Here is a 250,289-nt window from a genome sequence, read left to right as displayed (position 1 = left end):
GAACCAAGCAGAGGAGGAAAGGGTTTATTTGGCTTAACTTACACATCACTTTTTGTCATCAGGAATTCACAATAGGAACTCAAACAGGGTAAGAATCTGAAGACAGGAGCTGATGCAGTTGTCATAGAGGAATTCTGCTTACTGGTTTGCTCTTTTTCATTATAGATGTCTAAACTAGCCAGTAATAACCATGTAACATAGGCAGTTTTGAAATCTCCTCTGCCAACACCATTAATCCAAAAGTCTTCAATTTAGCCTCAGGCATATTGTTAGGACAGGGGCAGAAAACAGCCACATTCTTTACCAAAACACCACAAGAACAGTTTCTAGGCCACTTACTAGTATTCTTCCCCTCTGAAACATATTGAGCTGGGCCATCATAATCTCCATTGCTCTCAGCACCACTGCCTTCCATGTTCCTGCTAGCATGGCCCACTAAGACCTGCTTAAAGCATCCAACTTCTTTCCTAATACAAAGTCACAAAGTCCACAATTCCACCAACAAGCAGAGTGGTCAGGCCTGTCACAGCAATACCCAGCTTCCTGGTACCAACTCCTCTCATTGTTCTGTTTACTGTGAAGGGACACCATGACCATGGTAACTCTTATAGAGGAACATGTTTAACTGGGCTTGCTTACAGATTCAGAGGTCCATTGTCATCATGGCAGAAAACATAGTGGCAGACAGGCAGACATGGTGCTAGTGAGAGAGTAAAGAGTTCTCCACCCAGATCTGCACACAGCAGGAAGATACATATACATGCATACATACATACATACATACATACATACATACATACACACACACACACAGAGAGAGAGAGAGAGAGAGAGAGAGAGAGAGGGGGGGTGGGGGGAGGGAGAGAGGTGGGGGGGAGGGAGAGAGGGAGAGGAAGAGAACCAATGGTTCTGGCTTGGTCCCCACAAGTCCACCCCCAGTGACACACTTTCTCTAACAAGGCCAAACCTACTCCAACAAGGTCACACCTCCTAATCCATCCCAAATATTGCCAGACTCTAATGACCAAATGTTCAAATATATAAGCCTATGGGGAACATTCCTAGCCAAACCACTACAGAAGTCTTTACAGTGATTGTATATATATATATATATATATATATATATATATATATATATATATATATATATGATCTTGTGGTTTTCCAAGTTACATTCTCAAAGGATGCTTTACAACAAGGTTTAAAGATGAAGAAAAACTCAAAATTTTAAGTAAAGTTTTAAAAAATGACTAGAGAGATGGTTCAGCATTTAAAAGCCTGGTTGCTTTTTTAGAGGACTTGGGTTAGATTCCTAGCACCAACACAATAGCTTACAATTGTCTCTAATACCATTTAGAGAATCCAGCTCCCTCTTCTGGCCTCTGCAGGTACTACACACACACATGGTACACAACCATGCATGGAGGCAAAATACTCATACACATTGACAAATGACATTTTTAAAAATGTTTTTTTTTTCAAAACATATTTTTTTCCTCACTCTGTAGACCAGGCTGACCTTGAATTCACAGAGATTCTAAATGCTTCTGCCTCCCACTTGGGAGGGTAGGGAACACAAAGATATCTCTTTCAGTTGCATCTCATTTCTTCTGCCACCAAGTAAGGAGCACAAAGTCTACTGGGTCTATTTATGGTTTTGAGATAGCACATTCCTTATCTGTGTGTGTAAGTCTGGCCCAATACAGATTGCTATTCTTTGTGTGTGGGAGCATGGGAGCCAGAAGATAGGAAGTCTCTTCAATAGTCCCTGGCTGCTATGTAAGCTGCTCTACCATTTGGGCCAGATTCAATAGACCCAATGGTACTTAAGGTATCAATAGCAGATGGGATGTTGTTTGCCTTTCCCTGGGCCCCATAGGTAAATTCCAGCAAAAGTCCTTAGGATTTTAGAACAGAGCCCTGACTTCATCTGCAGACAACAACTCTTTCTTTGAGAGACAGATCTTAGCCTGCTACAGGCTCTTAGTATTTGACAATGGTCCACAATGTTACTATGTGACCACATGAAGCTCAAGAAGAAGAAAGACCAAAGTGTGGACGCTTCAATCCTTCTTAGAAGGGGGAACAAAATACCCATGGGAGGAATTACAGAGACAAAGTGTGGAGCGGAGAGTGAAGGAAAGACCATCCAGAGACTGCCTCACCTGGGGATCCATCCCATATACAGTTACCAAACCCAGTCAATATTGCTGATGCCAAGAAGTGCTGATGCAGCCTGATATGGCTGTCTCTTGAGAGGCTCTGCTAGAGCCTGACAAATACAGAGGTGAATGCTCGAAGCCAACCATTAGACTGACTAAGCATGGGGTCCTCATTGGAGGAGTTGATAAAGGACTGAAGGAGCTGAAGGGGTTTGCAACTCCATAGGAAGAACAAAATATTAACCAACCAGACCCCCAGAGCTCCCAAGGACTAAACCACCAACCAAGGAGTACACATGGAGGGACTCATGGCTCCAGCTGCATATGTAGCAGCGGATGGCCTTGTTGGACATCAATGGGAGAGGAGCCCCTTGGTCCTGTGAAGGCTCAGTGCCCCAGTGTACGGAAATGGCAGGACATGGAAGTGAGAATGGGTGGGAGGGTGGGGGCACACCCTCATAGAAGCAGGGGGCAGCGGAGCGGATAGGGGATTTCTGGAGGGGAAACTAGAAAAGGGATAACATTTGAAATGTAAATAAAGAAAATATCTAATAAAAAAATTCAAAAAACAAAACCCAGTGCCAGGCATGGATATCTCTTCTTTAGTTTTTGGCTAGGGGTGTTTCCAGAGATTCCCTCAAACAATACAGGCTATCGCTACTGCTCCTGGTTCCCTGCCAGAAGTTGATATTAAAACTCTATTGCTGAAAACACCACATACTTTGGTCACAGGGAAATTAAATTTGTACTGGCTAGGAACCTCCTTCCCTATTCATCAGCTTTCAGAGCACTAGAAGTTACTACGCAGGCTGCTAGGGTAGAAAAATATCATTGGTCTTACAAAACTGTAAACCCTATGAACTACAATAATGAGTGGTGTGACGAGACATGCCTGTGAATGGAAACAATGGTACAGACATCACAGGAGCAACCAACAACTTTCCTACTGGATTTAAGTCCTGCTCCACAGATAGGAGCTCATGCATGCTTGGTACTGTCAATCTGGCCAAGAACCAATGGATGGGGGTTTCAAGAGTAACATATTTATGTATCTGGCTAAATGGATGGAGTATTAAGCTGCCCTCCAAATTTGCATCCTCTACCCTTATGTTAGTGCATCTCTCAAACCTTGTCTATTTCTGCAGTAGATGGCATTAATATAGAAGCAACTGGTACAGAGAATAAGTGTCTGTGGAGTACTCAGCCATAAGTGTGACATCTGTATCATATCTCTTTCCTTGGTGCTCAGAGGCCATTATAGAAGAAAGGGTAAGAGCCAGAGTTCAGGGAACCATGGCAAAACAATGTCTTCTGGCCACGACAGGATCCTGCACTGGGACACTCACAGCAGCTATGGTTGCCTATACAAGACCACACAAGATCAAGCCAACCTACATTCTAACATGGAAAAGGGAGGGGCTCATGACTCCAATCCTAGGTGGTGAATAGAAAAAAGTGAAAGCATCACCATCCACAGCCTTACAGAATGCCTTATAGGATTCCACACAGCATTGCTTGTGACCAAGGAACTCACTTCATAGAATCCACTGCTTTACCATAGTCTCCACCATGCTGAAGCAACTGCCTTTGATAGAACAGTGGAATAATATTTTAAGCATTTAGTTACAGTGCCTACTAGGTAGCAATAGCCTGGAGGGCTGCAATAGGGTTCTTCAGAAGGCTGAATATATATTCTTAGAATCAACATCCAGTATATGGATTTTTCCATACACAGGATGTTTTTTTCCAAACACAGGATTCATGGGTCCAAGATTCAAAGGACAGAAATGTGAATGGTCACAATCACCCCATAGAGACCCAGTAGTAAAATTTTAATTTATTTTTCTGATACCTTATATTCTGCTGACCAAGAAGTCTTTGTTTTAGAGGGGGGAATGCTTCTAAGAGGAAAAACAACAAACCCTTTGTTGAACTGGAAATTAAGACTTGCCCCCAGCTATGTTGGGCTCCTCATGCACTGTTAGTGAGCAGGCTAAGGAAAGAGTTAGAGTAGTAGCAGGAGTTACCAATGCAAGCAACTACAGATCTATTGGACTACCCCATCCCCTGTATAAGCCAGGAAAAGCATACCTGCAGTGGAGAGCCATTAGAGCAGCTCTCGGGGTCCTGTGCTTAAGTTCAGTTAAGAAAACTACAGCAATGCAATCCAGACAGACTAGGAAATGGCCCACACCCTTCAAGAATGAGGGTGTGGGTCATCATTTCAGATCAGAAACCAAGACCTGCTAAGGTGATTGCTAAGCATGGAGGAAGTCAGTAGGAGCCGGGGGTGGGGGGGCTATAAATACTAGCTAAGGCCATGTGGCTGGCTTTAGAAAAAAACTATATGACCATGAAATTTTATTTTTTAATTTCATTAAGAATGTATTTGCTTGTAGACATGGGAATTCTGGAAAGATGGCTCAGCAAGTAAGCCTTACAGAAACCTGAATTTGGTTCCCAGCACCTACCTGTGTCAGCAGCTCACAATCCTCTGTAACTCTAGCTCCAGGGGATCTGATGCTATCTTCTGGACTCTGGGAACACACACATACACAGAGACACACACAGACACACACACACACACACACACACACACACACACACACACACCATACTCTATTGGTTTTGTTTCCCTAGTTTCTTGTTTCTGAATGCAGGTCACAACACCTCCGAGGCCTGAAAGGCATCAAGTGTGGAGATCCTAAGCTGTCTACAACCCACTTCAGGCAGAATTAGCCAGATTGACTTGAAATTCATCTTCTAAACTATTGTCAGGATGCAGCTCTTGAGGAGGAAAGTTAAGTAGCTAGATAGTCATGAGTGGGCGTGGAGGCCACTGAGGATGGATCCCTTCCTCTGGACCCCACCCCTTCTTTCACAGGAAAGGAAGTAGTACTAGCCCCTCTATGAGATTTAAAATACCATATTAAAAGTAAAGGTATCAGGACTTTGTTGGGGCCCACTAAGGTAAAAGTACTTCCTCCAGGTCAAAAGAGTGGACTTTGAGTCCAGCTAGTCCCTCAGTGGAGACATGATTTGTCCCTAAGATTAGAATGGTTCATAGTATTGCTCCTTTCCCTTTCTTGTTTCTCTCTTCTTTGAATACCAACCAGCTCCAATTCTAAGCATGCTTTCTCTGATTGCCTGGGCTTGTCCCTTTCTCTAGCTGCTTGCAGGCTTCCTCCGTTACTGATGACTCTCTCCTCTTCTCATCTCCCTCTTCCTAGCACCTAATGGCATTTACAGCTTGCCTACCCTGTCTTTTTTCTCTCAAACCCTGAAAAAAAAATGGGTATGGAGCGTCAAAGAAAGGAAAATGAAAGAGTTCCTGAATACACAATAAGCCCAAATTAATTCCAAATCAAACGCCGAAGGAATGTAAGGTGCTTCTGACAGCGCTTGCCCTGAAGTCTTGTTCCTAAGCACATAGCACGGGCATATTGCACAGCACAGCCTTCACATCACACAGGGTCAACCAAAGCTGCCCAAACACTTAGGCTTGGGCTTGAGAGTATGAGCTGTCATGCACTGCAGTGCTTTTCACTGTGCATACTAAGGTTTCTGTTTCATAGTAATATAAAAGTTCAATTCAAGAAAACATGGACTTGCAATGCCTTCTGATCATCAGCACTCCTCAGCCCGTACATAGCACATGAATGTGCCTCTGAGAGCATGTTCACAGATTTCAGCAGGGGACACACCTCCATGTATATACGCTCGATCAATGAATCATCCTCCGTGATAAAGGGAGGTCTTGCTCTTGGAGTGCATGCACAGCTTTGGGAGGGACACACATGGCAAGCTGAAGAAGAAAGGAGACGCTTGCCTAGGCAGCCAGATCAGCTGAATCAGTCCTTGCAGTCAGTGGAGTGACACACATTGCAGCCGGATCACTCTCACATCCAAATTTGTTGCATTAAAATGTTTTATTTATTTTGAGGTGTGTGTGTGTGGGCAGGTCTCACATAACACGGGCTGGCCTTGAACTTGCTGCATAGCTGATGAGAACATTGAACTTCTTATCCACCTGCCTCTGCCTTCTCTGAGTACTGGAATTACAGGCATACACCATTACTTTCCATTTTAGGAGATGCTGAGGATCAAACTCAGGGGTTTGCATGCAAGCAGAAATGCATTCTTCCAACTAAGCTACATCCCTAGCCCCTAAAATATCTTACTTTAGAAATTTCTGCTTAAGTTTCTGTTTTGAGTTACATAGTTAAAAAAAAATGTTAAAAGCCTGGCATGGTGGTGCAAACCTTTAATCTTAGCACTCAGGAGGCAGAGGCAGGTGGATCCTGTGAGTTTGAGGCCAGCCTGGTCTGCATAGGACAGCCAGCGATTCTTAGAGACCCTGTCTCAACATTAAGACAGAATTTTCTCACAATTTATGAGTTGATCATATTTATCACACATGTACACATACAAACACATTAATATTTTTAAATCAGCCAAGGCTTATTTATATAAAAATAAATACTTATTCATCTTAGTATGCAAATTTGCTTTCATCTTTAGTAAATGGTACATTATATGTATACTACAGAACTGCTTTACAGTAAATATCTTTATAATTATTACCTGCAAACATTTATTTTGTATGCTTGTTTTACATGCCTATGAAAATTTGGTGGCATAAACATTTCTCAGGTGAAATGAAGTAACAATGGGAGAAGTTTCAGAAAGCCTGACATAAAGAACCCTGGTCTCTGCTCCATGCTGACGACCCGTGCTGCAGACGAAAGAAAAGTGAAATTAGCAGTGCTTGGAAGACCAGTGTGTGTTAATTAATTTTGTTTCATTTTTTAAGTACTCACATTTTAGCTTTGCTTTATTTTGTAACACTGGGATTTAAATCCACGATCTTATGCAGGCCAGGCAACCTCCCAACCACTCATTTCCACCCACTGCACTTATTCCACATTTTAATATGCCAATTTCCAAAAATAAACAAATCCCTGATTTACAAAGAGCAGACAATTATCCTCCACCTGGATCCTCATGAATCCTCATGAATTTTACTTACTTTATCGCATCTCTATCTTTCATGCATCTCCTTCAAGTTTAAAAGCAATTGAGGAGCTGGAGGGAGGCTTGCTGCATAAAGCACACGAAGACCTGTGACTTCAGATTCCTAGAACATACAGAAATCCAGACACAGCAGCCCACATCTATAACCCCAGCACTCCTATGGCAAGATGGGAGGTGAAAACTGGAGACTCCCAGGATGCTCAAGAGCCAGATAGCCTAGTATACACAGTGGGAAACTGCTTTAAACAGTGTGGAAATTGAGGACTGTAAACCGAGACTGTCCTCTGACCTTGACATGCATTCTGTGGTACCAAAAATGAGAGTTTGAAAATTATTATTTTATTTGGTGTGTATGAGAATTTTGCCTGTATGTATGTATGTGTACCAAATATGTGCTGAGAATTGAACCCGAGTCTTCTGAAAGACTAGCAAGAGCTCTTAACTACTGAGCCATCTTTCTAGTCTAGTATTTTGTTAAATTGAACATTTACTAATATACAGAAATGTTCAGAGCTGTATGAACACTGATGTATGTCTTCCTTACTGAGTCAACAAGTGGTAATAGGTTGCTGTGTTTGATCTGTTCTTATATTTACCTATACTTTTTCTGACCTGTTTGAATCTATTTCATTACGTTATGTTTCATCTCTAAATGCTTCAACAAATCTTTACTGATGTACATTTTCCCACATGACCAGAACATTAGTAAAAATAACAAAGTTGAGCTACAGAGATGGTTCAGCACGTAAGAGTGATTATAGCCTTTCCAGAGGACCTGAGTGTGGTACCTAGAACCCACATCAGGCCACTCACAACTGCCTGTAACTCCAGCTTCAGAGGATCTGATACTCTCATCTGGCACCCACTCACAGTACTCATGTGCACACACACACACACACACATACACACACACACACTACAAATAAATAAATAAATAAATAAATAAATCTAAAAAAAGCAATAACCACTTCTTATTTAATGCTTATAAAGTTATAATTCAAGTTTAACAAATTTGTCTTTTCTATTCTAAAATCAAAACCTAGTCAATTATGGTACTCACACTGCATTTGCATCTTTAGCCACTTTCAACTATTTGTGGTTTTTCCTACATGTATACCTGTGCACCTTGTGTATGGCTAGTGCCTTCAAGGGTCAGAAGAGGGTTCCAGATGCCCTGGAATTGGAGCTACAAATGGTTGTTAGCTGCTATGTGGGTTCTTGGAATCAAACCCTGGTCCTCTGGAAGAGCAGTCAGTGTTCTTAACCACTGAGCCATCTCTTTAGTTCCAACTTATGATTTTTTTTACTTTTGAAATATTTATACCTTCTAAGTAAGTTGCAGAGACAATACAGGAAGGGCCTGTGTGCCTTTCCTTCAGTATCTGTTAATAATTACAACTTTCAATATTATAGTACAATATCGAAATCAGGAAATTGACATTGATGCAGTGCATTTAGAGTTTAATGCCATTTTAGCACCAGTGGGGAGTCCTGTAATAAGTGCAGTCAGGACACAGAACTACTGTGTCACCACAAAGACTTCCTGATATCAACATTAAGCCAGATAGCAGAGAGAGTAGAAACTTCCCTTTAAGTCCTTTTATCCTGCCTTATTTATAGTACGGCTATGTTAAATATTCCCTAAAAACACATTACACTAGACAATGTTACAATTTTTGCTTCAACTATCAAGCATAATTTAGACAACTGAAGTTGTTTGAAGAGGAACAAAGTCTATTGTATTTACCCATATTTTTGCTCATTCTATTCTTTCCTCTGTCCTGACAACCTAAGATTTCTTCTTTTATGATTTCCTTTCTGTTTTGAGGATGTTCTTCAGCATTCTTTAAGAATGGGCCTGCTAGCACAAATTCTTTCAATGTTCCTTTGTCTGAGAATGTCTTAATTTCCTCTTCATCTGTGAAGGATATTTTCATCATACAAAACATTCAGGTTTAACAATTCTTTACCTACCTACCTACCTTCTCTCTCTCTCTCTCTCTCTCTCTCTCTCTCTCTCTCTCTCTCTCTCTCTCTCTCTCTCTCTCTCTCCTTTTTTCTTCTTCTCTTTTTTTGAGACAGGGTTTCTCTGTGTAGCCCTGAAACTCACTGTATAGATCAGGCTGGCCTTGATTTCACAGAAATCCTCCTGCCTCTGCCTCCCTGAGTGCTGGGATCAAAGGTGTATGCCTCCACTGCCTGGTTATTTTCTTTTACTAATCATAAAGAAATTTATTTCATTTGTGGATTTGTGTGCACATCAGGGTTGTTTACAGGTAAAAGCTCATTTATAGATGACATCCTTGTGGCTACATCACTTAAGAAAATGTCTCTCCCTTTCCCATCAACCACAAACTGCAAGCATGAAAAGGTACAGATGAGCACAGCCTTGTGATTTTGGGACACAGAATCTCAGGGAGCCCAGTCTGGCCTGAAACTTGCCACATGTCTGAGAATAACTCTGAACTTCTCCCAAGGCATGGACCATCATACCTGAAAATATCTTTAAGCATCTGAAATATGTTTTACTACTTGCTTCTGGACTGCATGGTTTCTGAAGTTTTTACCCCTATAAACCAAATATAATTTTTTAAAAAATATTTATTTGTGTTTGATTTTCAGAAGTTTATGATATGTCTCAATATGAGTTTCTTCTATGTGAGCTTTTTTAAAAATTTTATTTCTGAGACAGGGTTTCTCTGTACAGCCCTGGCTGTCCTGGAACTCACTCTGTAGACCAGGCTGGCCTAGAACTCAGAAATCTGCCTGCCTCTGCCTCCCAAGTGCTGTAATTAAAGGCGTGTGCCACCACTGCTGGGTCAGAATCATTATTATTTATGTGTATTTGTATGGTATATGTGTGCAACCTCTCTCCCCCGTGTGTTAGAGAGATGGGGACTTGACTCATTGAATGGCTTTGTGAGGACAACGGATGTAATATGACTTGCTTTTATCAGGATGGCTCTGATTTCTTTGGAAATAGGATACCACGTTGGGCAAGGGTGGAAGCCTTGAGACTAATCAGGAACGAGACTACTGACATAATTCAGTTGAACAGGTGATTTTGCCGTAGAGCAGAGGAATAGCACTAGACATGATGAGAAGAGGTGCAATTCTGGGTATGTTCTGAAGAGATGGTTGATGCGGTTTACTAATAGATTGGATATGAAGTGCTGTTCCAAGGATCTCCCCATCATAGAAACTAAGGAAGTGAAATTACTTTTTTGTTTAAATTGAGTTATACAAGTCCCTTAATATTCTTCTCTCTTTAAAAATAAAATACTTCTTTATTATTTTGTGTGTGTGTGTGTGTGTGTGTGTGTGTGTGGTGGTTTGAATTAAAATGGCCCTCATAGTTTCAGATTATTTCTGATATGGGGGCAGATACAGGGAAGCAAATTAAAGGACTTGTATAGCTTCTCTGGTTGAGAAAAATACATAGACACATCAAGAGTGAATATAAAAAATAAAATTGTCTTCCCAATTTTGTCCTGTCTGATTCTTTGATTCCTCCCTTTCCATTCTCTGTCCCTCCTTTGTTGTCGTGGTTTTAATGAGAATGACCTCCAAAGGCTCATATATTTGAATTTTTAGTCACCAGGGAATGGCATTATTTGAAAGGATTAAGAGATGTGGCCCTGTTGGAAGAAGTGTGTCACTGGGGGTGGACCAAGCCTAGAACCATTTTCTTCATGATGCTTGCTGATCCTGATATAGAGTTCTCAGCTACTTCTCCAACACCATGTTTGCCTACCACTATGTTTTCTGCCATGATGACAATGGACCTCTGAATCTGTAAGCAAGCCCAGTTAAACATGTTCCTCTATAAGAGTTACCATGGTCATGGTGTCCCTTCACAGTAAACAGAACAATGAGAGGAGTTGGTACCAGGAAGCTGGGTATTGCTGTGACAGGCCTGACCACTCTGCTTGTTGGTGGAATGTGGACTTTGTGACTTTGTATTAGGAAAGAAGTTGGATGCTTTAAGCAGGTCTTAGTGGGCCATGCTAGCAGGAACATGGAAGGCAGTGGTGCTGAGAGCAATGGAGATTATGATGGCCCAGCTCAATATGTTTCAGAGGGGAAGAATACTAGTAAGTGGCCTAGAAACTGTTCTTGTGGTGTTTTGGTAAAGAATGTGGCTGTTTTCTGCCCCTGTCCTAACAATATGCCTGAGGCTAAATTGAAGACTTTTGGATTAATGGTGTTGGCAGAGGAGATTTCAAGACAAACTAATATTGACTGTGTTACATGGTTATAAGTGGTAACTCTTATGCAGATCTATAATTTAAAGGAGCAAGTTAGCGAGGAAAAAAATATAAAATGTACAGTTTAAGGAGCATTGGAAAGTGCAATGAAGCCACGTCCTGTACTAAAGGAGGTGAAAAAAATCTGATGCTAAGTGTAATAAAGGGAATGGTGACCTCATAGCAAGAAAGCACCCAGCGGAACTTCCAACTTATGAAAAGTAATTAAAGAAAAAAAAGTTTAGCAGTGAAAAAAACCATAGAAAACAGAAAGATGGTGTAGATGTAACAGAACAAGTGGGGCATGTTTCAGCCCCAGCAAACAGAAGAATTTGACAGCTTCAGCCACATGGTTCTGGCTTTAGAGTTAAGGATAGAACAAAGGGGTTATGGAAGCTCCCTCTGTGATGAAGGAAAGGCTAGGTATGTGTTCTTCCGTGGAGGCCTAGAGAGGCCACTGTGTGAAACTGTGAAAGTAAAACCTGGATTGCCTTGGAGACCTCAAGATGTTGTAGATGCTAGAGTCATCTGAGATGCTGAGAAAACCTGCTACAAAGGAGTAGAACCATTACAAGAGAAAGAAGGGTTGAAGTCAACAAAGGTCAACATACAGTGGCACAGAACACACGTTACCATTCCAAAAGGGAGGAAAGGGAGCGTAATGAGGAAATAGTGGAGCAAAGCAAGATTGAAAGCTGGGCACACTCCAAACTCTGCATCTGTGTCTGATGTCCACAGGCTCATATATTTGAATGCTTAGTCATCAGGAAGTGACACTACTTGAAAGGATTAGGAGGTTTGGCCATGTTGGAAAAAGTGTATCACTGAGAGTGGGCTTTGAGGCTTTCAAAGCCCATATCAAGCCCAGAGTCTCTCTTCCTCCTGCCTGCAGATCTGAATGTAAAGCTCTCACCTACTTCTTCAGCATCATCTCTGCCTGCTCGCCACCATGTTTCCCACCATGATAACAATGGACTAAACATCTGAAAGTTTAAGCCCGACACAACTAAATGCTTTTCTTTGTAAGAGTTGCCATGGTCATGGTGTCTGTTCACCATGTAATAGAACATTGATTAAGACATTTACTCTTTTCATTTTTTTTTAAAGATTCACTTTTGTCTACATGAGTGTGGGTTCACCACATGAATACCTAGTACCTACATAGATCAGAAGAATGCATTAGATACCCTAGAACTGGATGGGTGTCATCTACCATATCCATGCTAGGAACCAAACTTGGGTCTTCTGCAAGAACAAGAAATATTCTTAACCACTGAGTCGTCTCTCTAGTGCCGTGTGTGTGTGTGTGTGTGTGTGTGTGTGTGTATGTGTGTGTGTGTGTGTGTAGATTAGAGGCCACCTTTTGGGAATTGTTTCTATCCTAACACCTGTGTTCCAGGAACTGAACTTGGGTTGTAAAGCTTGACAGAAAACGCCTTTACCTGCTTGAGCATCTTGCTAGCTTGCCTTTTCAAAAGGGAGATAGTTGTTTGCATTCAAATGTTTGTGCATTTGTACAAATATATGTGTGGCGGGCCTCAGGGACCCGAAGAGGGTGTTGGATGCCCTAGAAAGGCAATTACAGGTAGTTGTGAGCCACCCAGCATGAGTACTAGGAACAAAACAGATCCTCTGGAAGATCAGCAAGTGCTTTTAACAGCTGAACTGTTTCTCCAGCTCCATCCTTCTCTGCATTTTTAATGACTCTGTAAAATCCCTTTAGATTCAGTGTGTCTCCCTCTACTATACAGGCACTCTGACACTTAGAACAGTTTGGGTTGACAAGCCTGGGAGGAGGTCAGTAACACTGAGATGCTTTGACACTTTAACAGGGAAATCTGCCAACTGCTAGTGCTCCTGCCTGAGGCCCCAGGGAGACAGGCGCCCCCTACCGGCCTGACGCAGCCCCCAAGCACAGACAGGCGGCTGCGGTTGCTAGGCGACCAGGCAGCCTGAGCCCAGACAGAGAGATGGAGCAGTTGGGGGGATTTGTGAGCACAGAGACGTTTTTCTCTCTCCTTCCACCGCCTCTCCAGAGCCATGGACAAACAAACTAAGATAGGCCGGCACTGTTCGCTGCTGTCTCATAATCTGAGCTCATTCTTGAAAATAGAGGTTCAGCAGGTGACCTCAGGCCTTGGCGTGTGTGGAGGGGCGATGTCTTTTGGCTACACATTGCGGAAGGCAGAAGTTTCTCATTTTCAAGGGGTGAAGGATGAAGACTGCTGTTCTTAACCAAAGGGAATTCTAGAAAATTGAGAGTAGGTGGGAATAATTTTGGTGATTAGCCCAGTGAATTATAAAGATTTGCCCACCACTCTCAACATGCGCCTGGGGAAACTCCTACTTTAGCCCATTACAGTAAAGACTCAATGGGAATGACAAAACCCACAGGATTATTCGCAGGTGGCTCTTGAGTCAGGTTTCTCTGTAGAGTGAAAAATCAGCCATCAAGTCTGCAGACCCCTTTGAGGAGGGACAGAGTTGACGAAGAGCAGAAGAGATACAAAGAATGGGAGGAGGGTAGACAGGGGACTTGGAATCGTCTTGGCTCTGTGCCATCTTTACTAGGGTCATGCTGAAGCGCCCTATCTTCATGAGGTCTCCAGGGACCAGAAATCCTCAGATTTCCCTTCTAGTAAGTTAGTAATCTGTGTAACCTGAGAGTAGGCCCAGGTCAAGGCCATGCATGACACAATAACTTCTCCACTGAGACTCACATCTGCCCTCTCAGCCAGTACATACAACAGAAGCTTCACTGTGGTCGAGCCCCCAACCCATGGCAAGTCTGGGGGAAAGCTGTACCTAGGACTGTGCTTTCCCTCGGGTGATACTAGGTTGAGGTACCTTGCAGCTGGAGAGCGTCTGTCCCAGTCACTGTCTCTGTCCTTTGCAGCTTTACAAAACAGGATGGCAGGGGAGGCTCCTTGTTCCCCATGTTTCCAAATTGAACTGGGTCGGGGCTGTGCCTTGGCTCTATTAATAGCCCCCTAACCCAGCCTGCTAGCCCCAAACCCAGATGCCAGGAACTGTGAGTCAGCAGCTAAAAATAACGAGCAATTGTACCCAAAACCCAACGAGCAGTTCCCCTTGGCCTTCTGCCCTCAAATTTTGGTCAGTCTTAGTCTCCAGTCCTGGGCTTCATAGATGTTCAGTGCCTACAGCTGTCTGGTCCTCCTAGGAAGGAGAGTTTGCGGTGGCCAGCTCAGAATTCAGTACACAAAGCTAGAAGCTAGGAGCACGGTCTGAATTGGTGATGGAGCTCTGGGAATCTGGACGCTGGAGTTAGAGAACTGCAGCCAGAACTATGTGGCTGGAGGTTGATGGGATATGAAGGGGATGGGAGGGAAGGAGGGGAGGGGGAGGGGTGAGAGGGGGAGGGGAGGGGTGAGAGGGGGAGGGGGCAGGGTGAGAGGGGGAGGGGAGGGGCGGGGGAGGAAGAGGGATGAGAGGAGAGGAAGAGGGAGGAGAGGGGGAGGTGAAGGGAAGGGGAGGGAAGGAGGGGAAGGGAAGGGATGAGAAGGGGAGGGGAGGGGGAGGTAAGAGGAGGGGAGGGATAAGGGGAGGAAGAGGGAGGATAAGGGGAGGGAAAGGGGAGGGGAGGGATAAGAGGGAGAGGGGAGGGAAGGAGGGAAGAGGGAGGGATGGGGAGGGGAGGGGAGGGAGTGGGGAGGGGAAGGGGAAGGGGAGGGGAGGGGAGGGAAGGGGGAAGGGAAGGGAAAAGGGAAGAGAAGGAAAAAGGGAAGGGAAGGAAAAAGGAAAGGAAAGGAAAGGAAAGGAAAGGAAAGGAAAGGAAAAAGGAAAGGAAGAAGCTGCAGGGCCGAGAGCCTGGGCAACTGACAAGGGCAGAAAACAAGTGTATGAGGTGGGAAGCAAGTAGATACCCAAGTGTATGCCAAGCATATGTCAGGTACAGCTCGCCCTACCTGACAGGCTGCGGGCTCAGAGAGCTGAGGTCCATAGTCGGCTAGACTGAGGAGCGGGATCAGGAAGAGGGAAAGGTAATAAGGGAATGCAGTTTGAAACACAGTGCGATCCTCTCAGTTTAAGGCAACATGGATCTTCAAACAGCAGCCACAGCGTTGGCTTGCGGCGTCCCTCCAGCCCTGCTATGCCTGCCTAGGTCAGGTGTGTCGGCATGGAGTGAAGAGGACGGTGATGAAAGAAAGAGGTGTGTGTGTGTGTGTGTGTGTGTGTGTGTGTGTGTGTGTGTGAGAGAGAGAGAGAGAGAGAGAGAGAGAGAGAGAGAGAGAGAGAGACTATGAGAGTGAGGGGCAACAAGGAAAGAATGAGTGTGTGTGTATGTGTGTGTGTGGTGCGCGCGCCACCGCTGCAAATTCAAACTCGCCTCCATCCACAGGAGACCTTAAGCGTTCAGAGGCATACTGGGAACTGTAGTTCCCATGGCTGCCAGTAACCAAGGGGTGGGGGGCCAGAGAGGTAGGGTCTTGTTCTGAGATGCTAGGGCTGCTCCGAGTCCTGTTCTGACTGGCCGGAGAGAAGGAATCGAGGAGCTTTCCCTGTCCTGACTAAAATCTTAATTTGACTGGCATTTGAGTCTAGGCAGGAACCAGGATGAACGGCAGTGTAATGGAGGATTGCAGGGTCAGCCACGGAACCCCTACTTGTCCCAGTTTTTGTCTTCTCACTCCCTTTTTACCTGCCTCACCATCACCCTGGCCATTTCAGCTTTTAGCTTTACAAGCAGCAACATATTGAGGAATTTGCTCAAGGAGAAACCTAGCTAGAACCAGACCCTACGCCCATCCCAGAAAAAAAAAAAAAAGAGTAGAAATCAGATCTAGCTCTCAGAGTCTGAAGTCAAGGACGCAAGTTCCCGAACCCACAAGGAAAAGTGGTGGCATTCATCAGTATGTCACCATATCCAGGGGTTCAGACCACTCAGGGCTAATGACCACGAGGTGGAGCTACAACGCAACCCCTGCTCGAGGCTTCTGGGCCACCGGGAACGCGGCAGTCGCCACTCCTCTCCAGCCTGCCTAGGAGAAAGGGGGGTGGTGTTAGTCCTTCCATCTCCCGCCCGCCCGCAAATCTCCTCATGATGACCTCTCAATGTCATTTTACATCCAGTTCCAGATGGAAAAAGCATTCTTCCAACTCCGGCACAGAAATGATTAGACTGTGACCAAATGACAAATTAAAAATTCATTGAATAACAGATTAACAGGCAAGATACAGGAACCATTCATTGCTCACAACAAAAACCTACCATAGACACAATATTATATTGCTAAATGAGCTTTTTCACTCCCAGCCTGTAGGCAGAAAAGAAGATGAAGTGTGAGGGTGAGAAGAGAAGGCATGGAGTGTGGACTGTCTTCAGCATCTTAAGAGTTCTTCCGGAAAGGCCATTGTGGCCAAATTTCCTTCAGTCATCATTCTGAGCTATCCCACCCTGACACACCCTGCTTCTTCTATCCAAGTACATGTGCACACAAGCCTAATGCATTATCTTGGCAATCTCTCTCACTTCCTTGCTTTAATTTCATTTTGGGAGTAACTTCTTGTCAGTCACTGTCTTTCCGACTAATTCATGTCAAACACCAAAGGCAGCAAATTCCATGGCAGCTTGAGACATGCCCACCATCTGGACAGAGGGCCCTCTGAGTTCAAAATCTTCTGTTAGCAATGCTCCCTCCTCCAAACATTTGATTCTAGGACATTCCACTTCAGCTCCTGTCCTTCCCTTTGAACAGTGCACACAGGCCTTAGACAGCAGCTGGTGGCGGCCTGGGCCCGGCATTCACTCAGAGGCGAAATTGTTGATCTTGGTCAGTAGCACTGCTGTTTCTAAGCCTAGAGAAGTAAGAGACGGGTCATACAGGGAGTGAAGCCAGGGGAAATGAGGAGAAAATAAGAAAGGAAGGGCAAGGGCATTCTTACCTGTTCTGTTTCTCTTAGCACATCCCCTAGAGAGGGGGGGGGGAGAGAAAGAGAGAGAGAGAAAGAGAGAGAGAGAGATTGAGACTTTCTTTTTTTCTGTTGCAAGTTCCACCAACTTGTTACAAGACTCTCCAACCCAGGGTTCCCCAAAACTGCTTTCGCCAGGGTCAAGACATTTTATAGAGATAAGGAAAACTCGAAATTTGCAATGACAAAATCTTAATCCCGGGCAGTGCACTCCAGTCAGACTCAACCTTTTTTACTTGGGGCCCGGGAAAGTGCCCAGGAGACCAAGGCAAAAGCACTCACCCTCGGAGGAGGAAGATACTCAAAAGCAGCAGAATGGAGGCACAGTCGGTGATCACCCAAATCATTAAGTATTTTTGAGGGGGCTATGGAAATGGAAAAGTCCCTTCAGTGGCCAGAACTCCCAAGAGTAGCATATGGGGTAAATAAATATGGAGGGGTACAGGTTTAAGAGGAAATAAGAGATTGGACATGAGGGGCAGGGACAGTTCTAGAGTCCTTACAAGAAGCCAGAGGGGGTTCTGCATCTGTTGCAGCAGCTGGCAGGCATTGGTGGTGACAGAATCCACCCCTGCACACCAGAGCAGGGAGAAGAGCCAGGGCTTGTTCACTACAAACAGGTTCACTGAGATATTATCCTGGTGCAGGGCCCTGTGGAAGTGGGGGGAAATGGAGGAACATACAGAATTTGCCCAGCTCACGTCTGAGACTCTGCCCTGGACCCATTCTCTTTTATGCAGATCTCTGCAATGTAGAATAATGCTAAAGCCGTTCTCATGGCCTACAGAGCGCTAACAAGCTTGATCCCTGTCTAGCTTCCCAGCTTCCCCTTCCTTGTTGTTTGCTTGCTATTCTGCCTTTGCCTCTTCTGTTTTAGCCATCGTTAGCTCCTTGGAATCAATCGTCTGGTGTTTAGCTCAGTTGGCAGTGCTTTCTAATGTGGCTCCTTACACTAAACCCCAATCACTACTGTACCATGTTTTCATAGTATCACTACCCAGCATAAATGTAGTTTAGGTAATTTATTGTCTATAACTCTTGCTAGTTCCTAAATTCCATGAAAGTCAGGACCTTTCCCACCTTCTTCACATTTGTTTCTTTGAGCTCACAATAAATGCTGCATGAGTTACAGCAGTCATTCCGTAGGTATGTATTGTGGGGATGAATGAATGAATGAATGAATGAATGAAAGAATGAATAGCTTTTGCACCACCTGTATTGGTTCTTTTCTGACAGTCAACCTTGGGGGGTCCTTTTATTCCTTTCCTTGACACTCACTTGATATCCAATGCTGGCAGGTCTTGATAGGGGAGGTTGAGAAACTGGGGCCTCTCAGTCCAATTGCCTCCCTGATGTCCATATATCTGGCGCATTCTGGGGGCGCGTTGCTGCACGTTAGCACGGTCTTCATCTGGGAGCCAAAGAACCTGTGGTTCAGGGGCAATGAACAAAATTTAATGCTAAGGAAGCCCTAGGGATTCCAGGGACAGGTGCAGAGAGATTTGGACAGAGAGTGGGGTGTGTAAGTGGGGATAGGAAGGTGAGGGCAGGAGGCAGCCTTGACATCATCATGGTCTAAAGAAGGTAGAATGGGAAGAGGGGCAAAAAGTGAGGAGGGCCTTAGGAGCCCTGGATAACATCACCATAGCTTGGGACACGTTTGCACTCAACACAGCCTCCAGTGTCTGATTCACAAAAGTATCATAGTATGTGTGGTTTCTTGGGGGTCGGCGCAAGTCAAACATGATGGAAAGGTTGAGAGCTGCTGCTTCCTTCAGTAGTTCTTCTAATGCTGGTATGGTCTGATTCTCAGCCTCCTTCCGATCAGAGCCTGACAGCTTTTTGGCCCCCCAGAAAGGTTGCCTCTATAAGAGAGGGAAATTATTTCAACATCACAAGAGGCCTCAAGGTTTTCTCCCAATCCTTGCCATCTGTTTGTTTGTTTTCTACAGTCTTGTCTGGCCTGGAATTTGCTCTGCAGCTATGTAAAGCAGGCTGGCCTTGAACCCACAGGGAGCTGCCTGCCTCTAACCTCCTAAGTGCAGGGATTTAAAATGTGAGCAACCACACCCAACTAGCTGCTCTCAGTTTTACCAGGTGTTTCCAGATTCTGCCTACCTCTGAGCCAGGGACTTTCTTTCTCTAAACCTGTGCTTTCTTCCATCAAATCATACTTTATGGTCTCAGCATCGTAGTCCTCCAGGTTCATAACTTCATCTACATCGTCTTTTCAGTTTCCTAGAGACCTCTGTGATCTGGACCCTTTGCTTGTGCCCTGGTCCTCCAGCATCTTTCTCAGTGTACCTGCATCCCCATATAATCTGGCCTCAACTTGAAGCATTCCCCACTGCGTTCCCTTTTCTGAACCCTCTGAACTCTGATTCAGTGTCACACCTGTCTGGCTCCTCCACCGCTAGACCAGGGGGATGCACGCTGTCTCAGGCAGTCCACAGCGTGGGGAGGACTCGTGTTGTAGTTCCTGCTTGTGTCCACTGTGGCTTGTCAAACCTTTCACTTGCTCTTGATTGGGTTTTTCTCTCATCCCTCCTGGTGGCTGTTCTCAAGCCTCTGCCATTCTGTCCACCTCCCCTTATTATCAACTAATGACCCCAAGCTGCCGTAGATAAAGCTGGATAAAAGAGGGCATGTGCAGGGTCCTAGGTACTTTCTGTGTATGAACTGACAATCTGCCCAAAAGGCCTAGAAGGGAAATCCTACGATTATTATCCCTGCTGTACAAATGAGGAAACCGAGGCACAGATTGGCTAGGAATCATTAGCCAGCATCACCACATCCAGCAAATGCTAAAGCCAAAGTTCAAATAGAGACATTCTTGGTTTTCAATCACTCTGATATGTCATTAGATATAGACTTGATTTTATAAAAGAAAAAGCAAAGAGCAACTCTGTATTGTGCTTTTATCTTTTCAAAAAAAAATAAGTATTTCCATACACATATATAGACAGATTGGATTATGGGAGATTCCAGTTCATGAATTATTTTTCTGAAAAACTTTTTTTTACAGTGAACAAATGCTATTTTTACAATCAGGAAAAGAGGCACCATAAAACCGAAGTCCCCCTTTTCACTGCCTAGAGGATTAAAACCAACACCTCAATGTACAACATTCAAATTTCTCCGTTTAAGGCCAAGCCTCTGTCTCCTCCCACTCCTATGAATTGCATCTTTCCGTTAAATTGAGTTACTTTTTGTTCTCTAGAAACCTACTTGTGTTTCTGGCCGTTACTAGCCCAAACTAGAACTCTATGGCCCAAGCAAGGGTTTGGGGGTGTGTGTAACTGGTAGGATACTTGTTAGTCATGGCTCTGGGTTCCATCCCGACACCTCAGAACTAGTTCCACATTCTTGCTTTGCGAAACAGTGGACCTCACTCCTGTCTGCCCAGGAGAAGTATTTTTATTGCTCTATTTTCGTTTCCAATTGTCTTGCTTAGGCTCTCCTTCTTACAATCTGGGAGTGACACTAGGGCAGAGACTGTTCTTAACTGACCAGCACAGGGTGCAGCGAGTGCATACTGCTGAAATGGACTCTGCCCTGAGTGTCAAGGAGGTAGTGGCCTCATCTTGGCTGGCGTCCTCACCTCTAGGAACCAGGTTCCAGCATTGAGTCTCTGCAGTTCAGCCCAGGAGAAGTCACTGCTGTGGGCTGAGATTCGCTCTGGAAACACAGAGGCTACATTGGTAGTCCTGCTCAGTCGCTCATCATGCATGAGAAAGGGGACTCCGTCAGAGCTGTGGGCACAAGAAGTGTCAGGGGACAAAGCTCTGGAGCTGACATCTTTTCCCGAGTGTCCCCACTGTGTCCCCCAGCCCACCAACCCCCTAGGTCCCACCCTCCATCACCTGACCATCACATCTGTCTCAAACACAGCCGCTCCACATTCAGCTGTCTTCCTCAGGGACATCAGGGTATTCTCAGGGGCCAGCTGTGAAAGGGAGGTGGTGAGAAGGTAGCAGGGAAGGGCGGGGCTGGGAACCTCAGACCTGGTCCTGAAGCCTAGAGGAGCAAATTCATTTTCACTTGTCTAGATTTCTGCCCACCACTTACCATGGGGGCCCCTCGGTGTCCCACCAGCCCAGGCTTGGGGGGTAAATCTCTGAGTTTCATGATGCAGGGGGAAGAGATGAACAGCAGCGGCATCAGGTAGATGACCAGAGTGACTCCAAAAAATAGCAACAGTAGCAGAACCTTGGGGCCTGTAGAAAGTGGAGGACAAGCTTAGGGGAAAGGCAACAGGTAAGGTGGAGCTCTACGGGCAGAGGGCAGAGCTCAGGTACAGGAAACTGGGGGTGGGGTGGGGTGGGTGGCAGAGACACTGGTGTCCAGTGAGAGTGAATGTGGGCTGATGTTGGCACCTCTTGGGTGGATGCGGTAGAAGGTATCAGCCACAGGCCAGGCCAACAAGGTGATTCCAGCAACTGCTCCAATGTGAAGGAATGGGGCTGTGGCCTGTGGAAAAGAGCTGGTGAGGAAGGCTCTTCTTCCTATTGTTCTGTGTTGTGCCTCCCCCTTCTCTGCAGTCCAGAGAGATCTGCAGTCTCATAGGACCAGGAGGCAATGTCATGTTCCAGAATAGGCATGGGCCAAGGCTCCCACATAGATAGTGGAGGTCAGCTACTCACCTGCAGTGACAGTCGTAAACTATGCCACTCCTGCCGCCATTGGATATCCAGGCCCACCAGTCCCGCGGCCACTAGAAGTACAATGAGGAGCAGCAGCACCTGGGGCCAGGGACGAATGAATGGGCCTTCCTTGTTAGCCTAGGCTCATGGTGACTGGGGCTACCTCTTCATTCTGTGGACACAGGATTCTTCCCCTTCCTGAACGCATGTACTATGCTTTCACTCAATAAACATGTACTGGATTTCAGGTCCTGATCTTGACCCCAGGGATAGAAAAGCAAATGACCATCAGGGTGCTGGACCCAGCATCCCCTCTCCTCATCACTGCCAATTCACTGTACCTTGTGGAGACTGTGAAGATGCAGAGGCTGTCCACAGAGTTGCAGGAGCAGGCCCAGGAGCTGGGAACAGACAGAAGGGGCACTTAGAAGGCAAGTCCTCTTAGTGGGGATTTGCAGGCTGCCATCTTCTTCCCACCCAAGAATTAGCCTCTTTCCCTTAGTGGCTAGGATGAGAACAAGACAGTAGACCTGAGCAGGAATGAAGGGCTTATGTGGGAGTTAGGCCGGATGTCCCTGGACCAACCAATAGCAAGGATGCATATGTGACCAGGAGAGAGACGACCAGCAGGACTATCAGGGACCAGTCCATCCAGTGTCCCCAATGGCGGAACAGGAATCTGTAGGAGGGTAAAGGAAGATGTTCAAGGGGAGGAGGTGTCTTGGGTAGGGTAAGTTGGGAGTTGAAGTGGCTAGATCCAGGAAACCCATTAGATGGGGGTGAGGGGGAAATGTTTCTTAGAGCCACGGTCTCTAGGGATTGGTGAGTTTTCCTGGAGGAATTTTCTAAGGATGTTGATAGTGCTGGGATACGGGGGCCATGGAGAGCTGGGGATAACTTATAGTGGGGGCTGAGCCCAGGGTAGGATGTAGGTTGGTCGGTAGGTGGAGGAAGGAGGTGGTACATGACACACTCATTGAAGTTGTGCAGATCATTGAGAAGGATGAGCCCGATGTACAGCCATCCCAGGGACAGGAGGAAGGTGAGGAAGAGCAGGCCAAACCAGATACAGTCGCACTGCAAAGGAGCAGGAGAGAAGCTCTCAGCTGATCCCCATTTCATGCTGAGAGGCCCCCAGAATGGCAGCTCAGCTTCCTGCCCTGCACTGAGCTGTTCTTCCAGTATTTGAGGGAGATTTTCTTCCTGGGGGAGAGAAAATCCCTTCCTCCCAGCTGCCTATGAATCCAAGCAGCCTTCTGATTTGTCACCCCCCCATCCCTTCTCCACCTTGCTGGTTTGCATCTTCTGTTTAGGATATTTCCTCCAGTGGCAGCTGTACAGGCAGTGGAGGCAGCGGGCCCAGATGGAGCAGCAGCCGGGGGAATCTGCCATGGTTAAGGCCTGGGGGAAAAGGACATTTGACCATCAGGGACCCACATAGAGGACAGATCTCAGTCTCCCTTTCCATGTATCTGAGGAGCCTGGGGCAGGTAGATAGAAGCCTTCGATGCTGCTCAGCAGGAAGGTTGGCTGTCACAGAGCAGACCCGGAGCTCTGGAGTTCATGAGGTGACAAATTCTAAACCCAGAAAAGAGGAACCGTTTCTGGAGTTGCCCCTTATTTTTGATACCTGGGAGGTCAGTGGCCCAGCCTTTTTGTAGGCGTCATATGTGTACCCACTCTCTCCAGATCCTTCCTATTTAATGACATCCAAAGCTGGCTTTGGAGTGCTTGCCCAGAGTAACTTAGGAGAAATTGCCTCAGGGTGGGGCAAACTCAGTTCGGCAAGTTAAGGCAGATCTGCCTGAGCTTGAGGCAGCCTGGTGCTGTCTTGCACCCCAGAAAGCAGGAGTCAACCTGAAGCTGAGGTTCTCATTCTGACCCCAGGCTGAGAGAGACACAGCCAGTTGACTAGTTGCTATGGATACGGGATTGAACAAACCACAAAGCCCCTGACTAAAAGATTCTCTGTGTCCACTTCTCAGGGGTTAGGGGCACTGTAAAATAGAAGACTTGAGGGGAGCAGGCTGCCTGGATCACTGCCTTCTAAAGGAACCTCATTCCTGTCTGCACAGTCCAGAAAATCCAAGTCTCCCCCCCGCCCCCACAACCTAGCCTTATCATTTCCTTCCCAGACATCATATACAGTCACCCTCCACCCCAAATAGAAACCCAACTCCCACCTTCCCCGTCCCAGAGGCCCCACCCTCTGAGCTATCCTTAAAGTACATTAAGCACACAGGGCAAAGGTGCATGTGTGCGTGTCTGCTTGTGCGTGTCTGTAGCGGGGGGGGGGGGTGGTGGCGGCGGCAGGGGAATTGTTCTGGAGCAGGGTATTCCTGTGCCTTGTGGTTCTCAGTACGGCTGAGACTAAGCAGATCTACAAACCAGACTGGGCTTGTGAGTGTGATTCTACTTGAGAGGGTGTGCAGTTTGCAGCAGGTGAGAAGTCTACTACTGAACTACCAACGTAAGCAATAAGCAGGGTGTGACTGTGGGTCATGTATCAGCAGATGAACATGTGTGTGCACTAGTGGACTTGTGGCTCCCAGTAAAATGGGTTTCAAAATGACTATGTAAAGGAGCCTCTGGATAATCTCTCTCTCTCTCTTTCTCTGCTCTCTCTCCTCTCTCTCTCTCTCTCTCTCCCTCTCTGCTCTCCCTCTTTCTCTCCTCTCTGCTCTCTCTCTCCCTCTCTCCCTCTATGCTCTCCCTCTTTCTCTCCTCTCTGCTCTCTCTCTCTCTTCTCTCTCTCTCTCTCTCTCTCTCTCTCTCTCTCTCTCTCTCTCATCTAACTGTCCTGTACAAAGGAACGGTGTCGCTTTTTCACTCTGTGTGAGAGCTCTTGCAAGAACGCAAGGTGTGTCTGCTCTTAAAGATGCCCCCTTAATAAATTCTCCTTAGGAAAGGAGGGTCCCGTCTAGGTAGTGGAGGGGTGGGAGCTGGGTCCCTTCCCACTATACTGACTGGTCAACCCAAAGAGAGGCCCCTGCTTCTCCCCATCCCGGAACTGGGCTACAGTATCCTGCCCTGAGCACCAATCCACATCCCTTGCTTCGTCTAGGGTCATACCCGGGCACCCCAGATTTCCAGAGTCCTACCTCCCTCAAGAGTTGCCTGGAAGATGGAATCAGGATCTGGCCAGTCTGAAAGACCCGGAGCAGGGAATCTGACAGGGGTGCTGCATAGCCCCCTGGGCTCCATCCCTCCCGGCTTGAGCCGCTCTTTGCTTCCCGGCTCCCCAGCGGTAGCCCCCAGCCTTCCCGAGCCCTCACACCTTTTACACAGTGAGCAAGCAAGCCCGCAGCTCTGCCTCCCAGCTCCTCTCCGAGTTGTCTGCCTCCTCCCTCTTGCAGTCCCTGGCTCAGCCTCACTGGTCAAACAGGTGTCACTGTTGCCACCTACAGGAAGAAGTGTGGGTCCTCTTGGAAGGCCGGGAGAGGCGCTATGGCTCGAGCACAGTCATGGTGGGAAGATGAGCGAGTGAGCTAGCTGGAGAGGAGGTCGGCTTCTTTACTCTCTGGAGCTGGCAGTCAGGGGGCTTGGTGTGAGGAATTCCTTTGTGCAGCCTTCCCCATCCCTCTGTCCCTCCTCCTGTTCCCCTCCCAGTCACTGCCTGAGGGCTTTGTCCTGGCTCTAGGAGGCCAGGACTGAGGGCATAGGAGGGAGGGAAGCTGGGGGAGGTGACCACACAATTTTGCAACTTGGCAGCGAGGAGAAGGGGCCCTGCCAGTCCCCTAGAAACTCTTGAGTGGATAAGGAAGTCTAACCTCAAGCTTCCTAGGAGTACAACTTCCAATCATTAGCTTCCCTTTCCTCTTGGGCTATTTATACTTCTGCAAGTTCCATCGATGTGATGCTATTGAAGTGACTTTATGAACTCTAGGCAGTAAGATGCCCCATTTCTGGACCAGGAGTCCCTGTGGATGTATTCAATAGCCCTCACCGCACCACCCATCAGGTGCTCATTCAGGATATCAGGCTCGCTGTCTTGTTTATCAAGCACTGAATGGCTTCAGGAGTGTATAGTGTATTAGGGTACCAGGCTTTTGGAAGATGAACATGTACAAAAGAAGCAGGTGGCCTAGCAAGCTGTGGTCAGCTTAGTATAAAAAGTACAGGATTGCATGGGAGCTGTGTTGATGGACAGCTCTTGGATTGGGGCTGATGAAGTGACTTGGGGTCTGTGTGTGAGCACTATGGAGGGTGGGAAAGGATGACTCCTTACAGATAAGCTGGCTTCCCCTCCCCCTCCACACACTCAATTTTATCCAGTGAGGGAGACTGGCTCTCTTCTGCCAGGAGCTGGTTCCCTCCCTCTCAGCTTTCCCATTGTATCCAGAGGCTCTATTTGGCAATGACAGAGATTCTCTAACTCTCTCAGAATTAAAATGCAAAGAGGAGCAAGGCTGCTTGCTGGCAGGAAGCCAGGGAGGGCCAGCGGGTCACCTAGTCCTCCACTGGGAGTCATTCTTGGCAGGTTGTTTTTCAATTTCCTTTGCTTGGGTTGTGGTGGATTCTAGAGTCTTGTTTTCTTGTACGTGGGGATGGTTTGAGAGCCTTTTGGGGGTGGTGGGGTGGGGACAGCATTCGATATGCATGGATGAGCCTCAAGGCTTGCAAACTCCCAAAAGGTTTCAAATATAGCCTGTATGAGGTACTGCATGGCTGGCCCCCCTTCTGGCTTCTAACTGGAGACAAGAAATCTGGCATAAGGTAAGGAATAATCCTTGTCCCCCCCCCCCCACTTCCTTTTTAAGGGAGAAAGCAAGGGGGCAGTAGTTTTGTTCTGTAAACGGAAAAGCATTAGTAGGATTGCAGGGCACTAGAAAGAACTATATGGTAAATGTAACTGGCTTCTGTTCCCAGCTCTAATATTCACTGACATTGTAACTCTATATAACCACCTCTTTGTACCACGGTACTATCTCTGTTAGATATTTAATGTTCCCCAAGGGCTTGTGTGTTCACAGCTTGTTCCCTGGCCTGTGGTACAATTTGGGAGGTTGGGGAAAACTTTATAGCGAGGTAGGTTCTCGTGGAGTGTCTGTCTTTTGTATACTGGAGAGTATGCTCTCGAAGGCTGGTGATGGGACCCAGATCCTTCCACTATTTTCTCCCATCCTGCTCCATCGTACTTCTGTCATGATCTAATATGGGTTTCTAAGCATGGCCCAGGGCCTCCAAAACCATGAGCTAAATTAAACACATTCTCCAGTCAACTCCATCTCTCAAGTATTTGCTATTGTATGGTAAAGCAGACACTTGATTTTCTTATATGCAAAGTACAGGCTAAGGACCTTGAACATTTTTTTAAAAAGATTTGTTTACTATGTTGTACTGGCTAGTTTTGTGTCAACTTGACACAGCTGGAGTTATCACAGAGAAAGGAGCTTCAGTTGAGGAAATGCCTCCATGAGATCCATCTGTAAGGCACTTTCTCAATTAGTGATTAAGGGGGAAAGACCCCTTGTGGGTGGGACCATCTCTGGGCTGGTAGTCTTGGTTCTATAACTGAGCAGGCTGGGCAAGCCAGGGGAAGCAAGCCAGTAAGTAACATCCCTCCATGGCCTCTGCATCAGCTCCTGCTTCCTGACCTGCTTGAGTTCCAGTCCTGACTTCCTTGGTGATGAACTGCAGTATGGAAGTATAGGCCGAATAAACCCTTTCTGCCCCAACTTGCTTCTTGGTCATGATGTTTGTGCAGGAATAGAAACCCTGACTAAGACATATGTATACAGTGTTCTAACTACATATATGCCTGTAAGCCAGAAGTGGGCATCAGATCCCATTACGGATGGTCATGAGCCACCATGTGGTTTCTGGGAATTGAACTCAGGACCCCTGGAAGAGTACCCACTGCTCTTAACCGCGGAGCCATGTCTCTAGCCTAAGCATCTTTTTGTTGAGAAGCAAACACAGTTCTGGCAGGCATATGGGGAAGGGGATGCTCACGAAATGTGTAGAAACTAGCTTTGTCAGGGTCCTTCATGCTCCTAAAGCAGCAGTAGGGAGCTGGGTCAGGGTGTAGCTCAGTGATAGAATGTTTGCCTGGCATGTCTGTGAGCCCCTTTGCTCAGTCCCTATCCCTGTAAACAAAACAAACCACCAAACAAAACACTAGGCAGCCTTCCCAGAAAAAGGAAGGATGTGTATTTGTGGGGAAACTGAAATGGATCTCTTTAAGACTTCCCAGGGGATGAAGAAAACATGTTGGAATTTTATTTCTTCCTCTAGCATAGAAGGATCTCCTTCAACTAGTAGATGAACTAAGGTTTATTTATTTTCTTAACATTTTTAAAATGTGACATTCACTTCAGTAACACGTGTGACAGACAGTTGAAGGGTTTGTCAAGTCTGGCGTTGGAATGGAGCAGGAAAGCTCCCTGCCCAATTCATGAGGTGTGGTGAGGGAGTCGAGCCAGGTCTCCATCCTACTCGAGACTCTTCCATTAAGCTGATGTGATCATGAAAGAAGAACATGTCGGCCTTAGTTCCATGAAGAGACAATTCAACTGCTCACAAAGAGTGAGCTAGACTGTACTGGGGACTGGCTCCTCTAGACTTATCAGGCAGGTCAGTTGGTTCTCTCTCCAGTAGAAGGCTCAATGCCTTCTAGAGAAGCAAAGTAGTTGTTTGAAGGCTTAGATAGTAAAGGCCAACACTCAGCCAAGGTCCTCCTCCTTTCAGGGACACTTTTCTCATTTTCTCAATAGCAAGACCTAAAACTACTGAAGTCATTAGTGCTCTTCCCCTCTGTGCCTCACCCTCGGACTGTGTCCACGGCAGACAGAAGAGACAATGGCCCTAAACTCAGTGGGACTCTTCTTGGATAGGAGAGCAGCCAGAGAAGAAGCTGGTATTGCTGGCCAGAGCTCGCTTCTTCTTCTTCCCTATGGCCTTATTTTCTTGTGATTCTGACGCTATAGACTTCAGTTCTGGGTGGTCAGAAGAAGAGACAAACACGGGCTGCTTCAGCTGCACCTGATCTGCATCACACATTTCTTTTAGGATCTAGGAAAGATAAGAGACAGAAATGAATACACAGGCCCAGCTGAGCCAGTACAAAGGCTCTCCCCTACAACTGCTCTGTTCAATAAAACACTCCAGCCAGTGCACAGCAATATCTTTCCCTACAACCATCTCCCATAACCTTCTATCAGAGCTAATGCAGAAGAGGATGTGCATATAGTTTTTGCAAGTCTTGCATTTAGCCACTCACCTTGCTACTGGGAGTTGCACAGATAGGGTGGAAGAAGCTTAAGCCTGAGGTCACCTCTGTGGGATCTTCCAGTTTGAAAGAGTTTTCAGAATCTTGGTTTAGCTCAATAGCATCTGAATTGTCCTGAAATCAAGCAGATAGGGTTATTATAATTTAGTCATCCAAGTTACAAAACAGCCTGGTCCTCTTTAGCCGGGTAGCTCCCAGCTCTGAGGACCTGATCAGTCAATTACTCAAAGCAAACCTAAGGCAGCTACTGTTTGGAGAAGCCATAGGGCTTCACATGCTCTGTCCCCAAAGGCATGGAGTCATGCTTAAGAAGCAGACTCCAAGGACCTGTGTAGGTCTGCAGTGAAACATACTATGCAGGAAACTTGGGTCAAGTTGGGTGCGGTAGCATATATCTGCAATCCTAGAACTTGGAGGCCGTGGCAGAGGGATGACAAGTTTGAGTCTAACCTAGGGTATTTAACAAGCAAGACCTACTCTCAAAACATAAAATAAAACAAAATTAGGGCAAACCTTGATTATTTCTTTGATTAAAGTTCTACTACCTACAATAGCCTCCGATGGGAGGCTACGTGCATCAGTATTCCTTTCTGATAAGGAAACAAAATCCAAAGGACAGAAGTCGCTTAGATCACAAAGTGGCTCTGGTAGAGCTGGGATTAAAACGGCAGCTGTTTGTAAGCCAGCGGTTTCATCTTAAGTTACCAGGACCAGCTGTGTATCAGGCAAGTCACGTCAGCTTGCCTCTGGATTTTTACTTTTTCTCTTCTGTAAAATGGAAGCATTGGCCCAGATCAGTGATTTTCGTTGACTGAAAACAGGGACCCCTCCCAGGTCCCAGCGATGCGCCTGACCGACACATAGCTTGCCACTTTAGTCCTCTGGTGTTTACTTAGAGGTCTTTGAAATGAAAGGCCCAAGCCAAAGTGTTTCTGTGTAAATGTTTAGGAAGTGCGTGATGGATGCTTCTCCCACCGCACTTGGTAGGAGTCTTGGATTATGTAGCAAGAGCTGTAGCAAAGACTTCTAGCCATGGTCACAGGCAGGTCTAAGGAGAGGTCAGTGATAAAGAGTAGGAAAAAAAAGCAGCAGCAAACACATTCTTATTTCTCATAATGCCTGGTTCCCTTAGGGTCGCAAGAGCCCGGAAGGATTGACTTCCTGTTTGGAAGCTGTCACCTCAGCACGTGGCTTTCACGTTTCCAGCTGAGCCTCTGGACTAGTTTGATCCTGTGTCCCTTCTACCTGTAAGTTCTTGCTTTCCTGTTCCTTGTTCCTGTTTCAGAAATCATACCGAAGCTGCCAAGCAAGGCTGGCGGTGAGGGTGGGGAGTACATACCTGAGGAGTGAGCCTCTTTCTGGGTGCAGAGAAGAAAGGTGGGGATTGCTGTGTAGGACATTCTGGGTTTCAGGGTGGAAGAAGCAGGATAGAAACTCCAGAGAGGTTCAAAGGCACAGTAAGGGGAAACAATACCATGCCTACCTGGTTCTGATGGCGGTTGCGACACTTTGTGGGGTCACAGCTGCAGGACACATTACAGTCTGACTTTTGCTTTCTGCATCCACATTGCTTGTTCCCGCACCAACCTTTGCAGGAACACTGCAAAACAGGTTTGTGGAGGACACATTACTGAAAGGATTAGATGGACGTGTTAAAGTACCGTCCCTTCACGTGCAAGTCATCTTGATCAAATTCATCCTCTCTATTCCCTCCCTTCATTTGACCATAATCACCAGAAAGTACTGCAGGCTAATTACGAGCAGGTTCTACAAACAATTCAATGCTCTACTTTGGGCAGTATAGCTGAAGAAAGATAGGGGGCTGTCCTAACACCCTCACTGTCAAGTACCAGGTAAACACTAGTCACCATTTCAAGGGCAAAGCCCTGTAGGCAGCTTGGTAGTACAGTTAGGTTTATTTTAGGACTACTGAGTCAGAGTTTTGTCTAACTCATTATATTTTCTTTCAATGCGCATTTCTACATTGTGTCCAGTCTGAGCACTAACTCAACTCATCTTCAATGTATCACCAAATATAGGAAATAAAACCCTTTATATTTGAAACTGCAGTTTTCACAGCATGTTCTCTCTCTCTCTCTCTCTCTCTCTCTCTCTCTCTCTCTCTCATACACACACACACACACACACACCAGTTTACAATGTAGCCATGTTTATTAGGCTCTAACAATAGCAGAAAACTGGAAGGATGAATAGTTAAGATAACAAAAATTACAATCCAAAAATATTTTGACAGGACTGCAATTATAGACTCAAAGGAGAAAGAAAAAAATACAATAGGGATAAATTCATGTTTAGCATTTAGGTCCCCCTAAATCAGTTGCATAAGGACAATATGTGGGGAGATCTAGCTTTAAAGTTATCCATGTAGCAGGTCATGGCAGCACAAACCTTAATCCCAGCACTCAGGGAGGCAGAGGCAGCCAATTCCAGGGCAGCCAGGGCTACACAGTGAGATCCTTTCAGAAAACCTAAACAACCCCTTTGAATCCCCAACAAAGATGAATCCAATAGTCCGGTGATTAAGCAAGGCCCGAAATTGCAGGGCAGTGGTGGCGCACACCTTTAATCCCAGAATTTGGGAGGCAGAGGCAGGTGTTATCTCTGAGTTTGAGGCCAACATGGTGTACAGAGTGAGTTCAGGGACAGCCAGGGCTACAAAGAGAAACCCTGTCTTGAAAAAAATCACCCCCCCAAAAAAAACCCCAACCAACCAACCAACCAAACAAAAGCAAACAAACAAAAAAATCCCCCAAGACCAAACCCCAAGGCCTGAAACCACAACTGTCAGCATTTTTTTTCTCGTCACATCTCTGTGGACTCATCCTAAGTTTATAATAAAATTCAAGATCTTAGCTGCTTTTCACATGAGAACTATCATGTTTGTTCTGTAGCTATAAAGGAAACCATAATAACATTTTTTTCTGATCAGGAGGATAACATATATCAGTATAAAATTTGAAAGCCCAAACCATGATTTCAAAAGCTGTATATAGTATTCCATCATCAATTTATTTAAGATAGTCCCGTAATGTTAGATATTAAGATAGTTTTGAAAGAAAACATTTGCTATTATAAATCATGTTGCAGTGAATATCCTTCTACACAAATAGAATCTAAACTCTACGTACAGACAAGACCCTCTACAGCTGGCCCAACTCCACCTAACTTTTACCTTTCTCACACTCTTCTCAACATGGGACAGTGACAATGACCTTCTCAGGTACTCTGAAACACAAAGCCCACTCTTTCCCTGAGGACCTTTCATTGCCTCTTCTCCTTTACTCCCTTCCCCCTCACTGTTTTGTTTGTGACTTTGGCCTGTATCACATAGCCCAGGCTGGCCTTGAAAGTGCGGCTCTTCTGCATTAGCCTCTACACTGCCAGGATTCCAGGTGCCTGGATCCTCATGTTGTTTTGATCTCATCTTAATCATCTCTTTGATGCCTTCCCCATCATCTCTATGAAGTCACCATGACATTTTTTTGTTCTCTTCTGTATTGCTATCTAGAACTATTTTGTTTTTCTGCTATGTTGTACTGGTTTTGTGTGTCAACTTGACACAGCTGGAGTTATCACAGAGAAAGGAGCTTCAGTTGAGGAAATGCCTCCATGAGGTCCAGCTGTAAGGCATTTTCTCAATTAGTGATCAAGGGGGAAAGGCCCCTTGTGGGTGGGACCATCTCTGGGCTGGTAGTCTTGGGTTCTATAAGTGAGCAGGCTGAGCAAGCCAGGGGAAGCAAGCCAGTAAGGAACATCCCTCCATGGCCTCTGCATCAGCTCCTGCTTCCTGACCTGCTTGAGTTCCAGTCCTGACTTCCTTTGGTGATGAACAGCAGCATGGAAGTGTAAGCCGAATAAACCCTTTCCTCCCCAACTTGCTTCTTGGTCATGATGTTTGTGCAGGAATAGAAACCCTGAGTAAGACATATGTCTTCTCCTACAAGAATATGTTCACAATGACAAAGTTAATTGTTGTAGTCTCAGAAATAGTGCTCATTCCTGGCACATAGCTACTTAGAAAAGATTCACTGAATGAATACAGCAAGTCCATACTGATGGCTATTTCCTTACTATATGTATAATTACTGGATCAAAGAATATAAAAAGTTTTAATATATGTGTTCCTGAAGTGAGCATGATGGGAATATTTTTAAAGTTTCTGATATTTTCAGGTTGCCCTCCAGAGTAGGTATACCAACTTACATGTCTAATCATATTAAATAAGAATGTCCATCTTAGTCTCCTTTATCAACAAGGTACATCATAATAAATTTAAAAATCCCTCTAGCTACTTCGAGTAAGGCAGGAGAAAGGGAAGAGTTTTATGGCCTGTCTTATGGATACCCTTCCATTTATTACTGTAGCCTGGGTCCTTTGTCCACTTGTGACTCATCTAAAGGCTTCAGGCATGCACTTTTACCCTGCCAGCACTTCTCTATTTCATCTCCTGGGATAAATATCACAAATGATATCTCAAGGATTGTCATGAGTGCTTGGACTTTTCCATAGCCAAGACCCAGTGAAGTGATTTATAGACTAGTATACTTCACCTATACGAAAGCATTTTCTAAACTCCAGATGCCATGGACTTCTGCTGTTGCTAATCTTCAAAGGAGCACAGGCTAGTTGGTAGTGGTAATGGTATAGCTGAATGCTCAGGACACACTTGACAGATTGGCGTTTAGGTCACATGAATGTCACACACGTAAGCTATAATTTCATCTTCTTCTCCATCTTTCAAGGAAGCAGATTAGAATACCAGAGAGAGACTCTGATACAACTCTACCAAAACTGCTGGCAACCCACCAGCATATCTCAAGGAACAGCACAGATGGAAAGACTTGCTGGTTCTCAGCAGGAGCTAGAGAAATCTCTGCAAGGGCTGGAGCATTGGCTCAGCGGTTAAGAGTGCTTGCTGGTTTTTCCAGAGGATCTGAGTTCAGTTCCCAGCATCCACATCAGGTGGCTCATAACCAACTGTAATTCCAGCTCCAAGGGATCCAATGATCTGTGTTCAAGCACCTGTACACACATGGCATCCATCCATCCACAGAGACCCACAACACATGACATAAAACAAAGAAAGGAAAGAAAGAAAAGAAAAGAGATGACATCTTGGGGAGGTGTTCTAAAATGCCAAATTCTACCTCAGATCAATTCAGTCAGAATTGATGTAGTCATCTAGAGGTAGAGTCCCAGGTTCTGTTTTAAAGATTTCCCTTGAGAAAAACTAGGGTTGAGGATACCCTTTTACAGTCTGGAATTCGAGCACAATGTTCAATATGTCTCAGAAGAATAAGATCTGCTTAAATAAGAAGCTCAAAGAGTAGGACTTACAAGTATTTACTCCTAAATTTAACACTTGGCACGACCATGGAAAAGTCACTTTCAAGTTTAGCTCTTCTCTTTATCAGCAAAACAGAGACAAGAGGATCTGTTTCCTTTGGGCACATGTGGCAGCACACACCTGCACTGGGAGGCCCAGGCCCAGGCCCAGGCAGGAGGCCAGGCTGAGCCGCATAGGGAGTTCAAGGTCAAACTAGTACTGTAAGTTCTTGTCTTAGAATACAGCAAAAGTAATAAAGATTTATCACCTAGCCCCAGGTGATAAATGAGAAATATTTAATGACGACTCCAGTGCCTTAATAAAAACATAATTATCTTATTCCTCACAAGTGATACACACACACGTGATATATATATATATATATATATACACACACATACATATATATATATCATATATATGTGTCATATATATATGTATGTGTGTATATATATATACATACACACACAAAATATAATATCATATAAAGGTACTATTGTTAAAATTTTGACTAGTTCTTGGACACACAAGACATTAGTACTGGAAGTAATCTATTCTGGTTTCATCTCTTCGTTGTACACATAAGGGAAGGCGGGCTCAGGCTCTGCTCTCTTTGTTGTAGCTGTTCAATGAACTATTACTATTACTATCAGTATTCCAGGTTACTCAATCAACTATTGATAAATTCCAGACGAGATAAAACCCATGCCTAATTTAGCTTCTGAGTTGTTACGCTGTCTACTATAGCATGTGACCTATCATTTAGGGTCTCCTTAGTGAGGAGGCTATTAATTCTGAGAAAGCCATCCTTTTGGGGCCTGCTACAGTATCCCTTTTAGTAAGCAAAAGATGGCTAAACAACAATAAAGACGGTCTTCATGTATAACTAATGTGTCTTCCGAACAGTTGGATCAAGAGTGGACAAGCATTTGCATATTGTGGGGTTATTAAATAGGAGGTACAGAGTCACCGTAATCTCTTTAAAGTTCATGCATACTCACTTACCGAGCTAAAAACCATCATTTCACAGGGTTTTAGAAATTGCATATCATCCATATTAGGTAGTATTTCATTACAATATTTGCTATGCTTCAGGATTTTCCCAAAGATACAAAAAAGACAGCCATGCCCTGCTTCATTTTGTCCCAAGTCTGTGATTTGAGTCTCTGCCATTTCTACTGTAGCCCACAGCAGCAGCCACCTTCCTCACTGTCATCTTCTCGATCTGCACCTCTGCTGGTTGGCCCTAACAACCAAGTTTTCTTCCTAAAAACCCAATTCTTCTTCCTGAGGTGAACGAATGAACGATGATGCTGACTGAAGTTCTAGATATGTTTCCTTCTAGTCCTCTGTTAGAATTCCCCATCAGCGCATTCTCCATGTGGCTTGCTTCACTTTAGCATTTGGTTTTATAAAACTAGTCCAATCAAGAGTGCTTCTAGGAAGCTGGAAAGTTAAGTTAGAAGCCATTCTCTAAGAATGTGGTTACAGGGCATAGGTGAACTAGTGGTGATGAACCATAGTAGTTTAGAAATTAGTGTTCCACTATAAAACAGTTGTATTTAGCAAGTATGGAGGAATAGCATTGTGAAAGTTAATGGAGTGCACCTTGAAGTCAGAATGGCTTTGAGCTGGGCATGGCATTGTAAGCCCACTTGTAATTTCAGCACTTAGGAGGTTTAGGTAGGAAGCCTGGGAGTTCACATCATCCTAGGCTTCAAGCGATTTCAAGCCTAGCCTGGGATTATATGAGGCACCATCTGTAAGTCAAATCAAATCAAACAAAACCACAACCTTTGTTCCTTGGTGGTGTGAGAAAAATTCACTTCCCTCTCTGAGTTTGAAGCCTATCTCTGTAAGAGGCAAATAATAAATACCTCTGTGGATTTTGGAACGATTATTAAAAGATGATATGTGATAATGGTTGTTGGTTCAGCTGTAAAAAGGCTATACACTATGGGCTAGGATGATCACTTGGGGATCCGCTTCAGTGAAATGATCCAGAAAAATCAAAGAGAGCCAGCCAATTTGAATGCTCAGGTGCCTGCTGGCCTCATATATAGTTCATACAGAACTAGTCCAACAAGTCTCTGTCAGTAGACTCAATGCCTCTGAAGGAACTCCACCGGAGTTAGGATGCAGGGCAGGGACTGATTAGAGACTCAGAAGCTAGCCCAGTGAGAATTAGCCTAACAAGGAAGGATGTTAGAGAGTTGGCTCGTACCCCTTGGATGCTCTTCTTGGACACCTTGACTAGTTTTGTTGGGATCCACTCCTCATCAGCATGGTCGTCACTGTCCTCATTGTCCTGCTCGGCCACAGAAGGCTCTGAATAATACTGCAGCCCCTCGACGGCGAAGCTTTGCTCTAGGCATTTTTCCTTAATGCGGCAAGGTTTGGGCTACAAAAAAATAAAAATAAAAATAAAAATGAGGTAGTTAATAGTTTTAAAATACATATGATACACCATCTTCTCAGTAACTCGCTGGCCGTTATTTACAGAGATTTCAGACTTCTTAGATATATTACACTTGGTTTCGCTAATCACAAAAATTCTGCTTTAGCCTTGCATAGACTTCGATGAACTAGAAACTGGAGGCTACTCAATCTGAGGGAGGAAGAGAGGAGTCACGATTTAATAAGATAAGCATCTCTGGATGGACAGCTGAACATAGCTCTTCTGCTCTTTCTCAGCTGGGTTACATAATAACTGTGCATGATCGACCCCAAGGGCCTTCTGGGGAAGCTGGATGCCTGTTTTCTTTAGAATTGTACTCTAGTTTTACTTGGGACTCCTTCCTCTTCTAGCCTCTGACAAACGACAAGTTTAGTACACTCACTCAGGTCTGAACATTTTACCTTAGGTGGAATATATTCAAAGGAAGAGTCTGGAGACTGGAAGATATTTCTTGTGAGATGGGGTTTCTGTTTGCTGGCTACTTGGAGTAGGGTCAGTTTCTGTTTGAATAGGAGAGACAAAGTATATAATGTTAGGGCAGATTTGGGGAGTATTCATGGCTAAGGCAAAGATTTCAGACCTGAGCTAGCTTTCTGTTATATAATACATGTGAGGCCCATGACAGGACAGTAGTCGGAGGACTCTAACTTTCTCAGATCACTACTAGATTCAGGAGGAGATATACTTTATTTTTTGTTTGTTTCTTTGTGAGTTTTACAAGACAGAGTCTTACTATGTATCCTTGGATGGCTGAGAGTTTACTATGTAGACCAAACTGGCTTCAAACTCATTAAGATCAGCCTGTCTCTGCCTCCCAAGTGCTGGGATTACAGGTATATACCAACATGCCTGGCAAAAACCTGTGTTTCTAACACTTTGAAATGTATATGACTGGATCACACAAAAAACTCAATGGAGACGACACAAAACCAGCATAAATCTAGTTATCAAACTGGGGGCTGTTTCCAAGGGCTAGCCTCAGTTGGGAGTCTCCTGAGGCTTATCCAGTGGGTGGAAGGTCGTCTTACCTGCTTGATGGCACTGTTTTCTTGGAGAAGCTGCTGATTTTGCTCACACACTTCTTGCATCTTCCTAAGCTCTTCCTCCTATTTGCAGATTGCACAGTTATAGGTGGGGTTATTTTGGGTCCACATGAGTTACTAAACAGCTCAGATGAAAACACTACTTTCAACTGTCTAGTAGCTGATGTTTTTTTTTTCCCTCTATATTTCAGTGTTCCCCCAACATCCCTGAATACACTTGAAGGAAGCAAACATTCTTGCCCTTTCCCATTCTTACCTATGATGTGCATAGCGCCTAACTCAATTTGCTGGCAGTTAAGGCAACAGGATTCATGTATATAACTCTAACCAGTCTGGTTATGTCTTAAGGTGGGAAAAGCTGAGGGAACCCTGGAGACAGACTCTACGTTGGACTAAAGTAGTGCTCCAACATGTTTCTAAAGGGCGTGGTGTTCCCAGCCTTTGAAAGAATTTTAGATCCTGGACATTTTAGTAACATGTCAGTCCTCAGATCAGAACAAGCTCAGAGATGTATATTTGAATGCCCTTAGGAATTTTTCGATTTATTTTTATCATTTTTAATTATGTGTATGTGCCTTTGAGTGCAGATGCCTGGAGAGGCTGACAGCCAGGTATGGGATTCCTCCTGGAGCTGGAGTTACATGGACTCATGAGCTGACGGACCTGTACCGAGAACTCAAGCCCTCTGCAAGAACACTAAGTGAGCTTCACCACAAAGCCCACTTTAGCCCGCTGCCATCAAGATTTTAAGGAACTACTAGATGAGTGTGCTTCTTCAGCTCTAAAGCTCAGGGTTAAGGCACAAGAATCAGGAGTCCTGAGTATGACATGGAGGCTTCGGTTTTAGCCCTGAAAGTTAGGCGACTCTTATTGGAGTTTCGCTGATTTCCCCCTAACCAGATCCAACAGGACCTCAAAGGAGGAGTAAAGGCTCTGGTTTGTTGGTGGTTAGTCACTTTCTGCTGCAAGCGCTATGGCCCAGATGAGTCAGGATTCTCCATCATGTTTTGCATACCTGACATTTTAGTGTGCTCAGCAGCTGCTGTTCCTTTTCACTAACTGACTCCTCCAGCTGCTTCTCTGTCATCTGGGATTGCTGCAGCTGGCTGAGAAGGTACAACACCTAAGGAAAGAGAGAGGCAGCACGCGGTGGGGGTGGGGTGGGTATCCCAGGAGTAAGGGGAAAGGATGTTCTCTAGCTCAAGCCCTGGTCCATGGAACTTCCTTGTGAGCTAAAGAGGAAGAATGTCTTGTCTTTTCATGGTCCAAAGTGATAAGCCTAGGAGAGGTGTTAACCTCTCTGCATGTTCACCTGAAACTTTGAGCCAGTGGTTATGAGCCACTTAGACAAGTCTTTTTTGTTTCCGGTTACTTACTTGCAAAATGTGGAAAAGACCACATAAACTTTCGAAGGAAGCTTCATGGGCCACTAGTGCCTGTTTATTTTTCAAATAGTGACAGGGTCCCAGTATAGTCCAGAATGGCTCTAAATTTAAGAGCATTCTTCTGCCTTACCTTCCCAGAGTGCTAGGCTTATAGGCATCAGCACCATGATAGGCAGCTTCTACCCCTTTTAAAAACTAACCAAGCACAGGCAGTGGCCGCCCATGACTCGCCGTAACTCCTTCTCTTGCTCAGTTACCTTTTCTTGGTGCTGTTGCTCCACTTTGACCAGCTCTTCTTTTAACTCTGTCTCTATCTTAGCAAAATGATTTTGCTCCTCAAACAGCATCTTCTGCACGTCAATACAGCTGGCCTTGCTCTGATTCAGGCTGCTTTCTAGTTTGCTCACCAGTATTTTGGAGGAGACGAGCTGAAAAGGTAAGAGAAAGGCATTGCATTTGCAGAAGGATCTATCTTCTCCCATTCTTTGGGCACCTTTCTTGAAACAGTTTGATAAATGTGCTTCCAAGAAAGTCTAAGTCCACTCTCATTTTCCCCCATGTCATGTGGATTCTAATAGTGAACTGAAACACTACTACTGGCTTTAATTGTTTTTATTTTTGGTGTACGTGAGTATTTTCTGCATGTATATCTGTATACAATATGTCTGGTGCCTGCAGAGGCCTAAGGAGGGATGTCAGATCTCCTAGAACTAGACTTACAGATGGTTGTGAGCCACCACATGGGTGCTAGGAATCAAAAGTGGGGTCACTGAACCATCTCTCCAGCCCCTTAAAAGGACCATTTCATTCCTAGGCCATAAGTTGATATTTATGCAAAGACAGGGTAGAAGCCACAACTGGGTCATTTATCTGTTGCTCTGTTTCAAGGTAAGAATAAACCTAACATGGACAGTATCTGACAATTCCAAAATTCTGAAACTTTTAAGTAGATCTTAAATTTTAAAGAGGAATTCACAGGACCCAGCTTATTAGCCAATTCTGTCTCAGAATCTCTGTTTACATGTTAGAACTAAATGGCTTCAAACTCATTAAGATCAGCCTGTCTCTGCCTCCCAAGTGCTGGGATTACAGGTATATACCAACATGCCTGGCAAAAACCTGGAAGTTTGATTGCTGAAATCATAGATCTTTCTAGATATACGTCTTTAGGCAAGACCGATAGATATCCTGTACTGGCCTACTTTGATTTTTAATACTAGCCCAGATAATGAGCAGTATTCCTAAGACTAGTTAGGATTACTTAGCAGAATAAGTCTGTTAGCCCAAGACAAGACTGTATAAAGTGTTGCAATGTGGATCTGGGAACTGTATCGCTTGAGTGATTGCTTTGATTCATCTTCTGACAATTTATGATGAACCCGTACATTTAAGATCAATGAAGAAAGCTGGGTATGGTGGCGCACGCCTTTAATCTTAGCACTCTGGAGGCAGAGGCAGTCAAATCTCTGGGATCTTAGAGGCCAGCCTGGTCTACATAGGGAGATCCAGGACAGCAAAAGGCTACACAGAAACACTCATGTCTCAATAGAAACCAAAAAAAAATCAATTTTCCTTAAAATGAATCTATCTATCTATCTATCTATCTATCTATCTATCTATTTATCTATCTAATGATTAAGTTTTCTCCTTGAGAGGGTGTCTCAAGTTTTTAAATACACATCCCATACATGTTTTTCAAGGTAGTACAATACTTTATGCTTAACCAGTAACAACTTCTGTTTTTTTTTTCCAGTAACAATCAATAGCTCACATAAATGTATACTTGCTATATATATGTCAGGCATGCTGACTATCACATTTCTGATCTTCCTAAGTAATTGGCTTGGACTTACTACTAACCACTGCTTACTCATTAAAGGCTTCAGTGTTGGTATCACTGGGGTTGCTACCAAGAAAAGTAGCTACAGCACTAAGAAAGTGTCCCTTTGCACCTCATACTTCGAGCTCCCCTAGAGCTGTTGCTAAGAAGAATGGTTTTACCTCTCCCACTAAATACTTTATGGCACATTTGGCTTCGAGAATTGTGGCGATACTCTCCCAGCGCTGTTTCGGCCGGTCTTCACTTTCAGCATCCAGCAGCTTTTGCTGTAGGTCCGCAATCTGCGCACTCCTTCAAGGGAGAGAAGAGTGAGATTTACTGTCATCAGCCTTGACAGCAAGGAGAAAGGGAGGAGCTATGAGTAGAAAAGGAAAAGGATTTTATGTGTGGGATGATCAGTTGCAAAGTAAGCCACCTGACTCAAACTTTATGTGGTATTTCTAAACCTGTAACAACAGGAATCCCAAGGAAATATCTGAATGGCTTTAATTTTATTAAATATATACATTGAAACTTAGAAAAAACTCCACCTTTTATTTCTTTCTTTGTGCATATATAGGTTTAGGGGTGAGCACATCATGGTGCGTGAAGTTGCTGTTAGTTCTCTGTCTCATTGTTTTCTCAATTATTTTGTTTAAAGTCAGGTGTCTGTATACTGCATTGTATTTGTGCTGAGGCCTGCCCACCTAGCAGAGCTGGCGCCATTTTGTTCCATGCTCACCAGATATTTCATCTTGTTGCTGCAATATGCCTCCCAGTCACTAACATAGAAAAATAACTTGACTCAGAGCAGGGTCATGCTGACCACATACTGTTATGTTCTATATGTTAGGAGGTTCGTTAATCTTAAGAAAGTCTACAACCATAAGCTTTAGGTAGGACCCATCAAATTGAAGGTAAGTATGAACTGTTATGTCTAAACTGGCTTGAGTCAGAGCCAGCTATCAGCAGTACTTCCAGCACCTGCCTATGAGCTCATTGTGGTTTTGATGGTTTTAGCCTTTATAAGCTGGCCCCGAGACCTGTCCCGCGTGCAGCTTTCAGCTCATGAGCCTGTGTCATTGCCCCAGTCAATCAGTCTTTAGGTGTGTTTAATAAACCATCCTTCTGTGACTGGGATTGGTATTTGTATGGTTTGTGGGGCAACTTCTGGAACCCAACAGTCTGATTATTTTGTTATTTTTATTTTTTCAAGACAAGGTTTTTCTGTATAGCCCTGGTTGTCCCGGAACTTGCTCGGTAGACCAGGTTGGCCTCCAACTCAGATCCGCCTGCCTCTGCGTCCTGAGTGCTGGGATTAAAGGTGTGCGCCACCATTGCCTGGCTCATTTTTTTTTCATTCCTCATATATTCTAGTTTTTAACCTTCTGTCAGATGTGTAGCTGGCAAAGATTTTTTTCCTATCCTATTTGCCTCTTCACTGGAATGATGGTGTCCTTTAACATACAAAAGCTTTTATTTTTTATTTCACGAGGTCCCATTTGTCAACTGTCAAAAGCAGGTGCTTCCAGAGTCCTATTCAGAACACCCTTCCTGTGCCTCTAAGTTGAAATGTGTTCATTCTTTCCTCCTCTATTGAATTATGGTATCAGGGTTTTGAGCTCCTTGGAGTTGTTTTTGTACAAGATAGAGGATCGAGTTTCATTCTTCTTCATGTAGCTAAGCAGTCTGAAATATACCATTTGTTGAAGTGAAGATGTTGCCTTTGCCGCAATGTATACTGTTGGTCCCTTTGGTAAAAAGTTTCTAAGGATCCCCAACTTCATTTTACAGGGAAGAATGGCACTTACCTCAACCAGCATCATAACGACAGTCTGGCACAATGGATCTAATCTATATAGCACAATATTACTTTGAACACACAGGTTCAAAACAGTTAGGTTCTTTGGGGGTTTCTTCCCTGTAAAAATGTTTTGAAAATGAAGGGAACTCTTGAAAAACTGGATTGATGATGCCTATTCGGATTCCAGGCATAACATGTCCTGTTTCAGATACAGCCTCATTACCTGAGCTCCAATTCGGTCTCTAGGCTTTCAATCTGCTTGGCAATAGAATCCTCTGCTCCTGAATCTTGACCATGTATTTCATCGTAGGAAAATGTGCGCCTCTGCAAAAATAGTGGGCAAGAAGGTAGGATTTAAAAGGAAAGAGTCCTCTAGCGCAGTGAGGATTTGCTGGAAATTCCGTGGGGTTATTGACAGCATGTTCCCATGGCACTTACTCGGAGTTTAAGAGGTGGGTTCTCTCCAGATTCTCTTTTCTCTTTGAGTTGTGCCACATCCTGAGCCAGGATCTTTCTCTCTTCAAGAAGGCCATTCAGATGTCGCTTGGCTTCCTCAGTACTGACCATAACCTCAATTTCATTTCCAAGCCAATTCTAGAAGAGAGATCAGTGATGTGTGAGTTGGGGATGAGAACGACATGGGCTAGACCCAGTTGAACTTAATTTCCCTTGGACCAGAGCCTATGAAAGCAGAAGTGAGATTTTTATGTGTGTCGATGTCACTAAAACCATCCCTTCTCTAAGAACTGCTATCAGTAGTATTCCTAGTCACAGAGGCTTTGTATAGCAAACTTTTCTCTAGCTATCCTACTACTATTTATTGGTCTCTATAATATTTGGGATTTTTTTTGCCATTCACTAGTCATGACATGTTTAAAGTAGATGGTGGCTAAGGGGCTGGAGAGATGGCTCTGCAGTTAAGGGCACATACTACTCTTCCAGAGGAGCCACGTTTGGTTCCCAGTACTTATGTCAGGTAGCTCGTAAGTACCTGTAACTTAAGCTCCTAGGGATCTATGCCTTTGGCCTCCCTCAAACATCTGCACTCATGTGCAAACAGCCACATGCACACACATTAAATATAATGAAATAAAATAAAGTATAAATAAAGTAGATGGAAAGGCTTTTAAAAATATAATTATTTTAATTGACTTTTTAGACACAGTAACTTTGAAGGCTGGACATAGCTTACTGGTAAGCTCACGTTCAAAATTTAGCCCCCAATACCAAAAAGGGAAAAGGAAAACAACCAACCGAACCAAACAGATAAATAACCGATCAAACCAACCGCAAATTTGAGTTGGAGAAAGCTCTCAGAGGAAAGAGACCTGTGTAAATTCAAACCAGACAAAATTCTAGGGGGTGGAAAGAGGGCTTAAAGTCCTGGTGCTACGGACAGCTATCAGGTGATGAAGAGTGAGTGTGCTTTAGCTCCTGTTAGGCAGACCATACCCCTATGGATGGACACAGAGCAGAGTATTTGGGCAGCACAAGTTGGACTGGTGGGGTTAAAATAAAAACAAGGACATGAAGTTGGTTGGGTAGGGAATTGCAGGTGGGTCTGACAGGAGATGGCAGGGGAAAGGCGCATATGATCCAAATACATTATACAAAATTGTCAAAGTATTAGCAAAGACATGTAAACGGACAGCTACCTCAAAGTCCCAGTGAGCACTGCTGAGAGTATTGAGGCTGATGACAGAGCTATAGTATACTAATTAGTTACTGATAAAAAGAAAGTTGGAGAGACCAAATTTGTATCAGATAAGTAGAATCCCTATATAAGACTACTATCATGGATAAAAGAGCCCATTTCATGAGGGAGAAAATAATTCTCAATACAAAGCACCCATATCTGTGAAACAATTATCTTTAAGTCAACGAAGACAACTGAAGCAACAATTTGCTATTTATGAGAAACACACTTTAAAAATAAATGCATAGTTGGGAGGTGGTGGCACACGCCTTTAATCCCAGCACTTGGGAGGCAGGGGCAGGCGGATTTCTGAGTTCGAGGCCAGCCTGGTCTACAGAGTGAGTTCCAGGACAGCCAGGGCTACACAGAGAAACCCTGTCTTGAAAAACCCAAAAAAAAGAATGCATAATAAACTAAAATTCAAAGGGTGTAAAATCACCATGCTGACACTAATCAAAGAGAGCTGGAGCATATGTAGCAGAGGATGGTCTAGTCGGTCATCAATGGGAAGAGAGGCCCTTGGTCCTGTGAAGGCTGGATGCCTCAGTGTAGGGGAATGCCAGAGCTAGGAAGTGGGAGTGGGTGGGCTGGGGAGCAGGGGGAGGGGAGAGGGGATAGGGGACTTTCAGAGGGGAAACCAGGAAAGGGGATAACATTTGAAATATAAATAAAGAAAATATCTAATAAAAAAACAGGACAGAAAAAAGCAAGCTCAAGTGATTGCATTACTAGTAGAGGTAGAGAAGGCAGGCATGATGGTGCACACCTATGTTGTTATGCTCAGGAGGCTAAGGCAGACAGCATCTTGGCAGTGAGGCAAATCTGAACCTCAAAAATTCTGACTCAAAAAGCACAACAAGGGGCTGGAGAGACAGTTCAGTGGAGGACTCAGGGTCAAGTCCTAGTACCCACAGAGTGCCTCACAACTCTCTGTAACTCTAGCTCCATTAGCCCCAAGGCTCTCTCCTGGCCTCCCCAGGCACCAGGCACCATGGGGTGCACAGAAGCAAATGCAGGCAAACACTCAAACACATAAAATAAAGCAAGAACTTCTAAAAGCAACATGAAACCAATAAAAAAAAACAGGCAGACTTTAGAAGAAAATATTACGAAGAATAAAGACGTTAATTTCAAGCTGGGCGTGGTGGCGCACTCCTTTAATCCCAGCACTTGGGAGGCAGAAGCAGGCAGATTTCTGAGTTCGAGGCCAGCCTGGTCTACAAAGTGAGTTCCAGGTCAGCCAGGGCTATACAGAGAAACCCTGTCCTGAAAAACCAAAAGTTAATTTCATAAAAATGAAGAAGCCAATTAATTCTATCTCTTTTCTTTCCATCAACACAGTCTTGCTATGTAGCTCTGGCAGGCTTGAAACTCGGTATGTAGAACAGGCTGAACCCAAATTTGGTATGATTCTCCTGCCTCTGTTTCCCAAGTGCTGGGATTACAGACATGAGAGACCTTGGCTGGGTGAACACCAGAGCTCCCACGTGGCTCATGTTTCACAAGGGGCAACAACATGGCTCCATACCGTGCTATGAAGCAGAAGTCAGCATTCATTTTTGATATTGTGTTATATGTTTTCACATCCCATCATATGCACAAGATACCTATTGTGTCTCATACTTATATATTTTGTTTTTAATTTTCAGTATTGTATTTAATATATTTCATTAGATCTTAATCATTTAGCACACTTTTTGTTAGATGATTTTGTCCAATTCTAGGTAATGTGTGTTAGCATACTTAAGGTATACAAGGCCGAACTGTGCATTTTCAACTTTAAATATTGGTGTTTATATTTATATTAACCATATATGTTAATCATATATATGTATATATAAACAGTGATATAGCTTATGAAATTTTTGTTAATTATACTTGGTTTTTTACTTTTTCTTGATCAGGAAAGCCAGGGGCTTATGAAAAAGCCAACTCTTTTCTTACAGATGGTTATCATGGGAGACTTGATGTTTATGTATATTTCACCATAAAAATTTTACTTAAATGTAGTGCTTTTTGAAATGGGGTGCTACTATGCAGCCTATTACTATGCTGCCTCAGTTCTCCAAAGTGCTAGGGCCTATCAAAATTAATAACAATTAAAAAACAACCTCATTCATGAATTTCTCCTCTGGTCTTTATTCATCTTTTCCTTCTGCTTACTTTGTGTTTCACTTGACTGCCTTTGCTAAAGAACGGGTGCAGTCTTTTCTCCCCTGAGTCTATCTGTCAAGGGGGCTTCAAGGGAGACTAGGTGTGAGTGGGTGGACTCAGTCGGGAAGATTTACCATCAGTGTGGATGGCTACCGCCCCAACCAGGCTGGAGTCCCAGCTAGAACAAAACTGACAGAGAGAGAAGGATTCCTGTCTTTCCTGGAACTGGGACACGGAGCTTCAAGCACTTTGGTCTTTGGACTCCAGGGCTTCTATCAACACCCCCAGATTCTCAAGCCTTTGCCTATGACCGAGAGTTACACAACCAGTTTCCTGGTTTCGAAGCTATCAGCCTTAGACTGAACTGTGATACTGGTGTGCTGGATCTCTAGCCTGCAGATGAACCACTATGGACCTTTTGACCTCCATGGCCATGTGAGCCATGTATCGTCATAAATCTTTTGTATAGATTGGTTCTGTTTCTCTGGAAAAACTAATACAATTTAAAATTATTAGTTGGGTGTGGTAGTTGGCGACTATACTCCCAGCACTATGGAGGCTGAAGCAGGAGGGCTGCCACAAGTTAGAGACTAGCCAGCCTGGGCCCACACTACCAGCCCAGACCATCCTTTGTCTAAAGAAAAGGACAAAAAAAAAAAGTTAGTCAAAAGCACTTAAAAACTGACTGGATTAACAAGCCATAGTAAATCCATGCAACAGAATGTGACTCAGAGAGATAAATATGCAAATAAAGAACAAACTATTGAGACAAACAGCACAGATGACTCTCAAATGCATCACATTGAAAGAAGTCACATTTTATGTTATTAATGTCAGTTATGCTTTAATAAAATAAACTGGGTTAAAAAATGTTATTTGCCCTCCTAGTAGGCTAAAGCATGCAAACCATAAGTTATTTTAATAAAGGAAAACTCCTGAAAAAATAAAATCAATTTTTAATAAAAAAGTATTTATTTTTATGTATATGGGTGTTTTGCCTGCCTATGTACCACATGTTTTCTTGGTACTGGCTGGGGCAAGAAGAGGATGTCTGCCTCCAGCTTAGAGTTACAGATGGTTAAGATGTGGTGCTGGGAACTGAATCTTGGTCCTCTGGAAGAACAACCAGTGCTTTTAACCACTGAGCCACCTTTCCAGTCCCCTTCATGTAGATAAAACCCTTAATATTCTTACATCTTAGCTATAAATTCTATGTAATCCCAATGAAACTTGTAGTAGACTTGTCAGAAATTTCTAAGCCAGTTCTAAACTTCAGGTAGAAATGCAGAGAACTTGTTTCTCTAAAAAGAAAAAAGAATGAAGGACTTATAGGACTTACACAATCTGATGTTTTCAAAGTCAAGGGATAGTGTTTGACATTTTAGTAGTAGCATAAAAGTAGGCATGTAGATCAATGTGATAGAATTTACAAATAGATTGCAGGCATATATTTCTGACAGAGGTACCATGATTAAAAATACACAATTCAAGAAGAAAATTCAAGGAGGAAATCTTAGCAATCCTGGGTTTACTAGAGATCTCAAATAAACACAAAGACTATGAATCATAAAAAGTAAGGATCAATACACTGAATGATATCAGCTAAAACCCTGCCTTGGGGATGGTGCTGCATGCCTGTAATCCTGGAACTTGGGTGTGAAAGATTTACACAATTTGAAGAGAAACCAGAGTATAACTCTAGCACTTGGGAGGTAGAAGCAGGAAGACCAAGAGTTCAAGGTCATCCATAGCTACACAGTGAATTTGAGGCCAGCCAAGAATACACAAAGACTGCCCAACAAAGAAAAGTAAGTAGCTAGCTTTGGTATTCAAAAGATTCTATTTAAAAATGAATAAAAACAAAACAAAACAAAAAGTCACAGCCTAAGAAAAAATAATTGTAAACCACAAGGTCATCTGTTGGATATATTTCCAAGTTATAGAAAGAATTCAAATTTTATTAAAAGTACAAGTCAATCAAAAGAAGAGAAAATATTTGGATACTTTACACAATAACACACACACACACACACACACACACACACACACACACACGTGTACACCTCTGTGGGTTTGAGGCCAGCCTGTTCTACATAGTGAGTTCTAGAATAGGCAGGACTACATAGAGAGACCCTTTCTGGAAACAAACAAACAAAAAGCCAAAGAAACAAGAAACAAAAAGCAAGTAAAATAAGACATATATGGTTCCCACAAAAACTTGGTATGTGAATATTCAGCACAGTATCTGTAATAGCCCAAACTGGAAAGAACTCAAATGACCACCAGTAGGTGATCCGACAAGTTAAGGCTTATCAATACGACAAATGGGACATCTCTCAGTAATAAAAGTAATTTATGTATGTAATCATATGGACGAACGTGAAAATAACTATGCTGAATAAGAGAACCATGTAATTCCATCTTATTAAAGTTATAAAAGTTAAAAAAAAAAACCTATAGTGACCAAAAATCTCTGTTTTGCTTTTTCAAGATAGGGTTTCTCTGTGCATATCCCTGGGTGTCCTGAAACTCACTATATAGTCCAGGTTGACCTTTAACTCACAGAGATCTGCCTGCTTCTGCCTTCCCAGTGCTGGGATTAGAGGCATGCGCCACCACCACCTGGTTATATTTGGGGTTTTAAAATTTAAATTGCCTTTAATTTTAGATTAACTTACCATGTCTGAGTGTTTGTGCCTCTCTCTCTCTCTCTCTCTCTCTCTGTGTGTGTGTGTGTGTGTGTGTGTGTGTGTGTTTAGGAACCATTGGAGCTCTCCGTGGAGTTCCTCGTTTCTCGGCTCAGCTTTCCACATGCTGGGAGGGTCATAGGTATGCGACAGAACCCGGCCAGAGAGCACATCTGATGCACTGGTTACTTTTCTCATTGCTTTGACTAAACCCCTGACAAGAGCAGCTTAAGGAATGGTTCATTGCTTTTCCCAGTTTGATGGCAGCCAGCTCCCCAAGGCAGGAGGAGGAGGTGGGTGGTCACACTGTGCTGAATGTCAGAGAGCAGAGAGGAATAGTCACATCAGCTTCCTGCTTCCCGCTTCCCTTGGATTCAGTCTAAGAGCCCAGTCCATGGGATGGTGTGACCCAGCATTTCATCAAACTGTTTACTATAAACCATTCACTGTATGTCAACTACACCAGAATAAAATAGTAACTAAGCTATGCCAGGCAGGGATACACAGAATTCTCTCTTCTTTATTTTTTTGATCCTAAATTTTTTTAATTATTATTTTTCCATCTATTTTTTTCATTCATTCACTCTACACCCTGATCTCAGCTCCCCTCTCTTCCCAGTCTCTCTCCCACATGGCCCTTCTGCCATCACCCCTCTCCTTCAGCTCTGAGAAGGGAGAGGTCTCTCCTGGGTACCAACCCACCCTGCACATTGAGTCGCTGCAGGACTAGGCTCATCTTCTCCCACTGAGGCCAGACTAGGAGGCCCAGTTAGGGGAACGGGATCCGCAGGCAGCTTGTTCTTTGACAGCACATTGAAGATGTATCTTTTGGAAAATAAGGATTTCAGGCAGACCTTCCAATTCTGTATTTACTTTTAAATCAGAGGAAAGTTATTTCCTATTCCCAGTGCATGGAAGGAGAATAGCAGTTCGAGGTGTTCATACCTTCATTCTAGCTGCAGTGCTTTCCATCCCACGGCTCTGAGTCTCTTTGCGTTTTTCTGCAACCTCCTTTTGCTTTTGCAGAGCATCCTTAAGACGTTTGTTGGCAGCTGCTGCCTAAAAACAAAAGGCCGAGTGGTTATGCTGAAGGACATTTTAATTTGTAGCATCTCAGCAAACAAATTCTAGGTTTCAATTCCTAAAGGAACCAGGTTTTAAGTTACCATGGACATGATAATTGATGAATAGCTACTGCTTCAGAATGCGCAAGAGGACAGGTATATTTAAAGAAAATCCCACAGGCTAAAACTGTCTGGGAATGTCATGTATTGTCAGTAGTCTGTTTTGTTTTTGTTAGAAAAAAGCCATATTAGAAAGAAAAATTCACATTTGAATGATACAGTTTTCAGCCCAGGTTTTATTTGTTCACAGGCCATACTAGATAAAAAGAGATCAAGATTTTGGACTTACTCAGCTTGCATGGTGGTGCACGCTCATAATCCCAGCATTTAGGAGGTAGAGTCCAGGACTAGGTGTTTAAGGCTGTCCTTAGCCTTATAATGAGTACAATGTAGCCTGGACTACATAAGTTCTGGTTTCAGAAAAAAACCAAAGAAACCAGAAACCAAGAACAAATCCACTAGCAAAACCAACCAGGGGAAACGATTCATGAATTTTGCTAGCCAATATTAACGTCCCGTTTCCTAATACACTTTGAGAGCATGTTTAAGTATGAAGATGACAGTGCTTGTGGCCCAGCAGACTGGCTTTTCTTACCTACCTCCTCAGTTTTACGTCTGAGCACATTAGACTGCTTCTGAAAGTTTCTTTCAAGTTTGAGCAGCTCATATTGCCTTTTACGATCCTGATAACAACAACAACAACAAAAACAGATCTTAACTGATGTTCAGGTAACTAAAATAAATCCTTAAACCAAGAAGCCTTCCCAGATGTCCTTTATATTTAAGGCTTAGTACAATTCTATGAGTTGCCTTTATCGTCTTTTATCAGAATTAGGAACTGGAAGTTCTAGAAACTAGGTTTGCATATACATAAAGATCCTTGTCTTCCTCAGCTTATTGTTCTGTAGCCAAATTCTCAGACTTAAGTCAATTATAAAAATTACCATAGAAAGTGAGATCTGAAAGGAACCAAAGATCATCCCATGAACCGCCTTATCCACATAGGTTGTTATTGATAGAGCTAGAACTCAGGTCATCTGATGAATAGATCAGTACTCTTATCTCCAACTGTATGAGTCGATTGGTCATAAAACCCAGCAGTTGGGAAAAAGGAGAACACAGCCAGACACCTAAAATTAGGACAGCTCCAGTGAAAGGAGCTTTTCGTTTCTGAACAAGTCTAGCATACTCTGTATATATCCTCTCTGCTCAGAGATGAAACACTAGGGCATCTCACCCGCTTCAAACAACTACACACTGATTGCTTGGCCCCTTCCCTATCTTCCTAATCCACTAAGATTTCTGGTTCAACTTGTTGCTTACCCAATCTGGATGGCATGGTCAGCCATTCTAGTCCTATATTTGCTAGTGTACATACAAGAACTCTTAGGAGATGGTCAATACAGTTGAACTCAAGGGTATTTTTGGAGACTTTTTATCTCATATTATTTTCTTACTGTTTTTCCCATATATATGATATATATATGATAGTTTCAAATTTTGTGTTTTTAAGTTTGTGTGTATGTGTGTTTCTGTGTACATATTTCTTGCACTTAAAGAAATTATTCTGGCTTGTTTTGCTGGCCTGTTTGTTTCCTAAAGAGGGGGTGGGGAGGGAGAGAGGGGGGCATGGAGTTGGTGATTATTGCATGAAAAAAATTTCAATAACAAAAAGAGTTGAACATGCGGATTCTTGGTAGTAAGCAAATGTGGGCATGAGGTACACTGGTTTTAAGTTCACCTTTTGAAATTATTTGATCCTGAAAATTATAACATGTAACTGTTTAAAAACGGAATGAAGTCTTCAAATGATCCTGCATCCACAATAAATTAAAAGCTTTGATTTAAAAGAGAGCTATTAATTTCACCAGTGGGGACTGTAGCTTAGTGGCAGAATGCTTGCCACCAGCATGAAGTCTTAGATTTAATTCTGAGAAGCAGGGAAAAGAAGAAGACAGCTATTCATTTTATACAACGAATGTGATATTTATATAATAGGTCCAGCGCTAGGTTCTGGGATGCAGATGTGAACATGACCTGGTTAGTTCTCCCACAGACAGAAACTGCAAGCAAATATAAACAACATGTCATTATAACAGAGTACAATACAACTGTAGAATTGTGGTTAATCCTATTTTAACAGGTTATGTGTTAATATGAGGCCAAGGGAATTAAACAGCTAGGAGACTGAACTAGTTGAGACACAAGCAAACCAACACTCTCCCCACCATGAAGCTGCTTGGAAGAGATGGTAGTGCTTCTAGTTGTCCTTACATTTTACTTGGAATTACTTCCCACTGCTGGCCTGAAAACTCTCGCCTATTTAACCCAGTGTCATCCTTCCTTTTCTTGTCCTTACTTTTGACAACTTCAGTATCATCAGCACTCCCAGTACCCCTTACTGAGCAGCCTCACCCTTTTCAGTCTTTGTGCTTTCATTTTGTGTGAAATAAAGGGAGTCTCTGTATTTATATTTATTTATAACAAAAATGAAGATTCTTGGCAATTCAGCATACCCATGATTGTAAGTATTAACGTAACACTTTACAGACAAGCCCTCTTCTTTTGTGGCACTTTTACTGAGATAATTAATGCATGATATCATTTAATCACGTAATGTATGATTCACGGCTTTTGGCATATTCATAGAGTTGATGTAAAAATCAACACCATAATCCAAGTGTTGCCACATTTTCATTTCCATAGAAAGAAATCTCATGTTCTTTACCCATGACACCACAACCCTGTCACTGGACCTACTATGCCAATTCTGGGTATTTCCTATATTAATATATCATTATTTGTTAATGGCTTCTTTCACTTAGCACAGTATTTTCAAGGTTTGTCCATATGGCAGTATATGCCAGTATTAAACTTCTTTTCAAGGTCATAACATTCTACTCGATGCATATTTTCATTTCATACTCACTGATAAACTCAAGTTTGCCCCCATATTTTTGGCAAATATCACTTCTGTCCTACGAACATAACACATACAAGTTTTACATGGGCATGCCTTTAGACCTTCTCAGTAGACAGAACAAGGAGTGGAATCACGGGATCATACAGTACCTCTACATTGTTTATCCTAACTGCCAACTTTGTCACAGCAGCTATACCATTTTGCCATCCTACCAGCAAACAGATGATGTTTCTAATTCTGTATTCTTGCCAAACCTTGCCCTTTTTTTCCACAATAATTATCTTCGTGGTTGTGAAATGGTATGTCACTGTGGTTTCCATTTGCATTTTCCTGGTGGCAAATGACAATGACTACCTTTTGTGTGAACTCTACTGCTTTGTTCATTCTATAACTAGATTATGCTTATTGGGAGGTAAGTTTATATATATATATTGCCATTTTTATGACTTATGAATACTTTCTACCATTTTGTGTACTATGTTCAAGCTGGTATTGTTTACAGTGCAAAGGCTTTTTATGTTTGTCTAATATATTTCTTTGACTATGCCTTAGGTATTCCATTAAAAATAAAAACCCATTTACCTAATCAAAACCCACAAAGACTCATACTTATGCTTTCTTCTAAGAGATTTGTAGTTTTAGCTCTTATAAATATTTGAATTTGATTATTTGTTTATTTTGGATATGTGTGTGAGTGCCCAGTATGGGGTCAGAGGGGAACCTGTTTGAGTCACTTCTCTCCTACTCTGTGGTCCCCAGCTAACAAACTCTCAACAGTGAGAGATACTTGAGCTATCTCACTGGGTTACAAAGAGACTTTTATATGGTTTGATTTAATTTTATATATGTTATAAGGCACATCCCAACTTTAGTACATGATTATCTGGTTGACTTGGCATTATATGATGGAAGGATTGTTCTTTGTGTATATTGTGTATATGCAAATGAATTTGTGTGAGGATGTGTGAACATACATATGTGTGCACATGCAGGTGGAGGGGAGTCTTAAGTATTATTTCTTAGGAGCAATCTATTTTGCTTTTGAGACATGGTCTCTCACTGGGACCTATGGCTTATAGAACAGCTCAGGCTGGTTGGGTATTGAGCACCTCCCCATTGAAAAGACTTCATTGAAATTTCTTCATTGAGTTGCCTTGGCAACCTTGTGATGTAGCTCAGTGGCAGAGCCGCTGCTTTGAATTGCCTTGGCACTGTTGCTGAAAATCAATTGGGTCACCAGGTCTGGTGTCACACGCCTGTAAATTCCACAACTACCCAGGGATTGGGATAAGGCAAGTGACAGGTCAGTCTGTACAACTCAGTGAGATTGGAGTTGGAAAAAGAAAAAGAAAAAGAAAAAGAAAATATATTACAAAGAAAACGTGGACTGGGAAGGGGGTGGGGGTCAGGGAGGAATTAGGTAAAGAAATGTGGGTAGGAGTAAATAAGATGGAAATGCACTGTAGTTGTGTATGAAATTTCTAAAGAATAAATTTAATTTATTAATACATTTCATTTTTTTAAGTTTAGTTTCTAATTTCTTAAAAATTAAATTAAAAAAAAAAGTAAGACCAGGGGTGAGGATGTAGTTCAGCAGTAGAGCTTAATACGGGCAAGGCTCCAAGTCCAGTCCCCGATGCTGACACTCGGGTAACACAACTGATTTCCAACCCTAAGCCACAGATATGTGTCTATGTTTACGCACTAACAGTCATATTTCTTTCTGATCACTCTAAAACTCCATTTGAATTTTAGGATTTTAGCTTGTGAATTTCTGTGAAAAAGTCAGATGGGTTTTGTTTTTCCCTAACGCTTCTGACTGCCCCATGCTAGGCAAGCATCTTATCATTGAAATTTGGACTACAATTGTCTTGAATCTGCAAACATCTCAGGGATAGTCTATATTTAGAATATCAGATCTTTCTGCCCATGAATATGATATATCTTTTCTTTTATTGGGTTTTTTAATTCAATATTTTGTAGTCTTCAGAGTGAAAATTGAAACATTCTTTTGCTAGTTACTCCTAAGTATTCATATTGATGCTATTCCAAATTGGATGCTTTTGTTATTTTTATGTATACAGAAATACAATTTTTCTGTGTTAAATGTTTGTTTATTGTGCATATATGTTCGGTGTACCATGTACATGTGTGACCCTGAGAAGGAGAGAAGGCAGCATTGGGTTTCTTGGAACTGGAGTTACAGGCAATTGTGAGTTGTTCTGTAGGTGCTGGAAACTGAACCTGGGCCCTCTTCAAGAGCAGTAGGCACTTGCTCAGCCACTGAGTCATCTCTCCATCCCTACAACTTACTTTCTTATATTGACTATGTATCCTGCAACTTTGCTGAACTGATACCTTAGCAGAAATATTTTAGTACACCCTCTAGAATTTTCTATATATTTGAACATGTTGTCTGCAACCAACTTTCCAGGCTAGAACCAATGGGAGAACGTTTACTAGAAGGATGAGAGCAGACATACTTGTTCCTGATCAAAGGGATGTTTTTATTTTCTATCATTAAGTAGAACCTAATGTTGGCAGTAGGTTTTTCTGACTTTGTCAGATTCAGGAAATCATCTTTGAAGTTTGTTTTTATCATCAAACAATGTTGGGTTTTGTGAAATAGGTTTTTGTATGATGTGTGTGAAGATTTTGTATATGTATGTGTTGAGGATTAAAGTAGATGTGTATGTGTGTGCGTGTGCATATGAGAGAGAGAGAGAGAGCGAGCACACTGAATTTTATGATAATTCTGTTTAATAGATGGTCAATTTTTCAAAGGGACTAGTTAGACCAGCAGGATGGCTCAGAGGACGGTGGCACCTGTTGCTAAGCTCAAATATCTGGGTTTGATTCCTGGGACTCACATGCATGTGACTGCGACTTGTCCTCTGATCTTCACATACACGAGATAAATAAATGTTAAAAAAGTAGTGGCTGGACCATTTTACATCCCACTAGTTATGTTTGAGGATCCTGATTTTAACCTATTACCACAAACTTTTTAATTCCAGTGAATATGGGGTGATAATGCACTGTGGTTTCTATGTGTAGTGCATGTGATTTACCACATAGCTCAATTGTCTTCATAAGTGTTATATATTCCACACTCTTTCTTCTCATATTTTGCCCAAGTATAATACATATAAATAGTTTTGCTTGGTTTTGAACTGCTCATTGTTAAGCCTAAAATAAAAAACAAAAACACAAAAAATCCCCCCCCCAAAACCCCCAAAACAGCAACAAAAACCCACATATGGACACTTAGAAAATCCTTCTGAAAAATGCTATGCTAAAAACCTTGCTGGCTCAGCAAGATGGCTCAGTAGGAAAAGGTGCTTGCCACCAAACCTGATGACCTGAGTTCCTGAAATCCACATAATACCAGGAGAAACCTGGCTTCTCAGGCTATTGGTGCCCTCTTCCCTCTGCCCAGTTAGATAAATAGTATTTTTTTAAAAAAGATTTTGCTAAAGGAAGTTTTTTTTTTCCTGATTCCTTGAGCTCCATATCGCCATGAGCAACCAACCATCAGGAGTACGGATTCCCTGGTGACAGCAGTTTCTTTACAACTTTCCCCCTGACCAGTCTCTCATGTATTTAGGGTTAGAAGCATCTGTAACTGGCTGAATTGCTTGTAATATCTTTCTGCTGTTAGCACACTATCACTGGACAGCAGGAAGTGTCCCTGCATAGAAATGGTCCCACAGCAACACTGAATGTGACCAACGTGCTTCAGTGCACATCTTCTGCCTTCTGCTTTCTCTCTCACAATTCCTGGTCCTGGTTTCCCTTCACTGCTTTTTTTCTGAAGTGAATAATTTTCTTGTGTGTTGTTCTTTTTAAAACTATTTTATCTTACTTATTATTGTGTGGAAATATGTACCATGGCACATATGTGGAGGCCAGAGGGACAATCTGTAGAGACAATTCTATACTTCCATTTTTATGTGGCTCTGGAAAATCACTAAGTTGTCAGACTTGGCAGCAAACACCTCTTTTTGTAGTGTTCTTAAATTATTTATTCCATATACTGAAGAAAGCCATGCTTACACTGTGCCTTCTTCCTATATAGACCGGGCATTATTCAAGGATAGAGCTCGTTGATTACTCGGAAAAATGTCCATAGGACCTAGTCAACAGTACCTCATACATGGTAGACACTCAATAGAAAGCTGTTCAGTTCTCGACTGTCACAATTCTGGAGCTCGGAGAAGGCTCATTCCCTGGGCCTCTGAGGAGCTTTAATTAACTTACCCGTTCTTTTAGCTGGATTACTTCTTTGTCTTTTTGCTGCTTCCATTGCCTAAACTTCTCAGCATCCTCTTTCATTTGACGCATTAACTGGACTCGCTGGTTTTTCATCATCTGTAATAACAAATCAAAACTAAGCCAAACCAAACAAAACCAGTGTATTAATCATGTGACTTTATTCTGGGCTGATGTACAGATGGACAGTAAAAAGGGAAAAGTCAAAGCTAAGCTGAGGTCACCAACAAGTGCTGATGATTAAGTTGGTTATCTCTTGCTAAACTTACATGGGGTTTGCCAAGTATAGTCTGTACAAATGAAGACTCAAAAAGTAAGAGAAATATTCCAAAAAGCTGAATTCTGCCCCACATTTACTTTAGTCAAGCTGAATCTCAAGGAAGTATTTTGTTTCCTTTTAAAGATTTATTTTATATTTGATTGTGCGCACGCACGCATGCGTGTGTATGCTCTTAGTGAGGTGTTCAATCCCCTGGAGCTGGAGTGATAGGTTGCAAACCACTTGATGTGGGTGTTGGGAATGGAATTTGGATTCCCTGAGTCATCTCTCCAGACTCTTAAAAAAAGAAAGAAGAATTTTTTGAGACAGTGTTTAACAATGCAACTCCCACTGGCCTTCAGTTTCCCAGCAGGGCTGCCTTGTTTGGCCCCAGGGAAAGAGGATGTGCCTAATCTATCTGAGAACTGGGGGGAGAGGAGGTTGAGGGTATGGGGCACACTCTCAGAGGAGAAGGGGAGGGAAGATGAGGGTAGGGACTCTATGGGGGGGCAGGGAGGAGGGATGGGTTCTGTGGAGGGGGCAGCACTTAGGATGCAAACAGATAAACAAACAACAAATAAGAGACTGCTATGTAGATCAGGTTGACCTTGAATTCACAAAAAGCCACATGCCTCTGTATCCTGAGTGCTGGGATTAAAGGTGGATCCAAGGAGATATTTTCTAAGATGATGGACAAATTCAACTATCAGCTATTAATATTCTAATGATTTCAGTGCCAACAAGCTGTATTCATCTTGCTGATGTTCCAAGCTGAACACTCAATAACGGAAAATGTCCTCTTGCTACTACTTTACAGAATTGTGCCATGTGATCATGGAAGATGATCAGAACATGGCCGCAAAATATTAACATATTTTAATCTTTTGGTCTAACATAAAAATTCTATATACAAAAAAAGAGATGGAAGGTCAAAGCCAAGTTTTATAATTTAGATTCTACACAGTGACTAGCACAACGTCCTCGAATACCACACTTGAGGCTAATTGTACACCTGAAATGATTGCCCCGCTTCCCACCTTCTTGCCTGAAATCACTTCAGCATGATTCTAAATGGAACGCTAGGCTTGCAGTTCTAAGGTGGTAAAAAGGAGGATGAGGGTTTATTACCCGAATCTCCTGGTTCAGCTTGGAGACAGTATGCTCTGTGGATTCCTTCAGCTTCAGAAGTTTGGACTGTTCTTGCAGTTTCTTTTTCAAATCAGCTATTTGACCCTCCAGTTCCTGAAGACGTTTACGACGGCGCTCACTCAACCTAAAAACAAGTGTGATAGGAACGAAATGGCTTATTCTAAAATATGTAACCTTGATATACAGCCACCTTTAAAACAATGATCATAACCCACGCAATCAAAATTATCTCACTGATGAGAGCTTCATATCAGAGTAAAGCAACAAACATAGTTTTGAATATGTACAACAATAAGAAGCTTCAAATATACTTTCTCCCACCACTCAGTGCCCAAAAGAAGCCATTTTCCATTAGTTGTAAGGAATAATTGTGATGATGCAAGTTGAAGACAGAACATTTAACATCACTCTGAAGAGCATAAGGGTTAGATTCAGTAGAAAACAAAAATAATCCTAAGAGCAAACTAGGCTCCTTCTAAGATAGAAGTCTAAAGGAGGGGGCTTCTGATTGTCTTAGTTATATTCAAGGGATATAGCCCTAATCAAGGGATGGTTACATTGATTTTTAATTATTAGCTTGAGCATTAATAATATTCACAAGCCAGGGCACAGAAATTGTCTAGGAGGTCTAGACATTATTTTGCAAATGTCAGCTTTCATTTAACTTTTTATAAAGCCTTCCTTGATCACAGCCTGTCTGTGAACTCTAAATTTCACTTACTCTTAACGTAATTCTTAGTGACTGCTAAGAGTGATTTGAGCACTAGTTGTTTGCCATATTATAGCACTGTGTTCTTGACCTCCTGAGATGCTATTTTACTGGGGCTGAAGAGATGGCACAGGACTGGAGAGTACATGCTGTTCTTGCAGATGACCTGAGGTCACAACCACTTGTAACTCCATTGTCAGGGGACCCTGTACCATTCCGGCCTCCATGTGCACATATTGCTCCCCACCATAATTAAACAGAAGTTTTAAAAGGGTAAAGTCTCAATTATTTAATTTTTCTTGTATCTATGTTTCTTTCCCTTATCTACTATGTTAAAATTGTTTATGGGCAGTGAATGGGTGTTCTATTTCTCTAGTCTCTCAAAATCATCTTCCATATGGCAGGGGACTAGTTAGTGTTTATTGACTTTATTCTTACTTGGCTTGGTTGGCATCCTTCTTTGCTGTTTGAAGTTCAAGAACCAGTTCTTCTTTTTCCCTCTGTAGACTGAGGACTTCTGATTCTAGATTTTTAATATTATCCTAGAAACATTACAGGTCAGAGAAAAAGAAAAGATTATATAGAACAGGAAGATAATTCCATCAACATTCTGTCTCTAGCAACCATAAATAATTTATTATTATTATTATATTGACACATGGTCTCATTATATAGTTCTGGCTGGCCTGAAACTTGCAAAGTTGGATTAAAGTTGTATATGACCTTGAATTACTTTTATTAATTTATTTTTCCTTCTTCCCCCCTTTCCTTCCTTTGTTCTCTTCCTTTTTTAAAAAAAAGATTTATTTATTTATTTATTTATTTATTTATTTATTTATTATATATAAGTACACTGTAGCTGTCTTCAGACACTCCAGAAGAGGGAGTCAGATCTCATTACAGGTGGTTTTGAGCCACCATGTGGTTGCTGGGATTTGAACTTCAGACCTTCGGAAGAGCAGTCGGGTGCTCTTACCCACTGAGCCATCTCACCAGCCCCCTCTTCCTTTTTGTTTAAACAAACAGAATCTTACTATACAGGCTGGGCTCTTTGCTATGCTTATGCTTTAGCTTCCTAAGGGCTAAGGTTACAGGGAACCACATCTGGCTTTATGAATTAAATTTTATCATATCAATTGTATACTAAAAAGATTTCTTTTTGACTTGATGGAGAATAAAGTTGTGTGATAGCAATATATATTTGGACTTGAAGTTCAAAGGCCTGGATTTGAATATTAACTATAATACAAAGCATATCAGAGAAAACTCCTTTTATCCCTAGTTTCTATGCTGAAAGAATTAATATAGTAGTTCTAAGACCACTATGAATAAAAAAGGGCTCCTTGCAAGATTGGCTCTTTGCTTGTGCCTGGAAATTCTGATTTTGGTAGAGCCATTCCTTGTCTGATAACAGTGGCTCACTTATGATTAAACTATGTAAATACTGCAATTTAACCCAGAATGCCTGGCTTCTTTCAGGGGGTATATAATTATGGTATGCACTAGACAAAGAAAGCCTATATGACTGACCCCTGGATTCCTAGGGTCAGGGGGTTTCAGTCCTGGTAAAGAGTATTTCAAATATAATTACATAAATGGAAGAAAAAAAACTTCTGTGTGACTCCACTGGGAGAGGATTTTTGGAAGCTCATGTTGGGGTATGGGCTTTTTTCTCCTTCCTGATTTTACTTTGTTCCCTTTCCATAATAAATCTTAACTGTGGGTATGAGTATTTGTTGAGTCTTTTGAGTCTTTCTAGTGAATTATTAGATTTAGAAATCATGTTGGGTTCTCTCAAGTTTCTCTACCTCTATAAATAACATGAGCCAGGTATACTGGTGCATGCTTCAAGCCCTAGCTACTCAGAAGGAGGAGGCAGGAGAAGCATGTGAGCCCAGAAATTGGAGGCAAGACTGGACAATATAGCAAGAGCCATCTCAAAAACAAGTGAAAAACCAATATTTTCTACACTAATATTACTTCATATAGGTGCTAAGAAGATAAAACAGGATTAAATGGTAAGGACATTTTATAATCTTAAAGAGCTATATAAACTTGTTTTTTTTGGTTTTTTGTTTGTTTGTTTGTTTGTTTGAGGCAAGGTTTCTTCTGGCCTTGAATTAATTCCCTATGTAGCTGAGGCTGACCTTGAACTTCTGCTCTTCCGGTCTCTGCCTCAAAGTGCTAGGATTTCAAGCTACCGAACCCAGTTGGTTTATCTGGTGCCAGGGATCAACCCTGGGGTTTCATTCATGCTAAGTAAGCATGCTACCAACTGAACTGTAGCTTCAGCCATCAGTATTCTTATTTTAGAACTTTCAAACTTACCAATTCAAGAGCAACCACAGTTCTACATGAATTTAGGTGATGACTTTAGATATATTTTCTATGGTATAAAAAAATATCCCATTGGCCAGATTCTAGCTCATCCTCATAACCAAAACCAAAGAAAATTGACTAAATGAGTGGTTGAGCACCTGAGTTACACGAAGGTTCAGGATCAGGACAGGATAGGCAGAAAGCAGCAAAGGCAGGTTGGTGCTGTACTGAGAAGATTTCTAAACTTGCTAGAGCTGTTTTCTAAACATCAGGCCAAGCATAACCAATAGAAGTCAATAGCATTGCTTCATAATTACCCTGCATATTTAAACTGGTTGGTAATAAAAGAAAATAAAAAATACATGGGTATGCATTTATAGTTAATCATGACTCTTCCTATAAAAAATAATCCAAGTAGCCCGTATAGAAGATAAAGCACATTGATTGCCTCAGCCCTGCCAACATCTAGCCTCGTCTTTTCAGAAGGAAGCTTAGCTTTTTATCTTCCAGATATTTCCCTATTTACATATGTATACATTACGTATTTAACTTACACACTCACACACACACACACACACACACACACACACACACACACACACACCATAGAAGGGAAATACTGCTTAGAAATGAAAACCTTGGACTGGACTTAAGCTGGTTCACTAGATGACAGCCCTTGCTATATATGAAAGCCATGTGAAGAGAAAGAACCAGCCCACGAAGTGCTCTTCTGACCTCTGCAAGAGCGTAGCGATTCACACATATGCAAGTGTTTTTTAAAAAACTGGAAAACGGACAATATTTCTTAGATAGCTGGTGATTTCCATGTGATTCAAAGGTATTACTTTTTATTAAATGTCTATTTTCTTGGTTCTTAGAGGGAAAAGACTAGCTATTATTATTGTATCAACAGGTACACCTCATTATTTACACTTCCTTATAGAGTAGGAAAAACTCTGGAGGAACTTGTTTCCCGTTTCTGGGTAGTATAAGAAGAGAGACTAGACAAGGCAGACAAAGCAGTGGGAGAGGATGGGCCTAGCCTCATGGAGACTTGAAGTGTAAGAGTGGGAGGATACCCAGGGGGCCCCCAGCTACTCAGAGGAGAAGGGACTGGGAGAGGGGCAGTGAGTGAGATGTAAAGTGAATAAGTAAAAACAAACAAACAACCTAAACAAACAAACAAAAACAAGAAGAGAGACTTTGTAGTAATCTGTTATTGATCCTGGAAAAGTCAAAACGCATTGACCTGAAAAGGCTGCACTGTATGCCTTGAAAACAGAGGTAACTGACCTACATATTTAACCTGTAATCCTACTAGAATGACACAAAAAGTTGTGTACATTAACAAGCATGAAGAGTAGGCAGTCAGTATTGAAGACATATCAACAGCCTCTGGGAAAAGAGAAACAGTGACTGCCTTCCAGAGTGGAAAAAGTTAAACTATGGTTCCTACTGGATGAACACCAACCAGCAACAAGCTAGCTTGTATCTTGGAAAGCCAGGAAGAGTAAAAGCTGCCTTTCTGTAGTGATGGAACTTTCAGGCTGGATGGCCAAACCAGATCCAGCTAACGAAGACACGAGGGTCATGCTGCTGTCATGTATGAAATAACATCCTGTGTGAGCAGAGAGACCGCAGCTTTCCACCACACTGCCCACACAGCTCCAGGCAGAGAAGAGAGGAGTTCTGTAGGGTAAATAAGGAACCCAGGAGAATCTGTGCATGGGAAACTTCCTAGTGGCTTTTAGTTCCCCCCTCTCTTATATTTGTACAGAGAGCCAAACATCACCAGAAAGCATCTTAAGCAAAAGAGAGGATGAAACATACCAAACAAAGAAAATGTGGAGAAACGAGGCAAAGCAGGAAGAATAAAGCTTTGATAAGCTGTAATTCCTAGCCTTTGATACAAACACTGCAGCCATAAAAAGCTTTCTACAGCAAGAACAATTCAGAGCATCAAAGAGACCTTAGGAATTAGTAAGCAAATAAAAGTAGTCACTGGAAGGGGAAGGAAATCTAGAGAGTAGAATACAAGGACAAGGGTTTAGGAAACAGGAGAGAGGTGGCAAGGTGCTGAAGCAGACTGAACTCCAGAAATCCAGGTTCTGATTAAGGGCTCTGAAGAAAGAAACTGGAGGGAAGTGACAGTAGCTAAGAAAATATAACAAGCCTAGCATTGTGAGAAGAAATGGGGACAGAAAAAAAAAAATCCCAAGTCGCCAGAGGGAGAAAACTTAAGGTCACCATGTACTTCTTTAGAGCAACACTGGAAACAGACAATGGGGAACACTTATGTTTTCATTACCAAAAGTGCTGTGCATGTCTGCTTCCCATCAGCCCATGATGGGACACAGGACCAACTGCTGACCTAGAAAACAGAAGACACTTTACCTGGTACTGGAACTGAATGGGCTGGAGTTGGTTGTCATTCTGAGTCATCTTCTTAGCTAGGGCTTCCTTCAGTGCAAGTGCTTTATTCAACTCAATCAGCTCCTTGGACATCTGAGCTTGGCGTAGGGCATGCTGAGTGCTGAAAACATCAGAAGACCTGCTGGTATCTGGGCTGCTTTGCACTTGCTGAAAAAGAGAGATAATGATGTTGTGACAGCTACTCTTGCTTGCCAATTTGACTACGTCTGGAATTAACTAAAACCTAAAAATCACTGGGCACACCTGTGAAGGATTTTTTTTGGGGGGTGGGGCTTAACTGGATCATTTAAAGTGGGAAGACCCACCTCTAAAATGAAATGGGTCCCGCCCTCTGCTGGAAGCCTATATAAAGGACATGAAAGAAGGAAGCTTGCTGTCTTTGCCTGCTGGCTCTTGTCCTCGCTAGCAAGGCCATTCCTTCCTTGACATTAGAGTCTACTTCCTCAGGATTCTGGGATATACTGAAGACTAGATGAGACATCCAGCCTTGTGAACTAACCAACTACTGGATGCTTGAACCTTAACGTATATAGGCAACTGTTATTAGATTAGTTGGACCACAGCCTATATATAAATCATTCTAATAAATCTGCCCACCCCCTATACACATTTGTAAGAGAAGCAAGAAGCTGGAGTTCCTTAGGTACTACTTCATTCCCCAGAGCTGTTTTTCCATCAGCAATATCGTGTTCTTTTACTACTGTGGCTTCTTCTTCTATACTATTGGCTAAAACAGGTGAAATGAACTATGGAGCTTATTCTCTTGCTCTTAGAATTCTCTCTAATATGCACAAGTTTCCTTGCTCTCCCCTATACTAATCTGACAAACAATCCTTACTCTCCTTTCATCCCAAGAGGCCCCTAAAGAGGAGAGGACACTGGAAATGTCACTTTGGAAATGAAGAGTCATTTATTCTGACACAGCTGACTTTTATTACCTACTTTATCTCCTACCTTGCTTCATTCAGGATAAGAAAACTCCTAATACTCACTTGTTTCAGGGTAAAAGGCGGCTTCAAGCAAACCACTGCCTAACCCTTCATTTTTTTCCCTTATTGTGTGACCTTCAGTCAAAGCAGATGCACCTTAGCTATCCCTGTGATCTGTGAACACTCAAAACACTTTCCTCCTTTTCTTTTAGCCTATGGTCGCCCCGTCCATAGCACAGCACATTCAGAAAGCATTCTCCTGCAATGCTTTCTGACTTTGTCATCATTACCTAACTTGTTCCTTTCCTTGTTTTAACTTATTGGGTAACTGATGTAGAACTAGCACCTAATAGAAAGTAAGCAAGTCAGACTGAGACATGAAACGCGATGCTGCTGAGGAGTCTCAGCGTTCATTACCAGTTAGAAACACAGCCCATCCTTGCCTGAAGTATTATGAAACTGAGATTTCTTTGAAAGCTTTCAGGATTTCTAGAGGATTCTATGAATAATGGTACTGATCACAGGTCCTCTCCAGAGTTGAATGACTGATCAATTAGAGGAAGCACAGGATCAGCAGGGAGAGTCCCAGGTTCCACAGAAGGGGGTCAATTACTTACAGTGTCTGCTTCCCCTGCAGTATCAATGGTTGCAGTCATGCAAGCAGCAGCTTCATCCTGTAGACACACACACACACAAAAAGTTTTGATTTAGGGAAAAAAATACCAAAGTGAAATTTACAAAATATTTTATACTTGTTATTTGATTTTAAAAGTTGTTATTTTAGAAGTATACACAGAAGTCATTTATGGTCCTGAACAGGTTTTATAGTCACAGATACCCTAACAGTTTTGTGTGTCTCCATCTCCCACCCCTCAAGAGTCTTTTTTTTCAAAAGGGTGATTATGTAGTCTCTGAGGGAAACAGTAAGGTCTCGTGGTAAGAAGTCAAAGATCACTGAAACATTTAACCATCCTAACAGGTCAAAATTGAATCCATTTCATAGATGGCTGCACTTTAGCTTTATGCTTCTCTCACTGAGTCTCTCCATCGATGTACAAGCCCAGTCACTCCCTGTAGACATACCATCAAAAACCAAACATAAAAGAACCGCAGCACATCGGGAAAGTGGGTGGAATCAATCGCTGGTATTGACTGTTTTACAGCCAGTCAAGATGGGAAGCTCTCATTCCACAAGGAAATCAATGTCCTAATGAGTATGCCAGGGACAAACATCTTCTCATCAAGTCACACAAATGTCCTATGACCTCTGCTCCTCACATATGAAGGTACTGCGGGGAGAGCGTAGGAGAGGAAAAGAGCAAATAAGCACCTTAGGAGGCTAAGTCCCCTCCTAGAGAATGGCTAAGCCTTTTGGACACTGGAACAAACACCTAGGAAGGTAACCGAAAACTACTTATTAAGAGAAATCTGTTTCCAGATGATCCTCTGAGCAGGCTGTTCTCATCACTGAAGTTTACGCACTACTTGGCACTGTAACATATACATCACTGCTTCTGCACCAGTGATTCAGAAACCTTAGAAACAAAGGGTTGTTCTTGGGAAGTCATGTGGTAAAGGAGTTCAGAGGTGAAAGACTCGTTGGCTTAATCACAATGAAGGAATTTAGAGGTAAAACCGGCAGCATCTGTATCAGTCGTGTGAAACAACACATAGCTGTTGCAATCTTGGTATCTTAAAGGTCAGGAGATGGGTCCTTTCATGAGTGCTATTTGTAAAACATTTCCCTTGTTCTGCTCTGAAGTCTCTAGCCAGTGAGGATCAAAGAGAACCTCACAGGGAGCAGCAGTGTTTCCACACTCTCATCCTTATGTACAGCACTGGCAAGTCTCCACGTGTAGGGCACACTAAGTCCTTTAAAAATGGAACACCAATCTAGGATTGCCTAATGATTACCCTTTCTTCTCTCCCATGTTCAAATTTCAGCATATTTATTTACATAGCTATCATAGATTATAAGGGCTTTTAACACTGTCTTCTTTTCCCACCCCTACTCCCTTTTGAAACGGCCACTTGTAATGTAGCTCAGGCGCCTGGGACTCAACGTAGCTACTCTCAAACTCTCTGTCCTCCTTCCCCTATGTCCCAAGATCTAGGATTACAACAGTCAACAACACATTCAGCCTAAAGACTTTTCCTGGCACCTAAAAGAGGGTCAAGATCAAACTATATGGCTTTTGGCCCAGTGGAATTTTACAGTGCCAACATTCCAGCTTCTGGCTATGGTGACGCGCTTTATCATCATAGACTGATTCTGGTTTCACAATCCCAAGTGTATAAATATGTAGCAATGGGATGTATTTCAGTCTAACCATCCTTTCTCTCCTCTTCTTTGCCCAATCTAAGGCTGTAACTTAGAACCTCTTTTAAGTAAAAAGTACTATTAACTCAAGGTCATGGGATCAAAAGCAGGGTACTTTGTTTACACTAAACAGCAGAGCCTTCCAAAATGAAGTCTGTGCTTGGAAAGGGCTTGCAAAATACTTTTTGTGAACTCTGTTTTAGAGGAGGGGACATAGACAAAAATAAAAATAGTACTTGATTCTGCAGGAACAGAAATGACTGCCTGAATTTCCTCACAGGTTACTGCAGCAAAAAAGTTTGTTTGAATTGTAATTTAAGGGTACAGCTTGGTACGTAAAGCCCCAGGAGGAAAGTCCAGGAACAATGGCGGCTTTCATAACTGAAAATGGGGTGTTCACCTGTCACTTAAAATAAAAATAATTTTAATTCCGAATGAAGGGCACATGTACTTATATTTGAAACACTTTGCTTTTACTGTTGTGAGCCCTAATAAAAGCCATGGGGATACATTGTGTATTTTAAAAAGTAAGTAACTGGGAGGACCTTCAGACAATAGAGAAGGAAAACCGTGATTCAAGCGTCCAGCAGGAGCCTTGGGGAACAGGATTTACTCTGCTTAACGATGATGGTGGATGGAAGCCAAGAACTTTATCAGCCTGTGACAATCTTTAGCACTCTCTCAACTGTGTATGCCAAATGCATTTTAGTGGCAGACAGCAATTCTACAGAGTTCCTCTGAGACAGTCACCACTAACAGAGCTGCCTGCAGGCACACCAGGGCAGAAGCTATATTGCCAGATCTTCAGTGAGGATGGTTTACTGTATTCCTTCAGCCTTCATGATCTCAGAGCTCAGAAATGAGAAGTATAAAATCCTCCAAAGTCACCGTGGCCACAAACACTGCTCCCCTGAGCCCTTATTTTCAAAGGTTGTAAATTTTGGCTCTAGTACACTTTTTTTGGACCTTACATCATCATAATTTTGGGGCAACTCACAAGGTTTTCTTATATATGATGTTTCAGATATATTTAAGCAGAATTAGAGGTGGTGGTAATATTCTTTGTGCTAGTCATTATATAAAATCTTACACCATTTTCTAAACTTTAATTGTTCTTTGCTTTTGGAGGCACACCCTTTGCCTCAAGAAATGTTTATTTGCAAATGTAACAAAAGGTTAAGATAGATGCTGTAAAGGTCCCGGGGTCCCTTTTCTTCAGTCCTTGCCTTTTCCAAACTTTTATCACCATTTATGCCAGCGATCTTAAACCATAAGGTTTGAGTGAATTAATTTTAAAGATGTATTTACCTTTATTGTATGTGTTTGCCTGTACATGCATTCCTGGTGCCAGCAGAAGCCAGGAAAAGTCATTGGCTCTCCTAGAACTGGAACCAATCCTGGATCCTTTCCAAGAGCAATGAGTACTTTTAACTGCTGGCCCAACTCTCTAGCTCTTGAATAAAAAAAAAAAACCAATTGAGACAAAGTCTCACTATGTAGCCTTGGGTGGCTTGGAACTTGATATGTAGACCAGGCTGGCCTCAACCTCACTGAGATCCAACTGCCTCTGCCTCACAAATATTAGGATAAACTCAGTAAATTCTTTTTCTTTTATTTTGAAATTATTGTAAAAATATACCATTTATCTTTTCCATTTCCTTCTTTCAAACCCTCCCACATAATCCCCCTTTCTCACTCTTAAATGTATAGTCTCTTTTTTCACCAATTATTGTTGCATGCATATATGTATACACATATATATTCCTATATATAACCTGCTCAGTCTGCATGTTACTCATATATATATATGGTTTCAAGACTGACCATTTGGTGTTGGATAACCAATTGGTGTGCTCTTCCCTGGGGAAGACTATTTCTCCCACTCTCAGCATCCCTTAGCTAACTATAGTTCTTTGGGTAGGGTTGATGCCCCCTGGGTTTTTCTTAACTCTCTTCAAGGAAAACTTCTCTTTGTAACAGACAGATACCATTATAGAAAACCACAGCCCATGGAATTGTAGAGTTGCAGAGGCCAGTCAGTGCCAACAGATTCATCTACAAAACACTCTTGCATGGAAGGCTCAGGGAATACCATGGAACAGGGTGTGGAAAGCTCATAAGAGACAGGATCAGGAAGTTTGCTGTGAGGCTGTACCTGCTAAGAACTGCAGAAGCTACACCCATAAAATCTCAATAAAGTCTTAAAAATAGTTAGACAACTTCCAGAAAGGGATTACATCAATATGTTCCCAAAGAAGGAACGTGAAACCTGGAACAACCGAAAGTTTCAAAGCAATTAACGACAAAGTGCTACATGAGTCAAAACACAAGGACATCACACATGCATGCACGCACACCTCTTTTCACCTTATAAAGCTTCAATTTGAAACTAAGCCCTAAAAAAAAGCAAGAAAGTAATCCTTCAACAAACCTAAAAGAAGACAGCCTCAAGAACAGAATGCCAACTCTAACAACAAAAATAATAGGATGCAACAATTACTTTCCCTTAAAATCTCTTAATATCAATGGACTCAATTCCCCAATAAAAAGACATAGACTAACAGACTGGCTACACAAACAGGACCCAACATTCTGCTGCTTACAGGAAACCTATCTCAGGGAAAAAGACAGACACTACCTCAGAATGAAAGGCTGGAAAACAATTTTCCAAGCAAATGGTCTGAAGAAACAAGCTGGAGTAGCCATTCTAATATCAAATAAAATCGACTTCCAACCCAAAGTTATCAAAAAAGACAAGGAGGGGCACTTCATACTCATAAAAGGTAAAATCTTCCAAGAGGAACTCTCAATTCTGAATATCTATGCTCAAAATGCAAGGGCAGCCACATTCATTAAAGAAACTTTAGTAAAGCTCAAAGCACACATTGCACCTCACACAATAATAGTGGGAGACTTCAACACCCCACTTTCGGCAATGGACAGATCGTGGAAACAGAAACTAAACAGGGACACAGTGAAACTAACAGAAGTAATGAAACAAATGGATTTAACAGATATCTACAGAACATTTTATCTTAAAACAAAAGGATATACCTTCTTCTCAGCACCTCATGGTACCTTCTCCAAAATTGACCATATAATTGGTCACAAAACAGGCCTCAACAGATACAAAAATATTGAAATTGTCCCATGCATCCAATCAGATCACCATGGACTAAGGCTGATCTTCAATAACAACATAAATAATAGAAAGCCAACATTCACATGGAAACTGAACAACACTCTACTCAATGATACCTTGGTCAAGGAAGGAATAAAGAAAGAAATTAAAGACTTTTTAGAGTTTAATGAAAATGAAGCCACAACATACCCAAACTTATGGGACACAATGAAAGCATTTCTAAGATGAAAACTCACAGCTCTGAGTGCCTCCAAAAAGAAACTAGAGAGAGCACACATTAGCAGCTTGACAGCACACCTAAAAGCTCTAGAACAAAAGGAAGCAAATTCACCCAAAAGGAGTAGACAGCAGGAAATAATCAAACTCAGGGGTGAAATCAACCAAGTAGAAACAAGTAGAACTATTCAAAGAATCAACTAATCGAGGAGCTGGTTCTTTGAAAAAATCAACAAGATAGATAAACCCTTAGCCAGACTCACTAGAGGGCACAGGAACAGCATCCTAATTAACAAAATCAGAAATGAAAAGGGAGACATAACAACTGATCCTGAAGAAATCCAAAACACCATCAGATCCTACTACAAAAGGCTATACTCAACAAAACTGGAAAACCTGGATGAAATGGACAAATTTCTAGACAGATACCAGGTACCAAAGTTAAACCAGGATCAAGTTAACGATCTAAACAATCCTATATCCCCTAAAGAAATAGAAGCAGTCATTAATTGTCTCCCAACCAAAAAAAGCCCAGAACCAGATGGGTTTAGTGTAGAGTTCTATCAGACTTTCAAAGAAGATCTAATTCCAGTTCTTCTCTAACTATTCCACAACATAGAAGAAGCTACTCTACCCAATTCATTCTATGAAGCCACAATTACTCTGATACCTAAACTACAGAAAGACCCATCAAAGATAGAGAACTTCAGACCAATTTCCTTTATGACTATCGATGCAAAAATACTCAATAAAATTCTCGCTAACCAAATCCAAGAACACATCAAAACAATCATCTATCCTGACCAAGTAGGTTTCATTCCAGGGATGCAGGGATGGTTTAATATACAGAATTCTATCAACGTAATCCACTATATAAACAAACTCTCCTTAGATGCTGAGAAAGCATTTGACAAAATCCAACACCCATTTATGATAAAAGTCTTGGAAAGATTAAGAATTCAAGGCTAAAACCATCCAGTGGAAAAAAGACAGCATTTTCAACAAATGGTGCTGGCACAACTGGCAGTTATCATGTGGAAAGAATGCAAATTGATCCATTCCTATCTCCTTGTACTAAGGTCAAATCTAAGTGGATCACGGAACTCCACATAAAACCAGAGACACTGAAACTTATAGAGGAGAAAGTGGGGAAAAGCCTCTAAGATATGGGCACAGGGGAAAAGTTCCTGAATAGAACAGCAATGGCTGGTGCTGTAAGATCAAGAATCGATAAATGGGACCTCATAAAATTACAAAGCTTCTGTAAGGCAAAAGACATTGTCAGTAAGACAAAAAGGCCACCAACAGATTGGGAAAGGATCTTTACCTATCCTAAATCAGATAGGGGACTAATATCCAATATATATAAAGTACTCAAGAAGGTGGATTCCAGAAAATCAAATAACCCATTAAAAAATGGGGCTCAGAGCTAAAGAAAGAATTCTCACCTGAGGAATACCGAATGGCTGAGAAGCACCTGAAAAAATGTTCAGCATCCTTAATCATCAGGGAAATGCAAATCAAAACAACCCTGAGATTCCATCTCACACCAGTCAGAATGGCTAAGATCAAAAATTCAGGTGACAGCAGATGCTGGCGAGGATGTGGAGAAAGAGGAACACCCCTCCATTGTTGGTGGAATTGCAAGCTTGTACAACCACTCTGGAAATCAGTCTGGAGTTTTCTCAGAAAATTGGACATAGTACTACCGGAGGATCCCGCAATACCTCTCCTGGGCATATACCCAGAAGATGTTCCAACTTGTAATAAGGACACATGCTCCACTATGTTCATAGTAGCCTTATTTATAATAGCTAGAAGCTGGAAAGAACCCAGATGTCCCTCAAAAGAGGAATGGTTACAGAAAATGTGGTACATTTACACAATGGAGTACTACTCAGCTATTAAAAAGAATGAATTTATGAAATTCCTAGGCAAATGGATGGACCTGGAATGTATCATCCTGAGTGAGGTAACCCAATCACAAAAGAACTCACATGATATGTACTCACTGATAAGTGGATATTAGCCCAGAAACTTAGAATACCCAAGATACAAGATAAGAGTTGCAAAACACATGAAACTCAAGAAGAAGGAAGACCAAAGTGTGGACACTTTGCCCCTTCTTAGCATTGGGAACAAAGCACCTATGGAAGGAGTTACATAGACAAAGTTTGGAGCTAAGACGAAAGGATGGATCATCTAGCGACTGCCACACCCGGGGATCCATCCCATAATCAGCCTCCAAACACTGACACTGACAAGATTTTGCTGAAAGGACCCTGATATAGCTGTCTCTTGTGAGGCTATGCCGGGGCCTAGCAAACACAGAAGTGAATGCTCAGAGTCAGCTATTGGATGGAACACAGGGCCCCCAATGGAGGAGCTAGAGAAAGTATCCAAGGAGCTAAAGGGAACTGCAACCCTATAGGTGGAACAACAATATGAACTAACCAGTACCCCCGGAGGTCATGTGTTTAGCTGCATATGTACCAGAAGATGGCCTAGTCGGCCATCAGTGGAAAGAGAGACCCCTTGGTCTTGCAAACTTTATATGCCTCAGTACAGGGGAACGCCAGGGCCAAGAAGTGGGAGTGGTTGGGTAGGGGAGTGGGGGGAGAGGGTATGGGGGACTTTTGGGATAGCATTTGAAATGTAAATGAAGAAAATACCTAATTTTAAAAAATTGGAAATGATAAGATTAAAAAATGGGGGCGGGGATAAGAACCATGCCTGACAGTAGATGGCCAACATAAAAGGAACTAAAAAAAAAAAAAAAACCCAAAAAAGCAAGCTTCAATTTTACTTTTACTTAGGGAGTTATTTGGTGTTGAAGCCCTCCCATAAGTGTATACATTGAACTAATACCTTTAATCTCAATCTAACTTATTCAAATTGTTTCTTTGGGACAGTAATATATTTAGTAAGGTTAAATAACTAATAAGAGACAGAACTGGGTCCAAATCAGAGTATGTCTGGCTCTATTCCTGTGCCCCGTTTTGATCATAAATTTCCTATAGCATTTCTCATTCTAAAACATGGTCTAAGTTTTTAGAGTTTATTACATATTTTAGAACTGACCATCATAACTTAATAATATTGTATTCTTCTCATTTACTCTTTAAATCTCTTGGATAATTTTGACATTACCTACTGAAAACTGTAGAAAAAACTGAAGTGGCAAGATCAGAGATGGGAAACCCACATTTCAGGACAGTATAAACCTCTTTCCAAGAGGTAGGGATCCTCACCAAGCACTTACAAATACATTCATGCTACAGAATAATACATTGGAAAATGGAAGTGGAAAGAAACCCCGAAACATAGCCTCTTAAACCTGGACCTCCAGGGAGAGATGGCTCAGTGGCTGAGAACAGTGACTACTCTTCCAGAGGACCCACATGACAGCTCACAGCTGCCAGTAACTCCAGCTCTAGGGCTTCTGATACCCTTACAGGACATACATCCAAGTAAGATACCAATGAACATAAAATGAACAATAAACAAAACAGGACCTCCACCCATAAACCAAGTCTATAATAAGAGTGATTCTTTTGTTTTTTAAAGAATATTGCTAAGTAGTCTAGACTACCCTTAAAGTTGTGATGTTCCTGCCTCTTGAGAGAGAGAGAGAGAGAGAGAGAGAGAGAGAGAGAGAGAGAACACCATGACTCATGTCTTGATCTCATAATTTCTGGGATCACAAGATTAAAGGTCTGCATCCCCAGTTTCCTAGAATACAGAAATATTTATGTACAATAAATAAATGCTTTAATGTAACAAACTTAATGTTCAGAGTATACTCAATATTTCATTATCTCTTCTCCAAACAGTTCAGTTTAGCTATTTCAGCAAAAATTTACAGAACTAGAAATGTGTATATGCGTCAAGAAATGAACAAAAATGGCAAGCCTATTCCAGCATGCCTACTTGGCTTACAGATAGCTGGGCAATCACTTGTTGTAGGTTGCAAATTATCTCTATGTTTTCTTTTAACTCCTGGTCTTCCAATGTCTCCACGAGCTTTTGAAGATCCACTTTACAGCTAAAAAAATGAAGCAAAAGAACACAAGGGTTAATTATCCACAAAGGCCAGATTATACACGAAGGTTGTTTAAGTTGCTAACAAATATCTCATGGGAAACTTACGCCGCATGCCGCCTGAGTTCTTCTAGCTTGGCATTCATTTTCTCATTTGCTTGCTCTGTCTGCAACAAAGACGCAGGAGATCATTAGTGGCAGTGCCCGACAGCCTCACCTAATTATGCCTGCTCCTCTGCCCTGTGGATGAAAACTGGTAGAGGGCTCTCTCTTACAATAATAGAGGATTTAGTGGGCTTTGGTTACATAGTGGGGACTGCGTTTTTAACATTCATGAAAATTAGCTCTTAAGTTAACATGAGCTACTAAAAATAACAACTAAGCAGCTGGCTTTTTTGTTTGCCATGAAGCTCAAGCTATGGGGTAGAGTGTGAAGCCTTGATTCCAGAAAGAACTTTACAACTTGAGGAAAAGCCGTACTTCCTGGCATGTTACTCTCTGCTGTCTCAACTGCCTCCTACACTGCACTTAGACTTTTCCATTTATTTTATTTTTATGTATATGAGTGTTTTGTCTGCATGTATGTTCATCACATGTGTGTAGTATATGCAGAAATCAGAAGAAAGCATTGCTGGAATTAGAGTTATAGATGGTTGTGAACTACCATGTAGGTACGAGGGATCAAACCCAGGACCTCTGCAAGAGCAACAAGTACTCTTAACTATTGCTGAGCCAACTCTCCAGGCCAGCATTTAGAGAAGTGTTTCTCACTTGTGGGTTTTAACACCTTTGCGGGTCTAATAACCCTGTCACAGGGGTTGCCTAAGACCTTTGGAAAACATAGATATTTATATTACAAAACATAGATATTTATATTACAATTCTTAACAGTAGCAAAATTACAGTTATGAAGTAGCAATGAAAATAATGTTATGGTTGGGAGTCACAACAACATGAGGAACTGTATTAAAGGGTCACAGCGTTAGAAAGGTTGAGAGCCACTGATTTATAGAATTTAAAGCATAAATGGACCTCACATCAATTTGAGCTGAGACTATATATATATATATAAAATGTATATATGTAATATATATACACATATATATATATTGTCTGATATGATAGGCTATTTTTAACAAGAGAAAGAAAAAAAAAGGCAAGGCACAAGAATAATGTTAGTGCAAAAAGAAACAGCAGAAGGAAGAATGATTATTTCAATCACAGAATTTGTAAGAAGCTGAATGCTACAACAGATTTGAGAAAGACAGTTCTGACAGGATATAAAACAATAAGCTTATCAGGGAGCCATTGTAACAACCTTATAAAGGTCATATAGGTATGTGACTAGAATAACAAGTAGTATCTACTGCGTCAGCCATGCTCGCGTACATGCAAAACAGGTACTTTTTTTTAAAAAAAGAAAACTCTTTGATCCTACTATCACCTTGTGCTAGTAGAGGACAATATAATGGCCTCTGGATCTGACTGAGCATGTCTAAAGAACTTTCAGTAGCTTACTTTCCTTAACTAGAGAAGACACTCATGAATGAAGTGTTTACTTACAGAGGTTCAGTTACATTCTGGTACAAAGTCTGTGCCACTTCCTGCAGTAGTTGTACACCCTAAGACTGAGTTGTACTTAGGTTAGTAGGAAAGCTGGAGTGACGGAGCCAGCAAACACTGATCTAAGAGGTTCTAATCAGACAGAAAAGTAGGATGTCAAAGCGCTGTAATCAGTCACGTAGCAAACCACTTATTTGGAAATTAACCATATGGAAAATTAATTCAAATGATTTCCCCAGCTGTTATACTTCCCCGTGGCAGCTGTTAGGATAGGATATGAAATGTGAGAACATTAGGGGAAGGGAGTGAGAGAATTTAGAGCTTAATGAAGGAACAGTTACTTGGCATATGTGGACCAGCCCTTTACTACAATTCCTGGACCAGAAACTGCTTCAGATTTCAAAAGGTTTTCAGATTTGGGAATATTTGCATACATGATGTCTCAAAAATGAGACCTAAGTCTAAACACAAAATGCCTTCTGTCTCATACATATTTTATGTTTGTCTGAGGGTGTACGCACTGTATGTTTAAGACAGTGTCCCATGTGGTCCGAGCTGCCTTCTAACTCACAATGTACATCGGATCTGCAAGCCTCTTCCCTTCTAAGTGCTGGAGTGACATGAGTACACCCCCACATCCAGCTATGCAGCACTGGAGATCACACAGAGGCCTTCTGCCAGCAAGGCAAGCACTCTACCAGCTGAGCCCTGTCTCCCTGCTCCAGTTGTATATGGTATTTCCAGCAAGGTTTTGTCAACTTCGTTTTGATTGTGACTTATCACATGAGGTAAGATGCTGAACAGTCCATGATGACTGGGCAGGGTTTAAGGTAACACAGGGATTTGCTTCTTTCCTTTGGGAAATTTTATGACATCTATTTCAAAATGGGATTAGTGTAGATTAGTTGAGGTGATATGTAGGTATTCATTATTCTATGCTGCACAAATGTCCTCTATAATATTATGTTAATATTTTAGAGACTGGAACCAATAGGTGTTCAAAGTGTTGGGGTCTCAATTTGGGCCTCACCAGAATGATCCTCTCCAGCATCTGGGCTGTTTGACCAGCTGCCTCACTCAGACCACGACTTAATTTTTCATTCTCTTCCACCAGAGACTGATTCTTCTCCATCAGGGACTGAAGATTTTCTGATGGTTCCACACTAAAACAAAGGAAGCACAAATTTTAATAAAAAATACATCTGATGGCCTTCTTGGGGTAAAACTACATTCCAGAAGGCAGGGGAAAGAGTCCAAGCCTGATTGTCTTCCCAGGCATATAGTATTTGAACGGATGAATCAGAAAAACACGAAAATACTTAATGATTTGGAAGAAGTAATAATTCAGAACCAGATAAGGCAGTAATAAGCACAAATAACTTTTGTCATGGCTCATAGTTTAGGATTTTTCTACTCACATCACAAAGTTTAAACATGAAGGCTGCCCATTCTCCATTCTTCCCACCCTTGGTCCCTCACTACAAATTAAAGGGGCTGTGGAGATAACGACTCAGTGAGTAAGATGCTTGCTCCACATGAGGACACGAGTTTGGATTCCCAGCGCTGAGTGTGCCTGTAATTCCAGTGCTGAGAGGCAGCGAAAGGTTGAACCAGGATCTCAGTGACTAGCCAGCCTAGCCAAGCAAAGAATTCCAGGTGCAGTCACAAAAATAAGATTGACAGGAGCTAGAGAGAGGGCTCAGTGGTTAAGCGAGGTTGCTGCTCTTGCAGAGGACAACAGTGTAGACCCAGAATCTCCATAAGGCAACTCACGGCCAATCATCTTTAAGTCCAGTTCCAGGGAATCCAATTCCCTCCTCTGGCTTCCAGGGCACCAGCACTCACATGTACAAACACAATTACACATAATTAACAAGAATAAAATTAAACTGTGAAAAAATAAGGTGGAATGCTTATAGAGGAAGGCACCTGATGTCAACTGTCAACCTCTGGTTTTCACACACACATGCATGCCTGTTTGCACCTGAATACACATGCTTGTATGTGTACACACACACACACACACACACACACACACACACACACACACACACACACGAAGTAGCGTTCAGGGAGCAGCTGTTCAGAATCTCAATAAGCAGATATGTGACTCCAGGAATATAACATATGTCCTCTCACCCAGTTTTAGACCTTTATCAATTCTCAGAGATCTTAAATTTCTTAGTTTGTTCTTCATGAAAACGTTAATAGCAAGGCCACATGATAAAGTTTCATGCCACACTGTTAAAACTTTGCCAAGACACTTAGGAAAGAATGCTTAATTCAAAGAATAGTTTTAAAACAAATTATTAACATATGCAGTATTACTTTGGAATGCTGTTTTTTCATTCCCTTATCATTAAACCGAAAACTGCCGTGTCACATAAGCCAAGAAGTTTCAAATTAATGATACTTTTAACTCAATATTTTTATCCTAAAATATTTCTCTAAGTGGAGAAATCATACTTAAGTGAACTGTTCATTTTTTTCCAAGAAAAATTTACTACTTATGAGAAGACTCTTCACTGCAATTTCAAGTTAATGTTGTAATATTTAAAGACTACTGAAATATGTGAACAGTTCTATAGCACTGTGTGCTAGGCTCGATAGTAAATGATTTATGTATATTAAGCATTTCATTCTCACAACAGCCCCACTAAGCAGGTAGTTTAGTGATTCTCATTTTGAGGTTGAGGATACTGATATGTAAAGGATATGTGAGGATACTGATATGTCAAATGAGCCACGGTCAGAGAACTAGGGGATGATGGGAAAGGTGGGATTTCAAGTCAGCAGTCCAGTTTCAGCGGCCATGTCCTAAGTACTATGCCAACCTCAACACAGGCATACAGGCGTGCAGAGAACACTGGGCATACAAGCACTCAGAGTAGTAAGGGAAAATGAGTTCTCCCTAAGTCTGGAAGGAAAGCAGCACTGAATGAGAACATGACCTAGGACATCCATATGATGGGGAAGGGCTTAAAAGCAAAAAGCAGAAAGTAGAATTTGGACAAAGAATAGGCAAAAAAGAAAACACACATACAAAACCCAAAAGACCAGTGTTTCCTATTACACATGCTATTATTTAGTTGCCAATGTTAGGAATTCACATTTGCTAGGCAGGTATAAGCAGACACAGAAATAAGTACAAAGATTCCAATAACAGAGAACCTGAATCAAAAAACAAAAATACAATCCAAGTATAAAAGATAAAAGCACTCATATATGCCAAATGTACTTTTTGTAAACAGCCTTATTACATGTCTAACTATAAATATATGTTTTTGAGGAGAGCATTTTTATTAAATATTAAATAATGAATTGCTTGATTCATTGTTTCTTATAGTCTATTACTAAATAAATTTCACTACATGTATCTACCTACCTACCCATCCACCTACATATTTGTGTATCATGGGTGTGTGTGTTGTGTGGGGGGGAACACACAGACATGCCATGGTACATATGTGGAAGTCACAGGACAACTTACAGGCACAGGTGTTTCTTTCCATCACACTGGTTCCAGGGAGCAAATTGAGGTGGTCAAGCTTGGCAACAAGAGCCTTTACCAGCTGAGCCATCTCAACAGCCTCATTCCATTACTTTTAAAGCTGATGTTCGTGTGTGTGTGTGTGTATGTGCATGTGCTATATTCGGGGGAATTAGGAAAGGGGGCTGAGGCAAGGTCTTGTTATTTGTAGTATTGGTAGGACTTATGATTCTCCTGCTTCTGTCTATAGGTATGTACCACCACATCCAGACTCAAAGGACCTGTTTTATAGTATAGTCTACAGAAGGCTAGAATGCTTTCTGTTAGTCTCATTTTCACTAGAGTTGTCACACATTTAACAGGCTTGTGCTAAATGGAAATAAGAAGTCAATTGCTTTAAAATGAGTATAAGGGAAGGCCTCTAAGGAGTCCTTCAATAAACGCTAGCTTTCTAGACTTTATCTAAGTCATAAAATATTATTGGGAAACCCAGACTACAATAACCAAAGAAGAGAAATTTGTAGTAGCTTCAGGGAGATGAAATTATGGCAACCTTAAGTTTTATTCTTCACTCTTTTAATGTGCCACAACAGGTAACACATTATTTTTAAAGTGAAAATAATAATTCTTTTAAAAAAAGATATTTAAAAGTAAGCCCAGATCATATTCATTCATATATATATATATATATATCCCCTACAAACAGAAAATTGAACTGCAAAACATGAGTACTATAAGAAAAAGTGTTTAAGATATTTTACTTTTTATGGGTATGTGTATATAAGTGCCTGTGTGTCTGGGAATGTGACTGTAGGTGCCTGCAGAGGCCAGCAGAGGGCATTTGATTGTCTAGAGTTACAGGTGCTCAGTGGGGGTGCCAGTCTTCCCAAAGAGCAGGATGTGCTCCTTTTGGTTTTTGCTTTGTTTTGTTTTTTGTTTTTTTGTTGTTTCGAGACAGGGTTTCTCTGTAGCCCTGGCTGTCCTGGAACTCACTCTGTAGACCAGGTTGGCCTCGAACTCAGAAATCCGCCTGCCTTTGCTTCCCAAGTGCTGGGATTAAAGGCGTGCGCCACCACTGCCTGGCCATATGTGCTCTTAATCTGTGAGCCATCTGTTCTGTCCCAGTGTTAATTTTAACAAAATCTCAAACATTCAATTTTACCAATAAGATGCAGGAGTCAGATGTTAGGGTGAAAGCAAACAAACAAAAACCCACAACCTATGACAACAAAATAAAAGCCTACATACATGAGAAGAAAATATTTGTAGCACATACCACAAAGGGTAAATAACATAATATTCAAAGATTTAAAAAATGTGGATCCAAATTAGGGCTTACTACAGTTTAAGAAGTATTAAAATAAGTGTTAGTGAGACTATGAAGACAGTTGAAGCTTTGTTCACTGCTGGTAAGAATGTAGAAATGGTATAATGCCTATAAACAGTTTGGTAGTTTAGTTACAAAATTAAAAGCAGAATTAACACATGATTTAGCTATTCCAATCCTAGGTATACAGTCAAGGAGATTGAAAGCAAGGGTATAAACAGATAATGTACACTCATGTGCATAGCAGTATTATTTACAATACTCAAAAGATGGAAACAACCCAGTTTTTGCCAATAGGTGAAAGGATATGTCAAATTCTGTATATAAATACAGTGGAATATTCTTCAGTCTGTTGTCCCTGATCTGGCCCGGTGACAAGTACTTTCTGGCCGGGAGGCACTGCTATTTGAGCTTATCAGTTGTCAGAAGTACAGGAAAGGGACCAGGGTTAAGTGGATTAGAAATGGATGAGCCAAGTGCTACAGCAAGAACAAATAGAGTTGACTTCCCTCCCTCCCTAGGCTGGATCAAGGCTTGGAGACTGGGAAGAATGCTAGTAAACTTTACTCCCACTCGTAAACTGCAGGAAAGGTAGTAGTACTGCCATCTGTTTCTGGTCTAAATTCTTCTGTCCTGTGTGGGATCTGAGAGTGGACTTTGAGGCTTATGGGAACATGGAGTTCTATGTGCATTTCTTGTGATAATTTGTTGTTGGGGGTCTTCTTATTCTCTGGGACAGGCTCTAGCATAGGGTCTGATGGTAGGCCTGGAGCTTGGCCAGTTAGAGGTTTAGCACTTTCTACTTCTGGGAGAGACGAGGTATTCTTTGCAGGTGAACTATGCTGTCGACTTATACCTCTGTTGGGGCACTACTGTGGCAAGCACAAAAATGTGTAATTTATCTTTATGTCTCCCTGACTTTCTATCCAATGCCACATCCTTGAGCTGTGCAGTATTCCCTGTTCCCTGTGAGATCATAATGGAGCAGCCTTCCTCAGAAACATCTTGAACTGCTAGAAAAGCTGGATTGCTTTTTCCTTTCTTAGAAAGCATCGGTCCTGGGAATTGTCTATGTTACTGTGTGCAAACCTGGGAGAGGAAGTAACATGGTCAGAATGAGACTGTTTCCCTTACTCTCATACCCATGCACATTTCTTTTGGCATAGGCCTTCACTGTGTAGCCTGGCTGGCCTGGAACCCACAGAGCTCCGCCTGCCTACACCTTCCAAGTGCCCTGCTGTGGCTGCTCTCACGGAGAGTCTCGTTTTCAGGGAACTCGGGCTTATACTTTATGGAGTTTTTACTGACATGCTTTTACGGGTGGAGAGTTGTTAGATGATACTTTTGATATGCAATATTGCTGACATCACTAAGCACATTTTGTCAGTTCGTAACTTAATGGACATTTGGGTTGCTTCTACTGTTTTAGCTATTTTGAATAGTAAAACTGTGAACACAGCGCTGAGACTCTGCTTTCAATTCCTATGGACATATTCCCAGAAGTGAAATTGCTGGATCGGACCACGGGCCATTTTTATATTGTTTTTTTTTAAATCTCCACATTTTTCTATAGTGGCAACACCATTTTGCAATACACCAATAGTATGACAAGGGCTTCATTACATTCCTCACATCCTTCCCAACACTGTGTGTGTGTATTAACAAGTGTCATCCTAAAATGTATGAAATAATATTGCATTAGGATTTTCATTTGCATTTCTCTGTTCTGTTTTTGCATAAAAATTTGACATTAAGAGCCATTAAAGTATTTTACATATCCAAATAAAAAATCAATTACAATCAAGATTTAGGGAAACTCCAAGTGAAATTCAAAGAAAGGTTACCTTAAACTAATAGCATGAAAAATGCTACATAAATGTTGAGATATAGCTAATGAAAATATTTCTCACTGGCATATGGATTGGTGTTTCTGTTCTGGCTAGTTTCATGTCAACTTGACACAAGCTAAAGTCATCTGAGAGGAGGGAACCTCAGTTGGAAAAATGCCTTCATAAGATTGGGCTGTAGGCAAGCCTGTAGGGTATTTTCCTTAATAATCAATGTGGAAGGGCCCAGCCCAGTATAGGTGCTGCAATCCCTGGGTGGGTGGTCCTGAGTTCTATGAGAAAGCTGGCACGAAAGCCATGTCGAGCAAGCCAGTAAGCAATGCTCCTCCATGGCCTCTGCATCAGCTCCTGCCTCCAGGTTCCTGCCCTATAGAGTTCATATCCTGACTTCCTTCAATGATGGATTATAGTGTACAATTATAAAGCAAATAAACTCCTTTCTAAATTGCTTTCGTTATAGTGTTAGTTTTAGTTAGTAACCCTAATTAAGATAGTTTTTGACACTGCTTTATTTGTATACCAGAATGGAATACATAGATACGTAGATTGCAAATAAAGTGAGTTGGGGTTTCTTACTGTTGGGGGAAAGACATGATAAATGTCTTTTATGTGGCATGCTATCTAAGCTCCCTTCTTCCTTCTTTATGGCCTGAGCTCTATGTGTGTAACACACAGGTGTACCTGTAACACACAGGTGCATGAGGTATGGGTGGAAATTGGGATAGCCAGCCTAGTTTGGATTCAGAATCTAGCACTTGAGCTCTCTTGGTGAACTCAACCTAGAAACAGTTAAGTTCAGAGGCCTATACCATTTCACTGGTGTGAGAAGGGGAGGAGCCCAGATCACTGCTCCCAGGAACGTGGCTGGGAGAGATACTGGGAGAGAGACCCCAGTGAAGGGCTGAAGACAGCATTCCCTGCTGGGCTCAAGATGTACTATAAATCTTACTAGGAACATCCTTATCTTGATGGAGTTGGGAGAAATGGGTGGAGTTGAGAAGGAAAGGTCAATTTAGTCACATATTTAGCTTTTCTAGACTTAAAAAACACTTAGGCAAATTTAGGGCACAATTAAATTTAAGATGTAAATGATACAGTACATCCCATAGTATTGGGATAAAATCAAGAATTATCAGTAGGAAACTGTGTTTTTTTTAATATACATATAATACAGATAGATAAAAATGCAGCTGAGTGAATGTGTAGGATATCACACATTATTACACACTATTCTACCCTCCAACATGGCCCAGTGGCACTGACACCTCAGCAACAGTGAGCAGAGTTAGAGAAACCACACAGATCTTGGTTTCTAAACACCACTTCCCAATGCAAGAAACCAAAGCTCCTTGGAGAAATGGGTAATTTCAGCCTGGGTGCAAGGAGAATCATTTGTAACATCTTGTGAAAATTCTCACACTCTTGAGGACTTGTTAAAGAAAGTAAGAGTCAACCTGAAAAGAGCTCTCAAAAGACAACGAAATAAGCCACATGATAATGTTGGATGTTAACCCAAGAATAAAATAGATATTCATGCATCTATGCATATAAATAAGTAGTCAAATAAGTAAGTAGATGGCAGAGACAGCTCTTCTTCCCAGGAACATTCTGATGAATACATTTCTGAGTCTAGAATCCATACTCTTTCCATGACACTGGGTTACTTAAAGGCTAACTAGCTAAGTCCTAAGTAATCAGCAAGATCACTTCCTTGACATCAAATGGCTTGAGAAAATATAGGCTATCACAGGGAAACAGCCACCAGGCAAAACAGCCTCTAAAAGAATACCCCTTTAAACCTAACCTGTGACTTACTTTATATCTCCAGGCAAGGTGCCTCCATGGGCTTGTAGCAGCAAGATCTGCAGCTGTTGGACCTAAAAGAAGCAATGAAAATAATCAGCTAGTTACCACCCAAAAGCTACTTATCACCAGGCATGGTACATACATCTAAGGAGGATTAAAAATCCGAGGCTAGACCTAGCTACACAGTGAGTTCCTGAGCACTAAGCCAGACCAGAATACACAGTCAAGACTGTCCACTTCAATTGGCAAAATGCTGCTTATCTCTTTGTAATGAAGTCACTACAATTAGCAATAGGGTAATTTTACTCAATGCCTCTGAAACCTTAAGTACATTTTAAGCACTACAGAATACATCAGAGCTAATGAATCAATGATAAAAAGATAAGCATTACATGAACAACTGCTATGTAGAAGACGATGAGCTGTGTCTTTGATTTATCTAAGTATCATAGTGAGTTTTCATTAAGTATCCCCTTTTAAAAAAAATCAAAGCACTGGGATATGCAATGTAACAGAAATATAATATGGCCTCTACTCTTAAGTCTGCATGTAGTTGAAGAATAACCTAAAATGAGAAAGAGAAGGAAATAATAATATAAGCCCGACAACACGAAGTTGTCAGGTACAGTTAAGTGCCTTAGAGCTTATGTGGAAACATTCTCTTCCAGACCCTTGGGCTGGTCTCTGTTAATGCTTTGGAGCCTCACTCGTTACTGCCTCTTTTCTCTGCCAGACTTTCAACTTCTCCTTCTATCATCTCCTTCCTATTAAAATACATTCACTTCTGCCCCATTGTTCTCTTTTCTAAAGTTCAAGGAAAATGTTCACACCAGTAGTCTTTATTTCTTTTTATTCATCTCTCATTAACCTATTTCAATATGATGCTTGCCCAGATTATTATAGTATAGGTATTTTCCAATATTCATTCTACTTTATTGACTGGTAGCATCAGGCTTACCAGATACTATACTCTCTAATTTCCCTTTTCTGATTGCTGTCCCTTGGTTCATCTTTGTTTCACTTATCCCATAAATGACCAAGTCTCCCGAAGATCATTATCTTGTATACTATTTCTTTATATTCTTAATTTTCATTTACTCTTTCAATTACCACGTAGAAATTTGTGCCTTCTAAGTTTATCTTAACTCTTTATCTTTCTTAATTTTAAACTTTATAATTGACCTGATTTTCTATTTCATTGCCTACAATCCTCAGTGATTCTAGGTCAGTGCATATCTAGTTCTATGTGCCAAACCTGGGGACCACACCCTCATTCCCTTATCTGCTGATTATGTTTCCTTATCACTACTTCTATCATCCTAAATTCAAGTCCCCAATACTAAGTCTCACTTGGACTACGGTGCCTTCTTAAATGGGATCCACACGTTCTTGCACCACTTTAATCCACTTCATAAGTTGGATTATCTTATAGCAATCTTTTAGTAGTGTCAACCATCAGTGTGACCACCTACCTTAAAATAGTTTTCTATAGTTTACAAATCCTTGATCAGATGTCAGCTTTCCTTTAGCCCCACACAGTAATACTCTTTCCTTGCTTTCTGCACAGTAGCCACACTGGCACCCTTTTCAGCTCTTCAAATGTAACAACTTATTTAATATCCACAATACACTAGGAAGCAGGTGCTATCATTTCCATTATGTAGACAGGGAAATGGAGGCACAAAGACCTTTTACAAAGCACACAGTAAGATAGAGCACTTGGTCTTGAACCTGGGTAACCTGACTACAGTGTCAATGCTCCTGATAGGTTACTCTTCTCCCTAGGACTCCTCCTTATTTCCTGTAATTTATTCCCATATAAAGCCCTCACATCTCAGTTCAAACACTGCTTTCAGGCTAGATGTATAACAGAAAATCCTACTATATACTCTCATAGTATACTATACCAAACTATCCCAGTTTATGATAGCTCATTATCTAACTATTTAAATATTATCTCTCACGCCAGACAATAAACTCCATGAAGGCAGAAACTGTTGTTTTGTCCAACAAGATATCTATGTTAGTATGGTTTTTGTCACATAATGATTAGATAAATATTTACTGTTGGGATGAATAAAGAAGTGATTAGAAAGTGACCAGAAGATCCAACAGGCAGATAATTACTATTACTCTCTACAGAGACCCTGAAGAAGAAAAAGGGAAAAGAGATTATAGTTATCATCACTGTGGAGGAAGATGGAGGAGGGAGTACTGGACGGTGGGAAATACAGTTCCAAGTGGAAATTAAGTCCTCTATTCTCTAGCATGCAGGAAAACGTGATGCTTTTAAACCTGCATGGGTAGGGCCGTGGATGGAGATGTGCACCTTTAACACTTGAGAGGCAGAGGCAGGCTGATGTCTGTGAACCTGAAGGTAGCTTAGTCTACATAGTGAGTCCATGCCAGTCAGGGCTACATAGTAAGACCCTATCTCAAAACAAAGGGAAACAAACACAAAAACAAAGAAAGCAAAAACCCTAGATCAACACCTGAACATGGTGGTGGTCACCTTTAGTCCCAGCAATGAGGAGACAGAAGCAAGACGCTCTTCAACGACAGAAATGGGCAAGGGCAGCCTGTGCTACATGAGTCTCTGCCGAAAAAAACAAACAAACCAAGCAAGCAAGCAAGCAAGCAAGCAGAAACCCTCAAAACTTCCCATATCAATACAATTCCTGCCTTCTCAGTTCCTACCCCAAGACGGAGCTGCTCTGTAAGTCATCTTTACAGGGCCACACATTACATGGAGTTAGCTACCTTTCCATTTCTGTTGAGTGATTTTAAGCCATGTGTGGTCTCTTTAAGCCCTCTCCCTATCCTATTACCCATCTGCTTGCAATTAGAAGATAAACTGCCCTTAGTCCCGGTTCTGTTTCAGTCTTGTCTGATTAGTTCTTTCAGTTATTCAAGGCTCTCCCATATTTAAAATACAAACTTATATTTCGTTGTCCTTGATTACCTGGACCATTGCCTTTTCTCATTTTGCCTCCTTGGACAAAAAGCCATTCACTTATTTACTAATCTATTTATCATCCCATGACTGGCTCTTAGTACTTCCCTGACCTCATAGTCATTGCCAACAGCTTCCCTGTAGATTAAAAAAAAAACCCAATAGATACTTTCCAACGTAATATTTCTTTGTAAATTTATACTTATGCCAACAGTCCTTGAAATGCTCTTTCCTTGGCTTTGGTGACGTTATTAGTTTCTTTTCCTGTCTATTCTTATCTGCCTCTCCTTTCCCATTCTTTAAGTGCCGGTGCTTTCAGCTTGTGAGTTTGGACCTCTTCGTTGCGTCCTTTAGCAGACATTGTGAGTCCTCTTGCTGTACTCATCTGCTCACTACGTTCAGAAACCATCTAACTGCTACTGCTCTTGCAGCTGCCTCCTTATCCTTCCTCCGAGACCCTCTACATCCAGCCCATGCAGCCACCTGGATTTGCGTTCTTTGTACTTACATTTCCCACATGTCTTTCAAATTCACAAACTAAATATACCATTTCTGTTCTCATGTACGACTCTGGGTTTCCATCTGCGTTCCTTGGTCAATATAACACTTATTCAGTAATCCAAGTAAGAAACTTGAAGATCAAACTTGGCTCCCCCTACCAGACTTTCTTCTCCTACATTAACTCTGCAACTAGGCAAACCCCATAAACTCTATTTTCCTCTTGTTCCTTGTCTTCTGTGTTACCTTTCCTTCATATTTATTGCTACTGTTTTTAATTCAGGCCACAGTTCTCACCCAGGTTAATGCAAAGCCTGGCTTATTTGCTTCTTTTTAGTCATGGCCACTTTTCATGTGTTTTCTGTACAAGTGCACAGAAAACAGATTTCCCTCAACTACACTTCATCACTCTTAAAATCTGTAGTTCTCAGTACTTTCCAGTTCCAAGATCTTTAACAGAACATATTAAGAAACGTCAGGATTTGGCTCTTGTAAAGGTTTCTTGCTTTATCTGCTACACTTTATTCTTTTATCAGTAAAATCCCCAATGGCATCCCCAATCTTTAAAATGGATAGCAAACACAGTATTAGGATTTATTTTAAAAGTATAAATAGAACAAAGAAATAGACGTTCTATCATCCCATTCACATATTTGTAACTTGCCTATAAAATCTTATACCTGTTGTTTAAGATGATTTAGTTCAGCTGCCTGGGGATCAATATTAATAATAGGTTTGTTCTTGATTTTTCTTGCTCTGTCAGCATAGCGAAGGGTATTTAATGTTTCTTCTAGATTGGAATCAGCAGGACTCACACAGGCAATCATAAGAGTGTGGCTATTGCCTCCTAGAGAATCTGAAAAAGAAGGGATAATGAAAGCAAATCAAATTAGACAAGTGGGATGCAAGCAAAGGCTGCTATTGGGCAGATTCAATTCAAAGATGAAGGAAAAAACTGTAGTGATGCTTTTGATTGGGCCTTGATTTTATTTTTCAGGACTATTAGGCTTTAGCTTTTAAAACAATTCTAATTATTGTTTGAGGATTTCATATATGCATACAATATATTTTAATTCTATTCACCCACTCCTCCCAGAACCACCCTCTACCTCCCCTAATTTTTTCTGCTTTTCTTTTTATAGCCCACTGATGGCAACTTGTGCTGCACATATACTTGAGAGTGTGGAGTCATCTTTAAATTTGTTTCAATAGAAATATCGAGAAATTTCAGATGTGTGAAATGATATAGTTTTTAGACTCCTATTTTAAATATCACCATACTCAAGAGAAACTATGAGTTCATCAGTTAACCAGGTTTAAAACAACCAGGCCTTGCCCAGGTAAGTTATGCACCTCTATTGGGATTAAATAGTCCTAAGATGTCCCCTCTATGTAGATTTTTAACTCTCCAAAGAAATCTACTTAGCATATTGTCAACTAAGCAAACAGTAACCAAGTTCACTTTCAGGTGCAAAGTCCTAAGTACGGACTTCTTGGCCATCTGTGAAGACATTTCCCCACTATCTGAGACTGGATTGCCAATAGCTATTTCACCTACTTATCACTTCACAGTGAATGTAACAGCCCAATAGCTTGTTGCCTGTTTTTCACCTTTGCTTTCTCAACACTATCACTCCAAGCTACTCTTTCTCACTTTAGAGGCACATTAGACTTACCTTGAAGCAGTCGAGTCAGCTTGGAATCTCTGTAGGGCACAAAGTTACCCTTTTTATCATCTCCAAGAGCACTGATTACATTCCCCAAGCACAGAAGGCCTCGATTAATATTAATACCTAATAGCAGGAAACAAAATTCAAAAACTGTTTTGGAAAACATCTAACAAATATCTACATTTTTTTCTGAGAAAGAAAAGCAAAGACTTCATAGAAATATTGCCATCAATACTAAGGTAAGGCCTTAATTCTATTCCTTTTGCTGAGAGTGGTACTTAAGTTCAAGGGGCAAAGGTCCAAATGTTGGGTTTGTACAAGTGAGTCCATTGTACTTATTCTTTCTCATAGAAACAAAGCAAATGCAGATAATAATCACTATGGCAAACATCATATACAGTTATTAACTTTTGTATTCATTAGCACAGTCCTTAAACTAGCACTATGAAAACAGGTATATAACTATTCTAGTAATCATATTATCATTATTTTCACCACCACTCTTGCTCTCTCTACAGGTAAGGAAAGTGGTACAGGGGTTGGGTGGCTTGCCTACATACATATAGTAGTAAATGGTAGGCATGAGATTCCACTTGAGAATTTCAGCCAAATCCTATGCTTTTCGAACCACACTGGGATATCATACTTCTTGTTGCATTAAAAAGGTAGACTACTGGGCTGGAGAGATGGCTTAGCAGTTAAGAGCACCGACTGCTCTTCCAAAGGTCCTGAGTTCAAATCCCAGCAACCACATGGTGGCTCACACCATCCTAACCAGATCTGACCCCCTCTTCTGGAGTGTCTGAAGACAGCTACAGTGTACTTATGCATAATAAATAAATAAATCTTTAAAAAAAGGTAGACTACTTCTCTACTTTAATATCTACTTTTCTTTTGAAATAGAGCCTCGCTCTGCAGCCCAGGCTGCTCCCCACTCATGGCAATCTCTCCACCTCAGCACCCTGAGCTCAGCATTTTTAATTAATTCAAACACAGTCAAAATCATGGAGGTTTCTCTAAAGTATCTGACTTATTCCACTGTTACATTTACAGTGCAAAGGCTTTTTGGTATACTGCTTAATTCCGGGGGCTGTGGTGTCATGCAGGCCTACATTGCCAATCCTGCTTCTGTCAATGTCATAGGCACATGGATAGCTTCCTCTGTAAAATGAGGCAAATCTATCTACTTTGTTGGGTTGTGGTAGGAATTATATGAGCTGCTATACAGAAAAGAAAATTAAATGTTAGACAAATGCTACTTTGGCTTAAATGTTTCTGTCTTCTTCAAAATTCATGTTGAGATTTGCTCTCCAGTGGTGGTACACACCTCTAATCCTAGTACTCCACTGGAAGAGAAAGGAGGATCTCTGAGTTCTCAGGAAGCCTGGTCTACACAGCAGAGGCAGGGCTATGTAGACTTAGCTCCAAAAAAGAAAGGAAGGAAGGAAGGAAGGAAGGAAGGAAGGAAAGAAGGGAGGGAGGGAACGACGGAGGAGAGGAAGGAAGAAAGGAAGAAGAGTGAGAGAGGAAAATAAAAGAATAGAAAAGAAAAGGGGTTGGGAATTTAGCTTAGTGGTAAAGTGCTTATCTAGCAAACGAAAGGCCCTGGGTTCGGTTCTTAGCTCTAGGGGAAAAACAAAACAAAACAAAACAATGTTGGGCTGGGCTGGAGAGACAGCTCAGTTGTTAAGAGCACTGGTAGCTCTTCCAAAGGTCCTGAGTTCAATTTCCAGCAACCACATGGTGGCTCACAACCATCTGTAAAGGGATTGGATGCCCTCTTCTGGTGTGTCTGGAAATAGCTACAGTGTACTCATATAAATAAAAATGGATCTTTAAAAAAGAAAAAGAAAAAAAAGACAAAACAAAACCCCAAAAGAGATTAAGGATATGGTGTGACAGGCCACACTGTCACAACCCTTGTGATTCAGGACAAGTAGCCAGGCCCTTTTGTCTTTCTGCCATGTGAGGGCACAGAGGAGACAACTTCATCAAACACCAATTCTGATATCATTTTGGAATTCTTTGATTTCTGAGTAAAAACCTAATTTCTACTGTTTACAGATCAGCCACCCTAAGGTATTTTGTGAAAGAAAGTGGAGATGGACTGTGAGAACTTGTGTCGTTACTGTCAGCACTACTCGACACTTATTCAGCCATGCTTTGGATTCCTTCACAACCTGAAACAAATAGTTACACGATCCTATTATCGTCTGGATATAAAATCTTCCCAAAGGCTGCATGTTGAAGGCTTCATTCACAGTTGGTAATTTCACAGTTGTGAAATTTCAGAGGGAAAAATTAAAGACTCTTTTCAGGGCCATTCCTGTTTTGATTGTGAAGATTCTGTAGTTCTGGTTAGCTGGGGCTGAAGAATCAGCTGTGATTAACAAGATACCAGAACTACTAAAGCAAAAACTTTGCATTACTGGGACTATTGATGCTGGTTAGCTGGAGCTAAGAAATTAGCGGTGATTAAGAAGAGACCAGCATCATTGAGGTGACATCTTCTGGGAAGTGTTTTCTGAGAGCACAGTGGCTGTGTTCCAGATATAGCCAAAGTTGTACATTGTGCTGTGGCTGGACTTGGTAATATGTAAGGGTCACCCAGGTGGTACTGGTTTTGAAGGCATGAAGGGGTCACGCAAAGCAGCTGAGGCTCGGCACTGTGAGAGGCCATGGAAGGCCATTGGTGAAGGTGCAGCCTCAGTTGCAATTGAAGGCCCAGGACCGAAGGGGTCATGCAGTGTTTTGGAGATGCCAGTACCATGAGATGACCACCAAGAGCAGCAGCAGCAGTGGAGTACAGGCATCTGGAGCCTAGAGGACGACGCGTGTGCTACAAAGGGCATGGCTGGAGAAGTGACCCAAGCCCTTAGAGAAGCCCAGAAGATCGTGAGTTGGATCCCAGACATTGGACGGTTGGAGATTGACTTTTACTTTTGATTGTGACTGTGCCCTGATATTTTCCCTCTTGAAGGAAGAAACTGTTTTAGTGAAGCCCACAGTTAAGAGACTTTTAATTGTAAAAAGACTTTGGATTTTAAAAGAGATGGATATTTTAAAGAGATTGAAAATTTAAGGATATGTAAAGACTGTGGGACTTTTAAAGTTATTTAGATCTTTAAAATCTACTACAGTTGGTAGTGCCTTTGAGAGCTGACTGGATCACAAGAGCCATTGATGAGTTCTTAGTTGAATATACTATTAGGAAATTTCAAAACTGAAGAAAGTAGGCCCTGGAAGCAGTGTTTTGAAGAGTGTATCTTGATCTTTCCCTGTTCTGTTGACTCTGCTTTCCAGAGATGAGCTAAACAGGTTGCTACCATCAGCCCTCTCCATAATGGTATTTAACCTCACCACAGACTCAGTGAAGGGCTTAGAATCCTCTAAAACTTCAAGCCAAAAGTTAGCTTTCTTCCTCCAAGCCAGTTTTCTCAGATGTCCTGTTTATAATGAAAAAAAAACTCCAAACTCCCCACTGACTGCATCTTTCATGGACCCTATTTTCTCTCTTCTTGTGACTATCAATTTGACATTGTCTAATATTTCAAGATTAGCTTGGTGCTGGTCTAATTGGCTGTCTGTATGTAGAAAAATGAAAATAGACCCATATTTGTCACCTTGCACAAAGCTCAAGTCCAAGTGGATCAAGGACCTCAACATAAAACCAGATACACTGAATCTAATAGAAGAGAAAGTGGGAAAGAGCCTTGAACTCATTTGCACAGGGGGAAATTTCCTAAACAGAACTCCAAAGGCTCACAGTCTAAGATCAACAATTGATAAATGGGACCTCATGAAACTGGAAAGCTTCTGTAAGGCAAAGGACATAGTCAATAAGAAAAATTGGCAACCTACTAATTGGAAAAAGATATTCACTAACCTCACATTTTATAGAGGGCTAATATCCAAAATACATTAAAGAACACAAGAAGCTAACCACTAAAAAACCCAAACAACCCAATCAAAAAATGGGGTACACAACTAAATTGAGAATTCACAACAGAGCAATCTCGAATGGCTGAGAAGCACCCAAAGAAATGTTCAAAGTCCTTAGTGACCAGAGAAATGCAAATCAAAATGACCCTGAGATTCCACATTACACCAATCAGAATGGCTAAGATCAAAACCTCAGGTGACATCACGTGTTGGAGAGGATGTGGAGAAAGAGGAACACTCCTTCATTGCTAGTGGGATTGCAAACTGGTACAACCACCCTGGAAATCAATCTGGAGGTTCCTCAGAAAATTGGAAATAGATCTACCTGAAGACTCTTGGAAATATATCCAAAAGATGCCCCACCATGCCACAGGGGTATGTGTTCCACTATGTTCATAGCAGCCTTATTTGTGATAGCCAGAAGCTGGAAACAACCCAGATATCCCACTACAGAAGAATGGATGCAGAAAATGTGTTTCATTTACACAATGGAGTACTACCCAGCTATTAAGAACAAGGCCATCATCTAGTCCCTTTGTTTTCTTTGACTCTCATTTATAGACCTTCATTTAATTTTTCCCACTAATTCCCTCTTTTCAATCTATATATCACATTTAAATGTCCCTTATCTACATCAGATCAGTATTCCTAAGCGATAGATCCCTTTGTAGCAGTTTGCAGAGCACTTTACTTCACTCAGGAAGCAGCTGCTGAGACATATCAAGTCTGTGTGCAGGTACTAAGCCCCACATTAGCCCTCAGCTTTCCACTTCATTTTCTGTCATTAAGACATCAAAATGAAGCCTGTGACACTAACACATACTTGGGAGGAAGAGGCAGGGGGATCTCTGAGTTCTAGGACAGCCAGAACTACACAGAGAAAAAAAAAAAAAAAAAAAAACCGTGTCTTGAAAAATGAAACAAAAGACATTAAAATGCTAAGTTCTTAGCAAAGGTGGTCCAAAGTTAAGAGTACTGTTGCTTTTGCAGGACCTGGGTTTGGTTCTCAACACTGACGCTGTGACTCAAAATTGTCTACAACTCTAGTTCCAAGGGATCGGACACTCTTCTGGTCTGCACAAACACTGGCCATATGCATGGTGTGCATACATATATACAGACGAAACAGCCAAATACAGAAAAATAAATAAATCTTTTTCAATGTTCAGATTAAGGATGGGTAAATAAAAGCTGCCCAGATAAAATGATGTGCTGAGTTCTTATAAAACTCTGTAAAACTGAAAACAGACTAAGCAATAAGTTGAGAATATTATCCAGTTCCACTGAGTGCTTATTCATTATGGCAAAAATAAAATAATAAAGGAGAAAGTGTTTAAAAACAGAAATACACCTTTGAAGCTCCCACAGAGGCACATTACAATAGGTATCAGCATCGAAAGAGAAGCGTACAGGAGGGAAATGAAGTAGCTCTATGTACAGTCGTTCTCTACTAAGCAATCTTGTTTGTTACTGGACAGTTGACAATATCTGGAGATAGTTATTGTCACAACTTGGCGTGAGAGCTGGGCGTGTACTTCTTGCATCAAAGAATGCATCTACAAATGCTAATACACATCCTACAATATACAAGACACACCTCTAAAGTTATGTAGTTCAAATTGTCAATAGTATCATAGCTGAGAAATCCTGGTTAACACGAAAGGAAAACTATGTATGGATATAAGGCAGGTAGACTGGCTAAATAAGTTTTGGGGAAAGACTTAAGTCTTAAGTAATAGTGTATTTTGGTGTTCACCAGTCAAGAAGGAATGGAATAACCTGTTACCAAAACAGACTTTACAACTTACATAGGGGGATTGGGATGTAGCTCAGTTGGTAGAGTGCCTGTCTAGCAGGTACTACAAGACGTCCTGGATTCTACATTTAGGGCTGCATAAATACTCATGGTGGTACATACCTGTAATCTCAGCACCTAGAAGAAGGTAGTGGCAGGAGAGTAAGAGTTTAAAGTAGCCTTTGGATATATAACAAGTTCAAGACCAGCCTAAGATATGTGTGACTTTAAAACATTATCATCATCAACAACAACACAAGCAAAACACCTTACAGAGGTAACCACTCAAAAGACAGAAAGTGAGGCGAGTTCCTGATGACCTCAGTCACTTAGCAACATATGTGAACCTTTCCTTTGTCCATAAAACAGGAACAATCCTTTCCTCAAATCATGGGACTATGATAAGAAATAAAATGATATCTGTTGAGAGCCATATACAAGTAATTCTTGTTGAATGAGTGGAGAACCTTAGATAACCTAGGTATTTGCTAAGTCAGATGAGACTGAAACCCTTTATCTACTCTGATGACAATTACTTCACCTTCAAGAAGGCACTGTGACTGATTAGAGAACTGGTTGCTTTTGCTTTTAAGTTAGTAGAGAAAGAACAGCTGATTCTAGAACTGAAACGATAGAAATCTGGATTCAGGAGATCAAGGAGCACGGACAAATGTCAGGAAGCTCAGCAGAGGAGACAGTCAGTCCCTGAGTGCACAGGCTCGCTAGCCTAGTTCAATCAATGAGCTTTGGGTTTCATGAGAGATTCTGTTGAAAAGCAAGCAAGCGAACCAAGAAGATAATCAGGGTACACACCCAATGTCCATCACAGGCCTCACATACATGTACACATTCTCCTTTCATTCATAATTTTTTTTAAAAAATTGTTTTGGAGCTAAAGAGATGGCTCAAAGGTTTGGAGCACATTCTGCTCTTGCAGAGGAGCCAAGTTCAGTCCCCAGCACTCAAGTCTGACGGCTCACAAATGCCTGTAACTTCAGCTTCAGAGGAGCCAAAGCCTCCTCTAATCTCTGTGTTGCCACTGTACTCATGTGCACGAACCCAATGATGCATAACATTAAAAATAATCTATTTTACTTTAAAATGCTTTATTATGTTCATAGTAGCATTATTCATAATAGCCAGAAGCTAGAAAGAACCCAGGTGTCCCTCAACTGAAGAATAGATACAGAAAATGTAGTTCATTTACACAATGGTATACTACTGAGCTGTTAAAAATGAGGGCATCATGAATTTTGCAGGCAGATGGATGGAACTAGAAAATATCATCCTGAGTCGAGTAACCCAGACCCACAAGGACATGCATGGTATGTGCTCACTAATAAGTGGATACTCACCATTAAGTACAGGATACCTGTGGTACAATCCACAGACTCAAAGAAGCTAAACAAGGAAGGCCCAAGCAAGGATGCTTGAATCTTACTTAGAAGGGGGATAAAATAGCTGTAGGAAGCAGATGGAGGGAAGAAACTGGGTGAGAGAGGGGATGGGGAGGGAAATGGGGGGCTTTTAGGTACCGGGAGAGACAGGAGAGAGGTCCAAGGGCCAGGAGGATGAATGGAAATATGCAACTGGTGGAGGTGGGGGTTGAGTGGAGAATCTCTAGGAAATCCAAGAGACCTGGAATAGGGCACGCTCTCAGGAGTTAATATTGGTGACCCTAGCCAAGATTGGGTGACTGGGTAGATGTAGGTGATAGAGCAGATTTAAAATACTGTTAAAGGGTAAGTCATCGTTCATCTTTAGATGGGATAAGAGCTGCCTATGGAACACCTATGGGATTTCCCCACAGGCAACTACAATTATAGGCGTGATGAGGTATAGAGTGTGGGCTCAGTGTTAGCAATGGTAGTAAGTCAGTAGGAGTTATGAGCATCTGCGTGGTTGAGATCATTTTGAGAGGGGTATCAAGATGATAGGCATGACTAAGAAGAGGAAGGAAAAAGAAAAGGAAGCACAGGCTACTTCAGGTTAGGGTATATAGAAAGAGAAGAGGCAGAGTCTTTATAAAATGAGAGGAACTTGGGAGAGGGCAGTACAGAAGTAATACACTCTAAACACTGCTGTCACTAAAACAGGAGGACCAAAAAGAATCTAACGGATTCAGTTGCTTGGAACACTGGCAGATCTCAGAAACCACAGTTTTAAAGGGAAGAAGTTGGAGAAGTGTCAAATGTGGGGAGTGAATGGGGAAGAGAAGTGAGCCAGTAATAAAATGAGGATAAATGCTTTAATTTACAACTGTAGGAAACTTTAGCATGCCTTTGTGTTGAGGGTAGAAAAGATCAGTAGTGAGTAAAACGTGAAAAGCACAAGGCTGGTCATACCGTTCAGTGCTAAAGGCTTTCCTAACCCATGCAAACACCTGCGTTCTATCCCCACAAAAGACAGACAGATACAGTCAGGGAGTATGGGCCCTTGATGAAGCCAGGTTTCTGAAGGCAATGGGGTGCTGGGGCGGGGTGTGTGTGTGGGTATCAACAGAAATCACTTTGGTGTGCTGGATCAACTCAAATATTTGGATAGTGATATGTTGTGGATGACAACATAAGTTGATGGATGTGGCTAGAATACTCTAGTTGATTGTAGGACTGAAAATGCGCAGGGGCCAGGGACTAACAACACAGTAGTCTGGCACTATAGAATTTTAAGACCAAAAAAAAAAAAAAAAAGCATATGAAAAAAAAAGCATATCATGTTTAAAACGCAGTATACAAACCTTCAAGTCAAATTGAGCTTTAAAGAAAAGCCATGTTATAGAAAGTCTGATTGTGAGGGTGGTGTAGGGATAGGCACATGCAGTATTCTGTGCAAGAGGAAGAGAGAGCTGTGCTAAAAGTATACAAAACCCAGCAGAAACCGAAAATGTGGTGGGGGCCACATAACTTGAGTGGATAGTGTGGGTTGGGAAGCTAGGTGAGGGCTTGGGGACAAAGGGCAGTGTTTAGGGCTCATTCTATAAGCAGGGTTTCTATTATCTTTCAGTTTCTATTTGGGAACAGGTATCACAAACGAAGTGACATTTTAAGAAGTTGATCTAAGCTGGGCGTGGTGGCACACGCCTTTAATCCCAGCACTGGGGAGGCAGAGGCAGGCAGATTTCTGAGTTCGAGGCCAGTCTAGTCTACAGAGTGAGTTCCAGGACAGCCAGGGATACACAGAGAAACCCTGTCTTGAAAGAAAGAAAGAAGGAAAGAAAGAAAGAAAGAAAGAAAGAAAGAAAGAAAGAAAGAAAGGAAGGAAGAAAGAAAGAAAGAGAAAGGAAGAAAAGAAAATAGAAGAGAGAAAGGAAGAAAAGAAAAGAGAAGAGAAGAGAAGAGAAGAGAAGAGAAGAGAGAAAGAAAGAAAATATCATCCTGAGTGAGGTAACCCAATCACAAAAGATCACATGGTATACACTCACTGATTAGTGGATATGAGCTCAAAAGCTCCAAATAACCAGGATACAATTCACAGACCACATGCAGCTCAAGAAGAGGAAGACCAAAGTGTGGATGCTTTGGTCTTTCTTAGGAGGAGGAAAAAAAAAACTTAATAAATGAATTCAGTACAATAGCAAGAGTCAAAATTAATTTCTCTATGATCAATAATGAATCTGATTAAAATGATTAAAACAATCTCATTTGTGATAGTTATAAATATAAAAGAATACACAGAAATACACAAGAAGTGAAACACCTGTACAGTGAAAATCGTAAAACTCTGGTGAGATAAATTGAACACACACACACACCCCACACACAAAAATGCTCCCAATGTTTGTGGAATAGAATAGATACTGTTAAAATGTACATACTGCATCAAAATACCAATGACATTCCTTACAAAAATAGAAAAAAAATAACTGCAAAATTCATACTGGAGAACAAAAGCGTCCAAAGTAATTTTGTTTAGTGACAATAGGGACCCCAATCGAGGCAAGTACTAGATCACTGAGATACATTGTGAATGTCCCTGTTTTTCTCTGAGACAGGGATGTGCTATGTAATTGAAGTTCACCTTGAGCTCACTATGACCTTAAACTCATGCTCTCTTTACCTCAGATCCCAACACTAAATAAAGAATGAAGACTTGTCTTTTGAATTAAAATGGACAGAAGTAGAGGACATTATTTTAAATGAAGTAAGTCAGACATAGAAAGATATAATGTGTGCATAGAAAGATATAATGTGTGCTCTTTCATATAAAATTCAGAAATTTTGATTCCAATGAAGAAGAGTGATTTAAATACATTGGAGAAAGTTGAAAGTATAGAAAGTATAGATAAAAGGAGGTTGGATTTGATTGGTACAAGATGTATCCATATATGGAAATATGCCACTGAATCCTATTAATATACATAACCAAAAATAAAATATTAAAAAGTAAAGACTTCGGGCTGGAAAGATAGCTTAGCAGTTAGTTGAGAGCACTGGCTGCTCTTCCAGAGGTCCTGAGTTCAATCTCCAGCACCCACATGGTGGCTCACAACCATTTATAATGTGATCTAGTGCCCTTTGTTAAGTAACCCAAGATGGACTTGCTACATAGGCCCGCTGTACTTAACAAAACTGTTTAAAAACAACAACAAAACCAGCAGCAGCAGCATACTTACTACTCTTAATGTAAATTTTGTATGTAAGGATGCTTTGCCTGCATGTGTGTCTGTGCATTATGTAGTGAAGTGCCGGAGGAGGCCGGAAGAGTGTTCAATACCCTCGTATTGATGTTATGAATGGCTTTGAGCTGCCAATGTGGGCACTGGGAATCAAGCCTAGGTCCTCTGAAAGAGCAGCCAGTGCTCTTAGCTGAGCCACCTCTCTAGTCCGTGTATATAAATTTAAATTTGATACTTATTAGTTTATTTAAATGTTTTATTTGTATATGATCCACCTATGCATATGTGTGAGGTTGTTAGGTGTCTCCCTCTATTGCTTACCACCTCATTTTCGAGAAAGGGTGTCTCCCTGAAACTGAAACTAGATTGGTGAGACTGGATGGACAGCTAGCTGCTGGGATCCTACCTTCTAAGGCTCTCAACCGTGGGATTATAAATAAATGCTACCGTGTCTGGTTTTAACACGGGTGTGAGGGATCTAAAGTGGGCCCTCACGCTGATGCTCCAAGTACTCTGCATGCTGAACCATGTCCCCAGGTTTACTTAGTTACCTACCCACTTATTTTCCAGGTGAAATAGCTCCATTGCCCAGGATGGCCTCAACCCCCTAGACCCATGGGATCTTTCCACTTCAGCCTTCCAACTATTGGAGTACATGGCACCACACCATCATAATGTTCATATTATTGAACACCCAGAAACAGACCAAAGCCCATTTAGGTACTTGATATACACATAACCATACATACAAAAAAGAAGTGGCTGCTTCTCAGTGAGAACAGAAATTTTTTTAAAATAGTGCTAAGACAAATGGATATTTCTTTATATGGAAAAACTAGATCTATCATACTATGTACATAAGTATCTTAGGTAGATAAGAGACTGACTGAACTGTGAAAGATAAACTATGAAACTTTCACCAATACTATAGTATGTCTTCAAGAGCTTGGAGTGCGGAATTTCTTAAATACAGTAGAAAACAGCCATGAAGAAAGTGAAGGCTACGGATGTAGTTGGCCTGGTTCCATGTGGGAGGCCTTGGCTCCATCCCTAGAATGAGTATGCAGAGAAGACACATGCACACCATATAGGAGGGAAAGAGTTCCAATGAATGTAATTATATGAAGAACCATTCTTTAGAAATGCTATAAGGAGGGATTAGTGTGGTGGTTCATGCCAGCTCTTGGGAGGCTGAGGCAGGAAGACTGCTGTGAGTTAAGGTGAGTAGTCAATAAAAATATGACAGAATAACGAACCCCATAGCCATCAGGGATGACAATTAAGATCACAATGAGATGTAATTCATCTCTACTCAACTGACAAAAAATTAAAAGTCCTGACACCAGGGCCAGAGAGATGGCTCAGCAGTTAAGAGCACTGGCTGTTCCTCCACAGTTCCTGAGTTCAACTCCCAGTGACCACATGGTGGCTCCCAGCCATCTATAATGAGATTGGATGCCCTCTTCTGGCACACTGGTGTACATGCAGATAGAGTACTCAAACATTAAAAAAAATACATATACATATAAATAAACAGCATTTGAAAAATTCTGACAAGGGGTTGTGGACAGCTTAGCCAGTAAAGTGATTGCTTGGCAAGCATGGAAACCTGAGTTCAACCCCCAGCATCCATGTAAAAAGGCAGGAGTGGCAGTGCATGCTCATAATCCCAACTCTATGGAGGTGGAGAGAGGCCAGAAAGCTAATGCTAAATGGCAAACCCTAGGCCCCAGTGACAGATCCTGCCTTCAAAATCACAGTGGACACCACCAAAGGAATGTCTCCCAAGACTGACCTCTGTCTTACACTTACACATTTACACACACACACACACACACACACACACACGAACACACATGCATGTGTACAAGTGTACAAGCGTGCACACACATAGTCAAAAAAGTTGGGCAATGTTTGAAAACAATTTGGAATAGTTTGTAGTATATGCACCTAACAGTTCTACTTGTAGAAATTCAAACCAAGCTGGGCATAGTGTATTTTCTTTGGTGAGTTTATATTAAGTACAAGATGTCAGACACAAAGGAGTCCATACTGAAAACTTAATGTAGGACCAGAGGTCGGGGCTGCAGTTCCCCTTTAAGGAGAGTAGAAGAGAGCACAAATGGAACTTCTGGGGTGCTTCTAACACTGTTTCTTCATCTGGGTGTTCCTTATGTGTATTCCACTTAGTTAGCATTCACTAAAACAGCACAAGTATCATGGGGGCACTTTCATATGTGCAGACTAATACTTCAGGGGACTAAGACACTTGCCAACTTCCTGTAATGTATTTGTAATCTATCTGGCGGTCGCTTACTAAACATAAAGTGGAGAGAACTGTAATGGGAAATGTACTTACGAGCTGAAGACTAGTACCTGGGAAAAGCAATTCCGCAAGGGATGAAAAGGGCCTATAAACATAAAAGTATATTCAACCCACGAGGCAACAATTTCACTTAGCAAATCAGTAATGACATTTAAAGGAATAATCTCATGCTGTGCCTTTTTGAGAATAAGAGAGCATTTATTTTAAAATTTTGTATTTTGGGAAAAGATAGAAAATTAAAGGTATGCCACATGCCCTACATTCTCAAATCCTGTTGACTATTCTTCAGCCAAGTAGCTGCTCTGACTGCCATGAGTGGGACTGCTACGTGAGTATAGCCTGAGACACATGATGAAGACTCTTCATTTCTGATGCCTCCTCCAGGCTGGTCAGTGGCACAGCGATTACTAAGTGTTGGCTCATGGGAAGAAGGCATTGTGCCCTTTCTATGTAGGTGGCTGCCACGGCATAGCAGCTGCATGCTTGAGCCTTGGTGAACAAAGGACTAGACAGCCAGAGAGTAGAAGCAATACACTAAACTACAACTTTTGGGTTTTTTTTAAGTTGAAGGAAAAAGATAACTTAGTATTTAAAAAACTCTTAAAAGAAAGAACTAAAACAATTAGCTACTATTTGCCAAAAACAATACCATTTATCATCCCAAATAATAAAATATTAAAACAATTCCAATTTAATTTGGAAGCTAGATTCCCATGAGAAAAACAACTTCATAAACCCAGAGTATATTCTTCGACATCCTTCTTACTCATAAATAAAAAAGGCAAGAGAAATGATACCAATAAATATTGGCAGGGGTAATTTTCTTTTTTCCCATTTCATATCAAGAAAACTCGAGTATAATTAATAAAAATTGTATTGGAACAGAAATATATTACCAAATGGATGAATTTCAAGAACATAATGTTGAAGAAAATAGTTACAGAACACACACACATAATGAAGCCATTTATGTTAAGTTTAGAAATTGGCAGAATATCAGTACATGTTGCTAAAAAGTACAAGAATAGAGAAATTATTGAAAGAGACAAATGTGACAGCCCACACTTAGAATAGTAGTTAAATCTGTCCCTTAATCCAATGTAACCTAACCTAATTCCTTAAGACTGCTTTGGCAAAAACCCTTGAAAATCTCAGTGGGAAAATCTCTCCTTTTCTCAGCTTTCATTATGTAACAACAATGAAGCATTTGCCACAAATGCCAATCCCTTTCGTACAGAAACCCAGACCTGGATATCTATGTAGCACACCAGTCTCCAGCTCCTCAAAGCCGTTATTTGACTACTTTACTCTTGGTCTTAAAATGTAAGTGTTCCTCACTATTATGTAGTGTTGCTGTCTCATTATCTCATTGCATAGTTTTCAAATGTATGTCTCTAGCCCAGATGTTTCTAATATCTTATCCAGAATTTACTACTTCTTCCTGAACTTTTCCTTATATGTATTCCAAACCTGACATACTCCAAATCAAATCAAACACAGAAGTGTTTCATCTGTGATCTCCTTTCTACTAGTCACTTGACAGCAGGGGGCATTGCAAAAAAAAACCACATTAGGTCATTTGATTATTGTTGTAAACTGCACACTCACATAAACTGAGATGACCACAATGCCTCTAGCAGATCCAATCTTCTGGGTCCAAAGTTGTGCATGTAGCCCACTGTAGGTAGTCATGGTTATGTGACATATGGCTATGCCTCGTTCCTGCCTTTTAGTCCTAAGCACCTTTCACTTTATCTAGGACTCAACTGTGGGGTTTTTCATTACCTACTTTGCCTCAAAAAATCAAACCAGCCACTTAGATATGCCTGCTTTCCTCAATCTCAGTAATACAGCATGTAGCAATATTCTAATGGGCTATACCCACCCTCTCTGCAGGCATTGTGGAGGAGTCTAGCAACTTTCGTATTTCACAACAGGTAGAAAGTGATTCCTTCTAATAGAGGAGGAAGACTTATCTTTGAGAATGGAAACTGGCATAATCCCACTGGTAGAAGCACCCATAAGACCCTCTTCCACAGTCAAAACAACTTCAAATGCTAACAAGCATCTACCAAACTCCCCACAGTATTAATTTAGCTGACAAAGTACAGAAATATTATAGCATACTTTGTCCCTTTATTAGACACCACTTTATTACACACAAATTAAAGCACAGAAAAAGAAACTAATAGTTACAATATTTACTACCAGTTAGTAAGACTACTGCTAGTTTCTAACTATAAATTTGTTTAATCAGCATAGCTCGTAGAAAATATTTTTTACAAATGAGGTAAGTAAAAGTAGTAGGTCTGGGCTGGAGAGATGGCTCAGTGGTTAAGAGCACCAACTGCTCTTCTAGAGGTCCTGAGTTCAAATCCCAGCAACCACATAGTGGCTCACAACCATCTGTAAAGGGATCTGATGCCCTCTTCTGGTGTGTCTGAAGAGAGTTACAGTGTACACATATACATAAAATAAATAATTTTTAAAAAGTATTAGGTCAAAGACAAGGCAAGAGTAAGCCCCCCCCAAATACATACAATCAGTGAGATTCAGACTGGGTAATTCTATAGGACAGCCTGAATTCTTCAGTCAATAAGTTCCCAAGAATGTGAGTGGAACGAAGGAGTGGAAGAGCTATCTACAGATTTTAAAAGATCTAGGAATCAGGATGTGGCACCTCACAACTGTAGTCTCAGTCTTTGGAAACAGGGACAGTAAGTAGGAGCATGAGTTCAAGGCCAGCCTGGGCTTAACAGTGAGACCCTGTCTTAAACAGAAAACAAAACCAAGGACCTATCAAATAACAACAAAGTGTGGGTCTTATTTATATTCTTATTCAAATAAAACCCGAGGCAATTTAATTGGTCATTTTAGGCAAGAATCTTTTAAAAAGAGTTCTTATTTTTTACATATATACACTAAAATGAAACAAGACATCTGGGGTTCATTTAATATTCCCCATCTATTGCCCCAAATCTGCCTAGCTCACCAAAATGCTATTAGAGAGAGAAAGCACATAGGATACACATGAGACAAGACTGGACACATATTAATCACCACTAAAACTGTTTCACATATCCAGGGGAGTCATCACACCATCCAGACCACTTTTATACATGCTCGTAAAACTTTCTAAAGGGGAACGAGAAGAGGCAAACTCAGTATCAACCCAAAAATCCACGCATGGACTGCACAATCCAACAACCCAAGCACAAAGTGAAATAATAAAAATAAAACCAGAAAGCTAGGCAGCCAGTCTCTCAAATGTGAGAAAAAATGTGAAAAAAAGTAGAGAAGATATACAAACTAAAACACAAAATTAGAGATAGATTAAAATACAAAGTAAGCCTATTTACAATATTATGTCAACAAATTTGAGAATCTACACAAAATGATTTTCTAAAAAATACAAATTAGCAAAATTGAATCAACATATTAAAAATCAAATCATCAAAAACACATTTGAAAATATTTCAAATATTATATAAATGGTATTAAAGCAAACCTGAAAGCTTTCCAAATCTTTTTTTTTTTTTGTGTGTGTGTTTTTTGTTTTTTTGAGACAGGGTTTCTCTGTGTAGCCCTGGCTGTCCTGGAACTCACTTTGTAGACCAGGCTGGCCTTGAACTCAGAAATCTGCCTGCCTCTGCCTCCCGAGTGCTTGGATTAAAGGCCACCACTGCCCGGCTTTCCAAATCATTTTATATTCAAACTAATATTAGATGGGAAAGTACATATACCAAAAAGGTTATAGGCACTTTCTCACAAGGCCAGATTTGAAAAAGTTATAAGACATAACTAAGACAGTAAATCCAGCAGCAGAGAGAAAAAATAGCCTCTCATGGTCAATTCAGTACATTATAGAACATCTATTTTTAGAATTCTATCAACAGAAGGTAGGATAAAGGACACTTCCTCTTTTCTAATCAATGATAAGTGATAAAATACATTATTTTACTCTTCTCTCTTACTTTTGTTTTGAGATTGTGTTTCATGTAGCCCAGGCTGGCCTCCAACTCATCATGTAGCTGAAGATGGCCCTGAACTCCCAGACCTCTGGCTTCTACTTCCCACATGTTGGGAATATGATGTGCCTAATGATGTACCTGGTTCTTATTTCTCATTTTTAAAAACATACAATTAAGGCTGGAGAGATGGTTCAGTGGTTAGGAGCACTGGATGCTCTTCCAGAGGACCTAGATTCCATTCTATCACTTAAATGATGGCTTACAATTCTCTTCTGGCCTGTGTGGGCACCAGGCACATATGTGGTACACAGTCATACAAGCAGGACAAACACCCATAACACATAAAATAAAATAAAATAAAATAAAATAATAATTTAAAAGTGAAACTACTTACAAACTAGCAATAAATGACCACTTTCTTAACTTGATAATGGCTACGGGTTATCAATGTACAGTAGATAGCAACAGTAAGTCACTGGGAACTTTCTGGCTAGAGTATTTAAAAAACAATGCCAATTACTACTGGACCACCCAGCATAGCCCTGATGAACTTAATGAAAGAAGTGAAGCAGAAATATTTAAAATGAAGAGACCAAAGTGTTTAATTGAAAATAATGTGACATCATTCAGGAGGCAGGGGCAGAGGCAGGTGGCTCTCTGAGTTCAAGACCACCCTGGTCAACAGATTGAGTTCCAAGCCAGCCATGGAAAGGCAAAAAAAAAAAAAGGAGGAGAGGGAGGAGGGAGAGGGAGGAGGAAGAAGAGAGGAGGAGGAGGAGGAGGAGGAGGAGGAGGAGGAGGAAGAAGAAGAAGAAGAAGAAGAAGAAGAAGAAGAAGAAGAAGAAGAAGAAACAATAACATCAACAAACAATGGAAACCCACTCAGACAATCTCAGGAGATGAAACAACTGGTAGATGAGAGAAGATAAGAAAGCAGTGAAGCAGCTGGGTGTGGTGGCGCACGCCTTTAATCCCAGCACTCTGGAGGCAGAGGCAGGCGGATTTCTGAGTTTGAGGCCAGTCTGGTCTACAAAGTGAGTTCCAGGACAGCCAGGGCTATACAGAGAAACCTGTCTCAAAAAACCAAAAACCAAAAACCAAAAAAAAAAAAAAAAAAAAAAAAAAAGAAAGCAGTGAAGCAAGCTAGCTAGGTAGCAGACCAAGATCTGAAAAGGAATATTTTCCTATGCAGACACAGAAAACAGAAAATCCTCAAAATATCAGCAAAACTATATAATATGCTGGAGTAAGCCTAACAAGACATGCAAGTAAATAAGTTGTATCAAGACAGCTGCAAACTTTACCCAAATTCTCCTTAATTTATTAATTGAATTCTAATTTTCAGTACTTGACAATCTCATTCTAAAATTCTCAGAAAGCAATTTTGACAAAAGAAAAGCCAAGGGGAACTTGCCTTTCCAGAGCAAAACCTAATTCCTGATTCTTTAAAGATGTACTCATAGCCAGGCGTGGTGGCACACACCTTTAATCCCAGCACTCGGGAGGCAGAGGCAGGCGGATTTCTGAGGTCGAGGCCAGCCTGGTCTACAGAGTGAGTTCCAGGACAGCCAGGGCTACACAGAGAAACCCTGTCTCGAAAAACAAACAAAAACAAAACAAAACACCAAAAAAATGTACTCATAAACAAACTGACCCGTAGTTCAGAATGGTCTAGAAATAAATTCAGGGGCTTTGTTTGTTTGTTTGAAGTTTGGGGATTGTAGGTGACAGGCAAGTACTCTACCAATGAGGTATGTTCCCTGCCTAACAAATAATGTTCCTCAGAACATCTGTGTGCCTGCGCTTTTGTGAAGATGTTTTAATTTTACTCCAGGACATACTTAGGAATACAAGACAGTAAATATGTCCTTAAAAAGGAACTTCTTTTTAATAAGTAGTGCATAAGCAACAGGATATCCATGTAAAGGAAAAATGACCCTCAGTTCCTATCTCATTTATAAGCAAAAACTAATTTAAGACACGTCAAAGAACTAAATGCAAACTAAGTCCATGAAACTTCAGGCAGAAACACACGTAATTTTGTAGTAGGCAAAAATTTAATGGGTAAGACATCAAAAAACAGTATGTTATTAAAGGAAAAAAATGATGGCTTAGACCACATCAAAATTTTTTGTTCAACAAAAGACATCATTAAAACAGGTATGATGCGTGGTGGCACACGCCTTTAATCCCAGCATTTAGGAGGCAGAGGCAGGTGGATTTCTGAGTTCGAGGCCAGCCTGGTCTACAAAGTGAGTTCCAGGACAGCCAGGGCTATACAGAAAAACCCTGTCTCGAAAAAACAAAAACAAAAAACAAAAAACAAAAACAGGTATGATGGAGCTGGGCGGTGTTCGTACATGCCTTGAATCCCAGCACTTTGAGGCAGAGGCAGGTAGATCTTTGAGGATAGCCTGGTCTACATAGAGAGTTCCAGGACAGCCAGGGCTACACAGAATCACCCTGTCTCACAAAAACAAACAAACAAACAAAAACCAAAACCAAAAACAAAACACAAAGAAGTGATGGCCAATAATATGGTTTGGTGGATAAAGGTACTTGCCACCAAGCCTCATGATCCCAGAACCCACACAGTAAGAGGGAAATGACTCTTACAAATAAAATTATCCTCTGACCTTTACATGTTTATTGTACCATGTGCTTGTGAACAAACACATACACACACACACACACACAGACACACACACAGACACACACACAGACACACACACAGACACACACACAGACACACACACACACACACACACACACACACACACACACACACACACACACACACAAGCAAAACAAAATAGGCAGGAACCAAGTGTAATGGTGCCCACCTATAATCTAGTAGTCAGGGCAAAGACAGGAAGGGCCACAGCTCAAGGCTACCTCAAGGTTACATAGTGAGTTCCAGGCCAGCTTGAGCTACAAAACAAACCCCTATCTCAAAACAAATGAACAACAAACAAACAAACCTCAAACAACGGGTAACTTGAAATCTGGAAAAGAATATTTGCAACCCAAGTACTTCCTTCTTAAACCCAGAACATATCAAGAACTACAAACCTCAGCAAAAAGATGGAAAATTCAAATTCTGAAAAAGGCAAGAAAGATCTGAGCAGACACTTAGGAAAGAGTAGAGTCGCCAGTAGCCAGTAAGAATACTAAAAGGGAACCAGCAAACATCATCTAGAAAATGCAGATTCAAACTATGAGCATATACGGTCTGACATCTATTACAATGTACGAAGTAATCTGAATTATGAAGACAGGAACAAGTGGGAACTCTCGTACACTGGAGATATGTATATCAAGTATATTAGAGATCTGCTAATCAATATAAGCACATATTTACCTTCTTGTATTCCTAAGTATGTCCTCGAGTGAAATTAAAACATGTTCACAAAAGGGTATGCACATAAATGTTCTGAACAGCATTATACAAAATGGCTAAAATTTTGAAACAATTCAAAAAGATAATAGAAGTCAAATCATTGCCTAATCAAAGGCTAAAGGCTGGAACATTATTCAGAAATACAAAGAGACAATCACTCACCAAAGCAAAAATATATATAAGCTTCAAAAACATCATGCTGGGCTGAAGAACACAGCTCAGTAGTACCTTGTCTACCATGTGCAAAGTCATGGGTTCAGTTGTCAGCACTACAAAGCAAACCAATGGCCCAGAGAGGCCATTGTGAAACTGTGAAGGCAAAGCATGGATTGCCTTAGAGACCCTAAGATGTTGGAGATGTCAGAGTTGTGGGATACCTGCCAAGGAGAGCTGCTAACAGGGTATGGAACCAGCCCGAGAGAGAAGTGTGTTATAATCAACACAGTTAAAAGGAGCTGAAGATCTGACGAGTGCTTTGACATCAGGCAGAGAAGTAGAATTTTAAGTTTGCTCTTATGGTTTTCCGTCTTGCTTTGGTTCAATAGTTCTTCACTATGCTCTCCTTCTTCCCTTTTGGAATGGTAATGCACTATTGTATGTTGGAAGTATGTGATCTGCTTTTTGATTTTGATTTTACTGGGGGTTATAGTTAAGAGCCTGTATGAGTCTCAGAAGAAACTTTGAACTTTTAAACGGTGTATAGAAACTTTTGAAGTTGGACTGAATACATTTTTGCATTATGAGATGGTTACAAGCCTATGGATCCAGGGAGCAGATTGTGGGAGTTTAAATAAGAATGGCCCCCTATAGGCTTATATTCTAGATTTTCTACTTTTAATATGCATGTGTACACACAGACACACAAAAGATTTTATGTGTCTATATAAAATCTTAGATTCAAATTGAGAAAAAACTTATTTTTATTCTGACTGACTTATTTTGCTTAATATCATCTCCATTTTCCTGCATGCTGAACAATTGTGCTCTCTGGCTAGAACAACAAAAGTCAGCCTTATTCTTTTCAGTGATTCATTTATTTGCATGTGTGCGTCGGGTGTCTGTGCATGTGTCAACGTGGAGGCCGGAAGATGACACTGGGTATCTTCCTTTATGGTTTTATGCCTATTCTTTTGAGGCAGGGTCTCTCCTGAACCTGGGACTCACATTTTCTCTAGTAGGATGGAAGCCTGCAAATCACAACGCTGTTCCCGTCTCCATCTTGTTCTCAACTGCAGGTATTAGCAAGATGTCTGGTTCGTTCCAAGAGTGCTGTGATCCAAACTGTGGTCATGATTGCTCAGCAAATTCTCTAAACTGCAGAGACATCTCTCTAACCCCAGTCTTAAGGTCTTGCTGTGGGCCCGGGTCTGGCCTAGAACTTATAATCCTTTTGTTCAGGTTCATTTTTTTACTATGTTAATCTTTTAGTCATCTCTTAAACTTGAATGGATTAGAAGTGTGGCCATTTTGGAGGAAGTGTCACTGGGGTAGGCTTTGAGGTCTCAAAAGCCCATACCATGGCCACTCTCTCCAAGTCAGCCAGTCTCGCTCTGCTTGCGGATTAAGATATAGCTCAGTTCCTTCTCCAGTGCCGTACCTGCCTGCCACCAAGCTCTCTGCCATGATAATGGACTAAGCTTTTGAAACTGTAAGCAGGCCCTCCAGTAAATGCTTTCTTCTTTGATAAGAGTTGCCTCAGCCATGGTGTCTCTTCACTGACTAAGACAACTGTGAAGTGATGGCTATATTCACTAGCTTGATGTGCTAATCATCTCATAATGAATTTCTATTACTAAAATATCGTATTATCTTGAACATATAAGATGTTTATTTGTAGCCAGGCGTGGTGGTGCACACCTTTAATCCCAGCACTGGGAGGCAGAGGCAGGTGGATTTCAGAGTTCGAGGCCAGCCTGGTCTACAGAGTGAGTTCCAGGACAGCCAGGGCTACACAGAGAAACCCTGTCTCGAAAAACCAAAACCAAACCAAACCAAACAAACAAACAAAAAAAACAACAAAAAGATGCTTATTTGTAAAGAATAAAACTCAATAAACCTAAAAAGAGAGGAAAAAAAATCACTCTAACAGTAGCCAATTCTAATTGGCAAAATAATTGATGGAAAACATATATAAATGATTTGAGGTTTGCTCAAGTAATGAATAAATGCTAAAGTAGAGTTCCAGAATGTCCAGGTGTAGAAGGTGTCCCCTTGTCCATGCAGCAAGCCCTTGGTAAATGATGGAAGGTTTAGCAAGTCCAAGCAGTTAAGGAGATGTGAGACTAGTCTCGCTAAGCTTGTATGGGGGCAGAATATAAACTGTACAGAATTAGGACTGAAAGAGACCAAATACCACCAAAAACCAAGGAATAGATGAAAGCACAAAATAATGTGATCATGTCAAAAATGATGAAGAGCTCTTGACAAATACCGATACATACTAAAAGCAATGCTCGCCAAACCAGACATGGTGCTTCCTCAAGGTGGGGGGAGCCTTCTAGGAAAAATGCACAGCAAACATAAAGTTAATGGAAAAAAACCCTGGTTTTTCTCTCAAGATCACCAACACGACAATAGTCATACTTACTACTTCTGCCAAATAATGCACTAAAGCTTCTTCTACAAGGACAAGTAGGCAGAGAAAAAAAAAGAAGGAAAGCAATAAAAGCATCCAGATGGGAAAGAAAGAAGTAAAATTCTCTCTTCACCAAAAGATCTAACCAAACTATTAGAACCAACAAACTGGGTAGGCAAAATGGATAAAAAAAATCAACTTATTAAGCTTAATAAATAATTTTAAAATGAAATTATCAAAACAATTCCATTTTAATAGCTCTGAAAAGAATACTTAGAAATAAAATCAAGAGAACATTAAAGTCATACTTCAAAAAAAAAAAAGCTCATTAAAAGATAGTAAGGAAAAAAGACAGCATTCTCAACTGTAAGATTGAACATCGCTGAAGGCATTGCTCTCCAAACAGATCTGCTGATTGGATATGACGCCTATAAAAACTCCTGCTGGCTTCTTTGCAGAAATCAATAGGTTGATCCTCAAATTGCCATGGAAACTTAAGGAACCCCAAAGAACCAATGCTGCAATCTTGAAAAAAAAAATGTTGGGGGCGTCACATGTCTTAACTTCAAAATTCACTACATAAGTATAGTAATCAAGTCAGGGAGGCATGGGTGAAAGCAAAGAGACCCAGATCCACGGACTAGTCTAATCACTTGGGGGGGGCAACAAAATTCAATGGGAAAAGAAATGTCCTTGAACAAATGATACTGAATAACTAGATATCCACATGCACAAGATTGGAAATAAGGAAATAATCTTAACCTCACTCACATGCAAAAATTATTTGAAATTAATCAAATATAACTGATACAAATGGTCATTTTCCCTAAGAAGATATACAAATTGTCAATGAGCATATGAAACAATTCTCAACATACAGATGAAAACCACAATGAGTTACTCTTTCATGCCGACTTAGAGGGCTAGAATTAAAAAAACATAAATATGGGCTGGAGAGATGGCTCCGTGGTTTAGAGTACTGGCTGCTCTTCCAGAGGTCCTGAGTTCAATTCCTAGCAACCACATGGTGGCTCACAACCATCTACATTGGGATATGATGTCCTCTTCTGGCATGCAGGCATACATGCAAATAAAGCAGTAATATACATAAAATAATTAAATACACCTTTTAAAAAAAGACAGATACCCAGTGTGGTGGCATATGTCTTTAGTCCTAGCACTCAGGAGGCAGAGACAGGAGGATCCTTGTAAGTTCAAGGCCAGTGTGAGTTCCAGGACAGCAACTCTATTCATTCATTCATGTATATGTATATGTATATGTATATGTATATGTATATGTATATGTGTATGTATATGTGTATGTGTGTATGTGTGTGTATGTATGTACATATACATATATATATACATACATATATATATATACATATATACCAAAAAGAAATGAAAACATACACATTTAAGAAATATTTGTGCATAAATATTCATAGCCAATATGGTAGTGACACATGCCTATAATACCAGCACTTGGGAGGCAGAGGTAGTAGAAAGATCAAAAGTTCAAGCCGTGGCTATATAGTAAGTTCTAGGCCAGCCTGGGCTACATGATAACTGATTGAACAAACAAACAAACAAACAAACAAGCAGCATTAGTCTTAATAACCAAAGACACAAAGACAAAAAAAAAACTTGGAAACCACTCAAACATCTGTCAAAGGAAGAATGCATCAATAAAATGTGTTATTTCTATAAAAGGAATAATTAATTCCCAATAAAAAGGAACGAAGCATTGATACATGCTATAACATGGATGGATTAGGAAAACATGCTTTTCGAGAAACAGTCAATGAAGGAAGAGCTAGTGTAGCTCAGGATTAGTATGCTCAAGAACCTGCTCAAGAAATATCAGTCGATGAAAACAGGGCACATACTATAAGACTTTCTACACGAGCTGCTCAAAAGAGTGAAATTTGCAGAAGGGGAGAGGCTTTGTTATTGCCAGGGCAGAAGCAAACTGACAGGAGCAGGGAGTGACGGCTAATGGGTATCAGCTTTGCTCAGGGAACAGTAAAAACATCCTAGAATTTATTTTGGGAATGGTTAAACAACTCCTTGTGAATATACTAAAATTCACTCTGTATATTTTTTTATAGAAAAGAAAGTTAAAGTGGAGTTAACCAATAACCCAACAATTCCATCCCTATGTATGTCCTCAAGATAGATTTAAAAGTTTGTCTGAGGTCAGACACAGTGGCCCTCAGGAGACAGAGGCAGGTGGATCCCTATGAGATGCCAGCCTGGTCTACATACTGAATTCTGGGGGAGCCAAAAATAGAAAGACCTTTTCTCAAAACAAAAACAAAACCAGTTTGTTTGTATGAAAACTTACATAGAGACGCTCAGAGAATAATACTTAAAACAGCCAACACTAGAAAATTGATGAACAGGACAAAATGTGGTATATCCATGCAACTGAATATTACTCAGCAATAAAAAGAATGAAGTACTGATTAACATGCTATATGATTTTATGCTAAGTGAAAGACATCAGTCACCAAAAGTGACTATTTTTATTAGTATCTAAATCACTTATTATTTTCTCTAGAGATAGATGGGAATGGGGGGTGGGCACTAATGGGTTATGGCACTTCTCTTTGGGGTGATAAAATATTCTGAGACGAGGCAGTGGGGATGCCTACACAACTCTGAATATATGAAATCCATTGACATGTACAGTTTTAAATACAATATGTGAGTTATATTTCAATTATGTAAATCCCCCCAAATCAACTCAGAATCAAACATCTAATAAAAAGAAGGCTAAAGCCCAACGTGTGAATATAAAACACAAAGGGCATGTATAAAACTAACTCATCTAGAAATGAAAGCCAGATGCTGAAGAAGGAAGTAGCTCGGGCGTATCACTGGGCTACTGTCATATTAGAAGTATGTAACATCAGTTTTCAGGTGACTTGAGCCAAGATATGAAAGCTATGCTGATAAGGTTTACACACAGTAACATCTGCAAGGGGCAGCGGGCACATGGAACAATGAACTGGATTTGTTTGTTTGTTTGTTTGTTTTTCGAGACAGGGTTCCTCTGTATAGCCTTGGCTGTCCTGGAACTCACTTTGTAGACCAGGCTGGCCTCGAACTCAGAAATCCACCTGCCTCTGCCTCCCAATGCTGGGACTAAAGGTGTGTACCACCACACCTGGTTGAACTGGAATATTTTAATTATAAGTCACTAGAGATAAATTAAAGCTAGAATTTACTGGACCAGATGAAAACCAACTGAAGGAGAGATTCTAATTTCACACTTGAATTTGTGAATCAGTGCAAGGAAAAGGAATCATTTTTTCACTATTTCTGAAAGTAATCTCAAATTTGAACTGTAGACACTTAGAAGATGAAGTGAAATAGTCCCTTCAAAATACCAACAGTAGCAACAAAAAAAGCATGTGTGTTTTTGCCGAAGAGTTAGTTATGACCGCAATTGGCTTACCCTCTCTCAGTCGATCTCCCTCAGCCTTGGTTTTCTTCTGTCTTTCTGATCCAGCGAGGTCTACAAGATGCAGCTTGGAACGAAAGCTGCTATTTCTGTGATAATAACAGGAAGACACGGTGAAAACAATAGATAAGCTTAAAAGTAGCTGAGCTATCAGAGCTGACTGGCTCAGTTCTCATGTCTTTTAAAAGACAGTCAAAGTAGCTCCGGGGGTCATTAATGCTCATAACTCTAAAGTCTGAATGTCAAATCAACCTGGGCAGCCACCTGGCAGGCGGCTGAACACAGAACACAGACAGTTAGGACGCTCTGACTTACTTGTCATTCTTCTTCCTTTGCTCAATGGAGATTGTAAAGATGGCATGAGATCGAGATGACTGGGAGTTCATAGCTGTGGAGGCCACAGTCCTGGAGTTGTTACCCTGCTCTAGACAGGAAACGGTGTCCGAGGCCACCAGCACAGTCTTCTCTGTCAGTCCCACAATCTAATTTGCAAGAGGGGGAAAAAGGCTTCCTTGAGTCCTTCTTCTAATACTTGAATAAAAATACAGGGATTAGCAAGTGGAAAATGCTTTCCTATTCCAGGAAAATATCAGTGTGCACAAGGGTTAAGAAAGGAAGGCTTTAAAACCAGGAAGTCTAGGATGCTTGGAGGAGCAAGGGCTCCAGCCTTCCCTACAAAGTTGAGAAAGGGGGTACTAGATAATACAGGAGTCAGAGAAAGTCTCTAGATCTTGGAGGGTAGCTGGCTTTTAGGGAGTCCCAAGTCCAAGTCAACTTTGGCCTCAAAAGAGATCAAGTACAACACAAATCTCTACAGCATCTCTCTCTGCTCCACAGGCCTTTCTGTCGCAGCGATCCATTTTCTACTCCATTTTCTTTGACAGGAAACACCATGGCAGTTTTTACTGGCCTAGGAAGCCACAAAAAAAAAAAAAATCAAGTTTTGGGCACAGTACTTTAACTGCCTGGGGGAACGTGCAGAAGTCACTCTCTTGGAGTTTGAAGGTGGCAGTGATAGGACTAGGGAAATTCATGAGGTTCCTGCTAGCCGTAGTATTGCTATGACCATATTCCTCACCACTGCTCCATGTCCATGAAAAGCTCAAAACTTTCAATCATTGCCAGTTCCTCCTTCAGATCCATGCGTCATTGACTCAGATCTTCTTGGGAATTGATTACTTCCTCTTAGGGTTTTTTTTAAACCACACCCACAGCCATATTACTTTGCGTGGGAAAAGAAGGCAATGATTTCCCCAATTGCATATTTATCAGCCTAGTCTTTCTCCCCTTCAATTCATTTCCAGTCAGCCTTCCTAAAATGCCAGCATACTACTAACACCTCTACTAGATGATGAGGATACAAAAAAAAATCCTCTCTGAAGTTCCAGGAGCAACAAAGTTGGAGAGATAGACATGTGAGATAAAAACCCACTAGGAGTGGCCAGGGCGATGTTTTCCTCATAAGTCCTATAGAACTGCATACTGTTGGTAGGGGTTGGGGGTAGGGAGAACCTAAGCTGCTTAGGCTGGCTTCATAATCTTTTCCTGCCACATCCCCTTTCAGTCCCCAGACCAAGTCTTCTGTCCCAGACAGACTGGTCTAGGCTTATTTAACTTTCCTGCTAGAGTTACTCCTCACTAGAAAAAGTCTTTCTTTTATACAATTCATTTATTGTTCAAGCACATGTGTATTCACACCCCGCTGCTGCAGCATTGTGTCTGCCAAAGTCCATGTGTAGAGGTCAGATGACAATCTGTAGGAGTCAGTTCTTACTTCCATCTTGTGGGGTGCAGGGATTAAACTTGGTTATAAGGCTTGGTGGCGAGCATTTTTACCTCCTGCACCATCTCAACAGACCTTTTGTTTAAATGCTATCTTTAACATGTTTACAAACTTGCTCTTGCTCCAATTTGTATCAGGAACACATACTTTTTTTTGAATCACAGCACCTTGCCTCAAACAATGCCTGGGATTTAACTCCTGCCTTCATGCGGAGCATAGAAAAGATCTTAAGCCATGGTCAAGAAGTAGTTCAGCACCCACATTCTTCTTGGTGATCGCATATATTTTGCCCAGATTTTGTCTTCACTATCCAAATTATTTCCCTTTATATTTCAAGCTTACAGGATCTGGTATTTCGTCTGGCTTTCATACCTGGCTAACAATGTAAGGATCCCAAAGGAAAAAAGGCTCAGATGAACAAGCACCTACTCTCTGCCTGCACCCTAAATGGTCACTCTGTGTTCTTTGTGAAGAGAAAGAGGGAAAGAAGACAGATAAGCTATGATTTCCCACATTTCCCCAAATCTGTCCTCCTGGATTTCATCCATCTGTCCTTCTTGTCTTGAGTACTCAAGCACTGTACCCAGACCATGTGACCAAAGCTCTCAGATAAGTGATCATCTCACCGTAGGGGATTCGTGCTATACTTGAGTTTAATTTTCTACTTTTTTATGTCAGTCTAGAGCCCAGTACAATATCGGTTAGTGGTATCCAGTAGAATTTTCTGTGATCACGACTATCTCTCATATCTGTTATAGACAATAAAGTAGTCAGAAACCACCCAGAAAGGTGTCTCCTTGATAAGTGGCAAGTGTGCCTAAGGAACTGCTTGTTCAATTTTAATTAATTATACTTTAAATGCCTTCTTGTAGCATGTGGCTACCATACTAGGGAACTTAGCTCCAGAATCCTGTAAACAATATTTAATTGCTGCTACATGCTTTAAGAAGTAGCAAGAAAATGATGAAGCTGAATTTTCTTCCCGTAAGAACACTCATCTAATAATTAACTAAAGGAATTAGTGCTAAACAGAACCTGAAAGACTGAGGCGTTAGCAATAATTCACAACCACAGCGGTAAAGATAAGCTTTAGTAGTTACCAACATTTGCAATAACATCAAAAAAAAGAGAAAAAGGAAAGAAAGGAAGAAAGGAAGAGAGAGAGAGAGAGAGAGAGAGAGAGGGAGGGAGGGAGGGAAAACACACCTTTATGCCTTCCTTAGGGTCCTCCCGGATATTTATTTGAGTAGCTTTCTCACGAGATGAACATAGAAGGTCCAAAATTTCTTCATTATAGATCTGATATTGTTGAAAGAAAATGGCAAAATATGTTAACAGTGGCCATCTCTGTGTGGACTGCAAGACCATAAGTAATTTTTGATTACACTTATAAAGGCTGTCATGGGTATGGGTACAACTGTGGTAGAGCTCTTGCCTTGCCTGCCATTCACAAGACTGCTCTGGTAATCCCTAGCATTGCAAACAAAAGCAGCAAAGAGAACAAAAGGGGAGGAGAAGGGATGGGAGAGGATGGGAGGAGAGGAGAGGAGCTGGGCGGCCTGAACCTGAGCACTTTCCAGGACAGCGTGTGCTTTTCTCCAGAGCCTCTCCGGGCCCCAAATTCAGTTCCTTCATGATATCTTAACAGCATCAGTTTTACCAATTTAACCAATTAAAATGTGAGCATTAGTTGCTTATGGGAAGGCAGGGTGGAAGTTGGGAGCAAGGGAAGAGAAGGGCTGTAACTAATACTTCAATAAAACAGTAAAACTTTAAATAATTTAGAGAATGTTCTATGTGATACACACTACAGTTCTTTGCTGTTATTGCTAATGTCACTATTTAATACACTTCTCCAGTTATTTGTACATTCAATTACCTTGACCAAGGCTGGATTAATCAAGACTCAGAAAGCTAATCTGGGTGGGGTTGGAAAGATGGCTCAATGGCCCTCTACTGCTCTTGTAGAGGACCCAAATTTGGTGCCAGCAGCTACGTCAGGCAGCTTACAACTGTCCTCCAGCTCCAGGGGATCCTACAACTCTGCCATGCTCAGGACCTACACTCATGTGTGCATACCCACATACACACAAACACAGAATTTAAAATATAAAACAATAAAAATAAAGGGTAATCGTCTTTAACTCCCCTGCTCATTTTATCTCTTATATCTGATAACATAATGTAATTCAACATGAGGATGAACTATTACACACAATTTATGATTACATGCATAAGCTTTATAAGTTTAATTATAGTTCCTCATATATAGATATCACTGCATCACTTCAGTAGAACCAATAAGTTAGCTTCTCAGAAGCCAGATTCTCTAAATATGCCTTATGGTATCATGAGGTTAGACGCAATTGGACAGTAATTTTATACTGATGTGCACTATTCAGGTTCCTATAAGGACAGTGGGTTTAAAATCTGTTAGTCCACTGATATCTCTCAAATACATGATCTAAGTCCCTAGATCAGGGTCTGGCACATAGTAGATGCTCAATAAGTATCTGTTGCGTAAATGTACATTTTATCACCACTTACACACAGCATAATATTTTGCCTGATTTTTAATAACATTCTTCATGAAGGAAGAGCAGCATTCTAATTCAAGCCTTAGCAGTGAAGTGAAATGGGGCACTTTTCTGCAGACTTCACAGAGAATCAGTGATACAAGCCAAACGAAAATTAAAGAATTCCTATCATATTTTTGCATGGCAGTGCCAATTCTTCTAACAATCAGATGAAGTAGATAATTCTAATTAAGAAAAGAACTGGGTAACATCCAGATCCAACTGAGCAAGTAAGTTTTAGCTATCAATTTATTAAATGCAATTTACTAAAAATTCAATTTGCTGATTTGAGTCATGCCAAGAAAATTCTCATTTGGATGTATTTTCCCACTCAAAGATAATCTTGATTTCAGAATGACTGGGGAGAAATCACTTACCTCCAAGTAAGACACTTTCAGAGTAAATTCGAAGTCACTCTTTTTATTAATTTCTTTGAAGAGCAGTTGTATTACCCTGGGAATAACCCCAATGGCTGAGTCATGTTCTTGTTCTGCAGTGTATGCACCTCCCATTGAATACGTTTTTCCAGATCCAGTCTGCCCATAGGCCAGGACAGTTGCATTGTATCCTGGCAAAATAGAAACCACGGGGATAGTAGTGTTCAAGACTGTTCATCCGGTTAACATGCAGCTATTGCTTGTAACAAAATTGAGGTTGTTTTCTTAAGACAGAGTCTCTTGAAAACAGCAAATACAAAGCAAAGGCCTGTGTGTTCCAAGGTTTGAATTCCTCAAGAAAAGCAAAGAAAAATACTGACCTCTGACTGTGCCACCGTTTCAAAGCCCTTAAGAGCTAGGAAGTCAAACATAGATGTGACTAAGATAATAAAGGCAGCCAGGTCATGGTAAAAAAACCTTTCAAAGATTCATACTTGAGTATTTGTACTTCTAATCTTGAATACTTCTAAATTATGGAAAGAAAATACAAGTCTCAGCCAAGCAATGGTGGTGAACACCTTTATCCCAGTGCTCTAGAGGCAGAGGCAGAGGCAGAGGCAGAGGCAGAGGCAGAGGCAGAGGCAGAGGCAGAGGCAGAGGCAGAGGCAGAGGCAGAGGCAGAGGCAGAGGCAGAGGCAGAGGCAGAGGCAGAGGCAGAGGCAGAGGCAGAGGCAAGGGGATCTCTGAGCTCAAGGCCACCCTGGTCTATAGAGTGAGTTCCAAGAAAGACAAGGCTACACAGAGAAACCCTAATCAGCCACAAGGAGCAAAAACAATTCTGGTATGAATTTGTATGAAAGTCTTGCCAAATGTAAAAGCACATGCCTGTATCCCAGAAATTGGGTGGCTAAAACATGAGGATTAAGAGTTGTGATTGGAGCTGGGCAGTGGTGGTCCACACCTTTAATCCCAGCACTTGGGAGGCAGAAGCAGGAGGATTTCTGAGTTCCAGGTCAGCCTGGTCTACAGAGTGAGTTCCAGGACAGCCAGGGCTACACAGAGAAACCCTGCCTAGAAAAACCAAAAAAAAAAAAAAAAAAAAAAAAAGAGTTGGGATTGGGGCTGGGGCTGGAGAGCTGGCTCACTGGTTAAGAGAACTGGCTGCTCTTCCAGAGGATCCAGATTCAATTCCCAGCACCCACATGGCAGCTCACAACCAATCTATACCTACAGTTCCATGGGATCTCATGCCTCCTTCTGGCTTCTGTGACCAGTAGGCACACATGTGGTGCACAGACATACATGAAAGCAAATCACCTATACACATAAAATAAAGAGAAATCTTTAAAGAAAAAGAGAGTTGGGGTGGAAAGAGAACTTGAAAAAGCAGAATTTTTTTTTTTTTAATGATGAATGACAAGTTCCTATCTGGGGACTTTACAGGAAAACCAACAGAATCAACTAACTTGGAACTTTGGGACTCCTAGAGACTGAGCCAACCAACCAAAGGATAAATATGGGCTGGACCTAGGCCCCTTACACATATGTAGCAGATGTGCAGCTTAGTCTTCCTGCGGTTTCCCTAAACAACTGGAGCTCGGGGGTGAGGGGGGGCTGTCCCTGAACTTGTTGCCTGCCTGTGGATACAGTTCCCCTAACTGGACTGCCTTGTCTGGCCTCAGTGGGAGAGGATGCACCTAGTCCAGCAGGGACTTGATGTACCAGGGTGAGGTGATACCTGGGGTGGGGTGTCCATCCTCTGAGAGGAGAAGGGGAGGGGGATGGTGGAAGGAGCTGTGTGCGGAGAAACTGGGGAGAGGGGCAGCTGATACTGGGAGGCAAAGTGAATAAATAAATGAAAATAAATCCCTATCTGAACATACAAAAATCATGTTGTCAGGCTCCAGGCACACATAGTATTTAAGTATGACTAAATGTGACACAGACCCTTTGCTATCATGGAGTACTAATAAAGAATTATCTATTCATAGTGTTCATGAACCAGGCCTGGCAGAGCTTTCCTGCAAATGCCAGCAGCACTTTCAAAAGTTCAAGGCTAAACCAGGTACGATAGAACACATCTTTAATCCCAGAACTCTAGAGATAGAGGCAGGAGAATCTCTGAGTTTGAGGCCTGCCAGGTCTACATAGCAATCATGAGTTCTAGGACAGCAATGGTAAAATATAGTAAGACCCTGCCTTAACAAAAATTTTTTTTCAAGACCAGACTGAGTTACATTAGGGATACTCTGTCTCAAAATTTTTCTAAATTTTTTTAATTGACTAAAAATTATTGATATAATTGACTGAAAAAAGTGGGTTAAAAGTAATTCAATGGCATGGTGGCACACGCCTTTAATCCCAGCACTTGGGAGGCAGAGGCAGGCGGATTTCTGTGTTCGAGGCCAGCCTGGTCTACAAAGTGAGTTCTAGGACAGCCAGGGCTACACAGAGAAACCCTGTCTCAAAAAAAAACAAACAAAAAAACCCCAAAAAAACAAAACAAAATAAAAACCCAAAAAAAAGTAATTCAACTATAAGTAAAAGTGGAAAAGATCAAAAGGATATCAACTCACATTGTAATCATTTTCTGTGACCAATAGTAAGGTAAACAACTGAGTTTTTTCTATTCACATTTTATAAATTTCTTTCTTTTTATTTTTATGTATATGAGTACACCATAGCTGTCTTCAGACATACCAGAAGAGGGCATCAGACCCCATTACAGATGGTTGTGAGCCACTATGTGGTTGCTGGGATTTGAACTCAGGACCTCTGGAAGAACAGTCAGTGCTCTTAACTGCTGAGCCACCTCTCCAGCCCACGTTTTATAAATTATTACATTGGATGCACCATGGAATAGTGACAGTGTTTCCTATTATAGTCTATATATAATTTGTAATGTTTGCAGAAAGATGGGTAAGATGTATATCTGTTTGAGCTTAGTTCAAATGAAAATGTTATTTTCTACATCCATTTTTATATTTTGTCTTGCCAGAGAATATGAATTACTATGCATACATTTCATTTTATCCCATAAGTCTTAAGGTTTTTTTTGTTTTGCTTTTTTGTTTGTTTTTGTTTTGTTTTTTCGAGACAGGGTAGCCCTGGCTGTCCTGGAATTCATTTTGTAGACCAGGCTGGCCTTGAACTCAGAAATCCGCCTGCCTCTGCCTCCCGAGTGCTGGCATTAAAGGCGTGTGCCACCACGCCTGGCAAGTCTTCAGTTTTGATTAGAACTGGAGACAGAAAACTCTAGCTAGAACTAAAGTAATATCTTTAAAAAGAGACAATTAGGCAACAGATAGGCTATTGATACATTAAATTATTATCACTCACTAACTGGTAAGTAGGAACTATAAATTCAACTGTACTTCAACATGTAAGAAATACCTCCGAAAACCATCCCTTAAGAGACAATTAGACAACCTAAAGGAAACTCTGTTTAAAACAGTCACTGCATTGGTCTTAAAGCTGCCATCTACTATTTACCCAAATAATTTTGAAGCCTGAAAAGAAAAATCTTGGAAGGGGAGGGGAGGGGGAGGGAGAGGGGAGGGAAGGGGAAAGGGAGAGGGGAGGGAAAGGAAGGAAAGGGGAGGGGAAGAAAGGAAAGGGGAGAGATTTCTGCTCTAAATAAAAGCTCTCAAGCTGTGAATTGAAGTTTATTACTGTTATAATCTGATGACTGTGGAGCAAGGGAATAACATTTTATAACTTTCTACAACACCACAGATAGGTATAAGCTGCGACATCTTGGAAGGCCAGGTTTTAGTACTGGGTCTTAAACAGTCTGGCCTCTGGGACCAGGAGTCCAGAGCATAAAAAGGCACTATTGAAATGAATATAAAAAGACCAGATTTGTCCTTACAAATAAGGATGGTGTTAAAAACATGTATATTAGAATCACTTTATACTTGCTATTGTCTTCAAATAATACAGTTTAATTCTCATGTTTCCCAGGTTAAGAATACAAGAGAAGGACCTGGACAGGTGGTTCAGTGGTTAAGAGCATGTACTACTCTTCCAGAGGTCCTGAGTTCAACTCCTAAGTACCTACTTCAAGTGGCTCACAACCAGCTCCAGGAGAATCGGAAACGACTCATATGTACATACTCAGAGAGGGTGCGGGAGGGAGAGGGAGAGGCAATCAGGCAAGTAGACAGACAAAAGAAAAAGACAGACAGAAGTCTATCGTTCAGGAGAATGAAGCACAAGAATTAGCTCACAGCTAGTCTCTACTGCATTACAGAATGAGTTCAAAGTAGGCATGCACCCAATAAGACTCTGTTTTCAAAAGGAATAGCAGGAGACACATGATAGAAAGGGGAAAATAGAAAAACGCTAGGGGCTCTAATTGCAGAGGAACTACCAGGGTCAGGACAGGACAGGGAGGGTGGGGGGACAATTAACACTAAGGATGTCTGAAAAACCCATAAGGAATCATATTATTTTTATTTACCTAAAATTACATCTAATATATATAAATGTATACACATGCATATATAACTTATGCCACTTAGGTGACGATGTTCCCCTCAAGAGCCCTAGATTATCTAAAAGAACAAACACACAAACAAACAAAAAAAAACCAACCAACCCAAAAAAAAAAACCTAGTACTGGACATGAGAAACTACCTTTCAACTTGTTGGTCAGGGAGACAAGAGAGTCCCAAACCAGCACGCCTAGGCTACTACTGTTGTATTCCAAAGGCTGGAGGTCAAGTACCTATTGCTGAAGCCACTGTGAACTTTGGACATTGGACTTGGAGGATCAGAGATGGATCTGACCTGGACCTCTCCCTTGGGAACTAGGTATTATATAAAGTGCCAAGGGAGGGGAGTAACCAAGAGTCCTGCCTAGCTGAGAAGCCTAGGAATCGTAACAATGACCAGCATAGCAAGATCTCCCTAAAGGTGACACTCATATGTGGGTGGTAAGGTAACCAAGTGCTTTCTAATTGAACAAAGGTCTTCCCAGCAGGAAGGAAATCATGCCTGATACTGGAAACCTAGCCGACGACCGGGGGAATAGATCTTAGAATAGAGCCTACTATCGCTATTTTACTAAACCAGTGTAATTCATAACTACATTCTAAATACTTATCCTTATACCCATAGATAAGAGTAGCTTTCACTCTTCAAAGAAGCTTCTCTTTGCAACAGATGGAGACCATTACAGAAAATCATAACTGGTCAAAGTACAAATGGGATGCGTACCCCTTAGTGTACCTAAGACCCAGGGAACATAGCAGACACGGGGGCAGAAAGATTGTAAGAGCTAGAGGACCAGGAAATCAGATGATTGTGTCACCTAGAAATAATAAGAGGGTTTCACCCACTACCTCAACAGTATGGTTGCCTACATAAGATCTGAAGAAGGACAAGTGACATGCTAACATGGGAGAAACCTCATGTCTCTGTGGTAGGTTCCACCCTACCACAGAGAACTACAGGCAACTAACAACTGCTGAGAGGGGTAGACTCCATCTTCTCCAGGGATATCCCCCTTAACTGGTTATACATACCAAGTGGTCAGCCCTGAAATCATACACATATGAGCAACACTGAGAAGACTCCACAGGTCTATTTATATATCATGCAGTCGACTGTATGAGTGTATATGTAACAAGAATTAAAAAGACGCCATGTACTTAAGAGGGAAAGGGGTGGGGCATGGTAGGAGTTGGAGAAGGAAAAGGAAGTGAGGAGCAATTTAATTATTAAAAATACTATTGCGCACTCAGGAGGCAGAGGCAGGTGGATTTCTGAGTTCAAGGCCAGCCTGGTCTACAAAGTGAGTTCCAGGACAGCCAGGGCTACACAGAGAAACCCTGTCTCGAAAAACCAAAAAAAAAAAAAAAAACCAAACAAACAAACAAAAAAAAAACCTATTGCTTCCCTCCACTCTCAGCTGGAGAGTGAATAGTAAACTAGATGCGAATTAAACAAAAGCATGTAAAAGAGAAAAGGAAGAAGAAGGGAATTAGACAGAACTATATAATGCTTTTTCAAATATGCAAAAAGGAAAAAAAAGATTAACTTTACAGGAGGAGATCTGGTAGGTTTATATCTTAGTCAGATGATTGAGATTAACAATAACAGGAATAGGGCAAATTAAAACCATATACTGCCTGACAGGAATCAATGAGAATACAGAAGCACGCCTGTGGTGTTTCTGCTAAAAAAACAAACAAACACAAAAAACCGTCTCAAATTTTATCATAACGTTAGATAAAAGCAAAAAGAAAGATACAAGTGCTTTGTAATCTTCAAGTATCAAAACAATGAAGGCTTTAAAAAACACAAAGCCCAAAGGTTCAAGGACTACTTTAGACTTGGGGACTATAAGAAGGGCGCAGCAGCTAATCATACCATGATTTTTGAACTAAATTCTTTGCTATCAAGGGTATTACTGAAACAACTGGCAACACTTGAACAGGGCTGAGGATGAGAAAGTAGTAACAAGACATTGCAACTTCTGTGATTATGATGGCTATGTCATGACGCTTACTGGAAATATATGGTAAAGTATTCAGGGATCATAACATCAACAACTTATTACCAATGATTCTATGAAAAAAATGGCATCTTTATGCTGTTCTTGCAACATTTCTATAACTACTATAACTACAGTGTTTTCAAGTTTTACAATAAAGTCTGGGCCTATAGCTCACTTGGCAAAGTACTTGTCTAGCATACACAAAGCCATGCGTTTGCTTTCCAGCACAGCATAAGCCAAATCAAGGAGGGTGGTTGTACTGGCTAGTTTTGTGTCAACTTGACACAGCTGGAGTTATCACAGAGTAAGGACCTTCAGTTGAGGAAATACCTCCATGAGATCCAACTGTAAGGCATTTTCTCAATTAGTGATCAAGGGGGAAAGGCCCCTTGTGGGTGGGACCATCCCTGGGCTGGTAGTCTTGGGTTCTATAAGAGAACAGGCTGAGCAAGCCAGGGGAAGGAAGCCAGTAAGGAACATCCCTCCATGGCTTCTACATCAGTCTTTGCCTCCCAAGTGCTGAAATGAAAGGTTCTCTGTGAGGTCCCAAGACAACAAAATATGTCTAGGTCAAAGATAAACTGGATGTGTTACTAGGCTGTGGGCTGTTTTTAAAGGCAGAAGTCTGTTTCATCCATTCCTCTTATTTGTAGTGCCTATATGACCCACCCACACACACACAAACGCCCAGTGAATTAGACAGCCTCACCTTTAAACACGCCTTTTATGAGTGGAGCTACTGCTGTATTAAAGACCTCTTCCTGTTCAGTAGAGGGGTCAAACACAAAATCGTAGGTAAATGATTTATCATTACCAACCACCACCTGCAAGAGGCAAGAGACAAGGATGGGGAAGGATTAAAAAAAAAATGCCTGACCACGCCCCTCGCTCCTTTCAGCCTCAGCTGTGGAGGAAGCCACTCCAGACTCGACTACCCACCTGAGGCTCTCCGGGCACAAAGGAAAGGCACGTCTGGCAGCCCTCCTTAATCTCTTTCGAGACGAGGGGGCGACAACGCAGTGCCACTCTTACGGGAATCCCCTTCACCTCTTCTTTCATGGTACCAGCTCAGCAGGTGTCCGTGCTGGGTGAAGCCGGCTCTCCCAGGAGCCCCCGGAGGCTGGCAGGAGTGGAAAGGCCCTTCTCAGGCGGTGGGAGAGCTCGGAACTCGCTGATGCACTCTCCCTCCCAGCGGGATCACGGTGTCCTGTCACTCTTGGCCACCGCCTAAAGGTTTGTCAGTCCCAATACTGCAGGGCGAAGCGGCGTCAGCAATAAGGAAACTCCAGCAGAGACAGCAACCGCGACCCCAAGCCCTAAAGTGCTCCAAAGCGCAGAATCGGAGCTAACGCGGTGCCCGGGTAACTCACCAAACTAAACGTCCCTCTCACCGACCTTCCCTGGCGCCCTGTTCCAACCGGAGCTTTAACCGCCAAGTTTCAAATTGATCCCAGAGGCGCCAGCCAATCGGAGCGCGTACAGCCTGTGAGAAGCAGACGAACTTGAGCACGCACACCGTGACGCGCAAGGAGGCTGGAGCTCTGGCTCGCCCAAAGAGAGCTCCGCCCCGGCAGGGTGGTAGGAGCATCCGCTTCCGGTTCCGACGCCGAATTGGCTGTCGCTGACCGAGGCCTTCTTACCGGTGAGGTGGCCCTGAGTTAAGTGGTCGCGAGCGCGGGATTCGGGCGGGTTGCAGGACCTGGATCTAGAAGGTAGCCCGTGTAGACGGAACCCGTCTGTGGACACCACGTTTACTAAGCACCTCTAGAGATTGTGTCTGGCCCCAATCCCTATGGGATAGTTAAGAGTTGGCACTCCCTTGCTGTTTTAAAGTAGATCTTTGTAGATGTGTAGATTCTCTTTTCCTAGGTTGGAAGTGGTGACACCTATTGTTTTTTGTAGAATTGTGAGAAATGCAAACATGCCATTAGAGTGCTTAAAAAATTAATTTTTTTGTCTTTTGTTTTTGTTATTTTGTTTTGTAGCCTGCCTCTCCTCCCTACCCCCCCTCCCCAATCTTAACACCTACTTGTGGGCTAGTCCCATAAAGGAATGGCCCTCGGCTGGAAGGCTTTCTGGAACTTAGAGTGCTTGGTCCTTTTTAAAATCATTTTCGTTTCCTTTGATTCGTCCTTTTCAGGGCTTTGCCTGAAATGGACAACCGGATTCCCTATGATGACTACCCTGTGGTTTTCCTGCCGGCCTATGAAAACCCTCCAGCGTGGATTCCTCCTCATGAGGTGGGCGCCATCTGCATTCCTGAATAATCATGAGATCTATGAAAGAAAAAGTAGCAGGGCTAGGAAACTCAGTGGAGAGTGGATCTTAGGTGAATTCTGAGCAACAGTGACCCACTGGTGACTTCTTGCAGAATCACCATGCCAGAACCCTTCACACTGGTGAATTCTGAAAATTCAGAGCCTTAATTTCCATCCTGTCAATAAGAAAGGACTAGGGATCTATAGGGCCACTAACATGTCCCGAGACTAAACAGCCACTCCTCTGGACTGTTTTATCTGTGCTTTGTAAACTGAGTCAATGGCTTTACCAATTCCTGACATATATCTGGTTTATTGGTATTCTAAAAGAAGGTAGATGTAACACATCTAAGACTGGGAATAAGATTTCGGGGATTGCTGTATCTTGCAGAGAGTGTACCACCCAGACTACAACAATGAGTTGACCCAGTTTCTGCCCCGAATTGTTACACTGAAGAAGCCTCCTGGTGCTCAGGTAAACTTATAGGGGCTCTTATTCCAGTAACGTTTGGTCCATGCCAGAAATTGGCCATGGTTGGGGTGTGGATGTGGATTGGGAGGTAGGTGACCAGAAAAGCAGAGGTGGCACTTCTACAGCATCTCCTTTTCTTCTGAGTACATAGATGTCCCTGTTCTTATGTCTCTGCTGAGTCTGCATCCTGTGTCCTTTTGTCTTTCAGTTGGGATTTAACATCCGAGGAGGAAAGGCCTCGCAGCTAGGCATCTTCATCTCCAAGGTCTGTGTGAATGTGTGTGTATGATAGGCTGTATGGCTAGCTACTTTGTTATCATATTAAAGTGCACTGGTGGCCCAGCAGATAAAAAAATGGATGACCCGCTGGAGTCATAGGATAGACATAATGGAAATTCAGCCTTTCCCTTTGAGAACTGTACTTGGGGCCAGTATGCTGGGGCATGTGGGCATGTCAGTACTCTGAGAACTCGAGAGGCAGAAGGGGGAAGATTAGGAGTAGGTAACAATCTATAAAGTCAAGGCAGACAATGGTGACATAGGACCTTAGTCCCAGCACATGGGAGGCAGAGATAGGCAGATCTCTGTGAATCCAAGGCCAGTCTGGTCTACGGAGTGAGTTCCAGGGCAGCCAGGGCTACAAAAGAAAAACCCTGTCTTTAATTAAGAAAAAAAAAAAAGAATCTCAAAAAAACAAACTGAGAACCAAATTTCACTAGCAAGCCACTTAATCTCCCGGCGGTATCACCAAAAATAACACATTTGAAGAGCACTGAATTTGCCCTGCAGTCTCCTGATTTACTCCATCACAACTACATAATACCTCTTCACTAACAGGTGATTCCAGACTCGGATGCACATCGAGCAGGACTTCAAGAAGGGGACCAAGTTCTAGCTGTGAATGATGTGGATTTCCAAGATATTGAGCACAGCAAAGTAAGCATAGCACATGGACTATAGTCATGCACGAAGCCATCTCAGGTAGGACAGGTTGGACCCGAATAGCCTTATCTGTATGAAAGCATCTCTTCAAGGGAAATGTACCAGAAGAGAGCAGCTATCAGTGAGCTAGATGGGGCGCATTCCATTGCTGTATTATAGTTCTTTCCTGAGTAATAGCTCTTCATTTGTACAAGCTGCCGTGTTCCTTCCAGGCTGTGGAAATCCTGAAGACAGCCCGAGAAATCAGCATGCGTGTGCGCTTCTTTCCCTACAGTAAGGCACTTTCTTTTTTTCTTTTTCTTTTTTCTTTTTTTACTTATATGGCAGGGCTCTAGGTAAGTAGAAGTCTTTGAAATATGGATAATGGCAAGCCCCAGAAGTTGAGAACTCATCCTGAAAATCATGTGCTGTGTTCTTTCTTACCCCAGATTATCATCGCCAAAAGGAACGGACTGTGCACTAGAGACTTGCAGCCCACAGCCTTCCGTGTGGGATCTGCCAGGACAAGCTGGCTAGACCTCTGAGAAGTTGGAGAAGTCAGGAAATTGTACTCTCCACACCGTCCTGGTTTAGTGGATGGGGAGGATGGGGTGACGGCTTACCAGCTGTATTATGTACTGTACTGTACTAGGAGTTCCCTAGTTTGCTAGGTGAGTTTCATTCTGGAAAAGGAGAAAGATAGTGATGTCTAGATGCCTGTAGCCTGTGGGGAAAAGCCAACTAGAAAACAACTGGCGTTTATCAGGTACCTTAGATTGGTCACTTATACAGCTAATTTTATTCGTAGAAATCAGTAGAAAAAAAAAGTCTTGGGAACCTTCCATCTGATTTGCCTGGCCATGCCATCCAGTCCTTGTACATATATACCTTGGAGTCCCATACACTTAGGAAACTCCAAGGAGACACGTCCTGCTCATCCCCGCCCCCACCCAAAGTAAAAACACAATACTGAATAAACGTGGCTTGAGTGATACTACTGCTTGAATATAAAATGCCATTGAGGAAAACAAATACATCAATCAAACACTGGGAGAAACAGCAACGTCATACTTACTTTACATCTCTATCAGGCCAGAATACTTGGGAGCTTAAAAAACACTAGCCATCGAATACCCGAGGGAGCTGGGCAGTGGTGGCGCACGCCTTTAATCCCAAGGGAGGCAGAGGCAGGCGGATTTCTGAGTCTGGGCCAGCCTGGTCTACACAGAGCAACCCTGTCTCTCAATACTAAGGGATCCCTAGAGTCAAGGGCTCTGGGTAAAACTGCCCCTTCCCCAGGAGTGTTCGACTTGGTGCTGTAGGGGTTGGTGTTGATATATTTTTCCCACATTCTCTGATCTGGAACTTAAGCCAAGGAAGTGGCATAGATTATTCCTTTTCACAGATAGCAGTAGGAAAGTGGTTTCCCACTTGTAGTTAGTGGGAATTACCAACTTCCTCCTTTTTCTGACCCTACCCCCAAATAGCTTTCCTTTGTCCTAGTGACTGAACATTACATATCTTACACAGATCATGACGGTGTCGTCTCCATTGAATGACATTAAAATACCCAGTCATAATTGAAAGGTTTTTTTTCTCTGGAGGAGGTGCTGCTACAGTGAAAGCCCAACATTTGACTTAAAAAGAATCCTAGGGAGAGCAGAGCCATCGAGGGGACTCTCTGGGCTGAAAGGATGCCTTCTTCCAAGGCTGACAATCTGAGTTTGATCTCCAAGACCCACATGGTGGAAGGAGAGAACCGGCTCCCAAAGTTGTCTATTCTTCGCCTGCAGGGAGTGGCAAGCAAACACGTGCAAGAATCCTGGAGCTGGACAGAATCTCCTACCTTCCTCTGGAGAGTGATTCTTTTCATTTGAGAGAGAACCCAGGAATTTACCTTATTTATTTATTTACTTACTTACTTATTTGGGATTTTGGTTTTGGTTTTGCTTGGTTTTGTTTTGTTTTGTTTTGAAGCAGGTTTTCTCTGTGTAGCTTTGGCTGGTTTGGAACTCACTCTGTAGACCCTCTTGAACTCACAGAGATCATTTGCCTCTGCCTCCTGAGTACTGGGATCAAAAGTGTGAATCACCGCTCCCACCCCCACCCAGGCTGGAATCTACTCTTTTAAATAAGCAAGATAACATTTCAACTGGCTGAAATGTGGGAACTGGCTCTTCCCATGAGTCCTACCTCAGCTGTACTAAAGGCATGACTAGAGACTCAGTTCTATGACATTGTTGGTGCTGAACCTTCTGAGCAGAGCTGGAGGTAAAATTAGCTTAAGTCTTCCTAGGAATTCTATACTTCTATTTGCTCTGCTGACCCCCAGTGGCCATCAGGGAGAGAAAAGCTTGGCTATTTCCACAAAACTAATCGCTGTGTCTGCTGAACGTTAAAGTCCTATTTCCATAGTTATTAAGTTACCAGTTCTTTTTTTCCTGAGGTAGGTTCTTGGTACATACTTCAAGCTGGCCTTGGACTTGTGGTCTTCCTGCTTCAGCTTCTGAAGTTCAGAGGATACAGGTGCATATAGACCCCAGCTGTGGGTAGCAGGATTGATTTTATTTATTTTTATTTTTTTTTTTTGTATGTGAAGGTCCAAAGTTGACATTGGTCATCTTTCTTCACTTTTCATCTTATTTCTGAAGACTGGATCTCTCACTGAACCTGAATCTCTTATTTGGCCAGGTTGTCTGGCAAGGAGGCCTCAGGGTTCCTCCTCTCTCTACCTTCCCAGTGCTGGAATTACAGGTGTGAGCTACCACATTCACAATTCCTTTTTTTTTTTAATATAATCTCTGTTTTGTAGCTCTGCCTCTTCCTGGAACTTGCTAGGTAGACCAGGCTGGCCTTGATCTCAGATCCACTTGCTTCTGCTGGGATTAAAGGTGTGTGTCACCATGACAGGCACCCAGCATTTTAACTACACTATGGGATTCAAACTCATGTTCTCATGGTTGTGTAATGTTGACATCTCTGTAGCCTCCAGTTGAGATTTTTTTCCCTTATCATAATTTATTAATTCAGCAGTCATTCTTTTAGCAGCACTTAAAAGTTCTACACCCTATCTGAGGTCCAGGGAACATTGCAGAAAAAGTTCAGGGGTGGAAATAATAGAGCCAGAGGATAAGGAGGAAAACTACCTTTCATCTTCTCCATATGACATAGCCACTGTAGTCACAAACACACCAGGCTGCGGTTCCCTGCACAAGACCTTGGAGATTCATAATGCTGAGCTAGAAAGAGACCCACAGAAGTTTCTTGTAAAGATCTTGCTCTAGGAAAGCAGTTATCAACCTGTGGGTCAAGACCTGTTTGGGGAAGCCTTAACGACCTTTTCAACGGGGTCGCCTGAGACCATCTGCATATCAGATATTTACATTGTGATTCAAAACAGCAAAATTACAGTTATGAAGTAGCAACAAAAATAGTTTTATGGTTTGGGGTCACCACAACATGAGGAACTGTATTAAGGGGGTTGCAGCATTCAGATGAGGTTCACAGGTATTCATTCTTTTCATTTTACTAATATGGTTCTTGTTTTGAATAATAAAAATTCTTCAAGACCTAGTAGAGTGACACACTGAGTTGGATTTCAGATTAAATATTATTTAATAATTCAGGTGGCTTGCAGCCTAAGAAACTGGGAAAGGAGATCCAACAATTCCCGGTTAATAGCTTTTAAGACAATATGGGCCAATGACTTGGCTTAGTAAGCTAAGGTACTTAGTGCCAGGCCTGATGCCCTGAGCTAGATCCCCATGATAGGAAAACAGACTTCTGTAGGACATCCTCCCACACACAGCCACATGTATGCCATGGCACATGTGTTCATATACATGCTCACATAGTAAGTAAATAATAAACACAAAAAGCAACTTATCTGAGAAGTGTAGTCAATATGGTCAAAAGTTCCAGCCATGGAGACTGGAGAGATCCCTCAGCAGTTAAAAGCACTGATGGCTCTCCCAGAGAACACAGGTTCAATTCCCAGCACCTACATGGTGACTCAAAACCATCAGTAACTGCAGTTCTAGGGGATCTCTATGCAGACACCAGGTATGTATGTGGTGCACATACAGATAAGCAGGTACATACACCATTTTTCAAATTTATTTTGGGGATCATGATTATATCATTTCTTCCCCCCACCCTATTCTTCTAAACCTTTCCATATATCTCTCCTTGACCTCTTTCAAATTTGTGGCCTTTTCTATATTCTTTGATTAATTTCTTTCATCGATTGTTATTGTGTATATCTTTAGGGTACCTCATTCAATATGATCGTTTCTAGTTCCATCCATTTATCTGCAAAGTACTTGATTTTATTTTTCTTTACAGCTGACTAATACTATATAGCGTATATGTTTCAGTATCATTCCTCAGTTGAGAGTATTGAGGTTATCTCCATATCCTAGCTATTTTGAAATCAACAGCAATGAACGTGGTTGAGCGGGTATCTTCAGGGTAGGATGCCAGGTCCTCTGAGCATATGCCAATAAACAGTATAGCTGGGTCATATGGTTGCTTTATTTTTAGCCTCTTGAGAATTCTCCATGCTAATTTCCAGAGTGGCTGCATCAGTTTGCAATTCTACCAACAAGGAATGAGAGAGTTCCCTTTTCCCTGCCCTCCAGCATTTGCTGAGTGTTGGTCTTTTGCCATTTTGACTGGGGTAAGGTGAAATGTCAACCTTGTTTTGATTTGCATTTCCCTAATTGTTAGGGACAATGAACATTTTCGAGCTATTTCTTAAGCATATTTTTTCAGGTCCCAAGCTGAATGGGTCATTTTTGTTTGATTGATTGGTTTTTTTTTGGGGGGGGTTGTTTTACTTTTTTTTAGTTCTTTGTATATTCTGGATATTAATTCTCTGTCAGATGTATAGCTGGCAATGATCTTCTTCTATTTGTGGGTATCTTCTCCACACAGCTAACTCCTGGCCTCACCTTACAAGGACCAAAAACATTCCTTGAACTGGGCAGGCAGAAATACTGTAACAATGGTTTTCTGTACCTGAACCTGTACCACCTGACATCACACCTGTGCGCTCCTCCAGTAGCAACTAGTGACAGTTGTCATCATAGCCAAGTCTGAGAGTGGCCACACCCTTTTGGCTTCCTCTCTGGGGTTTTTCACAGTGTAAGCATCAGGTACTGCTAGGCCAAAAGGTAATTACAAGAGTAAGTGATCAGATGGGGACCAGGGTAGCTGAGGTCAGACAGAAAAAGCAAGTGACTCGGAGGGGCAAAGTACAAGAAACCTAATCAAGCTTGTAAGTAAGGGGGGAGGGGTACAGGTGCCTGAAGCAGAGAGATCATTCTCTGGAGTTCCAGTACTCTCTGAAAGGAAAAAAATAGCTCGGAGATCACACCAGCCATGTCTGGACAAAATGATTTATTAGAGTGTTGCAGTGGGGGCTTCCACACAGAATTATCAGAGATAGGCTATCGGATCCTCTTAACTCTGTCTGCTGTTGGAGCTTTCTAGCTCTGTGTCTGGCTGTTGTGCTGCATAAACTCTTCGATGACTATGTCCTCCGAGCTTTCAGGAGCAGCAAAGGGGAATGGAGAGTTATCAACCCCCTTCCTGGGCTTCTGCCACGTTCTTGAGTCTAGAGAGGTAATCCCTTCCCTGCTTCTCAGCCTTCCCCTCCATGCCCCATGGGGAGGGCGTGTTTCCCTTCGGAATCTGTCTAGATAATGGTGCCAAGGACCAAGGAGCATCAGAAGGGAAACAACAACAGAGGATGGGGCAGAGGGAAAGGATTAAAAAAAAAGATGAGGGTGATGCGGAAAAGGTGGGGGGGGGCACAAGTCACAGAGACGGGGCAACCAACCCAGTTTTGCCAGGGAGTGAGGGATCACAAGGACAACTTAGCAACAGAATGGGTTTTGGGAGGGAAGAGAAGAGGGGGAAAAATGGAAGGGAGGAGGGAGAAGAAGAATTCCAAAAAGAGCAGCAGGTGACGGGCAGGGAGGCAGGGAAAGAGGGCTTGGAAAACACCAGACTGACATGAAGCTAAACCATGTTTCTGGTGCACAGTCCTGAAAGCAACACTTTGAGGAAGCTTTTAAAATTTGCATCCTAAAACAGCAGTAGGCAAGGGGGCAGGGTGGAGCTTCCAGGCCTCATGCTGACTTACCTGGTAGCCACTGTGGCAAGCATGAAGAGAGATGAAAACACGGAACTGAAGCTCACAAGTGGCTGTGCAGATCCATGACTTGTTTCATTCTTCCTCCTCACCCCCAGGCCTTCCCCTCCGCTGTGTCCCCTGAAAATCTAGACATCCCATCTGCCTATTGTCACTCCGTCTTAAGCCACTCTGTTCTGAGAACCGTTTAGCCCCACAACTCGCAGGATAATAGTTCCTGGTAGCCTCACCTGCTCTCTCCCCAGGAGATGGCTTTGGATGGATCAAGATCACGGGCAGCTCCACACCAACATCACTGCAAGCATCCCAAAGTGGAGTTACTGATGTCCTTAAAGGACTCAATCACCGACCTTCCTTCAGTTTTCCCAATCCCCAGAGGCCCTTGGGTTCTTCTGAGGGGACCTTTAGTCTCCTTATGCCCTCTTCCTCCCTGTCCTGCCTTGGTCCTCTCACCCTAGCTTCTCACCTGGCTGGCAGACCTCCTAGAATGCTGTGAATAAAATGACATCCCAAATTAGTAGCTAAAAATGGGGAGGAGTCAACCCAGTTTGGCTGCGGATAAGGTACCACCAGGCCAACTTAGTAACAGAATGGAACTTAAGCAGGGAAAGAGACTTGTGAACTTAGTTTGGAAAAAGAGGAATACCTTGAATGGTCAATCCAGTGGGGGGGGGGGACAAGCGAGAAACTCTTGGCTTCCAGCCCCTGCCCAGACCAACTGGAAATCCTCACTTACCCCCCATAGGACACCACCAAGTTGACTCTAACTTTGTAGGACACCAGGATCCCCAGAAGCTCCTTGTTCATTCCAGGTCGAAGACTTGACATTATAGCATCAATTGGGGGGTGTTAGGAGTATAATTGAATTTACCTCCCCCCAAATCCTTCCCATGCTTTCCTGTTATCATGTCCCCATTGCCTTTGGCTTTTCCCAAAAGATATCCCAGGCTGTAATTGTTTCTACCCAATTGAGGTGACATTTTTCTTCCTAAAATTCCACTTGATCATGTTACTATCTATTTGAAGGCCTAATTTTTGAACATAACTACTCTGCTTGGCTTTTAGAAGCCGAAGCAATCTAGCTTCATCTACATCTCTCTTTTCTGCCCTGACTCCCAAACACCTAGAAAACAGCCTCTGCAGACCTGTCTTCCCACTGTGCTCCTCAAAGTACCGTGTGGGATTCCTGCCTTCCAGCTTCTTCTCATGCCATGTTCCCAGTCTGAAATGTTCCTTTCTTCTACTATTGGTATCCAGATTTTACACAGTTTTTTTTTTTCAAGATCTAGATCATCCTTATCTCCTCGAAGAATCCCTTGCCAGCTATTTTGGCCTTTAACTTCTATTGGACTCGTAATATAAAACAGGTGCACCAACAATTAACTGTTGGATTACATTTGCATTCCTCTCTGTTCCTCATCCAGGTCATATATTGACTGAAGGAAAAGATTGTCTTAAAAGTCTTTGTATATCCCCATCATATTACAGAGGAGTGAGAATTTAATAGGTGCTCAAGAGAAACCTACTGTTTAAAAAATAAGATACGGAAAGCTAGAAGGATCTTAGGGTAGTCTTTGGTTGCTTTGGGGGTGCTGATCCCCTTTCTCCAAAATAACACTATTTGGATAATTTCTAAAGCTGTTTCTATGAATAACACCCGTAGATACTTGACTCATCAGGTGCGGGGAGAATTGGTTATTTATGATTGTAGATGGTAGACAAATGGCTTTGGTGGGGGAGGATTGGTCATTTATGATTGTAGATGGTAGACAAATGGCTTTGGTGAGAAACCCATTTAATGCTAATCTAAAGGCATAGAGCCAAATGAATGCCATGGAAGAATTTTATCAATTCCTGCCATATAATTGTCATTACACATCCTCTCTTTCCACCATCTCTCATTGCCTAACCTTCTACTCTATTCTACTTTCTCTAGATAGTAACTATTGTAGAGATCACAGTGTTTAGAGCCAGTTGGCATATAGTAGAATCCTGTTTGTCACATACTTATGCAACCTTGAACAAATCCCTTGCCTCTGAGCCTCAGAGTCCTCATGTGTAAAATTGAATAATGTATCACCAGGGTTGGGGGCACAGGCCCTGAGTTCATCCTCTGAATCTTAGAAACAACAACAAACCCACCCACCTGGCCAGTGTACTTTAATGGTATTCTCTCTTTTCTCTTTTCTTTTTCTTTCTATCTTTCTTTTTTTTTCTTCAAGTCAGAGTTTCCCAGTATAGCCCTGGCTGTACTGGTCCTGGATATGTAGACTATACAGTCTCACAGAGATCCACTTGCCTCTGTCTCCCAAGTGCTGGGATTAAAGGCATGTGCCACCACTGCCTGGAGATATTCTTAGGAATATAATAATAGATGTAAGACCTCTGTGAATTGTGTCTTGTTTATAATTTTTTTTTATCCTTGCATTTTCGTTCATCCATGTTGTACTCCTGCACATGTGTGGGGGTGGGGGGCCCATGGTGAACATGTGGAAAGCAGAGAGGAATTGGTTCTTTCCTTCCCCAGATGTGTTCTGAGGACTCAAACTCGGCTTAACAGCAGGTGCCCTGTTTGTCTCTCTCTTTTTTTTTTTCTTGGCAGGGTCTTGCTGCATAGCCTAAGCAGGCCTCAAACTTGTGATTCCCCTACCTCAGTGCTGACCACTAAGTGCTCGGATTACAAGCGTGCATCCCCCCACCCCACTCCCATGCCTGGTTTGCACTGTGAGATTTTATATAACAGAGGTTTTCTGTTCTCTGCATTTTCCTTTCTCATTACCTAAAGCCTAAACTTACTATTGGCCCCATAGGCATTAATTTAACTTGAGCCTGGCTCTGAGACTTGTGAGCACACTGAACCCTGGCTGAGGAACATTTTAAAGGACAAGTCGGCTTGACTGAAGATGAAACCTTACAGCCGTGTGTATAGCATGTGGCTTAGGAGTAGGAAGGAGAAATTCTAAATTACATATGAGCTTACATTGTGCTAGAGGCCAGATTGGTGTCTTCATGCTTGAGTTTGCCATCCAGTGCCAGGCCCTGCTTCTGACAGTTGGCAGCCAGGAGTGGGGTTACTGCAAAGGTCTGGGAGAAGCTGGAGTTAGCAGCTACTGTCTCTCTTTGAAAGAGAACAAGAGAGGAACTTAGGCCATGCTGGCCAACTAAATGTACTTTTACTCCCAAGAGTATCTCACATAGTCTCAAGAACCAGTGGAAAATATACAGAGAAGTGGCATATCTTTGGAGAATGGGAAAATGAGCTCTGGTGGGAAAGCTCTGCCCTAGCTTTGTCTCGGTCTTCTTCTGATGAGTCATAGCCCCACCCATAGTTCTCCTGAGAGTCCCTCCCCTTGTGGGCTTCAACCCTCACCTTGACATTCCTCATCTCTTAGTTATCCTTGCTATTTCTTCTTTTCCAAAAGAAATAGCAAGGATCCCTTCTCTGTCTGTTGGCCTTCTTCCCACCATCTAACCCCTTTGACTTTCTCCCCAGCCCCAGCCCCAGCCCCAGCTCACGTGAACTCCTGAACAAACACAGTCTTCGTGTACTTGTCTAGTGAATACAGGACAACATCTGTGGTCTGGACAACTGAAAAAGTCAGGGAAAGTAAATGACCAATCAGTTGGTCTCCCACATGGCTCCAGCTTACTGCTCTTTGATATGATCTTGTGTGGTAAGATGAGACCACATATTTTGATAGGCCTGTTTTGGAAGGAAAACTCAGATAAATATTAATGGGTAAGATGTACAGCTGTTTTTTAGAACCTGTGGCTTGCGGGCCAGATGCAGAGCAAAGGAAGCTTACCTGCAATCTTGATTCTTCTGATGACCTTGTTGGTATAGTTGTTGATAGAAACATGTACAGAAATAGCTTCTCCATGGTAATGAACCTGAAGCAGGAGAAGCCTATGACAAGATTGGAAGGAGGACACCCAGACCTAAATCTAAAATTCCCATTTCCTTAAAGTCGTTGTTGCCCTGGCTCCGGGCTCTGCCTATCCATCCACATTAAGACATCAGTAGAAAGGGGAAGCAGCAGAGGGGGTCTAAGGTAGGGAATAGGATATGGGAGGAGTGCTACCAACCTCCCTGTCCATCCAGGCCTGCAGTTGTAGGGGCTGAGATGACAAAAAGAAGCTTCGAATGGTCTGTGCCGAAGGACCAGGGCCGGGTTCCAGGGCTGAAAACTGCACTTTCCGTACAACCAGCTGCACAGAATCACTGAGTAAAGTCCAAAGGAAAAGCTAGAACATCTTATTCTGGAAACACAGACTACCCCCCACACACACACACACACTCACTACCCTTAAAGCGCTGTGTTTACTTGGGTGTGGGAGTGGGCGTGGCCCCTTAGAGACCTCCCTTGCATCCTTGATATTCCATAGAGCAAGGAATTGCAAATTGCCCCACTGGCTAAATCTGTCCTCTTTCTTGTTTGTCTGTGGCCTGCAGTCTAAGGATGATGAATACAATTGTAAATGGTTAAAATGAATCAAAAAGCTGTATTCTATGACCCACAGATATTACATAAAGTCCAAACATCAGTGTTCATGAATTCAGTTTTAACACATCAATTTTTTTTTCATTTCTATAGTGTCTGTAACTGCTCCAGCACTACAGTGACAACAGAGTTACAGAGTTGCAACCCAGACTTGATAGCCCATAAAATGTAAGGGTGTGTCTTTTAGCTTTTTACATGTCTGCCAACGTGAGTGAAGAAGACAAGTGAAATCCTAGGGACTCAGAACAGGACATCCAAGTTGGTGGCAGTGGTGCTATGGTGACTAGATCTGTTTTTGCCCTAAGAGAAGGGTCTGTGGTTAAGGCCTGAGGCAGATATTTGGGGGAAACCAAAGACTACCTCTTAGGGATTTTCTCTTCCAGATTTTCTGCACAGAAACTCTTCACTTCAAAGTCAACCCCACAGGGCTATAAAAAAATCAGAGACAAAGAGAATGTAGTTCCAGTTCCCTCCCTCCCCCGTGGAACTACATGAAAATGTCTCAGTCCCGTAGCTGTCCATTTCTTCAATCCTGTCCATTTGTCTTCCTTCCCAGGCCCCGCTGTAATTACCTGTCTATCTGCTACTGTTCAGATCTGAAATGTACCCTAGTTGGTTATGGATCAAAGGCTTGGCCCCAGCTTGTGGTTCTTTTCTTTTTGAGATGGGGTCTCGTTGTGTAGCCGTGACTGACCTGAAAGCCACTATATTGACCAGGTTGGCTTCAATTTCAACAGAGATCTGCCTGTGTCTGCCTCCTAAATGCTGAGATTAAAGATGTGTACCACCACACTCAGCCTAGCCAATGCTTCTATTGGGGGGTGGTAGGAAATTTGAGTTGAGACCTCTTAAGAGCAATTGAGGAAGTTTGGTTTTTGGAGACATGCCCTTCTCGACATTCTGTTTGCTCCCTGGGATCAAACCTCTTCTGCCATGTGCTCCCATCATCATATACTATATTTCCAGGAGCCCAAATCAACGGAGTTGTATAGCCATAGACTGAACCATGAGGAAAAAAAAAGAAAGAAAGACAAGAAAAAGCCTTCCCTCCTTTTGAGTTGACTAGGTCATTGGTGGAAAGGTCATTAGCTAATGGTCTTCCTTACCTTTCCTGAATCTTCAGGCCCAGGCTGCAGTGTTACTGAACAGGGCAGGTTAGCAACCATCTAGGAAATCAGAAGGAGCTCAGAAAAATAGGGACAACTCTCTCTGTTCTCCTTTTATCTCTTAATCTTCCCTGGAAACTTTGCCCAAGACTTGAGGTCAGTACCTGAAGTGTAAAAGGATAGGCATTGACCCCGAGCTTGTGCAGAAGCCGCTCCTGTAAGGCTGTGAGGGGGCCCTGGATGCTGGTGGGTTCAGCTGGAGCCACTTGCTTGGTTTGTACATAGAGATCTTTGCGAAATGTCAGACCAATCACATCCAAGTCATCACGGCCATAGCGAAAAGCACAGGTCAACCTGACAAACACTGCTGGCAAAAGAGGAAGAGAGTGAGTGACTTGTCAAACTTGTGACAAAGGAAATCCTAAATGGGGGGAAAGGAAGACCCACAGAGGCAAGCTAGTATAATCCCAAAAGTATAGTCACAAAGAAATATTTGGTTACATTTGATTGCAATAGTATTTTAAAGTTCTCTGTGTTACAAGGTTCACAAAGATAAAAGGAAATTCAGAGTTCAAGTGTTTGAAACACATATAACTGTTTAGCATTTGGAATGTTGAAAGGCCGAGGAGATAGTTCAGTTGGCAAAGAATTTGCTGCCAAAGTATAAGGACTTGGATTTGGTCCCATGGGAAAAGGTGGGGAGCAATGGTACATGCTTCAATCCCAGCGCTGCTAGGTGGAGACGGGTAGATAGATTCCTGAGGCTCTCTGACCACCTAGTCTGGCCTGATCAGTGGGCCCCAGAACAGAGAGAGAGGGGGAGAGATCCACTCTCAAAAAACACCCAAGATTGACCTCCGGCCTCCACACATACCTGTACACACATGAACAAAATAACTGTTACCAATTGGTAACACACACACACACACACACACACACACACACACACACCAATCTAAAAGTGTGCCAAGAACGCAGGTGGATTCTTAGAAGCACATGTGGAATGGCCAAAGATTTGTGTAGTCTCAGTAGTAATCAGATACATCCACATGAAAGCCACAGTGGGATGACATTTCACACAGATCATACTGTCAAAAATATTGAAGCCAGACATTGAGTGTTCATGCTGATGTGGCTCAGTTGGAGTTCAAATGCACGACTGGTCGGAGCTACTGTCATATCACCACAAATGGAACCTTTTCTCATCTTCATTTATGAATGGTGTTTAGACCTTTATTAGAGAAGCCTTGTGTAGCATCCATCTTTTTTTTTTCCAGTTCACCTTCTGTCACCTATGTACACAACATTCCTCCCCTCTGGAGGGCCCAGCAATAAGGCCCAATTTTGCATGCAGAGAGCAGCCTTTACAGAAAATTGAACATGCTACTCACCTTAACTTGGATTTGCCTGGCTACTGAATAGTGAGAAAGTAAATTTCTTTTCCTAATATATTATCTAGTTTTGGGTATTTTGGTACAGCAGCATTAGTCAACTAAGAAGTATATGAATAATTAAATGATTAAATTTCAAAAAAAAAATTCTAGCACCAGAATTAAATGTGCACTGTTAATTTTATATGCAGATTAAAACTGTATATAACAATGTAAAAATTGGTTGTAGACACAGAATGTTAAATATAAGTATACAAGCATCATGGACCAAATAAACACTAAATGTAGGATAGTGGTTGCCTGGGTAGGAGAAAAGACAAGGATAGGGAGAGAGACTCAAAAAGAAGGGCAGAGGAAGCTTTGGGTCTATACTTCTTTTCAAAGCTAGGTGGTAGATATATTTTTTTATGCCTGAAATATTTAATAGTTTAAAAGAGTTAACAAGAATTAGGGTCAGATACCAGCAAGATAGCTCAGTGGGTAAAAGTACTTGTTCCATAAGCTGGTTGACTTTATTTCAATCCCCGGAACCCACAAAACACTGGAAGTGGTAGTTTGCATCTATAATCACTGCATTCAGAAGGTGAGATGCGAGGCAGAGGCAGAGGCAGAATTGGCCAGACATTCACGTTACAAACTTTCTGTGAAACACTAGCTCTCTGGGAATTCAGCCTAAAGAGCGAATTGGATACACACAACGGGTTGGGGGATGCAGAGTTGTTTATAACAGCAAAATATGTTAAAACAAATGTTGAAATGTCGAAAACATGTTGAAAACAAAGGAAATGTCCAACGAGTGGATTTTTAAACGCAGCTTCATAGATTATGGATTCATATATGTTGACATAGACTTAAAAGAAAATTATAAGGTATTTATGGGATTATAAAATTATAAAATAGGGGTTTTTGCACAAAAAAGTAAGTAGATGAAAGCTGAAATGGGGTTAGGAGTAATTAAATTATAATCCCTTCATCTGTGATGGCCTTGAACTCACAGAGATCTGGCTACCTCTGACTGCTACTTTTGCTGGCTGTGTGTTGATTATAGGGATTAAGCCTATGATTTTTGTAGTATTTGATTTTATTTTTTGTATATTTATTTTTGAGACAGGTCTCTCTGTGAAGTTCTAGCTGGCCTGGAATTCACTAAGTAGACCAGACTGGTCTCAAACTCACAGAATCTCATGCACACTAGGTAGCCGCTTATCTTTCTTTGTACTTTCTTATTCTGAGGCCTCAGAGATCTCTCTAAATTTGCCCAGCCTACTCTTGAACTTTTTGTGATCCTCCTGCCTGAGCCCCTCTTGCCCAGGCAGCTGGGATTACAGGCCTGCATTACCAGGCCTGGCAGGTTGCTTTTATTTTCCTCTAAAAGGCAACATCTACTCTAAATGTGTCCATTTTGTCTTAATGATATAAATTACATACACATTTATATGAGCATCAAAAATATAATCAAAAAGAAAAATTCAAAGCTCTACCACAGCACCATTTTTGCAGAGATAAGTGCCATGTTATCTGCTCTGATGCCTTCTAAATTGCTTTGTTTCTACAACTAAACACAAGGCAATCTCAGGTACTTATAACTGTTTTCTCATTTCTTTTCCGAAATTAAACATTTAAAAAAACTTTTGTGACTACTGTTTGTTTATACAGTAAAATTTTGCAGTTGCAAAGAATAGCACACAGAGAGGCCAGATAGAGTGCTATTAAACAGTAGTGTGTGTGTGTGTGTGTGTGTACCATACCCCACATCTTTCGCCTCACTTGACTTTACCACTCAGTGCATAGAAAAGGATGGTTTACATTAAAACATACACCTGTGATGGAGAAGGACTTGAAAAATACGGTCAAAGCAAGATGATGTTCACAAAGTAACAGAGCATACAAGTGGGAGGAAATGTCAGAAATATATAAGATTGAAATGAATAATAAGTCAAAACTCTACCAAAGAGACATAAAAAACTCAAATATATCTAATTTCTGAGTAAGCCTGTAATTTTTGAGAGATAAGTTCTTCCTATATAGTTTTCACAGGCCTCAAAGTCACTTTGCATGCCAGCCTGGCCTTGGACTTGCTTCCTCAGCCTCCTGGGTGTTGTCGTAGATGTTAGTCATCATGCCAAGCAACATGCAGTCTTTAAAAAGTGAATATTTCTTTTCATAGGTTATTCTGGGAAATTTTAGAAGTGCGGGAATAAAACCACTTAGATTTTAGAAACAGAGTATTTGTTACTTATAAATAAGTTGGCTAATTTGTGCCTATTCTGAAAAGTTTCTCTGACATTTGAAATTGTCCAGAGTGCTTATCCGTGGTGCTTAATCTCAGAAAGGAAAGCTCTTTCATTCCCAGTATCTAAAGGCTATTTCTGGACGAGTAGTCACCAACTGGTTCTGAATCTTTTCTCCAGTTGAACACAATTTTCAGTCCAGTTGGATCACAGTGGGGTTAATCCATAGTGAGAATTAAAAGGGGAAAATTCAGTGGGAAGTAGTTCAGTGCAATCTTGAACTAGAGTTCGGCTGCCGGAGGGCTGTGCTGTCTCCTGCTGGTATTGCCTGTGCTTGTTATTTCCTTGGTTTTTGTAGAATACACGTTTAGGCCCTCTCCTTCTCTGTCTCTCTCTCTCTCTGTGTCTGTCTCTCTCTGTCTCTCCCTTCCTTATCTCTCTCCCCCACATACACGCATGCACGCACATACTTGGCACACACACACACACACACAAAACAAACAGATGAAGAAAAAAAAAACCTTGTGGAATGACATATATCAAAGCTTTTAAAATGGAAGCCCAAGGGACACTTCGGCTGCAGAAAAAAAAAGGGGGGGGGGAATATTTGATCTTTACAAATCTTTTAGTGAGTTGTTAACATTTGGAAGTCAAGAAATGTATGTAAAAATATTGATTTTCTGTGTATTGGTTCATTCCATAGGCAGTCTAAGCCAAATTGAAACCAGTAGTCAAGCAAGACCACCATAGCAGTAATGGGGAAACCCACAAATTTTATTAAGACATTAATTTCAACACAGATGCTTGTTTTGTGTAATACTGCAGAGTATAATTGTATTTGTTCTTTAGGCATATAGTTATTTTGAATACTATTTGGGGAAAGAATACAAAAAAAAAGTCTTTCGATATTTGGGACCTATAAAGTACGTAGCTTGAGCTCCACTTGCAATACTTTTTACTAACTGAAAGACTGCGGCCACCCTGAGCTGAATGTCCCTGCTGCTTTCTGCTTCCCCATGCTCCTCTGCTCTAAGACCACTCACTCATTTGCCTAGTTTGCATGTGTGGCATTTCAGTTGGGACTCCTGCTGCTTTACAGAAACCAGTAAGGCTTTCTACTTACACTTTCGACCTTCTAAGTACTCGGGGTCAACAAGGACGACTCCATCTGCAGAGAGAGGGAGAGATGGCACACTGCTCAGGAAAACTTGGAGGGTGAGTGAAACAAAAGTTGATTCCTGAAAGGATTCTTTCCTTTCTACCTTTCAATTGGCCTCATAGCTCTGCATGGTCATGCCTGGCCTTTCCTTTTCTTCCTGGCTCCCACTCCCTTCTCAGGCTCTTTCCCACTTTGGACTCACTAACCAATGGGCTCCACAGTGTCCACATCATCCACGAAGTCTCGTTTCCCCAGGTAGATGGAAAACTGTTGTGGAACAACTTGCTACATCAGTCTCACAGTTATCTTTGAAGGAATGGTCCCAAAGCCCCCAGCCCCGCCCACCGAGATGCTGAAGAATGGACCCATTCATCCTCATTGCCCTTCCATTCGGACAGATGGGCCAGGTTCTCTTACCTTCCCATTGGAGCTAGTCTTCTTAAACACTCTGTGGGGTGAACAGTCGTAAAGAAGGATGGTCAGCAGAACAAAAAGGAAGCCAGAAAAGGAAGGAATGTTTGGGGAACAGGAAAAATTCCTAGGAAGAGGCGTGGGGATCATGAGATAGAGCAAAGGTAGAGAAAATTGGGGTAGGCCAAAGCTATAAACCCCTCCACGCAAAAGGCAAATACTCAGGCTTGGATAAGGAATAATTCACAGATCCAGAGCATCAGAAGGGATTCTTACGTGGACATGCTGGCCAGTTGAATCTTTCCTGAGATGAGGGGAAGAGGAACACTCAGTTATTTAATCCTTTTTTTTTTAGTGCACTATAATATTCCATAATGATACACCTAGTGTAATATAAATTAACTGCCTGAGATACCACACCAACACTCAATGCTTCCTTTTTTTTTTTCCTCTTCTTAGGGCAACTCTTCAGTTACACACTTACCCAACCATTGCACTACATTCTCTTTCTCTCTTTCTCTCTTTCTCTCTTTCTCTCTCTCTCTCTCTCTCTCTCTCTCTCTCTCTCTCTCTCTCTCTCTCTCTCTCTCTCTCATTCTCTCTCTCTCTCATGTGTATGTGCATGAGCGAATGCCTGTGCATGTATCCATGCATGCACAGGTGCATGTGTGTGAAAGCTAGAGGAATGTCCAGTGTCTTTCTTGATTGCTCCTCATCTTATTTTTTAACCCCTTCTATTTATCCTACTTGCTCATACTCCATCTCTTAAATACGTTCCTTGGGCTGCATTGATACTGAACTTCAACAGGCACACAGTCAGTTAACTATATGAATAAATAAATGAATGGATGAAATTTCTTTTTGTCCCTGTACTGGACTTGACCCTGAATTGGGATGCTTTTGACCTCCAGCTCAGAAGGAAGAACAGGGGGGAGGTGGGGGAAAGAAGAGGGAAAGCTGTAGAACAGAAAGGGTTGCGCTCATACTTTCTTGGGGGGTGGCAGTAGAAGCCTCTGTGGAGGCCGAAAGCCCTCTTTGCCCTTACTCATCATCTCTCTTGTCACTTTCCCCAAACATTTCCATCCTGTCCCCACGCTTAAGGTGCTAGGGAAGCATAGAGAGGGAAATGTCTTTCTGGTGCTTTCCTTCAAAACATAGTAGGCTTGGTCAGAGGGATGAGTTGGGGGGGGGTGCTGAGTTCTAGAAGTCTCTTACATCAGCCTGAAAAATCCATTGCTTGCATCAGAAAAGATGCCCCTCTCCTCCTAAAGAAGATGCTAAAGGCAAAGGAGGTGGACTTAGTATGGGCTAGAAGCAGAGAGATTTAGAATATTACCTGAGGGAAGAGATGAAGCTCGCATCAGCCTCCAGCTCTGGTTGCTAAGCTGGCCTCCCAGCCTCTTATATCCACAATCCTCTGAATGTGTAGATTAGTGGGAGTCAGAGAACAAGAATAGGGTTGGGGTGGGTGGCATGAAGCACTGCTATAATTAGCTCAGGGGCCAAGAGTTTGGAAAACAGATTAGTGAGTACAGATTAGTGGCCAGGGATCAGCTGATTGTTACTGAGGAGGTAGGCCAGAGCTAGGGGATTCTGATGATGTTACTGAATGAAAAAAAAAAAAAAGAAAGAAAGAAGAAGAACATAACTGCTCCTAAGTATAGTGGAGGAGATTTATTGTAGATAAGAGAGAGAACATAGCCAGATGTATGTGGAAAGGTCAAGAATGAACATTATCCTGTGCTGGGTTGAGTGCACGAGTGCACATGTGTATGTGTATGGGAGGGGTTGGGGGGGATCCAGAAGCCCTGGAAGCCAAAAGCCAAAAGGCCAAAGGAACCAAAAAGGTAAAAAAAAAGACCATGTAGCCAAAATGGGAAGAACCGTGGGGGAAGTGCAGCCCAAGCTCTGGGCTGGAGAGTTGGTGATGGGTAGGGACTGAGGTACAGGGAGGGACTGGGATAACCTGAGGCCAGGTCCGCTTTGATCTGTTAAATAGGCACCTCAGACATTTGTCTTGGGATTGAGACCTAACAGTTACTGCTAGGGGCATTTAAGAAGGAAATTGGCCATCCATTGAACTGAGCACAGGGTCCCCAAAGAAGGAACTAGAGAAAGGACCCAAGGAGCTGAAGGGGTTTGCAGTCCCCTAGGAGGAACAACAATACGAACTAACCAGTACCCCCAGAGTAAACCACCAACCAAAGAGTACACAAGGAGGGACTCAGGCTCCAGCCACCTATGTAGCAGAGGATGGCCTAGTCAGTCATCAATGGGAGGAGAGGCCCTTGGTCCTGTGAAGGTTCTATGTCCCAGTATAGGGGAATGCCAGGGCCAGGAAGAGGGAGTGGGTGGGTTGGTGAGCACGGGGAGTGGGGAGGGGGTAGGGGATTTTCAGAGGGGAAACCAGGAAAGGGGATAACATTTGAAATGTAAATAAAGAAAATATCTAATAAAAAAGAAGGAAATTGGTGGGTTTTGGACTTGTGAAAACATTGCACATGAGGGTTGGGATCAAAGTCAAGTTGAAATTCATAGAGGTGAAGTATAACACAGGGTAAAACTATTAGGGTTCACAGTGTGGACCTTGGTTTGTCTGAGCAACTTGTGTCACATTCTAGCCTCTGGAATTTTCCAGGCCACAAGAAAGCCAAGAGCATGGGAAAGAGTAGCCTTTCCCGATTGTCCCCCACTTGAGACTTTGGACTCTTGCAGCCTGATGTCAATCAGAAACCCTGATTCTCTCAGCTCCAGTGAGCAGCAGGAACCAATCTTCTGTAGGTGATGGGGCAGGAGTAGAGATCCTTGACTTGGTTTTCTTATCAGAAAGGAAGGTATCATAGCATTCCTGGCCTAGAGGCAGGTTCTCTGCAAGACAAATTGAACATTACCCATGCAGGGAATAGGCAATTGACATCTGTACGACCCAGGCCTAGAATAACTTCTCTACCTCCCACTGTTCAGCTCTCTAGTCTTTCCAATCCCAGAAACTAGGTCCATGCTCTAAGCAGCTTCCCTTACCTTGTGTGACCACTCATATGGAATTAGAGATATTTTTGTCCCTGCAGCAGCCAGAGCATCTATTTCTTGTTTTTCTCATAGGGCCTTGGCCCTACCTCTGTAGGCATGAAGCATGTAGAAGCAGAAACTCTAAGGTCTGAGGATCTAGTACTCTGATCCTCCTTGGACCTAGCTGGTCCTACATGTCTACTTATATCCATAGTCTTCAATCCTTGAGATGGGCTCTCTAGTCCTCTGAGGATAGCTATAGCTGTGGTTTAGAAGTCTGGCTGAGCTGGGTCTTTCTTTTCCTCACCCAGGACCCTATGTAGGGTAGAGCTAGAAGTATCAAAATTAACATATGGTTGGATGTGGTGGCACATGCCTCTGATCCCAGCATTCAGTAGGTGGACTCAGGTAGCTCTCCGTGAGTTCCAGGACAACCAGGGCTACATAGAGAGACCCTGTCTCAAAAATTAGCATATGAAAGAAACAAATAACAATGAAAGAGCTTAGAACTCACAACCAAAGGCTACATGTATGGGACAGAACACCCACATGAGAAGGGTCCTGATATACACATGCTGGAAATGATGACCTTGAAAAAGTCACAACTCCTGTAGCCCAATGCCATCGAGCTTCCGATTCTCTGGTTCAGTTCCTTGACTGGAAATGTTCCCTTTCTTAAGAAGCAGTCTCTGCAAAGTTTGGAGCTGAGATGAAAGGATGGACCATCTAGTGATTGCCATATACAGGGATCCACCCCATAATCAGCATCCAAACGCTGACACCATTGCATACACTAGCAAGATTTTATCGAAAGGACCCAGATGTAGCTGTCTCTTGTGAGACTATGCCGGGGCCTAGCAAACACAGAAGTGGATGCTCACAGTCAGCTAATGGATGGATCACAGGGCTCCCAATGGAGGAGCTAGAGAAAGTATCCAAGGAGCTAAAGAGATCTGCAATCTTGGAGGTGCAACAACATTATGAACTAACCAGTACCCCGGAGCTCATGTCTCTAGCTGCATATGTATCAAAAGATGGCCTGGATCACTGGAAAGAGAGGCCCATTGGTCAGGCAAACTTTATATGCCCCAGTACAGGGGAAGGCCAGGGCCAAAAAGTGGGAATGGGTGGGTAGGGGAGTTGAGGGGAGGGTAATGCAAATGGGGGACTTTTGGGATAGCATTGGAAATGTAATTGAGGAAAATGCGTAATAAAAAAATGAACAGAAAAAAAATAAGTAAAAAAAAAAAAAAAAAAAAGCAGTCTCTGTTACTGCCACTACCCAGATGTCTCAGTTCCAATTCCTTTAGGTCACAGGAATCTGGAAATCCAGAAAGTGCACTGCAGATTCCCATATCTGCCTCTAACACCTAGATGGAATCCCTAGATAGAATCAGCTGACTGAGTCAGCTGCTGCCATTTGTGACTGGTATGCACCCCAGGGTCTTTTCAGTTAATTGTTCTGTGTCTTTCACAGGCATTTTCAGGTAGCTAGAGGACCTCAGATTCTACTGGGACTTTAAAGAAGCAGAAACTAAGCTTCAGTATGGGGGGAAAAAGCCGAAGACTTGCTGAGGTTGGTGATTATGGTGGGGTAGGTAATAAAACAAGAATCAATCTATTTCTGGCCTAATCTTCACCAGACCCACACTCAAAGCCCCATACTCCCTTTTAGGTGTTTATCACTCCCCTTTCAAGTCAGGTTATAGTCCCCTGAGTTGGAAGAAAAGAGACTTTGTAGGTCTTTAACTCCTTACTATGTTTGAACTCAAACCGTTATCTTTTTTTCCTGAATATTTGTAATTTGAGGCTGTGATGTAATCTATAGATGGTAAAATGTGCAATTATTTTTTGAGACAAGGTCTCATTGTACAGCTCAGGCTAGCCTGGAACTCACAACTCCTGCCATAACTTCTACAGCTCTGAGATTATGGGCATATGCCACTGTGCCCAGAATAATGAACAAATCTTGAGAGCACTTTGGTGAAGTCCTACCTACTATGGTGGGCTAAGTATTGACCCCTAAATAGCAGGTCATAATCATTGAAGCCTAAGACATTACCTTACATGGTGAAAGGGATTTTGCAGATGTGATTAGGGTTCTTAAAATAGAGAGATTATTCTGGATTATCCATGTGGGCTCAAATGGAGTCATTAGTCTTATTGAAAGAGAGGCAAGGTGGGTGTGATGACACACACCTTTAATGCTAGCATTTGAGAAGCAGAGGCAGATGGATCTCTGTGAGTTCGAGGCCAGCCTGGTTACATAGCAAATGCCAGGCCAGCCAGTGCTGCATGGTGAGACCCTGTCTAAAACCAACAACCAACCAACCAACAAACACCAGATTTGCCTGAAGAGACAAGCAATATAAAGAAAGAAGCAAGATGCTGTCACTGCTGGCTCTGAAGACTGGAGAGATGAGTGTGGTGGGATGCAGCTCTGCAAGCTAAAACCACAAGGGGACAGATTCTCTTCAGACTCAGGTTGCAAGGTGACTCTGGAAATGTAAGAAAAGCTCTGCTGACACCTTAATTTTAGCCCATTGATGCTGGTTTCAGACGTCTAACCTTGGGATTTGTAAGAGAACTACCATGTATTGTTTTAAGCCAAGTCTGTGATAACTCGTTGCAATATTTGTAGGAAACCAATACTCCTGTGTACACCCACATTTCCCCCAACAAATTCCCTTGTGCTGCTTTCCTATTAATCAATCCCCTATAGAGAACTATTGCTATCTTTTCATTTGACCCAGAGTATCTGCATTTTCTAAGGATGCAGGGGTAAGAGAGCAAAGGAAGACGTCTCTGATACACTGTTGGGAGCAGTATTTTCAGGTCCTTTCCACTCCCACTCTGCACACCCCAATGATATCCCAACTAGACCTTCCAGTTATGATGTGAAAAATCACACCTCTGTATGAGGAAGGGGTGGCTTATTCACTAAGGGTTGTACAGACAGGATTGTAGCAGATAGGATTGCATACCAACTCAGTTGCCCTCTCCCTGTCTTTGTAGAGAGAGACACTATTTTTAGAGGTATCTACCCTCCTCCAGTGCTCCTCTTAATAAATCAGATTTAAAAAAATCAGATAGGGTTGTTTCATCTCCTTGAAAGTGACTGGGTTAGCTAGGCATGATGAAATTCAGGCCACTGAGATGTGAGGGGTAATATGCTGGAGAGATTCTGAAAAAGGTTTCCTGAATGATAAAAATAAATACACAGGAAGAGAGGCCTTCCTCTCTTCTCATTGAATAGTGCCAAGTTTGGATGCAATGCACAAACTGCCATGGTCCCCTTGTGACCATGAACGTTCCTAACAACATGCTGAGGGTTGCAGATCAGAAAGATGGAACGAATCTAGATTTGTATGACGTTACTGAACTGCTGATTCTGCTCCTGGACTTAAATGAAAGCTAATATACATTTCTCTCTCTCTTTTAAGTTAGCTGAAATTTTCTGTTATTGTAACTGAAAGCAAATCAACAGATTTTGAAGGATCTTATTAGCATGTGTTAATTGTACATAATAATAGGTTTCATTATAACATTTCCAGACATGAACATGATGCATTTTGACCGTGTTCACACTCATTACTCTTTCTTGTTCCCTTGCCTCCTCTTCTCAACTAATCCTCTTTATATTTTCATGTCTGTTTTCTATGACCCCACTGGATTAGGGTTGTTTATAGGAGCGTGGGGTAGACTTTGTTTACAGGAGCAGGAGCATCTTACCAGCAGCAACACCACTGAAGAAAACCTCTCACCGTCTCCACCACGAGCCATTAGCTATACAGGAATCCTCAGGGAGGGAGTGGGGCTTTGTGAGCTCCTCTCCCGTCCACGATGGGGGTGTAGATGAGCTCAATTTTCTGTGCAGATCTTGAACAGGTAATTATAGCTGCAGTGAGTCCAGGACTGGAACAGCCATGCCAGGCCTGGAACTCAGTGTTCCACACTGCTCCCCCACCTTTCTCTGGCTCTTACATTCTTTCCAAATCAACAGATTTGAGTGGGATGTGAACAAGGGCATTGGCTCAGTGGGGGAGGATGGAAAGGTGATAGATGGATCAGCTACTGGGAACTACCTACATGATGATCACATTTAGAAAGCCAAGTAAGGCACACTAAGCTGGGTGTGGTGTCACATGCCTGTAGTGCTAGCACTGTGGAGGCTGGGGTAGGAGGATTGCCTAGTTCAAGACCAGCCTAGGATTCATAGTGAGTTACAGGCTAACCTGGGGTATGTAGTAAGGCTCTATTTAACCCCCTCCCCCAATTTCTTTAAAGGAGCACTAGAGGGAGGACATATGAGCAAAGCCTACCTTGAGCCTACCTGTACGGAGCCAGGCACTTTGATGTGATTTCATTAGTAAGTTTGGACTAGCCAGGGTTCTGATTACTATTTCTATCCATCAAGCTTTAACTCTCAGAAGATGACCTCATTTTTTTTCACTTTATAAGGAAGAGACTCCGAATATAGCCTCCAAAATACACCTACTAACAATGATGCTGACGGCAGCAGCTAGACACTGAGCTCTTATGTGTACTGTCTGATATTTCAAGGGAGGCTTAGTCAGTCATGCAGCTGATAGGCTATGAAGCTGGAATTACTTAGAACTGTCTGCCTTTGTTTTTCAACTACATTGTTACCTTCTACTCATTTTCTCCCCTCCCTCCCTCCCTCCCTCCCTCCCTCCCACATTCCTTCCTTTTCTCTCTTCCTCTTTCTCTTCCTCTCTCCATTCTAAATTAAAGAGATTAGAAAATATGTCTTTCCTCCATTTTTTTTTTTACTCTGGTCCCCAAGTTAACCACAGACATTTCAGAGAAATCACCACCAATACATTTATGAATACTACATGTGAGGGACCAGGAAGGAGAAGACTGGGGGGGGGATTGGAGTAATAGAATGGAATGGTTATCACTAATAATGATATGGAAACATTTATGTATTAAGATAAGTACTAAACTGATACCAAATGCCCATGTGGGCATAATCTACAACAAACCTGGATAAACATTCACTCAACATTTACTGAATGCTTTCTTAACTCTGAATTGAAAAGCAGTTTTGGACAACCACAAACCTCATTTGGAAAAGCTGCTTTTTTCTAGGTCATAACTTTATAAGAAGTGAGGACAGGAGCTTTAGATCTAGCTTAGGAGTGAGAGGTTCAGAAGGAGATGGGTAAAAACGCAAATGAGTATAATTATCAGAAATCTATGATGAGCCATAATTTCTATTAAAATCAGATGCTATGAAAGCATGAGAGAAGTATTTTTAAATGTTTACTTTTAATTATATATGTGTGTATGTGTATGTATGTGTACCTGAGTGTAGTGCCCACAAAGCCAAAGGGCAGACAGGGTTGTCTTGAATTTTAAGTGGTTGTGAGCTGCCAGATGTGGGTGCTGGGCCTCAAACCCAGGTCCTCTGTAAGAGCAGCAAGTACTCTTAAGTACTGAGCTTTCTCTCCAGCTCTGAGAAAGAAATTTGGAGGAGGACAGGGGGGAGTGAGCATATGTATTTGTGTATGTGTGTGTGTGTGTGTGTGTGTGAGAGAGAGAGAGAGAGAGAGAGAGAGACAGAGAGAGAGAGACAGAGAGAGAGAGACAGAGAGAGAGACAGAGACAGAGACAGAGAAAGACAGAGAGACAGAGAGAGACAGAGACGGTGACACAGAGAGAACTATGTTAGAATCTCTTTATTACAATTACTGGTAACATCTTCCAGGTGTGGTAGTACATATTGCAATAATAGCACTAAGGAGGCAAAGTGCTGCATTGTGGGTTTAAAGCAAACCTGAGCAAGATCTTTTCTCAAAAACAAAATAAAAGATAATTATTGATAATATCAAAATGGCAGTTAAATTCATGAGGGTAGTTTTCTGAGGAGAGCTGGAGAGGGGAAAGTGAGAGAGAGATGGTGGCGAAGGGAAAGAGGAGAGGAAGGAGGGTTGTGGCAGGGAGGGGAGCCTGATTTGGGAAAGGCCCACATTTGGTGGAAGGGTGACAAAAAGGAGCCAGGGAAAGGAGCCAGGAGTGTCTAGTGGAATAGTAGAAGCCATGTGAGACAAGCCACAGAGACCAAAGTGAAGAAGCAGTTCAGAGACAAGGAGTGTGATCTGTGGTGCTTGCTTTCCTCCAGGAGGGTGGCAGAAGCTGGGACTTCCATTGGGAACACTGGGGGAGGTCTTTTCCTAAAGTAGCCACTGGGCGGCAGTGGAAGCAGCAGCTACTACTGCAGCGGTGTCCAGGGACAAGCCCAAGCCTGCTTGTACTTTACTCGGTTGAAGCCTGGCAGACTTAAGTCAGTGGAACCCCTCAAGGTAAGCCAGCTTGAAGCAGTAGAGCAGGAAGCTGGCTCAGGCCGGTTGTTTTCTAATGTGACACTTCTCCATGACTTGAGACATGTCTCAAGACACCCTTCACCTCCTCCGTAGAGGCCAGTGTTAACCCTGGGAACAGAATAACATGAAGGGAAGTATTACAGACTCGCAGCATTTTAAGACTTAAACCCACTGATCAATACATATTCTGATACCTATAGTTTGATATTACTATCCCCATTTCACTGGTGAGGAAATTGTCACAAATAGGTGCCTAGGGTTATACAGGTAATAAACAGAACAAAGATTAGAATTCACACTCACTGGCTCCAAACACTTGGGCTTTTTATAACATATACTAGGTGCCTAGGGTTATATAGTTGATAAGCAGAACAAGAATTTTAATTCAAGCTCACCTGGTTTCAACTTGGGCTTTTTATACCACATACTAATATTCAGTAGTCCAGGACTCAGGTTGTTTGTGATTCAACCCTGAAACAAGGCAGTCTCCAGATCCACCCTCCACCCCCTGATCCAGGATTGTAGCTCTTACAAGAGATCTAGATTCTGGATTTTAGAGTCTCCTTTGCAGGCCTGCCTCCTCCTCTCCCTTCTAGGATGTAGTTAGGTCACATTCTTAGGACCTGAGAATCAGGTTCTGAGTCTTTATTGCTTCCCAGCTTAAAGATTCTGCTCCAGCTTGCTTATCCCTCCCAACAAGTACTGCTCACCTTATGCACAGCATCCTCCAGACCCAATTTGCCTTTTATACCAGAGACAGTGATACTTACAAAGCCCCAGTTGTCTCCAGAGGCCTCAGATCCACAGCTGCTCACAACTGTTCTCCGACATTAGGCTTTTTAACGGTGGAGGCTTGCTCTGCATGCCTTCTCTACTGTATTAAGACAAAGTTCTCTTGGAGTGATGGAGAGAGACAGGGTGCTGTGTAGGAAGGGGTGGGATGTGTTAGGGAAGTTTCTTGGCTAGCATCCACAGGGAGATATGAACTGTTTCCTGGCCATCTGTTCTTACATGTGTCATAGGCATCTGAAAACATACATGCTGGGAAATGAACTTCTCTTCTTTCCCCAAATCAGCTTTCTTATAGCCTCTGAGCCTGTTAACAGACTTCTCTTCTAGTCACCCAGGCAAGAAACCTGGAGTCATTTTTTTTTCTTTGACAGAGACTTAGTACGAGACCCATTCTCTGGCCTTGAACTTGGAGCAATCCTCCTGTCTCATCCTCCAACCACAAGTACTGACATTACAGGCTTGTGCTTGTCAATCATAACCAGTCTTGGCTTAGAGTTACTCTTTTTTTTTGTTGTTTTTTTGGTTTTCTGAGACAGGGTTTCTCTGTGTAGCCCTGGCTGTCCTGGAACTCACTTTGTAGACCAGGCTGGCCTCAAACTCAGAAATCCTCCTGCCTCTGCCTCCCAAGTGCTGGGACTAAAGGCATGCGCCACCACTGCCTGGCTTAGAGTTACTCTTGACTCCTTCTTTTCCTCTCATACCCCACATCAATAAACTTTGTCTCTGTTTTCACATTCTACTCATGATGATTTCTTGTAACCTTTCCCACCTTGGTCCACACGGCCATCATGTGTGTTATTAGTAGCCTCTTCCCGTGCTACTAACCCTGTTATCTAGTCTCAGAACAGAGTTGTTTAGAGATTATGTCAGACCATGACACTTCTTTTCTGCAAACACTCTATAGTTTTCTTCCACTCAGTAAAGGCCTACCCTGGCGCACAAGAACCTCCAGGAACTGGTCCCTCTCAACTGTGCTGACCTCATGCTCTGTTTTCCTTCCTAAAATACCTGCTCTCCAAGTCACTCCCATATTCAAAACAACAAATTCTTCTTCATTATCTTCTTTATTTTTCTTTATAACAGTGATCATATCCTATATATTTTTATTGATTGATTATTACCTCTACTATTTTGTGAACTCCATTAAGCTGGCAGTTTTTAATCTGTTTCATTCACTAGAAGTGAACTACCAGGGCCCAGAACCAAAGCTCCCAGGAAATGTTTGTTGACCCTTTCCCAGATTAGAGCCAGAAGCTTGGAGGATCAAGTTATCATACTTATGAAGTCATTGATATCAGAGTTTGGTCCATGGAAGACTTGTGTGGGTTCAAGTCTTTATTTTACCACAAATCATCAAAACACCCAAACTACCCATGCTTTAATTTTCTCATCATTAATTAGGACAGTAATAGAGCCTATTTGATAGAGAGCCTGTGGTACCATCAATAGGTATAAAGTCCTAAGAACAGTGCCTAGCATAGAATAAGGTCTAGATAAACATTTGCTATAATTAAATACACACAGATGATTATCAGTAGTTTACATTTTCAAAAGTCCTTCAGTGTGTTGACTTGCTGTTGTCCATGTAAAAATTCATTTCCCATGTTTCTACACCCATAAACTTATATGATCTTCCTGTAATTTAATTATCTTCAGTGGCCTGCCTCTTTATCTGTAAACTAGAATGTCTCCTTGTGTACACAATCATTTTGAAGCTGTTAAACAGTAATCTCGCTGGGTCCCAGTTTCCCAATCTGTGTGCTGAGTGGGTTGGACCAGATAACCTCCAAGGGTTTTTCTAGCTCTGACAATCTGTTGGGATGGGACAGGAGGAGAAAATAGGCCCCACCCCGTGTCCCACCCCCGAGAATATGCCCTCTGGCTGCCAAGAGGAAGGGTGACAGAGTCAGCTGGGCTCAGCTTCAAGGGCACCGGGTAGGAGTCTTGTCAAGGTTCCTAGGCAAGGGTGGTGGTGGTACTCCTGGGCTGGAGGCAGGCGTGAAGTGAGGCCACATCAGGGGGAACTAAGAGTACAGAGAACTGGAACTAAGGTGAGAGGTGAGGGAAAGAGGTCCCTCATCACCGGGACAGAGCTGTGGTGGTGAGTTCGATGACAATTTGAGCCTGGGTGTTTTCCCTTTAGATGGTGCTCCTTACCCTCCACCCTCTTCAGCTAGCCAGGTTCTGCAGGCCAGAGGAAGCAGCAGAACACCATTGACTGCCTCCCTGAGCCCGAGCACTGCCTGATGCCATCAGTCCCTGGACTGGACTAAGGAAGCTGGGTAGGGGCTGGACTAAGGGTGTTGGGTAGGGGCTGGGCTAAGGGAGCTGGGTAGGGGCTGGGCAGGCCTGGGTTGCACATGGATTTGCTCCTCCTAGCTCTCCTGGGTGCTTTTCCTCTTTTATTGTAGGTTCATCAGGACTGGAAAAGTCGAGAAATCAGATCCTTACTTCTGTCCTTTCTACTTGTAGGGGGCCATGACCAGTGCAGACTCCTTGCTATTCACATCACTAGGTCCCAGCCCAAGTTCTGGAGATGGTGATTGTAAGTTTAATGAGGAATTCAAGTTCATCCTGTTGCCTCTGAGCTATGCAGTTGTCTTTGTGCTGGGCCTGGCCCTCAATGCCCCAACCCTTTGGCTGTTCCTCTTCCGCCTTCGACCCTGGGATGCAACAGCCACTTACATGTTCCATTTGGCATTGTCAGACACCTTGTATGTGCTGTCACTGCCCACCCTCGTCTACTACTATGCTGCCAGAAACCACTGGCCCTTTGGCACTGGCTTCTGCAAGTTCGTCCGCTTTCTTTTCTACTGGAACCTCTACTGCAGTGTCCTTTTCCTCACCTGCATCAGTGTGCACCGCTACATGGGCATCTGCCATCCACTGCGGGCAATACGCTGGGGCCGCCCTCGATTTGCAGGTCTTCTCTGCCTAGGTGTTTGGTTGGTAGTAGCTGGCTGCCTCGTGCCCAACCTCTTCTTTGTGACAACCAATGCCAATGGAACCACCATCCTGTGCCATGACACGACTCTGCCTGAGGAGTTTGACCACTACGTATACTTCAGTTCCACAATCATGGTGCTGCTCTTTGGCTTTCCCTTCTTGATCACTCTGGTCTGCTATGGACTCATGGCCCGGCGACTGTATCGACCTTTGCCAGGAGCTGGACAGTCATCTTCTCGGCTCCGTTCTCTCCGCACCATTGCTGTGGTGCTGACTGTCTTTGCTGTCTGCTTTGTGCCTTTCCACATCACCCGCACAATTTATTACCTGGCAAGACTGTTGAACGCCGAATGCCGGGTGCTGAACATTGTCAATGTGGTTTACAAAGTGACTCGTCCCCTGGCCAGTGCTAATAGCTGTCTTGATCCAGTGCTCTATCTGTTCACGGGGGACAAGTATCGAAACCAGCTCCAGCAGCTATGCAGAGGTAGCACACCTAAGCGCCGAACAACTGCTTCCTCCCTGGCATTGGTGACCCTACATGAAGAAAGCATCAGCAGGTGGGCGGACATCCACCAAGACAGCATCTTCCCTGCTTATGAGGGTGACCGATTATAACAGTGGGCACTGGATATGACAGGAAGGGGACTAACTGCAGGCAGAGGGGAGGGAGCTCCTTAGTGACAGTTGATAGGGGCATCAGCTATCCTCTTTTTAAGCCAAAGTTTGAAGTAGTTACTCCTATGCTTCTTTCTCTTTTTCTGTCCCTTCCTGGGGCCACTGTTCCCGTTTCTCAAACCTCAGTACTCTTTGCTGGTTCTGCTTCCCCCAGGTCCTTCCACAGCATGTGTTTCTTCAACCAGAGTAGTGACTTCAACTAGAGGAGTGAAGGTAGAGCAATCTCAAGACGGGCCTGATGTGTATCATGAAACAAGGCAGAACCAGGAAGCTGGGGTACTAGCATAGCACAGATACCATATAAGTCACATGCAGCATTCACACCCACTTCCTGGCTCCCTCTCAAAGACAAGATAGTCCTACCTGTCAAGGTGCTGAAATAGGGTACAGGGCATGTGAACCTGCCTTGCAGGGCCCTACATACCCTCTCGAAGCCTGCTGGTGTTTAACTGCAGAGCAGCCATGAAACAGAATACTGCTCTTGGTTGCTGACCCTAAGGAACCTCCGGAGGCAGGGTCCAGGTTGATAGCAGCCTTGGAAGCAGGAATAAGATTACACCTACCTCTAGGACTTCGGGAGAACACACTTGATAGCTCCCACCTGTTTAATGAGAGGAGGAATGGACAGCTCTGACTGAGAAGGAAGAAAACCTCCAAGCTCTCCTAGTGATGGGCAAAGCAGGTTTGTGCAGAACCGGGTGGTAACAGGAGTAGACGCCCAGAACTGGCTCTTCACTGCTCTCTTCCCTTTCCTAGCTCTAGTTAGATAAAGCATAAATAAACCTGTCACCAGATCTTTTTGAATCAGGCGATAGGATTTCAAGGATTTCAAGGCTAGGGTGGGGCACTCAGTTTTCCTACCTGTTCAGTCCTCTTGCCGCAACACTTATGGGTTTGGAGGATCTGGTGGGTGTATGGAGCAGAGGAAGCTAAACCCTGAGCTCGAGAAGAAAGAGTTTCTGGGCGGGCATTCATTTTCAGCCTCGTTTCCTGTGAAAGTCACCTGCTAGCCTATTGGCCTTCTGAGTCAGCCCCCAACCTTTGCTGCTCTTTGTGATCACTACTCATCTACACACACCAACTTCTTATTGGCCTCAAGTGTTCTCTCTGTCTGGAGTGTAGGGGAGGGAGGTACTAGGCTACAGAGTAAAACAGCTAAATCATAATGCCCCTCTGCCTTTCTTTTTGTTCTTTAAATACATCTTTCTCCCTTGGAGCACAAGAGTTCTTCTATTAGAAGTAAATTAAGGGGCCCTTTTGAGTCTTACCAGGTCCCCACTCTTATGAGCACAATCTCCTTGCCCGTCACTGCTGCTAGCCATAGGCTCCATGTGGTAACGTTATTCTCTTCATTACAACTCATTCAAGCTCCTCCATCATTGGGCCCCAGAACTCCAAGCTGCTTAGTCAAGACTAACTTCCTGGACTTCATAGTTTGCTATTTTATCCTCCCCTGTCTCTCCACAAGATCTCACTGTGTACCACTGTCTAGCCTAGAACTAGCTACAGAGACCTGGGTGACCTTGACCTCATAGGGATCCACCTGGTTTTGTTTTTTGTTTTTTGTGGGTTTGCTTCCCAATTCCTGGGATTAAAGACATATGCTAGCAGGCTGGGTAAACACCTCAGTGTCTCTATGCTTCATTCCAATCTGCGTACCTGTGCTGCATTGTCTTTATCACTTTCTTCCCCATGGCCCCTTAATGAGGGACCTTGTTCCTTTTTTCCTTTGTCTTCATCTTTGTTAGTTACTTTCATCACTGATTTTATATCACCATATAAAAAAAAGACACAACTTTGCTGTCTCATTTTGCCACAGTTCTGTTAGTGTCTCCTCATTTCACTACTGCTATAAACACAAATCTGAGTTCCTCCCATTCTTTGGCACTTAGAACACAAATTATGTCTTTGGCAAGAACGTTAATATTTTCTCTACTCTTATCCCTCTTTGACCTCTACTTCACTTGACTCTACTGCATGTAATTTTATAGGTATTTTTTAAATATAAAAATAACATTTAAAATAACCTCACTGTGACAACACTGAAGGAAATGTGGAGAGAAAATATTTACCTATTTCAACCCCAAATTTCTGTTTTCCATACTCAACATTTTCTTGGTTTGAAGTCATGTATTATAGAAGTATAACCACAGTTATATCTTTTAAAAGTCTGCTTTTTAGGGTATTTAGAGTTTGGTGATGTATGCCTATAATCCCAAGAGTTGGTAGTAGACACAAGAGGGTTATAAACTGGAAGTTAGCCTAGACTACATAGTGAGACCTTTTGTCAAAACAAACAAATAAGTATAATCCTCTTATTGCAAACTTTCTCCAGGTTGATGCAATCTTTTTGTTTGTTTGTTTGTTTGTTTTTTGGTTTGTTTTTTGTTTGTTTTTTTTGTTTTTTTGTTTTTTGTTTTTTTGAGACAGGGTTTTTCTGTGTAGCCCTGACTGTCCTGGAACTCACTCTATAGACCAGGCTGGCCTCGACCTCAGAAATCTGCCTGCCTCTGCCTCCCAAGTGCTGGGATTAAAGGCGTGCGCCAATAGTTACATAAACTTACTTCCATTGGTAGACCATATCTTAATAGGCTATTCCCTTATTATTATTATTCCACTTAGGTAGGTTAGTTTTTCTGTGCTTTGAATATTTTCCTGTTTGTGACTTTTTTCTTTTTGCAATTCTAGCTCTAGTACAAGTTCTCAAGAGTGAGATTACCAGACCAAAGAGCACGAACATTTTTATGGATTGTGATTTTTCCCAATGACTGCATACATTTTCACTGTCACAGTGATATATGGCTAGCTTAGTTCCATTGCTGTTCCAGCATCAGACTTTATGGGAAATCTTTCTGGAAGAGAAACATTCAATTTGTTAATTTCACTTCTTTGCTTACCTATGGCATTGAACACTTTCTCCCATGTTTACTATTTGCATTCTTTTTCAACTACTACTTATCTTCTATTGAAATATTATATTATTTAATGTGTATATTATAATTGGTCATATTTGACTTATGTAACCCACTTATTACAATGCTTTATTCCTTCGTTTCATTCCCTAGATTTAGAATCGCTTTCCTTCTGCTTTTTGTTGATTACTTCCCCTCTCTCCTTTGCTGCCGTCTTTTTGTCCGATTCTTGCCATGTGGGGTGATTTAATCCTCTATGGATTATCAGATTGTTTATTTCCTCTTAGACAGAACAAATAGCAGGTAAATACAAGTCAATTGACTTCTAGTCCTTAAGAACCTCAGAGATCATCCAGAGCTTGGGTTCCATTTCATTTTCTAGCTGAAGAAACAGTCCCTGTGAAATGCCGTGCTTGTGACTTTCTCCATAGTGGCGGGTATTTCCCATGATGCCTTTCATTCTACCATGCCAACTTGGTGCTAGGCCAGAACCTTTGTCTCTCCAAACCCAGCTGACTGCTGGACAGGTTCACTTAGATCTTCCACTGTTGCTTCTAACCCGTAATTTAAAAAAATGAAACTGCCTAAACCAGTTCTCCTACTCTTGCTCATTTCTATTCATGACACCTTTCTTAAACTACCTAGGTTCTAATGTTACTGACAAACTCCACTCTTCCCCTAGCTCACCGAGTTCTGACATTGCTCTCTTTGCAAGGTGTAATTGGCTTTCTTCTATTGTCTCTATGCTACCATTCTAATACTGCTTCTTCTTACCTTGTCCCTGACTCAGTGTCAAAGGTTTCTGTGTCATCCTTACTTCCAGCCACCTTCCACACAAATGCATATTGTCAGATCAATCTGTCCAAACTTACTCTCAGAGTTTCACTCTCAGAAATCTTGGATGATCTTTTTTATTATTGTTGTTGTTTACAAGTCAAAATACTTTAGGCAGAAATTTAAGAAAGGCTTTAGCAACCTTCTATTATTCCTCAATACAATGTTCTCTTTTCTATTTTTTATTTTTTGGTTTGTTTGTTTATTTTGTGTGTGTGGCAGCGTGGGGTGGGGTGGCTCTTGGGACAGAGCCTAAGGTCTTGCCCTTGTACCACTGAGCTACATTTCTAGACTTCTCTATGTAAATCAGTCAGTCTCCTTCTTCTCTCTCCAGACAATACTTGTACTTTCTTACCTCTGCCCTCTCTTCCTGTCTGGCCACTCTACTCAAATACCTGCCCACCCCAGTTGTCCTTTTCTTACCTATTTTCCAGGAGCCAGGCTTTTAGCTCTCACATATTTTCTGAGTCTTTCTCTGGCAGTTCTTACCAACAGTGATCTCCCTGATTTTTTCCTTTTTTTGTTCTTTATTAGATATTTTCTTTATTTACATTTCAAATGCTATCCCTTTTCCTAGTTTCCCCTCTGAAAAATCCCCTATTCCTTCCCCCCTTCCCCAATCTTTCTGATTTTTTTTTCTGGTAATTACTGTCCACATCAGTCAGTTGGCACTTTTAACATTTCTTGAAATTATGGACACTAATTTAAATTATCAGTTAATTATTCATACATACTTGCCTTGCGTATCCCACTTGTAAACCTCTTGAGTTAATGTAATATAGATAAAAGAACACAGGATTGAAGATCAGAACACCCAAGTTTTGCCATGAATCTGAAAAGGGGGCTCAGGTGTGTCACCTTGGATGAGTCAGTCAAATTCTTTGAACCATAATTTCATCATCTATGAAATGAAGATCATAATCTCAGCTCTATGTAATTCTTCAGGTTACAGTGAGGCTGTGCAAAGCTAGAGTGCTAAACAAATATAAATAGCTGTCATCATATTATTCTATTTGTTTAATAAATGGTGCTTAATAAATATTTAACGTGTGATTGCATGTTAGCAATTCAGTTGGTTGCTTATTTTTCAGGATATTGTCCACTTTAAAATGCTTACATGAATCTCAAGGAATTAAAGAGCTAAAGAAACATCAGGAACAGCTGGGTTGAGGCAGGCATTTAAAAAAATGTTTTGAGAGGAAGTAGCCCTATTTGCTGTATTTGCTGTGTAGGTTACTTGACTGTGTACAAAGCTAACTTGGATGAGAGAAGAGCTACTCTAGCTGGGCTTCCATTGTCTCCACACTTTTGTGTTTCCCTCAGCATCTAATTTCTAGCTACCTAGGTCAAGTTAGTTGATCTCTTCAAGCTTCAGCTACAGCTCATTACCAAATCAGGCTAGGAGTAGCTATTTGACAGGATTCGGATGAGGAGTCCACGGAGCAATGAATGAAGAGGCATTTATTACAGTTCCTGTAGGTGGGATCCCCTTTTCAGAAGTTTTCAACTTTGCTACAACCAGATGAGCAGCCAAAATTGTAGGGCTGCCTAGAAGTGGTAAGATAATGACAAAAATGAAGCCTTGTGCGAGCCAGGAGGCTAAAAACTGATCACCGAAGGATGACGTTCGTGATGAATTGGAAGGAAACAAGTCAAGCTTCTGGCATCAAGGGAAAAGGGAGCTTTAAAAAAAATACTAAGAAAATAAATAGCTGCATCAAGACCAAGAGAATTTAGGAAGCATAAGACACTCAGTTAAAACAAAAATACTTTTCTCTGATGGTTTGGATTTATGCACCCAAACATTAGCCAGTGACATTGACCAAAGAGACCATTCATAAATAAATTTTCTTTTAAAAATTTAGTTGCAAGTTTATGTGTACCCCACTTGTGTGTGTGTGTGTGTGTGTGTGTGTGTGTGTGTGTGTGTGTACTCATGACTGCAGGTGCCCTCAGAGGTGTGAGGGGATTGATTCCCTGGAGCTGGGGTTATAGGTGGTTTTGACCTGCCTGACATGGGTTCTGGGAACTGAATTCAAGTCCTCTGGAAGAGTAGTACACACTCTTAACCATTGAGACATCTCTTCAGCTCCAAATCTATTTATTTATTTATTTATTTTTTTTTGAGGCAGGGTCTCACTATGTAGCCTTGGCTATCTGGGAGCTTGTTGTATAGACAGGCTGATCTTAGACTTCTTCATCCTCCTGAATGCTGAGGTTAAAGGCATGAACCACCACACCTGGCCTTAAATAAAATTCCAGATGAAGATCTATCTTCATGCCTTTCATATTTCACTGTGTATTTCTAAGTTTCTTTTTTTCAACTGTAAAGAGCTAATTGTGTTGGATAAATTATATCTATTTAGCAAAATTTACACTCTCAATTTTTCATTTTATTTTTATTAGATATTTTCTTCATTTACATTTCAAATGCTACTTCTTTGCACAGTCTCCAGAAGAATCCATAGCATAACCTGTAGGGTGGATATTTTCAATATGAGCTGAGGTGTAGATTGTCACCAAAAGAAAGTTAAAAAAACAGGTATTTCAGTGCAACTAAAGAGCTAGTCTATGAGGGACCTTGGTGAGTTTGTTTACCAGAGACAATGGATTTGGATTACAAAGTAGGACAAAGACAAATGATTCTCCTTGAGCTAAAGTGTAGATTATTAAAAAGATACTAACTTTCTAAGAGAAAGAAGATGAACTACTTCTTGGGGCAGGCTGATTATCACCATCAATTCTGTACTACACTTTGGGGCCCTATCATATTCTTAGATCTGCTCAAGAGAAGAAAAAAATACAGTGTGTTTGGAAAACTCAGGAGAAAAACTAACCAGTACACAAGGACGATGGCTTCTGCTCAATTTGTGTTACTCCCAATGATATTTAGAACTTAGAGTTCATTGTAAATCTCATTCTTTTTACTACACAATAGCCTCCTACCTCCAACATCAAAAAAAATCAACCACTTTGAATCTGGGGATATTTTTTTTTCCAGAGGGTACTCATTGTTTTGATCTCTGACAACTTAAGTTATTATGATTTGATTTCAATAAAGTTTTGTCTTTATCCATTCTTCATTGAGGGGCATATAGCTTGTTTCCAGTTTCTGGCTATTATGAATAAAGCTACTATGAACATAGTTGAGCAAGTGTTCTTGTGGTATGGTAGAGCATCTTTTTGGGGTTGTGCCCAGGAATGGTATAGCTGGATCTTGAGCTAGAACTATTCCAAATTTTCTGAGAAACCCCTACATGGGTTTTTTGATGTCAGACACATTTTAGTATCATCTTAATACAGTCTACATAAACTTGAACTGGTATTTATTTGGGTTCAGTTATAACATAGCATAAAAAAATCAAAGCACTGGTTGTCTGAAATAAAGCAAACAATCAATATTCAATAAACACACTTGATTTATTTTGTATAAAAGGGTTAAGTTTACAATTAAACTTTTATAAAAAGTTTAGCATAAGTACGCAATTACATTTTAATGCAGAAATAGGTTATTTCTGCCACTATACAAGAAAACTTTAATTAACGAGTTCACAAAGTTCAACACACACACACACACACACACACACACACACACACACACACACACAGAGCATTCAGTAGACTCGCGTCAAAAAGGCCAAGTCTGCTTAGATTGGGCAATTTCTTGTGATTTTTTTAACGTCTTCGCTCCCCACGGTGGGAATAATGTATAAAGAAAACCTTCCAACTGTAGAAAAGGCATTGAAAGTCTCTCATAAATAACGGTATCACAGTCCAGGCCAGAGAACGCCTGGGGAAGATGACCATCTATAGTTTTCCTTCCATTTTCTTTTTGAAAAAGGTCCATTCAACTTGTTCTCCTGGTGAAATGGTTAATAACAAAACAAAACAAAATAAAACAAAAGGCTTAAAAGATCCTGTAGACTTCTTCTTGTGCAAAAGAAAAAGAGAAAGTAAAAAGAAAAAAAAGTTCTCAAATGCCATTTATTTAGCCACAGAGTATTTTTGCTATCATTCGACATAAGCTCAGAAGGAAATTCAGATCCCTGCAAGGATAGGATGCTAATGTCCGTGTTCAGGGTGGTCAGCGGTGTCCTGGAGGCCTGGTTCTGTTCAAGTGGTGCAAGCTGACGACAGTGGGATGCAAGTCCAGGGTGGGCTGCAGGTCCAAGATGTAATCGATGACTGTGCTGCAGGATTTCCATCTTGGTCACCTTCTTGTTCTGGGGAATGCTGGGCATCAGTTCCTTGAGCTTGGAGTAGCAGTCGTTCATGTTGTAGAGCAGACTCATCGGGTCCTCCACCGGGATTTTGCTCTGGGAGATGCCCAAGCTGTGGTCCCAGGCTGTTTTTCCTAACGGGACTGGAAGGGAGCCCCGAAGGGGGATGAACTGGCTGCGCAGCACCAAGCTCTGTTCAGAATGACTCTACATAGATTTTTTAAGTGGTTGTGCAAGTTTGGATTTCCACCAGCAATGGAGGAGCGTTTCCCTTGCTCCACATGCTCGCCAGCATCTGCTGTTACTTAAGTTTTTTATTTTAACCATTCTGATTGGTGTAAGATGGAATTCCCTGATGGCTAAGGATTTTGAACATTTCTTTAAGTGTGCCTTAGCCATTTGAGATTTCTCTGTTGAGAAATATTTTTAGATTTGTACCCCATTTTTAAATTGGGTTATTTGGCTTATTGATATCTAGTATGTGTGTGTGTGTGTGTATATATATATATATATATATATATATATATATATATATATGATTAGCCCTCTGTCAAATGTAGAATTGGTAAAAATCTTTTTTCCATTCTGTAGGCTGACACTGTCTGAATGATGGTTTCCTTTGCCTTACAGAAGCTTTTCAGTAGTAATTGTTGGTCTTAGTGTCTGTTCTGTTTAGGAAGTTGTCTCCTGTCCCAGTGTGTTCAAGGCTATTATTCCCCAATTTCTGTTCTATCAAGTTCAGTGTATCTGGTTTTATGTTGAAGTCTTTGGTCTACTTGGATTTGAATTTTGTCTATGGTGATAGATATGGATCTATTTCTTTTCTTCTACATACTGACATCCAGATCAGCACCATTTGATGAAGATGCTTTCTTTTTTCCATTGTATATTTCTGGACATCAGGGAGCCTATAGGGGTCTAATCTAGGTCCTTTGAATATATGTTATGGCTGAGTAGCTTGGTGTTCTTGTGGGAATCCTAATAGAGGAACTAGGACTGTCCCTGACTCTTTTGCCTACTCGTGGGACACTTTTCCTCCTACTGGATGTTGCCTTGTCTAGCCTTGGTATGATGGTATGTGCCTGGCTTTACTGTAGCTTGCCATGGGATGTTTGGGATGTCCCTGGGAGGCCTGCTCTTTTTTGAGGGGAGGTGTGTGTGTGTGTGTGTTTGTGTGTTTTAATTAGTTTTTAAAGTTTGGAATAGACTTAATTTTCCCCTTTCTATATTCCAGTTTTTGAAATTGAGATGCTAAATCTAGTGGACACTTGAAGATATAGAAGTGAAGGTTCTCTTAGATATTGGTGTCACATATATTATTTGCCATTCTTTTATTATTTCTAGTCACTTTTGCAACATTTATTCATTAAATATATCAATAATCATATTATTTTATAACAAAACATCATTAACAATATTGTAAATAATATTGATAAGATGTAAAATTTTGATATTATTTAGAATATATTACAAATTCACTATATTGTATTTATTTTTTGGATTATAATACAGTGGTGCATCATTTATCTTGTGGCTCACATTGGCATAGGTTTTATCATTGAGGGACTTTCATTTTGCTTCTAGGTGTCTCTGGTGTGTTCATACGCTTCTGTATTTGTTTGTGTATAGTGGAAATGAAATCTACTCCTATTCATGCTTGGAAACCACTATACCCCTGAGGTCTATCCTCCAGCCCTCATTTTACTTTTGTTTTGAGATAAGGTCCCACTAAATTGCCCAAGCTGATCTCGAATTTACTCTGTAGCTCTGAATGACCTTGGACTTTTTTCCCCCTAATTCAGACTTAAGTACTTATGATTATTAAGGCTGAGCCACTATTCTTTTCTGCTTTTTAAAAAATTGAAGCAAATATTAAGTTTATTAATAAAAGATTTACCTATTTATCCATTTAATTATTCATATTTTAGAAGGGGTATTGGTGTGTCCCAAAAATATTGAGTGAGACAAGGATGGAAATGGGCATAGATAAGGAAAAGGATACTGGGGAATTAGTGGATGACACACATATGCCAATAAGAAGGTCAAGGTTTAAACTTCTTTTTTCCCCTTTTTTCCCCAATTTTTTATTAGGTATTTTCTTTATTACATTTCAAATGCTATCCTGAAAGTCCCCCAACCCTCTCCCGCTCCTCTACCCACCCACTCCCACTTCTTGGCCCTGGTGTTCCCCTGTACTGGGGCATATAAAGTTTGCAAGACCAAGGGGGCCTCTCTTTCCAGTGATGGCCAACTAGGCCATCTTCTGCTACATATGTACTAGAGACATGAGCTCTGGGGGTATTGATTAGTTCATAATGTTGTTCCACCTATGGGGTTGCAGACCCCTTCTGCTCCTTGGGTACTTTCTCTAGTTCCTTCATTAGGGGCCCTGTGTTCCATCCAATAGCTGACTGTGAGCATCCACTTCTGTGTTTGCCAGGCACCGGCATAGCCTCACAAGAGACAGCTATATCAGGGTCCTTTCAGCAAAATCTTGCTGGCGTATGCAATGGTGTCTGCATTTGGAGGCTAATTATGGGATGGATCTCTGGGTGTGGCAGTCTCTAGATGGTCCATCCATTCTTCTCAGCTCCAAACTTTGTCTCTGTAACTCCTTCCATGGGTGTTTTGTTCCCAATTCTAAGAAGGGGTGAGGTATCCACACTTTGGTCTTCGTTCTTCTTGAGTTTCATGTGTTTTGCAAATTGTATCTTGGGTATTCTAAGTTTCTGGGCTAATATCCCCTTATCAGTGAGTACATATCATGTGAGTTCTTTTGTGATTGGGTTACCTCAAAGGCTTTAACTTCTATACATTTATTCTTTTACTCTTCCAGGGACCCATGATATTAAATTAAATACAGATAGCCTTGCTTCCATGTTGTGACCCTGGTGCTTTTCTGTATAATTCTATTTTTATTATTACTTTTTTTTCAAGTTACCTTTTGTTTTTTTTTTTATTATGTATTTTCCTCAATTATATTTCCAATGCTATCCCAAGAGTCCCCCATACCCTCCCCCCCTTCCCTACCCATCCATTCCCAATTTTTTGGCCCTGGCATTCCGCTGTACTGGGGCATATAAAGTTTGTGTGTCCAATGGGCCTCTCTTTCCAGTGATGGCCAACTAGGACATCTTTTGATACATATGCAGCTAGAGTCAAGAGCTCCGGGGTACTGGTTAGTTCATAATGTTGTTCCACCTATAGGGTTGCAGATCCCTTTAGCTCCTTGGGTACTTTCTCTAGCTCCTCCATTGGGGGCCCTGTGATCTATCCAATAGCTGACTGTGAGCATCCACTTCTGTGTTTGCTAGGCCCCGGCATAGTCTCACAAGAGACAGCTATATCTGGGTCCTTTCAGCAAAATCTTGCTAGTGTATGCAATGGTGTCAGCGTTTGGAAGCTGATTATGGGGTGGATCCCTGGGTATGGCAGTCTCTAGATGGTCCATCCTTTCGTCACAGCTCCAAACTTTGTCTCTGTAACTCCTTTCATGGGTGTTTTGTTCCCAATTCTAAGAAGGGGCACAGTGGAAACAGGTGAACCCTTCAAAACCAATTATCTGTGGATTTAATTACATTTTGATCACTCCTTACAAAGTTTTAATTCATTCTGTGAACCTACTTTTACAAAACTTTCCTTCCATTCTAAGAGCATCCAAAACAAATTAGTCATTTCATATTACTAGCTGTATTCTCTGCCATGTTGAGGGATTTGAACCTCTCATCCTGTAACTCAGCATCATATTAGAAGAACTCTAAATGTTCCTTAAAGTTTTAATGGGTATTGTTTGAAGTAAGGTTTCTATCTTTAGATAAGCTTATGGGATGCTTAATACTCCCTTTTGGAAAGTCACAGTGTCCAGACTTGTTCTTCCAATCCCACCTGCCCCATGACCTGCCTGAAGACTGGGTGCCCTGAACCTGTCCTATGGATCCCAGATTCAATAGTGCAGTTCTCAAGCTTCATCAGAGATGCTTGTTTTTTTCAGTAGATGGCAATTAACACAGAGACCCACAACTGGTCAACTGTGTAGTGATTAAGTGCTGCACTGTGGAATGCTTCTCTCTAAATTAAATGGACCATGTATATTCAGCCCCATCACCTTCTAAGGTTCAGAGATAATTGTGGAAGAGGAGGCCGAAAGATTGCAAGAGTCAGAGGGGGTGGATTACTACAAGGAATCAATCAATGTCTTTGTACACAGTATGGGAGTCACAAATACGAATTTACGACAGTTTTGACAGCATGCATAAAGGCCTGCACAAGCTAGACAAAATCCCAGCATGAAGTCCCACCTCCAGCTGAGGATCTATTGGTAACTGACAGGTGCCAAGAAAAGAAGAGTTATCTTTCCTTAAGGGTGTAGTGCCTGGCAGGTCTAACATATGCCAATGGATGGCCACATATTCAAAAATATTTAAGAAGTGCTTGGGACTTGATGGGCTAAAACAATGAGGACACATAGTTGAATAGGTATAGAATGGGGGAGTGGATCTTGGAAGAGATGGGGGAAGGGGTGAATATGATCAAAACACAATGTATGAAATTCTCAAAAAATTAATAAAATATATTTTAAGGGAAAATTACAGTGTCTATTAATGTTCAAATTTAAAAAAACCTTGGGGCTCAAAAGACTCCAAATAGACTTCAGCAAGTACAACTATCTATTCTAGTGCCTCCCACACTCATTTTTACTATTGTCTTCTATGCAGTAATTATTAGCGTCTAAGAACATTAGTGGTACCCAGAGCATAAGTTAGGATAGTTTGGTAGGGCCATTGTAAAAACAAGAAATGATTTTCGAGGGTGACTAATCAGATTTAAGATTCAGCAAGATAAGTCTGATGGAAGAGTTGATTAAAGCAGATTTTACTAGAAGCAATAGTCTATGAATTTTGTTAAGGTCTTTGACTGGATTATAACAGTAGGGGAGAGGAGGGGCTTGTTGGGATAACAAAATGTAGTAAAATTGATATGACTTCGGGGTACAATGGGGGTAGGAAGGAAGGAGATGATTTTCCTGGTGAGTAAAAGGTGTTTACTGGATGTGGTGGTTAGACTAGCTATGGCCCCCATACATTCATGAGTTTGAATGCTTGGCCCATAGGAAGTGGCTCTATTAGGAGGTATGGCCTTGTTGGAGTAGGTGTGGCCTTGTTGGAAGAAGTGTGTCACTCTGGAGGTGGGCTTTGAGATCTCATATGTGTGCTCAAGCTCCACCCAGTGTGGAACAGTCTCCTTCTCCTGCCTGCTGATCAAGATGTAGAACTCTCAGTGCCTTCTCTTACACTACGCCTGCCTTCACTCTGCCATGTTTCCCGTCATGACAATAATGGACTAAACCTCTGAAACTGTAAGCCAGACTCAATTAAATGTGAGTCTTTATAAGAGTTGCTTTGGTCAATAAAACCCTAATTAAGACATTGGTTATTGGTATATTGGATACATTTGGCTATTGCTTATGAGGGAAGTTTGGGTTAGAAGTAGACCCCAAATTATGTAAAAATAAGAGAAGGTCTAATAGTTAAGAGTCAATCAAAGGAAAAAAGAAAAGTAATCTAAATTGGCCTTTAACTTTGGGTTATCTGGTATATTTTAAAATATGTCTTACTCTTATTTTCCTTTATCTCTATGTACGTGGATTTGCACTTGAGAGTGAAGTTCCTGACAAGGCCAGAAGGCATCGAATTCCCTGGAGCTGGAGATACAGATGGGGAGAATTGCCCAGTATGGGTGCTGGGAACCAAACTCGAGTCCCCCGCTTGAGCAGTATGTATTCTTAACCACTGAGCTATCTCTCCATCCCCTGAAAATGTCTCTTTTTATTTACTCCTTTAGATTTCTCAAAATGTAGGGGCTGGAGATGTGGTTCAATTGGTAGTGTGAAATACAGATATCCTATTTACTGAGCTTGTTCTAGGCCCTGGGTTCCATCCTCAGCACCACATAAATCAGGCATGGTGGCTCATTCATGTGAGCCCAGCACTAAGGAGGTAGAGGCAAGAGGGTCAGGAGTTCAAGGTCATCCTCTGATACATAGCAAATTTGAAGTCAGCCTGGGCTACATGAGATAGCATCTCAAACACACAAACAAAAAAAGAAAAAAAAAGTATCAGAGTATACTTTTCAGGGAAAAAAAAAACCCGATAGATAGAATTTAGTAAGGGTTAACATAGCCAAAGATCACCAAAAGGAAAATATATCTGAAAGGCTTATGCCAACTGATCTCAAGTAAGGAGCCTTTTTTTTTTTGTTTTTTGTTTTGTTTTGTTTGTTTTGTTTTTTTCGAGACAGGGTTTCTCTGTGTAGCCCTGGCTGCCCTGGAACTCACTCTGTAGACCAGGCTGGCCTTGAACTCAGAAATCTGCCTGCCTCTGCCTCCCAACTTCTGGGATTAAAGGCGTGTTGCCACCACCGCCCGGAGTAAGGTGCCTTTTATCTATTCAAAATCATGCTTGGCAGTGATATGGAAGTAAGCCTTTGTATTTGAGGACAGAAGATTATTTTTAAAATTGTGTATGAATAGTTGTAGCAGCACTATTCATAGCTAAAAGGTGGGGAAAAAAACCAGATGTCCTTCCACTAGTGACTGGATAGACAAAATGCAGTTTATCCAAAATAGGTTGTTATTCAGTCACAAAGAATGGAGCACTGTTCCATACTATAATATGGAGGGACCTTGAAAACACGCTGGAAGAAAGAAGGCAATCATGAAAGAACATGCGCTATGTTGTTCCATTTCCATGCAATGTTCAGACTGGCAAAGCCTTGGGGACAGAAGGTGAATCTGTGCTTGCTAGGTGCTGAGGGAGTGGGCAGTGACTGCCGATGTGTACTGGGTTTTTAGTGGCACTTGAAAGAACTCCGAAAGTAGCATGTGGCAGCCATTGTACAGCTCTTCGAAAATACTAAACACTGCTGAACCTTGCACTTCCCCTGGCTAAATTTATGCCATGCAAAGTACATATTAATTTCATCTTTTTATTAACATTTTAAAAAACTGGATTTAAAAATTTCAGGTTCAGAAAGTACGTGTGACAAGAGGAGTCTAAGGGTGTCCCCTCTGAAGAATGCCTGGGTGGGGATCCTCAGGGACAACTCCTGCAGGGGTGCAGGCAGGGGCAGTATTATGGTCAGGAAGGAGCTCTTAATGCCCCTTCCATGACTGCACACACAGCCTCCTTCATCTTCCTTCCTTTTCCCCTTTTCCAGAACTCCGGTTCTAGGCAACACAGTTTCTTCTTCAAAGCAGGTGCCGCCCTTCTCTAGAGTGCACAGACACTTTGATCACAAGAATATCAGCTTCTGGGTGTTGGAGCAGCCATACTGGACCTTGTGCTGCTCAAACAGCTTGTACAGGGCGTCCATGTAGAGTGCATGGTATTTGTCCACTATCTCTGGGCTTGGGTTTTTAACCTGGGGCAGTGGCAAAGCTTCCCCAACTGTTGAAAGAGATGAAAGAAAAGAAAAAAAAAAAAGAAGAGTCAAAGTGCCAGATACTCTGGCTACTTCAATCAGTTCCCAGCTTCTCCCACTCTGCTGCCCTCTTCTTTGGTAGGGGAGGGGTAAGATGCAGTTAGATGGATGGAGAAAGAGCCTAGATGGACCTGAGGCTGAAAGTAGCACTCACCTACAGTGATGATGGGTTTGTGGTATGGTAGGAGTCCCTTGCAGTCTTGATGGAAACCTTGTCCATAGAAGACACAGCAATAGAAACCAAAGATCCGGCGAAAGAGGCTTTGGAACTTGAACATCCGGCTATCCTCATGAAACAGTACCTGGTCATATACCTCTGTTTCTCCGAACGTGAAGGTAGGGACCAGATGAGCCCTGTAGGAAAATGCTCATTTCTCAGACTTAGGCTATCCTGGAAACCATGGATGGACTTTTGTTCAAGGCCAGGCACTCTTCCATTAAGATGCAGCATTAAAGGCCTAAACATTCTTTTCTACATTAAACAGGGTTCCCTATTTGGTATATCTTGTCTTGAAATTTTCCAGGCCAATGAGGGTGTTATCTTTAGCCTGGATTACAAGGGCAAAATATAGAGAGACAGAGAGGAAAGAAGAGCCAGGAAGTGACACTCAGAGACCCACATGGTGAAAACTTCCAAGGGGTGTCAAGGAGGAAACACCTTAACTTTCCACTAGAGCACTAAGAAGATGTCAGTAATGTGTATAAATGCACATGTTGGAGATGCCCGCCCTCAAGGAGAACAAACATAAGGTATTGTCCTTGGGATTCTAGCAGAGAACATTGGTTCTTTTCTAAAGCCCACAAGAACCCACTGTGAACAGTGCTCTAGGACAAGGATCAGGCTCCTTAAGTGAGAAAAAGTGAACATAGCATTTTGACATGTGCTACTTGATTGGCTCCTCATAATTAATAGTGGGGCTATAGTGGGAGAAACCCAAACCCAGGTCCAGAAGAACGAAGATTCTGAAGGCAGACAGAGAGTAGCAGGGCCTAGACTAGAACCCAGGGCTCCTGGCTCCAACTCAGAGCTCTCCTTTTATACTATACTTCAAAATGATAGGCCCCTCAGGTGAGGTCATTTGAAGACAGAGCTGCCTCCTCCCTGAGTATGCAATGGGAAAATTGCCCTGTGTTCAGTAAGCTAGACTACTTAACAGTTTAGGCTCCTTCTTACACCAGACACCAGCTCCTTCAATTTTTCTTTTCCCAAAACAGCGCACCTGACATTTATCAGTCATCCTCTATGTACAAGGTACATGGTGGGTGTTTTATATGCATGAATTCACTCATAACTTACTGAATCTGGTGGTTTAGCTGAGGCAGGGGGATCATAAGTTAAAGGTCTACCTGAGCTGTAAAGTCATGCAAGCAGAACAATAATCAGTAGTCATGTTAGGAAGATGAAAATCCCAAAGATGATAGATATCCTTGAATGCATGGTAAGTCATATAGCCAGGGATATTGTTATTGTTGTTACTACTACCACTATTATTATTATTATTATTATTATTATTATTATTATTATCTGGTGGTGGGATGGAGCGTAGAGGCTCATGCGTGTTAGGCAGTTGCTCTACCACTCAACTACATGTCAAGCCTCATGAAGCCAGGATTTTAAGTCATGCTTCAGACTCCAGCTCTTCACACAGAGTCATTGCTCTGCAGTGTGTCTCTCACTTATTGTCAACAGACAAGTGTGGATTGCATCTACCAGCCACAGAAACGATGTGGATGTAATTGACGTGTTAGCCTGAGCCTAATTGCCTTTGACATTCTCTCTGAGTTCATAGTCTGATTTCATAGGAACTGGTGCAGCTTGCTTAGAGGAAGCAGATGGCTTAAAGCTTAAAACAAAAACAAAAACAAAAAAAACCCTACACCTATCTCTCCCTACTCAGTCATAAGTTCCCAGGGGTCAAAACTTAAATGGTACTCATCTTGATATAATCTACAGGGTCATATCATGCAGAGAGGGCTACCTTCTCCTCCTGTTGGGGGCCACCTACCCATGTTGGAGGGCTGTGCGCACAAACCCTTTGCGTTTCTTGAGGAGGAGGGTGGTGGTGTTAGGCACACTCTGTAGGGCCTCTCCCACTCCTCCCACGACAATGCCCACGAGGTTTCCAGTGCCATGGCTCAGCAGGTAGTCGATGGATGCCTGGCTCACAGAACACAATCCTAGAGAGAATCAAGACACAGAGAGGACAAAGTCATCAGGAGAGGAGCAAATGTTAGAGATCAGAGGCTGGCTTCTGTGTTCCCATGACTCATAGGAGGAAAAGCTCAAGGAGCTGGGACAGAAGTATGGTGAAGAGAAGGCCATGAGAATGTTTCACTTGAAGGCAATGTCTATAGGAAGCACTGGAAAGAAGCTACAGCAGGGTGGTTTTCAGTGGGATAAATAAACCTTTCTGAATTTCATTTTTCTATCTTTTTCTATTAATAGCAATACGCACTGCTCAGTGAGCACATACTCCATGCCAGGAATCATGCTGACTGCTTTACTTATTTAAGACACTATTCTTAAGAGAATCCTCATGTAACTGCTATGCGATTTTAGCACTATTTTTCAGTTGAGTCCACTAGAAGTTAGCTGATTTGCCTGTGATCTTACAACAAGCAACAGAGCCAAGATTTCAGCTGGACAGGTTAACTCCAGGATATATGCTTTGGCTTCCACACTATGATTATGGGGCAAAGGAATGGTGCAGTGAGGGAGAAGAGGCTTAAAAGGGTGCGTTACAAAAAGCTACAGTGAAATGGACCAGAAGCTCCAGTGAGTATGATCAGAAGCACCTTTGGCCATGATGTAGTCCCTAATAATGGGGATCTTGAAGAACCAGGACAGTGTGGCCAAGTGAGGAGTGATGCCTGGGAAGGTCTTCGAGAAGCCTGTGGCCTCAGTGCAGAAGTTGCAGAAGGCACCGAAGGTCAGGAGACCATGGGGGTGGACCCCCATGATGTAGTTCTCTGAAGGTGACAGGTCCTTAGTCTTCAGGATCTGCAACCATGGAAACAAATGGCATAGAGGGTGCAATGAGCTCACATGGAGAAGCAAGGTGAAGACATGCCAGGGATTTAAATGTTCTCGGAACTAGCTGCTTAACAGGCAAAGCACACAAGGGTTTCAAGAGGCATGCACTTTGATCTCCACAGCCCTGGGGTGACAAGATAGGATCTGAGGCAAGTGAAACTGATGAACCACTTGCTTAAATACTGCCATATCTGTGAAGCATTTCTTCTCTATTCTTCATCAGAATCACTTCTGTGTCTTGCACCATGCACCTACCTGTTCACCCCAGCATCTGGGAGTTTGTTTGTTTATTTATTTATTTATTTATTTATTTATTTATTTATTTATTTGAGACAGGTAGCCCTGGCAGTCCTGGAACTCACTCTGTAGACCAGGGTGGCCTGGAACTCAGAAATCCACCTGCCTCTGCCTCCCAAATGCTGGGGTTAAAGGCGTGCGCCACCACTGCCCGGCTCAGATGGGAGCTTCTTGCTCATGAAGAATCACATTGTAGCTACTTCTCTGAAGCCCAAACATGTGACTAGTTGGAAGTGCTTGAATCATGTTTGTTAAACTGAAGGACACTTTTCTTCAGCCTATATCATATAGCAGGTCATACCAAGAGTTTGCAAACTATCCTAGTGAAGTACAGAAGACCGTGCTGTAATCTAGCCAGAGCTGACACTTTGCCGGGGTGCTCAGTTTTCTTATGGGCACTCCCTAGTCATTTGATATAATGTCTGCACTTTGAGTGTTGTGAGAGACAGTGGGGGAAGGGATACTTACTGTAATGGGGAAATAGTCCCTGATGTGGTTCCAGACATTCCAGTTCCGTACCCAGTCTGAACGCCTGCCACCTGAGACAAAAGTGCCAGTAGAGGATATTAGTATTGCCACCCCAGGTCTCTTATTCACCCAGAAATTCCCTAGAAACCAGGAGGGACAACATCCAAGAGGAAAGGAAGACACCCCAGAATGGTTTCAGCTGTCTAGCGTTTGTACCTCTAAGAACTTGGGAGAGAGGTTGGTGGCTTGGTGAGTGGAACCCTCCTGAAAGCAGGGTTCTAGGCTATGGTGGAACATTCTTTTTTCTAGGTTCACAACTCTTACCTTTATCTGGAGTCTTCCAGTCGAGAAGTAACCAGACAAAGTAAACTGTTGGTAGCGGCCACAAGGGTGTGAACAATAGGCAAATTAACAATGGCTGCACAATCCAAACTGAGGAGAGAGTAGACCAAACCAAATTTGTACTGGGAGCAGAATTTGGCCATATCTAGTCCTATTACTACTACCGCATACTAGCCACACTGTGATCCTGGACATCAGCACAGTCTAGGTCCTGACATTTGCCCTTCAGAATTCTTCTGTCATCTACCATGTGCAATCCTCACTTCTCCTCCTACCTCTCATGTTCTCCTGACTCCCTGTACTTTGGCTCTGTGCCCAGAACAAGCTTCTTGCCGACTGCTCACATTCAGCTCTCATTTTTCCCTTTTTGTCCCCAATCTCCTTTAGTATCCGCCATCCTAGAATTGTGATAGGGTATGGATATACATTTCTTCCCTCTCAGATTCTCCATCTTTCTCTTGACCATTCTAATCCAATATCTCCATCCCTGTACTGTTTCCTACCCACCGTCCTTGTCCTCTTGCCAATTCAACACCCCTTCCATTGTCTTTCTTTCACGCCATACTACCAGTCAACTCTCAGAGCGGAAAACACTGGCTCAAATACTGGCTATACAGGTGGGCATATTGGCATACACCTGCAATCTAGCACACAGTAAGCCGAGACAAGAAGGTGAGTTAGACACCACGCTGAGCGTAGACTTGTCTCTTAAAATTCAACCGACCCATCAGTAAGACACCAACAAATGAAACCAAGAGAACAAATGAAGCAAAAACCTCCACAGGCTCCATTTCTCTAAATCTACAATGCTACCTGTTCGCTGTGCTATTACATGCTCCTAAAGAAACCCTCTTAATCACATTTCCTCTCTATAGGTAGTACAGGTTAAGGAATACCTAGAATTAACTGGTACATTCATATCTATCCTGACTATGCTCCATGCTCCCATCTGTTCTCACTGTGACCTGGGGCTTTATCTCTTCCTTTTCTTTCTGGGTACATAAAGCTCAAGAGTCCATGGCACAGCTCTCTAGTACTATCTAAATTGATCAAAAGACCAAGAATGAGACCATAAGAATATCACCCAGGTCTGGCCCTGCCTTCTTGGATTGGCTTTTTACTGTGCACTCTTGATTCAGTACTCACACATGGCAACGTAGCTCAAGGGCCACTGCAGAAGGCTCAGACTCTGTAAGTGTTCAGTCTTCATAGAGCAAGACATGATGCCCAGGACCCTGAGGGAGGTAAAGTTCCTAGAGCTTGTTCCAATGAACGATGCCACCAGTCTCTGGATGCTCACTTAGCAGTGAATGACTGAGACTATGAAGAGCTGACACTTGCCCTCTCCCCTCTTTTCCATAGCTCCCTCCCCCCACCCACTGCAGAGGCCTGTTCAGTAGCACTGGGGCCTGCCCACAGGTCTAGCCCTGCCCACTGCCCTTTGACTCTTTCCTGTGACTATGAGGACATCAGGATGAAGAAAGGAGAACATGACTGTCATCCAGTCTAAGTGGCAGATACCCAGAGAGGGGAAATTCTCTCACAGGCCACTCTGAGACCACAAGGGGTATAAACTGAAGGAGACAGCTGATGAGAAGACTATTTGGGGATTATAGGATGAGGGGCACTGGAACTGTATCTGTGTTGCCCTCAAGTAGCCTGATGAGAGGCTGCCCTGTCTCATACTTTTCTGCATGTACACAAAAGTAGAAAGTGAAACACAATTTCAACTTTATACTTTCATTAAGTATTGTTTGAACCCAAGCACTGGAAAACAATAACAACAACAACAACAACAACAACAGCAGCAGCAGCAGCAGCAGCAGCAACAACAACAACAACAACAAAACCCAATTGTTAACATTTTGGCATAATTGTTCATCTGTCTGCTTATCTGGGAGGAGTATTTTACAGTAACTGTGTGACCCTGTGCCAGTCCATCACTAAATCCTTCATTATGGAGGTGGAAAATTTCAGATGTTTTCTTCGACCATATTACTACCACTGTTACCCTTAACAGATGTAAAGATTCTCTAACAACAGCTAATATTCAATACATAGGAGAAGATCTTAGTTCTAAACAAGATTCACTGGTTATATTTGGATATTGTGTCATTTAAGTTTGTTTGTTTATTGTATATGAGCACACTGTCGCTGTCTTCAGACACACACCAGAAGACGGCATCGGATCCCATTACAGATGGTTGTGAGCCACCATGTGGTTGCTGGAAATTGAACTCAGGATCTTCGGAAGAGCAGTCAGTGCTCTTAACCACTGAGCCATCTCTCCAGCCCTTAAGTCTCTCTTTTAGTTACACTCTTGCTCTCTCACCATAAAATAGAACCCAGATTTTAAAAACCTATTTTAAAACATGTATGGAAGCCGGGCGTGGTGGCGCATGCCTTTAATCCCAGCACTTGGGAGGCAGAAGCAGGCATGGTCTACAAAGTGAGTTCCAGGACAGCCAGGGCTATACAGAGAAACCCTGTCTCGAAAAACAAACAAACAAACAAACAAACAAACAAACCAACCAACCAACCAACCATGTATGGATTAATGACTATTATCAGACAACACCTGGTAACCACCATTAGGTGAAGACAGGACCTTCAACTTGGTCTACATCCTCTCCATGTGCCTGACCTATTCACATCCCAGTCCCCTTTCTCCCCCTCCGAGTAACCATTATCTGAAAACCTAGTGTCATCTTCTTCATGATTGTCTATGGGATACCTCTCCAGATATAATCCCTTAATAACTATGATTTATTAATAACCATTCAAAATTTAACTTTTCTTCTTCTGAACTTTCTATTCTGGAGTAACTAGATTTACAAGGGAGTTGCAAACAGTACAGAGAGCTGTCTACATCCTCTATTCACCTTCTCTCTCTGTTGCTTAGCATGCTATGGAAGGAAACATTGAATAGTTATTAAAATGAAGAAATTTAAATTGGAGAATCTGTTAAAAGAAGAGTTCAAGCCTGCTTTGTTTTGAGATGGAGTCTTGCCATCTAACCCTGACTGACCTAAAAGTCTCTATATAGGTCAGGTTGGCCACAGAAGCTCCACTGCTTCCTGAATGTTGGAGCTACAAGAGTGAGCCTCAAATCCATTTGTGTGTGTGTGTGTGTGTGTGTGTGTGTGTGTGTGTGTGTGTGTGTAGATAAGAGGACAGCTTATGGAGGTTGGTTCTTTCCTTCCACCATGTGATGCTGGGATCAAGCTCAGTTCATCAGGTTTATACTGCAAACACCTTTGCCCACTGACCTACTCACTTGCTCTCAAGTATTTTAATATACAGATCTCTCCTCCAGTTTTCTTTCTTTAATGTTGAAATCTAGATGATGCCCAATTACAAACCAAACTGAGAATAAGGCCTTTTATTTTCCAGTGCAACTGGTGAGTGTGTGTGTGTTGTTGTTGTTCTTATTGTTGGGGACTGAACCAAGGACTTTGAGTATGCTGGCCAAGTGGTCAGTGACTGAACTACATACCTAGAAGTGTGACTATTCTTAATGTCTGGCAAGTTCTAGGCCATTGATGTCAAGTATGCAATCTTGAGTATTTGGGTTTTGATTTGTCAGCAGATGATTGCTTGTGTAGTGAGATCACTGGAATCCCATGGAGGCGTATGTTTTGGGGACTTAGTGGGGGTTAATAAGTTGCACAGTAATTGAGAACAAAGGACATATTCCAAAAGCGAGAGGAAAGAATGTGGGAGAGGAAGGCAGGTGCCAGCTGACCTTTGAGGCAGTTGAGTGTTAAGGAAAGGTCCGTATGCTTTGCTTCCCCTTATCCCAGAATGCCCTCCTCCTCCCAGGTCTTCCTGCTGTTTAGAAACTAGTCTGGCCCTAGGGCAAGAGGTACGTATTGCTGAAGAGCTGCTCTGCTGAGGTAGTGACATCAGCTGGGGTTAGGGATGAGACTTCATCCCTGGCACTCTCTCTTCTCAGTAGAAAATGTCCTACATCACCTTCCTGCCCACACTCTCTCATCCTTGTAAATTGTTTTCTCCAGGAAGCCAGCCTCCTTGCTTAACTTTTTAATAATGTGTGAAGTCTCAGTATTCCTCTCTATTTCCTCCTGTCCCCCTGGGGGTAGGGGAGAAGGCAAGTTATTTAGGAGACACACTACAGAAACTGTGTGTATATATATTCCATTCTGTGCCAGATCCCATCCCTTGCCTTAGTATTTTCATATGTAAAATATGGATTGCCATATGATATGATTGTGTTATAATATCAATTGAATAACATATGACACACTGAATCCATGATGTGCATACATTATGATGGTATTTGCACCCATTCGAAACAATAGATGTGCAAGGTATTATTTATTAATTGTAGACAGTGCCCTGTAATAATGAAGTTACTCCCACTCCCTCACGCCTCACAAGTTTGCTTCCTACAAGTTGTGAACAAAGGCTTTTTTAAAATTAAAGTTTATGGAGGCGGCAGAAATGGCTTGGTGAGTAAGAGCACTGGCTGCTCTTCCAGAGAACCTGGGTTTGATTCCCAGCACCCACATGGGGGCTCACAATCATCTGTAACTCCAGTCCCAGGGGATCCCGTGCTCTCTTCTGGCCTCCATGGGCAACAGGTACACACATGGTGAACAGATATACATGCAGACCAAGTCCCTATACTCATGACAATAAAATAATTAAAATTTTATTATTTTTCTGATTATGGAAAGAATCCATATAGATCAGTCAATTTTCAGACTACTCTGGAAAGTGTAACAAGAACAAAAGCTACATCTAACCTTACCATCACAAGTAATCCCTGCTAACTGTAAACACTGGGGGTTCATCATTCTGCAGTACTTTTTCCTATACAAATGTGGTCATAGATATAAAATTACTGTTGAGTTTGGATTCATGAGTACAACACATCAAGATGTGTATCTGAGCTCTCACTTAAGCAAGTGACTTAAGTGCTTAGTGCTTCTATTTCATTGTCTGTAAAAGGATTAAATATTGACCCACATCACAGGACTGTCACTTATATAAAATAATTTATGCAGAGTCCTTGGCTCAGTGCTTTGCTCATATATATGCTTAGATTAAAGGTTCAATAAATTAAACAGTGGCCAAAAATTTAAATGTTGGTTATTTAGTATGATTAATGAATGAAAATAGAGCCTTATCTCAGATTCCATTTTGTGAACTGCTTTGTATGAAATGGTATACTGTGACAATCTTTCATGTCATTATAGCATCATATATACCATTTCATTGTAGGACCATGCTATAATTCATTGATCAATATTTTATTGTATTTGAAGCACAATTTTCTTAATTAATCAACTAATTAATTTTCATACAGGGACTCACTATGTAGTTTGTCCTGGAATTTGCTATGTAGATGAGGCTAGCCACTAATTTATGGAGACTTGCCTGCCTCTGCCTCTTCTTCTGACAAAGCTTGAACCACCAAACCTGCTTTATTTATTTTTGTTTTATATATATTTTTTAAAAATTCTATTATCTTTAATGATGTGTGTGTATTTGTGTAAGGCTATGTAAGCAGGAGTTTAGGTGCCTACGGAGGTCAGAAGAAGGCATTAGATCCAGTTGTGAATAAGGTTCTTGATTTGGGGCCTGGGAACTGAACTTAGGCCCTCTGGAAGAGTTGAATGAGTTCTGAACCTCTGAACCATCTCCTCCAGCCGCTTTTTTTTTTAAAGATTTATTTATTTTATGTATATAAGTACACCATTGCTCTCCTCAGAACAGGGCATCAGACCCCATTACAGATGGTTGTGGTTGCTGGGATTTGAACTCGGGACTCCGGAAGAGCAGTCAGTGCTCTTAACCACAGATCCATCTCTCCAGCTTTGCCTTGCTTCGTCTGAGACAAGATCTCATGTGGCTCAGGCTGGCCTTGAACTTATCCTGATCCTGAAGCCCCCACTCCTGACTGCTGAAATGATATGCGTGGGTGGGCTACCGTGCTTATGCAGAGGCACTAAGTCTAGCCAGATTTCTAAGTCCTTTAATAGTAGGTAAAAGATGGCTGAATAGTCAGCATACCTTCTGTATTATGCTCAGCATCCTCTCCCACAATGAATTTTAGGAGTTTGGGCATGCTGCAGGCAGAAGATGATTTCCTATGCCTCCATTGGCATACATAGGTATGGCACAGGCACCAGAGAGGTGGGCTGCATAGCCTTGTCAGGACAACTCTGGGCTTGAGGAGGTACCATGACCCTCTTCTCCATACCCATCCCCCGATCTCCCACCCCATCCCTTCTTCCCTCTATCCCTTCCCCCAAACACACCACACACACACACACACACACACACACACACACACACCTCTTATCTGGCAATTCTGGTAGTGCTGCTGTTTAGATTTACCTGAAAAATCCCTAAATGCAAGCCAGGTCCAGAGGATTGTGAAACCAGAAAAAATGGGATTTTTAAGCAATGGATCATTGAGGTCAGTCTGTACTAAGAATAAACTTGAGTAAAATAACTGTGTTTCACATTATTTTCTTTCCCCTTTGAGAAGAGAAAAAGTGAGTCCAGTTTCACCTGAACTAAAATGGTGAAAGTGTTCTGCAATTTTCATGGCCAGAATATCTGGGACATTCAGACACTTTTTTGGTTTGTGGATATACTTGGCTGCCCTGAATTGTATTAAAAGAAATGCGATAATAAGGAAAAGAGATTAGGAAACCTGAGGATGTGGAGACCTGGTTGTTAGTAAGAACACTAATCCTATGTCTTCACTGTTGTTTTTATTAATGTGGCCTCATTGAATTGTATTGTTAGAATCTTTTGTTGATGACATACCCTTTGCTTTCTTTATTTTGTGGTTTTATGAGACAAGGGTTTCATGTAGCCCAGGCTGGCCTTAAACTTGTTATGTAGACAAGGCTGGCCTGAACTCCTGATTGTCCTGCCTACACTTCCCCAGTCATTACAGGTGTGTGCAACCACACCTGGGTCTGGAGGACATAATATTCATCACTTTATGGGGCCTTCCTTCCTTCCTCCTTTCCTTCCTTCCTTCCTTCCTTCCATCTTTATTGGGTCATGTTATTCCTCCACATTACACTGTCTCTATTATCCACAGATTCTGTCAACACACATTTGTTTGCTGAAAAATTCCTGGGAGGAATTTCTTTCTTGAGCACTACACATGGAAAGTGTCACGTGCTCTTAACTTGCAGCTTAGCCTCTCATTGGCTGTAAGGATTGATCAGAGCAGCATCAAATGGTCAAGTGAGTTCTGTCAAAATAGCATGTGGGCAGAACCTAGCAAAATTAGGTCACCTGGGAGAATGGACAGGTGCTAACACTCTCCTGAGCCAATGCCTAGTCATATGGAGATCTAGATAGCAAAGACCAGGTTGAAGATGTGTAAGGTCAGCAATCAGAGGTCGGCAGCGTGGGACCAGAGGTCTACACACTGGTGCAGATAAAGGTCACTAGAGCTCAGAAGGGTAAATTAAACTTGAGTGCTCCCTATCTACATGACTGGGAACAATGGAACAGAGATCTTACCATTTCCCTACCTGCCTTTGGCAGGCTGGCTGTTTGGCCATGTGGTGTCATCACTGGCCAATCTCAGCTTGTTTCTCATCTTCCACTGTATCTCTGGCAATCTTCAGACTCCTCTAAGCTTTTTGGATGCATTCAGTTTGGATGGTGTGTGGGACGTAGTCAAGCTGGAGGTGGTAAGGCTGACAATTCATTCCTTACAGCCTGGCAGCTGCAAGAGTGAAAACTACAGATTGCAAAGAATACACTCGTCATCCCAGAATGTGGCCAGGTAATTGATAGTTGGGAAACTTGCTTCAGTCCTGTCTAAGGTGATTAGACTGTAAGGACTCCGGTACATCAAGTCTCTGCAGGGCTAGGCACATCCTCTTTCACTGAGGCCAGACAAGGTAGCCCAAGTAGTAGAACCTATCCCACAGATAGGCAACAGCTTTTGGGATAGCCCTCGCTAAAGTTGTTCAGGACCCACATGAAGGTCAAGCTGCATATCTGCTACATATGTGTGGGCTTTTATTGTCCTTGATCTGTTCTAAGATATAAACTTTGTATATGATTTAGTCAGATAAAGGGAATGAGAAAAACATCATCATGGCCCAACACTAGGATTTGTTTACATGCAGGAGGCAGGAAAGTGGAGAATTCTAGTCCTACCAGCTAAGCAAACACAAATGTCTTTAGGAACCAGAGGTACTAAAAATGAAGGAACGAGCTGGGGGTCATACGGAATGACATGAATGTGATGACCCAGAGAGATGCCTTTTTAGGCCTTCCAACTTTTTATTGTAAGAAGTTTCACATATACAAGGACATTAAAAGAATAATAAAAGAAATAAATTCCTGGGCTGGTGAGATGGCTCAGTGGGTAAGAGGTCCGGAGTTAAGATATAAGATATAATTTGCTAAACACATGAAACTCAAGAAGAATGAAGACTGAAGTGTGGACACTATGCCCCTCCTTAGATTTGGGAACAAAACACCCATGGAAGGAGTTACAGAGACAAAGTTTGGAGCTGAGATGAAAGGATGGACCATGTAGAGTCTGCCATATCCAGGGATCCACCCCATAATCAGCATCCAAACGCTGACACCATTGCATACACTAGCAAGATTTTATTGAAAGGACCCAGATGTAGCTGTCTCTTGTGAGACTATGCCGGGGCCTAGCAAACACAGAAGTGGATGCTCACAGTCAGCTAATGGATGGATCATAGGGCTCCCAATGGAGGAGCTAGAGAAAGTAGCCAAGGAGCTAAAGGGATCTGCAACCCTATAGGTGGAACAACATTATGAACTAACCAGTACCCCGGAGCTCTTGACTCTAGCTGCATATATATCAAAAGATGGCCTAGTCGGCCATCACTGGAAAGAGAGGCCCATTGGACTTGCAACCTTTATATGCCCCAGTACAGGGGAACACCAGGGCCAAAAAGGGGGAGTGGGTGGGCAGGGGAGTGGGGGTGGGTGGATATGGGGGACTTTTGGTATAGCATTGGAAATGTAAATGAGCTAAATACCTAATAAAAAATGGAAAAAAAAAAGAGGTCCGGAGTTCAAATCCCAGCAACCACATGGTGGCTCACAACCATCTGTAATGAGATCTGACGCCCTCTTCTGGTGTGTCTGAAAACAGCTACAGTGTACTTACATATAATAAATAAATAAATCTTTAAAAAAAGAAATAAATTCCTGCATGTCATCAGTTACTTAAATTCAGTACTTGCTAATCTTATGCATATTTATATTTTCTTTTTCTATGTGCACACAGATGATTGCACATATGTACATATGTATGCATGTCTTACTTTTTGGAAGCACTTCTAATTTAAAAAATAATGGTTATGCTTTCTAAACAAAACAAAACTACAGATTTGCCCAAAGATTGACTGTAGCAATGAGAGCTGGCCAGTATGGAAGCAAAGACATGCCTGAATAAATCCTGAGAGTCCAGCCAACACCAATGATCTCTATCACAGAATCCAGTGGACCAGCAGAAACGTAAATGGCCTTCAAGTTACTTCCCATCCACCTTGTTCTGGAAACAGTATATAATCCTTTACAAATCTGACAACGTTTTCCTCTTATTTTAAAATTTTATTTGTGCTTTCATGAAATTCATTGTACACATAAAGAGTTGAAAGAAAAACAAGTGAACATATGTGAAAAGCTCTTAGTTGGAGCCCCAGTACTGTAAACCAAGGAGGATGGAAGTGATAGTAACTTCCAATGCCCTTCTTATGCTCTTACCTCATCTTATTTCCCTGTGCAAATAACTACATCAATGCTTGTCTACTGTACTGTATTTGTAATTTTATCCCGTATACATGTAAGTCTTCTAAACAGAAGATATTATTTAAGCTTGTCTTCATTTGATATAGACCCTTCTCAACTCATGATTGTTTTACACCATGATAAACTCACCCTAACTAAAACACGAATTTAAGCCCGTGACCTGCCAAGCTTGATAGCCCAGCAAGATGGCATCCTGAAGAGTATTTGTTCTTTCCCTCTTGATTGCGTGGCTCACTGGGAGCAGTAACTCACTGCCACTGCTAAGTATCACAAAAGAGAACCTCTGACATGGGAAAGGAGTCTAAATTCAAACTATAGTTTTTAGTTGATACATGCCATTTTTGCTCTGTCAAAGTTGAAAGACTGAAAGTCAAATCATCCTTGAATTCAGTGTTTTAGTCAGTTCTGTCACTGTGCCAGAGTATCTGAGCTAAGCAGCAGATCGAGGCGAAAGCTTCATTTTTGCTCACGGTTTGAGATAACTCAGTCAGAGCTCGTTTTTGGAGCCCCTTGGAGCCCAGCACATCATAGTGGGAGAGTGTGGCAGAGGGGGCAGCTGAGAAACAAGAGAGACAGATAGGAAGAGGCCAGATTCTCAGTATTCCTTTCAAAAACAAACTGCAAACCACCCAACTGCATTCTAATAGGCTGTACCTCCCAAAGGTTCTATCACCTCCCAATATCACCAAACTGAGGATCAAGCTTTTAACAACACATGGGCCTTTTGGAAGTCATTCTGAGTTGAAACTACTACACACAGGGATTGTCTGTACACACACATTGGCACAATCAAAAGACTGTTGATAGTGGCTGGCACACAGTAGGTGCTCCATACTTGTTTGAGTTCTTTTTCCCTATTTTGTACATTGCCTTAATCTTACGGTCTTAATTTTAATGTTATTAATTTATCAACCCTTACTTTTCCTTTTTGAAATTTAATTTTTTGCATAGTATTGACATCATTTCTAACCTCTTCAGCACCTACTCCCTGAGTTAAGAGCAGCAAGTGGGGCATGTGTCCTTATTACAAGTTGGAGCACCTTCTGGTTATATGCCCAGGAGAGGAATTGCTGGATCTTCCGGTAGTACTATGTCCAATTTTCTGAGGAACCGCCAGACTGATTTCCAGAGTGGTTGTACAAGCTTGCAATCCCACCAGCAATGGAGGAGTGTTCCTCTTTCTCCACATCCTCGCCAGCATCTGCTGCCACCTGAATTTTTGATCTTAGCCATTCTGACTGGTGTGAGGTGGAATCTTAGAGCTGTTTTGCTTTGCATTTCCCTGATGATTAAGGATGTTGAACATTTTTTTCAGGTGCTTCTCAGCCATTCAGTATTCCTCAGTTGAGAATTCTTTATTTAGCTCTGTACACTATTTTAAAATAGGGTTATTTAGTTTCCTGGAGTCTAACTTCTTGAGTTCTTTGTATATATTGGATATTAGCCCTCTATTGGATTTAGGATTGGTAAAGATCTTTTCCCAATCTGTTGGTTGCCTTTTTGTCTTGAGGACTCATGCTCCACTATGTTCATAGCAGCCTTATTTATAATAGCCAGAGCTGGAAAGAACCCACATGTCCCTCAATAGAGGAATGAATACAGAAAATGTGGTATATTTACCCAATGGAGTACTACACAGCTAGTAAGAACAATGAATTTATGAAAATCTTAGACAAATGGATGGATCCGGAGGATATCATCCTAAGTGAGGCAACCGATCACAAAAGAACACACATGATATGCACTCACTGATAAGTGGATATTAGCCCAGAAGCTCAGAATACCCAAGATACAATTCACAGAGTACATGAAGCTCAAGAAGAAGGAAGACCATACATAGTGTGGGTGCTTCAGTCATTAGAAGAGAGAACAAAATACTCACGAGAGCAAATATGGAAACTTAGTATGGAGCAGAGACTGAAGTAAAAGCTATACAGAGACTGCCCCACTTGGGGATCCATCCCATAAACAACCTCCAAACCCAGGTACTATGTCAGATGCCAACAAGAGCTAGCTGACAGGAGCCTGATAAAGCTGTCTCCTGAGAGGCTCTGCCAGTACCTGACAAATATAGAAGTGGATGCTCACAGCCATCCATGGGATGGAGCACATGGTCCCCAATGAAGGAGTTAGAGAAAGTACCCAAGGAGCTGAAGGGGTTTGCAGCCCCATAGGAGGAATAATATGAACTAAATAGTACCCCCAGAGCTCCCTGGGTCTAAACCACCAACCAAAGAAAACACATGGTGGGACTCATGGCTCTAGCTGCATATGTAGCAGAGGATGGCCTAGTTGGCCATTAATGGGAGGAGAGGCCCTTGGTCCTGTGAAGGCTCTATGCCCCAGAGTAGTCCGGGAATGCCAGAGCCAGGAAGTGGGAGTGGGTGGGTTGGGGAGCAGGAGGAGGGGGGAGGGGATAGGGGATTTTCGGAGTCGAAACTAGGAAAGAGGATAACATTTGAAATGTAAATAAAGTAAATATAATAATAATGATGATGATGATGATGATAGCAGCAGCAAGTGGGTGAGTGTAGGGAGCAAGAAAGAAACTATAAGAAGTCAATCCATTGGAACACAGGGCCCCCAATGGAGGAGTTAGAGAAAGCACCCAAGGAGCTAAAGGGATCTGCAGCCCTATAGGTGGAACAACAATATGAACTAACCAGTACCCCGGAGCTCTTGACTCTAGCTGCATATGTAGCAGAAGATGGCCTAGTCGGCCATCAGTGGAAAGAGAGGCCCACTGGACTTGCAAACTTTATATGCCCCAGTCCAGGTGAACACCAGGGCCAAGAAGTGTGAGTGGGTGGGTAGGGGAATGGGGGGGAAGGTATGGGGGACTTTCAGGATAGCATTTGAAATGTAAATGAAGAAAATACCTAATAAAAATTAGAAAAAGAAAAAAAAAGAAGTCAATCCACTTTGCCACAGGCAGTTTGTGAAGATGAAAGTTGAGTCACTAGTGAGTGTAGGTTGACCAGAAGCAAAGCCCAGGGATAGGTTTCTTCTCTGGTCTCTGCTTCTCCTCCCTTTACTACTATTTAAATAGTTTGAGGAGTTCTTTTGCTCTGCCCATTTCCAGGGACTGATGTTAATGAGATAAAAGCTGCCTTTCCCAGTCTCTGAAACCTTCCCTATGTTGTTTCTGTACCTGGAATACATCTTCTTTTACATAACCAGCTCAGATTAGAAGCCAGCCATTGGGCTGGGGAGATGCCATAGTGGATATACTATTGCTGTGCAAGCCTGAGGCTCTGAGTTCGGATCTCCAGAATCCATTTAAAAGCCTGGGAGTGGCCGTGTGTATCTGATCCCAGTGCTGGAAAGTGGAGACAGGAGGAAAGTGGGAGTTCACTGGTCACACACTCTAGCTAGTTGGTGAACTCCAGGCCAATGAAAAAGGCTTTTTAAAAAATATGGTGGAACCAGGCAAAGTGGTGCAGGTCTTTAGTTCTAGCACTTGGGAGGCACAAGCAGGAGGAACTCGGAGTTTGAGGCCAGCCTGGTCTACAGAATGAGTTCCAGAACAACCAGGGCTGTGCAGAGAAACCCTGCCTTGAAAAGTAAACAAGAAATACCTTCAATAGTAAATAAATAAATAAATAAATAAATAAATAAATAAGGTAGTGAAAAATTTCAAAAGACTGCGTGGTTGGGGGCTGTCTCAAGAAGGACATGGAAGCTGGTTACTAGGGAGTAGGAAGTTTATTAGAAAGTTGTTAGCACTATGAACAGAGAGACAAAAGTGAGGCGGGGATTCTGAGGAGAGTCCAGGCCCCAGCACTAGAGACAGACAGCGTGGCGGGGTCTCTGAAGAGAGGAGTGAGAACCCATGGGGCAGAAATGGGTCTTTTTCTAATATCTTTTGAATATGGGGGAGGTTTTGCAGAAGCTTACAGGCAGACTCTGATTCCCAGATGGGAGGCAGGGTAATGTGTGGAGCAGGATGTGGTACTAAAGCCCGTTTTAGTGTACACTCACTTCTCAGATGACAGATTCTGGCACCTGGAAATCAGTATCCTAAGGACTCACAGACAGGCTCTCAATACAGGGCATATATGGGAGCCAGAGGTCAACATCTGTGAAATAAAGAAAGCAGCTTTAATTATCTTAGCCTTGGCAGCAGCTGGATTGTCCCATTCCACTCTTACAGAGAGCAATATAGGAAGACACTTCCCGATATTGTCTGCTGGCTTCCATATATGCCTATATACTTGTGTTACACACAGAGAAACACACACGCACGGAATGAAAAATGAGAATGAAAAAAAAAACCACCATTTGTCTTGAATCCCTCTAGCTGCAGTGATATGAACACATTTGAATGAGCATATTTGTACTGGAACAATTTGTGTGAGTTAGAATGTAGGTGGGGTGCATGCAACAGCTTTTGAAATAAGATGGGGATGTATTTTGTCTCTGTATTATGAGTGGTAGCTCTTCTCTGGGGCCAGGCCCTCTCACTTTCTGGTCTCAACTTATCTGAATGGTCTAAGCTGGCTGTTAACACATCTCTGTGAACCACTGTAGTAGTTCCCCTGCTTAGCACTGGTCTCCTTAAATTTCATTTCCTACAAGCAGCTAGAGGAAAGGCTTGTAAACTCCGAGTCAGTTTTTGCCTTTTTTTTTTTTCCTCAAAACCTTGCCAGGGATGGGGATGATCTCCAGATGATGATGTGAAGAACTTCAGAGGACATTTTTTTTTTCTGTTTTAGTTTTTGAGGCAAGGTCTCACTATGGAGCTCAGATGGCACTTGAACTTGTGATTCTCCTCTCTCAGCTTCTGGGTGCTGCTGGGATTATAGGTGTGCACTGTTATTCTCAGTACTCTAGGTCATGTTTAAGTAAAAAAAAAGTATGTTGCATTTTGTGCAAGAAGACTTAAATTGGAATCTGTACATATTCACACACATATGTAATGCATATGTATTGGAATTTGTATATACAGAGACAGGTGTGTACATAAACAAATGCCTATGACTATATACACACATTCATACATATGTGCAAATTTTTTTAATTGCTAAAAGAAACTTAGAAGGAAGAAGACACAAAATTAACAAATTTGGCTGTGGGGAGGGAATGGACAGGAACAAGAGAGAAGGGTTATTGTTATAGATGAAACTTTTCTGGATATACTATATTATATCAGCTAATGAATGAGAATAACATTAATAACAGAATAACAGAAATAGAAAAACATTATTGTACAATCTCTATTTTGTTTTGTTTTTTGTTTGTTTTATTTTATTTTATTTTGTTTTGTTTTTCAAGACAAGGTTTCTCTGTATAGCCCTGGCTGTCCTGGAACTCACTTTGCAGACCAGGCTGGCCTCGAACTCAGAAATTCACCTGCCTCTGCCTCCTGGGTGGGATTAAAGCAATAGCGTCAGGCCATCATCCGTGACTGCTAAAACCATGAGTCAAAATTTCCTGTGGAATGTCACAGTGAAAAGATTCAGTGTGGCATGGTGGCTCACACCTGCAATTCCAGCACTTGGGAGGCTGAGGTGGAAACACTGGGGCTTGGAGATCATCCTCACCTTACAGCAAGTTTCCGTCCAGTCTGGGATACGTGAGATCTTGTCTTAAAAAAGGAAGGAAGGAAGGAAGGAAGGAAGGAAGGAAGGAAGGAAGGAAGGAAGGAAGGAAGGAAGGAAGAAAGGAAGAAAAAGGAAAGCAAGACAGAATTTCACTATCATCATCTACAGTACTCCTCAAAATATTTGGGTAGCTAAAAGTGAGATAGCTCTGTGACTCTAAAAGTGAACCTGAGTCTCAGGTTAGACCAAGCCTCAGGCTGACTTTTATTTTACAGGAACTAGGGAAAACAAACGAGCAAGTTAAAATACATCAGGAGGCAAACAGACAAATCAGGAGTATAGGACTTGCTTTTATAAGGAAATGATGTGTTGTTCTCAAGAAATCACCAATATGAGCAAAGTGGAGTGAAATGAAAAGGGGGCACACTGGACAAGTCGTTTATAGGACATCATAAAGCAACTGGGGAAAAATACAAGCCAATCAGAATAATTAAACTAAGGACAGAGAGAAATGCTTGATTTCATTAGGTGTGATAACCTTTATGTAAGGAAATAAATAGGCTTTAAATTTTATCGACCATATTTCTAGATGTGATATACAGAAGGGTGAACTAGCTAGGGAAGTGATGGCAGTAAAATTAGCTGACTGTTGAAACTAGGTGACAAGATTAAAGAAATTTACTGTCTTATTCTCCCACTTTGTTAAAAAAAATTCTCTATTCTCCCTATATGCTAAAGAGTTTTAAACCTTCCATTCATTATCTATATAAGAAAACATATCCATCTAGGAGGTCCTAATTGATCAAGCCTCCATTGACCTCTGGCCTTCTGTTCCACTCTTCCCCTATTTAGTATGTTCCACTTAGCATCTTTCTGTTTCCTGACAGTTTCATGTCTAGACTCTCCTTCTGGGTGTTTTGAGCCCTATCCTGGAACTATTATTCCTCTGGAGTAATCATAATTGGGTCTTCTCCTTGATCTCTGTTCAAACAATATATTGCTGGAAGACTCTCTTACTGCTATAGGTGAACTAAGATTCCCTGCTACCCATTAATTGCTAATTAAATTTTCTTCATTGCAGTAACTGAGGCTGATGGTGTTGCTTTCTTGTTGGCCTGACTAGTTAGAATACTAATTCTGGGAGGGCTGGCCATATTTTATTTCAGCTGCCGTCCTAGCATCCTAACCAGTGCCTGCCATATAGTAAGAATGCTATAATTGTCTATTAGAGGAGTGCATGACAGCTTGAAGACATGGAACACCACACCAGGATGACACATCTGCTAATGTGCTAATCCTCTAGGAACACAGTGTGCTGGCCTGACCTCTATATGTCATATGGTATGGGTGATCTTGGGGATGAAGATAAGGCATTTACTAGACACTGCTTGTCTTCAGGGAGGATTTGTTTGCACAGATGCTTTGAGGCTCTTGCCTGGCTGACCTCCAAGCAACCAGGTTTGTAAAGAGGGTGGAGCTCTCCTCCAGCTAGCTATCCACCTAACTGCTGTGTCCTGACTCACCCAATTCCTGTCCCAGTCCATCCCTGTGATCTATTTTCTTCTAGTTACTATGGTAAACAAGAAAGCTGGTTGTGAGGAAAAAATCTACCAGACTAGGCAGGGCTGGAGGGTGGGGTGTCACACTACAGGCGCTAAATTTTTGTTATTCTTCCTTAGACAGTATGTTTTAAGGTTGTGGTGTGGAGATTTATGCTCTGAATAGTTCTATGACAGTCTTGGGTCTGGGGACTGATAGTAAGTTTGAAGGTCTCTTCTAACAAGGAATTCTGCTCCCCCACTCTACTTTCCCCCTATAGTCTCTCTGTTGTTGAGACGAATACTTTCATGTCCTGCAGTTACAGGACAGAACTGAACATGGGCCTTTGGCACCCTAGGGATACATGATGAGAGATACCTAGACAGAGACGCCATTCAACTATTTTGAGCTTTACACATTGTAAAGGACCTTAGCCAATAATTGTGCTGTACACTTGGGTAATAATGTTGTGTCATTGAAATTTGTAACAAAGATGTCACAATTTCCTGATAAGTATTGTCAAGGGCCTTCTTTTTTACCCCCAGCACCTTGCAAGTGCATTTCAGATATTTTAAACGTTACACTTCTATGTTTTTTTTAGAAGCAAACATGAAAAGTGACAACTTGCTTTTGCAAAAGATAGTAAAGAATGTCAAAGTAATAAACTTTATATCTCAAAAAGACAGAAGTCTAGACGGGTGATGGTGGTGCACATCTGTGTTCTCAGTAGAGAATTCTCAGGAGGCAGAGAAAGGCAGATCTCTTGAGTTAGAGGCCAGTCTGATTTACAGAGCTACAGAGTGAGTTCCAGGACAGTCAGGGCTACTCAGAGAAACCCTGTCTCAAAAAACCAATAAATAAATAAATAAATAAATATATATATAAATAAATAAATAAATATAAAAACAAAAACAAAAACAAAAAAGCCAGGCAGCCAGCACCTGTAATTTTAGTATTCTGAAGGTGAGATGAGACAATCTCAAGCTTGCTGGCCAGCAAGCCTAGCTGAGTGGCTAATGGCTCTGAGCCTTGCTTTGTATTTTTCAGCACTGGCTAGTGTTAGTTACCAAAAGGTTCAGTTCTGTTTCATTGATACTTCCTTGCAAATAACAGCTTTCTTCTTTGGCTGATTTCTATGAACACTGATAGAATGTCAGAAATTTCTTCTGGGGCCTGTGGGTACTCTTCCTCAGTTTTGATGTTCCACCTAACAATTTTGCCTATAGCTGTCACACTAGACAAAATAATTTTCTTTGATAGCTTACTCTGCTTATTTTTATGTGCTCATAAGATAAACAGTGTTGGTTTTGGCTCATTATCTACTTGATGAGTCCAAGATCACAGGAGTGTAGTTCAGGTTTTCATAACTTTTGTTAATATTTCAAATGGATTTGACATTTCCCATGTACTGGAAAATTGAAAAGTTGTTCAATTTGAAGGAAACTGACCAAAATAACTGAAAACTATTGTAAAGGGGATCAGATTCCATGACCTCTCCCATTGTAGACCTTCAATGACTTTCCATTCAGTAACTTAGAATAGGGTCTGGAGAGATGGGTTGGGTGTTCACAGCATATACTGTTTTTGCAGTAGACCTGAGATTTGTTTCTGGTACACCATTCACGTCACAACTGCCTCTAACTCCAATTCCAGGGGATCTGATATCTCTGGCCTCATCCGGCACTGCCCCTCAATTCACACACAAACACATAACCACATACACTTACACATAATTAAAATAAGAAATAACTCTTTAAGAAGTAACTTAGAACAACATCCCAAGCACTTGCTCAGACCTGTCAGTTGACACCTACTTTCTCTAGCTCTAAACCAGTCTCCTTCCTCTAGTTCATCTAGACCTCAGCTTGTAAACAGTTGATGTTATCAGTATAAACAGGATGTTGAGCATTACTGTGAGGATTTTATGTGTGATAAAAAGGGATTGTCTATAAACCCCATAAGGAGACCAACAGCATCAACTAACCTAGACCCCTGGGAGCTCCCAGAGACTAAGCTACCAACCAAAGAGCAAACATGGACTGTTCTGAGGCCCCTGACACATATGTAGCAGAGGACTGCCTCGTTTGACCTTAGTGGGAGAGGGTGTGCCTAATCCTGTAAAGACTTGATGCCCCAGGGTGGGGGACACCCTCTCAGAGGCAAAGGGGAGGAGGAGATGGGGGGAAGAATTCTGTAAGGGGAGACTGAGAGGGGCAACATTTGGGATGTAAATAAAAAAAATAATAAAGGGCTTGACTATCAACACAGTTCTGTTGCCCTCTTATTTTGTACTCTACACACACACACACACACACACACACACATGTGTACAAGCACTTTGACCACAATTAGAAGAAAGTGTTAATAACTGTGTTGATGGAGATGTTTTTTTTTGTTGTTTCTCTCTCCTCCCCTCTTTCTGTGTGTAAGTGCATGTGTAGGTATGCATGTTTTTGTGTACATATGTGGAGACCAGGTCTTGTGCAGGCCTGGTGTTGGTAAACATAGCTGTTGTGATTTCATGAGTATAACGGTCATGTTCTGTTCAGAAAACAGTGTTTCCCAGCATGTCCTTTTCTTTCTTTTCCCTCTGTACCTCATCCCTGTCTCTGCATAAATCTTTCTAGATATCTTTTTGGATGTTATAGAAATATGTCCTAATTCTAGCAATCATAATAGTTTAATTATTCTTATTTCTTTTATTTATGTTTAATTATATATATATGCGTGTTTTGTATGCATGCATGTACAGACACCACATGCATGCAGACCTTGGGGAAGCCAGAAGAGGGCATCAGGAATCCTGGAATTGAAGTTGCAGACAGTTGTCATGTAGGTTCTCAGAACTGAACCTAAGTGTCTCTCCACCCACTTTAATTATTTTATTTATTACTTTAAATAATTATGATATAGATATTTTATCATTATTTTAGCATATAAGAAAATATTAAGGGCTGGAGAGATGTCTCAATGGTTAAAAGCATGTATTGCTCTTTCAAAGCACCCATGTTCAGTTCCCAGCATGCATGATGGGTGGTTCACAATCGCCTGTAACTCCAGCTCCAGGTGTCCTGGTGATCCAAAGACCTCTTCATGGCATACACAGTGTGTGTGTGTGTGTGTGTGTGTGTGTGTGTGTGTGTGTGTGTGTGTGTTAGAAGTGATTCATTTAAAGATCTGGAGCTGGATCTTCTGTGGGGAGATCACATGGATCACTGTGTATATTATCATGTGGATTCATAGAACATGAAGACGGAAAAAAAATCAGAGTTAGAGGAGATCTGATGACTGAGAAAGGTGGAGGAATGGCTCTGTTAGAAGAAAACCAGGAACTAAGGAATGTTGACAGCCATTAGAAACAGGAAAGGTAGGGGAATAAATAGATCCTCCTCTAAAGAATGCAGAAAGAATAAAGCAATGTGTTTAATTTTATCCCAGTAACATCCATTTTCAGGCTTCTGGCCTCCAGAACTTGTAGCTTATTTGTTTTAATAGTTATCAAAGATAGGCATGGTGACCTATGCCTGTAATCCCAACAGATGTATCTCTTTGATTTTGGAGTCAGCCTGATCTACATAACAGGTTCTGGGCCAGCCAGCAGCTACAAAGTAAGACCCTGTCTCAAAAAATAAAGTCACCCAGTTGGTATCAATTAATAGTAGCTTCAATAGGAAACTCATACAATTCATACAATAGAAAAAATTCTTAAGTGGACTTCAAAAAAATGATCTTTTGTGAAAGGACCTGTTAAAGTATTGAAAAGAAACTGGATGTCGTGGTACATACCTGTTATCCCAGCATGTAAGGGGGGGTCGGGGGGCTGAGACAAGGAAGATTGCAAATTCAAAGTCAACTTGGGCTACATAGTGAGATCCAGGGCATTTGGGGCTACAGAGAAAGATTCATTGTCTAAAAAGTTGAAAAGGAGGATGCCTGGGGCAGGGCACCCCTCAGAGGCAAAGGGGAAGGGGGAATGGGGTGAAGAACTCTGGAAAGGGGGACCCAACACACACACAGAAGGTGAGGGGATAATTCGATGTCTTTCAGTGAATAAGTGATTCAATAATAGTGGTACAACCAGGCCACGAAACAGTGACTTCAGTTAAAAGACTATTTTGCTACACAGTAACTTGAATCTTCAGGGCATTTTGCTCAGTAAAAAGAGCAGACCTCGAGGAACTCCACCTGACCAGTGGCATGGGTTCCTTCCTGTCTGGGCTGGTGCCCTGAGCAGACCTTGGGTGCTAACTCCTCAGCCAGTCCCACAACACCCAGAGGCAGCTCCACTCCCAGGCACTCTAACACACCCAGTATCATAGTATCAGAGATGACGAGGACACAACATCTGCACCAACACCAGGAGTAACTGGGACAGGTAGCATGGGTTCCTTCCTGTCTGGGACAGTGCCCTGAGCAGTCCTTGGGTGCAAACTGTGAAGCCAGACCCACAATACCCAGAGGAAGATCCACTCCCAGGCACTCTAACACGCCCAGGATCATAGGATCAGAGGTGCCCTGAGCAGACCTTGGGCACTAACTCCACAGCCAGTCCCACAATACCCAGAAGAAGCTCCACTTCCAGGTGTTCTAACACTACCAGGACCACAGGATCCCAGGATCTTAGGATCCCAGGTGCTCGGTCACACCAGGATCTCAGGATCCCAGAGGAAGCTTGATTCCCAGGAGCTCTGACACACCCAGGATCTCAGGATCACAGGATTCCAGAATCACAGAGAAAGCTGAACTCTGTGGAGTTCTGACACAACTAGAATCGTAGGAGGGACAGGCTCCAGTCAGATATAGTGAAAGCAGGTAGCACTAGAGATAATCAGATGGTGTGAGGCAAGCATAAGAACATCAGCAACAGAACGAAGGCTACTTGGCATCATCAGAACTCAATTCTCCCACCATAGCAAGTCCTGGATACTCCAGCACAGCGGAAAAGCAAGATTCAGATCTAAAATCACTTATCATGATGATGATAGAGGACATTAAGAAGGGCATGGGGGGTGTGGGGGACTTTTGGGATAGCATTGGAAATGTAATTGAGGAAAATACGTAATTAAAAAAAAGAAATACAGGAGAGGGGCTGGTGAGATGGCTCAGTGGTTAAGAGAACTGACTGATCTTCCAAAGGTCCTGAGTTCAAATCCCAGCAACCACATGGTGGCTCACAACCACCCGTAATGAGATCCGCTGCCCTCTTCTGGTGTGTCTGAAGACAGCTACAGTGTACTTACATATAATAAATAAATAAATAAATCTTTTTTTAAAAAAGAAAGAAATACAGGAGAACACAACTAGAAGCCCTTACAGATGAAGCACAAATGTCCCTTAAAGAATTACATATTTATAATAGCCAGAAGCTGGAAAGAACCCAGATGCCCCTCAACAGAGGAATGGATACAGAAAATGTGGTACATTTACACAATGGAGTACTACTCAGCTATTAAAAATAATGAATTTATGAAATTCCTAGCCAAATGGATGGACCTGGAGGGCATCATCCTGAGTGAGGTAACCCAATCACAAAGGAACTCGCACAATATGTACTCACTGATAAGTGGATATTAGCCCAGAAACTTAGGATACACAAGATATAAGATACAATTTGCTAAACACATGAAACTCAAGAAGAATGAAGATCAAAGTGTGGACACTTTGCCCCTTCCTAGAAATGGGAACAAAACACCCATGGAAGGAGTTACAGGGACAAAATTTGGAGCTGTGACGAAAGGATGGACCATCTAGTGATTGCCATATCCAGGGATCCATCCCATAATCAGCTTCCAAACGCTGACACAATTGTATACACTAGCACGATTTTGCTGTAAGGACCCAGATATAGCTGTCTCTTGTGAGACTATGCCGGGGCCTAGCAAACACAGAAGTGGATGCTCACAGTCAGCTATTGGATGGGTCACACGGCCCCCAATGGAGGAGCTAGAGAAAGTACCCAAGGAACTAAAGGGAACTGCAACCCTATAGGTGGAACAACAATATGAACTAACCAGTACCCCGGAGCTCTTGTCTCTAGCTGCATATATATCAAAAGATGGCCTAGTCAGCCATCACTGGAAAGAGAGGCCCTTTGGACTTGCAAACTTTATATGCCCCAGTACAGGGGAACGCCAGGGCCAAAAAGGGGGAGTGGGTGGGTAGGGGATGGGGGGGTGGGTATGGGGGACTTTTGGGATAGCATTGGAAATGTAAACGAGGAAAATGCCTAATTAAAAAAAACTAATCTTAATAAAAGAAAAAAATGTGCTAAAAAAAGAATTACATATTTACAGATATATAAGATAAAATTGTGAGATTTTTGCAAGCTTCTTTTACTTTTTGTAGCCTTTGGTTTGTATGTTTTTATAGGCATGAAGAGACATTTTTATGCTTTTGTGCAATAAGTTCCAACATGTATTGATTAGTGTTTAAATTGTGATCTAGCATCTACTAAATTGAAAGGCAATATAGGTGGAATTTTAAAATAAAAAACCAAGAATTACAGGAAAACACAATCAAACAGGCAAAGGAAATGGACAAAGTCAACCAGAATCTAAAAAATGGGAAGAGAAACAATAATGAATTCACAAAAGGACACAACCCTGTAGTTAGAAAACCTAGGAAAGAGATCAGGAGGCATAGATGCAAGAATCACCAACAGAATACATATAGAAGAGAGAATCTCAGGTGCAGAAGATACTATAGAAAACATTAACAGAACAGTCAAAGAAAAAGCACAAAGCAAAAAGCTCCTAACCCAAAATATCCAGGAAATCCAGGATACAATGAGAAGACAAAACCTAAGGATAATAGGTATAGAAGAGAGTGAAGATTCCCAAATTAAAGGGCCAGTAAATATCTTCAACAAAATTATAGAAGAAAACTTCCCTAACCTAAAGAAAGAGAAGCCTATGAACATACAAGAAGCCTACAGAACTCCAAATAGACTAGGCCAGAAAATAAATTCCTCCTGTCACATAATAATCAAAACACCAAATGAACTAAACAAAGAAAGAATATTAAAATCAGTAAGGGAAAAAGGTCAAGTAACATATAAAGGGAGACCTATCAGAATTACACCAGACATCTCACCAGAGACCATGAAAGTTAGAAGATCCTGGGCAGATGTCATACAGACCCTAAGAGAACACAAATGCCAGCCCAGGCTACTATACCCAGCAAAACTCTCAATTACCATAGATGGAGAAACCAATATATTCCATGACAAAACCAAATTTACACAATATCTTTCCACAAATCTAGCCCTACAAAGGATAATAAAGGGAAAACACAAACACAAGGACGGAAACTACACCCTAGAAGAAGCAAGAAAGTAATCTTTCAACAAACTCAAAAGAAGATAGCCACACAAACATAATTCCACCTCTAACATCAAAATAACAGGAAGTAACACTATTTCTTAATATCTCTTAACATCAATGGACTCAATTCCCCCAAAAAGATACAGGCTAACAGACTGGATATGTAAACAGGACTCAGCATTTTTCTGCATAAGGAAACACACCTCAGGGTCAAAGGCAGACACTACCTCTGAGTAAAAGGTTGGAAAACAGTTTTCCAAGCAAATGGTCCTAAGAAACAAGCTGGAGTAGCCATTCTAATATTGAATAAAATCAACGTTCAACCAAAAGTTATCAAAAAAGATAAGGAAGGACACGTCATACTGGTCAAAGGAAAAATCTACCTAAGATGAACTCTCAGTTCTAAACATCTATGCTCCAAATGCAAGGGCACCCACATTCATAAAAGAAACTTTACTAAAACTCAAAGCACACATCACATCCCACACAATAATAGTGGGAGACTTCAACACCCTACTCTCAGCAATGGACAGATCATGGAAACAGAAACTAAACAGAGACACAAAACTAAACAGAGACACAAGTAAAACTAACAGAGGTTATGAACCAAATGGATCTAACAGATATTTATAGAACATTTCATCCTAAAGCAAAAGAATATACCTTCTTCTCAGCCCTTCACGTACCTTCTCCAAAACTGACCATATAATCAGTCACGAAATGCCTCAACAGATACAAGAAGATTGAAATAATCCCATGCATCCTATCAGATCACTATGGGTTAAGGCTGGTCTTAAATACCAACAAAAAATGGAAAGCACACATATACATGGAAGCTGAACAATGCTCTACTCAATGATAGCTTGGCCAAGGAAGAAATAAAGAAAGAAATTAAAGGCTTTTTAGAATTTAATGAAAATGAAGACACATCATACCAAAACTTTTTTGACACAATGAAAGCAGTGGTAAGAGGAAAACTCGTAGCTCTGAGTGCCTCCAAAAACGAAACTGAAGAGAGCTTACACAAGCAGCTTGACAGCACACCTGAAAGCTCTAGAACAAAAAGAAGCAAATTCACCCAAGAGGAGTAGACTGCAGGAAAGAATCAAACTCAGGGCTTAAATCAACCAAATAGAAATAAAAAGAACTATATAAAGAATCAACAAAACTAGGAGCCGGTTCTTTGTGAAAATCAGCAAGATAGATAAACCCTTAGCCAGACTAACCAGAGGGCACAGAGACAGTATCTAAATTAATACAAACAGAAATGAAAAGAGAGACATAACAACAAAATATATCTTAAAATAATTATTCTGTTTGTTGAATATTATCATTATTATAATTATTGAATAAGATCATGTTCTACAAACTAACAAACAAACAAGCAGACCTCAAAAGATTATATGATTTTACTTGTATACAGTCCTTGAAATGAGCAAGCTTTAGAGATGGAGAAGACAGTAGTGACTACCAGGGGACTATTAATAGTAAAGGTGGTATTTCCAAGGATAAAATGGAGGCATTTCTCTGATGATGAAACTGTACTATATTATGATGGACATTAAAACTACTCCAATCTGCACGGAGAGCCAACTTGTGCACATACATGTGCTCATAGATCAAGAGATGCACGTGAATAAAGTGAACATGGAATGAGGCCTATAGTTAGTGAGTATTGGACCATGTCAATTTTCTGTTTTGACACTGTACTACATTTCTATAAGATATAGTCATGGGAGGAATCCAGTCAGATGCCTAAGGGATTCTACTTCTGTGACTTCTGGTGAATTGAAAATTCCCTTTAAAAAAAAAAGCATTACACTTACACTGTGATTATTTTTCTTATAAGACTCTTTTCTTGGGATTGGACCCAGAACCTCATTAAACTAGTCAAGCACTCTTCTACTGAACTCCATCCCCCAGTAAAACTTTTTCTTAAACAGCCCAGTTCCTTTGAGACAGAATTCATATAACACAAGATTCACCATTTTATGGAAGGCTAAGTCAGGAAGAGCATGGGTTCAGAACTACATAAGGAAGTCCTTCTCAAGAAAGCCAAATATTTTAATGGAGAATGAAAGGAGCTACATATGGGCTTTAAGACTTTTTAAATTTTAAGCTGTGATTTCAGCATGACTTGCTCAGTCTGTTATCTTATAGCACCCAGGACCACCAGCCCAAGGAAGGCAACACAGTTAGCTGGATCCTCCCACTTCAACCATCAATCAAGAAAGTGCAGCACAGACTTGCCTATAGGCCAATTTGGTGGGAGCATTTTCTCAATTGAGGTTACCCCCTCAAAAATGACTTTAGCCTGTGTCAAGTTAAAGTAAAACCACACAGCATGACTTTTTGAAGACTGTCAGTATTTTCCCAAAGTAGTTTCACCATTTTCTATTTCTATAAGCAATACTCAAGAATTCCGATATCCCTACATCTCTAAAATTAGTTAGTATGTCATGTTTTTTATCATTCTAGATATAAAATGCTTTCATGGTGATATTGGCTTACATTTCTCAATATTTTATGATGTTGAACACTTTCTCATTTGTTTATCTTTTGTGACAAATATCCATTTACATCTTTGCCTATATTTTTATTGCTTTTGCTTTGAATCAGTGCCCCCTCATTAAGTCATATGCTTGCCTTACAGTTTTAATTACTGCATTGTAATGTGTGTGTGTGTGTGTGTGTGTGTGTGTGTGTGTGTGTGTGTGTGTGTGTGTGTTGGAGAGAACTTTGGTGTGGAATTAGTGAGGCATGGGTTTGAATGCTCATTGTATACAAAATTATATGGCTTTGGACAAGTTACTTAACTTCTAAGGACTCTAGCTACTACTAAATAGGGTGACAGTGAATACAGTATCATCGGGCTGGTGTTAACACCAGGCCAGAGGTTGTGAATATAATGTCATGTTGAGTGGCACATAGGATGAATTTGACATCAATTTGACATATTGCGGTTGAACATTCTTTTCGCCTCCTCCATTCTGGCCCAGGGTGGTATTTGTGGGATCAGAAGAAGCAGCTGCTCTCTGAGTTTCTGGGTCAGTTGCTGGATTTCTGCTCCATTGTGAAGCAGCTGTCCTTCCATCCCCTCACCCTTTATATGGAGAAGCATAAAGGAAGGCTGAAGGAAGGAAATAAATTGTGTGCACATTAGCAGAACTGGGAGGTAACTAGGAAGGAGTTGCACAGAGGTTTATTCCAGAGTTTTATTTTTGTGGGTGAAACAATGTGACAGCACTGTCATCTGAACTGATGGAGTTTTGCCTGTTTGAATTAGAAAGCTACAGTTCAGGACCCCCAGTTTACCTAGTCCTTAAGTCATAAAGGAAGGGCCTGGCTTGAACTTTTCAAAACAGCCTTGTTCTAAGTAACGCTGCTAAGCCTAAACCTAAATACTAAAGATGCCACTAAGGTTTGTGGGAAAAGAACACAGAATACTTTGTCTTCTCATTACTTTTATTGGGAATCTGATCAGAATGACTTGGCTTATTGTCATTAAACAATGACATGTGACAGAGATACCCCCTCCCCAGTAAAGGCCTCCCCTTTATTACTCAAATCTGTCTTGGCTACTTGGGCGGGGATTCAGTTGCTGGATTGTCAATTCGGTATTGCCAAGCATTTCCGGCTTGGTTGGTATATCTTCACACCTTTCAAATCTGTCTCTCCCCAAATTCTTCCTTCCATGTAGCTTCACCTGGATCCCTTGTGTATTTGAGCTTCAGTTACAGAGATTTTGACTCATAAAATTTTCAGCTCGTGGGTCTTGGAGAGGCCATATTCAGCTTTGTGTTGGTCAAACAGCTTGCGTAGGGCACTGATGTAAAGTTCAAGGTACTTTTCCACGGTCTCCTTGTCGGGATCAGGGATCTTGGGGACTGGCAAGGGTTCTCCAACTACAGAGAAGGAGCAGAGACAAGTGTCAGAGTCCCTCTCCCAACAACTCTACCCACACCTTAGTAGGAGGGTGCATTCCAACAATATTTGTGGCCATTCCCCTCCCTTCATTCTTTTCCTCTCGCTCCAGTTATGTCCAAGCTCTCGTTCTATGCTTGCTTAAGTCTCACCAATGCTCCAAAGAATAAAAACAAGCACAGGGAAGAGCTGAATGAATGTATTTAAATAATGATGCTCCTATGACATCTGGTGAGCTCTGTCCCACCCATGAATGGCCCCAAGTATTATCTGTTTGGTTGTCCTTCCCATCCTGCTTTCAGCCACACCTGTCACAATTCCATTAGTGCACCCTGGTTACGAACCAGATTGCCTGGGGATTGATGACTTGGGATAGGAGATCAAGAACTTGAGTGGCCTAGAAAAAGTAGAAAGCTCACCAACAGTGGTAATAGGATGGTTGAAAGGCAAAAAGCCCCAGGATCCCCTAGTGAGGCCTCTGCCATGAATAGTACATAAATTTATGCCTAGAATTCTTTTGCCAATTTTCTGGATGTTTTTTTGGAAGAACCTTAGCCATGTGCCTTCAGCAAAGGTCTCTTGGTTGTAAGTCTCATTCTCACCAAAGGAATAAGAAGGGACAAGATATGCTCTGCAAAGACAAGGACAGTAATATAAGCTCTTCATTAAGGTAAAATCTCCCCCAGGAACACTCTCTCTGTGGTGGGAAATTTCCCCAGCCCCTCCCCAACAATACAACAAGATTTCAAGCACCCTGACCTCCCCAGCTTCATGTTCTCCAATAGAACGTCAGTGTGGCTGCTGCCCATAATAGGAAGAAGGAAGCTAGCCAAGGAGACCTAGCACCTTCATTCAGCATCTCATGTGATCTCCCCAAACTGGGCATGCATACTTGCCACATCTTTCTCTAAAGTCCTCCCAGAGCTCCTTGCTGTAGCCCTCACTGCTTATCATGAGCTCAGTGTCTTAGCCCTCCCCATGTGGCCAGCTTCCCCACTACTTAACCATACTAAGTGTGCCAAGTCCTCTCTCGTCCCTGCCTGTATATTCTATTCCCTCTGACTCCTCCCTCTTTATGCAGCAAATTCCATTTTGCCTTTCAGTATTCTGTTCTAATCTAATCTATTTCTGTTGAAATCTTTGATCACCCAGATTCCCCACTGTAGGTTTGTTGTCCCTCAGCTAGTTCTTCCCCCTGTCCTGCTTTCCCACCTCCATGCCCTGTCTTATAGTCATCTTACCTGTCTGGCCAATCAATAGTGAAAATCCTGACAGTTCTCTTTGAATTCCTAGGGTCTGGTCTGGTCTGGTGCTGCATATATCATATCCCTCATTGAATGCCTGAGTTTTCACTTTTGTTTGTTTACTGTATTGGTTTTTTTTGAGGTGCTGGGGATTCAACCCAGAGCCTTGCACATGCCAGTTAAGCTCTTTATCACTAAGATGATACCCAGACCTTTAAACATTTTTAGCTGGAGACAGGATCTTGCCAATTTGTCCAGGCTGGTTTTGAACTTGTAGTCTTCCTTCTTCAGACTCTAGAGTAGGGGGTATTACAGGCATGTCCACAAGGCCTGGCTCTTTTTCCCATTTTAGTCTGATTGGCAACTCCTACTCATATTTTAACTTTAGCACAGTTCAGATGTCACTCTCTGATGAAAGCAAAGTCTTTCCATACATTGGTGCTCCCAAGCATTTTGCATATTTCTCCTTTATCACACTTCATTTACCCAACAAATTTGCATTGGGTTCTTTTTATGTCCCAGCACTGATTTGGACCATGTGGATGTATCAGCAAATACAAAGGATGAGAAAACATCATGGTGTTTACTAGCAGTGAGTGAGAAGGCTGGGGAAATTAGTGAGGAGTGAAGTCAGGGAGGTGGCGAAGACCAGGTTCTTCAAGATCTTTTGCTCTGTGTGGCATGGGAGTCACTGGAACATTTTGAGACATGATACAACTTGACTCATGGGCACCAGGATCATTCTAGTTACAACTGGGAATAGAATCTTGGAGATGAGGGAAGCAGGGACAGAAGTAAATTTCCAAGTATTGTAACGATCCAGTAGAGAGATGCTGGATATTTAGATCATGAGGATGGTGGTTAAGGTGGTGACCAGCTAGATTCTCCATATATTTTATTATGATATGTGCATGGATTTGTCACCTATCTTCGATTGTGATCCCACAAGCACCAGGTATCATTTATTCCTGAATTCCACTGTCCTGTGCTAAGCCTGACACACACTAGGTATTTGACAGCTGCTAAAAACACTCTCTAGGGGCATTCTCTGAGCACCTATTCCATGAGCACCCAACCAGTGCCTTCATCCCCCTTGGGGGTTCTCAGGGACTCCCAGTGAGTGAGTAAATACAAAACAAAGTCACTCTTGCCCAGAGTTCCAGACTAATGGACCTCCTTCTGCTCTTCTTTCCTTAGCTTCAAGATCTAAAAGTACCCACCAAAATGTCTAGAGGTCCACCCCCCCCCAGGCATAATGTGAAAGATAAAAGGGATTAACCAGAGTAAAGAGGGGGTATTCTAGTAGGTTTCCCAGCGAAGGTGCCATTGTGGCTAGAGCTACAGAGGGCCCAAGGCACCCTGACAAGAGAGTCCCTGAAACTAGGGACCCACCCTGTCTTCAGTGCTAGCTTCACAAAACCTTGGCGTTTTTTGAGGTAGATCATGGAGACTCCTGGGCGGCTCAAGAGCGATTCAGAAGCTCCACCCGGCACAATGATCACAGCATTGCCTGAGTCTTTCTGGGTCAGCTTGTGCGTCAGAGACAACTTACTCACTGGACAAATACCTGTGAAACCAAAGTGTCAAGTGGTAGATAAGATGAACTTGGCCTGAGTTTAAGAGAAGAGTTCCTTCAGGATCTTCATGGTGGAGGCAGTTACTACATTCTGCCTTTCGCTTTGTGTCTTGGGTGAACCCTAACCTGAAGAGGAATTCTTAGTGGCACCTGCTTGCCCGCTGTGGTAGGGTTTCAGGGGTCTACAGTCAGGGCTATACTGATTTTCTCTGTCTGCTTCCATTCAGTCCCCTGTCCTCCAGATGAACAGGCTCTAAGTTGGCCCTTTCTATTTCTATCCTCAGACTGTAGAGCTACCTTTCTCTCTGTCCAGGCTGAGCACTCTGGAAACCCTTCAAAGGTGTCTCCTCTGGGGCTGATCATGCTAGCCACTGCTAGCGTGCTTCCTCTCTAAGATCAAGTTGCCAAAAGGATCCATTGACTAGAATTTTGGGTGAGCAGGCAGACTAAGTCAAATAAGTGAAAGAGACATTCATCTCCTTGGAATCCCTTTTATTTTTTTATTTTTTTTTTTGCCTTAACATTATCTTCCATTCTCTACTGGGGTGGTAGAATTTTCATCCAATGTCTAGCCATCAAAAGCAACCCTTGCTCCATGGTCATACCAACCTAAGAGGAGAGCTGAAACATCCTCTGAGATTTCTCTCAAGATAAATTCATCTTACCTTTTAGTCTTTCTTCAGTTGTTTTCAGATGTCCAGAAAGACGAATATTCATCCAGGGAGAAGGAAATCTGTCCCAATGCCCTAGTTTGGAGCCTGGCACTAGGAAATTGCTCTGAATTCTGATGGATGACTCTCCTTTATCATTTGGCATCTTAAACAAGGATGAAGGGATTCCCCGGAGATGCAGGACATAGACCAAGGTTGTATGGTATGAGAGACTTTACAATGTTTTTAAGATGCCTTGAAATGAGAGCTCTCTCTCTCTCTCTCTCTCTCTCTCTCTCTCTCTCTCTCACACACACACACACACACACACACACACCGGAAAGAAGCCAATTAGCATCCCAGAGAAGACTCTGGCATGATTTCCTCTGCATTCATGTTTAATATGTGGATTTTAATATCTGCTTTCCATTTCTACACTTAGTCTTCTGATTACCCTTTTTAAGGGATCCTGGAAACTCATGAATGCCTGTGAAGTCCCTTGCTGCCCAACTAACTGCTTCTCATACGTTGCGCAGAATTTGATACTTGGGCACATACTCCTGATACTAAATGAACTCTTTAGAAAAAAATAAGTCAAGCCTTCTATCACAGAATGACTGTCAGGGATTATTGGGGTGTGCATCTTGAGCTCAAATTCAGAACAGGATGATTTATTGTACTTACCCAAGGACATCAGATAGTCTCGCACAAATGGGATCCAGAAGATCCCTTCCAAGGTTGCTAAAAAGGGAGTTATAGAAGGGAAAACCCTGGAAAAGCCAGTGGACTCAGTAGCAAAGTTGATGAAGGCACCATAACTGAGAATGCCATGGGGGTGGCTGAGAATGATGTAGTTGTGTTTGGGAGAAAGGTCATGGGTCTTCACCAGCTGTTAGAGGAAGATTGAGGAAGACTGATCAGGCAGAAGAAAGAAAAGATGTGAAAACTCAGAGCCCAGCTGACAGTCTCCATGTCCTTGCTCATTAGGATGTTATTGTCACAGAGATACCCAGGGATCACGGTGGTAAGAGATGTTGGACTGGATTTGCCACTGTGGAAAAGGTATTACTTATCTGTCTCCCCATTTGCACATCTATTTGGGTTTTCTGTTCTACATTACATGGCTAGGCCTTCACTGCTGGCCAGTAGAGCCCTTGAAACATGGATCTCAGTAGGAAGTGGGAAGTCAAGCACTAAGGAGCAAAGGCATCCAAGAAGCAAGATGGGCATTCCGAGGAAAGTTAGTTACCTTTACTGGAAAGTAGCTTTGGAAATACTTCCACAGGGTCCAGTTTCGTACCCAAGCTGAACGCCTACCATCTGTGCACAGAGAAAAAAGGAGAAGGGCGTGGTGGCCATCACAAGTCCCTCTACCCTTCCCAGAGGTAAAGAAGTTGGCTGATGCTTCTCAAACTATAGAAGCATCCTCCTTCTGACATTTCAGATGTTCCGAGTCCATCTCCCAAATAGAAAACAAGCAAGGTGAGAGGGAGACAAGTTGAGGTATCTGCTCACAGAGCTCAGACTTTTTTAAACAAATTATTATTTATTTTATGCATACGAGTACACCACCATTGCTCTCTTCAGCACACCAGAAGAGGGCATCAGACCCCATTACAGATGGTTGTGAGCTACCATGTGGTTGCTGGAATTTAAACTCAGGACCTCTGGAAGAGGAGTCAATACTCTTAACAGCTGAGCCATCTCTCCAGCCCCAGAGCTCAGTCTTAAAGCTTCATGGGCAGCCAGTCTTTTCCTCATATCTTTATCCACCTCCCTCTCTGTCTTCCCATGACTCCACCCTTAGCACAGATGGAACCTTGATTCGGCTCCCATCTCTTACCTTGAATGTGGGTGTTCCAATCATAGGCAATCCAGACTAAGAAGAGCACAGACAAGGGCCATAAGGTAGTGAACAGCAGGAGATAGGGCATGCCCAAGATGGAAAGAGTTCCTGAGAAGACACAACCCATATAAGCCCTCCAGTTACTTTCGAGGCTTGATTCACTTCTCATAATCTCACTTCACTTCTGCCTCTACACTAAGGGAGCAGGCACGACTGATCTGGAGACCTTCTTCCCTCAGCAGTTGCCTATCTCTTGCTCTGGCTCTGGGTCTTCCTGAAGTCCGAGGGTTTTTTTTTTTTTTTGTTTTGTTTTGTTTTGTTTTGTTTTGTTTTGTTTTGTTTTCCAAGACAGGGTTTCTCTGTGTAGCCCTGAAATTCACTCTGTAGACCAGGCTGGCCTCGAACTCAGAAATCCACCTGCCCCTGCTTCCCAAGTGCTGGGATTAAAGGCATGTGCCACCACTGCCCAGCGTGAAGAGATCTTGGTCAAGGAGGCTGCAGAAGCACAACTTTCTCAGAGTGGGCCTTCAGCTGGGGTCGAAAGGCAGGACTGCGTGGCAAGAGGAAAAAGCGCATTGGCCTGATGGCTGATTACCCTCACTCTGGCAGTCCAGAAATTCCTTATAAACAGTTGGTTTTCCTTGCTTTGTTGAGAGGATAACCCCATACATTCCGAGGGTAGAGGCCCACTTGCAGTATCCAGGCTGTTTGATGTTGAGAAGAAAATGTATATTAGAAACTGCTTCACTTTGTTTTATTTTGTCCCCTTAAAAGGGTTTTAAAATGTTCAGGATGGGCGAAGTGTGACTCTTTTAGCAAATAGACATGGCAGAGTACAAAATGCAAACATGTTATGTCTTACAGAGTGGGGATTTATTCTACTTGTTTATTTCTCCAAAGACGATATCCAGGACTTGTTTATGACAGACCAGTGCTCTACTACTGAGCTACATCCTCAGTAATGGGTTCCACTTTAAATCAGTATATAGTCTTAGGACACTTGCTCTGGGTACCTCCAGAGTGCACCTCACAGAGGCCCTTATGTTGTTAAGACATCAACACAAGTTAGGCTTCATGGCTCATGCTTTTAATCCCAGCGCTTGGGAGGTGGAATAAGGCAGATGTCTGTGAGTTTGAGGCCAGACTGGTCTACAAAGAGAGTTCAAATACAACTGGAGCTACACAGTAGCTTTCTCTAAAAACTTTCTCTAAACAAACAAACAGACAAACAAACAAACAGAGGCACCAACACAGAAGGGGTGAATTTGGGATGGCATCTTGGGGCTGGCTACTCAGTCCAGTGCTGAGCACCCAGTATGAAGAGGAAAGGTATTTTTTGGTTTTTTGTTTTGTTTTGTTTTGTTTTGTTTTTTGGTGTTTCCTTCAGCCATTGCTACTGAGGCCCTGGGCACAGCCTTTCTCCAGCTTTTTGAACTATCCATGCAGTGCAGATTTTCTATGCCTGTCTGACTCCCACAGTAGCTTACTGTAGATGTTTCTCTTCACAGGGGGTGGCAAGCTCCCCAGACTGTGCCAATTCCTCTGATACAGACTCTAAAGTCCTCTGCCACTTTGTGAACTTCCCTATCTTTCACTGATGTTTAAGCTAGAAATAACCTCTTCTGATAGCTATTCTTTAGCTTTGTCCAGTCTCCAGTCTTGTAGACTCTAGCAGACCATGCCTGTATGCTGCCACTATCTTCTGACCACAAATTTGGGATTTAAAGAAGTAGCAGAGCTAGTGTCACGGTGCATACCAGTGACCTTAGCAACTGGGAGGTAGAAGCAGGAGGATCAGGAGTTTAAGGACATCTTTGGATACATCATGAAGTTGAGATCAGCCTGGATAGGATACATGGGACTATCTCAAGAGGGAGAGCAAGACAGTGAAAGTGAGAGAGTGAGCAAACAGCTCATGTGTGTGACACTCCCATTGACACTAGCACATGGCCCCAAGATCTTTTGTGTTCCAGTGAGAGGCATTTTGGAGAAGATTATCAAGAAAGAGTCTTACATATGCACTCTCGTGATTTAGTTCACACACAGGGTGGCCAAGCCACTGAAGTGGATGTGCTGTGGTCGCTCATCCTAGTAGGCTATGATGGTAAAGCTCATCACTAGCTTTCTGTTTGCTCATTTATTTGCCTCCTGTGTATCCTCTCTTTTGTGTGCTAGTGGAATTGAATCTAGGGTCTTGGAAATGCTAGGCAAGCATCCTCTCACTGAGCTACATCCAAGTTCCTTGTTATTTATCTATTTATCTGTTATTTTTATTTTCAAGGCAGTTTCTGTTAAGTTACTCAGGCTGCCATAGAACTTGGCCTGCAGTCTAGGTAATCCTTCCACCTCAGCCTCTCGGGTAGGCATAATCATAGGCAACTACCACCATACTTAGTCTCTGTGTGTTTTCTTGAATGAATTGTCTGTTTCAATCTTTTGTCCATTTTCCTTTCTTTCTTCATTGTTCTTGACACGGGGTCTCATGAAGCCCAGACTGCCCTCAAACTGGGTAATGCATCCAAGGATGACTCCAAACTTTTTGTTGTAGTTGTTGTTTTCAAGACAGGGTTTCTCTGTGTATCCCTGGCTGTCCTGGAACTCACTCTGTAGACCAGGCTGGCCTCGAACTCAGAAATTTGCCTGTCTCTGCGTGCACAACCACGCCTGGCCGACTCCAAACTTCTTATCTCCCTGCTCCATCTCCCAAGCACAAGATTGGAGGAATTCGACAGTTTGCTCCACTCTTGCTCTCTTTCAATTGGTTTGTATATTTTCTTGCTATGGACTTCTGGGCATTCTAAAACATTTTACGTACAAGTACTTTGTTTACAGATGGTTTTTAAAGTATTCCTTCCAGACAGTACTTTACTATTAACAAGGTGTTTATTTCATAGTGTAAAAGTGGATGTGCTGTGGTCGCTCATCCTAGTAGGCTATGATGGTAAAGCTCATCACTAGCTTTCTGTCTGCTCATTTATTTGCCTCCTGTGTATCCTCTCTTTTGTGTGCTAGTGGAATTGAATTACATTACTGAAGTGTAACTTGCCAGACATTCTTTTGCATTTGTACATTCCTTTTACAGTACTTTTTAAAAAAAATCATATTTATTTGCATGTGTGTGTGCATTTCTGTGTTATCCACTTTAAACACAGTGAGTTATTTTTGCCTTAGGACCTAACATTTTTATTATTTGTGTGTGTGTGTGTGTGTTTGTGTGTGTGTGTGTGAGAGAGAGAGAGAGAACGCGTGCATGTGTGCGTGCGTGCACTTTTCTAAAACTCTGAATTTTGTTCCTCTCATTCCTACTAGGGATTGAGGCTAGGGCCTCACATATGCTATACAAGAACGCTGCTACTGAGCTTTATCCCCAGGCTGATAGTCTAAATCTTCTAATGATAGATAGTTCATCTCCTGCTAAGAGATGGAGCACCCGTCCTACATTTAAATATGTGATTTACAGCTGCCTTTCAGCCCATTCCAACACATAACACAAACAAAATCTGTGCAGAACAGATAGAGGTAACCTTTTCCAGTCTTCCCACTTGGTTGAACTGTGTTGGGTATCAAGCACATTTCCTTTGATATGAACATTTTGGCAGCCTCACCTCAGCCAAGTCAAGATCCATAGACCCTGGTTTGCACAGCCTTCACAGGAAGAAAGTCATGTACATACAGCAATTGCTATCATGCAACAATGGCGTGAGACAGCAGCAGCTGTCCCGCAACACTCAGATATCCCGCATAGAGTCCAGGTACCGGTAAGTCATAGAGGATGTAGGAGTGCTAGGTGGCCAACCCAGTCAGTGCGATGGGTCCACACCTGGCTTCTGGTTAACAATCTCTTTGGTATTAGGGAGATAGGGAAGCAGGCTCTGGGCTACTAAATAGTATACCCACCTCCTGGAAGGCTTCAATTATCTCTTATTTCCAACCGTGTTTTGTTGGAAACCATAGAGTGTTCTCTAGATAAGATCATGTCATTTATCAGCAGACAATTCCACTCTTTTTTCAGTTTAATTTTTTTCTTAAATTTCTTTTTCTTTCTAAGTTGCCCTAGCTAAGAATTCTAGTACTCCATTGAATAGAAAGGATAAAATCTAGAAAAGAATTGTCTCATTTTCCATTGCGTATGATTGTAGCTGTGGGCTTTTTATATGTGGCCTTCGTGATGCTGAGATACGTTTCTTCTACATCCAATTGGGTGAGAAAATTTACCTTGAATGAATGACTAGACATGTCAATGTCTGGTTTCTGTAGTTATTGAGACAATCATGTGATTTTTATTCTTCTTTGTTTTAATTTGACTAGCATTTACTGATTCTAACATGTTGAAGTTGCACCAATCCACATCCAAGGAATACATTTTACTTGATCATGGTAAGTATTTTTGATGTGCTCTTAGCTTTGGTTGCTTCCATGCTCACCAGGGATATCCTTCTACTTTTCTTGTAGTAGTCTTGCCTGAGTCTGCTATCAGAGTGATGCCGACCTTGTAAATGAGCTGGGCAGCTTTTCCTCTTTTAGCTTTTTGGGCAACGTTTAAGAAATGTTAAGCCGGTGGTTGTGGTGCACACCTTTAGTCCCAGCACTTGGGATGCAGGAGCAGTGAACCTCTGCAAGTAGCAGCGTTCAGAGTGAGTTCCAGGACAGCCAGGGATACATAGAGAAACCCTGTCTCAAAAAACCAAAAAGAAAAAATAAAAAGACATGCTGAGATTAACTCTTGAGTGTTTGTTAGAATTCAGTGACATTGACATTGCCCTGTGGTTCTGGGCTTGAATTTACTGAGAAGTTTTTGATTACTGATAAACCTCCACTCTTTATTAGTATATGTACATTTGTGGGTTGGTATGTTTGTATTTCTGTTCTTCTATGATTCATACTTGCTAGGTTATAGATGTCTAGAGATTTACCCACTTCATTTAGGTTATACAATTTGTTGTTTGTATTAAGACTTTTCATAGAGGTCTCTTGAGATCCTCTCTCTTTCTCTGGTGGTAGTTTTAAAGTCTCCTTTTCATTTTTAAATTCCTTTTAATATTCTCTTTTATTATTGGTTCATTGCCTAACCATTTGTTAATTTCATTTTTATCTTCAAGAGCTGAACTTTCGCTTCTGTTGCTATTTTCATTTCTCTTCTCTATGGCCCATTCCTGTTACTCCTTCTTGGTCATCAGTGGACCTGGCTGCTTCTGTTTCCAGTCCCTTTCAAAAATAAACTTAGGTCCCTTCTTATTTCAGTTCTTTATTGTTTTCTTTAGGTAGGTGTTTATCAACATAATTTGTTGGACTTATAAGTATTTGACTTGAAAAAGTATTTAATGGTGTTGAATTTTTTTAAATGGTGTTGAATTTTAATTGTCTATTTTTAGTTGCTTCTTATTTTGACCCCTCATTTCTTCTTTTTTCCCTCCCTCCCCGTCCCCTTCTCTCTGTCTTTGTCTGTCGTTGGTCTGTCTGTCTGTCTGTCCCTCTAGATAGGACCTCATTGTGTAGTCAGTCTAGACTGGCCTTGACCTAGAAATCATCATGTTTTTAGTCTGCTGAGTGCCTAAAAAAAACAAACAAAAATATACAAGTGCATGAATAGGCAATACATCAGGATTTTCTCTGGGCAATCATCCTATCTGCAAACCTTTTAGGATCTCGTCACACTAGCTAGAATTTTTAGTGTGTTAAGTACTGAAGATGCTTTTCTCAGTCTTGGAGTCGGTGTTCTGTCTTTCTTCATCAAGTATAGTAAAGTTAACTGAGGAATGTTCTCTACATATTCTTTTTCTTTAGATTGACAATGTTTCTGTCTATTTCTAGTGTGTGGAAAGGTAAATGTTTCTCTCTGTCTCCCTGCTCTTTCTCTCACTCTCTGTGTTATGCATGCATGTGTATACATATGTGCAGGTGCAAGTATGTGTGGGTTGCACATGTAGCTGGGTGCATATAAAGGACCAAGGTTGATGTTAGTTGTTTTTCTTGATAGGTTATAGGATTTCTCTCTGAATCCAGTGATGTCTAGTCTAACTTGCCAGTGTAGTCCAGAATCTCCTGTCTCTGCTTCCCCAGTGCTGGGATTACAGGCAGTTGACACACTTGCCTGGCTTTTATTTGGATCCTGGGGATCCAAACTTCAATTCACATGCCTGTGCAGCAAGTGCTTTATCCACAGAACTCTCTCCCGAGCTCCATTGTTTTACTTTAAATTTTTTTTTATTTTTAGGTATTTTTGAGACTATAATACAACTGTCGACAATCCCTAAATCAGAATTATGACTTCCCTCGAATTAGTAGAACTGATTTCTACTGGTTCTAATATCATTCAAATGATTATACTCTGCACTTTCAGGCTACAACCTGGTCAGAGCCAGCATTATCTCTCTAAGTGAATATCACTATCTTTGAAACCAACTCCCTACTTTCACTGGGATCTAGGTGCAGCCAGTACAGTGTATCTAAACCTGGTTTTGTCTCTGTGTAGCACATAACAGGAACATGCATCAAAAAGGCATGCCTGTGGCTTTCTGAACACTTATTGGCTCTCACTTCGCTATGAATATAGAAAATTACGAGAATAAATGACCTGGGCATGGTGGTGTATGCCTATAATTAAAGCACTGGGGAGGCAGAGCCTGCAGCAGAGGCAGAGGCAGAGTTTACATACGTGTTAGGATAGTGTCCATTATGAAGGAAGCTCAGCCTCCTAAGTTTGGTCTAGAGGACTCTTTTGATCTCGTCCCCGGCTTATTTATTGTGCTATGTTTTAGGCCCTTCAGTTTATTCTGATATTGAGCTCATGACCTTTGTGCATGCTGCCTTCTTTGCCTGGCACGCTGTTTCCTCAGCTGTGTGCCTAGCTAGCTCTTCATCACGTTTCAGATCTCAGGATAAATGTCTTATATTCAATAATTTGAGGGCACCTTTGACAAGTCTCCCTTCCAGTCATTTCTGAAGCTTCTCCTCGACATTTCTGAAATGCACATTTCCTTTTCCAAACGCCATCAATACTTTTCCATTGTTGAGCAAATCAAGTCTCTACAAAGTTGCCCAGCTCTGACCTGAGTAGACCCATGTATTGCCTAGCTTTGTCTCATAGCATCCATCTGCATAACTTCCTATGTCTCATAGCATCCATCCGCACAACTTCCTATGCTATTTGTCAATGTTGCTCAAAGTGTAGTCCACCTCCCTGACTTGCAGGGACACCGGATGATTTGAGGTGGTGGTGTATGGATGGAGTGGCTTTTTTTTTTTTGAACATATAAAGACTAAAAATGACTTTGTGATAGTGTTATAAAGATCTCAGTTCAAACAAAGCATTTAAACTACAGAAATTGTTCATTTAAGAAAAGCATTATGTTAAGTATCAGAGATTTTATACACAGCGGCTATGGAACAAACAAGAAGCTGGACATCGAGGAAACAGTGGCTGGACCACCTCAGCACATTCAGATGCACTCAGCCATTCTGTTCTTTTATTTGGATTACCTTTTCCCCACCTTTCTGCCTACCCAAATCCTTCATCCTTTAAGGCTTATCTTAAAAGAGATTTCCTTGATGCTATCTTTGGTATTTCCCCAGGAAGAATTAGACATTTCTTTCTCTACACACTTGCAACACAATCCTTGTGTCCCTGTTTATTACTGTTTTATCATGTTCCCTTGTGTAATTGGTACCACATCTGCCTGGCTCTCTCCCCATTAGACAGTCCTTAGCATATTGCCAAGTGTGGGCGACCGCTCATGATAAGCTGTTGCTACATAGAGCTGCACAGTATCAAGTGGATTTCCAAAGTCTCCGAGTGGCAGGTGAAAGTTAACAGGATGAGAAAACACTGCTGACCTCATTCTCAACAAAGACATGTCTTTTGTGGGCTTCTTGTGTACGTCAGGCTATAGGGACCAGCTGGTCACAGTGTGAGCCGAAACTCTTTTAGGAGAAAACATTATGCTTCAGGGCAATGGCCAAAGTCTGAGTGCTGGCAGTTGGTTCAGTACGTTCAGAAATTCAAGAATGTAGTTAGATTTTTCCAAACGAAGTGGCTATACTTCTTTTGATTATTTATTGGAACTAAATCAATGAGAAGTACTACTTGTCAGAGTGGAAGTGAATAAAATAATTGAACAAGCATTGTCCGAGCCTACCTCTTAGAAAATCTCTGTGCTAAAAGCCAGGAGGAGATTATTGGGGATAGGAAGAGAAAGGTAAAGGGACTAAATCTGGAAGTGGAAATAAGAACGATCTGGGATGGTGTGTGCTGAACAGTGGTTATGAAACAGTGCTGTTTGACTTCCGCTGGGCATTATCTCATTTCATCTTCTCACTGCCTTGGGAGGTAATAACCCATTGTCTTATTATAATAATAAGTTAATAACTTATTATCCTCACTTTACAGATGAAGAACTAAAGGCTCAAAGAAGATACAAATCTTCATGCCAAGACTTGGAAAAAAAAGAGATTGCATTTGTTGGGTCTCTAGCAAGTGTCTGACACTTTCTATGTGACAAGAACTATTTTAAGTACTTCTCTGTGCTAACTCATATCAATATACACAGGAAAGCAAAGTTCCTTCCTTCCAGAACCTCTCAGCCTTACGTGGAAGATAACCTCCCAAGCTGAACTCCAGTGGGTAGAGGAACAGAGCCAGGAAGAGCTCAAGAAAGGTTCTGGAAACAGCAATGTCTAAGGTCTTTGAGTAACAGCATAATCTGCTGAAGTGTGTGATGGAGCTGTAGAATAAGTTGGTTCTGGGAAGACAGCTGCAGAGATGAGCCCTGATGCTAAAGGGCATAAGTCAGGAAAATGGATCAAGCAGAGGTATGGTAAGGGTCCCATTCATTTCAGGTGCCTGTGGGAACAGGAGAAACTGTAGGCAGGGAGGTGGGTAAAGGGGTTCCACGAGTCTTATGTGTAGGACTGGAAAGCTGAACAAGCCTATGACTTCTCCAACCAATTTGAAGCTGCCATGGAAATCAAGTAGGATGATACATGTCTGTCATCCCAGCACTTGGGAAGCTATGTTTTAAAATGAGCTCCTATCTCAAATTAAAACACACACACACACACACACACACACACACACACACACACACACACACACACACACAAAGAAAAGAACAAAAAAGGAGGAAAAGATACCATGGAAACTGAGATTTTTCAGCCCAATGCAGTTAATTAGATACAAGAATGCAAGGCCATAGTGTAGGATCTCTTGTCTGGGCCTTCAGGGATGTATCAACTAGGCTCAGTTTTCTAAGACCACATTATCATTCTTCTTGAAGTTGCAATGAAATCAGGGTCTTTGTTGTCCATGTTTGAAGCACTTGCCATGCCTCTATGGATCAAATGGCAAGGCTGACATAGTAAGAGGCGGTACTGTGACCTGAAGTTATGCTGGAAAGTTCATGTATTGTAAACTAGATTGATGCAAAGGTCTTAAGAGATTGGACCTTTCAGCTAGATTGACATTATTTTTGAGGTGGGCTCCTGATAAAGATGAGTTGCTTTCTCCTGCTCCTCTCTCTCTTGCATACTCTCTCACTCTTCTGATTTCCAGCAGAGAATAACACAAGACAGACCTTTCCTGATGCTGGCACCCTGATCTCCAGTCCCCTAGACACAATACTATTATGCATGAGTTGCTCAGACTGTGGTATTTTGCTATAGCAACAGAAAATAAAGGCAGATGGGACAGTGGAGCTCCAAATGATGTCAGTTTCTATAATAAAAAGGAAAAAAATTAACATGGGTTGAGTATTTTCTCATCTTGCTAGTCTATAGAACACTCATCAGTCAGGAAATATGTGCTGTTTCTATGGTGGACAGGACTTGCCTGACTTGCTCGAGGTCACATAGAAAGTGGCAGTCTTCACGTACAGGTTCTTGTGGCAAGCAAGTGACAGAACTGGTCTGACACCCAAGACTATGCCCAATTTTTTTTTTTATAGTAACAAAAACCAGAGGAAAGCAAGCACCCACACAAAAAGGATGACTAAAGGAGGGGAAAACATGGAGTTAATGGCTTCTATCGAGGAAGATGAAGTCTAGGAAGAAGATATATTTAATGTCAAGTTAGCTTCTAAGAAAAACAAAAGAGTCAGCTCTCATTCTCACGTAGCTTATTAGGTAGAAAGGTAAAAGTAATGTCCCTGAATGTAATAGGTTCTGGTGCAACACTACATACCTTAATAATTGACTTTTTATAATAATATCTTTGTTTTGAGGGTCTTGCTATACAGTCCTGACTGGAACTCATAATGTAGCCCAGGCTAGACTAAAAGTCATGGCTCAACAACTGGGATTACAGGCTTGAACTACTGTGCCTAGATGCATCACAGCCTTTTGAAATGTATTCATTTGGATGCCATGTTTTTCAATGTCACTGCTCTCCAGAAAGCCATAGTGCAAAAGGTTTCCTGGCTCCTTGTTTGAAAGTTAAATCAACTTCTTAAACAACAACAACAACAACAACAACAACAACAAAATAGAACATTGTGAGTTTTCTAAGATATAGGAGATGCTATCCAGTATATTCTTCTTCTGCTGCTGCTTTTTTTTTGTTTGTTTTTGTTTTTCGAGACAGGGTTTCTCTGTATAGCTCTGCCTGTCCTGGAACTCACTTTGTAGACCAGGCTGGCCTCAAACTCAGAAATCTGCCTGCCTCTGCCTCCCAAGTGCTGGGATTAAAGCTGTGCACCACCACGCCCGGTTCCAGTATATTCTTGAAAAGTGCCTTAGGCCTTCAGAAGAGGTACAGTCTAGAAAGCATCACAGAGAGGATATGGGCCAAGAAATTTTCCTAAGGAGAGGGTGTTTGTTCATTGACAGTCTAGGAAGAACATTCGTTATCCAGTCAAGGAACTATACAGAAGTGAAGGGGTATTCTCTCACATCCCATGAGTAGATTGCTTGAGATACAAGCTTCGTACAGGGAGATGAGCTGATGCAGGGTCAGAGGCAGAGAGTAGAAATGGTCAAGGATTTCCAGGTTACTGAACTTGTACAACATCAAACTAGCTGTAGGAAACCATTATTTTTGAGCATCAAAGGGATATAATAAGGTTTTTTGTTTTTGTTTTTGTTTTTTTAAGCTGGGACTGGGAATCTAGTTCAGTGTGAGGCCTTGGGTTTAATCCCCAAGACTGGGGGAAAAAAGACTTTTGGGAGAATGCGTCAGAATAGATTGAAGAAGGTGGAGATAGGAACTTAAAGGCCAGAACTATTTTCCATAGCTCTGAAAGATGGCAAGCCCAGAAAAGACACATAGAGAGAAAGCCTCTGAAAGAAATCTGCCTCTCAGAGTGCTGTCAGAGCTACCATCCCCCCTAACTCATCCTTTCATCCTTTCTTCTTACTACCTCCAGCCTACTTATCCTTCTGCCTCTTTGCTCCCACTTTCCCTGTTTCCTCCACATAACATCCAGCAGCCGTTGATGTTGGCTATGATTCTGACTATCATTCAGAGAGAGTCACTGAAGAAGCTCAGAGCAGGACAGGAGAAGTAAGGAAAGAGAAAAAGAGGAGGGTGGGAGACTTTTCCATGCAGAACATTTCTTGTGGACCCTGCTAAGGGGATGGTGATACTAAACCTTATAGGGTTCCCAAGTTTGGGTAAAGATACACAGTGAACTGTAATTTTACGCTGATGAACTTCCGGACTCATGACCTGACATACTAGTCTGCTTCCCTTCCGAGCCTTCTCAACCTGTTGTAAGATTTTCTTGACTTGGCACTCTAATATTCCTTTCTCATGGCTCTTTCACTTACTACAGCCCAGAAAACAGTATAGTGATTTGTGTCTTTTCCCAGCCCTAGCAGATGAAATGTGTATAGTGGTTGAATAGTTTGTTTTCACTAGTAGATAACAAAGAGCCTATAACTAGCTCATTCTTATAGTCTCAGCAAAGGTAGCTCGAGGTCTTGTAATGAACATTCTTTCTATAACAAAATTTGTGTTTGATGTGTTTGATGAACAGAACTGAATATATTTGACACCTCCGTGGCCATTACACTCTATTGGATGTTTAGGTAACAGGTAAGACCCTGAATTCTTGAAATTCTTAGCATAATCACTAAAGAACCGAAACAGAATGTTATTCAAATGGAATGATAATCAGTCTAAAACGAGTCAAGACGGAGGGCCACGAAACTCACAAAGATATGCTCAGTGTCATTAGTCATTAGGAAAATGCAAATCAAAACCATGATGAGGTTTCATTTCACATTCATTAAAATGGTAAAAAAAAAAAAAAAAAAAACCCAGAGGCTAAGATTATTGGTGCTGATGTAGAGAAATCTGAACCCGTGTGCGCTGTTGTGAGAAATGTAAAATGGTGCAGCCACTGTGCAAATTGGGTTGGCAGGTCTTCAAAACGGTACAAAATAGGATTGTCACACAGCCCATAGAATCCCTCTCTTTGTATATCCTAAAGATTAAAAAGGAAGGTTTCAAAGAGGTTGTTAAACACTCATCCTGAAAACAGCATTATTCCTAATGGCCAAGAGGGATGTGTGCTCATTAACGGATGGATGAGTACACAGCTTTTCGTGTAATCATATCAGTGATATTTCATTTTTAAAAGGAAGGAACTTTTGACACATGATTCCAAATGAATACACTTGCATGACTTTATGAAATAAATAAATGATCTAGTGATAAAAGTGACTATGACACAACAGTCTAAAATAGAAAAGACTCATATGGACAGAAATTAGAATGGTGATTTCCAGAGCTGGGCAGCAAGCAGAGAGAAATTTAGGAATTTAGGGTTTGATGGGTACAGAGTTTCAGTTTAGGACAATGAAAAATTTTGGACATGGCTTAGAATACTATAGAATACAATGTGTTTCAAAGTGTCTAATGCAATGGCACTGATACTTAAAAGAAGGAATTTTGTTCTCTCTATATTTATCATAATAAAAAAACCTTTAACAAAGCAGACCAAAAAAACCCTCTATTTTTATGTGTTTTCACTGGTGACACAATGGTGCCATCATGTGTTCCTAGCATTCCCATTCCACTCCTCCAACTCTTCCAGGGTAGCTCACTGGGAGTCAGTGAGCTTTAGAAAGGAGGAGGAGAAGGATGTCCCTGCTTTCTCGATCTCTTACATAAGGTGTCACCTGATAGACTATCATAGTCCTGCTGGAAGACAGTGTCTATTGAAAGGGGGGAAAATGGATAAAGAAAAGGAAAGCCTGAGAATTATCTTCTGGGAGCAAAGTAAAACTGTTGTACAGAAAAATCACTGCCAGAGTAGCCAGAACAACATGAGCACGTGTGTTCAAGCCACACCAAGGAGACCTGCCAGAAAGTATCCACTTACATGCCTCTCCTCCGCATTTAATGGTGCTGGGGTTGAAGCCAGTGCTTTACACTGAGTCACAGCTAGTGTCTGCCTGCCTGCCTGCCTTCTTTCCTTCCTTCTTTCCTTCCTTCTTTCCTTCCTTCTTTCCTTCCTCCCTCCCTCCCTTCCTTCCTTCCTTCCTTCCTTCCTTCCTTCCTTCCTTCCTTCCTTCCTTCCTCCCTCCCTCCCTCCCTCCCTCCCTCCCTTCCTTCCTCCCTTCCTTCCTCCCTTCCTTCCTCCCTTCTTTCTTTCCTTCTTTCCTTTATTGCTGAGAAAGGGTCTCACCTTATAGATCAGGTTGGCCTGGATCTTAATAGTCACTTTGTAGCCCAGGCTGGCCTTGAACTCACAACACTCCTACCTAGGCCTCCTGAGTGATGGGTTTACAGATGTGAACTATCAGGACTGCCTAGTTTTACTTCCTTTTCTTTAAAAAGAGATTTATCTACTATCATCATTATTATTTGCGTATGTATGTAATGTGTGCTGTGTGAATGGGCACATGTGTCATATGCTGTGTGTAGAGTTTGGAAGACAACCTGAAGGACTCACTCATTGCCTTCAGCCATGGGCTCTGGGAATTGAAGTCAGGCTTGGTCAGTAAGAGCTTTAACCTGCTGAGAAAAATCTCACCAGGATCCACCTGCCTCTGCCTCCCAAGTGCTGCCTGTAATACCAGCACTTGGGAGGCAGAGGCAGGTGGATTTCTGAGTTCGAGGCCAGCCTGGTCTACAGAGTGAGTTCCAGGACAGCCAGGGCTATACAGAGAGACCCTGTCTCGGAAAAAAAAATGACATCGTTAAGGGCATCTATCCAGTACTCAACATACAAAAGTGGGTCTCTAAATTAAAGGGCAGCTATCTCATTCCTTGCATCCCTCATACGATATAGTAGCATACGTGTTTCTCACTCTATTCCTTATGAAGCTAGCTTTAACAGCAGTTCTAATAACTACTGGAATTTTGAAGTCATCTTCAGCTTAGGCAAGTTTTTGAGATGACTTTAATAAACAACTCCTCGAATGAATGAAATGCAAATCTCTGCCCTGTCTGCTACTGACAAAACCTCAGGTGCTGCCATCAACATCCAAAGCTTGTCACCTACATTCATAATCAAAGGAACAGCTGCAACACAACTAGAGAGGAATGACAAGAAAGCCACATTTCTGCCCACCAAAACTGAAAGTCCCCAAGCTGCCCCCTAATTCTTAGTCAACAAGCCTTGGGTTGATAACCTCTGCCCTAGCTGTGACTTGGTACCACCTAGGTCCTACACATCTTATCACCCAATATGGCACCATTTCTCCCCACTCAGTTTCTAAGCTTGCTTCTCTCTAGTTAGCTTCCCAGGAAAGCCTTGGCTTCTGGCTTCATTTGGGAGCCCGTTAATCCCAACACTGATCACTGAGTCTTCTGAACAATAGCTAGCTTTTCCTGAAAATTCTATTATCACTCATACAGCCCGCAGATTTTAACCGAAAATTTTTTATAACATTCTTATAGTAGGGAAATCACCTTAGATCTTTCTAATAACACTAGTCTATCAAGGAACCACCACTCTGGCCCATACTTAAACATGATTCTTTTCAGATAATTTGTAGAAAAGAACTCCTGATATTTACAGTAGAGCAGCTAGAACCTCACTCCGGCCCTAGGCATCCAGTCCACCCCTGGAGGGGTGGAGGGACCCAAGCAGCTGCTGGACCCTCACATGGGGTTGCCTGACCTCTTTCTAGATCTGTTCCTTGGTCCATGGGGTTTACTCACCTAAAAGTACATAAACTGGAATCCACTGTAAGATGGAGAGTGTTCGGAGGCCTTCCTGCAGATCTAGACAGGAGAAAGCGGCCATTGCTTCACTGTTGCAAGGAGCCCAACCAGAAGCTCCAAGCCGCTCAGATGGAGCGATGGCAGGCTCCTTGCTCTTATCTCTTCTCATTAGGGCTGCTTACCTGCTGAGCTTTTGTCAGGACTGACTGAACCTTTCCTCCAGTTTTCTGGCCCCACCCCAACTTCCTACACACATAAGGTTGCATATTAGACTATCTAATATGTGTCCTTTCTGTACATGCAGCTGTAATTTTGATGAGTCAGCAGAGGCTGTGGGTAGCTTTAGCTGTCGGGTGGTCTCTGACTAATTAGTGCAAGAGAAAAGAATGGCTTTGTTCACCTTACCTAGAAGTTCTGCAAAGCTGAATAGTACTTGCTTCAGAAATGAGAACGAGGTGCCACATTTGCTTCTGCTCCAGTGGCCACTCCAGCTCCTTCAGTGCAATAGAGTTCATGTTCAGCGTGCATATCTGGACTTCTCCAATTCCTCTTTGTGCCTCTGTTCCCAGGGCTTCTAGATCAGTACCAGACGCCATATGGCAAAGCAGGAAAAACACTGCTCGAAGCTCTAGCTCCACCACACTCTTCCCTCCCTGCAGTGACTATTCTCCCTTTGAAATTAATCCATTTCTCCTCCACTGTTTGAAAACTAATGTTGGAAGGCAGTATAGTGGGTCGGAACATAGACTTCAGAGCAGGACAATAGGAGTTTTGATCTAAGCCTTGACACGTGACTCCTCATGCTATGGTCTACCCACCTGTAAGATGGGGATAGTGAGAGTGCCTGCTTCAGGCTTATCTTGACGATTATATGAGTGAATGAGCATCACTTGCTCAGCACAAGGCTTGGTGTATATACTAGCCAACACAGAAGTGTTTCCTGCTATTATCATTCCCATCATTCAGTTTATGGCTATGGACCACCTATTTATTTCTGGTTATGGCTCATGCTTCTGTCTACCAGCCTTTGCAAAATTCAAGATCATACCAAGGTCCAGATCTCAGAATTTATTTTTTTCCAGTTATTATCTATTGAATGATACTGTTTGCAAATTACTGTTGTTATGGACTGATAATTCATTGGGGAAAATGACAGACATAATTTCTGACTTTAACAAGCTTAGGGTCTAACAGAAGAGATGGATTTTTTTTTCCTTTTCTCGTAGGGTTTCTCTGTTAGCCTTGCCTGTCTTAGGACTCCCTCCTTGACCATGCTGGCCTTTAACTCAGAGATCTACCTGCCTTTGCCTTCTGAGTTCTGGGATTAAAGGTATGTGTCACAACTGCCTAGCTGTGATTTAAAAAAATGTCTATATACTTAGACTTGGAAAAGATCAATATTCCGTACATAAGGCCTTGACTATTGAAGGGAAGTAAGCAGAGCTCTTCTTGCTGATCGGATAATGTGCCTCTTTATCGTTGAGCCTTGGGAAGCTTCCTACTAATCTCACGAGTGTTTTGTCAACTGGAGCCCTTGCTTTTCTTACTCCCGAGCTAGCTAGGGCTCTCAAGTTGCTTTTTGGAGCTTCATGGCCACCTGGAGGGAAGACCATGTCCATTGAGTATTTTCAGGGGGAGGAGACAGAGGTAAGGGAGGGAAGCCTAGCTCTTTCAGAAACAGTAGGTGGGGAGGGGCCTGTAGAGGCCAGGCCATGCAAGACCAGGCCCCAGGTGAGCTCTGAGGTTCTTACTGACCAGGTCGCTGTTCCTTTCCATTTTTAGATGTGTACCTAGAAAAAGTCCAGGGTCAAAAGGTCAGCCCCGAAAACATACATATGAGTAACATCATACAGATAGAGCAGGTTTTATTTAGGGAATATATATATATATATATATAAATAAATAACAACTGATAATGGAAAACGAGGCCATGGATTTGAAAGGCAGAAAGAGAGAGAAGAGGTATATGAGATTTGGAGGGAGGAAAGGGAGAAATGTTATAATCTCAAAAATAAAAGAAAAAGTTAAAATATGCTGGATCAAGCGATTATGGCTACACTTCCAAAGTCTTAGTCTTCTCATTGTGTAGAAGATATTAAGCAGACAGAGCTGGGTGTGTTGACACATGCATATATCGCCAAAACTTGGGAGGTAAAGGCAGGAGAATCGCAAGGTCAAGATTATCCTTGACTACAGAGTGATTTTGAGGCCAGTATGGGATACCTAAGATCTTGTCTCAAAAAACAAAACCAAAGGAAAAAAAAACCCAAACAACTAAATAGAAAAAAAATCCTACTCTTCTTTTGCTGTGAGGTTTGGAAAGCCCCTCACATGGTGTCTGGCACCCAGAGCTGTTCCATGGCGCTGGACTTCAGCTGTGGGGGAACAGTGGGATCTACTAGGCTTTGGGGTGAAGAACATGAGCTCTTAGGATGTGAAGACACCATAGTACAAAAATACAGCACTCTGCGGCTACGCTAGGCTTAGGGGGCAGGAGAGAAGCCTGGAAGGTGGTTACAGGGAACTGCCCCTCGACCTCTTTGTGTCTCTTTGTGTCTGAGGCCACTGGATCTAGACTGTAGTAAAGGGGGCGTAGGCGTGCTGGTTGGACAAGGGATCTGAGAGGGTCCAGGGCACCCCAGATGGGGCTTTTACCATGTGTCCCTGGGTCACTTATTAGAACAGGCCAGCACACTAGCTCCCTGTGCCTGGTTTAGGCAAGGGTGAATAAGCATTCCTATTGTATGGTACCGAGTGGTTATCCAGGATCAAGAGCTTCCTGGACTAATCTGCTATGACCTGGGGCAAAAGGGAACAATGAGTCTTTCCAGCTTATCATTGTTTTCTGTGCTTCAGGAGCTTGCTGCTTACAGGTCTTCACACGACCTTTAGAGGGATTGCTACCAATGGCTATTTTTACAAAATGAAAACCTAAGAGCAAACAAACAGCAACAGCAATAGTGGCAGCACAGACTGCTCTTTACAGGTACAGACAATGAATGCCAGGCTAGCGTGGCCTAGCTAATGAGCTCCTGCTGCAAAGGAAATTAAGAGGCGACAAACAAAACAAAGGAAGAGAGACACATCGATGGCCTATTTCAAACCTTCAAAGATGCCTTTGCCTTGGAGAGCCTGGGTCTGGTCCCCCTTTTCCACTCATTTTTGTTCTCTGGTCTCATTGCCAGCCATGCTCAGTGATTAATGCCTGCAATCTCAGCAGTCAGAAAGCTGAGGCAGGAGGATCACTGCGAGGTCTAGACCATCCTGGATGACATAAGGAGAACCTGTCATTTTTGTTTTTTAAGGGTTCATTTTCCTTCAATTTTGAAAAGACCATACCACATATACCCTAAATCGGCCCTAAGTTAGGCCTCTCTTTGTCCACGGCAGTCTTGGACCAGCCTGGCTCAAATCCATCTTTCCAGGTTCAGTGAAAATGTTACTCCTGAGCCACTGAGCTCTCTGAGTCCCCAAGGCACAGTCTATATACTTTTGGGAGAGCCAGGTTCTAGTAGACAATAAGTTTTTAGCATGCATGCTTTGAGTAGCCAGTGCGCTTACGGGACTCAGAAGTCAAGAGGGCATTCAATGGAAAATGTCCCTTTCACTCCTACCCTGTAGTGCCCTGCCATCCTTCCATTTTCAGTGGGACTTTATCTGGATTTAAGCAAATCAGGGCACTTGCTCGGTTAACTGAATAAAATTAAAAAAGCACTAAAATCTTACAAGCAATCCAAATACTCAAAATTTGGGGCTGGCCACATAAGTGAGGCTGTGCTGACATTATGGTCAGTAGGCCAATAAAGTTCCTTCAAGGCACACTGCTGCATTATTTACTACGCTTCCAAAGAGGAGGTACAGTGAGCTTCATTTGGTGGGAAAGCAGTCTCCTCAGAAATGCTCCATTAGTCTGCTAGCTATGGCAATGACTGCCCCTTTAAGGCATAGAAATTCTGAGTTTTCTTTTATGCAAAGTTGTTTGAATATGAAAAGAATGAGGCTGGATTCTTGTGAATCTTCCTGATGAAGCAGTGTGATTCAGGATAGGACTCATTCACTCCCAGATCCATTCAGCAAATGCCTGAATACTTGCTCTCTCAGTAGGGAGAAGCCAGAAACAATGGCGAGTTTTTAGGATGAGCACAAGTCAGTTACGGGAGACACAAGAAGTCCTGATGGAGAGAGGGCTGGGGATGGTTGAGTTCATTTCAAGGCTGTCAAGTTTTAGTCCTGTTTGCACATCAGGATGAGTGGCGTTGCACATGACAGGAAACAGGCCTGGAATTTAGGTGGAAAAGTCAGGCCAGGAACAGCCCCAAGGCAAAAATGACCTGGGGACAGAAGGCCAGGCAGAAACAGGAAGAGATAGACAAAGAAATGAGAGGGAACATTAAGTAAAGCTGGCAAAGAAGTGTCAAGAATATTTCTCAATTCCTTGGAGCCACGGCAGGGAGCCAGGGCCTAGGGCAGCAGATGTTCAATATCCCCTTCTTCCTTTGTAAGATGCATGTCCTCATGGCCTGTGTGTGCTGTTTGTTGTTCTGGAAGGCCTGTTCTGGAGCTTTGACTGGCTGACAAAATATTCAGGAGTCCCAGAGTGAGACATTGTCACAGAAAGCTTGCAGGCTTTCCCTTAAATATCAGCCAGGATTGAACACAGAGCAGGTTTGGTCAGAAGGAGCAAGGGCCAGGACTATTTTCCTGTAGGTTCAGGTAGAGGTGGTTGAGGTGGTGTGGTTGTGTGAGGATGTGAGAGGATGTGTAGGCATTTCCCAGTCAGCAGATCTCAGATGTGTCCCTGAAAGGTTCAAAACCAAAACATAAATTTGTTGCTCAAAACATGAACAGAGAGCAGTTTGCTACCAGGATATATTCTGTCTTCATGTTGCTGTGTGCTGGGTGCTTTGGGGAGATGGAGCACAACCCACCGGACACTGATTTGGAGTCAGCTCATCTGGAATCCAGGCTCATTAGGTAGAGCCAAGTGATCTTTGGACACTCATTTATCTGAGCCTCAATTTTGTCTTCAACATACCCAAGCTTCGGTAATATGTACCTTGGGTAGTTATAAGGATTAGAACTGCTCTGTGCAAAGCTCCTAGTTTATAGTAGGAGCTTACTACACAGTAGCTATTAGCATTATTGCTATTACCACATTGGAGTGGTACTGACCTAAGACACTGCTCAGTTTTACTGTCATTGAGAGATTTGTTACCAGTTCGGGTAGAGTCTGAAAGCCAAGTCTTTGTTCATTATCCTTTTCCATATATCTGTCAAAGGCAACTTAGAAGCTCAGTTCTCAGATTCTACTACCTAGAATCTTTTCTTTTGACTGTTGTTTTGGCACACACACACACACACACACACAAATCATGTCACAAACACGCCAAAAACCTTTTGGCTGCTGCTGATCTGCAGAAGATAGATTGAGAAAACATTGAAGCAATGAGGAATCATCTCATTCCATCTACACATATTTCCTGGTGTATCTCTATAAGATCCAAACTCCCCATTTAAAAACCACACAACCTGCTGGACAGTGGTGGCACATACCTTTAATTCCAGCACTTGGGAGGCAGAGGCAGGTGGATTTCTGAGTTTGAAGCCAGCCTGGTCTACAAAATGAGTTCCAGGACAGCCAGGGCTATACAGAGAAACCCTGTCTCAAAAAACTAAAACAACCAACCAACCAACCAACCAACCAACCAACCAACCAACCAACCAAAAACCCTTAACCTAGCCTGGTGGCGTGTGCCTATAGTTCTAGCCCTCTGGAGGCTGAGGCAAGGAGAATCACTTTAGCTTGGGGATTTGAGAGCAGCTTGGGCAACAGTGAACCCTAGCCTTAAAAAAAAAGGATCATAGCACAAACTGAACAATTCCTTGTATCTCAAAACCTCAGGGTTGCTTGACTGCAGCTTGGCTCAGTGGGTAGAAAGGAATGCGGGGAAGCAGTGTGCAGGTGTTAGTGAGCGCTGTTTTGCAAGGAGAACTCGGTAACAATACTATTGCTGTAGGATGACCCACTGGGATGGGTAGCAAGTGCCAATTGTGCCTATGGGTCAACCCAAGACCAAAAGGAAGTAGAGGAGGCTCTTTTGGAATTCAGAGGACAGAGAACTGATTTTAGTTTCAAAAGTTCCTCCTTTTTAAGTTGCTTTAAGTGACAAAACTGAACAGTTTGCTTCAGGTGACAGAATCCCAAGAACCGAAACTAACCCAGAACACTATCTGAGGTTGTAAATCATTTCTTTTACTTCCTCCTCTGTCTTTCTCAAGAGGTACAAAAATAGAAAGCACACCAGAATGGAATGCCCTGGAAAGAAAACCTGCTTGCGACATTGGCAATGACAGTACCCATCTGGAAACCCAAGGCTACCCAGTACTGATACTAATACTAATAGGAAAAGATAAAAGTGGCCCCTCCTTGCTCCCTCTCTTCCTTTCCCTTTACTTTCCCACTTTATCTTCCTCTCTCAGTACCTTTTTGTTTTTCTTTCTTTTGACAGTGTTATGTAGCCTAGGCTGTCTTCAACCGACTATGTAGCTAAGGCTAGCCTTGAATTCCCTGATCCCCCTGCCTCCACTTCCGAGTGTTGGCATCATTCTTGTGTACCACCACACTGAATTTTCCTTTTCCAGTTAGATCTCATTACATAGTCCAGGCTGGCTTTGAACCTGAAACCCTCCTCCGTGTTGGGATTAGAGGTGTGCACAGTGCACTGGGCCACCATTTAGAGCTCTAACTGCCCTCTCTGTGAGAGCCACAGTGGGCAAATGCTTGCACTTACCTTATGCATTTCAATGCTTTGCTTAGCAGTGTGACAGAGATTAAGTCACGGATTCACCTTTCGGACACAGTTTCCTCCACTGGAGAATGAAGATATATCTTGCTTGACAGGATGTGAGAATAAAGGAAAACAAACAACCCTCCCCCCACCCCCGAAAAAGCAGCATATGCATAATTACAGAAATGCAGGCATACTTCTACATGCGCACGATGAGCAGAACAGAGAAGCGGTATTGTCAAGAGCATAGAGAAGCTCTGGGTCCTGGAATTCACCCAAAGCAGCTGCCTCCGAGACCCTGGAAAGCCTGGCTCTTGTGGGAGTAGAGAGGTGGTGCTTTTTTGGTTTCTGAGCAGTGAGCCATCAGGCATATAGTGCTGAGGAGAATGGAGGGAGATGGGTTGCTCACCACCTCCCTCTGGCTTTAGCTGAGGGAGTAGAGGCGGGAAACTGGCAGAACCTTTTCTTTGCTGAGTCAACTGAGAAGGAGCCAGTACTGCTCCAGTGGTGTTTAAGTGGTAGTTTTCGTCTGCAGTTTTAAGGATGTTCCCACCAAGCAGCAGCCTTGGATATGTGACTAAAAGGCTAAGGAACTGAGAGGTGCAAGGTAGGCTTGGGGAAACAACTCTGCTTGGTCCAACCCACTCTGTAGCACAAGGACAGCATTTGTGCTTCTGCAAGGCCTTGGTGTTAATGAATAGTGGGGAAAGCGCCTCATCATTAAGGCCTCGTACTTGCCAATTTCCTTTCCCTTCTTAGTGGGAAGTTTCAGATCAGCCATGGATCTGATACCAACATGAAAGTCTTAGTCTTCAGTTGCCTGACATTATACTTCTAGGAGACAATGTCTCTATAGCCACTGAAGAAAGACAATTGACTTTTCCCTACAGGAACTCGCACAGGCTCCACTTGTCCAAGCCAGGATCAGAACCCACGTTTTGTGGTCTGCCTCTTGGGTATCCATGTGCAGAGAAGCTTAATGAAGTTGGAGATTGTAGAAAGTACAATCTTAAAAGGACTCAGACCAAGGGCTAGCCCAAGCTGGCCAGTTTGTAAATTAAGTTCAGGGTGGGGTTCTTAGGGCAGAGAAAAAAAAAGCTGTGGCTAGAGGTAGCCTGGCAACCACTGGAGGAGAGCTGAGAACACTGCTTCTAACTCAGCAGGAAATTTCACCCATGCTCTACCAGTTTCGGGAGCCTGTGTGAGGGGGAGATGGATCCTTTATTAGGCGGTATACAAATATATTATTGGTAGCCTTCTTGCTGTCACCACCCACGAAACAGCCTCCTCCTCAGCACCTGACAGCCCTCTACTTCCCACCCCATAAACAAGAGGGAATTGAGCCTCTGCAAAGCTTTCTCCTCAGCTAGACTGCAGGAGCTAGAATAGGAGGGCTGAGTCATCTTCCTCTTCAAAGGAAACCAAAGTGGACTGGAGTCACAGAACAAAAGGATGTTCTCTAACTAAGCAGATCATAGGCTGCCCTTAGAGGGTACCAACCCCTCTCTCCCAGGAAGCTTCATGACACTTTTAGTGTCATGGGTGCCTCCTTTTTCTCTACATCTCCTTATCTAATCAGCTGGAGTTTACTAAACAGGCCAACAGCAAAGGCATACATTCCCGTTATGCCAAGCACTGAGCCACATAGACAAGGTCGTCCCTTGTGTTGGAGGTGGCTGTTTTTCACCTTAAGGCTTAGGCTAAAGTTCCTGTGAGGGAAAAGGATACATCTTAAGAGCATTTTCTCTGGTGTCCCCATTCTACTTGGCCACTGATAGAACTAGGTAGGAAGGTAGGACTTTTATAACAGAGGCTTTTTATTTACTTAGGGTTTCATGTAGTTGAGGCTGGCCTTGAACTCATTATGTAGCTAAGGATGACCTTGAACTTCTGAGCCTCCTCCTTTTACCTTTTCGGAGATCACTGGATGAGTCAATATATTCATGAGACTAATTCTTTAAGGATCCTTTCAATCATAGCTCTACTTTCTGAAACTCTTCCCTCATCTCTTCTAAAGCATTAGTTCATAGCATGGGTATTGCTCATAGGGATCATGGCACACCTAGTGGGAAGGACAAAGTCCAGGCAATTCAAATGCTGGGCAATTCTTGCTCACAATGACAGCAGATGACAGGGATTTCCAGATACTCAAAGAGACCCACAGCTGAATCCTGGGGCTCCCCGTAGACAACAAAACCAGCGGATACCCACATTTGTACATAGGCCCACATAATAGAGGGGGGTTTATTATTTTTTTAAGAGAATCAACTCATTGGTTATATAGATCCATTTCTTAGTGCTCTTTTCTGACCACTTAAGACATCAGAATACACTGTGATGAGATTAATAAAGCCAAACAAAAATCCACTGGTCATTACCTAGGGTACAAGCAATTATTTGACACTATCAAATGCAAAGCAAGACTCCACACGGCTGCCCTCACTGCACCCTCCTGAAGTTGTCCTTGGTGTGAAGGTGTGCACCACGCTGTCCTTTGGCCTTCTGGCATGACTAGCCCATGTTCTGTCGGTTGCCGTAGCCCCTGGGATGGGTGTCCTTCCAGTCGTCCCACTCTCGCATCCTGTGCAAGGCTTTCTCCTCACTCTCCTCATCCTTTTGCTCTTGATCTTCCTGCTGCTGAGCTGCTCTTTGGAAATCAGCTAACACAGGAAAATGAGAAAAAGGAGAGATGAAACCGAGGAAACGCAAACTGACGTTAGGAGCTCGGCTTTGCTCTGAGTGCAAGCCCAGGCACTGAGAACAGAGCACAGCTAGCTGCCCAGGCATAGCACAAACAAGGAGGATGTGCCCGCTGCAGAGGATACCACATGCTACACGATAATAGCAACTAAAGATGCCTCTGGGAGTTTTCACAGAAGCCAAGATCACAGAGGTGTCCTCCACAAATGGATTCTATTTTGGAAAAGCACTCTTGCTAAATGACCAACAATCCCTTCATTAAAACAAACTCACAAACAAATGAAAACAGGCTGCGCCTCAGCCACAAGTAACAATAAAAACCCTAGAAATCCAAAATCATTGAAGTTAAAAAAGAAATACGTGCTTTATAAATTTCCAAGGATATGGCATTGCAGGTGACTTATTTCATTACTAATTTGCTTTATTCATTTTTTTAAGATTAAAGAAATTAGGTATGTTTGTAAGAGTTTTATGAGTACCAGGAGCCCCCAGAGAACAGAAGAGGCCATCAGATCGCCTGGAGCTAGAATTACAATTTGGTATGAGACAAGACATGGGTACTGGGACCTGAACCTGGGTCTTCTGCAAGAGCAGTGAGTATATTAATTGCAAATCACCTTGCCAGTCCCAGTGTTCTTTATTATAGTCACATAATCTTTCTATGTATTTATTTTTCTTGAATTTGCTAATGTCACAGAATTCTTACATTGTCAAGCATGCCTGAGAATCAAATGAAAGAAATGGTTCCATGCACAGTCATTCACTCGGATACTTGATTTGTGTGCTTTTTGATAATTTTACATTCTTTGATAAATTTTTAACAAGACTTGGAATTTAATTACTGCAGGTCCCCAGTTTTCCAGGAATTTGAATTTGCTTTAAATAAACTTCTTCACATTTGTCTCAGTTCACCTTTCAATAACACAACACCCACAAATTTTTCTGAGAAGAATATGCATTCTGTGGGGCTGGGGAGATAGCTTAGTCAGTAAGTGCTAGCTGCACAAGCAGGAGGATATGAGTTCGGATCCCCAGCACTGATACAGCAGCGCACGAGCCCATTGCCAGAACTGAGGAGGTGGAGACAGGCAGATTGCTGGTGCTCACTGGCAAGCTGTCCTAGCCAAATTGATGAGCTGAAGTTTCAGTAAGAGACTCTTGTCTCAAAAAGTAGAGACTAATTGGAGAAGACACTTGATGCCTGATATCAACCTCTGGTCTCTGCTGTTTAGGAGCATATCCAAATAACCACATATAATACACCCCCCCCCCACACACACACACATATACACACATACCAAAGTCAGCATGGTAATGACCTAAAAACAGATACCCAGACTGAAAGAATGAAATAAGAGATCCTAAAAGCAAATTTAAGAAGCTATGGCCAGCAGATCTTCAAACAAGAAGCTGGGAACACATGTGGTTAATAGTCTTTTCAGTAAACGGTGTAGGGGGAATGGCTGTCTACAAACAGAAGAATGAAACTAGACCTCTACTTTTAGTTACAAAAATCTACTGGAAACAGCTAAATATCAGACTTAAAATATGAAATTACTAGAAGAAAACATAGGCAAAATCACTGTAGATACTGGGAGAGGCCGAAATTTAAAATTGATGTCTTTGTTTTGATATTTGTTTATTTATTTAGCGTGCTTGTGAGGAGGGGTGGCTTGCCACAAAGAACAACTTGTGGGGGGTGTTTCTTTCTCTCCACCATGTAGGTTCTGGTGATTGAACTCCGAAGCTCATCAGTCTTGTATGGCAAATGTCTTTACCAGCTGAGCCTTTTTGGATAAGACCCCCAAAGCACTGGAAACAACCCAAAAATAGACAAATGGGACTACCTCAAACTATAACAAAAAAGTTCTGTACAGCAAAAGAAATGATCAACAGTATAGAGACAACCTGCAGGCTCGGAGAAAAGTCTACATCTAATTAGGGATATATATCCAGACTATAGAAGGAACTCTGAAAACTCCATAGTAAAAATACAAATTCAAACCATCCAAATAATCTAATTTAAAAATGGGGACTAGACTCAAGTAGACATTTCTCAAAAGAAGACATACAAATGACCAATAAATATATGAAGAGATAGTTAGCATTACTAGTTATTAGGGAGCCATCAACCAAAAGTATAAGACCTTCAGCTAGAATGTTTATTATAAAAAAGTTTTAAAAAAACTAAGTTGTAGAAAGAAATGTGAGCAAAAAGAACCATGGTACATTGTTGGCGGGGTTATCAACTAGCATACTCACTGGGCCAAACAGTGTGGAAGTCACTTAAAAAGGAAACCAGAAGCCGGGCGTGGTGGCGCACACCTTTAATCCCAGCACTCGGGAGGCAGAGGCAGGCGGATTTCTGAGTTCGAGGCCAGCCTGGTCTACAAAGTGAGCTCCAGGACAGCCAGGGCTATACAGAGAAACCCTGTCTCGAAAAACCAAAAAAAACCCAAAAAAAACCCAAAAAAAAAAAAAAAAAAAAAAAAAAAAAAAAAAAGGAAACCAGAAGTGCCACAGGATCTAGCAATCCTGCCACTAAGCAAATATCCAAAAGAAAGAAATGATACTGGTCTGTCAAGGAGACTTTTGCACTCTCATGCTCACTCACAGTGTAAAAAAAAATGTAATCAACTTAAGTGTCTATCTTCTGAAGAATGGATAAAGACAATGTGCTAAAACACATAAAGGAACACTATGCAGAGACTGGATCAGCATCTTGTCATTTGAGACGACATGGATGCAACTGGAGAGCATTAAGTGAAATAAAGCAGGCATAGAAAGGGGAGTACCGCACGGTCTTCCTGAGACATAGGATCTAAGAGGAGGTTGTCAGCAGAGAAGTTGAGGATAGAATCGTGGTTACCTAGAGGCTGGAAAGAGTATGGGAGAGGGAGGGATGGATGAAAGGATGGTCAATGGGGATTAAGTTATAGTTAAGTTGGAAGCAAATCCTGCTATTCTATTGCACAGAACAGTCACCTTAAATAATAATATACTAATAAAAGCTAGAGGAGGCCTGGCTATTAAGCTCAGTGTAGAGTGGTTATCTAGCATATGTGAAGGCCAAGGTTCCATCCCTACAACCACAAAAAGAGAAGGGAAAAGCTAGAAGAAGTTTGAATACTTTCTTCTGGATATCTGCCCAGTGGTGGGACTGCTAAATCATATGGTACGTCTATTTTTATTTGTTTTTAAATTAAGTGAAATTATGTTTGTGTAGACAGCTATGCTTATCCTGATTTGAAAGCTTTATACAATATATATGTATACTGAAACACTGAATGATAGCCCTAAGTTTGTACCATTTTTCCATGTCAATTAAGAATTCAGTATAAATACTGGTAAAGATTTGGTAGTCAGATGCACTTATGCTACTTAGACTTGGCTTTTTTGTGTGTGGGGTACTAAAGACTGAGCCCAAACCTTCATAATCGATGAGCAGGTGCAAACTGCATTTCCTTCATGCGGCCCTGGGGGTGTGGGTAAATAAGAGGGCACTACACATAGTAAGTCGAAACTTTACCTCTATTCCTGATCTCTAGTTATTTTTTTCTGAAGCCGCACTGACTAGTGAAAACGAAAATTTCCCAATCTTTCTCAGCTCATGATCTGAGTTTCTGGGAACTATTTCTCTGCAGAATTACAAAGGCCTTTTCTCTAAGATAGTCTGTTTTGTCTTGATAGGAATGTTTTTTTTTCCTTTCTCTTGTTTTTGACAGTATCCCACTGTGTAGACCAGGCTGGCTTTGACCTTGTGTCAAAGGTAGAATTAGAGAATGCTAGAATTACAGGCCAGCCTGGAAATGGTATTTCAATGCCACAATTTAGGCTAGCGGGTATCCTTATTCCTAGGCTACTCCTTGTTTCTATTCTTTTCAGTGGCTGAAGCAAAGGTCTCTGCTGCATTTACTGTGACATACATGCTTTCATATGTTCGTATTACCGATACAGGATTGCTGTTACTTCCTTAGAAACTCTTTCAAGCTGCATCTGTGCTGTTACCCTTGTTACCCTGTGTTCTTGTCCTTGTCCTCAGAGAGAGAGGACAGACTACGAATACAGGACCGTTGCTCCATGACACTTCCTTGTATCTTACAGCTTTGAATAAGTACACTAACACCATGGCCAACATAATCACTGAGAACTGTTAAAGCTTTTCGCATAGACTTTTCTTATTTCCTCATTTTAAGGACTGCTCGCCCTGTATATACACATTATCCAAGCCTATGAGTATTACACGTTTATTCCCTCTAAACTCTCAGTCTTGGTTCTACCAAGAACTGTTCCCAGTCACCACCAATGTCTCTCACTATGGCAGTGGTCTCAATCTCATTTTCTAGAACATTCTTCAGGGAGGGAATCATGGAATTAGAGTTCCTGGGTTTTGAAAACCATTGAAAGCCTTTCTATTCAAACGCTTTTCATCAGCGTTTCAAACGCTTGCACTGTCTGGGCTCCTAGTTTTCCTCTCTGAGGATCATAAGTATTTGCTACTTTGTTTTCTCATAGCATGGAGTGTGCCACAGTTCACAGGCAGGCTAAGACTTTTTTTTTTAACTTCAGAAGTAAACCACTTACAAATGCAAATGTTGAGATGCCTATGATATTTAATTGATTTTTTTTCTTTTTGTTTTTTTGAGACAGGGTTTCTCTGTATAGCCCTGGCTGTCTAGTCTTACTCGTTCTGGATGAATTTTTCAAGAATATGCTGTTTAAATCTGTCTTTAATATTTGTCATTTTATCCCAAATCCTCTTTATCAGCTTTAGTTTATACTTTTCCTTGCTTTAAAAAAATATTTAAAGCCGGGCGTGGTGGCACACACCTTTAATCCCAGCACTCGGGAGGCAGAGGCAGGCGCATTTCTGAGTTCGAGGCCAGCCTGGTCTACAAAATGAGTTCCAGGACAGCCGGGGCTACACAGAGAAACCCTGTCTCGAAAAACCAAAAAAAACCAAAACAAAACAAAAACAAAAACAAAAAACAAAAAAACAACTTTTCCCACATAATATAATTTTGATCACCTTTTCTTCTCTCCCAAATCCTCTGTTATTTCCGTCTTCCTGTTGACTCTTCCTTTTCCCCTGTTCCCTGGAAAGGCACTCTCAGTGTTGACACATTTGTTTTTCATTCTATTTTAGCTTTTCCAAGTTTCCTGACCTGGATTCACGTGGTCCCTCTGCGGGCTGAGCTGCTTTTCAACTAGCATCTTCCATCTCATTTAAAAATGTTATTCCCTACTTGCTCTTTTGTTTTTGTTTTGCTCTGGTTTATGGTTTGAGCCCGAGTAGCACAGCCTAGGCTGGCCTGGGACACTGAGTGGCTCAGGATGATGCTATACTCAGAGGGTCCTCCTGCCTGCCCCTCCTAAGTGCTGGGATTACGGGCATCACTATGGCACCTGGCTTTCATTAACCTCTCCTGGAGTGCGTGCAACTACCCTTTAGCCCCTTCATTTTGTGTGGAATTTGACCTTGAGACTTTTCCTTATGATTCTGAAATATACTCCACATGTCACAACTTATCTACTTAAAGTATCTCCACAGTTTTCTAACCACCATCAGAATCTACTGCTAATTTTTGTGTGAAGTTTTTTGGGACGTTTAGAAAGGCTTGGGATTCAAGGGGCTCCATCCTGCTTTCGCACCGATTGGAGAAGTATGACTTCCAGATAACATGGCGAGTCTGCTTCTCTCTCACTTTTATATGTCCCATCTTTCTTCTCCTAATTTGGATTTTACTCAGAGAGATACAAGGGACACCAAACAGCACAAAACAAAAACAAAAGAACAAATCTGAATTAATGTTCTTAAATGAGTAGGGAGGTAGTATTTGTAAAGCCCTGTGGGCCCTGCCCTGGGAGACCAGATAGATTAATTTCAAGAGCTCATTCCAGGCTGGACTGTTCTGCTCCTGTCACACTGCCTAATCATGGGTGCGTCTCCCCTGCTTGGTTTTACCCACTGAGCCACCTCAGTGGGACTATACTGGCTAGCAGATCCTCCCCAAGTTTTAAGTGCTGTTCTTCAATTAGGTTCATTGCAGTTGTTACTGAATACACTACTTTGAAACTCTCTCTTGTCAGTTCTTCCAGGTAGCTAGCTCCCACTCTCCTGCACAGATGCCATTAACCTGGTGATATGAACACAGATGACCTGCCTTTCCCTATCGTTACTTTGTGGTTCACAGGGATTCACTGTCGGCCATCTCTGTTGTAAATACTGCCCAAGTTGATTTTGTACTTTTATTGAACTATAAACACATGCAGAAAAGTAAAAAAAAAAAATGTGAGCGTAGCTCAATGAATTGTCATATATTAAACAAATCCGTGTAGATGGTACCCAGCCAGGATACAAAACACTACAAACTTCGCAGAAGCCCCCTTCAGGTCCAGCTGCATTTCTGACCCACCGCTAAAGGCAAATACTATACTGGTTTTTAATCAGCACATAACAACACTGTGTTCGACCATTATATGGATGAAAGCACAGTAAAAATGCTTTTGTGTTTGCTTTTCCATACATAATTAGGTGTGCTTAAGCTAGATTTGTTATTTACAGCTGAAGAACTATAGTTAGTTTAACCTTATAGCTACAGAGCAACTCACTGTATGAATATATGAAAATGTACTTATCCATTCTGATATGTATGGGCATGCAAGTAGATGTATCTACAGTGGGCTATTAAAAACAATGATGCTATGATTCATAGTTACATTATGGGCACTGTCTCTTCCTGGGGAAGGCATCTTTTCCAGTGGTTTTCAACCTGTAGATCACAATGCCTTGTGTGTGTGGAGGGTCATATATCAGATATCCTGCATATCAGATATTTACATTACAATTCATAACAGTAGCAAAAGTATAGATATTAAGTAGCAACAAGAATAATTTTATGGTTGGGGGGTCACTACAACATGAACTGTATGTAGTAAAGTGCCAAGTATTAGGAAGGTTGAGAACCACTGGTCTATACTGAGACATAAGACCCTGAGGTCATAGAAGTATTCCTGTATTCAACTTCTGTAGACTCACCATCAACTTTTGGTTTCCTGCCTTTCTTAGTTCCCTTCCCTTGGGCTTACTTTTTGTTCTCCTGACTTGCTGAAGTAGGGTTTTCGGTCATTGGTTTTATTGGGCCCCTCCCCAACCACTGTACTTTCAACATTACACATACTTCCCTCTCAGCTCAGTGTTCGTTGTATTTCTCTAAGTCTGATGCTCCTCCATTGTAATTCTCCCTTGACTTGTGGGTTACTCGGTTACTAATCCCCATTTAGGGGAATTTCCCAGCTATGTTATCGTCTGAGAACACATTCCCTTTCTGAAAATTAATGGAAACTTATGATGGCCTAGTATATGGTGGATATGTCGTGGGTATTTGAAAATGTGTATTTTGCTCTTGTTGGACATAGTGCTATAAATGTGAAATAGTGTAGGATGACTGCCAGCGTGGAGCAGATTTTTCTAGCGCCTTACTGGTAAACAGAACTCTAGAAATTAATAAAAGAAGTATTAACATTTCCAATTGTGTCCTCTACTGACAATATAGCTGGGGTGAACAACATTGGAGGAAAGATTTCGTTTGGCTCACAGTTCCAGTTCTTCATACCTTACTTGTCCCTCTAACTTTGGGTTCAAGGTGAAGATGAACAAGGCCATGGTGAGAAGCATGTGCTGGAACAAAGCTGTTCACTTCGTGGCAGCCAGGGACCCGAGAGGGAGCATGAGAGAAGGGGCCCTCAAGGACCTATTCCCTTCAATAAGGCTCCTACTTCCTAAGTGTCTATCCCTTACTAATAGCCCATCGAATTATTAGTGCACTGATAAAGTCAAAGAGTCCAGGGTCCATTCACTTCCCACATCCCTACCTGCTGCACTGGGGATGCTCTGACATGCAGAATCCAAAATATGGTACCAACTATGACTATCGGTTTGTCTATTTCTCCATTTAATTGTTTTGTCTTCTTGTAATGTGGGGCTTATTAACAGGCACTTCCAAAGTTCTGACTCATGTGTGCTCCTTGGCAACCACGCCTTTCTTAATATCACCATAGCTACTGGAAATATGGTACAGAGTTTTACATTTTTTCCCTTTTGATAATCAATATATATTTTTTATATTTTAAAATACACAATTTTCTATTGATAGTAAGCAGTTCTAGGAAGATTGTCAATTGTTGATTTTTTCATTTGAAGGCCTGTTCCATTAAATCAAAGGTGTTCTGGATTTGGCCGTTCACTGGATGAGAAGTGGCATCTCATCATTTTACTTTATATTATCCCATTATCCCAATGACATGATGTGGAGCATCTCATATCTTATTTAGTGAAGTGTCTAATTAAGATATTTTGGTCTATTTTATTTCATCTGTCTGTTCAATTTTCTTACTGATTCTTAAGAGAGTATTTGGATAGCAGTCCCTTATTGGATATATCTTTTAAATATTTAGTATTGTGTGTATGTGTGTGTGTACGTGTGTGTGCATGTGTTTGTGAAGGTCTCTCTCACTTCTCATGGCCTGGTTCAGGCTGCTGGTCATGTTTAGTCTACTACTCTCTCTCCCTGCTCGGACTATTCCAGGTGCCTCTGGCATCCTTTATATCTATCTACATATCTCCCTCTCTCTCTTATCTACAATACAAATCTTTTCCTCAACCATAATTTGGAGTGGTCATGTCCTCATTTCATTTAGTAGTGTGACAATTTCCCGGCCTTTCCCCAGAACTTTGATATACTCAGCTGTCTGGTTCCTACTGTTTCTAATGGGACATCAATAAGAATTCCCGTCTTTGCTGTCTGTGTACTTTATTTCCCTATACTTTCAAAATTTCCTGCATAAGGAGAATATATGTCTGTGTGCAGAGATCAGAGCTTGACACTGAATTGCTCTCTAACTTATACATTACAGTCTCTTAATTAACGAACATAGAATTTGCTAATTTGTCTAGCCTGGCTCAGCAGTGAGCTTCTGGGATCCTCCTGTCTTTGTCTCCCCAGCACTGGAATGACAGGGTACGCACCACCACACCTGCCTTTTTATAAAACAGAGAACTTCCAACATCAAGAGTCCTGCTCTCAAGGAATTTTAAGTTCCCTTCCCTCCTTCAAAGTGTGGCCTGCCCTCCAGTTTAATGCCTGCTTCTGGTCACTTTGTAGGACATGTAGGGAGTTGCTCTTTTATGAATATTTTGTTCTGTTTCTCTTTTTTGACTGTCCAGGGACCAGCATGATACAATCTTCTGTCATCGCCACAAGTGGGTTTTTGGTTTTGCTATCTGGCTTCTGTTTCCATGGCATAAATGGAAAGATCCAGAGATGACACTGCTCTGAAGCAGCTGCTGTCTGCTTTAATGGCAAGTGACACTGACAAGATGACCTCTGTCAGGTTTTTGCTCAGGTTTTTTAATTGTGTAGGCAAAAGAAACTTAGCAGTACAGACATCTCACCACTTCATACCTGATGCCGGCTTGGCTATTCCCCGGTCGGGTAATACTCCGTATTTTTGATGTTGTTCATACCAGTCACTCACCGTCATAGTTGCCAGGCTTGGATAACCAGTTCCAAATACTCTGCAAAAATCACATTTCATTTAGAGAACCAAACAAATGTAGCAATACTAGACAGCCTCTTTCCTCTAATGATAAGGCAGTCTCATTCACTGTTCTACATGGCAATCTTTGAGGACCTGTACAAACTTCTTCAGTAAGGCAGAAGAGGGGGCATCCCGAAGGCAGCACTAAAGCAAGAGGCCAGGGTCATCTCCCAATAACTAATCCCAAGGGTCAGCACTCTACCATGACAGTGTGAGTCGGCAATTAACGGTTGGTGGTTTTGAAATGTGGAGAATACTTTCCCGTGAGCCTGTGGAATAGCATCAAAACCTCAGAATTAAATCACAGGTAGGCAGATACGTCCTTCTGAGAACTGCTCACGAAGGCAAGAAGAGTGTCCATGATGGGGGGGGGGGAGGGGGGACCCGTGTAAAGCGTGAAATCCTGTATTTGATTCACTGATTTCTTTCTGTGTTATCTGCTTATTTTCAAGTTTGATGGGAAGGGAATTTCTGAGGACAGACATGGAGAAAGTATCAGGAAAGCTTTAGTCTCTCTGCTGAAAGAGCACCATTCCTAGCTTAAGCCATGACTTTGCAAAAATGTCTATTTTGCATTTTACTCAAGCATTGCATGGAACCATTGAAACTGAGGCTGTGGAGGCAGGTCAGCCTGTAGTACTACCTACTTGGCTTGTGCCTTGTTCCGAGTGAGGATGAAGGGTTTCATTGGAGGCTTCTCTGGAAGAGATGAGTGA

At 42.0% G+C, this 250,289-nt stretch overlaps 8 protein-coding genes and 2 long non-coding RNA genes across 47 annotated transcripts in view; 3 read left to right on the top strand and 7 right to left on the bottom strand.

Moving 5' to 3' along the window:
* Nucleotides 1-6,818: 6,818 nt before the first annotated feature.
* Nucleotides 6,819-14,495, bottom strand: Gm14902. Its single transcript, XR_387009.1, has 3 exons — nucleotides 14,291-14,495; nucleotides 7,192-7,299; nucleotides 6,819-6,897 (listed from the first exon to the last, which is right to left on the bottom strand). It is a non-coding gene; the product is annotated as a predicted gene 14902 (long non-coding RNA).
* A 2,093-nt stretch (nucleotides 14,496-16,588) lies between these two features.
* Gdpd2 (glycerophosphodiester phosphodiesterase domain containing 2) lies at nucleotides 16,589-25,654 on the bottom strand. Of its 6 annotated transcripts, none has more exons than NM_023608.4 (16): nucleotides 25,295-25,643; nucleotides 23,305-23,418; nucleotides 22,991-23,094; nucleotides 22,603-22,696; nucleotides 22,359-22,418; nucleotides 22,018-22,116; nucleotides 21,751-21,844; nucleotides 21,443-21,591; nucleotides 21,238-21,320; nucleotides 20,976-21,126; nucleotides 19,018-19,239; nucleotides 18,653-18,801; nucleotides 17,878-18,025; nucleotides 17,657-17,739; nucleotides 17,348-17,373; nucleotides 16,589-17,260 (listed from the first exon to the last, which is right to left on the bottom strand). In NM_023608.4, exons 2-16 carry the CDS (start codon nucleotides 23,407-23,409, stop codon nucleotides 17,208-17,210), a joined length of 1,620 nt encoding a protein of 539 aa, NP_076097.1. In that variant the 5' UTR covers nucleotides 23,410-23,418; nucleotides 25,295-25,643; the 3' UTR covers nucleotides 16,589-17,207. The 6 variants fall into 6 exon arrangements, with proteins under 6 accessions (NP_076097.1, NP_001345436.1, NP_001292870.1 ...); NM_001358507.1 differs by having other exon boundaries at nucleotides 25,423-25,643; NM_001305941.1 differs by having other exon boundaries at nucleotides 25,119-25,304.
* Nucleotides 25,655-26,321: 667 nt separating this feature from the next.
* Nucleotides 26,322-90,981, top strand: Gm52438. Of its 2 annotated transcripts, none has more exons than XR_003953096.1 (3): nucleotides 26,322-26,733; nucleotides 30,381-30,495; nucleotides 90,104-90,981. It is a non-coding gene; the product is annotated as a predicted gene, 52438 (long non-coding RNA). The 2 variants fall into 2 exon arrangements; XR_003953095.1 differs by lacking the exon at nucleotides 90,104-90,981 and adding an exon at nucleotides 38,684-41,489.
* Nucleotides 28,219-129,425, bottom strand: Kif4 (kinesin family member 4). Of its 4 annotated transcripts, NM_008446.2 has the most exons (30): nucleotides 128,902-129,425; nucleotides 128,672-128,786; nucleotides 121,461-121,651; nucleotides 119,714-119,806; nucleotides 117,040-117,206; nucleotides 116,719-116,813; nucleotides 90,638-90,754; nucleotides 89,642-89,817; nucleotides 85,520-85,581; nucleotides 78,071-78,203; nucleotides 75,586-75,644; nucleotides 75,376-75,481; nucleotides 66,376-66,432; nucleotides 64,791-64,976; nucleotides 60,516-60,619; nucleotides 59,348-59,492; nucleotides 57,949-58,059; nucleotides 51,365-51,448; nucleotides 50,587-50,700; nucleotides 43,543-43,698; nucleotides 43,328-43,428; nucleotides 41,483-41,612; nucleotides 39,739-39,909; nucleotides 39,112-39,219; nucleotides 38,082-38,159; nucleotides 37,455-37,553; nucleotides 36,820-36,996; nucleotides 30,732-30,848; nucleotides 29,240-29,362; nucleotides 28,219-29,031 (listed from the first exon to the last, which is right to left on the bottom strand). In NM_008446.2, the coding sequence occupies exons 1-30, from the start codon at nucleotides 129,019-129,021 to the stop codon at nucleotides 28,831-28,833; spliced, it is 3,696 nt and encodes a 1,231-aa protein (NP_032472.2). In that variant the 5' UTR covers nucleotides 129,022-129,425; the 3' UTR covers nucleotides 28,219-28,830. The 4 variants fall into 4 exon arrangements, with proteins under 4 accessions (NP_032472.2, XP_011245830.1, XP_017173886.1 ...); XM_006527855.4 differs by lacking the exon at nucleotides 37,455-37,553 and having other exon boundaries at nucleotides 28,276-29,031; nucleotides 128,902-129,381; XM_011247528.3 differs by lacking the exons at nucleotides 89,642-89,817; nucleotides 90,638-90,754; nucleotides 116,719-116,813; ... (3 more) ...; nucleotides 128,672-128,786; nucleotides 128,902-129,425 and adding an exon at nucleotides 88,003-89,604 and having other exon boundaries at nucleotides 28,274-29,031.
* Nucleotides 129,426-129,541: 116 nt separating this feature from the next.
* Pdzd11 (PDZ domain containing 11) lies at nucleotides 129,542-132,619 on the top strand. 3 transcript variants are annotated; one of them, XM_011247685.2, is made up of 7 exons: nucleotides 129,542-129,620; nucleotides 130,103-130,202; nucleotides 130,612-130,695; nucleotides 130,901-130,957; nucleotides 131,530-131,628; nucleotides 131,847-131,907; nucleotides 132,063-132,610. In XM_011247685.2, the coding sequence occupies exons 2-7, from the start codon at nucleotides 130,116-130,118 to the stop codon at nucleotides 132,095-132,097; spliced, it is 423 nt and encodes a 140-aa protein (XP_011245987.1). In that variant the 5' UTR covers nucleotides 129,542-129,620; nucleotides 130,103-130,115; the 3' UTR covers nucleotides 132,098-132,610. The 3 variants fall into 3 exon arrangements, with proteins under 3 accessions (XP_011245987.1, NP_001343313.1, NP_082579.1); NM_001356384.1 differs by having other exon boundaries at nucleotides 129,549-129,604; nucleotides 132,063-132,619; NM_028303.4 differs by having other exon boundaries at nucleotides 129,549-129,674; nucleotides 132,063-132,619.
* Nucleotides 132,620-136,996: 4,377 nt separating this feature from the next.
* On the bottom strand, nucleotides 136,997-150,010 carry Arr3 (arrestin 3, retinal). Of its 23 annotated transcripts, none has more exons than XM_006527865.3 (17): nucleotides 149,907-150,010; nucleotides 148,847-148,874; nucleotides 148,577-148,697; nucleotides 148,366-148,426; nucleotides 148,124-148,168; nucleotides 143,543-143,745; nucleotides 143,379-143,438; nucleotides 142,633-142,700; nucleotides 141,857-141,992; nucleotides 141,577-141,661; nucleotides 141,287-141,473; nucleotides 140,751-140,888; nucleotides 138,507-138,590; nucleotides 138,237-138,260; nucleotides 138,001-138,065; nucleotides 137,762-137,771; nucleotides 136,997-137,160 (listed from the first exon to the last, which is right to left on the bottom strand). In XM_006527865.3, exons 1-17 carry the CDS (start codon nucleotides 149,929-149,931, stop codon nucleotides 137,103-137,105), a joined length of 1,398 nt encoding a protein of 465 aa, XP_006527928.1. In that variant the 5' UTR covers nucleotides 149,932-150,010; the 3' UTR covers nucleotides 136,997-137,102. The 23 variants fall into 23 exon arrangements, 21 of the variants coding, with proteins under 21 accessions (XP_006527928.1, NP_573468.1, XP_006527932.1 ...); NM_133205.3 differs by having other exon boundaries at nucleotides 141,287-141,359; nucleotides 143,543-143,742; nucleotides 148,577-148,607; nucleotides 149,907-149,993; XR_386916.3 differs by having other exon boundaries at nucleotides 137,762-138,065.
* A 10,552-nt stretch (nucleotides 150,011-160,562) lies between these two features.
* P2ry4 (pyrimidinergic receptor P2Y, G-protein coupled, 4) lies at nucleotides 160,563-167,132 on the top strand. 5 transcript variants are annotated; one of them, XM_006528175.2, is made up of 3 exons: nucleotides 160,565-160,656; nucleotides 160,865-161,003; nucleotides 161,194-167,132. In XM_006528175.2, the coding sequence occupies exon 3, from the start codon at nucleotides 161,200-161,202 to the stop codon at nucleotides 162,283-162,285; it is 1,086 nt and encodes a 361-aa protein (XP_006528238.1). In that variant the 5' UTR covers nucleotides 160,565-160,656; nucleotides 160,865-161,003; nucleotides 161,194-161,199; the 3' UTR covers nucleotides 162,286-167,132. The 5 variants fall into 5 exon arrangements, with proteins under 5 accessions (XP_006528241.1, XP_006528238.1, XP_006528239.1 ...); XM_006528176.3 differs by having other exon boundaries at nucleotides 160,581-160,656; nucleotides 160,895-161,003; NM_020621.4 differs by having other exon boundaries at nucleotides 160,621-160,772; nucleotides 161,194-165,336.
* A 10,151-nt stretch (nucleotides 167,133-177,283) lies between these two features.
* Nucleotides 177,284-183,243, bottom strand: Awat1 (acyl-CoA wax alcohol acyltransferase 1). The gene is made up of 7 exons (NM_001081136.1): nucleotides 183,078-183,243; nucleotides 181,914-182,021; nucleotides 181,590-181,660; nucleotides 180,587-180,791; nucleotides 179,797-179,968; nucleotides 177,945-178,144; nucleotides 177,284-177,756 (listed from the first exon to the last, which is right to left on the bottom strand). The coding sequence occupies exons 1-7, from the start codon at nucleotides 183,151-183,153 to the stop codon at nucleotides 177,602-177,604; spliced, it is 987 nt and encodes a 328-aa protein (NP_001074605.1). The 5' UTR covers nucleotides 183,154-183,243; the 3' UTR covers nucleotides 177,284-177,601.
* A 26,138-nt stretch (nucleotides 183,244-209,381) lies between these two features.
* On the bottom strand, nucleotides 209,382-230,652 carry Dgat2l6 (diacylglycerol O-acyltransferase 2-like 6). Its single transcript, NM_001114084.1, has 7 exons — nucleotides 230,483-230,652; nucleotides 215,377-215,487; nucleotides 214,783-214,853; nucleotides 214,218-214,422; nucleotides 212,700-212,874; nucleotides 210,483-210,694; nucleotides 209,382-210,044 (listed from the first exon to the last, which is right to left on the bottom strand). Exons 1-7 carry the CDS (start codon nucleotides 230,565-230,567, stop codon nucleotides 209,890-209,892), a joined length of 1,014 nt encoding a protein of 337 aa, NP_001107556.1. The 5' UTR covers nucleotides 230,568-230,652; the 3' UTR covers nucleotides 209,382-209,889.
* Nucleotides 230,653-239,364: 8,712 nt separating this feature from the next.
* The window catches only part of Igbp1 (immunoglobulin (CD79A) binding protein 1), a 21,835-nt gene continuing 10,910 nt past the window's right edge, over nucleotides 239,365-250,289 (bottom strand). The window contains exons 4-6 of the mRNA NM_008784.3: nucleotides 250,221-250,289; nucleotides 249,438-249,550; nucleotides 239,365-239,933 (exon numbers count right to left, since the gene is read on the bottom strand). The exon at nucleotides 250,221-250,289 is cut by the window's right edge and continues 11 nt beyond it. Of these exons, the coding sequence (NP_032810.4) occupies nucleotides 239,785-239,933; nucleotides 249,438-249,550; nucleotides 250,221-250,289 (331 nt within the window). The 3' untranslated portion in view covers nucleotides 239,365-239,784. The remainder of the gene's footprint in view (nucleotides 239,934-249,437; nucleotides 249,551-250,220) is intronic.

Source organism: Mus musculus, chromosome X, assembly GCF_000001635.26.
Source record: "Mus musculus strain C57BL/6J chromosome X, GRCm38.p6 C57BL/6J".
In the NCBI taxonomy this organism is placed as follows: Eukaryota; Metazoa; Chordata; class Mammalia; order Rodentia; family Muridae; genus Mus; species Mus musculus.
This window is presented reverse-complemented; position numbering and strand designations above follow the sequence as displayed.

Excerpts from the sequence above, each read along its gene's own strand:
- Gdpd2 (NM_023608.4), bottom strand. The coding sequence starts at position 23,409 with ATGGCAGATTCCCCCGGCTGCTGCTCCATCTGGGCCCGCTGCCTCCAC. Across the intron at positions 23,095-23,304 it reads AGAAGATGCAAACCAGCAAG|TGCGACTGTATCTGGTTTGG; the intron begins GTGGAGAAGGGA and ends GCTCCTTTGCAG. Across the intron at positions 22,117-22,358 it reads ATCTTCACAGTCTCCACAAG|GTGCTGCTGCTCCTCATTGT; the intron begins GTACAGTGAATT and ends CCCTGGCCCCAG.
- P2ry4 (XM_006528178.2), top strand. The coding sequence starts at position 161,200 with ATGACCAGTGCAGACTCCTTGCTATTCACATCACTAGGTCCCAGCCCA.
- Kif4 (NM_008446.2), bottom strand. The coding sequence starts at position 129,021 with ATGAAAGAAGAGGTGAAGGGGATTCCCGTAAGAGTGGCACTGCGTTGT. Across the intron at positions 128,787-128,901 it reads TTGTGCCCGGAGAGCCTCAG|GTGGTGGTTGGTAATGATAA; the intron begins GTGGGTAGTCGA and ends TGCCTCTTGCAG. Across the intron at positions 90,755-116,718 it reads GGGAGATCGACTGAGAGAGG|GTATTAATATTAATCGAGGC; the intron begins GTAAGCCAATTG and ends TCCTGCTATTAG.
- Arr3 (XM_006527862.3), bottom strand. The coding sequence starts at position 149,931 with ATGCGAGCTTCATCTCTTCCCTCAG. Across the intron at positions 141,993-142,632 it reads GAAGAGAAAATCCCTAAGAG|TGATTCTGTGCAGCTGGTTG; the intron begins GTAGTCTTTGGT and ends GACTTTACTCAG. Across the intron at positions 140,889-141,286 it reads GTGTTTGTTCAGGAGTTCAC|AGAGACAGTAGCTGCTAACT; the intron begins GTGAGCTGGGGC and ends TCTCTTTCAAAG.
- Dgat2l6 (NM_001114084.1), bottom strand. The coding sequence starts at position 230,567 with ATGGCCGCTTTCTCCTGTCTAGATCTGCAGGAAGGCCTCCGAACACTC. Across the intron at positions 214,423-214,782 it reads AAAGCTACTTTCCAGTAAAG|CTGGTGAAGACCCATGACCT; the intron begins GTAACTAACTTT and ends TTCCTCTAACAG. Across the intron at positions 210,695-212,699 it reads AAGCTAGCACTGAAGACAGG|AGCATATCTTGTCCCTTCTT; the intron begins GTGGGTCCCTAG and ends TTGTCTTTGCAG.
- Awat1 (NM_001081136.1), bottom strand. The coding sequence starts at position 183,153 with ATGTCTTGCTCTATGAAGACTGAACACTTACAGAGTCTGAGCCTTCTG. Across the intron at positions 180,792-181,589 it reads GGGACTATTTCCCCATTACA|ATCCTGAAGACTAAGGACCT; the intron begins GTAAGTATCCCT and ends CCATGGTTGCAG. Across the intron at positions 178,145-179,796 it reads CGCACAGCCCTCCAACATGG|GGCTCATCTGGTCCCTACCT; the intron begins GTAGGTGGCCCC and ends ATTTTCCTACAG.
- Pdzd11 (NM_001356384.1), top strand. The coding sequence starts at position 130,116 with ATGGACAACCGGATTCCCTATGATGACTACCCTGTGGTTTTCCTGCCG. Across the intron at positions 131,629-131,846 it reads AAGATATTGAGCACAGCAAA|GCTGTGGAAATCCTGAAGAC; the intron begins GTAAGCATAGCA and ends TGTTCCTTCCAG. Across the intron at positions 131,908-132,062 it reads TGTGCGCTTCTTTCCCTACA|ATTATCATCGCCAAAAGGAA; the intron begins GTAAGGCACTTT and ends TTCTTACCCCAG.